The 257,330-nt window shown below is 57.1% G+C and overlaps 8 protein-coding genes across 12 annotated transcripts; 5 read left to right on the top strand and 3 right to left on the bottom strand.

Annotated features, from left to right (window-relative positions):
* The first annotated feature begins 22,041 nt into the window (after window positions 1-22,041).
* Window positions 22,042-26,809, top strand: MRGBP (MRG domain binding protein). Its single transcript, XM_081256495.1, has 5 exons — window positions 22,042-22,243; window positions 22,621-22,742; window positions 24,867-24,948; window positions 25,232-25,306; window positions 25,790-26,809. Exons 1-5 carry the CDS (start codon window positions 22,096-22,098, stop codon window positions 25,975-25,977), a joined length of 615 nt encoding a protein of 204 aa, XP_081112621.1. The 5' UTR covers window positions 22,042-22,095; the 3' UTR covers window positions 25,978-26,809.
* Window positions 26,810-29,168: 2,359 nt separating this feature from the next.
* Window positions 29,169-36,709, top strand: OGFR (opioid growth factor receptor). 2 transcript variants are annotated; one of them, XM_081256248.1, is made up of 8 exons: window positions 29,169-29,522; window positions 31,243-31,311; window positions 31,929-32,007; window positions 32,897-32,975; window positions 33,772-33,838; window positions 33,969-34,022; window positions 34,483-34,631; window positions 35,352-36,709. In XM_081256248.1, the coding sequence occupies exons 1-8, from the start codon at window positions 29,187-29,189 to the stop codon at window positions 36,382-36,384; spliced, it is 1,866 nt and encodes a 621-aa protein (XP_081112374.1). In that variant the 5' UTR covers window positions 29,169-29,186; the 3' UTR covers window positions 36,385-36,709. The 2 variants fall into 2 exon arrangements, with proteins under 2 accessions (XP_081112374.1, XP_081112375.1); XM_081256249.1 differs by lacking the exon at window positions 33,969-34,022 and having other exon boundaries at window positions 29,172-29,522.
* Window positions 36,710-39,203: 2,494 nt separating this feature from the next.
* COL9A3 (collagen type IX alpha 3 chain) lies at window positions 39,204-59,531 on the top strand. Its single transcript, XM_081256852.1, has 32 exons — window positions 39,204-39,296; window positions 39,866-39,934; window positions 41,125-41,160; window positions 41,797-41,868; window positions 42,499-42,552; window positions 43,705-43,740; window positions 43,972-43,995; window positions 44,268-44,321; window positions 44,646-44,699; window positions 45,094-45,135; window positions 46,260-46,316; window positions 46,725-46,778; window positions 47,420-47,473; window positions 47,667-47,720; window positions 48,162-48,215; window positions 48,560-48,613; window positions 49,387-49,440; window positions 50,362-50,415; window positions 50,511-50,564; window positions 50,750-50,794; window positions 50,947-51,000; window positions 51,081-51,134; window positions 51,629-51,682; window positions 51,786-51,857; window positions 52,912-52,947; window positions 53,466-53,510; window positions 54,875-54,907; window positions 55,082-55,228; window positions 55,400-55,454; window positions 55,983-56,165; window positions 58,342-58,419; window positions 59,277-59,531. Exons 1-32 carry the CDS (start codon window positions 39,219-39,221, stop codon window positions 59,465-59,467), a joined length of 2,055 nt encoding a protein of 684 aa, XP_081112978.1. The 5' UTR covers window positions 39,204-39,218; the 3' UTR covers window positions 59,468-59,531.
* A 154-nt stretch (window positions 59,532-59,685) lies between these two features.
* On the bottom strand, window positions 59,686-78,810 carry TCFL5 (transcription factor like 5). 3 transcript variants are annotated; one of them, XM_081255324.1, is made up of 6 exons: window positions 78,131-78,810; window positions 76,979-77,165; window positions 76,531-76,693; window positions 74,538-74,784; window positions 72,469-72,610; window positions 59,686-60,882 (listed from the first exon to the last, which is right to left on the bottom strand). In XM_081255324.1, the coding sequence occupies exons 1-6, from the start codon at window positions 78,778-78,780 to the stop codon at window positions 60,763-60,765; spliced, it is 1,509 nt and encodes a 502-aa protein (XP_081111450.1). In that variant the 5' UTR covers window positions 78,781-78,810; the 3' UTR covers window positions 59,686-60,762. The 3 variants fall into 3 exon arrangements, with proteins under 3 accessions (XP_081111450.1, XP_081111451.1, XP_081111452.1); XM_081255325.1 differs by having other exon boundaries at window positions 74,538-74,781; XM_081255326.1 differs by lacking the exons at window positions 74,538-74,784; window positions 76,531-76,693; window positions 76,979-77,165.
* Window positions 78,811-88,621: 9,811 nt separating this feature from the next.
* DIDO1 (death inducer-obliterator 1) lies at window positions 88,622-139,792 on the bottom strand. Of its 2 annotated transcripts, none has more exons than XM_081255195.1 (17): window positions 139,633-139,792; window positions 120,822-120,996; window positions 120,176-120,303; window positions 118,554-119,391; window positions 117,575-117,896; window positions 115,426-115,638; window positions 114,419-114,632; window positions 105,251-105,728; window positions 104,843-105,002; window positions 104,192-104,308; window positions 103,931-104,035; window positions 103,532-103,667; window positions 102,780-103,308; window positions 102,176-102,329; window positions 101,365-101,454; window positions 100,361-100,556; window positions 88,622-93,155 (listed from the first exon to the last, which is right to left on the bottom strand). In XM_081255195.1, the coding sequence occupies exons 4-17, from the start codon at window positions 119,387-119,389 to the stop codon at window positions 90,106-90,108; spliced, it is 6,600 nt and encodes a 2,199-aa protein (XP_081111321.1). In that variant the 5' UTR covers window positions 119,390-119,391; window positions 120,176-120,303; window positions 120,822-120,996; window positions 139,633-139,792; the 3' UTR covers window positions 88,622-90,105. The 2 variants fall into 2 exon arrangements, with proteins under 2 accessions (XP_081111321.1, XP_081111320.1); XM_081255194.1 differs by lacking the exon at window positions 139,633-139,792 and adding an exon at window positions 131,865-132,002.
* An 81-nt stretch (window positions 139,793-139,873) lies between these two features.
* GID8 (GID complex subunit 8 homolog) lies at window positions 139,874-145,941 on the top strand. Its single transcript, XM_081255196.1, has 5 exons — window positions 139,874-140,086; window positions 142,744-142,873; window positions 143,802-143,998; window positions 144,308-144,505; window positions 145,285-145,941. The coding sequence occupies exons 2-5, from the start codon at window positions 142,756-142,758 to the stop codon at window positions 145,456-145,458; spliced, it is 687 nt and encodes a 228-aa protein (XP_081111322.1). The 5' UTR covers window positions 139,874-140,086; window positions 142,744-142,755; the 3' UTR covers window positions 145,459-145,941.
* Window positions 145,942-146,575: 634 nt separating this feature from the next.
* Window positions 146,576-167,563, top strand: SLC17A9 (solute carrier family 17 member 9). The gene is made up of 13 exons (XM_081257873.1): window positions 146,576-151,882; window positions 157,714-157,911; window positions 158,319-158,458; window positions 160,200-160,299; window positions 162,223-162,353; window positions 162,833-162,929; window positions 163,103-163,199; window positions 163,781-163,868; window positions 164,657-164,691; window positions 165,035-165,150; window positions 165,744-165,799; window positions 165,990-166,019; window positions 166,456-167,563. Exons 1-13 carry the CDS (start codon window positions 151,824-151,826, stop codon window positions 166,617-166,619), a joined length of 1,311 nt encoding a protein of 436 aa, XP_081113999.1. The 5' UTR covers window positions 146,576-151,823; the 3' UTR covers window positions 166,620-167,563.
* A 28,921-nt stretch (window positions 167,564-196,484) lies between these two features.
* On the bottom strand, window positions 196,485-197,210 carry BHLHE23 (basic helix-loop-helix family member e23; the record flags this gene model as incomplete). The annotated part of the gene is made up of 1 exon (XM_081256166.1): window positions 196,485-197,210. The coding sequence occupies one exon, from the start codon at window positions 197,208-197,210 to the stop codon at window positions 196,485-196,487; it is 726 nt and encodes a 241-aa protein (XP_081112292.1).
* Window positions 197,211-257,330: the final 60,120 nt, after the last annotated feature.

Here is a 257,330-nt window from a genome sequence, read left to right as displayed (position 1 = left end):
AAACCCCACCCAGGCTGAACTGATGAAGGAGAGAATGGGACAAGGGGAAGGCCGGGAGCCAGCTGGGGAAGGAGGAGAGGCAGGACGGGGGGCCGTGAGCGGCTGCCGCTCCCCCCGGGAGGGTCCCCCCAGCGCACACGCAGGCACCCGCACCACACACACACGTGCTCGCACACACGCCCAGTCTGCACTGGCCTCCCGCCCCCAGGCCTCATTCCTCGGCTCTGAGGTTGCCAGTTCTCAGCCTGCGGTCCAGCTTGGAGGTGGGGGTGGCTAATGCCTGGATGCTGCCCTCCTAACCATCCGGGCCCCCAATCCCACCTCCCCTCCTCCTGCTCTCGGAACCCCCGGGGACCCCAGCGAAGCTATAAGGAAACTTCGAGGGATTCGCCTGCCACAGCCAAGGACGCCCCGGGAAGAAGTGGGAGCATGCGTCCAGCCAGCTCCCGGCACCTGCACGGGGCTCCAGTGCGGCCACAGCTCCAGAACTCCCGGCTAGCCTACATGTCTACCTACCCACCTACCCACCTCTTCACTCCTCAAGGAATGTGAGCTCAGCCTCCAGGGAGAGAATTGGACCCGGATGGAGCGGGAGTGAGGCCCGAGAGGCGGGCTGGGCTGGACCCAGTCCCCCCACCCGGAGCCCCCGCCTGTCTAGCTTGCTGTGCGCACATTAACTTTCAAGATGCAAAACCTTTATCTTTTATGATACAGGCAGTTCATTCTCTCGTGAAAAACTGAAATCACATGAAAGGACAAAGTACAGAGGGAAGTGTCTGCTGAGTGCCACCTGGAGGTGATCAGGCCTGCAGATGGGCGAGCACAACACCCGGGGCCGTGGGCACTGCCAGCCGCTGCCAACAAAACTGCCAGTCCTTGAATGGAGTGCACACTGCCACGTGCACGCACACACGCACACACATACACACGTGCGCACACGCACACATGCAGACGCACACACACATATATGCATGCACACATACACATACATGCACATGCATACACACATGCACACACATACATACACACATGCACGTGCACACACACACGTGGCTGCAGCCATGTCAGTGCACATAGCGCTCCTCCCTTCCTTTGTGTGCACCCAAAAAGCCATTTTTTAGACACAAAGTTAAAATAAATTTCTGACATTCAGATGTTTCCAAAAGCAAATTTTCCTGTGCAGGTGAGAGGTCCCCGAGTGTCCAAGCAGAGGACATGCCCTGTCCCAACAGGCCTCAGCTGACCCCATGGGAGCCCAGAGACGGGGATGGCCCTTCAGGGGTGTCTTGGGGGGGTTGGGACGGGGAGCCCTTTATACCCCTCCCCCGTTTCCTTAGGTTGTCACTGGATGCAGCCCAGGTGGGCTGAGGGGACAGCAATGAGGGCAGGGACAGGAAAGGGAGACAGGAAGCGGGGAGAATGGCAGGGAAGGGACACGAACACCCGGCTGCCCTCTCTCGGGTTGTGCGACCTTGCAGGAGTCGCTGGGCCCCTCCATGCCTTGGTTTCCGTGTCTGTTCCACAGGAAGGGGGGTGGTTCCTTTAACTGATGAGGAAACTGAGGCTCAGCGTGGGTCTCTGCCCACGTCACCTGGGGTCCGCAGCAAGGCAGAGGACACTCAGGTCTCCCAGCTCCGGCCTGGCCCTCCCTCCACCGGGACCCCCTCTCCCCACCCCACCTCTGGCGGCAGGTCCACAGCCCCCGGGCAGCTGCTCCCCCCTCATCAGTCCACCTGCCCCACACCAGGGGTCACCTCACTGTCCCCTATTCCTCCAAATGTGCTGTTCCTGGGCAACTAATGAGCACACAGATTACAGCCTCTGCTACCCAGGGTCGTCTGAGGAGCCTGATGGAAACATGAAAACCTCATTTCAAAACCACCTGCGCCACCCTTGGTACCTCAGCAGGAACAGGGAGGGGGTGCCCGAGAAACCATCAAATTGCCCTCCCCCACCCTCCCAGGTACTTGGGGCATCCCCGGCCCCCCCACCAGGCCCATGGTAGCTCTAATCCAGCGAGGCTGCTTGGAGGAGGCAGCAAGGGGGGCAGCCCTGGCTACACTCCCCCAGAGCCCACCGAGTGGCTGGAGATTCCCGTGGACAGATGTACCTGAGCCCCTCCTGAGTGCCAGGCCCGGGCTGTTTGGGGACCCAGTGGTGAGCAGGGCAGGACCCCGGGCCTGGGCAGCGGGGGCACAGATGAGAATGAGGAAAACAGACAAGGAGGTGAGAGTCGTGGGGTGGGCTCTCAGGGAGCAGACAGAGTTGCTGGGAGGGGCACGCTCCCTCGGGGGCTGGGAGGGTGACACCTGTGTGGCCAGAGCAGGAAAGCCAAGGGTAGAAGGGGGACAGGTGGGCAGGGCTGGGTGGCAGGGCCGGCTTTATTCTGAGCTCCTTGAGGACACGCGGGTAGGGGGTGGCATTACAGACATTACAGGAGTCGGCCCAGCCCAGCGATGGGACCCTCGTGTCCACAGAGATCTGGGCCAGCAGGGCAGCCACATTCGTCACTTCTCTCGGGCCCAGATTACCCTTAATCACTCAGTTCCTTCTCCGGCTGTCAGGCTCCTCTGAGCAGCCTCATCATTCGTCTGCGTTAGAAAGGGACGCTTCCAGAAGGACCTCTGGAGGCAGAGCCCCGCCTCCTGTCTGACGGCGTGGACCCCCACCTGAGGTGACCCCAGGGCTGAAGGGGCCTGGAGCTGCCCACACAGTCCCCTCACATCCGACGACGGTCCCCTGGGGTTCCCCCCGGTCCCCACAGCTCAGACCACCAGTCTGCACCTGTTTCCATCACTCGACACACTTAATGAGCACCTACCGTATGCACCCAGCCGGGAGGGAGCAGTTCGTCGGGGGTTCAGGGTGGGAGGCCTCCTTGGCCTCAGTTCAGGCCCCTCTCAGTGCAGCACCACCCCCCAATACCAGGCTGTCTGGTTCTTGGACGCCCTGCACTGGGGCTCCAGTAGGGAGCCTGGGAAGCTGCATTTACCCAGAAGTTATGGGGTCCGGCCTGGGATGGACTGGTCCCTTCTGAGTCTCCCAGCAGTGCCAGAAGATGCTCCTGCCTTGTCCCTAGTTTACTGATGGGGGAAGGGCCTGGGGAAAGGCCTGTGTCCCTGAGCAGCTTGTCTCCCAGCCCCTGCCCACTGCTGGTGTGGGAATCCAGCCTCAGTGGGGATGAGTAGGGAAGGAATTTTAAGGCCCACCTTCCACCCTGGGGTCCCTGGGGTCCTGATCCCCTTTCCTCCACCCCAACCCCAGCCAGAGCAGCCCTGGCCTCAGCCCTTGGGGCCCCAAGAAGCCAGAGAGGCATATTCTTACTTGGCGAGGTGGCATCTGTGACCAGGGGGGTGAATGTGATGGGCCCTGCCCACCTCCTGCCCATCCTAGGCCCGTCCCTGCCTGGCCTAGGATGCCCTGTTTCCAAAACCTGCCGTGGCACCCCCCCGTCCGCTCCCCCTCTGAGTGGCAGCCTGTCTGCAGCCCCCATGTGCCCCACTTGCCCTTAAGTGTGTCCTAGGCCCTGCTCACGCCCACAGCAGTGAGACCAATGGCTGGAATCTCCAGCGCGCCTTGCAACCTCGTCCTTGCCACGGCTCCAGCGGAAGGAACTGTCAGCGCAGCCAGTTCACGGGGCACCAAGGCTCCAGGGCATCGGACAGTCTGGCTGGGATCACCTGGCTAGAAGAAGTGGCAGGCTGGGGCCCGGAGCCAGGACCCCCTGTGCCCTGAGCGGCCCCATGTGCCCAGCGCAGGCCCGTGGGTGCTACAGTAGGGCTGGCTGGACACCTCCCCGCTGGCCCCTATATGGGTAAATAGACATTGAAAAAGAAAAAAAGAATTTTTCCTGGTGCAAAAAGGGAAAGAGTCCCCTCCCCTTTTCTTCAAGTGTTTATTTAGAGAGCTTTGGATAGCACCTCCCTTTGAGAGAAAAATACATCTCCTTAAAAGCGAAATAAGCCAAGTGCCAGCTTCCAGCCCGGGCCTGTGTTTCTCAGGGGGCTGGGAGCCGTCTCTCCCTGAAATGCAGTCGAGAAGGAGATGGCGCCCCTCTCCCAGCCCCTGAGGGCGCAGAAGCCTGACCCCAAACTACCTCCTGTCATAGACATGTGAGAGGCTGACTTTTCCCTTGGATAAAGCCTATTGGCTCACACAGACGGTCACCCCCATTACCAGGTGGATCTAGGGTGAACTGGATGTGACAATGGTGCTGTCAAGACCTGCGGCTTGAGGACCAGCAGCTGTTCACCTAGAACATGTGTGGTCAACGGGTGTGTCGTCTTGGCTCTCGAAGAGGTGTGATCACATGTCTCAGCAGATGACCAGAGATGCTGGCGCTCCTGGAAAGAAAAGGCAAACCCGCCCGGCTCCCGCCCACCCAGGAGGCGCTCATCTCGGCTGCCCAGATGCCCCGCCTGCCACCTCCCGGGCAGACGGAGGTGCCAGCCGGCTGAGCGGGTACGTAACCGCTTTCCCATCCATCCAGAAAGCCAACCCCACACGTAATTCAAGGACAGCCTTGCTGCTGGCCCCCGAAAACACCAGCCTGAGCTCGGGGTTCTGTAAAGGCAAGTGCCTGTCGGTGACTTTGAATGACTTTCCACGAATTACCTGCCGGGGAGCCCAAAATAACTCCCCAGTGTGCAAGCCTCAGGGTGAGCCCTGACCGAGACCTGATTCTACATCTCATCTTTTCATTGTTTTTTTATTTTATTTTTATTTTTTAAAACATTTTTTATTTCTTTAATATGGTATCTACTTTATTTATTTATTTTTGGCTGCGTTGGGTCTTTGTTGCTGCGCGCGGGCTTTCTCTAGTTGCGGCGAGCGGGGGCTACTCTTCGTTGCGGTGCACGGGCTTCTCATTGCAGTGGCTTCTCTTGTTGTGGAGCATGGGCTCTAGGCGCGTGGGCTTCCGTAGTTGTGGCACACGGGCTTAGTTGCTCCGTGGCATGTGGGATCTTCCCAGAACAGGGCTCAAACCCGTGTCCCCTGCATTGGCAGGCGGATTCTTAACCACTGCACCACCAGGAAGCCCCATTGTTTGTTTTTAAAATATACCTTTTTCATACATATACATATAATTTTTCAAATAGCTGATATATACACACCGTGCAGCACGAAAAGAGGTGCAAAGCTGATGCCAAGAAACATCACCATCCCGTACCTCCCCCACCGCCCCTCTGGTCCTCCCCAGAGGCATCCCCCGCAGGGAAGTGGGTGACCGGGTGGCCCTTCTTGAACACCCAGCCCACCGCCTCTGACTGCAGCTATGGATCCTTCCATGTCAGGCTCACATACGGATCTGCCTCGCCCCTGGAGCCACGTCACGGGCAGGGGGACTTAGCAGATGTGATTAAGGTGGGGGAGAGCCTCCTGGGTTCCCAGGTGGGCCCACCGTGGCCGCGTGAGCCCGGCCTGGACAACGGGCAGCAGCTCCATCCTGGAGCCTCCCGGTTGGAGCTCAGTGGGTGACACTGTGATTTCAGCTTGCGGACCAAGCAGAGGGCCCAGCTGAGCCTTGCAGCTGGCTGCCCTGAAGAATGTGAAGCAGTAAATTGTGCTGTTTGGTGCTGCTACGTTGTGGTCATTTTTTGCGGCTTCCGCTGGGGAATCAGGGAATTCATGGTGTCCCGCTGTGGGCTTTGTTGCAGCACACTTACCAGCTCCCTGTGGGTGCAAAGCTACATTCTGTTTGGTCTTTTGCTGTTACGAAACTTCTGCAGTAAGTATCGTTGCACGCTGTCTGGTGCACATGCTGTGCAGGTCAACGTGCTCATGAGCCCTGAGGTGACCCTCTCCTGTGGGCCCTGCAGAGGCTGTGTCTACACGTGGCCACAATCCCAGCCGCCCCGGGCCCCTCCCCGCAGGGGCCGCCTGATTCTGGGTGCTGTGTGGCTGTCACCTGCTTCATCCTGAGCTGGTGGTATCCTGGATCTGAGTCGGGGGCCATGAAGGAGGAGGGACAGGGGCTCTGGCTCCCTGTCTGCAAGGAGGGGACAGCTCCGGGCTCCCAAACAAACAAGGCCCTGCTCTCCACGATGCTCCGAAAGCTGCTCCTGACAGCTGGAGGGCAGGACCGGCCTGGGACAGCACAGTCAGCAGCGAGGGGACAGCAGGGGCAGGACATGGCCACGTACTCCTGCCCAGTTAGGCCCCCAGCTGGGACCCCTTCCTTCCGCTGCTGGTGCCAGGGCCGCCGGTGCTCACCTGCTCAGGTGGCCATCCCTGCGAGCCTTTCCTGGAAAGGACCTTCGTGACCCCCAGGGTCCAGCTGTGACACAGGCTCAGTCCAGGGGTCACTGGAAGGTTTGTGCTCAGATGGGCTGAATATTCTGGTCTGTTTCTTACTCAAGCCTGGTAGAAAGGGTTTGCTTTGCAGGAAAATGCTCCAGGCGATTTCAGAATACATGGAGACTCCTCCGGCGGGTACGACAGGACCCTGAGTCCTGGCACCCAGCAGGTTGTGTCAAAAGCGCACAGGGAATAGTTTAGTCCAACCTCCTGGCTTGGCCTGTGTGTCCCTAATGCTGTGAGGTCGGATCCCTTCAGTCCTGCCCGATCTGGCCCCTGGTGGAGCCTCAGACCCCACAGAGGCAGCCGCTCCCAAATCCACGAGCAGGTAGAGAAAGGACAGAGAAGGCTGTGGGAAAGCGAGTGTCGATTCTTATGGGAAACAGTTCTCAGTGGCCGAGAGTCGGGTGGTTGGGAAAACAATGATACACAGAGAGATTATCAGCACCCCTTGCCGTCACACTGCGGTGAGGGGGGCAAATTGTGCCAACCTGGACGGTACAGTTCTGAGGGGGAGACAGTTCTCAGATATGCACAAAGATGAGCCCTGCAACAGAGGGGAAGAAAAACCCCCACGAGCACCATGTGGCCTCCAGGTGATGGGGTCGCTTGCAAGTGGCAGACCCCACCCGCCTCCACCCTGTTCTGCTTTTCTCCACTGTGGATGCCTTGATTTGTTCTCTTATCAACTATTCCCATCTCTCAAACATGAGGAATCGTGCAGTGTTCACACCTCAGTGCCTGACACGTAGATAGTGGGCACCCAGCAAATGTCTGTGGGATGGGTAATGGACGGGTGTGTAGATGGATGGGTGGGTGGATGGGTGGGTGGATGGGAGGATGGGTGGATGGGTGGATGGGTGGGTGGATGGGTGGATGGGTGGTAAAGGAAGGAGACACGCAGTGCACCGCAGGAAGACGCCATGTACTTCTTCTTGATCATTTTGTCTCTCTCTCTGCCGAGGGGCAACATGAGGACACTCCTTGCCTGTAGAGCCAAAATAGCTGCTAATAACAAGGCTAATGCCTGGTGAACTTTGCCTAGGAAATTTCTATTTGGAAATGAAGATTCTGACAGGTTCAGCATCTCGGTTGTGGAAACAGACTGCACAGCTGTGCCCACCCAGAGGACTAGAAGGGATTTGGTGCCTGAGTGCACACCTCACAATTAGAACTTTCTGCCAGCTGCTTCCAGTGGGGTGGGACAATGACTGTGGCCACAGAACATCAGTCACAGGCCGAATCCCAGGCCCCGTGCAGAATCCCATGACAGGGACCCCAAATGGGCCCAGCCTGGAGGCTGGAGACCCAAACAAACACTCCCTACCACCCCTCTGCCTGCTGCTTCTAGATGGTTCCTCCCCCACTCACGGGCTTCCCATGGGCGGGGACTCGCTCCCACCAGCCACCCTGACGTGGGGAGTGTGTGCACCTCGGGGCCATGATGGGGGAGAGGGAGGGGTGGCCTGGGAGGAAGAGGTGTGTGTGCCTCAGAGCTGACAGCTATTCCTGCAAACACAAAGGTCCTGAGCGCCAGGCACGGGCGCCCGCTGGCCCCCTCCAGGTCCCCACTTTGGTCAGCCCAGTCTCTGATCTGTTCCCTTCTCACTCTGGACAGAAGCCTGGGTCCAGATGGTGGCCAGAGGGTCCCCTGCCCGGGTCCCCAGATAGCTGTGGGGTCCCCCATCCTGCCGCCACTCCCCGTCCACTCTGCCCTGGCCACCAGCTGCTACCTGTTTCTCAAACATGACACGTCTGCTGCAGCCCCAGCCTTGGCTGTGTTGACCCTCGGCGCCCGGCACTCCCCCTGAGTCCCAGGATGCAGCCCAAGACAAACATGCCAGGTGGCCTTGGGAGGTGATCCCGGGAGCAGGTCAGGCGTCAACGAGCATGTCTGCGGGTCATGGGGGTTCCGTCCCCCCAGGGACTCCTTGGGGACAGTGCAGAAACTCCAAGAGTCCCACCAAGGGGCGGGAGAGCTGGTGCCCACCACCAAGGCCCCCAGACAGCAGCCACAGGGCACGAGAAGAAGCCTGGGGCAGAGGGTGGCGCATCCGGGGGCGTTCCTCACTCAGGGCTCTGCGCACGGGGGCCCAGCCCACCGCCAGGCCTCTCCAGGTAAGAGCAGTGCATGGTCCACCGTGGGCTCTCTGCAAATACTTGACCAGCGAGGCGAACCTCTATGGGCTGAAATGCAGTACGTTTTGGGATGAGCTGCTGAATTGCAAACACAGTGAAGCACCAGCAGGCAGAGTGGGCCCGTCTGGGCTTTTCTTCCTTTTAACTCGGGGGTTACGGGTGGGAAACCGAGCTGCTGGGCAGAGGGCCCGGGTGGCTTTTCCACAGAGACTGTTTGTAGCCAGAATGTTCTTTACCATGTAGGGATTACTGGTTTGGTTTTTAGAATAATCCTCTTCATCAACATAGAGACAGTGTTTATATTCTTCAACTTTTTTATGATGAAAAATGTCAAACCTACAGAAAAGCTGAGAGAGTATACAGTGGGCACCTGGCCACCCACCAGCAGGATTCAACAAGTGCGAAGGAAACAATTCTACATTTCCTTTTAAGTTTGCCAGGAGGTCAGAGATTAGGACACAGCCAGGACAGCCGGAGGGAAACCTGGGCCTGGGGAGGGGTGGGGGGGGAATGGGGGGGAATGGGGGTGCAACGGGGTGGACGGCAGCCCCCCAGCATCCCGGCCAGAGGACCAGGTGAGGAGGCAGGAGGGGTGGGGCAGCTCCCCATCCAATGGGACCACCCCCAGTTCTGGGCAGCAGGTGGACCCCAGGGGGGCTTCCTCCCCTCTATGGCTTCTCTGGGGAAGTTCCCGACCAGGAAGTGGAGGCGCCTCCCCTGCAGCCCCCAGGGGGCCTCGGCGGTGGGGGGGGGTGGTGAGTCTGTTGATGACTTTGTGAGTCAGTTGTGATGTGTCAGATTCTGAGGAAAATATGATAGATGCTGTGATCTTTCCCCAGAGGTGTCAGCGTCTCGTGTGTGCACGCTGTCATGAGGAGAGAAGGGGCCAGGCATCCTCACGCACCGGGAACTATAGGAACAGGGTGGGAATCCAGAGGGTAACAGAGCGCCGAGGCCATGAGCGCCGCTGGCCAGGGATGGGCTTCTTCCCCGGGGAACCCCCCCGAGCCCCCGTGCACCCAGGGAACTAGAAGAGGCTCCTTTGGGCTTTGGACCCAGAGACCATTGTGGAAGCTTCTGTCTCCAGGCTCCGACTGCCGTGGCTCCACTAAGACGTGGGCCCTGCCTGCTGAGCCTCCCTGGATGAAGTGCCCAGCAGCTTCACCGAGGTCTCAGACAACAGCACAGCTGGCCTTGCTTCTAGGGATCCCTGACCAGAATCCTTGATTATCTGGACATTTCAGACAAAGGCCATGCCCCCATTCCCGGCATCTCCCCGGCGAGGACTGTCATCCAGATGAGCAGGGCTGGGACCAGACTGGCTCCAGCGCCCAACAGACAGGAAACAGCCCACGTCACAGTGGAGGGGACAGGCACACAGCCCTCCGCCCTGCCTGGGACCCAGGGGACCCAGCACAGCGCTTGGCCTTGACTGCTGCCCAATCCTCAGACCCTGAGCCTCAGGTGAAGGATGGGAAGGGTCTTTAACAGGTGGCACGGCCCAGCTTGGACAGATCAATGCCAAGAGGCACTGGGCTCTGAGCCCAACACTCGCCTCAGTCCCAGGAAAGGCCAACACCGCATCTGTTCTGACTTAACCCAGGTCCGCAAGAGCGGCCGCCTTGCCACAGCCTCACGCGGACCTCAGAGATTAACCAAGGAGGAGCGCATGGCCCAGGCCCCACGTGGGCGTCCCCGACGAGGCCAGGCAAGGGTCCCGGGACCCAGTGACAGAGCTGGAGCCCAGGCGGGGCCGCTCTCAGACGGGGGCTGTGTAGGAGGGCTTGTCAGGTCCCATCCTGGGGTCCCATCCTGGGCTCCCCCGAGCCATCCCACTTCCCTGGCCCCATGGGCCAGCGTGAAGGCAGCCAGGAGACTGTCTCACGGGGGGCAGTGGGGTCCAGCAGCCATGTCCCTTCCTAGCAGTCCTTCAGGCTTCCTCGAGGGCTGCCTTTCCACCCCCTGAGGCCTATCCAGCTGGTGACAGTCAGTGCAACACACCCCTTCCCAGCACGTGGGCCTGGACTGGAGGAGCAGAGTTGGAGAGCAGGGGACCCCAGCTGCCCCAGCGCCCCCATCCCCTGTCAGCTCTGCGAGCCAGCCAGGGTCCCTTCTGCTGCTCACTACTCCAGACCCCCCAACACAGAAACGAGGGAGAACACTCAGGAAGGAAGGAAGGCCCTCCAGCCGAGGCCAGGTGTGAGCTCTCATGCTGAGGATTTTCAAAGCCACGACTGCCGTCTTTGCGAACTTATGGTCAAAACCTGCCCGCTGGGGCCATCCTGCGTCGGGCCTCCTCGGATGCGCAAGCCCGTCCTGGGCAAGAGCTGCCCTGGCAGGTGCTGGTGGGAGCCGAGCGCCCAGAGGCGGGCAAGAGTCACAGCCAGGACTCCCAGTGAGCCAGATAACGTGTGACTGTTTCAGGACAGCTCTCGCCAGACGCTCTGTCCCAGGACAGACCACACTCACGGCCAGGACCGTGATGGCTCCTGGGGGGGACAGGAGCCCAGCATCACACGGTGGGTTCTGGTACCGCCAGGAGCCATGGGGGTCCTCAGCTGCACCCAGGCCAAGTCTCGGGGGTCCTTCCCCTCCTATGTAAAACCAAGGGGCGGGTGGGTCTTCATGACTGCGTTTCCTCCAACCAATGCTGAAACCAGGACCTGTCTCTACATGAGTTCCCAGGATTCCAGAGTGACCCCTACCCCAGCAGGCCCCCCACCCCATCTTTGGGGCTATAACTGATCCAAGTGGTCCTGTCAGAGATACCCCAATGCCCACGGGAGACCCCTGGTGACCCCATGAGATCCTTTTGAGGGGTCAGCCCTGAAAGCCCTTTTCACTTCCGCTCTGCCTTCCCCACCACCATCTCACACTGACCACCTCCATCTGTGGACTTAACATGAAATGGAAATGATTTCATTTTACAAAGCAGGTTTGGGGAATTATTTTAACCAGAAAGCCTTGCTCTGGAGTACCTAGAAAGGCCAGGATTTGGGAATCGATCATGTATGAAATTATACAATGCTATTTTTCAAAACAAAACTCCCTGTTGCGGTAGGTTTCCTTCACGTATCTTTTTTCCTCTCCATCTCTATATATTTAAAAATTTTTTAACTTGAAATAATTTCAAGCTCAAGTTGCATGACTAATACAAGAGCATCTTGTTCCACCCCTCCCCCACCTCCAGACGCACCAGGTCACTCGCTACATCTGCCCGAGTTTGCTTTTCAACCCCTCTGTCTCTATGGATCCTCTTCTGGACCATCTAAGATCATTGCCTTGGTGGATTTTTTTTTTTTTTAATAGACGTAAAAAGAGAGTTGGTGCGAGACAGTTTGGACAGCACAGCGGGGACGGAGCGGAGGCTCAAAAGGTGACACAGCCTCTCCCAGTGGCACATGGCTGTGTGTCAGGCTCCATTCTGAGCATGCTCACCGCAGCCTGGGATGCTGGTGGGCCAGGCCCTTCTCAGGTTCCTCCTGTCACACACACACACCCCATGCCCCAGGGGCGTCTATTGCAGGGTTTCCTCCTAGTTCTTCCAGGGTCCTATGGTCTGAGCGTTAGTGTCCCCCCAAATTCTAGTGTTGAAACCCTAATTCCCAAAGCGATGCCTTAGGAGGTGGGTGATGAGGTCATGAGGGTGTAGCCCCCACAATGGGATTAGTGCCCTTGTAAACGGGACCCCAGAGAGCTCCCTCGCCGCGTGAGGACACAGGGAGAAGACCTTCGTCTGTAGCTGGGAAGAGGCCTCACCAGGACCCGACGGTGCCGGCTCCCTGATCTCAGGCCTCCAGCCTCCAGGGCCGAGAGAAATAAACGTCTGTTGTGGATAAGCCCTGCAAGTGTGCGGTCTCTGTTACAGCAGCCCGAGCTATAAGACACGGGGTGAGCATGAGAACCTTCAATCTGCTGGCATCTTTATTTCTTGACTTTTCAACATACGCTCGCTCTGAAAGATGGTAGACTCGGGGCATTTATGCTCCTTGCTGACTCCCCTCCCACCCCCAATTTCCCTAGGTGAGGGTGTTACTCTCCGTCTTGGAGAGGACGCCTTTGTAACTTTCAAGAACACAGTGAAACCTGGTTCTTAGCCATCCGCTCCACCCGCCCCAACCTTGTGGTGTGAACTCTCCTTCCCCGCTGGTCACTATGTCCCTTTACACATCTGATCGGAGACCTTCACCTTCCGCTCCGTGACACGGTCAAGGCTTCCTCCCTGGTCGATAGTGCTGCTAACCAGGTAATGCTGATTAATGGCACTTAAGTGTTATGGAGACAGAGACGTTGTTTTCCAGGAGCCCAGGGCTGTGCTGGGCCCAGGGAGGGAATGAACCTGTGCTGCTGCTTCCCCCCGGCACCTGCGCCCGACCTCCCTTCGGGGGTCACGTCTGCCTTGTGAACCCACCTCCTTCCCAGTGCCGTCGTGCCAGGGAGGCCCCGAGCCTGGCAGCACCTCGTCCTCATGCTTGAAGAAGGCGCGGGCTGGCCCGACTCTGGCCCAACATCACTCTCCTCGTGAGCGTTGCTGGTCCGAGGCAGCCGGCGTCACTCTGGCTCTGAGTCTCTAGGGATCATGCCTGTTTCTCTCTAAGCTCCTGGCTTTTCTCCTTGTTTCCAGGTTCTGAGACGACACGAGGAGGGACCCTTTTGCTTCAGTCCTGCTGGGCAACTGTGAGCCCAGTGGTCACTTCTTTGTCCCCCTGTGTTGTGTCCGTATTTGAGCTGCAGTTTGTACCCACCTGAGGCCCATACTGACGACCTTCAAAGCCCACGCCTTCCCTCCTCAGAGTGGACAGAAACCACGCCGAGGCCCAGATGCTGTGGACCCCGACTTCAGAAAGTGTGAGGCGGAAGGGATTTTAATTCAGGATGATTTCTCTCGCCTGTGAAAAGAATCGCTCCTTTTACAAAGACAGTGTTAGCCATTCTCCACGTTGACCCAAAGAATCATTTCCTTTTCTTGCTTCTGCTCAAGAAAGCAGAGCTGGCCTTTGGCAGCTGAATTAATGGGGAAAGAGTCTATCTTTTTAAACGCATTCCGCCTGGCTCGTCCCGCTGAAACTGCCTTGAGAGCTGAGATGATTGGTCACCCAGGCACAGGCTCCACGCATCTCACGACCGTCATATCGTCGTCCCGCGGTGTCTCTGAAGTCCTAATTGTCCCAGGGCTCCAGGAGAGCCAAGGAGATGAGAATAACAGTGGAAAATGATGCATGACTCGCCATCAGCTGGCTGCATAAAAGCCTCATTAAGAAAAACAGAATGGGGCTTGGGGGAAGCAGGAGTTGGCTGAGTCACCTTGGGGACAGGGGTCTTCAGAGCTGACATCAGTAAGAGGCCAGCCTCTGGAGATCAAGGGTCTGCTCCTTGCTCCCCGCCCCACCCCGGAGGTGAGGCCACACCACATGGAGAAGCTGAGAACAAGGTCCATTGTGCACGGTCACAACCCTCCTGCGTGTGGCAGGGCCCCTTCCCCACACCTCGAACCACCTCCAAAGCCCTCAGAGGTGGTCCCCTCCACCGGAAGGGCACCGCTGCAAAGGGGTCCCCAGGCTCCCTGGGGCCACAGGAGGAGGGGGGAAGGGAAGAGCAACATGAGTGCTGTCCTGTGGCAGCCCAGCCTCAGGGGAGGTGAGAGGGTGGGGCTTGGTGCTCCGGGGCCACACGAGCAGAGCAGTCAGCCTGGCCCCCCACCTTGTACAGGGGACCACTTACCCAGCCTGCCTCAGTGTCCCCACCACAAAGGAGATCAGGACCGCCACTGCCCGGGAGACCCTCCACTCATTTCCCGTCGGCTCAGTCCCTGCTTTCACAGGTGAGGCCACTGGCTCCCACAGCTGCCACTTGCCAGCTGAACAAAGACCTTCCAGCAGGGCCTCGCTCTGATGACAAAGGGCTGTGACCCAGGGCTTGGACGGCCACACTTCCCAGGACTGGCAGGAAACGACAGGTCACCGCCCCCAAGAGACTGGAAAATAAAAAAACGATAAAAAGCAGCTCAGCCCGGCCCCCACCGCCTTCGAGGCCACTGGAGGGGAGTGTGGGAGGTGGTCAGGCAGCATCTCCCACCTCGGTCCCCCCGAGGCCCCTGGAGGGGAGCTGCGTGCATGTGCGCACGTGTGGGGAGACGCTGCACCACTGACAACTCCCAGGTGATGCCGAGGCCGCCGGCAACAGGCCGGCAGAGCAGCCCAGGTCTATCGGAACTCCCTCCCTCCCTCCTTCCCCAGGCTCAGGGACTTGAGGTCCACACGCAGCAGGATTCCACGCGGCTTTCCATCACACAAACGCACAGAGAACCCCTCCGTCAAGGCAGGAGGCTGCGCACCCCTCCCGGGGGGCCTCTGCCCTTGTAGCACCGGCGCCCCGCAGCCCTCAGCCCCTCTACACGTCCTAACGAGCCCCTGCGGTGACGGGGCCGCCCTGTCCCTCTCTCTGCAGCTCGCTTCAGCGGGAGCCGGACGGAACACCGTGGACCTGGCGGCCCTCACGTTTCAAGACAAATCAAGCTGCTGACCGGAAGGTAATTCTGTCAAAAGCCGTGAGGAGTCACAGGTAAAATACAGGACGCCCAGTTAACTTTGATCTTTAAATAAACAGTGGATAATTTTGGATATAAGTCTATCCCATGCAATATTTGGGGCATACTTATACTGCAAAATTATTCATTGTTTATCTGAAATTCAAATTTAACTGAGCATCCTCTATTTTTACATGTGAAATCTGGCCCCCCCCAAAAGGAACCTGAGCACCCCACGCGTCAGGAGTGACCAGCAGCTGAGCCTTCCCCCCGGGGCTCCCCACCTCCCCGGGGCCCCCTGGGTGACACGGTGGGAATGGTAACAGTACGAGGGCAGGGGCTGAGCACAGAGCCTCCCCCAGCAGGTGGACAAATGTCCCTGCGGTCATCACAGCGCTTCCTCGTGCGCCCGGCCTGAAGAACTGGACTTCTTCTTCAAAACACCCTAACGGGCTTCCCTGGTGGCACAGTGGTTAAGAATCCTCCTGCCAATGCAGGGGACACGGGTTCGAGCCCTGGTCCGGGAAGATCCCACATGCCGCAGAGCAGCTAAGCCTGCGCTCTAGAGCCCGGCGCCACAACTACTGAAGCCCGCATGCCACAACTACTGAAGCCTGTGTGCCTAGAGCCCGTGCCCCACAACAAGAGAAGCCACCCCAATGAGAAGCCTGCGCACCGCAACGAAGAGTAGCCCCCGCTTGCTGCAACTAGAAAAGCCCGCACCCAGCAACAAAGACCCAACACAACCAAATAAATAAATAAAATTAAAAAAAAAAACCACAACACCCTAACTGGCACCCTTGGGGTGGGCCTGGTCCCAGGGAACAGAAAATGCCTTCACTAGGCTCCTGCCTGCAGTTTTCTGAGACAGGAGCCCTGGTTGGGTCCAAACAGTGGGTGGGAAACTCCCCCTAGAGGTGTGATGTGGGGCTGCAAGCTGAGGCTGGTCCCTCACCTTCCAGGCCCCTCAGCCCCGGGCACCTAGGTGACAGAGCCGTCTTCCGGGTCCGGACGTTGGGACGAGGCCCGAGGATGGCCGTGGGCAAGAAGGAGCCCCGGCCAGCGCCCAGCTCTTCCACCCCCATTAGCGTACCCTCCCAGGTCTCCGCGTGGGCACCAGACAGCCGCAGAGGAGCCCCTCTTGTCTGGGAGTCAGGAGAGGCCCCTGGGGCGGCGACCTTGGACCTGAGAGCTGAAGTCTGGGCAGGAGGGAGACAGGCAAAGGTAGGGGAGGTATCTGTGGCCCCAGGGGGCTGGAGGGTGGCTTGCAAGAGGGAGCCCAGGTGAAAGCACATGGGGACCAGAGCAGAGCAGGCCTGGTGGGCTGGGAGGGAGGGGGGTCACAGCTGGGTGGCTTCTGGAGGTCAGTTCCTGGCCCTGTCCTTGACTGTGGGACCGTGGTGAGGTTGCTTACGTACAAGCCTCGTGGCACGTGCACAGGCGGGGCTGTGGGTGGTGAGTGGTTAATTCACGACCTGAGCTCAGGGCAGAGCCCAGGTTTCTGCTGAGCCTGCATCTCAGTGTGGAGCCCTGGGGTTCTGCTCTCCCTCAGCCCGGCACCCGCCCGCTGGTTCTTCACAGCCCTCTTCTTTTCTGGACAAGAATATGCCATCTTTTCTCAATAAGTAGACAATTTCACAGTGCATACAAATATCAAATCATTATGCTGTACACCTGAAACCTAATAGAATGTTATACGTCAATCATACCTCATAAAAAGTAATTAAATTTATCATTTGTTAATGATTGCAAATAGTATGTTGCAGGTTAGATTTTTTTCATTTAATTTTTTGAATGGGCAACTCACTTCATGTGGTTCAAAAAGCCCCGTGTACAAAAGGACACACGGGAAAGGGTCTCTCCGTACCCCTGCCCCATCTGCTCAGCACCTCCCCCCTCCAGGAGCCGCTATTATTTGTCTCTGACCTCCCATGATAGATACCTAGATAGGTAGATGATAGATAGATAGATAGATGATAGATACATAGATACATAGATAGAAAATAGATGGATAGATGGATAGATGCATAGATAGATAGAAAATAGATGGATAGATACATAGATAGATGACAGATAGATGGATACACAGACAGATAAATAGATGGAAAGGTAGGTAGATAGATGGATAGACAGGTAGATAGATGGAAAGGTAGAAAAGATAGATGATGGATAGATAAACAATAGATGGATAGATGGGTAGATAAATAGATGGAAAGGTAGATAGATGGTAGGCTGATTTCTTTTCAAAGTTTGTTTTTTAATACAAAGCACTCTTTGTTCTTTATACATTATCTGTGGCTTCTATTGATATTTCTCTCCCAGGACTTGGCGCCCTTAGGCTTCCTCCTCACCACACATACGCACACACTCACACACACCTCCCCCACGTACCTCGTGTCGACTTCCCCTCTCGCCACCAGCCTCTCCCAGCACACCCTCCCTCAGCCCGTGTGTAGCCCCCAGGGTGTGCCTACCCACCCTCCCTCATCTTACACGGGAAGGGCAGTGAAGCCACACAGACCCTCACACGCACAGGCGCAGGGACTTTGGCATGACGCTTGTCACGTGACCCTACTTGCTCTGTGCAGGTGGAATACACTGTTGGATGGAGAGGGAACTCAACATCATTTTCTTTAACTTATTTATTTTTTATTGAAGTATAGTTGATGTACAATATTACATGTTATAGGTGTACAATATAGTGATTCACAATTTTTAAAGTTTATACTCCATTTATAGTTTTTATAAAATATTGCTATATTCCCCGGGTTGTACAATATATTCTTGTAGTTTATTTTATATCTAATAGTTCGTACCTCTTAATTCCCTGCCCCTATATTGCCCCTCCTCCTTACCTCTCCCCACTTGTAACCACTAGTTAGTTCTCTATATCTGAGTCGGCTTCTTTTTTGTTATATTCACTAGTTTGTTTAATTTTTTAGATTCCACGTGTAAGTGATAACATACAGTATTTGTCTTTCTCTGTCTGACTTATCTCACTTACCAGAATACCCTCCAGGTCCATCCATGTTGCTGCAAATAGCAAAATTTCATTCTTTTTTGTAGCTGAGTAGTATTCCTGTGTGTGTGTGTGTGTGTGTGTGTGTGTGTGTACACCACATCTTCTTTATGCATTCATCTGTTGATGGACACAGGTTGCTTCCATATCTTGGCAATTGTAAATAATGCTGCTATGAACACTGGGGTGCACGTACCTTTTTGAATTAGTGTTTTTGTTTCTGTTTTTCAGATATATACCCAGGAGTGGGATTGCTGGATCATATGGTAGTTCTATTTTCAGTTTTGTTTTCTGTTTGTTTGTTTGTTTTTTGCGGTACACGGGCCTCTCACTGTTGTGGCCTCTCCCGTTGCGGAGCACAGGCTCCGGACGTGCAGGCCCAGCGGCCATGGTTCACGGGCCCAGCCGCTCCTGGACCAGGGCACGAACCCGTGTCCCCTGCATCGGCAGGCGGACCCTCAACCACTGCGCCACCAGGGAAGCCCCCCTCATTGTGGCTTTGATTTGCATTTCCCAGACGATTAGCAATGTTGAGCATCTTTTCATGTGCCTGTTGGCCATCTGCATTTTTCTCTTTGGAAAAATGTCTATTCAGTTCTTCTGCCCATTTTTTAATCTAGTTGTTTGTTTCTTTGATGTTGAGTTGTATGAGCTGTTCATATATGTTGGATATCAACTCCTATCAGTCATATCATTTGCAAATATTTTCTCCCATTCAGTAGATTGTCTTTTTGTTTTGTCGATGGGTTCCTTTGCTGTGCAAAACTTTTAAGTTTAATAAGTCCCATTTATTTAGTTTTGCCTTTATTTCCTTTCCTTTAGGAGACAGATTAAAAAAATATTGCTATGATTTATGTAAAAAAGTGTTCTGCCTATGTCTTCCTCTAGGAGTTCTATGGTTTCTGGTCCTACATTTAGGTCTTTAATCCATTTTGAGTTTATGTTTTTGTATATGGTGTGAGAATATTTTATAAATGCATTCTCTTACATGTAGCTGTCCATTTCCCCAGCACCACTTATTGAAGAGACTGTCTTTTCTCCATTGTATATTCTTACCTCCTTTGTTGTAGATAATTGACCACAAGTGTGTGGGTTTATTTCTGGGCTTTCTGTCCACACTGACCCATGTGTCTGTTTTTGTGCCAGTGCCATACTGTTTTGATGACTGTAGTTTCATAGTAGAGCCTGAAGTCAGGGAGGGTGGTTCCTCCAGATCTGTTCTTCTTTCTCAAGACTGTTTTTGGCTATTCAGGGTCTTTGTGTTTCCATACAAATTTTTAAATTATTTGTTCTAGTTCTGTGAAAAATAACATTGGTAGTTTGATCCAATGTCTTCTTTACTGGGGGAGGAGCTACCCATCCCCCACCCCTGCCAGGGCCCTGAAGGTCTAGTTGCCCAGAATGTCCAGGGGAAGCCCTTGGTCTTAGCCGGCCCCTGCAGTGCGTGTCCAGGGCTCTGAGCACCCAGAGTGTGTCCAGGGCTGGTGTCTGAGCCATGCCAGGGTCCAGGGACCCCTGTGCACTGAGATCAGGGGTGTGGGGCTAAGAGTCAGGTTCCTGGTTGCACCTGTGGCCTCTCTCTGAAGTCCTGCCACCCGGGGCTGTCCTCATCCCCAGGGAAGCTCCCTTCTCTTCCACTCCTTCACATAAGATCTTACATCTTCTTCAGTGTGATCCTCAGACTATAGGCTCCCAGCAGAGCAGTCACCATGCCCAGTCCCTACCCACACCCCCATATCAAGCATGCAGGAAGCACTCAACAATCAGCTGCTAATGACACCTGAGTGACCGCCTCTTTCCCAGCCATGTTTCATCCCTAGACAACACCCACCCCTTGCCTTCGTAACCAGGTGGGAAGAAACTGCCCATAACAGAGGAATTTCTCCCCAGCAGCTTTCCACTCGTGGGCTAAGGGGCTTCCTTCAGCCCAGACTCTCATGATCATCCCAGAAGGATACACACTGGGCCCACACACATCTATCCAGCTGCATTTCACTTTTTAAAACTTCTTTTCCACATCTTATTTTGAGGCTGCTCATTCTAAATAACTCCCAGATGGCCCAGTCACCCACGCTGGATCACCAGTGCAGTCAATCGCTCTGAAGCCTGATGCTTGATTCACCAAAACCCAGAGGCTGAAGGCACAGGCACAGTGCTCCTGATTCCTTAACCCTGCCTAAGTCTAGCTCCACCTGTGCTCACATCTGTGCGACACAGGGAAATAAGCCAAATCACTGGGATCAGGCAGAGTCCTGGCAGCTGAGCACGTCATTCAGCTCCATCCTGACGCTGGGCACGGAGGCGGGCAGAGAACCCACAGGTAGAGTTGGTGGAGCAGATAAACAGGTAGTAACTGGGAGGCTTTGAGTAAGAAAGATGTGGAGAAGATGGTTTCCTTTTGCCCAAATCATCCAACCTGTCTTTCTGCATCGAGTCTGATTGCCAGGGACACATTCCAGGATCTGCCTAGAACGAAAGGAACCAGGTGTCTGTGGACCATAGCAGCTGGCCAAACACGGTTCAGGTGCAGTGGCCACCACAGAGGACCAAGACACAGCCCGGCCCCCAGAACCTCCAGAGCAGCAGGGAAAATAATCAGGCACAGCTGACTCCAGGCAGGGCCGAAGAGAGAGGAGAGGGCCACAAACCAGCCAAGGCAGTCGGTGGGGTGGGGGGTGGGGGTGGGGGGCGGTTCCTGGGGGAGGAGGCTCTCCAGATTGAAGAAGGCAGGGATGGGGTAGGGGATGAGCAGAGGGCGAACCTGGTGGAGGAGCTGGTACCACGACATGTCCCGGAACAGTAGGGAGATAAATGGTGAGGGCCAACTGTCTGTTAGCACTTCCTGTGTGACAGAGCCCGTGTTAAGTGGCTTTGGACCCTGCTTCATTCCCACCTCGCAGCAACCCCCTGAGGGGAGCCCCACCTGTGCGTCAGAGAGAGGAGAGGAGCACAGGCCCAGCTGGAATCACAACGTCCAGCCACATCGTGGCTCCCAGGACGGCTGGTGGCCCTGGGCCATTGTGGAGTCCTCTATGGGCCACGTCTCCCCACTTTGTGGGGACCGGCATCGCCAGCAGCGCCCTTCACGGATGGGAAGCCAAGACTCAGGCTCTGAGTCCCCGGGCTGTCCCAGGGGGTGAGGCTGGCCGGAGTGGCTCCAAATATTTGCTAAGAAGCCCGAGCGTGTGCCCGGGTCCCCAAGCAGAAACCAGCCCCATCAGCACCCCCGGTGAAGGCGCCGTCGTCGCTCCCATTGCACGGAGGAGGGCACTGCGGCCTGGAGAGGTTCAGCGCCTCGCCGGCTCACACAGAGCCGGAAGGGGACCCGGAAGCCTGACGGAGAGTCTACACTCAGCGGGAGACGAAGAGCGCTCCTCGCCTAGAGTACTGTCCCCGGGCACCGCGGTGGACGTGACCTGGTGGGGAGGGGGCGGGAAGAAGCCCGAGGTGGGCGGGGATGGGGCGGGGCGGAGCAGGCGGCCTTGATTGGGTGTTGCTTTGAGCTCGTCACGGGACTGCCCCCAGGCCGGCGCCCCGCTTGGCCCCGCCCTCGGACCAGACTCCGCCCAGGCCCAGGCCTCGCCCCTCCGCGGCCAGGGTTAACCCCCAGGGCTCAGCTGCCGACCACTCTAGAGGCCCGGGTCGGGGACGATAGGCCCGGACGCCCCTGCCCCGGTGCGCAGGAGCCCCTCTGCAGCGCTCAGGCCAGGGGCAATGGAAGTTCTTGGAGCCCACACTCGCAGGCATTGTAGGTTGCCTGTTGCTTTTCTTCTTATCTGCTTTACTGAGGTGTAACTTGAAATTCCGCCATTTAAAGCGTACAGTTCAGCGGGGTTTACCCTGAGCTGTGCAGATATCGCCACAACCTAATTTAGGGCGTTTCCTTCCCTCTCCCCAAACGCACTCCCAGTGATCCGCACTCTGACAGCGCTGCGCCGCGGGACCGGGCCGCCAGGGGGCGCCGCGACCCAGCCCTCAGCTACGCCTGCGCAGGCGCCGCGCGCGAGCCCGAGAGCGAACCCACCGAGCGCGCGCCCGCCCCGTGGAGTGCGCCTGCGCGCAGCCCGTGGCCGCGCCAGCTCCCGCCGGGGGCTCGTCGCTGGGCGGCCGGGCCATGGGGGAGGCTGAGGTGGGCGGCGGCGGCGCAGCGGGCGACAAGGGGCCGGGGGAAGCGGCCACCAGCCCTGCCGAGGAGACGGTGGTGTGGAGCCCCGAGGTGGAGGTGTGCCTCTTCCACGCCATGCTGGGCCACAAGCCCGTCGGTGAGCGGAGCGCCGCGCCGAGGCCGCGCACCCGCGTGGGGGCGGGGCGGCGGGCAACGGCCGGGGGCGCGCGCGGGGTGGATGGGGCGGGGCCTCCTGTGCCTGCACCCCCGCCTACCCTGCCCCCACTTGCGCACCCCACCCCTGCCCTCTCCTGCACCCCGCAGCCCCCGCTCCTGCGCCCAGCCACCCCGGCCCCTCTTTACTCCTTCCCCGCCGACCCCTGCCCTTTCCTCTCCCCCCTCCCCCCCACCCCTGCTCCTCTAACCCCCACCCCCTCCAACCACTGCCCCTCTCGCCCCCTTGCCCCCCACCTCTCTTCTCCACCCTACCTGCTGGCCCGCCCCTCCCCACAAGCTGACCCCTTCCTTCTGCAGGTGTGAACCGGCACTTCCACATGATCTGTATCCGAGACAAGTTCAGCCAGAACATCGGACGGCAGGTCCCATCCAAGGTCATCTGGGACCACCTGAGCACCATGTATGACATGCAGGCACTGGTGAGCAGGACCCCACCCTCCCCAGTCATCCCAGGGCCAGAGCCCCTCCCTCCCCCAGACAGAGCTGGTGGCAGGGAGCCCACTCCATGCCTCCTCCCTGGGTCCTTGCCGGGCCCTGGCCTCAGGGACCTTGATGTCTGGGATGTCCCACAGGGGACGAGTTGTTGAACAAGATAGCTCTGAGTAGTTTTACGAAAAACACAAGCCTAATGACGGTAGCTAGTTATTGCATGGAACCTACCTTAGGTGGGGGGTTGGGGGGTGGTCGGTTAAGATCTTGCCAGGAGATAACTAGGGAGCTGAAGCTCGTGGGAGGGGGCTCTTAGGCCATTGTCAGTCTTGTGGAAAGTCTCCGAGTGCTCTAGGCAGGGAGGTGACCGGGTCTGAGTCATATTAAGATGAATATGGTGGTTTCTGTGAGAACCAGGCAGGCAGGGCCCCAGGCCTCATGGAACCCCCAGCTGGCCGTGTCTGAGGGGGCAAAGGTTAACTAGGTAACCAGGACGGCAGAAGAGACAGGTGGGCATTCCCGGCAGAGGAATGGCAGGCATCAAGGCCCTGTGGCAGCAGGCGTTGGTGCGTCAGGGGACGCAGAGGAGGCCGGGGTGTCTGGAGGATGACTGGGAGTGGGGATGTCCGGTGACCAGGAGGGTGGGAGACCATGCTGGGGTTAAGCAAGGCTCTGCCTGTCCTCGGGACTTGGGGCTGCCCCAGACCCCCAGCTGAGACCCGCTGCACATCTGTGAGGTGGAGAGCAAAGCCCGGGCCTTCTTGTGTCCATAAACCGTGCTGCCACTCGCTCCCTGTTGGTCTTGGGCAAGTCGTTTGCGCCTCGTCATCCTCGCATAGAAAGGGGAACTGCCAGCTGGGCCCTGGAACTGACCTCCTGGCCCACAGTCAGTACCCTGGAAACTCGAGGACAAGCCGCTAAACTAAAGCAGGCCCTGCAGAGGGGCTGTGCCCATGAGCTGGGGCCCCGCTCCCCAAGAATTCCTGTGTTCAGAGGCTTGACAGGGCTCCCATACTTGTCATGTTGGGGGTCACCTGACCCCCAGGAACTTCCTGCACCCCGACTCCAGGCTGGGGGCCAGGAGCTAGACACAGAGATGAGTGTGGCAGGGCCCCTGTCCTGGGGGGCTCTGGTGCGGTAGGAGAAACAGTTGGCTCTCAGGCACAGGCACTGGCTCCAAGGTCCTGTGGCTGTGACGCCCAGCACAGGGCCCACGTGACACTGTGGGGAGCCACCCAGGGGTCTCAGCCCAGGACAGGTGGCCCTTCACCCCCTCGCTTCCTTAGACCCCAGCACCGCTATGGAGCTGATGCCCCGGTCACCTGGGGCCTTGTAAATATGAGTCTGTGGACCGCACCCCACAAGGTGACCAGGAGCCCTCGGGGTTTGCGAAGCTCCCGGATGTTGGTCACCATTTACATGCTGACCACCTGGCTTGTCAGCACAGCTCCCAAATTGGGGACTGGAGGCCCTGTCTCCTGAACCCCCTCCCAACCTAGAGACGCTTCCCACCAGCTCACCTTTCTCTTCGTCCCGTGGTCCATGTTTTCGAGGTCTCTGTTCCTCTGGCATGTGTGTGACCTCCCTCCATTTTGTTTTGCTTACCTGGTTTCCACGGGGGTGGCTCTCCCTGCCTCCCTGGCTCCTTCCCCCCGGAGACGGGACCCAGGCACCACGGCCTTTCCTCACGGCTGTCGCGGGCTCTGAAGGTGCTCTCCTGGAGGGGGAGCCCACGCAGCCGGGCCAGGCCGGCAGACAGCACTGCCTGACTCTGCCCCCGGAGGTGTGCCAGCGGCGGAGCTGCCCCGGCATCATCTCAGGTGACACCAAACCCTTATTCCCATCGTGATGCCTGCCTGTGGCTCGCGCTGTAGTTTTGCCTGGTCTGGGTCCCTGTGACAAGCCAGCTGCTGTAGACTGCACAAGAGAAGGAAGAAGGGTCTCAGCCCCGCGCCTGCCCACTGCAGTCTCCAGGACGGTCACGTGTGTTCGTTGGTCGCTCCTGAGTTGTCTCTTACACATCTTTAGTCACATTTTCTTTTAAATGTGTCTTTTAAAATCACGTTTTCTTCTTTGTTTCTTAAAAAAACCCAAAATGCCCTGTTTGCCATCAGCACGAGTCTGAGATTCTTCCATTCCCAAATTCAGAGAGGAACTTCGTCCTTCCGGAAGAAATCATTCAAGAAGTCCGAGAAGGTAAGACTCGGGTGAGAGCAGATTTGGGAACTAGGAAAGGCCGAGGGGGGTGGTGTCAGGGTGAAGGTCACGAGCCTCGGGGAGTGAGCGTCACTGGCAGGGTGATGCTGGGCCCTTTTGGAGGGGGAGGTCTGGGGGCCCCCGGGACAGGGGGAGGACTTCCTGAAGGACATACACGCCTCCCGAGTCAGGAGGAGCCCCTGGCCTGAGCCGCTGCAGGTCGGGTGGGGCTGCGGCGCCCACCGCCCTGGGCTCTAGGTCACCGTCGGCCATCTCCCCCCAGGAAAAGTGGTCATTGAGGAGGATACGAACGAGGAAATGAAGGAAGACGTGGACCCCCATAGTGTGGCCGATGATGGTAAGTGTGGAGCTCGCCCGGCCCTCCCGGGGCCCCAGGGGCACAGCACCCCAGCCTGGCCAGGCCTCCCCGTCGCGGGCAGCCAGGGCCTGGCGTCTGGCTCAGCAGCTGAGAAGGCCGCTTCCGTCTGCTCAGGCAGAGCCTCCCACGCTGGGAGATCACGCACGGGGCCAGCACGGGGCAGGGAGCGGGGCACGGGGCAGCCTGGCCCCGGGCCTGGTCAGTGGTCATGGGGTGCAGGAGGGTGTCCGACTGAAGTGGAACGGGTGGCGGCCGTCTCAGTGCAGGGTGAACCCCAAGGAGCAAAGGCGGGCACGGCTGGGTCTCGCTCCCCCAAGGGGCAGGCCACATGGGCACCCCCAGTTCGGGAGGAGCCTTTTGGGGTCAATGTCATGTATGTAGGTGTAGATTTCTTAAACTGAACAGGAAGATGAAATAAAATTTTGGATATTCTGTTTTCAGCCAAATGATTTTGTCTCCCAGTTTTTTCATCTTCAGGAAGCTTGGGGAAAGCAACAGAAAAGTCCAGCAAAGACAAAGACAAGAGCAACTCAGACTTGGGGTCCAAAGAGGGGCCGGACAAGCGGAAGCGCAGCCGGGTCACCGACAAAGTCCTGACCGCCAACAGCAACCCCTCCAGCCCCAGTGCGGCCAAGCGGCGCCGGACGTAGACGCTCACAGCAGGTGGGCACCATGGTCACCAGGCAGTCGGCGGGTCAAAGGCCACTGGGCCTGCTGCCTTGCCCTCAGGTGCCAGAGGCTCCCGCGGTGCCACTCAGATCGCCTGGGCTCAGATGGCCCCTGACGACCAGAACGGGACCCATTCAGATGCTGAGACCCGAGAGGTGTGAGCCCAGGCCACGTCCACTGCGGACACTTGTGGCTTCGTGACGACAGCTGAGCTGCGCCTGTGGCTAAGCGTTGGCACGGGCCTGTGAACCAGGCTGCGTGGGCAGAGAACGGGGCACAGCCAGCAATAACACACCGACCCCCTCTGTGCTCTGAGGAGCCGCGGTCTTCCCATCTGTCCATCTGTCCATCTGTCTACCGCTCTCAACTGACTGCGGCCTCAGGAGAGCGTCAGGCCGTAGGCGCCGGCCCCTCCACCACCCGAGAGACTGAGAACTGGGTATTTTGCCTCATTCACTTGTACTGTAACGATGTATATAATTTGGTTGGTATTTCACTATTTAATTTTTAAGAAGCCTATTTTACTAGTGTTTTATATGAAAAAAAATACTGCAGAAGTTAAACCTGTGTTGTATTTTTTCTGAGATGTTTTGTTTTAAGGTAACAGACTACTGAGATACTTTTTGCTCAGTTTTTATATGCCGATACAGAGAATTTGTAGCGGTTATTTTTGTATTCTCAAGTAACTCGCAAACAGACCAAATGAGCATGTGGAGGGAGGCAGGACGTGGGCTGACCCGCCGCAGCCTGGGCCCCGGGCTGACCGAGGTACACTTGTGTTTGACTGAGGGACATTAAAACACAAAAAAGCAACCTGGAGTTGTGTGATTTTGATACCAAAGTAAGTTAACTTCTCCTACAATAGGAAGTTGTATTTTTTCAATTATAGCTGCAGCTAACTTTGAGGTACTGGGTCACTTGATACAATGAATATACAACGTAGTAACAACAGGTTCCTGAGTGGCTACTTTGTTGCATGTAAGCAACCCTTCAAATGCAAAATGTCAAGAGAGCAAACCAGCTGGAGCTGGTGCCTCCTTCCCAAGAACAAACGAACTTGAAGGTGAGAACTCAGGCTGAGCTTGTCGAGAGGCACAGCAGGGCCTCCCGAGGGACGTCGAAGGCGCTCGCCCTCCTCTTGACCAACCACGAGGACCTTGAATGCCACCCGTCCCCCAGCATCAGGAGCAGGAGGTCAGAACAGGCTGAGCCCACGAGGCCAGGCCAGGAGCTCCACGAGCTGAGGTCACCTGGCGCGGGGTCGGGGGCCGGCACCTGCTTCCCCGGCAGGGCCGATGTTGTCCGGCAGTGTCTTGTGTCAGGTTGAGTGTCTTGGGTCGGGTCTGCCGACCCTGAGCAGCCCTGGCCTTCCAGCCCGACTGCCCTGTGTGGGCAGCTGGGGCAGAAGCTTGCACCCCACGGTCAGACCTGCTGCATGGGGGGCCCCCGTGGGGTAAGTCCCCAGCAGAAGATCACAGCCTCGGCCGTAACCTCCTGCCACGGGGAGGGGAATCTAGACGGAGCCCAGGTGCAGTTGGGTGTGACTGGCACTTGTAAAGCGGAAGCTGGGCAGCATCTGAGAACAAGCCTCGTGTGTGGCAGCGGGCAGCCGTGGGAAGGCGGTGCTCTGAGCGCCGCAGGCTGGGGCCACGGCCCTGTCTCCGCTGCATGCTTGTCTGTCCTCTGGGGCAGAGGGGGGGAGCCTGCCCACCCATGTGCTCTCAGAGCTGCCCGACCCTGGAGGGCACCCCAGCACCCATCAGTGCCTCCGTCAGAGGCTGGAAGTCACAGCCAGGGGCTCTGAGGCCAGCTGCAAGTCAGCTAAGGAGAAGGCCAGGCCCGTGGCCGCGGCCTGCGGTGGGCCAGCCCCACCCGATGCCCGGCGGCTCTTCTATCACCTGCTCCTCGGGACACCTGCCCAGGCCATCGGTGGCAGACGATTTGCAGAAACGCCCAGAGCTCCATACCTTTGGCTGAGTCACCACTGTCCTTTTAGAAAGTCGTCCAGGCAGGACAGTACCCAGAGAGGTAACAGGTTGGTGAGCCTTCAAGGAATTGGCGCCAGCACCAAAAAAGGTCTTTAGCTGTACCCACGGCCAAGATGGGCGGTTCTGTTCAGCTCTGGCTCGTCCCCAGCTGCCCAGCTTGACGGCTGCCACATCCCCTGAGGCCTCGTAGCTGACTTGTAGGGCTGGGCGAGGTCAGCATCCCCGGGGGCTGCGCTGGGCCTCAGTCTGTGTTGAACAGCCCCAAGGGTGATCCCCGGTCATTCCTGCCTCCAGGTGTTTGGGTCTTTGCCCGGTGCCCCCTTGTAAGAGCAGGCAGCCCCTGTGCTTTCTTATAACCATTATAACACAGCAAAGGGGACAGGAGGGCAGGCCCACGAGGACACTGCACCGTGGGACTCTCTACTGGAGAGAGACTTTCCCGCTGGCCTTGAAGAAGCACACTGCCCAGTTGTGAACTTTTGGAGGGGACACAGGGATCTCTGCCCTACTGCCCAGGAAGATGGGTTCTACCGACCAGCTGAGGGGGCTTCAAAGCAGTTCAGTCCCCAGAGGAAATCTGCCCCAGTCGACACCTGGGGGACAACTTCCAGGGGGTGTCCTCCTTGCGGGGGGACATCCTCCACACATTCGTACAGGGTGGGGGACATCTGCTGTGGACAACCTCCAGGGGGGCCACCCTTCGGGGGACATCCTGCCTCAGGTCATCCTGAGGGGGCACGATGGTGGAGAGAGGTATCCTCCGGGGGGAATGTTCTGGAGGGGAAGGGACATTCTGGGGGGTGCTCTGGGGGACAGGGACCCTCTGGGAACATCCTCAGAGGAGAGGGCATCTTGGGCTACATTCTTCTGAGGATATGGGGGCGGGGCTTCTTCCAGGGGATGGTTCTGGACTTCTAGGAGGTAAGCATCCTCCAAGAAAAAGATCTCCAGGGTGGGGATCTCAGGGTGTAGGGAAACATTCCCGGACAGTGGAAAAGAGACTTTTCAGGTTGGTGGGTTGGGGAGGCAAGCATCCTCCAGGGAAACATCTGTGGGGGGGACATTTTCCCAGGGGAAAGGGATATTCTGGGAGGATCCTCCAGGGGGCCTCTCCAGGGAGAAATCACCAAGGTGGGCATGGGTGGGGGGCAACCTCACGGGGGAAGGGGGCGAGCATCCTCCGGAGGAGCTTTCTCGGGGTGATGGGCCTCCTCCAGGGAGACATCCTTCAGGGGGCCTCCTGGGGCTGGGCCTCCTCCGGGCGGGGCGGACGGAGTCGGCAGCCCCGGGCCCGCCCCCGGCACGCCCCCGGCACGCCCCCGGCACGCCCCCGCGCTTCCTCCCTCTATCACTTTCGCTTCCGCCGGAGCGGGTCCCGCCGCCGCCGGAGTATGGAGGACCCGGACTGCGACTCGACCTGGGAGGAGGACGAGGAGGAGGACGACGAGGGCCCGAGGGCCGGGGCCGACGAGGATGGCGAGGCCGGCGCTCCGGGGGACGTGGAGGCCGAGGCGGACGCGCGGCCCAGCGCGTTCCAGGTGCCGCCCCCGCGCGCTGGGGACCCGGCGCCCCTGGGGAGGCCGCGTTGGAAGAGGGGACAAGGCCCGGCTCCTGGAAAATTGTTCCCCCCCGACCCCGGGGCCGAGTGTGGAGGCCCCTCCCGGAGACCCGGCTTGGGGCCCGGCTCCCCATCTCCAGCGGTCGCCCTCTTCCCGGCCCTGTCCTCCTCCTCCCCCATCGTGATCCCCAGGACACCCTGAGATCCGCCCGACCCCTCCCCCGCCCCCGCACCAGGGCACCTTGCAGGGAATCCAGGGCCACCGTCAGACCCGTGTCCCCAGGACCAGATCTGCGTGAGGACACCTCCTCAAGGGGGTGGCCCCGCACATCCTGGACTCCTTTCTGTCCTACCCCAGCCTCAGGCCCTGGCTCTGTCCTCTAAAGAGGCCCCAGCCCTCAGTGCTGGCCACCTCCACTGCTCCCCTCGGCCTCCTGGAGCTCCCTCCTCCACCCTGGCGCCCCTCCGGGGGCACCTCACCCTGCCCCACTGTCCAGGACTCCAGCTTCCCTCAGGCCCCAGAGCCCCCAGCCTGCCCCACCCCCACTGATCCTCGCTGGGCGCAGCACCCACCCACTCTGGCTGGGGCTGACCTCGCGTCGTCTTGGAGGTGGCCTTGGAGGCTACATGTGTATGGCGTGCCTGCGCCAGGGTGGCCGGCGGTGCCCACCGGTTACTTGTCATAACCATGGTTACTCATCATTACCAGCGGTTACTTGCTAGCACTCGCCGGGTGTCACATTCCCGGAGTGGGTGCAGCTGGGGTTCCGGGTTAGAGGGAAGGACCCAAGTGGTAGCTGTCACCATGTGTCCCCCTCACTTTGGGATGAGGGCGTCCTGGCACCCTGTCTAGGGAGTCTTGAATTCCAGCCTGTGTGGTGTCGGGGATGGATTCTCCCTGTAGCAGATGAGAGCTCTGGTTTTCAGGTTTTTCTCTGTGTCTTGGGGTGGTCAGTCAGCAAGAGGGACCCCAAGGGGCTCCTGGGCCTGGATGGAAGGCCGGCGGCCTCGGCACTTCTCTAGTGTTTCAGGGAGGTAGGCTGGGCAGTGGTCAGGGTCACAGGTCACAGGAGTCACAGGGCAGGAATCTGGCTCTTTCCCCAGGCAGATGCCCACTGAGCATGGCGCAGCGTAGGTGAGAGGACGCTGTCACCACCATAGCTCCATGGGCAGACAAATGGAAACTGATGGAGGGGCGGGGCCAGATTCTGCTGAGTTTCAGTTTCATCCGCTATCCATTGGCCAAACTGGCATCTGGCTAAGAAGCGCACCATGGGAAGCATCTGGGGCCCCTCCTGGCAAGGCCACTGCCTTTAGGGACACAGCCCTTAGGTGACAACTTAGAGCACAGTGCAAGGAGGAAGTGCTGAGAAAGGCAGGGTTCCCAGGGCAAGGTCCTGGGGTGTGATCCAAGCAGGGTAGCCAGCAAACATAGGAGGAGGAAGTGAAGCTAGAGTTAGGGGGGCTCCACCCCAAGAATGCACATTGGCCTGGGGTTCCTGAGGGCTGGAGCGAGCAGCAGGGCGCCAGCCTCACTCCAGCTACTCCGACCCCCTCTGATTTTGCTGACAGCTAGCCCAGGTCCTTGCTGCCGTCACCAGGATGGGGGCTCCGTGGGGTGGGTCCTGCTTGCTGGCTGCCTTGAGGAGTGGGGAGGGTCTCCTTGGGGGGGGGTCTCATCCAGTCTCCTCTCTTCCCAGCTCAAGGTGACAGGGTCCCGAAACTGGCGAGCAGCGCGGGACACACGCAGGTACCGGCACCACTACCCGGTAGGTAACTGCCTGCAGCGCCCCTGCCCCCTGTAGCCCGCCCAGGACCAAATCCTCCTCCCGGAGAAGGCCAGCTGGACAATGTCCCATGTCCTGCCGGACACCCCAGCTGGGCCTGCTGCTCCTTCCCCTAATCATGGGGTGGCAGCACGGCGCCCTAACTCCCACCTCGGTGCCCTGACCTTTAATACACGTGACGGCGCCAGCTGGCAGCTCATCCACGGGAGGCCCGGCACCGCTAGCCCATCTCACAGCCTCCTTTACTTCAGCCCCAGCTCTCTGCACCCAAGAGTCTCAGGCAATCCCTGGGCTGTCTTTGGGGTGCAGACGAAGGGGACCTCCCAGCCCTGCCCCACGTTGGTGAGGGGAAGGTCGTTGCTGGTGGTCAGAGGTGGCTGCTGCCCCCCAAGTGTGGAGGCTCGTCCTCACCTTCAGGGTGGAGGGCCCAGGCTTGGCACTCGGGGTCTTCACCAGCCTCCAGGATGTCTGGGGGTTCACGGGCCAAGAGCAGACACCCGCCCCCTCCCCCCCATCCCAGGAACGCTTTAGCGTGAGGGGCCCTTGGAGGCAGCCTGTTTTGGCGATGTCCTGACTGGCACCTGTCTCTTGCTCCTCAGGATTTGGCGGAAGGAGATGGCGACGGTGACAAGCCCAACCTGCGTTTCTACAAAAACGAGATCCGCTTCCTGCCTAATGGTGTGTACCTGCTCGGCTGCTGGTAGCTCCGGCCTCGGGGGGCTCCCTTCCCCGCTCTGCCTGTCTGGTCTACTGGGACCTGCTTTGGACACGTGGCTTTCAGATAGCCCCATGGGGCCCCCTGGAAGCTGCTGAGGGGCTGCCAGGTCCCCAACCCTTGGCCTGGATCCACTGGCCAACACACTTGGAAGGGCCAGGCAAGGAGTGCTGGTGGCTTTGCAGGCCGCACCGTCTCTGTCCGACCACCCGACTCTGCATCTATAGTGGGAAAGCAGCATGTGTAAACACAGGAAAGAACAGTCTTCACGTTTTTAAATGGTTGGGGAAGATTTAAGATATAATAACATGTTGTGACATGTGAAAATCATATGAGATTCAGATTTCAGTGTCCATAGGGAGGCTTCCTTGGAACCCACCCACGCTTTCGCACTTACGCGTTGTCTGTGGCTGCTTTCCTGCCACGGCACAGGCCAGTGGCCGCACAGCCTCAACTGTTACCCTCCTGGCCCTTTGCAGAAACGGGCTGCCCTGCGGGAGGCCAGGCTGCACGGTGGGGCTTGGCTGCAGGTTCTCTTTGAGGGCAGAATTCTGGCCGGCAGCCTGTGCTTTGTGGGGTGTGGCGAGGCCCCCCTGCTGCAAAGACAGGTGCGGGTCTGGGAGCGCTTGTCCGTCCCGGATGGGGCCTGCCCACTCAGGTCTGCCCTCCATCAGCAATAAGGGTCCGCTTTCCAGGTGGCAGAGTGGCAGTCGGCCAAAGTGGGGTTAAAATCACACGAGATGTGCACAGCCTGAAGCTGCCAGGCCCCGAGGTCCTCACGAAAGGAGCAGAGGGCAGTGGGGGAAGGGGCTTTCGGGAGCCCTGGCTGACTTGTCCCCGTGGGGCTCCCAGGCTGTTTCATTGAGGACATTCTTCAGAACTGGAAGGAAGAGTACGACCTCCTGGAGGACAATCACTCCTACATCCAGTGGTGAGTGGGCGGGGCGGGGCCGAGGTTGTGGGGCGGGGCTCCAGAGGAGGGGCTTGAGGCCCCCCACCCAGGCTGGAGCCTGGCTCCGCCTCTCCCAGGCACAGCGCTTACTGAGCAGGTGCACTGACTGCCCTCAGTGCCCAGTGCCCGGCACTGAGGGCGGGGCCAGCTAAGGGGAGACCCGGTCCTGCAGTCTGGGCTCTTCTGGGTTCTCCAGCTGTAAACAGCCTCTGCCACTGGGAACTGACACCGGTCTTGGGGGACAGGAAGAGCAGCACACCAGCTGGCTGGAGGCCCCATGAGCCTGTCCCGAGCCTGTCCGCAGAGCCCCTCTGCCGCGGGGGCGGGTTCTAACGGTGCCTTGAGGTGCCCCCGGATGCTGCCCCACAAACGCGGTGTCCTTTAAGGACAGCTTGCAGGGGGCCAACCCGGGGCACAGGGTTTCCCGGGGAATAATCCCACAGCATTAATGATGGGAGGAACAGAAGAATGTGCAAATGAAAAGGAATGGAGGGCTTCCCCGGGGGCGGCTGGCAGGTGCCCTTGCTGCTGAGTGGGCGGGCTGGGACTTCTGCAGGTGGGTCTGTCCTGGGCCCTCATCCTGGGCACTCTCCCTGGAGCTCTCCCACCCTTGCCCCTTGGTTTTACTGACTGGTGAGAACCTGTGCCACGTGTGGTCCAGCCAGCCCCCAGAGGCAAGCGGAGACCCGCCCCGGGCTACCCAGCCAGCACGTGCCAAGTGGCTGGTGGCCCGCGTCTGCCACTGACGGGGCCTGTGCCATCTCTTCCTTCACAGGCTGTTTCCCCTGCGGGAGCCAGGAGTAAACTGTCACGCCAAGCCCCTCACGCTCCAAGAGGTCGAGGTGAGCTCTAAAGGCCAGGGGAGGGGCCTGGCTGGCCACAGGGGTTCACGTGCCCCTTCAGGAGCTGCTGGGGGTACAGGAGCTAGAGGAGCCCCTCCCCGCCAGCCGTGTAATTCTCTTCCCTCCCAAGTGGTCCTCGCCTCTGCCCCTAGTGCTCCTTGCAGGCTTCCAGAGAAATCCAACGGTGAGGATTGCTCACATCCAGGGGTCCAGGGCAGGGGCCACGAGCAGGGTCAGAGTGACCAGGCTCTGCCTTGGTCAGCCCTGGTTTGGGCTGGATTGGGGATGCCCTGGATGGTCGGGAGGGGGCTCCAGGAGCCAAGGAGCCCGCGAGAGAGGCCAAGCAGGTGCACCGAGGAGACAGGGTGGGTGCTTGCTGCCCCGTGTCCAGCCCTGGAGTCCCTTAGGTCCCCTTTCAGGTCAGGGAGTTCCTCTTGGGGCTACAGCAGCGCCTCAGGCCTCAGAGAGACCTTGCGACAGCTCAGAGTGAAGAGAGCATCCCTGGGCTCCTGCAGCCTGGCACTTCACCCTAAGGGTCTGAGCCGAAGCCCCGGGATGAGTCGGGGACCGAGGGCGGCGTGCAGCCCCACAACTGCATTGGCACCACCCTGAGCTCCCTGCTGCTCTCGGGGGGCGTTTTCCAGGCGTTTAAAAGCTCCACGGAGGTCAGGAAGCGGTTGGTCCAGGCCTACGAGCTCATGCTGGGCTTCTTCGGCATCCAGCTCAAGGACCGAGACACGGGCCGGGTGTGCCGAGCGCAGAACTACCAGAAGCGCTTCCAGAACCTCAACTGGTGAGGATGCCTCTCACCCCGGGCCCAGCAGCTCGGGGGTCCGCACGGCCGGTCTCAGGTTGGGGAGGAGCCCCTCTGGGGAGGACGCCTGCGGGGCCGGTGCCTGAGGCTCTGGGCACCCTCCTTGCTTGCAGAGCGGGGGTGGACCCCACCTGACAGGAGTGTGAGAACTAAAGAAAGCCACGCGAGTCCACAAGCTTCTTGGCTGTGCCCTCCTGCCCACGTGGGCATGGGTCAGGTTGTCAGGGGGGCTCCATCACCTTCACAGCGTCCCTGAGCCTTGCACCCGCTGGGAGTGGCAAGCACACTCCCCTCTCCTGCCTTGGGAAACGCTGGGCTTGGGGGAGGCACAGAGCATGACTCTGCTGATGGTACAGCCACCCTTGCCCATGGGTAACTGAGGCCCCCGCCTCTGGAGGGTCCCCACCTGGTCCTCTTCCAGCTGAGGTGGGAGTGGGTATTCCATGGGACCAAGGGGACAGTCACCCTTCTAGAGGATGCATCACAATCCCTCACCTACATGATCCAGGCTCACAGGCCGTCTTCTACAGGGACTGGGGCCCTGCAGGGGGAGCAGGTGGGGACAGGGACTGGCCTGTGGGCCGGAGTGTCTCTGCTGGTGGACATCAGGCTCTGGGGGTGGGGGTGGGGGAAGGGTGGGCTTTGGCTGAGCACCGCCCAGCCCCGTGTAGCCCTGCCAGCGCCCGTTATCCCCTCCAGGCACAGCCACAACAACCTCCGCATCACCCGCATCCTCAAGTCTCTGGGGGAGCTGGGCCTGGAGCACTACCAGGCCCCCCTGGCCCGCTTCTTCCTGGAGGAGACGCTGGTGTGCCGGCAGCTACCGGGCGTCCGGCAGAGCGCCCTGGATTACTTTGTGTTCACTGTGCGGTGCCGGCACCAGCGCCGTGAGCTGCTCTACTTTGCCTGGGAGCACTTCCGGCCCCGCTACAGGTTCGTCTGGGGGCCCCACGACAAGCTGCAGAAGTTCAGGCCGTGCTCTCCTCCCTGCTCGCCCCGGCCAGCCCGCCCAAGGCAGGCCAACGGGGAGGAGAGCCCTGGGGACCCCCTCCTTGAGGCCGGAGCCCAGGGGCAGACCTGCGGGCCAGGGAGGGATGAGGAGGGGGACCCGGTGGCCAAGGGTCCCCAGCCTCCCGGCACAGAGCCCCAGGAAGCTGGAGCCTTGGAGAAGGACCAGGGGGATGAGGCCGGCGAAGAGCAGGGGCCAGAGTCTCCAAACCCCAAGGAGAGCAAGAAGAGGAAGTTGGAGGCGAACCTGCGGGAACGGGCCCCAGAGGAGCCGGCCCCACGGGAGCCGGGCCCGGGCGCCTCGGAGGTGGAGAAGATCGCCCTGAACTTGGAGGGCTGTGCCCTCAGCCAGGGCAGCCTCGGGGCGGAGACCCAGGAAGTGGGCAGCCAAGCCCCGGAAGAGGCCGAGCAGCCCTGCCCCCAGCCCCTGGACACCAAGGTGGCTGATGAGGTGAGGAAGCGAAGGAAGACGGACCAGGGTGCCAGCGATGGCACTGGGGCGGCAGCAGATGATGGCACCGTGACGCTGGCCACCACCCAGCCCCCTGCCCCTTCAGGGTGCCCAGTGGCTGAAGAGGGTGATCATGGGGTCAAAGCAGAAGCGGATGGCCAGGCAGGGCCGGAGCAGGGTGCCCCCAGGAGCCCAGCCACTGCAGGACCCGAGGTGGAGGAGAGAGCAGAGCCCACGGAGGCAGGACCCTCTGTCCAGCCCGGAGAGCCGTAGGCAAGGGGAGGCCCGGGGCCCTGCCCCGCCCTGTCGCAGGCCTGGGAGCCAGGTCGCCAGCTGTTCTCCGCGCCCAGCTCTGCGGGCCTCTCCCCGCTGGTCCCTGCAGCCACTACTGCAGCTGCTGGAAGGGCAGGTCCCGCCCTGGGGGAGGCCGAGGGCTTCAGCGTCCTTCTCACCTCGACCTCACTTCCCGCCTCTCGGCCTCCGCGCCGCTGCCCCCCCCCTTGGTAACCTGGCTCCTCGTGGGCTGAGGGGTGGGAGGGGGGCTCATTGTCTTAGTCTGGTGCAGAGGCCTTTTCTGAATAAACTCATTTGACTTTGAGTGTTTGGGTGTGGACGGTGGCCCTGTGGGTGGCCGGGGCAGGGGAGGGGCTGGTTTCATGAGTGATGCTGGCTGGACACCCTCTGGGTGCACGTGGCCTGGCTGTGGCACCACTTTGCCCGTGGGAGTGCCTGGGGTGCAGCAGTGGTGCAGGCCTCCTGGGCACCCTGACCCCACAGCCCCCCAGAGCCGCTGGGGCCGGGCGGCTGCTCCCTCGGCCGGTCCCTTTGTCACCAGTGTTCAGTGCGCCCTGATGTGGGGTTCCGTGATGAGCCTCGGGGAGCAGGCTCAGTGGTGCGCTCTGTGCCTCTGTCCCCTTTGTCCCCTCCCTGGTGGCCACAGCCACCCCTCACCCCATCGGTCCTCCACACAGGGACCCCCTGGGCCCTCGGACCCAGCGTGGGAACGGAGCGCCTCCCTCCCTCAGCAGCCCCCACCCCGCAGGGCATGCAGCCCCGCAGCCTGGCTTTGTCCCCTGTGCCAGGACTGCTCCCTTCCTTTGTACATCAACACCAAGGATGCGGAGACTCGGAAGTGATGGAGGTCACACCTGGTGGGGGAGGGGGAGGGAGTTAGGGGTCGGGACCTGGGTCCCCTTTTCATGCTCTCCCCACAGCTCCTGTCCTGTGGGGAGGGTGGGTGTGGGACATAGTGTCATCAGGTCCTCGTCCAGACCATCATGGGGCTCGGGTTCAGATGGAGAAGCTTGGAGCGTGAGGTGAGAAGTGGACCCCATTGGAGCAACCCCTGGGGGCCAGATGTCTGTGCCCAGCAGTGGGGCCTGGGGACGGGAGGGCAGGCAGCTCGGGCCCGCCTGACCCGCAAGCTTCGGGGAGAGTGATGGCCCCAAACAGGTGGGCAGCGACACCGGACTGACAGGTGGATGTGAGGCCAGCCTTGTGGCCTCTCCCCCGGCCACTGTGGCTCTCTGGGTTCGAGGCAGGGGCTGCTCTCCATGGGGAGGGTATTTCCAGGGAGCAGGTGGGAGGGTCTGCGCAGAGCTGGGAGTGGGTTTGTAAGGCAGGGGGAGTGGGATTCCAGGCATGAGGTCGCTCCCTTGACTTCGCAGCCAGGCGTCCTCTGAGTCTGGCCCAGCAGGAGCCCTCTGGCGCGCTGCGTCAGGCAGGCGAGCGCAGGAAGGAAAGGGCTCCGGGCGGGAGGTGCCTTGGAGGTAGGGGTGGGATGAAGCCGCTTGCCCTACACCCAGCCCCGCACTGCATCTCTGAGGATGTCCTAAGATGACTCTGACTTGGCTGGAAGGCTGGAACTTCGGAGATTCTCTTGGCCCTTCCTGATAGAATCCACCCTCCCTTTGGAGGGTGTGGCCAAGCCTGACGAGCAGCCCACAGCTGAAGCCAACAGGGAAGGGAGGTTTTAAACTGTTTCGGTTTGCCTCACCACTCCCTCCTGGGCTAATTCCCGGCATCCCAGAAGTTCTGAGCTCTCACCTGCAGAAATGAAGCTCATCCTAAAGCAGCATTTCCCAGGGAATTCTAAAGACTCAGACACCTGAGGTGGGGCCGGGATTCTGAGCATTCAGCGGGCTCTGTAGGTGACCTGGATGTTTGAGTGTCCCCGGGGCGGGGGGTGTCATTGAGTCCTCCTGGCCCCAGGGGCTGCCCTTTACCCTGCTGTCCCCATGTGCTCCTGGGGTGAAGAAGAGCGTGCCCAAATCTGGCAACCCCTGAGCTGCCAAGGCTTGTGAGAAACGGGAACAGCCCACACCAGCCTCAGGGCTCCTGTTCGTCTCGCTTTTGCTCGGGCCTCAGGATCACGGTGGGCCTGCCTTCCTCTCTGCAGGGCCCCCACTTGGCTCTTGGGGGGCGGTGCCGGGTGAGAGTCCGGCCTTTGCCAGTGCTGGTTCACGTGGATGGCCCACTCAGTACAGTTAAAGTTTGGGGAGAGGGCCCTGGGGGCGGCGTTCCAGCCTAGCAGGCATGGCCCTAGAGTCTATTCTGCCCACGGCAGGGCCCCGGAGTGGGAACCGGGGCCGTGGTGGGCCCTGTCTGACCCCTGGCACAGGCGTGTTCACCCTCTCGGGGGGTCTTCCTGGGCCTTGGGCAGCCTGGGTCCCTCTCAGGACCCTGGGGAGGAGTATGGGACTCACCCGCCCCGCTGACAGGACTAGGACGGCCCCTTCTCCAAAGGAGCCCTTCAACGTGGGATTCTCCCTCTCCACACCCTGGTCGAGGACCAAGGGGAGAAAAGAGCCTCTTTCTTGCTTGCTAAAAGGTGTATGTGTGTAACTCACCAGTCCCAGGATAATTTTAACTCAGAGGCTGGCCAAAAAAATGCCACTGGGTTTCTTTTTTTCCCCTGACTGGCTCGGCAGGGAGGCTCGGGGCAGCGCAGAAGCCCCCGCCCACCCAGGTGGGCCCAGCTGAATGGGGGGCTTGTGTGAGGGCCAGTGGGGCGGGAACTGGCATCCAGCCCACCAGCAGCCCCGCCCGCCGAGCCGAGCTCAGGCCGCTGCCACCCCGCCGGCTCCGCTCAGAGCGTGCGTGCAGCCATGGCCGGAGCCCCCGCCCTGGCCCTGCTCCTGCTCGGGCAGCTGCTGGCCGCCACCGTGACCGTGACCGAGGCGCAGGTGAGCGCGGGACCCCGGTGCACTGGGTTCGCCTTGGAAGGCAGCCGGGGTGGGGGTCCGTGGCTCTGAGGTCGGCGTTGAGCAGCACAGCCAGGGAGTAAGCTCCCCGCCTCGCCCCCGGGGTCAGTGAGGGAGCCGGGAAGCCCAGGGCCCCTGGCGACGGCGGGCACAGTCTTGTCGCCCCATAGCTTCCTCGCCGTCTCCCGGCTAGCCTGCACGGACGCCGGGACACCTCGGAGATGCGCGCAGGGGCTGCCCCTCCTCACCAGGCAGGGTCCGGTGCCAGCGCTGTGTCTCCACCAGAGAGACACAATGTGGCCTTTGTTCCTGGCGGGGCTCAGGCCCGACGCAGCCCCTCCTGCCCAGGCAAGGTGGCAGGGGATACTGCCAAGGCCCGAGGGTCTGAGGGGAGCCGGGGTGCGGGCCCCTGGACAGGCCCTAGCTCTCCTCCAGACTGGCAGGAGGGGATGCTCTGTCGGGCTGACCCCAGGGCCAACCAGGGGGACCCCCACCCCTGCCAGCGGGGGAGAGTGGGGATGCAGCTGCCTGATGACATTTCTCCATTTCAGAAAGTGGGACCTCGAGGCCCCCCCGGCCCCCGAGGACCACCTGGGAAGCCAGGCAAGGACGGCATTGATGTGAGTGTGTGGGCGGGGATGGCCGCGGAGCTTCTGCAGGGTTCTCGCTCCCTCCCCAACCTCCCTGAGCCCCAGGCCTGATGGAGAGAAAGCTCACTGCACCGCCCAGGGCTGGGGCGATGAGCCGGCACCCCTGTGGGATGTGCAACGGGACAAAGACGCTCCTTGTTCCTTCTTGGGGCAGACCCCCCGGGGATTGCCTCCCCAGGACAGGCGGGGGTGGCTCCGTGGTGCTCTTTGGGCTGGAGGTGTGGGCACTGGGTGTGTGTCCCTGGGTCCCCAGAGGGGCCTGCTGTCCTCTTTTTCTGGGGGTAAAGACTGTCCCCCTGGGTGGGTCTCGTTGGCGGCTACTAGAGGCTGGAGCCAGCCTTGGACGGGGCTGGGGGCTGGCTCTGCCCCAGAAGTGGCCTCCTCCAAGGGCGCCCCCCGCCTAAGCGTGGCCTAAGCCGTATGGGAGGCAGATGAGACCCTGAAGCCTGCCCCCAGGACCCGGCGGGCTGAGAGCCCCTGACTCAGCCACATCCATGGAAGTCAGGGCCCTCCTGGCCTCTCCTCACCGGTATTGTTCCCCGGGTAGAACCTGCCTCCTTCTGAGTCCCCAGGGCCCTGCCTGGCCCTCGATGGTCCTGAGTCTCCCTCCTGCCACCCCACCCGCAGGGCCGTCGCTCAGTGTGGCTGTATTGGGCCCTGGACCCAGGTGGCCTCCCCTCCTGGTGGGGCTGGGCACTTGGTGCCCCAGGGCTCCCCAGTTCGTTCCCTCGGGGGACGTTTCCACTTAAAGCCTGGCCTGAAAGCCTCAGGTTAAAGATTTCAGAGCCAGTGGCCGTCAGGGTGGAGAGGGTGCCAGGGTGCCTTCCCGGTCCTCTGTGTGTCTGGAGGCTGCCACCTCCAACCAGGTTTCTGGAGTTTCTCAGGCAGGCGGAGGGGTGGGGCTTCATGACGCCTCCCACCGTTTCTGGGGTGTCCCTGTGCCCTCAAAGTGGGCTCAAATCCCCAGTCTGTCCAGCTCACCCCTCTCCCCACCACCTGCCCCTGCACCTGGCCCTAGAGGGGAGGTGCCTACAGGTGTGGATGATGGGGTGAAGGGTTCCATCCTGCCTCCTGGGGCCTCCTCTGGGGCCCAGCTCTCCTCCCCTGGGCGGAGCTTCCAGAGGACACTTGGTCACGTGTGGGCATCTCCCTCTCTGCAGGGAGAAGTTGGTCCTCCAGGGCTGCCTGGGCCCTTGGTGAGTGTCCTGGCTGTGGTGGGGGTGGGCGGGGAGGAGGCCTCCTTCTAGTCTGGAGGGGACGGGTGGGCCTAGAGCAGTGGGGTCATTGACACCCCTTCCCACCATGCTGGGCCCTGGGTTGCCAAAGGGCGGCCTTGGAGCGGGGGCAGAGCGGGAAGAGGTGGGAGGGGAGTGGGTGGGCCTCAGTGAGTCTCCACGCAGGGTCTGGCTTTGAAGCTTGCCTGGGCAAGTGCCCCGGCAGGTCAGGGAAGAGGTCCATACAGACCTGCACATCCAGCCTGTCAGAGGTCCCACAAGTGAGCCGTCCTGGAGCTGTTCAGGCCCTGGAATTGAGGGTTCTGGGCTCATGGAGGGGCCCACAGAGGGGCCCACTGGCCCTTAGCTGGGGAGGCCAAAGCGTCTGGGTGAGTGTCCTACAGATGGGACCGAAGAAGGGTAGAGGGGCAGCGGGAGGGGGAAGCCCTCCTGGGGCCAGCAAGGGGTGGGCGGGGCGGCAGCGAGGGCTGGGGCTCCGGTGGAGAGGGGCCCATCTAGGGCTGCTAGGTTGTGCCCCGCTGGAGGACACTTTTCTCCTCGGTGAAGCCAAGGCTCCGGCTGGAGCTCCCCTCACGCCTCTGCCCTTTCCCTCCACAGGGACCGAAAGGGGCCCCAGGGAAGCCAGGGAAACCAGGAGAGGCCGGGATGCCGGGACTGCCTGGTGTGGATGTGAGTGTGCCGGCTCCTCCTTCTCCTCCCACGAGCCCCCCACTCCCCTCCCAGCCTGGAGGGGTTCCATCCCAGCGCCCAGGAGTCAGATTTCATTGCTGTTTTCCAACTGGGCCAGCTCAAGCAGGAAAGCCGGGCCCAAGAGTGTCTCCGGATGTCCCCCAGCAGGGTCCCTTGGCCTTCATCCCACACCCGTTAGTGTCTGGCCCTGTGTGCCAGACGCCAGCGCCAGCGCACAGGAGAGGTGGAAGTCCCGCCAGCTCTGGCTTCTCTGGGAACAAAGGCCCGTTATCCAGACCCCTCCGAGCCCCAGGGTGCCTGCGTCAGGGGCTCCTCAGGAGCTTAAGGCCTGGCCCCAGGCCCGGGGGCTTTGCACGCACGGGAGGGGACGTCAGAGGGGTACTCTCCTGCCCGTTGGGCTTGCCCACTCCAGTAGGTGCTCCAGCCGCTGGGGCTTCCCACCAGGTGGGCGGTGGGTGGGGCCAGAGGGGAAGGTGCCCGACCTGAGGGTCTTTCTGACCTCTCTTGACTGGCTTCAGTTAGGGCGGGGCCCATGCCTGCTTCTTCCCCCTGAGAGGGCACGTCCTTCCCACGTGACCCCTCCAGCCCTCCTTCCACCTCCCTCCCCAGGGTCTGACCGGGCAGGATGGACCCCCTGGACCCAAGGGCGCCCCTGGAGAACGGGTAAGGCAGGCACGGCGTCCAGTGGCTTCAGCTCAGGGGCGAGGTCCCAGCCAGGGCAGCCAGACTGAGCACCACCTGGCCACAGGGTGTGGGTTCTGAGGGCAGCTGCTGTGACCGCACTGGCTGGGCCCCGCCCCTGCCGTGGGGTGGAAGGGGGCTGGAGGGCATGAGGACACAGGGTGATGAGTGCCCCCCCCCGCCCCCTCTGGTCAGAGCTGTCCCAGCCCTCAGACCCTGCTGGGGGCGCTGGTACGGTTGGGGCGTGACCAGCCCCACATGCCCTCCTCCTCCTCTGGTGAGCCGCTGCCCCTCTGTGCCCACCCCAGGGGCCCACGGCCACCCAGCCTGTCCCCCGAGGCTGACCACTGTTCACTAAAGCCCCCTTTCTGACCAACCAACTCCTCTTGTGGCTCCAGGTGCAAAGCTGAGACCAACAACTCCCTCTCCGTCCCCGCTTCGAGAAGTGACTGTCCCCCAGCCCTGGGGTGCAGAGGGCAGGGGGGCTGTGATGGGGAGGGAACCAGGACGCAGCCCTGCCTTTGGGACCTGGGCTGTGGGCGTGTTCTGAGTGGGAAACAAGGAGGAGAGTGGCTGCCTGCAGCCAGCAGGGCCTCTGATGTTCCCAAGGACGTTGGGGGAGTGCGGGAAAGTGGGGGAAGGGAGGAGGGGGAACTAGCTCCAGGCTTTCTGCAGAGAGCCTGGGGCACAGGAGGGGACCTCATCCTTGGCATGCAAGGCAGCAAGAGGACCAGGAGGGCGCTGGGCGGACAGGCAGGCCACCAGCTGCTGGAGGTTTGAGGCTCCCTACTGTGGACCAAGGAGGCCAGAGGGCTTCCTGGAGGAGCCAGGCATCAGGCTAGTCTGTGTGGCTCAGGTCACACCTGGCATGTGCCTTCCTGGTGGCCCGTCCTGCCTGCAGTAGTGCTGCCAGGAAGGGACCTTTTCTGGCTTTTCCTCAGCAGGACTGTTGGTAAAGGACCAGTCCCAGGCCCCCGGGACATCAGAGGTCCCCCCGACCCACTGTCGGTCTCCTATAAAACAAGAACCCCCTCCTCAGGGGAGATGGACTTGGGAGGGAAGGGAACAGGTTTGCAAACACAGGCGACGGTGCCTGGGCCCAGCCCACCCCTGCCGCCCCCTTTCCTTCCGCAGGGCAGCCTGGGACCCCCAGGGCCGCCTGGGCTGGGGGTGAGTGCCGTCTTCTCCTCCCGGTGGGCGTTGGAGGGGCCCCCGGACGCCACGTCTGCTCCCCTCTGCGGCGTCTCCTGGGGGCTGGTCCCCGGGCTGGGGTCCTAGGTGCTATCTGGGCTGTGCCCCTCATCCCCAGCAACTCACCTGACCAGCTCAGGGGGATGGGGTGGGTGGTGGGCAACCTCCTCCCGTCTCCGGCAAGCTCTGACCCCATGCTTGGCATTGCAGGGCAAAGGCCTCCCTGGATCCCCCGTGAGTACCGATAACGCTCGTGCCGCCCCCCACCCCCGAGCATGCCCGCCACACCCCGAGCCAACATGGCCACCAGGTCCCAAACCAGGGCTGGGGGTGGGGGGGCTTCTGGTGGGGGAACAGCGAGCTGACCCCTCACCCAGAGTCCCCATGCTTTAAGAGAGGGCAGGCTGGTCCTGTATAGGGATATGGGAGCCCGGTCTGGACTCCCCTGGGGATCCTCAGAGCTCCTTGGGTGCAGATCCCCATCTCTCACTTCTTACCTCCCCCAGGGAGAGGCCGGGGTGAGCGGCGTCCCAGGCGGAATTGGCCTCCGGGGCCCCCCGGTGAGTGGCTGCCAGGACTCCCCAAATGCAGCCATGGGGGGGCCTCCCCGCTTTCCTCCCCTTTTCCCTCCCCCTTCACCGCCTCCCTGTGCCCCTCCTCTCCCTCCCCCTCGCCCTCTTTCTTGGTGGGCCTTTGTGGCTGATGCCCAGGACAGGGCAGCGCAGACCTCAGGACGCACAGGGCTGGGGCGGGCCAGCTGGGCAGCACTGGGAGTGCCCCCACAGGGGCATCTTTGGAGGGGAGGCTTCTCTCTGGAAGTCGCTGGGCCCCTCACCTCAGGTGGGGGCTGGCCCTGCTCCATCTAAGCCATAATCCCCCCACAGGGACCCTCTGGACTTCCAGGCCTCCCTGGCCCCCCGGGACCTCCCGGCCCCGCTGTGAGTACTGGGCGGGGTTCTAGAGCCTCTCAGGAGGAGTCCCAGGCATGATGACTGCTTGGTGGGCTTGCCTCCCCTGTCCCCAGGGTGCCCGTCCTCAGGCCCCCCATGCCCCCAGCCCCAGCACCCATGTCCACGTGGAGAGTCCTGGCCACACCGCAGACATGGGCCAAGTCCAGGCTGGAGCCGTGTGTGTCAGCTGACCCAGGGCTAGTGAGGCTCAGGCCTGGTAGCCACCCCGCCCCAAGGGCAGTTGGTTTCTGTCATTGTCACGTGCCCTGCAGGGGGGGACCAGCAGTACCTGGCACTGGCCACGGAGGGGATGAAGGGCCCCTGAGTCCCCTGGAGGCCTTGGGGGGGGGGGCACGTCAAAGCTGGCGTCTTTCTGTTCCAGGGTCGCCCAGGGGTCCTCCCCGAAGGCACTACTGACCTTCAGGTAGGCACGTGCAGCCTTTGTGAAGCCCTTTGTCGGGGTGCCTGTCTTGGTAGGAGGGGCCTGTCTGGAGAGCACAGGAAGGCAGGGACAGGGGCCCCTAGGGACGGGTTCAGTGCCAGCGGCACCAGCTCTGGGTACGTCCCCCCCGGGCTGCCCCTCCCCGCCCTCACCGGTCTACCCTGGCATGCGCAGCAGCACGAATTGAAGTTAATTTAAGCAAAATCACGTGTGGGCCCATCCTGCCCCTCGGCACAGGCAGGCTCCAGGTGCCGTCAGCGGCGAGCTTGGCTGCCCTGGGGGCGCAGACAGAAGGCTTCCCGACCACAAAAGCTTCCAGACCAGAGAGTCTGGGACCCACTTTTGGTTGTTGAGCTTTGTCTCTCTTGTCAGAAGAAAAACAGTGACTTTGGAGGCCTGGGGTTCGTGGGCTTCGCTTGCACAGCTGTTTGTGGGCCAGGCCAGCACCCGGCCTCCTCGGAGGAGCGGCTGGAAGTTATTAAAGGGGAGCCTGGCCCAGCCCGCTTGCCCACTGGGACCCCTGCTGCCCTTGTCTCCCCCACCCGTGTCCTGCTTGACGGTTGGTGCTCTGAGGGAGGGTTTGGGGGTCTTCTGGAAAGAGGAGGACAGCTGGGGGAGGTGAACGTCACTGGCTCTGTGCCAGAGCAGCCGTGGAATGATCCAGACACCCCCAGGCCGCCCCTGGGTTCGCCGAGCCCCCAGGTGTGGAGCATCCGGCCTGTGCCCGAGGACCACGTGTCCCTCCCTGAGGCACCTCTGGCACCGAGGGGACCCCCGAGCAGAGCTGGCTGCAGAGCCGGCGCGTGATAAAGGCCCCTTTGTGAAGCCAGCAGCCACCGGGCTGAATAGCTGCTTTGAACCTGTGCTGGGGCTGAGACATCGGAGCCGGCTATGAGGGGCCGGCGGCCATGCTCTGGCTCTGCAGCCCCGCACCGCGCCCCATGGTGGCCCTGAATGAGGCCCTGTCTGGGCTCCCCAGGAGGCCCCCGTGCGGCCCGAGCTCCCCCTCACCTACCCCAAATGGTCCACCTCCGGGCCCCTGGGTTCTGACCTCAGCGCTGCCCCTGTTTTACTGGGAGGGGTCTGACCATTCTCTTTCCCAACAGTGCCCGGCCATCTGCCCGCCAGGCCCCCCGGGGCCCCCAGGAATGCCAGGGTTCAAGGTGAGCGACCACTGAGGGTTGACTCAGACCCCAGCTCACCTTCACACCCCAAGGGGGTGGCGGGGCCCCCATGTGGGCGGAGGTCCGGGGGGAGGTGGGCGTCCAGAAGGCCTGCCCTGGTTGCAGGATTGTTGCGGGAAGCAAGGGCGCTGGTCCCTGCCCTGCTGGGGGACCTTTTGCTCTGTCCCTGTGCCCCTCCACCCCGGTGACCCGCTGGGGGCTGGAGGGGCACTGAGAGAGGGCGTGAGGGAAGGCTGGCCTCAGGCCCCCAGACCCCTTCCCTGGCCCAGCCCTTCTCCTCCCAACCGGGCCTCTGTTTCCCCAGCTGGGCTGGTGGGCCAGGCAGGCCTTAACTGGCTCAGGGCTGCTTGTGGGGTCTGCTACTGTCCACCCGCCGCTGTCTTTCAGGGACCCACCGGCTACAAAGGGGAGCAAGGAGAAGTCGGCAAGGATGGCGAGAAGGTGAAGGCGGCTGGCGGCTGGCGGCTGGGTGGCGCCCCGGGGGGTGGCGGGGAGGCACAGGCGCCTGGGGGCGTGGGGGCTGGGACTCTGGCAGGGCTGCGGGTGTGTGAGGACGTGCTGGCTGCATCTCGGTGCCCTCTGATGGAGCAGCTTCTGTGCACGCCTCCCCTCGGGGCCTGGCTCTTAGAGCCGGGTGATTTGGGGCAGGGCCTCTGGACGGAGCCCCCAACACCTGGCCTCACACGGAAGCTCCCTGAGCTTGGGCAGGCCCGCTGCGGGCTGGAGAAGGTGGGCCTCAGCCCGAAGTGGTCCCCAGTAGTCCCTGCCACCCTCCCCCATGGCCACTGCCCTGGAGGGCATCTGTGCATCCTCATCCACAGGCTGCGGGTGAGGCTGGGTTCCCTCTAGCGCGGTGCGAGCCGCCAGACTGCCATGTGAGCAGCAGAGGGGCTGGCCGCCGCCAGGAGGAGGTGTCTGGGGAGGGCGGGGGAGGACACGGTGCGACCCTTCTGGGCCTTGGGGGCTCAGCTGTGAAGTGGGGCGACGCCCCGCACGGCAAGGGCTCTGGAGGGGGAGTGGGGCAGTGGGCTCGGAGAGGTGCGGGGAGAGCTCGGGGCTGACGCCACCCACCTCTCCTGCAGGGTGACCCCGGCCCCCCTGGGCCCCCTGGCATCCCAGGCACCGTTGGGCTGCAGGTGAGTAAGGGGAGGTGTTGGACAGGTGAGGATGTGGGGTGGGGACAGTCCACCAACTCCCAGGACAGGAACCGGGTGCGGGTCCTGAGGCAGGGTTTTGGGGAATACGCCAGAGCCCTTCAGCGGCTCCCGGGAGGTGTGCGGTCCGGGGGCTGCCGGCCCAGGCCCTGCAGCTCCAGCTCTCTCTCTGCAGGGTCCACGGGGCCTACGAGGATTTCCAGGGCCACTCGGACCCCCCGGGGACCGGGTAAGTCCACCAGCCCCCCGCCACCTGACCCTTGAGGGGCTGTGGGCCAGCCCGAGGTCAAGAGGTGGCTGGGGGGGCCACCTCCAGACGTTAGATGGGCCCCTTGAGCACGGGTCCTCGCCAGTGGCCACAGGTGGCCTGTGTGACCGCGGCCCTCTGGGCCTCCACTCACTGGATGGTTCCCAAAACCGGGGCCTGTGAAGGCTTTCGTGGCTTAGGCCCAAAGGGAATGGGAGAGGCAAACAGGGGACAGCAGGGGGGGCCCTGGCAAATGTGGGAAGGGGAGGGGCTTGGGGACCACTGGGGGGCTGATGGGGGAAGGGCCTGCTGGGGGGCTTGGGTGGGGGGCTCCCGGCAGGCCTCTCCAGATGGAGCCGGGTGCTCTGGGGGATGCTGCCCCGGCTTCAGAGGAGAGGCTCAGGTGCCCCTTCTCCTCCACAGGGTCCCATCGGATTCCGAGGGCCCCCCGGGATCCCAGGAGCCCCTGGGAAAGTGGTACGTGTGTCTGGGGGTGGGGGGTGGTCCCGTGCAGGCCCAGGCTCTCTTCTCTCTTGCTCACTCAGACGCCTCCCCCAGCCCCACTGGGCTGCCTATCCCATGGGCACACCTGGGGGGAATCACATGTGGCACACCTGGGCAGGTACCAGTGGGCACACCTGGGGGGAGGGGGCAAATCCAGAGTCAGCCTGTCCTTCGTGGGAGATCTGCGTTCTCTCTCTTTCCAGACATGAAGTGAGGTGTGGTGAGTGTCCCTCTGGCCTCTGTGACCCTCAGCATTGTCATCCTGCTCTCCCACCTTCTTGAGTTAACTCTCTCCCTGTCCCCCCTTGTCATTGCAGGGTGACAGAGGCGAGAGGGGCCCAGAGGGGTTGCGCGGCCCCAAGGGCGACCTCGTAAGTGAGAGAGCCTGTGTTCTCTGGGTCCTTCCTTGGGAGAACCTGATCCACAGGGCGGGGTGGGGGGGTGCGGGGAATGGACGGTAAGTCCAGGGAGGCGAGGGGCAGCTGCCCTCTCCTGCGCGTGGGGGGGAAGCCGCTGGACAGTGCCAAGCTGGGCCTGGGGGTCCCAGCCCTCCACCTGCCCAGGCGGCTCCCCCAGGAGTCCCCCGGCCTTGTTGCCCCCGTGGCTCCTTGAACCTCTCCGGAGCAGCAGGGCAGGGTCCGGAGGACCACACTTCTGAGTGCGAATCCTGGCCACTAACATCCGTCAAGAGGCCCTGGGCAGTGGGGCCTGATCTTGGGCCAAGGATGCCCAGCTGTGAGATGCAGCAACAGAGAAAACAACTCTCAGGTTAAGCAGAGCATAAGTGAAGCCGAGAGATAATAAGCATCTCACGAAATGAAGTGACCGTCTCTGAACCAATCTTGTCTTCCCCTGGCCTGAGCCTAGCGGCTGGAGGTCCAGGAGGTGGCCATGTGATGCCGCAGCATCCACAGGATCCTAAGATAGCTCCCGGGGTGACGGGCCTTTTCCCCTGGGGGTCGGGCCTGGCCTACACAGCTGTCCCCTGGCCCCAGCTCAATACCCGGAGTCTAGAAAGTGGTGTGCACTGCAGGTCTAAGGCTCCCGGGCCTACCTCCCCACCACCCCCCGCCCCGGACCTAGTGAGGTATCTGGGAGGAGCAGTCCCGGCGGGCCTAACTGCGGTCTCTTGTGTGTCTTTCAGGGCAGGCCTGGTCCTAAAGGCGTCCCTGGCATGTCCGGGCTGGTCGGAGAGCCGGTGAGTGCCCGTGGATGCCAGCATAGGGGCGGAGGGGGTTCTGCCGGCCCCTCGCTCCCTGCCTTTTGCACCTGCTTCCCCGGGAGAGTCATGCTCCTCCCGTGGCCCTGGGCTGTACGTGGGCCAGCTGCGCAGGCCACTGGCCCTCCCTTGTGTCGCTCTGCTGTCGCCTTCTGCAAAGGCCTAATTGTGGGTGAAGGGCCTGCACACTTGCATTTTGCCGGAGGCCACGGAATCTTTTGCCATCTAGACCACACAGAGGTAGAGGGTCTCGGGCTGAGCTCATCTGCATTCCAGGGGCACGTGAGGGTGGGTGGGGGACTGGGTGGCACAGGTGGGGGGCATTCTGAGGGTCCTGAGCACTGGCCCTCCACACCTGTGCCCCCTCATCCCTGCTATGTGCCCATGCTCAGCCCAGACCCCCACTTCCTCCTGGTCCCCACCCCATCCTGGCCCTAGAGGATGGGCCCCTGGGAGGCCACCTGGGGTAGCACAGCCTGGCAGTGGGAGGCTGAAGGAGGGGAGGGAGGGACCCCAGCTGCTCTCCTGCCACCTTCCCAGCACATGGCTGTGTCTGAGATTCCAAAATTAGTCAAGCCTGTGGGATTCGGCAGTCCTGAGCCCAAATCCTGGTTCCCAAGCCTCAGTTTCCCCGTCCGTAAAGTGGGCACAGCAGAACTTCCCTGGGGCGCGTGAAGAGTCTGGGCAGACGCGGGACGCGGGGGGCAGTCTGTGGTCTGGGTGCATCCTCACCGCCCTCATCTGCGTGATCGGAGGGCAGCACAGGTTCCTACCTGCCCCCCGAGCCCAGGAGGGCAGACCTAGTGCCGGGGGCTGCGGAAGGGAGGGGCCTGGTGGGCGTGACCGGGAGGATGACCAGGCTGATTGCCCACTGGGCCTCACACCATCCGCCGTCCTCAGGGCATGCCGGGCAAGGATGGCCGGGACGGTGTGCTGGGACTTGATGGCGAGAAGGTTGGTACTGGCTGGCGGTCTGCAGGGGAGGAGGGTCTGCAGGGAGTTCAGCCTCCAGGGCCTCAGCACCCCACGTCCCCCCCAAACTCCCACAGGGAGAAGCTGGTCGCAATGGTGCCCCAGGAGAGAAGGGTCCCAATGGGCTGCCGGTGAGTGCAGGGGGCTCCTGCTGTGGCCCCAGGGACAATGCCAGTGGTCATCTCCCGTGGGTTCCTGAGTGGGGCACCTGCAGGGGGCTGTGCATCACGGCCGGGGGGGCTGCAGGAGCCCCTCCCCCTTGGGGGGACGCTCTGCCCCTGGTCTTGTGTGCTGACCTCTGACCTCTGACCTGCAGGGTCTCCCTGGACGAGCAGGGTCCAAGGGTGAGAAGGGAGGACTGGTATGTGGCTTCTTTCTTCTGGGGAGGGGAGGGGGGAGAGGGGGGAGGGAGGGGCAAGGAAGTGGGGAAGGGGGAAGGGGGTAGGCTGCAGCCTGGATCCTGGGCAGAGGGATGTGGGCGGAGCTCACGGAGGGCTCACCCCTCCCCTGCAGGGCAGAGCTGGAGAGCTGGGCGAAGCTGGCCCCTCAGGAGAGCCCGGTGTCCCCGTGAGTATCTGCAGCCCTCACCCCCAACCCGAGTGTGCGCGGACCCCGCTGACACCCCCTGTCCCCCTCCCCGAGTGTAGGGAGACGCTGGTGTGGCCGGGGAGCGAGGCGAGGCTGGCCACAGGGGCTCAGCGGTGAGTCGGGGGAATGAAGTCTGGGGTGGGGGTGGGCATGGAGCCACAGCCGAGTGGCCCCCTTTTCTGTGTGGGCCGCGGTGGCGTTCTGGATGCATGAATGGGCTGAGCCTGTGAAAGCTGGGACATGGTGGTAGCCAGGCTCGAGCTGTCCTGTCCTTGAGACCTCTGTGCTGAGGAAGCAAAGTCCCAGCACCCAGCCGGCCGAGGGAGCACCCCACCTTGGGCCTGGGAGGTGTGGTGGAAGCACCCCGCCTCTCAGCCCCACCATAGACCAAGATAAGGAAGACATCGGCATCGGTGCCCCGCGCCAAGTCCAACTGACACACGGGGCCTGAGGGCATGCCCGACCTCTGCGACCCCCAGCTGCCCCCCCAGGATCCCTCCCACCTCTTTCCCCAGTAACTGGGCCAGATGGCTGGGGGCCAGCTCCTGTGTCTGCCCAGCCCCGGCGGGGGAGGCGGAGCTGCACTCACACTCTGCCTGTCTTTCAGGGGGCTCTGGGCCCGCAAGGCCCCCCCGGAGCCCCTGGTGTCCGCGGTTTCCAGGTGGGTGAGGTCTGCGCCCAGGGAGCCCAGGTGGGCCAGCTGGGCTGGGGAGGGGCCCACTGGGCTCCATGTGGGTGCTGACGTGCTGCGTCCTTGTCTGTAGGGCCAGAAGGGCAGCATGGGAGACCCCGGCCTGCCCGGCCCCCAAGGCCTCCGAGGCGGCGGGGGCGACCGGGTAAGTGGCTGTCCTAGCAAGGGTGTCCCGCTCCTGCACCCCACCCACAGTCCCACGGGACACACAGCGGCGCCACGTCAGCGGCCCCCAGAGGCACCTCACACCGTGGGTGCGCAGTAGTCGGGCACTGTGGGTGTCCCTATTGTCCCATGATCTTTGGGGCACAGAGAGCCCCAGTCTGGGTGACCGGGGGCCCCGGGAGGAGGCTGTGAGCTGTGTCTGGGCTCCGGCCTGGCCACGCTACCCCAGGTCCCAGGGGAACCTCAGGTGCCTTCCTTGGCCGTCCGCCCGCCTGCTGGCAGTGACAGGACCCAGGAGCTGCCATCCCTGGCGCCCCTTCATTCCGGGCCTGGCGGGCCACAGAAACCACGGCCTGCAGCTGGGACAGTGGGCCCTTCCTCAGCCTTCAGGCCAGAAATGCCAGGGGTCAGGGGCATGCCAAGGGCACCAGGGCCTCCAAGAGGTAGAGAGAGAGGCCCTGGACACTGCGCCCGTCCCCGTGGGGGCCAGGGGCCGGTTACTGTACCCCCCACTCCCCGGTCACCCTCACCTGCACTTTGAGGTCACAGGGAAGTTTCACTCTCTGGACCCCTTGGGCGGGTTCTTCCTCACGCTGCTATCTGAGCAGATGGACAGTTTTTATTTTAACATTTTAGGGGTGATTCTGGCAGTTCCCAGACATACCCCTAATCCCGCAGTCCCCTGGAAAGATGATCAATACAAACTTCGGGCTCTGACTCGGCAGCTCACATCGGGAAAATGCCGCACGATCCAAACTTTTTCCGGTGATGCCGAGCCCAGAGGCCTTGCTGTCCGGCAGCAGGGCCTGTGAAACAATCGCGCACCCCATGTGGGGCGAGGCTACGAGCCCCTAAAAAGATGAGGGCTCTACGGGAGGATCCCGGCACACTTAGGGGCCAGGATGCCAAACGTCCGGGAAGGAGGCTGTTTCCACAGCAGCCCGGGTGCCCCCAGCTCGTCCTGGCGCCACAGCGGGTGCGGGTCGCCCAGGGATCCCTGTCGTTTCTTTAACGCTGAGCCTTTCTCTGCCTAGGGCCCAGGAGGAGCTGCAGGCCCAAAGGGCGACCAGGTGAGCGACCGGCGGTCAGGTCAGCTGTGGGCTGCCCGCTGTCTTCAGGGCTAGGGGGCATCCTTCTCATCTCTCTCATCTCCCTCCCTCTCCCGCCGCCGCCCCCCCCCCCCCCCCGCCACAGGCTGACAACTCTGGGCACCCAGCCAGACCCGGGACCAGTTGGCTCCTGGGTACAACGGGGGCCGCCTGTGGCCTGGGCGGCTCCTCTGGGACCCTCAGAGTGGGGCGTGTTCCCTGCTGGCCATCTGGGTTCCAGGAGCAGATTAGAAAAGTGTTTGTTCTCCAGGCAGCACCTTCTCTCTGGAGGGCCCAGGGGCAAGGGGGGGCGGGGCGCAGCTCTGCTTCTGACCCCCCGGGAGCACCAGGAGGACCTAGAAGAGTCTAAACCCACCTGAGGCTCTGCTTACTGTCTGCTTGGTGCCTCGGCCTGGGTCTGGGTGTCAGGCACCGGCTCCCACCAAGGTTGGAGGATGGCAGCGTGGACAGTTCTTCAACTTTGAGCTGTGTCGTTTCAGGGCATCGCGGGCGCCGATGGCCTTCCTGGGGATAAAGGAGAACTGGTGAGTATGACTAAGTCGGCCTCACTTTTGACAACAGAACTCGCCGCGTTCGGGTGGGGGGCTGGGGCAGGGCAGCCTCTGCAGGTCCAGGCTGGGGTGGGCCAAGCTGAGGACCGAGGCGCAGCTGAGGTCCTGGCTGCTGACCGGCCCCTAAGGCAGAAGGTGGCCCCAGGCCCAGCTCTGGGGTTTTCTACCCCCTCCCGTGCTCCATCTGCGGCTCCAGCATGAATTAGCCAGAGTTGAGACTGAGCTACAGAAAACCCTGCTTCCACAGAGCTAAAACTCAGGTTGAGTTTAGAATAAAACCCTGATGGAGTTCATCGACAGAGTCACACCTCAGGGGGGTGAATGAAACGGAACAGTCAGGGGGTTTGGGGATAAAGATCTTCGTGGCTCCCACATGGTGAGGGTCTCCAGTTCTGTGACTGAGCCCTTCTCTGAGTCTAGAGGAGATGGAAACGGCTCAGCCCCAGGGACCCTCATCTCCAGCACAACCTTGTAGCCCAGAGCCAGTTTTTCCCAGCTTGAGCTGAGATGATCTCAGTCGTGTGCGCAAGTGTTGTTCATCTTGGTGACTTCCTAGATGACCTTGACACATGGGACCCTGGGAGCAGCCCCCCGACCTGCTCCACCCCCGCCTGCGTGGCGGGCAGTGCCCCTCACACTGGGCTCTCAGCGACTTACCACTCAGGCTGTCTGAGCTGAAAAGCCTGGCCCCTCCACCTCCCTCTGGCTTCGAGGGGGGCCACCAGCTGTGGCCTGAGCAGAGGGCGGCGGCGTGGATGGATGAGTGGTCCTGGGCCGTCTGCTGTCTGGTTGGGGCCCAGTCCCTGTCCACGTCCTGCCAGGCAGCTTCCTGAGGTCACAGCTGGAGAAGGGGGAGCCTTAGACACAGAGACCCTCAGCTCCGCCAAATGTGTAACAATAAAGACGCAAGAGGGAGGAGATATGGGGACATATGTATATATATATAACTGATTCACTTTGTTATAAAGCAGAAACTAACACACCATTGTAAAGCAATTATACTCCAAAAAAGACGTTAAAAAAGATAAAAAATAAAGAACGGGAACAAAGTAAACATGGATGAGAAAAAGGACTATGCAGCTAAAACACTCTAGGGAAAATAAGTTTAAAAACATCAGTAGCTATAATACAATCTCAGCAATATAAAACGAACCCTAGAATAAAAAGGAGTAACCACTGTGGCTATTGTGATGCCATCAAATAGCAGCTTCGTGGATGACTTTTCTCTTCCGTCCCCAACTAATAACCGGCTACACTGGATCCTGGGGAAATAATTCCCACCAACTAGCAACACGCAAGTAACTAAAATGCACAACTTTCCTTCTGCTCTTTTGCAGGGTCCCAGTGGCCCTGTTGGACCCAAAGGAGAGGTGAGTGCCTGGCAGAGGCTGGCTCCTCGGGGCCCCCGGGCCAGCCCCGGGGCCCTGACGGCCGTGCAGATCTCAGAGGCCTGCCCTGGTCAGAAGTCAGGAAACTGCGGGCCCTCCTTCTCCCGAGGGAGAAGCCCATGCCCTGACCCACCCCTTCCTGCTGTTTCCCTCTAGTCCGGCAGTCGAGGGGAGCTGGGTCCCAAGGGCATCCAGGGCCCCAACGGCACCAGCGGCATAGACGGCGTCCCGGGCCACCCTGGCCCCATGGGCCTCCAGGGCGTGCGAGGCGTGCCTGGCATCACTGGGAAACCCGGAGTCCCGGTACGTGTCTCCTTTCTGGAGCCAGTGCTCATTGGTGTCGGGCTTTTCCTGGATCTAGATCAAGTCTATTCTAGATGATCAAGGTTCCTTTGCCGAGTGTGATGGTGGGGGTGCCTCAAGGAGATGCCAACATGCCCCCGATACGATGACGGGCTTTGGGGTGAATTTCAGGGCAAAGAGGCCAGCGAGCAGCGCATCAGAGAGCTGTGTGTGGGGATGGTCAGCGGTGAGCGCCCTCTGTCCTGTCCCATCCCGCCCACGGCTCCGCCCCTGGAGCTGCAGCCCCTCCCACCCCCAGCCCCATCCTCGCCTTCACCCCATCCCCACGCAGCCTCCCCCTCCACCACCTTCCAGCCAAGCCAGGTTCCGGGCTGGCCTACCGCCCGCGGTCCTCGGGGTCTGCGCTAGAGGGGGCCCCCCCGCGGGGTTGGCCGCGGTGCCTGGCGCACCGGGGATGTTCTAAACGTCTGCTCAGGGAAGTGGTCCCAAGGGTCAAAGAATCGTGCCCTTTCAGCTCTGAGAGACCAAGCGGGCATCTTTTGGCCTCTCCAATCCATGAGCTCTTTAAGGAGCTCCTCTCTAGGGCTGTGATTCACTCTTGGGGTCACCGAGGACTGGGACAGCACCTATCACGTACCCAAAGCAGTTAAAGCCCTTTTCAATCAATGAGCAAACTTCCTTTGAAAGGCAGTAGATTCGCACTTTATGGAACACACTTCTGACGAACAGATGTCTGATCTTTGTTTTCCAAAAGAGCAAATCGCACAGCTAGCCGCGCACCTGAGGAAGCCCTTAGCACCGGGGTCCATCGGTCGGCCGGGTCCCGCCGGCCCCCCCGGCCCCCCGGGGCCCCCAGGCTCCATCGGTCACCCTGGGGCTCGAGGGCCCCCTGGATACCGCGGCCCCACCGGAGAGCTGGGAGACCCCGGACCCAGAGGTGAGTACAGTCCACCCACCACGCGGCCACACGCCAGAGCCCCAGCCAGTACCCCAGCCGTGAAATCTGCCCCCACCACGCAGAGAGGCGCCCCTGGGGGGACAGGGCGGGGGAAGAGACCCAGAGGGGAAATGGGCCCAAAGCCACCTGGCCTTCAGCCAGGGTCCTTCCGGCCTTGCCGATCCATGTCTGACACACACGTCCTGAGCTGCCTGGGGGGACCCCTCCCCTCCCCTCCCCTCTCCTCCCTCTGGGTCCACGGGCTCATCTAGAAAAGCCCTGGAAGGTTGAGCCATTGCTAGAAGCCGCCTCGGGTAGAGCCCTTCATGCTTTCAGGCCCAGCTCGGTTAAACCCACGGGTGTGACAACGTTTTTCAAAATGTGATGGTTTTCTCAAGTACCGTTAGAATAACATCTGGGGGAGGAGGGTTGAGAAGAATGTGAGGAATGAACGCACAGGAGCCCCATCTGTACGGAACAGCACTTCCCTTCATGGAAACTGGCACGTGTGACCACTTCTGTGGCAAAAGGCAAAAATTATAAACCAAAACTCCATCTTAGGGACTGCAAGGAACTAGGGACGAGCTGAAACGAGGCGAGAATCTTGGTCCCACGCGGGGCTGCGATCGTGGGGACGCTTGGTGCCCAGAGAGGGAGCCGTTGGCCACTAACCTTTTCCAACAAGGCCTTTACCACGTAGTTCATTTTAAATTCTAACCACGGCCGCCGGCCTGCCCCCAGGCAGCTAGCCCCACGGCCCCCATTCAGGATTTAAAGTTCGTGATTGCAATGTGTTCCTAACTTACTGACCAAATAATTTTCTGTTTCTGAAAAACAGCTTAAGAAAAAAGTTTCCAAGGGAAACTTACTTCTGTGAGCTCCTTTTGTCCTCTGTGAGGTTAAGTTAAAATACCTCAGCAGATGAAAATGCTTCCAGGATTAGAGGTATCATTTCATTACTGTTAAGACGCCGGGAGATTGAATAGTTTCAACACTACACAGCAAACGTGTCAAATGCACCTTCTCACACCGTCCCAAGTTTACCATCAGACATCTCCCTGTTGTCTTGGAGACGTGTGTGAGTTCTGACCGTCCCTGGTCCGTCTGTGCCAGTACAGTCTGCGGGACGGATGGTTGTCCTCAAAGAAAGACCAAACAAGGTTTTCTCCAAATAGGGATCTGAATGCCTTTAAGACATTTGAAAATAAAATTCAAAAATAGCATTGATCACTTTATGGGTTCTCAGAAAAACTGCACAGCAGAATTCAGGGGAGGCCGCCACACGGTGCAGGGTCAGCTGTTCCCTGGGCCACCTGCCTCGGGGTGGGGATGAGCGAAGGTTATTGTTTGAATTAAATGAGAATACATACTGTAGGTCTTCAGGCAGAAGCCACTGTCACGGCTGGGCTTCCATCTTCCCCCGGGGACACAGCAGATCAGGGACCTGCTCTGGAGGCCAGGAAAGCCCAGGCCCCACGGGAGGCCCCGACTGCCTGGCCCTGGGGCCCTTGATCCTTTGTAGAAGGTGTGTTACCCTCTGCGATGGGAAAAGTGACAAACACCAGCGGAAAGGAAACTGGTGTCACTGCTTTTACCATCAGGCAGGACAGACCGCGCCCAACAAGGCTGCTTGCCTCACTGAGCGTCACTACGTTGACAAGAGGCTCAATTTTCCAAGAACATCACTCGGGATAAGCTGTCTGCAGCCAGCATCACACACAGCGCAGGCCGACAAGCGGGCCCTCATAGCAGGGCCTCAGCTCACCTCCCAGAGACCAAAACCAGCTGGAGGTGGAGGAGGAGTGGAGAACGCAGTTCAGGGGACGTTTTAAAACACCTTAGATAATTTGTCAAAAATCATGTTGAACATAGGAATACAGGGCAAACACTCAGCTGTTTAACAGGCATAAATACTGTGAACAAACTAGAAGTCCAAAAACGCAGCTCTGAGGCTGGCGAGTCACGTGGGTGGGTTCATTCTGTCAAATCCATCCAGCCCGACCGACACTTTGCCGTGTGTCCTCTTCTAAATGTGTTTTGATTCAGTAAAAAGCTTAGGAAGCAGGCACCCTACTTGTAAAAAGGCAGGATCACACACTCACCCGCAGCAGAAGTCTGTCTTTGATCCTGAATCAGGGCTTCTAAGCAAATGCGTTATGTCACTTGCCCCTGACAGGAAACCAGGGGGACAGAGGAGACAAAGGCCCAGCCGGCGAGGGCCTGGACGGGCCTGACGGAGACCAAGGGCTCCAAGGTATGAGGCCGCTGTCACTAACGCTACACAGGCACCTCTGGGTGACGGGCACGTCTCATCCTCTTCTGAGGGAACAGCTTTTCTCCCGACAACGCACCCTTAGATGCCAGGTTAGGGACTGTTTTAACGACCCTTTAATCAGATCACCCTGTGTCTGTTTTAGTTCAGGAGTTTCAGTTAAATTCTATTCAACTAAAGCCATCGAGTATCTATTCCAGTTAAATTCTAACAGAATTTTCTCTTAAGTGACCCACATGTACCCTGCATGTTGACACTTTTCATGTTGAATATAAACACTGTGCCGAGAGGGAGGAGGGCAGGCCCAGCCGCGGTCCATCCCGAGCCTTCTCGGGGGCTGTCCCGGGGCCACCGCATCTGCACACACGTCCCGGGAGCAAACACGCACCTGTCGGCCCAGCTGCTCGCTCACTCCGTCCCTCCCCGCGCCCCCAGCTCCTGGCTTCTCCTCTGCCGTCCACCTGCCCAGGTGCCCACCACCTGGGGGCGGGGGGCTCTCTGCCTCACGCCTGGTCCATCCCCATGGTTACCATCCCCATGGTTACCATCCCCATGGTTACCACCATCATCGTCAGCATCCCCCTCGCTCACCCCAGACCCATTCCTCACATGGCACCAGCTGACCCTTCTCAAGTCCGAGCTGCCCTGCTTAGGACAGAACCCAGACTCCCGCGCCCTGGCCTCTGCCCTCGCTGTTCTCCGGCCTGAGCGCGCCTCCCCTGGGCCCCTCCCAGAGTTAAGAAACGAGCTACAGAAACACAAGACTTGGGTTGGCTGAACGGACACACCACTGATGTCCTCTCTCTGTGTCTCCACTCACCTTCCTGGTGTGTCTCAAGGACCACAAGGCGTGTCCGGTGTTAGCAAAGACGGCCGCGACGGGGCCCACGGAGAGCCTGGGCTCCCTGGCGATCCTGGCCTTCCCGGTGCTGTTGGCGCTCAGGGGACCCCCGGCATTTGCGACACCTCCGCCTGCCAAGGAGCCGTGATGGCAGGGGGCGGGGAAAAATCAGGTCCCAGGAGCTCCTAAAACACAACTTCAGGAAGCGAGTGAGAAAGTGATGCCGACTGAAGCAGCCAGCTGTGCGAGGACCCCACGGGGACCAGCAGCGTCCTGGCATCAATGGTTGGACACCGCCGTGCCGTCCAGCGAGGCCTGCCCCTCCTTGTCCTCAGTGGCGGCGGCTGGACACTTGGTCCCCGAGAGCATCCTTCATCGAGCTGCTGTCAAAGTGTTCTGTCTCTACGTGTATTTACAGTGGTCCATTCGGCTGTAACATCATACCTCAGACACAGGCCTATGTAATAAAATCGTCAACCCAACATTTCAGAGGGGTCTAGGGTGTCCATACAGAAAGTTCTGTACCATTTCACGAGAGAAAAGAATATTCAGCAACTTGTTTACATGGCATTTGTGTAAAGGCTAAGATATCATTTCAATAAAATGATACATGAAATCTTCAGATTAATGACTGGCCACAGTATTACAAACAAAATAAAGAATTTAATACACAGTATCCCTTCCATACAAAGGCCTCGTCTGATTTACCTGCCTCCTTTGTGTACAAACGTGTAACTGTCTCCCATCGACAGTATTTATTGAAGGTGACTGTACTGCCCTGAAGGCTGTTGGTGTTATCTATTGTAATAAATACAGCCACTCATGTGAAAAACTCAGTTCCAAACACTATGGTTTATTACACAGAAAGTAATGACTCTCAATATGAAAATGAGGGCATTGAAGCAATCGACCGTGACAATATTTCACTTATGGACAAAAGTACCTTTAAAGGAGATGTCTGGAAATTTTCTAGGAAAAAGGTTTAAAATAGGACTGCATTTTGCACTACAGTTCTATGCAGCTAGAAATCTTTACAAGGGGAAGCGATAAGCAAATGAAATAAAATGTCCAAACTACTTATAGCTAAGAACAATTTAACCTGTTCTAGTTGCTAAGGGGGCATATTTAAAATGTAAATAAAATAAGTAAAAAGCAATGTACCTTCTAAGACTAAAGAAATTACAAAGGATGTTAATTTTTCAAGTTATCATGTTAAGAAAACATGATGGAATCAGACAGATAATTGAAAAATTACTTACTAATTGTCAAGATGTCTTCATCCCCAAATGGTCTAAGAGGACATTAATCAGTAAGCATTTTGTTTTAGATAAATATTTTTACAAAACGTGCTTTCAAAGTCCCCACTGGAGTCCCATCAGCTGAATCATGTCCCTTTAGAGTTAGACTATCCAGGGTCCTAGGATATGTTTATGGGTCATGAAGGAACAGCCGATTACTTCCCAGGCATCAGTGTTCACATCCAGTCACTTGATCTCCATAGCTGGGCTACTCTGACTCTCCTGTGTGGGACACGTCACCAAGGAGTCTGGTCTGGTCAACTTTAGCCTTCTGCCAGTTTTTCCGCAAAATACACTCTCAAATTCCTAAAGTTGAGAAATGACCATTAACGTACAATATGCACAGACTTGAAAACTGCTATCTTCAAAAACACAAATGGTTGAAATTAAGAGCTAAACTACTTCAAAATATATAGTTAAGGTGTCACTCACAAACGTGTCACATCCTGTAAGGGGGTACAGATGATAAAAATGGGGATTCAAACATTTGTCTCAAATAGTTACCTTTACATGTATTTTTATATAGTTTTCCAATAGATTTTCAAAATGCCTGACCATACTGTAAACCCTTCTGATATTTTTTTTAAAAAGCAGCCATATTTTTTTGTTATTTTCATTGTGGTAACACAGACATAAACTTTACCATTTTAACCATTTGTAAGTTTGCAATTCAGTGGCATTAAGTATGTTCACACTCCTGTGCAACCATCACCACCATCCATTTCCAGAACTTTCCACCACCCCACACAGACACTCTGTACCATGACACACCCCTCCCGCCATGGGCATTTGCTGTCCCCCGCCCCCACCCCACTGAGTGCTCAGTGCTAGGCGTGGCAACGGGGCCAGACCAAGAGCTAACTCGCCAGCACCCTGCTGGCCGCGGGTCAAGTTCATGACACTATGCCTCTAAACACTTTGTAAAAGGCCTCAATTTTAATGGCTGAGTCAGTCTCAAGCTCACAAAAAGAGAAGGCAGGTGCAAGCAGACAACCCGAAGCTCATCGGCCTCCAGGAAACAAAAGACACGGGTCTGCAAGATGCAGAAGGTGGGATGTCCTGCAGGACGCAGTATTCATGTTACTGAACCCAGCTTGGGTCCGCTTGCCCACGGGCAGCATTACATGTCATGATTAGTTATACTCTGGGACAACTTCAGCAGAGAATTTTTTTCCATATAATGTTTTCTGTGTAATTTAATATACTACATAATCTTCATTAGTTTAATATTTCTCTCTGAGATGCCTCAGGAGCCCTTTGGAAAACTCAAAGTCAGCTAGAGAAGGAAACTTAAAACCTGTTGTCAAAAGCAGCTCAATATTCCAGGAAAACTTTGCTTTCTTAACAGAGACAGAAAACCACATCCAGTCTTGCACCAGCTTACTTTTAATAGCAAAGTTCATTTAGTTAATTAAATTCAATCTAATATGAGCCCATCTTGACCCCATGCAAAACTCTTTCCTTAAGCTTCCTTTTCCACAAACCTCCCATCACTTTCTGTATCCATATTAGTTTGTCCCTTATTTTTTCCCTATCCAGAAACAACCAGCTCTGGGACAAAATTATTCTCCCTTTTTTCCCTTAACAAAGATATTTCCATTCTTTTTTGGCTACACCACACGCCATGCGGGATCTTAGTTCCCTGACCAGGGATCAAACCCTTGCCCCCTGCAGTGGAAGTACGGAGTCTTAACCACTGGACCGCTGGGGAAACACCTATCCCACTTCCTTTACACACTGAAATTCTTCCCTTATTACTTTTAGTAACTTAAGTACATATGTATTATAATTTTTAATCCTTAAAAACTTTAATCTCTATTGAAAACCAAGAATAAAGTAATTGAACTGTTCTTTATATCAGCATGTTTTGATTGGCAAACTTATGAACACATTCTATAACCTCTAGAAGCATACATTTTCCTACAGTACATTTTTTCTCTTTAATGTGGTACAAGACATGTATCTAATAAGCCCAAACATCTTTAGTTTATTTTCTCTCTCATAAGAAGACAAGAGAAGGTAAACTTAGACTTCTCTACCAATCAATGTTCCAGTATTTTATCTTAATGAAAAATGACTTAGACCTTTAATGAATTTCCATCATATAACTTAATTTAGCAAAACTAAAGTTTCAAGTTACCAAAAATCTGGAAAAACTAATACACGATTATTCCTAAAGAGTCCACCTGAAAGCTTTTATCCCATTTGTCTCTATTTTATTACTTATGACAATATTATATAAAGACACCATCCATCCATCCATCCAGAGATCTCACAGCTTATATTTCAATACAAAACTTATTAGTTTATAAATTTTATCCCATTTTCCCTCTCTATTGTAAAACAGCCCTAACTGCATAATAGTAGCATAATTTAAGGATCCATTAACAGGCCACTTTTTTCCTGAATCTATGGAGTATTATGGCCAGGCCATGTTACAAAGGAAAATCATTTTTTTTATGTTTTATCTGTTTGTGACTGAAAGTGGTCCAGTTCTGGAGAATGCACCCCAAGGGGCTGCATTCAGGAAATAAGCTTGAGTTTGCCATACCAGCACACTTACACACAAGACAAATGCACACACACACACACATGCACGCACACACACACACACACACACACGAAGAACAAAATCTAATTCCTGCGGGACAAAAACAAAGAGTGAAGTCCAACAATTCCCTCAAGTTCCCAAATGAGGGTTCCTGTTTTAATATCAAACAAAATGCAAATGAAAAGATAGGAAATCATGACCTCACCTGTCATGGCAACTCACCCAGCAAATGTAAAACTTTGTAACAGTTGGAACAAGTTAAATTTACCTACTTGAGTTTAAAAAGGCTCTTTCCCCTTTTTGCCTTTTGATTTGAAGTTCTACTTATTAACCCAGGCTGAAGTCTCAGGCAGTGTGGGTTGTGTTTGTATTTCAAGGACATGATAAGAGTTATGGCTTCAAGCTTTCTCCTAGTAATATTTTTGTTCTCTGAGGGTCAGAATTCTGAGAAAATATTTAAGCCAGCTTTCTCCAACTGCATATGCAAAAAAGAACCAGGTTTGGAATTTCAAAAGAGTTTCATCTTAACCAATTTTCTCCAGAGTCTGAAGAAAGTTGTGGCCATGTGGTGTTAGAAAAAACATTTTTCTTTTTATAGGAGCACAGCTGAACATTTACCAGTTTGGTAAAATACACCCTAGACTACAAGACGGAACAGAGCTCTGATCACTCATTTCTTAATTATCCATGGCCACTGTTGTCAAATATCAAGCAAACCAACAAACCAACGCAATGGAAAACAGTCTCTCAGGGTCAGAGTTCCCCAGTCCCAAAAAGGGATATTCCCAACCAATGCCCCATCAGAGACAAAGCCAAATCACCAGGCTTCCCTGGTGGTGCAATGGTTAAGAATCCGCCTGCCGATACAAGGGACACGGGTTCGAGCCCTGGTCTGGGAAGATCCCACAGGCTGCGGAGCAGCTAAGCCCATGTGCCACAACTACTGAGCCTGCGCTCTCGAGCCCTCGAGCCACAACTACTGAGCCCGCATGCCACAACTACTGAAGCCCACGTGCCTAGAGCCCGAGCTCCGCAACGAGAAGGCACTGCAATGAGAAGCTCGCGCACCACAACAAAGAGCAGCCCCCGCTCGCCACAATTAGAGAAAGCCACATGCAGCAATGAAGACCCAATGCAGCCAAAAATAAATAAACTTATTTAAAAAAAAAAAGCCAAATGACCAAGCCTTAGTCCAAAAGGGAAAATCCCAAGCAATATTCTGCTATAGAAGTCAATGTGATAGGGAAGAATACTCTGGTGTCACCACACGTGAGTTCCATTACTTACCAAAGACATCTCAACCTGCCAATGCGAGTGCCTTGTTTCTTTTACCACAAAAATCAAAAGTGCTGTGGGCCAAGGATGGCTGGTTGGTGGCAAGGTCTTGGGGCTGCCCCTGAGACAAAGGTGCTCAGGCAGCTGCTGAACAGGATCCATCTCAGTCACCAAAACTGTCACTAAACCAAATCGGGTCCACTCGCCCACACACAGTAAAGACAATCTACTGACACCAGGCTGTGGTGAAGGAAAGTGCAGCGTTTACTGCAGGTGCCAAACAAGGAGCTCAGACCTCCTGAGCATTAACACCGATCACTAGACAAGTCTAAGTTCACCGCCTGTCTTCTTATGAGAGAGAAAAACAACTAAAGATGTTTGGGTTTATTAGACACACGTCTTGCAACACATTAAAGAGAAAAGCTGTGCTATAGGAAAACGTATGCTTTTAGAGGTGTGTTCATCAGTTTGCCAATCAAAACATTGCTGATATAAAGAAAAGTCCAATTACTTGCTTCTTGGTTTTCAGTGGAGATTAAAGTTTCTAAGGGTTAAAAATTGTAATACATGTGTAATTAAACTACTAAAAGTAATAAGGGAACCATTTCAGTGTGTAAAGAAAGTAGGATATACATTGTCAGTGAGAGAAGGTATAAAGAACGGAAATATCTTTGTTAAGGGAAAAAAGGGAGAATAATTTTGTCCCAGAGCTGGTTGTTCCTGGATAGGGAAAAAATAATGGACAAACTAATACAGATACAGAAAGTGATGAAAGGTTTGTAGAAAAGGAACCTTAAGGAAAGAGTTTTGCATGGGGTCAAGATTGACTCATATTAGAGTGAATTTAATTAACTAAATGAACTTTGCTATTAAAAGCAAGCTGGTGCAAGACTGGAAGTGGTTTTCTCTCTCTGTTAAGAGAGCAAAATTTTCCTGGAATATTGAGCTGCTTTTGACAACAGGTTTTAAGTTTCCTTCTCTAGCTGACTTTGAGTTTTCCAAAGGGCTCCTGAGGCATCTCAGAGAGAAATATTAAACTAATGAAGATTATGTAGTATATTAAATTACACAGAAAACATTATATGGAAAAAAATTCTCTGCTGAAGTTGTCCCAGAGTATAACTAATCATGACATGTAATACTGTGCGTGGGCAAGCGGACCCAAGTTCAGCTTGGTAACAATTTTTGGCACCCCAGATGGGCTGGAAACCCCATTTGGGTCACCAAAAATTGTTACTGAACTGAATTTGGGTCCACTCACCCGCGCACAGTAAGGCCAATCTACTGACACTGGGTTGCAGTGAAAGAAAGTGCAGCTTTTATTGTGGGTGCCAAACAAGAAAGTTCAGATCTTTTGAGCATTAGCTGCCCAGACTCCTTGTTTGGCACCTGCAATAAACGCTGAACTTTTTTTCACCGCAACTGGTGTCAGCAAATTGGCTTTACTGCGCACAGGCAAGTGGACCCAAATTTGGTTCAGTAACATTCAGCCTCATCAATAAACAAACAGCAAGGAAAATAGGAAAGGGGAGCCATAACAGATTAAAAGGTATTTAAGAGCTATGAACCAAATGCAGTGTTTGGATACTGATTTAAGTAAGTCAACAGTAAAAAGACAGTTGTGAGCCAATCAGAGAAATCTGGACAGGGATGGAGATTAAGGAAGATGATGACAACGTGGTTGTGCTTTTAAACAGCCCTTTTCTTTTTAGAGGTACATTTGTGAATGAAAATGATATGACATCTGGAAATGCTTTAAAATAATTCAGTGATGGTGGGAGGATGGGGATGTATAGGTGAAACAAAGTTATGCCTGAAGCTGAGTTATTGGACACGGGAGTTCATTATTCTAGTCTCTCTGTTTTTGTGCATGTATACATTTCTGTAAGTTTTTTTTTTAAAGCATAGCATTCTTACACAATTAAGTCTAAGTTTATGTTTTTATTGTGGTAAAATATATATAACATAAAATTTGCCATTTTTTACCATTTGTAAGTGTGCAATTCAGTGGCTTAAGTACATTCACAATGTTGTGTAAACATCACCGTTATCTATTTGCAGCACTTTCTCATTTCCCCAAACTGAAACTCTGTCCCTGTTAAACATGTACCCTCCATCCATCCACCTCCCCCAGTCTCTGGCACCCGTCATTCTACTTTTTTTTTTTTTTTTTTGCGGTACGTGGGCCTCTCACTGTTGTGGCCTCTCCCGTTGTGGAGCACAGGCTCCAGACGCGCAGGCTCAGCTGCCATGGCTCACGGGCCCAGCCGCTCTGCGGCATGTGGGATCTTCCCGGTCCGGGGCACGAACCCGTGTCCCCTGCATCGGCAGGCGGACTCTCAACCACTGCGCCACCAGGGAAGCCCCATTCTACTTTTTTGACCTTATGAATCTGATGACTCTAGGTACTTCATGTAAGTGGAATCATACAGCATTTGTCTTTTGGTGTCTGCCTTTTCCCGGTCAGCATCCTGTTCTGGAGGTCCATCCATATTGTGAGGCACGTGTCAGAACTTCATTCCTTTTCATGGCTGAATAGTAATCCATTGGCTGTACAGACATTCTGCTTATCCATTCATCTGTTGATTGGATTGTTTCCACCACTTGGATTGTTTCCACCTTTTGGTGACTGTGAATAATGCGGCTACGAACGCTGGTATACAAATATCTGTTTAAGTCCCTGCTTTCTATTCTTCTGGGTAATTCCTATTCTTTTGGGTCATATGGTAATTCTATGTTTAACTTTTTGAGGAACCACCAGCTGCACCATTTTACATTCCCACCAGCAATCCCGAGGGCTGCAATTTCTCCCCATCCTCCCCAACACTTGTTAGTTTCTTGTGTAAGAGCCACAGCGAATGGGTGTGAACTGCTATCTCACAGCCAGTAAAGTGCTTTTGATTTGCGTTTCCCTGATCATTAGTGATGTTGAGCATCTTTTCATGTGCTCATTGGCCATGTGCTTATCTTCTGTGGAGAAATGTCTATTCAAGTCCTTTGCCCATGTTTGAATTGTGCTGCCTCTTTGTTGCTGGACTATAATAGGTTTATATTTAATTTGTGTCCAGGAAGGGAAGTATAAGCGCTCTCTCTGCTGCCACTGCTCTGACTTTTGAGTCATCTGGAACGGCTGGAGCACTCCACCTGTCCACACGCTAAGTGGCATCCCAACCAAGGCCATCTGCCATTTGCAACAACTGTCTATGCTCAGAAGCTATACTTGCACATAAATACATTCTAATTTCCTTCCCAAAATTTAAAAGATTTTCAACGGGTCTTAATGCAATGTAAGATGAACCATGGTTTGATATATTGGTTTCTATATTCTGACACCCAAAGCCCAACTATAAAATATTTGCCTATATTTGAGAAGGTAGAATTTACCTTTGAGAATACCTAAATAGAAATCAGAAGGAAGAAAATAATCATCTCTCAGATGTAAGAAAGTACTTCAAGAGATTTTTCTAAACAATCGTCATAAAATGAGGAGGATAGCCCTGGGCACCCGTCTTTATTTTGAGTAGTTCTGCCAGCAGTGGGGTTAAGGTGTAGCTCAATCTAGACTCTCACGAGGTCCCTGGGACTCAGTTCATGGGAACTTGGGGTGACCGTGAAAGAGGGAGACAAGTGGACACCTCCCGCCCTTGACTGCGTCAAAGGTAAGCTACTAACTGTTACTCTGCTCTCTCAATTAGCGTCTATTTCAATGAAACTTAAGTGAAATAGCTGAGTTTTAAGGGATTTTTACAACTCATCAGACACCTTGAGATGACATCTGGTCAAAGTCGGATATTCACATTAAATTTGTAAATAGGAGAAGGTCAATGATAAAAACTATTTTTAGTAGGAAAAAGAAAGATTGTTCCAATTACATGTCAAGAAATTATACCAGGAAGTTAGCAAGAGGAGGAAAACTGGTGTCATCTGTACAGAGAGATGAGAGAATTAAAGGAAAAGGGTTAATGAAACCAAGAGGGGTGACAAACCTCGGGGCCCAGGTGGGAGGGTGTGCCCCCGACACTCAGCCACGCTGAGAGCCCCACAGAGATGGGACAAGGCCAGTCACGGTGGGAGATGCCACGGGGGCTCTGAGAACAACAGCTCTGACAGACAAGAGAGGACAGGAAAGGCCTGAGCCACAATTCGTAACCTCAACCTAATAAACAAACAGAATTCGCCAAACAGAGAATGCACGTCCTTTCCAAATAAACACAGAATTTTAAAAAATTGACCACATAAGAGGTCACAATGGAAGTCTCAACAAGTTTCTAAAAACTGCCATCTTCACTGATCAGAATGCGATAAATAAATGTGAGAAATAGATAAAATGCTGTTCTTACAAAGAACACTCTTATCTACAAAACAGAAACAGACTCACAGACATAGAGAACAGACTGGTGGTTGCCAAGGGGGTGGGGGTGGGGGATTGATGGAGTGGGAGCTTGGGGTTAGCAGATGCAAACTATTATATATAGGATGGATAAGCAAGGTCCTAACCCTATATAGGGTTACAGTTCCCTGTATAGCACAGGGAACTATATTCAGTATCCTGTGATAAACCATAACGGAAAAGAATATGAAAAAGAATGTATGTATATATATATACGTGTGTCTATATATATATATGTACAACTGAGTCACTTGGCTCTACAGCAGAAATTAACACAACATTGTAAATCAACTAGACTTCGATAAAATAAATTTAAAATAAAGAGGACAGAGTTCCTACTGCACAGGAAAGGGAGAAGTAACAGTACAGCTGCACCTGATAACTGGGGCTGCTGCGCAAGGACAAGTGGGTGCAGGGCGGCCCCCAGCCCAACTTCAGGTGGAGGAGGGAAGACAAAGCAGGGGGGCAGTGCCACCTTCCTGCCCAATGACTGTGATGGCGACAGGACAGAGGAGAGGGGAGCACAGAGTGACAGACTGCCCCACAGCCCCGGAGCCTGGCTAGGGTTCAAGGTCATGGCCCCAAAATGTCACCTCACAACAACTGTGTCACCAGTGATCCTGGAGTGGGGCTGGACGGGGGAAAATGGTGTAGAGGATGTTATTGGGACAAGAGGCAAAATCTGAATTAGATAAGAGTATTACACCAATGTTAAGTGTCCTGATTTTGGCCATTGCATTCTGGTTATGTAAGATAATGTAATATTCTTTAACTGTCTTTATCACAGACTGAAGTGTCTGGGTATCAAGGGGCATGGTGCCCACAGTTTACCGTCAAATGGTTTAGGCTGCGAGAGACAGAACAAATGGGGCAAAATGTGAACAACTGGGGGTTCTGGGTAAACCTGGGTGGGCACACAAGGAGCTCTGAGCACTCATCTTGGAATTTTCCTGCAAGTTTAAAATTATATAAAAAATTTTAATTACCATAAATAAATACAACGAATCATCTAAATCCAGGGTTCTACAGGCACCTGTCTGGCCCGATCTCTTCAAAATCTCAGTGCTGTAATAGAAACTGTGGGGTAGGGAGGACTGCTATAGCTTAGAGACAGAAAAACGTCACTGAATGCAACACAGAAGCATGGCTGGGTGCTGGTTTGGAAAAAAACGCAGCCATAAAAGTCTCCTTTAGAACATCTGGGGGACATGGGAATATGGACTGGGTAGTAGATGGTATAAGAGAATGACTATCGACCTTATGAGGCGTGAAAACGGCACTGGCGTTACGTGGGAGACTCAGGCGTAAATATTTAGAGGTGAAGGGTCATGACATCTGTCATTGTCTTTGAAATTGTGCTGTGCGCGTGCACGTGTGTGTTAAACATGGTAAATGTTGACGGCTCAGACGAGGTGTGGGGAGGGCAGGTGTTCAGTGAACTCTATGCTCATTAGAAAAACAAAACAAAGGGAACCACCTGCTTGCAGACTCGTTTACCTTCTCAACTTCTCCACCTGACACCTCCTGGGCACTGAAAACCTAGCCCGTCGGACACAGAACGTGGATTCCGCCCCACCCCATCCTGCTGCTCCACACGTCTTCCCATCTCAGGAAACAGCACCACCCGCCCAGCTGCTCCAGCCAGATGCCCCACCGTGGTCCCCAATTCCTCTGCCCAGCAGCCCTACATCCAGCACTGCGGGCCCTGGCCAGTCTCAGCAGAGCGGCTGCGGCCTCTGACCAGGTCTGATGTCTCCACTCCTGCCCACCCCCAACCTCTCCTCCTGGAGTCCAGTCTCCCTGCTGCGCAGCAGGGAGAGCCATCTTTGCAGCATGTCAACCAGACCCCACACCGGGATGGAAGTGGTCCATTCACCCTCGACCTGTTAGCCGCTTCCCTCCAGCCCACGGGGTCTCTGTCTTATTCAAGGTGCCCCCAGTGTCTGGGACAGAAGCCTGGTTAGAGTCGGAACAGACCTGTGGGATGAGATGTGTACTGAAATAATTTAGGAAAATCACTGAAGACTTTTGTGTATCATATCTTTCAAAATGTTCATGCAAGTAAGAGGGGGAAAGTCACTAAGGAAACAGAAAGGACACAAGGGTTTAAGCTACCTACATTCTAATTCCCCCCCAAATTGCTACTGACGTCACTTCAGCCTGTTTCTTGATGGGTCTTGTAATCCGACCCAGAAACAATCTACAAATTCAATGTAACTAAATTTCAGAAATATTCAGGAAGCCTAATACACATAAAAATTCATGTCCGGAAGTTTTTAACCTATTTAATCTTTGAGTATAGATAGTAACAGTTAAGTTTTTTAATTGTTGTAAACACCTTCATCATATTTGAATGAATCATATAAATAATAATTTACCACTATTAGGTACACACAGCCAACCATTAAATCATTTTTTTAAATATAAAAGCTTTATTTTATGACAATAAACCAAGTCTATCGCTAAAAAATAATGTTAAAGAGTAACCACATGGGGAGGGTGGGAGGGAGGGAGATGCATGAGGGAAGGGATGTGGGAACAGATGTATATGTATGACTGATTCACTTTGTTATAAAGCAGAAACTAACAAAAAAAAGAGTAACCACACTATAAATAACCATAAATGATCCATCAGCACAAACTGGACACAGGGATCGCTTTCAAAGGCAACTAAATATACAAGGAAAATAAGGAACTTGACTGAAATTACAAAACACACAAGATGGAAATGCACGTGGGCACAGAAAAGGGAAGCAGAGAAGACAAACTCTTAGCACTGAGCCCAAAGGGCCTCACTCCAGGCGGCCTGGGGCGCTCGGCCGGCTGCTCCCCCAGGATCTAGATACGGAAGGCTCTTTTGCAAAAGGTTCCACGTTTACAGCGCCAACCTCAGCTCGGTTCTCTAAACAGATTCGTGCTGCCGTCAACGGCAGCGACTACACGACAGCCGGGACCAGCAGCAAAACCCGGACGCTCCTCACTAAGGCCTCATCCCACGCACCCCGATCCCCAGAGTGCTGAGGCCGGCACCTGGACCCAAGGTCCCCCCAAGGCAGAGCACAGAAGCCAATGCAGGGAATGTTCTCTCATCTGAACTCCCAAGGAGGGGGCAGGTGGGACCCTCACTCACACCCAGCATCCGCTCCCACCGGGAGCCCAGCTGGCTTGCAGGGAATCAACGGCTCCTCGGCCCAGACAGACAGGGTTAAGGTCGAGCTGGCTGTCCTAAGGAACTGAGATGCTTGAGCCCCCGAGTCCTCCCCGATCCCCCAGGCCGCAGTGTTTCTCTTCTCTGCCTTCTGAACACGTTTGAAATCCAGATTATTTATTTGACATTTAATTGCCTCTTTTTTTTCCTATTTGGGCTTTCTCCCTTTCACAATATCTTCTGAGGGGGGAAAAAAATCATATCCTACAGGCAGGTCTCTGAAACCCCTTTAAGCCCCCAAACAACCCACTGCACAGAGCAGGTGCCTAACTGCTAGCTGACCACAAAACCAGGCTGTGGTTAGTACCTGGATAAGTGATGCGCTGGGCATTATTCACACTGGACTCAGCATCTGACATTTGGTTCCAGGAAACAAAGGACAGTTTGGGACATCTTAGAGGAAAAAGGATACATAACAACACTGATACATTTACAGGACTGTGAAAATCTCCTGGCCTAGATACTAACCTTTTTAAGAGAATCTCCATGTGTTTCCTGAATATATTTCAGGAACGCTGTGGTCCACTGCAGAGTCGTGGCCTTATCGGTCTCGGCGTTGCAGAACGGGACTAAAAGATTCAACTCATCACAGCAAATGCGGATTCTGCGCCTACAGTCAAAAGCCAAAGGAATCACATAGAGAAGCTGAAGGAGAACAAAGGAAGAAAGCAGGTGTCTGTGTGTCTTGAGGAACCAGCTCGCGGCCTGGCCACTGGGAGCGTAGGAAGGGCAGGCCCTCACCTCGGGGCTCCCCTCTACGGCGGCCAGCCCCCCCTCCACAGCGGCCAGCCCCCCCTCCACGGCGGCCAGCCCCCCCTCTACGGCGGCCAGCCCCCCCTCAGCGGCCCACTAAGCCCAGTCGCGCTCCCTGGAAAGCTTCCTGTTTACTTCTCCTGGGCCAGGAGTAAGGACCAGGTCCAAGTCTCTGGACCAAGGATGGACCCAAACCCCCTGAAACTGGAAGCAAAATTGTGTCTGTGTTTCTTCTGGGCAGGACATTCTTTCACTCACCTGCCCTCCAGGTGCCAAGGAAGTCACAGAAGCTAGGATTCACAGCTTTGATTCTCCAAGGGGCCCCGGTTCATAAAGGACCACAGACTACCAGCCTGTTAACATCCCCAAACCCGGTCTTCTTAGGGATGATTTACATCACAACTGGAGTCTTAGACCATCTTTAACTTTTACGTATTACGTTCAGATAATACGGCCCTTTTTTCTATTTCCCCACCTGTACGCTCAGAACTTTAGAGCAACTTTGTAAGGTAACAACAGCAGGAATTCACTAGATGCTCTGTAACTGCAGGTACTGGGACAGACACTACATTTCAGCTTGCTTAATTCTTGTGTCCCATCTACGCAGTAGGCAATATTCCTATTTTATAGACGAGAGACTCAGGTGGAGAGGTAAAGAATGCGTAGGAAGTTGTTAAACTAGGAAATGGCAGAATAAGAATTAAAATTTTTACCGTCAACACGTAGTACGTATAAGGCTTTTTTTCAGATGGTAGGTGCTCAGGAAATGTTTATTAAATAAATATAAACAATGCCCATTATGATTCACGGTGAGTTCAGTGATGCCCATTACTTGGTGTGTATGTGCGGACACACCCTTAGGAAAGGGATCTAGCTGCCTAGCTTTAATATATCCCTTTAAATAAATAAATTTCCACTGCTCAACACTGTAGGTTCAGAGATGAATATCTGTCTTGCTCGGTGCTCTATTTCCTTAGCCTAAAACAGAAACTGGTACAAAGTACTCAATAAATGACTAAGTTAATTAACTATATGTTAGGGAATCATCCCGTACCCAGCTATAACAGAAAAATTAACCACCTTTTGCTTCTACACAGAACAGCACAAATAAAATCCACGGATAAAACAACTTACATTAGCTGTAACTTCCTCCTTCTTCAATATCCTTAAAAGGACCAAGCAAAACTGAGTAACCCAGCGTGCAGGCAGACTCCCTCCCAGGAAGGTGGCCCCGGCCAGCACCTGGGAACTTAGATTTCGGGGGGGTTCCCACCACCACTGGTCACTGGCTTATGCTAAACACCAGCTTTCCTTCTGGGCATCTGGGATTTGGCCGCGTGCCAGGTAGGGAATGCCCCTCACGACCAGCCCCCAGTAGGATCCAGGGCCCCGAGTCTCTAAGGAGCTTTGCTGTCCGGGAACATGTCACCCGTGCTAGGGGGTGACAGGCATCTTGAGTGGCTCCACTGAGAGGTGTTCTGGGGAGCTGGCGTCTGGGGCCCCTAGACCTCTCCCCATGCGCCTCTGCTGACTTTGCTGGGTTCTTTGTCCAAAATAAATCAAAGCCATGAGTCCTCCTAATGAATCATCAAACCTGGGGGTGGTCTTGGGTACCCCCATCCACCTAGCAAAGCAAGGTGACCATTGACGCTTGCCAGCTTTCCCTCCCTTGAACACAGAAATGGCTACACCCTTGTTTTCTACAAACAGGTGCCTGTTACCAGCACTGACTGTCGTCAGCTTGGCGTCGAGGACAACTGTACACCACCGACAGCACGCATTACCTTCTATCTCTTTCCATGCGGTTGTGCCTCTCCCTGCGCTGGGACCTGCCCCGCGGGGGCCCGCTCTGCCTCTGCTCCCCGAGGGCGGCCTGGGGCGACTCCACCGACGGCCAAGCACCCTGCGCTGCTGTGGAGCCTTCACCCACATTCTGGAGCTCTCCAAGGGTTCTTCGTTCTAGGTTTGTGTCCAACTGATGTATCCTACTCCGACTCCTCTTATTTATTGCTTGTTTACATAGCGCTTCTTCTTTGCAAAAGAAGGAAAAAGTGGTATTTTAATTTGTTTGTTCTTCTAACCTTACCCTCGTGAATGCTGAATATATTTTTTGGTATTTTCGATCCAAGATATAAACATGAATGGGTAAGGAGCACAGAGAACCAAACAGGAAGCACTCCAAAATTCCATAGAAACAGCCGGCACAAGGCTCCAGGTTTCAAACTATAAAACTGAACATAAACTAAATTAAAACACCCCAGAGGGCTTCCCTGGTGGCGCAGTGGTTGAGAGTCTGCCTGCCGATGCAGGGGGCACAGGTTCGTGCCCCGGTCTGGGAAGATCCCACATGCCGCAGAGCGGCTGGGCCCGTGAGCCATGGCCGCTGAGCCTGCGCGTCTGGAGCCTGTGCTCCGCAACAGGAGAGGCCACAACAGTGAGAGGCCCACGTACCGCAAAAACAAAACAAAACAAAACACCCCAGGTATTATGTAATCAATACAGCTTATACAGCAATACAGTCAAAAGTCCCCCTTTTAAATCAACAGGCATTTTAACTGTCACCTATGAATAAAAAAACCAAGAAGTTGTTTGATTTTTCTGATATTCAGAATGGGAAAAAAGAAACAAACCTAGAAATATTTTCTCCAAAAGATTTTCTTGATATGCACTTATTCTAATATGACGTCTGATGTTCTAACTGCACTGCTCAGAAGAGGACAAACCCTAAATGCTTTAGGGTTAAACCTGCCCTCACCTTACAGGTGAGATCCCCCCACAAAAGGAGTAAGCACAGCATAGCTTTGACCTGTGCTACAGAAATACGTGGAATTCCTATCAAAGCACAGCAGGCGTCTAATAAGTACCTGTGGTGATGTGCAGTCCCGAGGTACCGTACAAAGCCAAACCCTCTACAGTGAAAGAATCACTTAACACACATTTCAGAATGGTGATAACTTTTCAAAAGACATAGAGAGGAATTCACAAGTGTTGGTAATATTTTGGTTCTTCAGCTGAGTGGTCAGTACAGGGACTATTTTAATATTAATCTTTATACCTTACAAATGCTAACAGATACCTTCACGAGCAATGTCATAAGAACAATGGAAAATTAATCACTGGCGTGGGGGAAGGGAGGAGAGCTCCATCCCTACCCTGTCTTTATCAGCTCTTGAAAAGCTGAGTGTAAGCCGTGTTATTGTTGGATAACTCGAAAAAGAATGTTTTCCAGGAAAAACGGATTGAGGGTTAACGTCAGGGGTAAGCAAAGTTTGCCTTCAGAAGTTTCTTCCTTCCTAAAACTTTCTGTATCACCTTATGGCCTCTTGCTCCCAACTCAATCCTTTGCCCATCTGCAGATCGTCCCCTAAAGCTCTGAGCGGATTTCAGACTCCTGCCTCACTCATGAAGTATGAAATAAGAGAAAAAAAAAAAAAAAACCCTACAAGCGCTGTCGGTAACTTGAAGGTAACGAAGATGTACCTAAGTCTATCATTTTTCTGTTTAAGGAGGTTACTGTTAAGAAAAAGCAGCCCCTAAACTCAACGTTTCCAGGCCAAGTATAAACGTGATGTTCCAAATTCGCAAGGATGTTCAAAGTGAGGTGACTGGGCGGAGGCACGGAAGGATTCCTAAGATGCAAGCAGGCTTCCGAGATCCGTTCATTTGTTTATAAACCACCTCTCTCCCCTCCCCCACCCGTGGCCAAAAAAAAGAGGGGGGGGCAAAGACATCAGGCAGGAGGAGAAAGCACCTGCCGGCTTCTGTTTTATCGCTTACCTCCTAATTTAATCCAAACCTGCTCAGGCAAAGCTTTGTTTCTACTACCCAAAGTCTGTTTAGTGGATTCAATTTCTTGCTGATAACAGAAAGAAAATGCTCTCGGCAATCCAATATCCTGATGCTTGGTAGCTTCAAGTACAGAACATGAGTTACTAGAACTCTGGAAAAAAATGAAGCAACAGGAACGTTATCAACAGGTGACAATCTCCTCTCTACGCACAAATAAAATGCACTTTAATAGAAGTAACGTCAAAGCTAGTCACATGAACTTGAAGAACTTTAGGTGCACTAAGGATTTTTAAATATCCCCGAACCACATAAATACTCTCGATTTTAAAAAGTTATCGAGCTCAAGGAAAGAAAAAAAAAATCCTTGGGACCTAACTAAAATACAATTTATCCATTTAATACAAAAGAGCAAAGCTTCGCACATCATTTTCTCTACCTGTGTTTGTGAAAGATTAGAATTTCCACTAGTAGAGCAACTATTTGCAGTAAACAGCGGGTATGTAAATTGCAGAGCAGTAGTTGCAGCAGCTGTTTTATTTTTCACTAATGTTGTACATTTGTTTTGTTGCTGATGAAGAGGAACGTTCATTAATTCGGATGGATGGCGAATAAGAGATACCAAACTGCCAAGACAAAAGAAACCCAGAAACACATGAAGAGTATGTGGCAGGTTAAGTTTCCTGAAACACCACAATCACTAACTATCACACTCTAATGGCTAACACTTGATTTTCTAGATAGGAACTCGAATCTGTTACCATGAATGCCCCCCATCATGGAAATCTCTACAAAACAATTATCAGCTAGTGCTGTAGGGGACAAGTTCAAACTTTCTTCCTCACATTGGAAGGTGTAGCTGTGTGTCATCTTTTAGTTACACCTCCCTTCCCATCACACTTCTGACACCAATCTCTGTTTTTTGGGCCATCCTCCAAAATCTGACGACTATGGGCAAAATGGGGAAAACTACAGGGTGGGGACAGAGAGAAAGCTGAGGAGACGCCCTAGCAGACAGGCTACTCCTCCCCGATAGTTGTTGCTGCGAGATCACTTATGGGCTGGCAGTCTGGCTGAAGGATGAAGCTGCATTTTACACTCAAAGCCTCACAACATGACGTCTTTCCTCCCAGGGGATGCATCTGTGCAAGATGAGGTCAGCCTCAACCTGAGTCAACAGAAAGGGAAGCAGAGGTCTCTCCTGACATTTAGCTGGGTGATTTGGGGACAAAACCTTTGTTCCTCAGGAACATGTGTGCTCTTATCTCAACTCATCTCTCTTCCACATGCAGACGCAGAGTGCACACCGCAAAGGTAATGCTGCAGGCTGTGTACTTAATATCTGCTTGCACAGAGCACACAGACTTTCAGCTCAGCCTCCAGACCCACTGAGGTCTGCTCCCTGTTAAGATGCAAGCTGCAGTGTGGCCGCTGGCCTCTGCAAAAAACCCTGGTCTACATCCAGACCGAGGCTGGTGCTTCTTTGCACACGACCCTGGTCTACACCCGGACCCAGGCTAGTGCCTCCCTGCAGAGGATCCTGGTCTACACCCTGACCCAGCCGGGCCCGCTCCCTGGGGGATGCACCCACTTGTTGAGCGCCATGCCGGGCTCGGGGGGATCCGCGCCGCGCGGGGCTGGCGAGGACTCGGCTGCTATGCTGTTGAAGCGGTCCTCCAGGCGGACGCGCACCGCCGACTTGGCCCGCGCCTCGGGCGCACCCTCCACGTTCTCCTTGCCGGCGCCGTCGGCCGCCTTGGGCCGGGGTGCGCCGGCGCCCGGGCCGTCGGCGCCCGGCGTCTTCTCGGCGGCGGGGGGCGCGCCCGCCTCGCTCAGCAGCATCATGCGCAGCTCCTGGAAGTCGATGTGGCCCAGGCACTGGTTGGCGCCCGCGAAGCCGCCATCGGCCAGCGCGGGCGGGCACAGCACCGGGTACACGGGCGGCACGCCCCCCGCCGCCGCGCCCCCGGCCGCAGCGAAGTCCCCCGACGCCGCGCCCGGCGCCGCCGCCGCCAGGAAGGCCGAGTTGAGGCGCGTCTCGAGCTCGCCGTCGGCCGCCGCCGCCTCCATGTGCGAGTAGAGGATGTGCTGCAGCTGCGTGTACTCGACCTCGGTCATCTCCACAAGGCTCAGGTCGGTGGTCGTGAAACTCAGCCCCGCCTCGCCGACGGCCGCGTCCGCGCCCTCGGGGCCCGCTGGCCCGCCCGCCTGCGGCGTCTCCGGCTGCTCGGGGCCCGACATGCCGGCGCCAACGGCGTGGGTCGCGCGGGAGGGCCGGCTGGGCCAGGTCGGGCGTGCAGGGGCGCGGAAACCGCCGGGTCGGGCGTGCGGCAGCGCGGAAACCGCCGGCCACAGCGCGCCTGCGCCGCCCGCCCGCAACGGCAGCCCCTCCCCGGCCCCGCCCCGCCCCACCCCGCGGCCCCGCCCCGCGGCCCGGCCACACCAACCAACCGCCCCGCCCCCGCCGCGGCGCCCTGTCCCGAGCTGCGCGCGCAGGTCGGGGGCGCGGGGTTCGGGCGGCGAGGCAGCGGCGCGTTGGGCCAGGCCGTCCAAGTCCAGTGCCTGAGGGGCCAGACCACCCGGGTCGAGTGTCCGCAGGGCCGGGCCGCCCGGATCCCAATGTCCAAGGGGCCAAACGCCCGAGTCCAGTGTCCGAGGGTCAGACACCTGGGTCGAGTGTCCGCGGGGCCGCCCGGGGCCTGGCCGGGTATCAGGGCGCATGCAAGAGGCGCCTATCCAGGTAACGCTTCACCTCGAGTCCACGTATCCACGGGGTGCCCTGCGGTCCCCCCCTTCTCGGAACACGAGGCCTACAGTAAGCCCGAACAGTAGATAGGTGAGACAGCGGCCCCAAATACAGGTGTGACAAGGCAGGCTGTACGTAGGTGAAAACTCAGTCAGGTAAATCAATACACGTGGTGCGCGGTTCCTCCTAGAACCGGCAGGGCTCGTGTAATCAATGCACTGGACAGACACTGGCCACTGATGAGCTAGAATGCACGTGCCATGTGGGTTCATCCTTTTAAAGTGCGCTCTTCAGTGGTAGTGTGTTCACATGCCATCACCACAACCAGTTTTCGAACATTTTCATCACCCCAAAGAATCCCATACCCATTAGCAGCACTCCCTACCCACTAACCTTCTTTCTGTCCCCGTGGGTTTGCCAACCTGGGTACGTCCTATAAATGGTATCATAGAATAGGTGGTCTTTAGAAGAATTATTTTTGCGGGCTCAAAATAATTACTGTACCCACCTCTCACCCTTACCCCCATCTCAACCAATGGTTGTTTTCTGTATAGGAACCACGTGGTTTAAAGAAAGGCCTGTGATTTAGGCACAGTTTTCTTCCATCAGGCTCTGAATCGCTCATTCTGTCAGAGCTCAGACATCTGAGCTATTCATTTCTTCTGCAGTATCTTTCCTTTGAACAATGTAAGATCATCCTGCACTTCCCTGGAGGTCCAGTGGTTAAGACTCCGTGCATCCGCTGCAGGGGGTGCAGGTTCAATCCCTGGTAGGGGAATGAAGATCCCACATGCCACGTGGCACAGCCAAAAAAAAAATTTTTTAAGGAAAAAAAAATATATATATATATATATATATTTGCTTTTCTTTTTGTCGACTTAATATGTCCCCAGTAGGAGAATGATGGACCACTTACTCAATAAAAGGTATCAGGTGTGGGGGGGAAAAAAGAGCACTTTTTCTCACACCTAACATAAAAATTAGTTTCAGATCATCAAAATACCTACATTTAAAAAGAAAATTATACAACTACTAGATATATAGGATGATATCGATAAAATCTTTGAGAAGATTCTAAACATGACATCAACACAGACCGTAATGTGCACAGGCTTGCCCTGAGGATCTTGTTTAAAAGTAGATTCTAATTCAGCAGGCCTAGGTGGGACCCGGAATGCCACCTTTCTAAGGAGCCCCCAGCTGACGTGTGTGCAGCTGATCAGTTGACCCCACTTTGAGCAGCAAAATCACGGAGTATGGTGAAATTTACAATGTTTAAAAAAGAAAATAAAATCAAGATTATATACGACTTGGTTTTTCGCTTATTGGAAATAAAGACCATTGGCACCTACATTGTTTTTTGTGTTTCTTGATTTGGGCGGATTCCTTGCAGATAACAGTTTTTGAGCCCTCTTTTATTTAGACATGAAATGTGAGAATGATCTGGCTTTAGTGGGACTTATTTTATAAATAAAATGTGAAGAAAATATAAAACATGTTTTTTTCAAACTCTAAACGTGGCTCCAAGTGGTTCTGGTGTAGCTCTCCAGGGGTAGCCCTCCTTAGCTGAGGATCCTAGCTGAAGAGTCAGGCAGAGCCTGGCGGAGCAGGTCAGGGCAGGAGAAAGGCCCCACCTGGGCTCCCCTGAGCTAAGAACTAAACATGCAAAAAAATAGATAAATGAATAAGTAAACAGCATCATGGACCGATGCGAAGGGCTGGCTTTCGAGAACAGGAGGAGCTGCTCTGTGGACAGGCCATCGTGCAGGGGGAAACCCCCAGTGGGTGGCAAAGTCAGTTTAGTGGCTCCGGACTAACGGCCAGAGAGCCAAGCACAGCATCCATGTGAGCCTCAAGGAAGGCGGGCAAGCGTCGGACATGACACCGTTGTACAAATATATGGATTCGGTGAAACCAGCAGGGCTGGATAGCAAAACCAGATAGAGAATAGAGACATTACAGGAAAATAAAACTACAAAGCAATATTGGACACGAACAGATAGGCAGACATTCTTAACAAAAGCTTAGCAAATTGAATCCAACAAGATTTCTTAAAAAGAATAACTCATCGTAACCAAGTGGTGTTTGTTTATTCCAGGGATGCAAGTTTTGTTTACATTTGAAAATCAACCAATGTAAATTACTATATTCATAGAGCAAAGTGAAAACCCATATGATTACCTCAAAAATGCAAAAAAAAAAAAAAAAGTGGCTGGCAAATCTAACATCCGTTCCCAATAAAAATTCAGCAAACCAAGCATGGAGGGCAAGTTCCTCAACGTGATAAAGGGCGTACATGAAATTACCACCACACTTCACATCATACTTAAATGGCAAAAGACGGAATGTTTTCCCTCTCGATGAGGAAAAAGGAAAGATACCCACTGTCGCCACTTCTGTTCAGCATTGTGCTGGAGGGTCTACTCGGCGTGACAGGGCAAGAGAAAGAAGAGCATGCAGGTGGGAAGATGAGAAGTGGAACTGTCTACTTTCTCCCTAGACAGCACGATGCCCTGGGGAGAAACTCCTACAGAACCTACACAAAAGCCAGTGGGTTCAGCAAGGTCGGAGAACATAACAACATCCTAATACCAGTCACGTTCCTATACCCTAGCGGTGGACATGCAGACCCTGCAGTTAAAGTACAGTAGCACCTACGATCACTCAAGCGCACACCGAGGTGTGAGTGTAACAGAATGCGTATAGGACATGCATGTTGAATAGCATACAGGGTGCTTTCACTGCCCTAAAAATCCCCTGTGCTCTGCCTACCCATCCCCCTGCCCCTTTGCCCCCTGGCAGCTGCCGATCCTCTTACTGTCTCCATAGTTCTGCCTTCTCCAGAGTGTCATAGGGGTGGCATCATGCGGCCTTTTCTGCTTGGCTTCTTTCACTTAGTTAAATGCATTTCAGGTTCCTCTGTGTCTTTTCATGGTTTGATAGCTGATTTCAGTTAGTGCTGAATCATATTCCATTGTCTGCGTGGGACACCGTTTATTTATCCGTCACCTGCTGAAGGACATCTTGGTTGCTTCCAAGTTTCGGCAACTATGAATACAGCTGCTGTAAACATCCGTGTGCAGGCTTCTGTGTGGCCGTGAGTTTTCAGCTCCTTTGGGTAGGTACCAAGGAGTGTGCTCCTGGAGCGTATGGTAAGCGGATGCTTAGTTTTGTAAGAAGTAATCAAACCGTCTTCCAAAGTGGCTGCACCATTCTGAATTCCCACTGGCGTGAACGAGAGCTCCTGTCATTCCACATCCTCAGCCCCATCTGGTGTTGTCAGCGTTGTATGCTTTGGGCAGTCTACGAGATGTGCTTGACGGCCTTTTGAAGACTCAGTTACTGTGCCAGCTAGGTGGCAACCCCACGCGGGTCAGGGCGGGGGCGACGTCTCCCGGGACACGGTCTGGGCTCCGCAACCAGTGGTGCTCTCGCTCCAGGATTGCTGGATCTGGAATCAAGGGGTGCGAATGGGGTGGCCCCTCTCCCTATTACCTCTCCTGATGCCCCGCAGAATCTGTGCTTCCTGTTCTGTGACTCTCGGTTCTAGAGGGCTCAGTCCCAAGGGGAAGAGAGCTTCCTCGCGGGGACGCAGTGCGGCTTCCTGGGGCCGTCGGTGGAGGCTGTGGCCTGGCCACTTGGGACTCTTCAGGCCCAAAGCAGGGGTGGCAGGGCCCGACTGTCCAGGGTGAGGAGCCGGAGAACCAGGTCCTCTTCGTCCTCTAAGCCGGTGGACAGCCACAGCGATGCCCTCGGGCCCGACGGCTGAGGCTCAGACCCGGCACCAGCAAAGGTCTGGGTCACCCACCAGGCCACAAACCCCCAGCAGCTGCTCGGGGGCCCAGGGAGCATGGACGGGGTCATGGAGGAGGGTCGTTGTCGGTACCAGCGCCAGCGCCGCGGCTGCCACCGGGAGTGAGGGCTGTGACCGCCGCGCCGCGTCCTGCTTCTGACGCAAACGTGCCTGCGTGTTTACCCACCGCCCGCTTTTGTTTTCTCCTCCTTGCTCGTCCCTTGCTCGTAGGATGTGACGGGAATGGCCGGCCTTATTCCCATGGTCTGCAGGACCGGGCAGCCTGCCCAGAAGTGACGGGAGGTCCGGTCCCCTCTCCTGGGGGAGGGGACAGTGGCGATGGGGGCGTCGTGTTGGGTGGGAGGTGAGTTTGTGCCGGTCTTCCTTTGGGAATTTGGCTCAAAGGGCGGCTGTAAGTAAGGCATGGAGGCGCGCGGGGGGCCGAGATGATGGGCGGGGGGCGGCTAGCCGGGCCCCTTTTCTTAGAAGCCCCTCTGCTGCGTGTTCGCAGTTGAGGGCATCAGCAGAGACAGTCCTGCACGAGATCTGGAGACCAGAAGGGAAGCAACAGCCGCACCAATATTTCAACTCGGAGGGTCGATCTGGGGTCACACGTGTGGCAGTCGCCTTGTTGGGGGTGGTGTCCCCACTGGCCACGCCGCCTCCCGGGATCCGCTCAGCCTCCCTCGGGCCAGGTGTGCCTCTAACCTGTATGACAAAGAGTGCCAGCTTCTCAAGCCGGCTGTCCGCACCGTCCAGGCTGGAGGTAGAGAGAAACACGTGAGAGGGGCTAGTCCATCCTCGTGGGGCCCGACCTGGCCTCACCTCGCCCTCCACACCCTCCCCTCTGCCCGTCCTTCCCGTCCAGCTCTGGCCGCAGCAGCTCCCACAGCCGGGGCTAAGCCTGCAGACCAAGCCCTGATGCGTCCCCCAATCCCTGTCTCCCTCTTCTCTCCCTCCCTCTCCTCTTCTCTCTGTCTCTCTCTGACCCAGATAACGAAGAGACGGTGAAACCCATGGCACCGGCATCTGTAAACCATTTGCTGCGCATCTTGTTATTGCTGTGATTTGTGAGTTTTGTTCGCTCCTTAAGTAGTAAAAGAATCGGAGAAAACTTTGTTAGAGATGTGATTTCAATCAGTGGCTTAGGAGAATTCGATTAAATACCTTTGTGACCGATTTCTAAATATTTGGAAAAATTGTTCAGTATTTAATTTGGTGTTTAAGTGTTTGATATTGTGTTTATTGTTTAATAGATTTATAGGACTGAGAAATAGGACATTGAACAAAATACGAGTTTCCTTCTGCTTGCTCGAAAGTTCCTCAGCTATTAAAGTATTGGTTAATCACACACACACACGCACATGCACACGCACGCACAGAAGGAAAGACAAACCAAAGGAAAGTTTAAGGCAACTGCTTTTGAAGTTCCAAGGAAATTAACGTGAGTTTGAGCTCGCGGGGTCAAGAGATGAACACTCCAGTGACGAGGGGCAGGGCAGCAGGAGTCAGAGGCCAGCAGGGGCAGGGAAGGGCCGAGTCTTCAGTTAAAACTGCAAAATCACAACACAGTAAAAGCAGCAAGTGGTGGACCCCGTGCTGGAGAGAATCGGGTCCGAATGCTCAGCAGGGTGGAGGGATTCCAGGACTGGCCTAGAAAAAGACACGATGCAGCAGGACGCCAGAGCCAGGGATGCACAGGGCCGTCCTGACGGGGGTGATGGCGTGGCTGAGAAAAGCAGCGGCAGAGGGACCTGAGGCTGCTGCCCGGGGCTCCTCTCCCTTCCTCTGCCCTCCTCCTCCCTCCCCACTCCTCGTTTTCTAAACAAAAGGAAAGCGTTCCTTTACTACTTGATTACACGGGTGGGGATCTTTTCTGAAAACCGAGAACGCGCCACCACAGATGAAAGGATGCACATCGTCCAGGGAGAGAAGCGTGACCGTGGCCGGTTCGCCTTCCAGACTTGAGCTGCTTTCTTTTCGTTCCTGACACGTGTGTGCGTGTGTGCCAGTGTGTGCGTATGTGTGTGCGTATCCGTGTGCATGTGTGTGCGCGGGAGCTGGGGCTTATCCCTGGGAGCTGCCAGCCCAGCACTTGGTCTCCCTGTGCGTCTGGGTGTTGCTCACGGTCAAAGTCACAAGTGCAAACAGCTGTGCCTGCAGCGCTGCCATCGGACAGCATGCCCCCGTCCCCCAGATGCCTCCCTCGTGCTGCCCCTTAGAGGCTCCCCACCCCACCCTGTCTGCAACCTGCCCCCTCCAGCATGTCCCTCAGGGGGTCCTGCGGCCAGTGGCCTTGGTCTGGGGCCTCTCTCACTGGATGCACTTCCCTCCTCCCCGTGGCTGGGCCACGATCCACCCCCGTGTTGACTGAAGGGCACCTGGGTGGTTTCCTGGTGTAGGCAACTGTGAATAAATCACTCTAAGTACTTGGGTTCTCATCCCCTTGGGGTGACATTGCCCTCACTGATGATGCGTGCTTTGGGGTGAATGTCTAGCCGGGGGTGGCCAGCTTGTGTGGAATTTAATGACAAGTTACTGATTGGAAACCCGCAGCTCTTCTCCAGGGAGGTGCCACCTTCCCTCCCCGCCACCCCGCATCCTCGCCAGCACTTGCTACAGTCAGTTTTCTGACCCTTTACGTAAAGGGACACCCTGGGGTGGTGTCCACAGTGGCTGAATTCCTCTTCTTTTTCTCTGGCAGACCCTGATACCCTGATTTGCTGCCTTGCAGCCAGAGGTGGCCGTGTGCCAACCTGGCCAATGAGGTCAAACCAGACATTTAAAAGGGGAACAGAGGCTCTGTCGTTCCTGCTGGCTTCCTCCTGTAACAGTGAGGTGATGACGTGGTGGCTGCAGGGGCAGCCTTCTTGCAAACATGAGGACAAGCGTCATGAGCTGAGGTTGGCAGAGCATGGGGGACCCTCAGTGACATTGCAAGCCGCTCCAGCCACCAGGGCTGCCTGCCCCACCCTCGTGTGAAGCTCGAAGATGGAAAAAGTCTCTGTGCTTCCTTGGTGACCCCCCACCTGAACACCAGCAACATGGGTACAGGAAAAGTGGGCCGGAAACACCATTAAGAACAGTTGTCTCCAGATGGCGGCATTTGGGAGATCTTGATCTTCTTGGTACACCTCTTTCATATCCCACATTCTGGGAACACACAGGACCCCACAAATCTCCAGGGAGCCCACATTCTCTGGAAAGTAGAAGTTAGAAACTTTTGAACAACGTGAAAAATGTAAATGATGTTTTTAATATAAATATATTTATATATTTTTATTTTTGGCCGCGTTGGGTCTTCGTTGCTGCGTGCGGGCTTTCTCTAGTTGCGGCGAGCGGGGGCTACTCTTCGTTGCGGTGCGCAGGCTTCTCATTGCAGTGGCTTCTCTTGTTGTGGAGCATGGGCTCTAGGGCTCTAGAGCGCAGGCTCAGTAGTTGTGGCTCGCGGGTTTCGTTGCTCCACGGCACGTGGGATCTTCCTGGACCAGGGCTCGAACCCGTATTCCCTGAATTGGCAGGTGGATTCTTTTTTTTTTTTTTTTTTGTGGTTCGTGGGCCTCTCACTGCTGTGGCCTCTCCCGTTGTGGGGCACAGGTTCCGGATGCGCAGGCTTAGCGGCCATGGCTCACGGGCCCAGCCGCTCTGCGGCATGTGGGATCCTCCCGGACCAGGGCACGAACCTGTGTCCCCTGCATCGGCAGGCGGACTCTCAACCACTACGCCACCAGGGAAGCCCTGCAGGCGGATTCTTAACCACTGAACCACCAGGGAAGTCCTAAATGATGCTTTTGATGAATACTTGATGCCTTTGGGAACTGCCCAGATTATAAGAAGTGAAGAAAAGATACAAGAATGTATAGAATCCCAATTTTGTAAAAGAAAAATAGAGGGAAAAAAAGATTAAGGGAAAAGATACAGGTGGCTGCCCGTGGTGACCGCTGGGTGGGAAGTGTGGGTGGTGTTGGAGGGCCTCCCCTTTCCTAAATATCTGGTGGGAAGCAGGCGTCAGAGCCATCCCAAGACAGGAGCTCCCATCCCCACCCTGAGGGGCCTCCCCAGCCCTTGCTCAGGCCCCTTCAAGGGCACAGCCAGTTGGTCCCCGTCGCCGTGCCCTCACCCTGCTGTCTCCCTGGCCCTGGACCTGCTGATGCGGCGGTGGGGAGGGTCCGGCCCCTGGGGTGTGATCCTCCCTTGGAGGCTGCTTTCAGCCTCCGCGACGGTTGCCTCTGCGGAGCTGGATGGGATACGGGGCCCTGCCAGGCACCGCGGCCCTCGAGGCCTCCAGCGGGAGGGAGTCCTCATGCCAGGTTTCCGGAGAGCCAAGCGCTGCACGGCGCACCTGCTTGCGTGTGAGTGACTTTGGCTAAACGGGGTCCCGGGTTGGAGCCGTCAGGGCTGGTCCTGGAGGAGAGCAGGGGTAGCCGGCAGCGTGAGGACAGAGCTGCGGGCGCCGCGGGAGGATATTCTGTGGAGCAGATAAAGCAGGGCTGGGGGAGGATGCAGACGTCCCAGCTGTACTCAAGGGACGGAGGATTTTAAAACTTGGGCATATTTTCCCCGACGTTTTGGGAAAACTGCTTGGACAGCAGCCTGCAGGCCGGAGGGACTCACGCATTTTGGAGCCGGGCACAGTGCCCAGCCCTGCTCGGCGTCTATCCTGCAGGATTCGGGATTTCCTCTTTGGCAGGACCTCGCCGTAGGGCGGTCTTCCCCGAGGTCAGCCTAGCGCGGTGGGTTCTCCGTAGACGAGTGGCCACCCTCCTGGCCTCGCCTGGCCCGACGCCTTTCTGAGACGGCAGTGATGGCGGCATCCCCTCGCGGGACCCCCGCTTTGCGGCACTCGCCCCTGGTTTGTCATGCGCTCAGACGGGAAACCAGACAATAAGTTACTGACTCTCCAGCCCCCAGGGGTAGAGCCTGTCCTGCCCGAGGGATGTTTTCTGGCTGTCTGGGCTCACGGCGGGCGATGGGTGCACAAACTTGCTGAGAAGCTAAATGCTGGCACAAGGGCCACCAGGTTGGGGCCAGTCACTGGTGGCCCTGAAGTTCAAGGGCAAGGCCCACACCTTTGTCTTCTCCTCCCAGCAGCAGCCACTTCCCTGACCTGAAGGCACCGCATCTGCTGGTCCAGCCCCTGCCCCTTATTCCACCCAGCAAGGCGCCTGGGCCACGAGCTCCGCCTCACCACACGCTCGTGACCAGCCTGGTGCTCCTTTTAAGGCCCGAGTCAGCGGCCGGGACTTTTGGGTGCCTGCCGACCCTGCCGGTACCTTTGTCGACCGCCTGCCCCACCCCCACCTGGCCCCACGTCTCTGTCATCCCCTGACCGTGCGCTTCTCCGTCCTTCCCTTGGTGGCCTCGAGCTTCCTGCTCGACATCGGGTCCTGTGCTGGAACCATCCCGGGAACGGGGTGCATCCGGCAGGGGTCTTCAGGCCAAAGGGCACTGCTGCCCACACCACGCCGACTGCCAAGAAGCGGGAGCTGAGGCATCCCTCTCCAGACCCGACTTTCCAACGCGATGCCACACGAGACAGAAAATCTTCTGTAGATGTTTATTCTACTTCAAGTAACAAAGCTATGAAGTTCCATGTTTTAATGTACAGTGATATAATACTTTGCAATATAAAATACAATTTACAGAAATTTCTATCAAGTAAACCTAAAGAAACACACTCGATTTTTTACATTGGTTGTATTTAAATTAGAAAAATTTTGTTTTACACGTAAAAAAACCTTCACATCTCGTTAGATGTTGGAACTCGTCGCCACTTTAACGTAACCTACTGACAGGGTCTCTAACACCAATCACTCCAAATTGCTAAGTTCTCGATGTTCTCATAACTTAAACGTTTGTGCTAGAAAGTGAAAAATCTGTAGTGATGTACAGTGGAACAGACTCCAAAGAACAAATGAAATTCTCTAATTTTATATTTGCAAAAGTAAGTTTATGAAAATATAAAAAAATTATCAAAGTTTCTTTGTACAGTCAAATAAATTAGCAAGTTTTTTTCTCTCTTTTGCACTTCAGAAGTACTTGGAAAATATACATGACGAGAAGCGGTATACTGTGTCTCACAGTGAAAAAGCTTTCTAGTTTGCAGTTCTTAAGCTAGTATCACTATTTTCATCTCAGGCTTTACACAAATATTGTTCCATTTCAATGACAAACGTTGAGATTTGTCACCTGACAAGTACCACAGTGCGGAGCAGCTCGTGCACGTTTCCCGGGACAGAGAACGAACCGAACCGCTCAGATGGTAAAGTTCAACTAACAAAACGTTCCTGATTATCCAAATCAAAGAAACCTACTCCCTCCACCCGCCCTGCCTTTTAAAGTACACTTAACTGCTTTCTTTTCTCACTTTCTTTAGGCTGGTAAAATTTAAACCTTTTAAAATAAATTGTTATTTAAAATTCCACAATTTCTATTCAGATGTTGCTTTTAATCATGTTTGGGGGTGGGGGGAACATGTAAGGCGATACCTAAACACTGAGCAAAACCAAGAAATGTGTTTTTGTTTCCTGGTTGAAATTTGTAATTCAAATTTCTTCATGACAAGAGAAAGATGCACCTGTAAGTCTGGTGTTTCTCAACATTCCAGAGACGAGCTGACACAGCCATGCACAGAAACACGCGGCCGCCTGCCCCGAACCCTGTGAAGTCAGCTTCTGGAAACAGGTATCACAGATGAGATGTCAGGAAAGGTATGGCTCTGAGGTCCACTAAACTCCCTTAAAATTTACAATAGTCAAGTTATTAGAAAAGATAACTTTATAATCTGAAAAAGCAATATGCTTTTGTAGGTACTTTCCCATTTCAGTACATTAAATGGAAATGTTAAAGAGTTCTTAGTTTTTATTTAAAAAGCGTCAGAATTGTAAAGGTGTGAAATTTTGTAAGAAACCATCACACACAAAACTACAGCAATTTCTCAAGTCCAGAAGGTTCTGTCCTGTGCCTCAGCTCCCAGCTCTTTCCAAGACCACCTGCTTAGCACGTGAGCGCGGCTTCACGGGAGGCCCTAGGTCTGGGCGGCGGGGGCGGTGGCCCGCGGGGCCTCAGCCTTGGGGTCCCGGGGTCGCTCCGGGCTCCGACTGCGGTCCCTGCGGCGCTCCCGCTCGCGGGCCTTGTCGCGGTCGCGGTCCCTGCTGCGGGACCTCTCCCGGTCACGTCTGCGGTCGCGGTCGCGGTTGCGGCTCCGCTCTCGGGCCCGGTCCCACTCGCGCCCCTTGTCCCTGCCCGCATTGCGCTCGCGGCCCCGGTCCCACTCGCGGCCAGTGTCCTTGTCGCGGTGTCGGTCCCACTCGCGGCCTCGGTCCCAGTCCCGCTCGCGGCTCCAGGTCCGGCCGCGTTCCCGCTCCCAGGGCTTCCCACGCTCCCGCTCGCGCCGCCGGTCCTCGAGGGCCCGACCCGGGCGGCTGTCAGGCGGCGGGGCCTCGGGCTCCTCTGGGGCCTTGTCCCGGGGCCGCCCCTCGAAGCCTGGTCCTCTGTACTCGTGGCCCCTGCCCTCGCGGAATTCGGCCTCGGGGCCTGGGGCTGGCGCGGCGGGTGGCGCGGGCGGGTGGCTGGGCAGCTCCAGCAACGGCCGGGGCGCCGGCTTGGGTCCGGGGGTGGCCGGGCCCTGGAAGTGGAAGCGTGGAGGCGCCGACTCGCTCTTCTCGGGGAAGGGAGTGCCCCCCCGGGGCCCCCCAAAGGGCAAGGGCGCCGGTGCCCTCTGGCCGGTGAACCTGGGTGGCGAGTGGACCCTCTGCTCTTCGAACTGCTGAGGCTGCATCGCCCTGGGTCCCGGCACGAATCCAGGACCTTGGCCCCGGGGGCCTTCAAACTGCCCAGGGTGCGGCCCCCTCGGGCCCACAAAGTGGCCCGCGGGGGGGCCTCTCTGACCTCCGAACTGAGAGGGAGGAGGGCCACCTCGGGGTCCTTTAAACTGCGACAGCAGAGGCCTCCTCTGGCCCCCGAACTGGAAAGGCGTGGCACCCCTGTTTCCCAGGAACGGGGCCTGCTCGGGCCCCTCGCACTGGCCAGGGGGGCCCGAGGCCTCACCGTACGGGGCCTCCGGGAACTCCCTCTTCTCCCCGTGGGGGTCCTTGCGGTCTTCAAATGGAGGCGGCCCTGCTCCCCTGGGCCCGCCCAGGTGGGAGGGGGATGGGCCCCTCCCGTCCCCGTAGGGAGGTGGCCCGTGTGGCCCTGAGAACAAGGAAGGGATCGGCCCCTTTTGGGGCCCGAATCTGGCTGGTGGAGGCCCCCCTCTCGGCCCGTCGCTATTAGAATTCTCTTCTGAGAACGGAGGGACTGGCCCCCGTGGGCCTGTGAAATTGGGGCCGTGAAGGCCCGACATCCCGAAAGCGCGCGGTGCAGGCTCCCGCTGGCCTTGGACCTGGAGCAGCGGCCCCCCTTTCTGTGCTGCGGTGGGGAACGCGCCGGCCCCCTCACCTGGCCTGGGCTGTGGCTCTCTGTCTCCTTCGGTTTCAGCTGCCAGGGAGTCACTTTTTTCGGGAAACTGAGCATTTCTCTGATCCTCGTACTGGCAAGAGCCCAGAGGTTTCTCCTGAGAGGTGTACACTGGACCCGAGAAAGGATCCCTTCCTCCGGGAGGGTGGAAGGTCTGGCCCTCGTGCTGCGAAGGGAAGAGGGCCTGGAAGGAGGCGCCCGGCGGCGTGGGCAGCAGCACCTTCCGGGCAGGCCTGGCCGTGCCGTCCCCGCCGGCCGCGCCCTCAGGCCCCGGGCTTTCCGTGGGCTCGCGCAGGGGGCCGTCCTGCTTGGCCGGCAGTGGGGCCTCTTCGCCCGGAGCCCACGGTGGAGGGACTGCCTCTGGCTCCTCCGGGGCTGGCAGTGGCCCCAGGCCGGCAGCGGCCCCTCCGGGCGCTTCTCTGGCCGGCGGGGGCCTCGGGGCGGCCTCGCTCTCGCTGCCCTCCGTGGCCAGCCGCCGGGCCTGCCGCGGGTCCCGGCTCAGCCGCGCCTCGGCGCTCGGGCCCGGGGCCTGGCTGCCAGCGGGGGGCGCGGCCGGCTTGGCCGCGGCCTGCGGCTCCTGTGGCAGAAGCGCGGCCTTGGGCGGCGGCGACATGAGCGCGTCCGACACGGAGAAGTGGGCCATGGAGGCCCCGACGGCCGCCCTCTGCTGCCTGAGCGCCTCCTCCTGCTCCTCCACCTGCCTCTGCTGCTCCTCGATCTGCTTGGTGAGCTCCTCTATCATCTGCTGCTGCTCGGCCAGGGAGGGCGCCGGCAGGCCAGGCCCGCCGTGCGCGTCCGCACACATTCTGGTGGGTAGGTCGTCGACGGTCACTTTGGCTTCTTCTAGGATCGTCTCGTCCTCCGGGTCATAGGCCACCTCCTCCCGCTCAGCTGCCTCCGCGGCCTTGTCCGCGTCCTGGCGTCTCCCGCGGTCTCCGAGCTGAGTGTCCAAGGCTCTCTCAGGACCGTACTCTTCCTCGGGATCATACGGCCTGTCGTCTTCCTCCTCCTCCAGAGGTCTGTCTTTTGAGAACTGACCAAACTGCTGGACAATTGGGTCCAGCAGAGGCGCCGCCGGCAGCCCGCCGCCAGCTTTGGCTCTTGAGTCCTGGTGGGGGGCCGGGGCCGACTCGGCAGGCTCTTTGGTGGGGGGGTCAAATGCCTTCTTCTTCCCAAAGAGAGTCTGCAGGATATGTTCTAGGGGCGAAGCTGTTTTTGAAGAAGAGGCAGTGACAGAGGAAGCGGCCACCGCAACCGTCACTGACGCGGGTGACGCCGTGACAGTGTTCGTGGCTCCTGGCTTGAGCGACGACAGTATCTGTAACATGGAAGACGAGGCCGGCGCACCTGGTGCTTCTGGAGGAGGGGGTGGGGGTGGGGGAGACCCCGGGGGTGTGGTGCTGACAGCCGTGTCCCCTGGGCACAGCGGGTACTTGGGGGGCTTCTTCTCAGGGAGCAGGGCTGCTGGCACCCTGGGGTGGACGGGATCCATTTCTTCTTGTGTCTGAATACGGGGCCGCTTCTCCTCTGTCTTGTCTAATTCGCCAGCATTTGAAGGCCGCTTTATTTTTTGGCAGATTACTAACCCCAGGATTATGTTTGGACGCGGTGACTCAAGACCTAAAAAGCAAAACAGTTGTGCAAGTTTTAGAATCGAATTGTACCTTTTGTCCTTCAGGGGTCAACTCTGGGCGCGAAGGGCGGCGGCGGGGGTGGGGGGTGGGGGTGGGGGGCGGGTGGCTTCCAGAGGGAGGAGGAGGAGATTCTGTGGCAAAACAGAACCAAGTGTTTGCAGACCGGCTGCATAAGACGCAGACTGCTCCGCACACCTGCCCAGCCTGACGGGCCCACAAACCACAAAACCAAGGGCCCCATGCACACGTGCATTCGCCCAGTGCTAAAATTATTACAGATTTTCAATTATACACAACGCTAGGGTAGAGGCGCGCTGGGGGAGGTGGGGAAGGCCAGCACGCACACACTCCAGGCCGTTCACCTACTGGGAATGAAGCCTGCATGTACTAGGATGTTTTCTAAACAAACTCTTAGCTGTGTTCCTTTATCTGCCTCTTGCTACAAATCAGGAAGGCAGCACCCCCTTTCGACTTTAACTTATGAGCTGCAATATGTAAATTAAGCTATTCATACTAAAATTAAAGGTTCAATTAAGGACCAGTTCTACAACTCAGTTATAATGATCAACAAAATTACACTGATCGATATAGCACACGCCATTCGATAAGTTCATGAGTCACTGGTGTCAAAATTACAATTGATGGGAAAAGTGATGCTGACCAAAATGCCTAAAACAAATGTTCTTGCAGGTTTAGAAAGACATTCAATGACCAGTAACTTCTCAAAAGCTACCGAACGCTCAGGTCTCTGTCAACACAGGATGTGCGGCTTAAAGCCCAAAGGTGTTCAGGACAGGGGCAACAAAGGACAGACCACGTGGAGAACACGCTGGGAATTTCAGAACATTGCACAGTTCTTAAAAAATAATTATTTCTTAACAAATTCTTGGTCCACACATTCTGGACTGTGGTGTACTGGACCAGGGATGCTACTGTTTCTGTACGGCCCCTCCACCCTCACAGTAATAACAAACCCGGAATACCAACAGGGGAACAGAGAAGCCCAAGTCACAGATCAGTAAGTTAGGGAGAAACGATAAACACAGGACCACAATTTTGCTTCAACAGCATACTTAAAATTAATCAAATCGTATAAACTCAATTTACACGTAAATCACTATTGTGTAAAAGACATTCATGCTATATTTTTGTTGACTCACTAAAAAAGAAAATCAGCACTGTTTTTCCTATTCTTTCTGTGATTTTAAGTTGATCACAGATCAAATAGCTGTCTCTGGACACCCACTGTGTAGTTCTGAGCGCCTGTCACCCTTCCTAAATTCCAACAGAGATGGGTTGACATGCCGAGCACGAGGGTGGCGGATGTCCCGTCCCACCCCCGAGGAGGAGGAAGACCTGGCATGCCAGAGTGGGCTGGGCTGGCCCAGCATCCGCATGGATCGGCGAGGTACTCCTGGCCCCCCTCCCCACTGTGCTCAGCGCCTCGTTTCACAGGCTGACATTCAAGGGCTGAGGTGCCCATGAAGACACCCACTCATGATAAGAGGAATGGCTTTCAGAATGTCCTCTGCCTGCCCTTCTAATGACAGTGGTGACTCAGGGGAAGGAGGAGCTGGGCAAAGGAGGGCGTGGAGACAGGAAGGCCAGGCCCACTGCACTGAGCATGGCATCCAGATGGTTCTGCTCAGATGTGGAAGATATTCTATCAAGTTCGCTTTCTAATCAAAATGAATTATTTTAACTTAAAATAGTAAATCTCTCACTCACTGTAACAGCCACTTACTGAATAATTTACAGCTCACTAATATCCAGTCTGGGGCACAGTCAATAGCTCAACTGGCTCTCGTGGCCCTTTCTGGACCGACTGTCACCGACACTGCCCCAGAGCTGGCAGAACAGGTCCCCAGCCGAGCCACAAGCTGGAGCGCTGGCCAGCCCGGGGAGCAGAAGCAGCAGAGGAATGTGCTCGGCCCACGTGGGCGGGGGCGGGGAGGGCTGGAGAGCCCTGGCCGGGGGCGTCCTCTCAGCAGCCCAGGGCCCACGACTGTCCTCATTGTCCTCAATGCAGATGGGCTATGCTACCTCTGAAGAGCTAAACCTCTAAGGTGCCAACACCAGGGCTTGCAGCATGAATCGCGTTTCAGGTCAAAGACGCTGTGTGTGGAGGCTAAGTCACTGCGTTAAATCCAGGGAGATGGGGTCCTGTCCTCGGGAGGTGTGCCAGCCCTACAACTTGCAGCAGCTTTATATGCTTCCTAACAAAAATGACATACCCCAGACTTGGCAAAATTCTCTAGACTCTACCCTTTGTGGTCACAGGCATCACAGGTGAGGTTAGGATTAAATTACTTAACATTTACATTTGTTTCAAAAACAGTAAACTCCCTGCAGACCAGCATCTAACTAAGCAGCTAGTATTTTTAAATGCTTTCAGCCCTCAACTACTTCATCTACACACACCCGCAAGCGATCTAATAAAGCTCCAGAGTTGGAGGAGTGTTAGTTTTGCATTTCCCCACTAATCTTCCCCAGGATTTTACATTTAAATTGGGCTGTGTTTGAAGCAGTCAAATCTTATCTGCTTCACCTGTGCATGTTATGGCTGCATGGAGACTTGAAATGTAACTAGCACCGTGGAGATGACTTACTCGTGGAAGAATATGATCCACTGTGCTACCGGGGCCTCGGCAGTGACCGTTAGGGAGGTGAGGGCACGTCTGGCTCCACCCCGCTCCGCGCCCTCATGACAGGCGCCTGGCAAGGGCACGCTGGACACAGTCAAAGGGCTACTACCACGGGGGCGGTGGCAGGGGCAGCTTTCCCCCGAAGGCCCCATTTCCTGCCTGGGGCCCCTGTGGGCGCGCCCACTGTTGAGTGTGACCCCTGGAGAGGAAAGGGCGCCCCGAGAAGGCGCAGCAGCAGTGAGCACGCTGGCTGCGTGCAGAGACAGGGCTCCCGCCGGGGGCCCGGGGCGCCCCCCCGGCTCCGCACAGGGCCTCTGTCCCATGGCTACAAGCGGGTGCTTACTTACCGACCTCCCTTTGAGGGTAGTGGTGAGGCTTATGACTCATCAGGTAGATGAGAACTAGGTGGGAGGCCACTGAACTATCATTTCCAGACAAGGGGTACTGGTCAGACTGAGCACCGGGGTGTCGGCACCCCTGCCCGACCCCCTCCAAATTGCAGGAGCAAACGTGTCCACGATGTCCCGTGTGGATGAAACAAGCCTTCTTAGCTGCATCTAGGTCCCCGAGTCTTCACGGTGAAAGGGTCAGCCCCAGACCACCCGTACAGAGAGAGAAGTGGACAAACCCAGGGACGAGGGACAGCTGAAAAGGTGTGTGTGGATTTCCTGAGCCAAGACCCAAACCACAATCTGTGTGTCCAGGTGTGTCAGCAACAGGGCCGCGGGGGAAGCAGCCCCCATGCACCTTGGACGTGGCACAGCAGGGGACGAGGTTTAGTTTTAATTAATAAACCAGCTGAAAGCTGCCCAACTATCAAATGAGGCTTTTACCCCTAAATCTACCTGGCATGCTCCACTATTCAGTATTTACAGTGAACACCTTCTTATGGTCTGAGTCCGACGAGACAAAACGTCCACACCTGCGGGAACAGAAACTGCTGGAGTTAGCAGCAACCGTCCTCAAAGAGGACTTGGGCAGAGACCCAGCAAATACAGGGAGAAGCAGCTGCCCGCCCGCCACACTCAGCTCCCATGCAGACTTCGCCCGCTCCCACTCTTGGGTCCCTAAGACCTGTGCAAAGCCAGGGCTCCACGTCCCAGTGAGGAGAGCGTCATCCATCCGTCCGCCCGCCCGTGTCCAGGCGCCCCCAGCGCAGCACCGCCGCCCGCGCAGCCGGAAGCACACTGGCGTCGGCTGAGGCAAAGCAAGGTGGAGACAGTCCTCCGTCACAGTGCATCTGGATGGGCACCAAGAGCTACCAAACGGTTCAAATTCAGACAAACAATGACCAGTTTCCATGAAATATTTTTATTGATTTCAAAGGAGAGAGAAGCACTTTCCATTCAGCACGATTTTGCCTTTGATACAACATCTGTACACAGCTACGCAGGCAGACACGCAGAAACTGAAGACGTGCTTTTACCTGACAATATTGCAAGTCACGGAAACGGTCTGCTAATTTAGGAAGCAGTTAAGAGTGAGGACAGAAGGCAGACACCACGGATGGAGCCAGCCTAAGAGAACGGCCCTCTCCCTGCAATGCCTCGGAGGGCAGGTCCCTGTCCTCTGCTCAGGGTGGTCCACACCTTAGATGCCCGAGGGCCCTCGACAGGCGCCCTCCACCCCCTCGGGAGGGCCGGGCGCCCTGGCCTAGGCCCAGCGTCCCATCTGACTGGTCTTCCTTCCGTGAATAAAGCCCCTAGACGCGCGGACCAGCTGAGACCCGAGTCCCCATGGGTGGAGCCCCGTCAGTGTGCGTGGGACTGAGCTGAGCCATGTCCACAGTGGAAGGACTGTCCGCTGGCTCAGACTTACGTGGGCCTCCCAGCCGTCCTCCAGGCTGTGTGACGTGGTGACGGCCTGGCGCCTCTGGGACAAGTCGAGGGAGCCCAGGAGGACAAAACGCCCTGGAGGCAGATTGGGCTCAGATGGGCTCTGTTGCCGTGCAGGGACTGGGCTGTGGGTTCTGCGTGGAGACCACCCCACGTCCACCATCCAAGCGCAGGGTGGAGAGGACGCTGACCACGAGCAGGCCACGCAGGCCTCTCCGGCTCTGCACATGGGTTCAACACCTCGTGTCCTCGCCTGCTTCTCCAGTGAGCCATACTGTCAAAATCTATGGGGCTCCCAAGTCCAGAGACGGACGTGCCCAGTCAGGCGCTCTCCACTCCCACAGACCTGCCCTCCTCCTCCCAGAGGCCCGCCCGCTGGCGGGCTGCCCGAAGGCCTTGGGATAGAGATGCAGCCAGGGCGGACCCTGACTCCATGCTTACTGGCCCTGAGACCTCAGGCAACGACAACCCTGGGCAGTGAGGGCACTCCCAGCTGCGGGGCTGACGTGGGGGGTCAAGGGTGCTCCCATCAGGTTGTGGGGCCAGCGCTGCCGGGCAGCATGTGCTCAAGCCCACTGGCTGCTCCATCGAGGGACACGGCAGCCCCTCAGACTGGACCTGTGCCGTCAAAGGATGCTGTGCAGAGACAGGAGGAACACCCCCGGCCCACCTTCCAAACACTCATGCACACACAACACGCACATGACGCACACACCACGAGCCTGGGACACGAGCCTGGGACACACGGACGTCTGTACCCAGGGAGCACCAAGTCACGATACTAACGTGCCAAGCAGCTCAGGTAGGTAACGTGGCCTGGGGCCAAGGGAGTCTGGCCGATGTGCAAGTGTACAGAACACACACAGACGTTAATAGCAAACAAAGGTATCAGGAGAATTAAAAACATATATACTAAGTTAAACAAGCTGAAATTTAGAAGCCCTTCAATTAAAAAAAAAGTCTTTAAAAGTTTATGGTAAAATTTCCCATACAATCACGTTTCCAAAACCCCTCTTACTACGTTATTTTAATGAAACACTCGTTCTCTATTGTGGATGAACACCTGCCGGCTTTTGAGCATCCCCTTCAGCAAGTGACAGCCTTGGCAATGCAGGCGGGGGGTGATGTCCACTCCGCTGGTCATCAAGTGTGGTCACTTAGCAGATGAAGTGAGCGCCCTGCCCAGCCTTCCTTGTCCCCGTGTCACCCCGAAACACCCAGCACGGCCCCCTCCCTCTGCCAGCCGGGCCCCAACCCAGCACTGCACCAGCGCCCGCCGCGGCTCCAACTGGGGGTTTCCTCGGTGGCCCCCGCGCCCCTGCCTCCTCACCACGCCTGACCTCATCCACCTCTGCCCCCCTCAGGGTCTGTCTGTGGCCCCAAACCCGGCAGCCCCCTGCTCGTGTGACAAGGTGCACTGGGACGGAGTCAGGCAAAACCCTACTGCGGGCTCTGCAGGTGGAGCCGTGAAGGGGGGCTCCAACATGGCTGAAACAGGGCTTCGTCACCTCCCAGGTCCTGCTGCTACAGACGCGCAGTGTGCGCGTGTCACAGGATCTATGCTCACACTAGGCCCCGCACAGGCTTCCGCCCTTGTGACTGACCGGAGGCTCCTCACGGTATCGGGAAGTCGGCTTCACCACCGTCACCGCTGCGTCAGGAACACGGCATCCAGGGAGCCGGCCGGCACCCCAGGAGCTGCCCGCCAAGAACCTCGGCCACAGCCCTCCCTGCTGCCCGTCAGGTGGCACCGCTTTAGCGCGAGGAGTGGGACAGCCCCCTGGAGAGCTTGGCTTCTAATGTGTTTGACACTGAGACAGTTTCATGTGTTGTGTCAGGGGACACGAGCCCTGCGGTCACGGGGACCGACCAGGACGCTGGGCCCAGCCACAGAGCCACCGGGGTGCGTAAGTGCCTGGCTGTGGCAGAGGCGCTGGCCATGGACACGGAGGCGCTGGGCGCGGGCGTAGCTACCGCCTGTAGGAGCAAGTGCTTCAAGAGCGCTGACCGCAGGTTACACTCAGCATCTTTTAGGCTTAGCCGTTTTGGGGGGCGCCACGGCCAAGGAGACACTCCCATTTAGGCGAGACTTAAGTCCCGTCAACTTCTCAGGGTTAAGAGGAGTTGGGTCCCCAGAGACCACGTCCCCCTTGGAATCACCTTTAGCTCCCTTGAGAAGCCTGAACTTTCTTTCTGGTCAGCCTGTAAGTAATTCTTTAGAAGCAGCACTTTCTAAGGAATGAGTGAACAGAACGTGGTCTGCCAAAGACAAGAATTTGAGCAGATTTCAAAGTGACTATTTCTAGAACCAGTTCCTGTCTCAACGCTATTTCTCATTTCTCCTCAAAACGAATGCCTGCAGCGAAGAGGCTCGGCCTGGCGCCTGCAAGGAGGCAAGCCCGCAGGCCGGGCCCAGGCCCCACCCTCCCGGCACTGCCTAGCCCCTGCCGCCAACACCCTGCTCACGCCAGGTGGGCGGGCTCCGGACGGGTTTGTCCCTCTTCACGGGACTTTTCGAAGACAATTCACACCTTCCTCAGGGGACTTCAGGTGCCACCCTCCACTATCCAGGAAGCCCCACAGCTCGACGCTGCCTCACCCCTGCTCCCAAGTTCCGCTGCCAAAGGCCGGGTCTGGATGAGGCATGCAGCTCGCTGGGACAGACTCTGCAGGGCGTGTGAGGGACGTGTGGGCAGAAGGCTGGGGCCTACCTGGTCCCTCAAAGGGCAGGAGTTTGGAGGGGACGGGGTCCGTGGCGCTCAGCGGGATCAGGTAGAGGTCCTTGACGTGCCTGCTGTTGTTTGCCACGACGCCGAAGCGGCCGCGGCTACTGAAATAGGAGTACAGAGAGATGTAGGCCACCTCCTCCTCCTCCGTCGCGGGGTGGAAGCGGATCAGACACAGCTCCTGCAACAAACAGAGGGCGGGGAGCATTGACCTGCGGCCACTCGGAAAGGCAGCCGCTTCACCTTGCACCTAAGCCCCCAAAGCAGGAGGGAAGCGAGGAGAGAAGCGACCAGCTCTAATTCTGAGTGTCACAGCCCTGCTGCCCAACACATCAGAACAATAAGCTGCTGAAGAGGACACAGGCCCGAGACTCAAGACTGCTAGGTTTGATCTTGGTTTCAGAGGACCTGCTTTAAAACTACTTAGTCCCACTGTCCTCAACACAGAGCCCACCTCCTGGGGCTCTCGTACTGATGGGGTACTCCATGTGCAGGGCCAGTCTGGGGCAGTGTCTGACACAGAGCTAAGTGACCACTAAGCGTGTGATGAGCTGCCCGCAGCTCTGAAATGGGAGGGCTGAACTAGACCAGGGTCGTAACCCTTCTGTGACCCCAGTGAAAACCAGAGCCCCTCCCCCAAAGAGCACTGCACACGCAGACACACAGCTGTGTCCGCATCTCAGGGGTTCACAGACTCCAGCCCAGCCGCCTGCCCCCACCTCCACTCCATCAGCTCAGACAAGAAGGGACAAAGCATCTGTATTTCTAACTCTGAACCGCACATGCGCTTTCACAAAGCTTCCACCGTCGTGCTACTCAGACACCCCTTCGCAGGTTAGCCAGCTATCAACTTCAACGTCCACCTGCAAATATCTCACGAACTAGAGGCATTTCAAGTATTAACGCGCAAGACGAGACTTCAGAGAGAGAGCCGTGTGTCAACAAACCCCTTCTTCCTTGGGTGCAGGGGTCAGACTGTGGGCAGGTACCTTAGACACTGAAGATCTGAGTTTGCCGACGTAATCCCAGACTGTCTTCGGGGCAATCCGTCCGCCGATGTGAATTGTGTCGGGCAGGTCCTAAGTGAAATGAACTCTGATTCAATAGCCGGTGGAACCGTGGCGGTCACAGAGAGACAGACCCCAAACTACCCGAGATTCACAACTAAGACAACTGCAACTATCCCAAACAAAGCAGCAATAACTGTGTCAAATGCTGCTTAGTTGACTAACATCCGGGATTATGAGGGACCAAACCCAAGGGTGGTAGGAGGATAAGCTTCTGCTAAATAGGATGACATACAGCAAAGTGTTTCATTGCTGTCTTTTATGAACATACACATGTAGTAAAGATCCAGGTATGTCTCAGAAGTGACTGAGCACTCTTTGTTACGTCTGAAATGCTAGGGCTGTTGTGTTCATTTTGAAACATAAAAGACCTGTCACGTGTGCCCCTCCACACCAAGGCAGGTCACGCGTGTCTGGCCACACCTGCAGTGGGCACATGCACACTCAGGTTTTGCATAAGCTCTAGCGGAACAGAGGGAGAAGGAAGACAAGCTTCAGCTTTTTCAGAAAAGAGGGAGGGTCTGATTTCTCATTTGAATTTTCGCCACTGTCCAAACTGCGTAGCCTGCTGACTCGGCCTGGCAACACCTATTTTGCCTTCAGAGGTGCTTGTGCGTCCAGACACTCAGCAGGAAGGTGGTCACACACCTGACTCCAGCGCGGGATCAGAGTGCCTGTGGAAAACGCGCGCATGCACACGCACACACATACTTCTCTCCCTCCTGGTTCTAACCTCACTGAGATAATCAAAACATCCAGAGACAGGATACGCCTTAGTGACAAACTTCGCTACACTCTGCATGTTAATAAATCCTTTCCAAATGGTGCTGAGTCGAGACAAAAAGAGGGTGGTATCTCCTTCTGGAGGGGACCGGGACTCTGAAATGCTGTAAAACAAAACCACAGAAAATACGTGAATCTTTCTCTCTGCCCAAAGAATCCCATATATATATATATATATTTATTTATTTATTTAACGTGTTTATAAAAGCAAAGTGAATTCCTGCAAGTTTTGATAGCTTACTTTTTCAAATTAATTACCTTAATCATAATGATATGAACACATTCTGGTCAAAGAAATATAAACTATATAGGGAATAAACTGGATGGCTGTAAATTCAAATTCCAGTTTTCAAGAACCATATTTCTAAGGTGATAATTAGTCATCCTAAAACTGAAGCTTTAAAAAAACGCCTTTTTAAAATAGAAAATTGAGGAGAGTTGTATATCTGGGTGGATTTCAGAGCCGAACGACTGAATCACTCATTACTGCTCCTTCTGTTCATCTGCAAGAGAGGCCACAGCTCAGCGGCTCAGACCACACACGGGGGCCGCACCTGATGCTTGGCGACGGCGGGACCGACAGGAGGTATCTGGGCTCGGGCGACGTGGACGGCTTGGCCAGGATGGACTTAGGCACTGTCACGGAGGTCGGCACAGGCTTCGGGACATCCTGTCGGGGCTCCGCTGGATGGACGCTGTCTGGGCGGGCTGCCGAGGGAGCCGTGCCCGTGCTCGGCCCGCCTGGTGCAGTCCTGGGGTCTCGGCCGGACACCGTGACTGTGGTGAGCACTGCGCCGCCACCAGGGGCCGGGCAGGGGGCACCTTCCAGGGCAGAGGGCTCGGGGTGGCCGTCCTCTGTAGGCACCGGGAGGGACTTTCCCTCCAAATGGGCGCGAGCAGGGCTTTCCAGGTCTGGCTCCGAGGCGTTTTCAGGCCGAGTTTCTGGGGCCGCATCATCGGCTGAGCTGAAAGCGGGCTCAGAGGCAGAGCTGTCACGCTTGGACGTTGCGTCCTCCTTCTTGGCACAAGTTGACCACTTTTGTCTTTGCGGAGCTGGCTCATCTTCCGACGATGGAACCTGACCTGGAGAACAGAAGGCAGGCCTTCGTGAGAAGTCCCACACGCTCGAGAGCAAAGCCTGCCCCTGGGTAGACAGACGATCACTGCTTTAAATCAACAACACTATACAGGTAGGGGCTCACTTCCTAAGCTTGAAGAAACGATTCTAGCCTTTCCACTGTGTAACTTGGTTTGAATGCAGCTGTCCTGAGAAGGGTCTCCACAGTCTCCCCCCGGATCTGCTCACCTGTGCAGATCTTACAGTTCAGGTCAAAGAGGTGCGCGCGGTGCTGCGCGGTCGTGTCCTGCAGCATGCCGCCGACAAGGCCCAGCAGCGGTGCTGCGCTCCGCTCAGGGGCCGCCCGCACCGATTCTTGCTGTTCCTAAAGCACAAGAAGCAGAGGATGTCACTTCTTTTCCACCCCCTCTCCAAATGAGCAGCACCCATGGAAAAAACATCTCACGTGATTAAGAACCACTGAAAAAAGAGAAAAAGGACTACTGAATACAAGTACTTGAGAAGCAATACAACTACACACACTTGTGTCTGCTCAGTGTCTTGCCCAGTAATTCAGGCACCTAACAACGTCTGGAACGGGATCACCTTAGTCAATTCTCGTGAGCACTGGAAATCCTAAACGCTTACATCAGAATCTGATACTGGCGGAGAATCTTCCATATCGGGAATAGTTTCCTGTTTAACGGTCGGCTTCTTAGTCTCATTATGCAATTTAGTTCTGGACTCCATCACCTAAGATGAAAAAGACAAACAAACGTGAAGCCTCAGCCCTTCTTTCCCAAGGGGACTCTCTCATGCCAACAGGCTATTAATTCACTCTGGGGTGGGGTGGGGGGGCATTGGTGTCAGGCTTCTGGCACCCGCAGCTCCTCTCCCATCGGCACTCACAGGCTTTGACGATCTCTCTTTCCACATGGAAAGCTCTTTGGACACAAGTTCTTCTGGCTTCATTCTCACAAGTTTTGCCAAAGAGATTTCTTCACGCAGAACACGATGGAAGAGCCCCTGTAAACAAACATCTCTTGTTCACTCGTTCAAAACCCTCTAAGATACTAGAGAAGATGTGGAGGCGGGCAGCAAGGCAAGCCCCTGCCCCGCGGCAGGACGAGGGCCCGGAGCATCCCATCGATGCTCGGAGAACAAGGGCCCTGAGGTCGGGCAGCTGATCTCGAGTATCCCACCGCACTGACCCTGCTACAAAGACCACTTCACAGAAAACACAATCGACTGAAGAAGGTACAGTGTTAGGGACAAAGGTAGAAGAAATCCCTTCTGCCAGGGGGTTAACACGCGAAACGGAAAGTCAAGAGTATGTGCCCTGCTTCTAAACACAGGTAAGAGGTCAAGAGGCCGATCCAGACAGTGTGGGCCCCGCAGGCACACAGGCGCGCAAGTGGCAAGCACCTCAGCAGGTGAGCGCCTGGCCCCACGGGAACAGCGTGCCTCTCACCCACAGCCGCAGGGGGAACCAGTGCCCTAACCCAGGCCTGGGCAGCACCTGGCCAGGACTGCCCCCACTCCTGACGGCCGGACACGCACCTGGTTCTTGGGGTCCTTGAGGTTGAACATGAGGCTGCGGTACTTGCTCTTGTACCGATTGTCTGTGACTCGGAACAAGTTAAACATCTCCTTCTCGATGTGCAGTGCAATTTTTCCTACTTCATTTTCTGTCATGATTAAGTCATCGCTGTCAGTGACTCTAGATGGAGTGAAAAAAGACCCACGGTAACTGCTGCACTTACCATGCCATGTGGGATCTCAGCTCCCCAACCAGGGATGGGACCCCGGCGCCCCCTGCGGTGGAAGCGTGGAGTCTTAACCACTGGACCGCCAGGGAAGTCCCACATGTGACATTTTTCTTAAACAGCGGGGCCATCGTGAAACCACCACCCTTTACGGGGAAAACGTTCCACTTTAACAGATAAGAAACAAAGTGGAACAGCCCACCTTTTCCACAAGATCTCCTTCAAGGAGCGTCGTATGTTTTGCCGAATCTGAGAATTTGGCTGTGACGAGGCGGGGCCCGCGGGGCCCAGGCGTCCCGGGGCTGGAGTGGCCGGGGGAGCCGAGGTGGCCCCAGGCTTCCTGATGGCGCCCACCGAAGCAGCGGAGCTGGGGAACTTTCTGGAAGCAGACGTGGCAGCAACAGGTGCCAGCCTTGCCTGCTTGGCCGAGGGAGCGCTGCCCGAGGGGGAGGGGGCAGCCGAGAGCCACGGCCTCTTGGGGATGGTGCCCTTGAACCCCGGTGGTGACTTTTTGATGGCTGGTTTGGCTGCTGCTGCATTTGCAAAAGGAGGGGACTTCTTTGGAAGGAGACTTCTGGGCGAGGGTTGCTTGCTGCCCCCCGAGGAGCCTGGAGGAGCCACCTTCTTCGGTACCGCCGCCACCGCTGCCTTGGCCTCCGCGCGTCTGTCCTCCTTCACGGCTGAAAAGAGAGGGGCCGCTTAGTGAGGCAGGGGTGCAGGGGATCCCACACAGCATGTGCACCCGAAACCAGCAAAGCTAATAACCAGGCATCACTGTGAGACAGATTTAAATAGGATTTTTAAAGTAACTGTTAAATTCAGAAAAGGAGTGTAAAAAGGGCTACCAGCAACATTTATAATAGTGAATATACTTTGTTTCAGAAAGAAATGCTTTATTATTAAAACTTTTACTTCAACCGATAAACCAGTAAGCTATCAAAGGCTTGATTTAAACCGTTAGCCTAGCTTGGAACTCGAAGGGCCAATTTCGCTGTATCAAGAGAAGGCATAGATTTCGAAGACCACTCGCGTGGAGAGTCCCAGTGCAGTGTTTGGTGAACAGGAGCTTAGAAACTCTTTCCAGGGTGGATCAGACACATTCTCTCCGAATGCATATCCAAGCCCCACCTCGGGGGCCCTTGGGGCACTGCAAGGACTAGCAAGAGTCCACCCTGGGGTTAGGGGCTCACAGGTGTTCATCGTCCTCTAGGACAAAAGTCAACTGGACATGGTTAATAAATCTATAGAATGTTGGCAGAAAACTGCAACGTGGGGGGAGACCAATTACTTTTACACTAGGAGCTGGCTGGCAGGAACGCCACCTGCTGTCATTCACGTTCCCATTCACACCCCTCTAGCTGCAGCTCGCTATTGGGTAAGACAGTAGGTTAGCACTTTTAATGCAAACAAGGATTACAGCCGAAAGCTAAAATGAGAATCTTTATGCCAGTACTTCGCATGGATTGATTCCACTTAATCCTGTATCAGACCATCAGAATTACAGTCAGAGGCAAGCAAAGAGGTTCATCCTAAGACCAGTCTCTCGGTCTTAGGGGCGTGCGGCCCAGCAGACGTACATGGGCAGCCGTGACGGAGAGCAGGGGCGTGTTCCCAGATGGCCCCGCTCAGGCCCACCGTCCAGAACCTCTGGGACCCAGGGCAGAACGGTGTGTGTGCGGGGGAGGGGGGGGCAGGCAGGTCCAGGGAGCAAGCCAGGAGAGCACAGGGACACCACCTAGGGCCACGTCACACAGGACCGACGGAGAAGCCGCCTCCCCAGGCGCAGGCTTTTCTCAAACTACCCACAGCGCAATGAGCCCACAGATGCTAAACGAGAGACTTCGAGATGCTCTAGCAGCCTTCCGATTTTACGCAGGGGTTGAAGACCCACCAATGCCAGTCAGCTGCAGGTGCTTCTTGCAACTGTCCTAGTGAAGCAGGGAGAAAATCTGAAGACCGGGGACAGAGGTGAGACCCTGTCTACAAATAAGGCCTGAGCCCACAAGAGCCCCCAAGGCGTTCACAGCCTACACCCTGCGTGACCATCCTGGCGAAGGGCCAGAGCGCTGCCCTCAGGACTGCCTTCCTCCAGCACTGGTCAGGCCAGTTCAGCCGCAGGTGTTAAAAGCCCAGGCACCGCAAGATTTTTCCATTTCACAGTACAGGTGAAATTACTTAATTTTACAAAGTTTGCCACAGCGCTACACACATCCAAGACTTAGAACCGTGTTAGAAGTACTTCATTGTCATCAAGCAACAACCCTGACTGCAAATCTCCTATTTTCATCTCACAGAGCACCCCCCCGCCCGACCTCATGTCCCCTTGTCCACGGTGTCCCAATCACTGGCCCCACGTGTGCCGGCACCCCCGGGCTATGCTGCCCAGGCTTTCCCAAGACCACCCGCTCCCCGCTGAGCAGCATGCTTGTGCTCTACATCCACCCTGCTGGCTGTCACCCGTGTCCCGTCAGCAAGTCACAGCTGTCTGTAACAAAGTAGGAACTGGGGACGTCATAGGAACTAAGAACTACGTTTCTACGTATATTATTCATCAGCTCAAATCCATATTCCTAAGGCGCTACCATACCTCAGTACATAGAAACTTATCTTTACCAGCTCAGCCTCTGCTAACAGGGTCCACAGCACCTAATCTGGGCTGGAGGGTGGGGGGACTGCTAGAGCTTAAGTTAAATGAAATGGACAGAGGCCCCTCTTCTTGGGGGAAGGAACGAGAGTGGAGTGGAGCAGGACGCGGTGCCAGCTGTGACTGCCAGCAGGGCATGAAGGAACAAACCCGTCAGGATTAAAATCACGTCCTAAAACCAGCTCGGTCACTGACTTTATACAAACTTTGCCGAGATTACTTTAGTAGCACACTTTTAAGCAACTCTAAAAAGCTGGCCTAAGGTGCTTCCAGAATTCTCAATGAGGCACCCATGATGAGGCCCCAAACAAATCTTATCATGTGACATTTACACTGTTTCAAGTGACAATTCCTGTGGACTTCGAACACATTCACTCCCTAAGATCAACGCTTCTACTGGTCTAACCGGTGTTTTGTCTCATTCAGGGAAAACAGAAGCCAGGAGCTTATTTTTAGGACATTCACAGTACAGGGGATTAAAGTGACCTGCTATCCAAGAGTGGTAACGGTAAATGAACGTAATCTATTTAAAAAGCAGGGGATGGTTTTCCTTAACCACTGTGCTGCTCTTCTATAAAATTAGCTGCTTCTGGCTTTTAAAAGTCAACTTTCATTATCCCTCACCTGCGTCTCAGAGCGTATGTAAGTATAATTACGTAAATAAAAAGTTGGTAAAATGTGGAAACTGGTGGACCCCAACAGCAAGTCGGCTCTATCCCTCTTCTACTTTGAGGAAAAATGCTCAAAACAGAAAACAGTTGCATCTGGTCCCACCGTCAGCTGGATGTGGGTTAGCTGCTGCTGGAATGGCAGTTACACCGTGTAGTGCCAAAGTGTCTGACAGCGACGGAAGCATTACTCCTGAGTAGAGCTAAACTCAGATTTGCAAATTCTTCATCCAAATTCCCTTCTAACTGTATTACGTGTCTCAGTCACAGAAGAGCAGGCGCAACCGACCGACCACGAAGCACCAGTTCTAGGACAGCAGCCCCCACCCACCCACCAGGGCGGAGTGGCTCCGGCAGCCGGAGGCCCCCAGTGCTGCCAGCTCGAGGCAGGGTGACCACCTGCCCACGTGCCGGGCAGAGACGGCCTCCTGGGGGTGTACGCCCAGTCTGGGCCATCCCGGGGGCTGCCTATGGGGAAAAGAGTGGCCCACGTTCCAGGCCAGGTGCTGTCTCGGGGAGCAGATAGAGGAGGAAAGGCTGGCCGGTGGCCAGGCCACCGCCCCAGATGACGTCGTTTCTGCTGGGTCTGGCCATTGGTTTATACTGGAAACGAGTTGTTTGTGGTGAAGCCCGGTAGGAACCAGGCAGGCCGGTGCGCTCAGGGACCAGCAACAACCTAATTGGCTAACTTCCCAATAAGCATGAAACTGGGGGCCTTGCCACCCAAGGTGGGCCGTGGTGCTATGGCATCGCTGGCCACTGGGTGGCACTGGTGAGCCTTGGTGGGGACAGGAGGAAACGGGAGTGGAAGCTGTGTTACTCCAAGCAGCCAGTGCTGTGCGGCAGGACGAGGAACCAGCGCTGGGCAGGAGCCGAGTCGCACCGCACAGCACAGCACAGCATCGCGCGGCCCCTGCCCAGTCACAGCTCAGTGACAGCCGTTGCCGGGGTGGCCCCTCACAGGGACCCGTGAGAAACCCTGAGGGACGGTCACTGCTTTATACCTTTTGTCCTGCCCCAAAGAGGTGCCAATTTATCCTAAAAATCCCCAGATATGAGGCTTTCAGTCACACTGACACGGTGGGGGGTAGGGGGGGAGACACTACTCAGAATGATTGGCTGTAAATGCCAAAGGAATCAAAGAGCTTCTGATGTGACCAGGCGCCAAGCAAGCCCACGTGGTGCAGGTCGGAGCGTCCCCTCCCCCCCCCCATTCCCACAGGGCCCCAGATCCACCCAGGCTCAGTGGTGAGGCCGAGGCAGCTACCGCCACAAGGCCCGGGTAACGTAACGGGACCAGCCAGGGCTCAGAGGACACAGTGGACCAGTGGCAAGGGTTGGGGGGAGTGGACTCTGCTCACTGTGACATCAGCTCTATTTTCAGCTCAGCCTGACACGTGTACGAGGACGTTTCTCATTTCAACTTTGTTTCTTGGCTGTCAAGACTTTTCCTAGTGTGAAAATTCAAGTAGCAAGAGAGAACCATTTTACTTTTGTGCCTTTGCTTAAATATTTTGCAGTGAATTATTCCTGTAGAAGTTATGCTTACACAGAAACAGAGAATCGCCACCGAAGACTTGGGAGGCCTGATCTCCATCTCTGGGGCCCTCACGTCAGCTGCCCTCCATCGCTAGGGGTCCGTATGTGGGTCCACAGCCAAACTGCCATGATCTGGGGCTACACAAAGCTTGTCCAGATTGACTTTTTTCTTACTGATGTGCAGTATTTGAGCGACTTACACCTCAAGAGAGGTGCACAGAACTGGCCGTAACAAGCTTGCAAAAAACCAAGTACACCTCCGGAGGCAAATGGACCCTTCCTTGTTTTCAGAGTTGCACAGATTTTGAAAACCAAAACCCAATTCATGTTGGACTGGTAATATATGAAAAAAATGGTCACATCATCCCTCAGCATGAACCACGAGAAGGAAACGGGGCCGAGGCTGTGTGTGAGGCAGGCGTTCCACTCTCCTGTCTATGCCAACTGGACTGGCGGGGACGGGCCGCCAGACCTGACACTCAGCTGGAAGTAGAGTTGCTGCTTTCCCTCACCTCCAAAACCCGCCAACAGGCACTTTCACCACTTTGACAAGGTTCAACTTTAACCGTTATCTGTGCCTGCATCATCTGCTACTTCAAGCAGCATGATGGGGCCGAGGGTGTGTTAAGACTCTGGGGCACACAGCCCGCGGCACCTGCTGACCCCGGCGGGTTAAGCGGCCGTTACCTTTGTGCTCGTCTTGCTGACGCCTCCAGGTGCACGGCAACGCCCCGACCTTCGTTGACAGAAATCAAAGTGGAAACCCTTCTTATCGATCTTCCAGGTTTACTTCTTTTAACTTTCAGAAGGTTAGACTATGACTAGATGCACGGTGATGTGCAACACGCAAAAAATCAAAAACATTACTTTACAGCTTCCAGTATACCTGAGACTCCTACACCGTGTGGGAGGGCGTACAGCTGCAGCTTCAGAAAGATCCCTTGGGACTCGATGCCACCTAAGGGACTCTGCCGCGGGACCGTCTGTGAACAGTGCCACAGGAGATGCAGAGCCCCAGAGGTCACACAAAGGCCAAAGGGCAGGTGAGGTGAGCAGGATCAATCCTGCTAGAAACTTCTACCCCGCTCCCCCGCTAAAGCACATGAGCTAAGGGGGGCAGCCAGGATACACCTGAGGGTCTCTGTCAGAAAAAGTACATGTACATGCGAAACCTTCCCTGCACTAATTTTCTGAACAGTTGGCTGTTTAAAAAAAAAAACAAACCTGTAAAAACTAAAACACTTAAAAATACGAGAGAATGCCAATGACCAAGAAAATTCCAGCTATTTGGATAACTTTAAAAACAGCTGTCAAGGTAAATCCTTGTCAGGACAAGTTTTGGTTCTCTCTCCAAATGGGGGGAGGAAACTGGTGAGATGTGCAAGGCTGCTTTGTCCCCACCCACATGTTTTTGCCACTGAAGATCTGGAAGAGACAAACAGCTCATGCAGCTGTTAACACATGCCTCTCCCACCGTTCCATTCCTACCAAACACCCCTTGGCCCCAGGCACCCCCCCATCTATGTCACCACGGGGACTTGTCTTCTCTTACTCCCTGTGAAGCCCGGCCCCCAGATCCACTTCGCCACAGCACAGGGACCGGACACGTGGCGCTCGGGGACGACGGGGCAGCGCTGGCACCGGGGCAGGATGCTTACACATCACTGGACCTGGGTGCGCAGGTTCTGCCAGGGGTCCCCACTTCAATTCTCAAAGCTACATGGAACTGCGGAAATCTGGTTTTCCAGTCAAAATTTGTTCAGGTCCCCGGAGTTTTAAGTCATCTCGGAGCCGTTTAGGGAGCCCCAAACAGGGGGACATGTGCCTATGCCTATCACAATTCCACTTCCAAACCCTAACCAACCAGGGCCACTTTAGAAGAACATCTTCAGCCCTCTTCGTGCCTGCGCCTGGACAGTAACGAGAGGCGATGAAGAGGAAATGAAGAGCAACCATGAGGAGGACTACGAGACACAGGGACCTGGGGGGAAATAAAATGGCAACTGTTTCCGTAAGTTACACTGTTTTTGTTTTCAGGAACTCTGAAAAACAAACAAAAAAAACTCATCAGAGAACAAGTGCGTGTTAATCCCATCACCCTGAGGACCTGAAGATCTACTGACTGTCCCACGAGAGAAAGTCAGAGCCTCTGTGTAGCAAGGTCTTGCCCATGATGCTCATGAGGGGCTGCCCTGAACCCACAACCCAAGGCCAGTGCCAATGGCCTGGGAGAAGTGGGGTGGAGGGCAGAGTACCTCCAGGGGCTGCACACTGGCTGCCCAAGGATCTACCCAAGACTTGACCTGAATTCAGGTCAACATGGAAAACGCCCCCTCCTAAGAGCTGTCCCAGCATCGCCCGCACCCAGAAAAATATCACGCGCTGCAGCCAGGGAGGCGGGTGGGGGCCCTGGTGGGGATGCAGGGTTCTGCTGAGTGTGTGCGAGGGGCCACCTCCCATCGTGCCTGTGTGTGGGGCCCCGGGGAAGGTCCACAGCCACTGCCACCGTCAAGTAATGGTTTGGGGAAGAGGCAGCTGCTACTCACCGAGGCTGAAGTCGGGTGTTTACCAGCGACCTTTTACACTCCTCCCAATCATCTTTTGGGAAGATGACATTTCTGGGATAACAGAAAATGATCAGAAGCAACTAGCTCAAAAGCATGTCCCTTATGCAGGCTAGAAGCTGTGGCTGTCCATCCACGTAGTTCTGAGACGTAAATGTGCTGGGAAGGTGCTCAGTGAGGAGGTGACGTGCAGGGGAGGGGGGTGGGGCAGAGGGAAGAGAAACCCAGCCTGTGAGCAGAGCCACCACCTCCTTGCGGCCGGCCTCCCCGCCCCTCCACCCCAATCTTCCCTCAAACACCAGGAAGTCAGAACTGGGGGTAAGTAAGCACCCACCCCTCCCCCAAACCCCGCCAACTTTCCTTTCTCACTGTGCGCCCTACATCTGACTCCACACTCGGAGCCTGGGGGCAGTCTCCCAATTCTGGTCGACAGAGATGGAAATCAACTGAATTGAAATCAATCACCCAGGGTTTTGTGGCTACACCTCGGTTTTCCTTTTATTCTGTCACATGCCTATAACCAACTGAGAACATTTAGCACAGGATTCCAACATGACTGCTCCCCACCCATTCACAGCTGGGCGATGCTTATATTTAGGTCCATTCGTAACCCCTGTAGAGGCGCTACTGTGTAGAGGTGCTATAATTTGATGGATATTTGCGACACGTTGTCAGCATGAAGTTCTTGGTTCAAACAACCTGAGGTGTATTGAGACTCATTTTAATACAGCAACTGGTTAATTCTGTATTTAACCACTCACTCCAAAAATCCAAAAATAAATAAACAAATAAATATGTATATATACATATACACACACAGTATTGCTTTGCAGTTTACTTGCAACTCCATTTCTTAGGTCTTGGGTCATTTACATTCTCAAAATGCATCTAGTTATGCAGTTTTCTAACCACACTACATCCACGAGGCCTTCCCTCAGGTCACTGGCCTAAACAGCCGGCTGAGAGGAGGAAGCAGCACATGGCTATAATCCTGGAATTTAGGGCCATTTAACCTCTTGTGCTTTTAAAAAAAGTTGCAAGAGTATATAAAAGATAGCATAAATAAAAACTGAACACAAAATGACCTTAATCATAGAATAAGATGTGCCCCAGAGCAATTTAAATTTCTAAAATTTAATTTTGGAGAATGAGCTGAAAAGAAGAAGAAAGAGAAAAGATTCAAGCTGCATGATCTCATCTGGGATTGCAAAGGTCTGTCTGAACTTGAAGCCTGGGGTGGGATGACCCAGCAGTGCACGCCAAGACTCCTGGTCTGGGTGCTGCTCAGAGTGGAGAGACATTGTGCTCACTTACCTTCAAGCACAGGAAGCAGGGTAAACAGCCTTCAAGACTGGCATGTGTGTTTATGTTGTGTGTAGTATGTGAGTTGGACATAAAAAAAATTCCGGTTCAGTCAAAAATAATATAACTCCTGAAAATCATGCTTCAGTTGAAAATCAGCTACAGCACGACTGTGCTAATAGTAATAGGTTCCCACGATATACAAAGAAGTGAGGGTCACGTGTGCTGGGAGCAAACTGTGTGGCAAGGTCCCCGCGTGGAGAGCCCACGGCGGTGACAGCGCTGTGGTGAACACCTGGATGACGGAGGACCTTGAGTGCCGGGCAACGCACCCCCTTGTCAGATTCTGCTGAAGATACTACATATACTTACCAGAGCCTGATAATAAAGAAAAGCGATTAAAGACATCAATCGTCAGGTGAGACATTCAGCAACGGGGCTGGTACAGCTTTTTGGAAACACGGACAGGAAGTCCCGACAGACTAAGGACGGGCACACGGGGCTCAGGAGGCCTCCTGGACTTGGGCAAGGGCTTTGACCTCTGCAGGTGCAGCAGAAAACACGGCTAGAACTCCTAGCTCTGGACAGGCCCGAGTGCACGGCCGTCCAGAAAGACCGGGAAGGGTCCAGAGCTCCCCCCGGGTGATACATACATTTATACAACAGTGGCGGCCAGGGGGCAGCAGTCTTTTCTGGCTTTACTGCATTGTAATTGTGGTCGCTGGCCCAGGACGGCGTGCTGCTCTCACAGGGCGGCTCCTTAGCGAGGACCTCACTCCTTGGAGGCACCACGGCCACCTTCTTTGCTGTGTTCTCCTTCTTGTCTGGAGCCAGTCTCTTGTGCACAGAAGAGATTTTAATGCCTGCCTGGATAATCAGTAAAGCCCCAGTCATTAACGAGGTCAGAAATTAACCTTTGCTCATTTCACTCGGCAGTTGAGGGTCCCGACTCAATCAGCTCCTGGGCCATCCTAAGCCCAATACACTGCATCTGCTCAGCAGAGGGCTTGGCTACTCCCCCACATCCAGCAGGCCCGCATCAACATCTGAGCGATGAGAAGGTCCCTGACAGAATAACCCGTCATCCTACCATCCTGATGAGGCGTTAGGCCGCCAGGATAACCGAGGGGCCATGGAGTCAGGCAGTGAAGCAAGGCGGAGAGCACGGCGGGCCGGGGCCCCGTGTGAGAACGCGCCCAAGCAGCACTGACAGGCAGGAGCTGCAGACACAACAGCACGTGGAAAAAGGACAGGTGTACAAACGACATCCCTGTACCCCACCAGGCACTCAGTGCGGCACGCCCAGAACCCACTGGCCACCTCGCTGCCTGCGCTTCAAGTCCCCGCACAGAGTCCAGCAGGGACTGCTCTCCTCCCAGCGGGGCTGGCGTGTGGGTGGAGAGTTATTCCACGCAGCAGCCGGTTCCCACGTTTCTATCAGTTACTCCCTCGGCTAGATGCGGAGAAGGAAAACATGAGAACACGTGCCTATTTGTGATTCCGACGAGAACACTGGTGGGCAAGGCGGAGGGCAGTGTGAAGGTGCCTGCATCCCGTCCGGGCCTGTGTGCCCGACACTCTCCAAATCAACCCACCGAACCTGTAACCTCCAGACGCTTTTGGTTTCAACTACACAAATGGTTGGTCTCAGTCAACTTACCTGAACGCTACATTTCTGAAGAATGATTTTTTCCGGCTTTGTCTTGGGTTTCTCTTTAGGTTTTGGTTTCTGCTCTTTCCCTGCGCTCAGGAAGCGCATGGTGGCCGCGGCGTGTTTCAGGATACACTCGCTGCTGCAGTAGACAGAGTCGGGCTGTGCCACGCTCGAGCACCCGGGGCCAATGCATCTGGCGGCACCAGGTGCCTCTACGACCTGCAGGATCAGACGTGGCTTCAGTGTACTCACCCACTTCGGTGGGTATGGCACTTTGTAACATAACTGTTTATGGTACCGAGATGACTGCTTTTAATCGTGTATGAAAAATTATGAATAAAAATGTACCTTTGTTTATTCAAAACACACAACTCTACCTCCCCTGAGTAAGGCCCTCAAGTTCTTAACTGCCCTGCAGGCCACGCAGAAAGGCAGAACTGTAAGCGGACCCGGCGCTCACGCTGCGCACTTCTGAACACAATGGGATTCCACACCACAAGTAGGTTCCCTTATCGGGCAAATGGGCAGGGATTTTACCAACGAATTAAGATCCCAAGTGAGAGGATTCTGAGTTAGTCCAAAGGGTCCAACTTCATCAACTGAAAACCCTTCAAAGAGGAACTGAGCCTCCAGAAGCTAGAGATTCCACTGCTGCCTCTGCTGAGAGGGCGCCCATGCCTAGGCTCGGCGGGCAAGGTTGGGAGACGACACCCAGGACACCCAGTTAAACGTGGCTCTCAGAAACAACAGATGACTTTTTGGTATTACCAGGCCACAAAAATTGCCCGGGACATATTTTTCATGCTAAATCAAGTCGGAGCTTTTGGAAGTGGATCTTTCTCCCCAGCCGAGCCTCTGATACCTCAGCCCCCACCGACACCTGGAGGGCAGTCTTGTAAGACCCAGAGCAGAGGGGGCCCAGCTAAGCCAGGCCTGGATTTCTGATCTAATAAATGTGTGTTGTTCAAGCTGCTGAACAAGTCTGTGGCTGCCTGCCGTGCAGTAGGAACCCGGTTCACTACAAGGGCTGAACACAGCTGTCCATGATCACTAGAGCATGTTTTGATGGTCGAGACTAATAACATACATGAACATACTCCTCAAATGTACTGGAGCAAAATCTTAAATCTCAAATTATGCACCAATTGTTTTTCCTTCATAGAATCCAACTTTTACTCAGAGAAATACTTAAGTTTATGTGTAGTCTCAAACACATCAGCAATCACAGGACATTTCCTATTGACTTCCATTTCCATTCATTCTTCTTCCTTACCAGTTATCATCATACTTCCACTCGATGCCTCCTCATACGCCCATGACAGGTAAAATGTAAACGGTCCAGCCCTCGAGGCTACCTCAGTGCAAGGGGGAGACGGCGGGGAGCTAGGACACGGCCACCGCAAAGTCGTCTGCATGCCCAACACTGGCTAGAGAACGGGCTGTGGGCTGCATGGGCCCCCAATTCAAGGAAGGCCTGGGGTGAAAACATGCTCTGAGTAGGACGATCATGAGCGCCTGAGACAGCTCTCAAGATGCACGGAAACCATGACAAAGAATCACGGCCCCCTGGGCAGGAGACACGAGTGATCAGAGCTGGGAAAGGAGAAAATAGAGCTGCACAAGCACCGGTGAGTGGGAGAACACCATAACAGAGGGCGTGCTAGCCACAGCTGTCTTGTCAGCCTGGGGAGCCGTGCGGTCACTACCGCTGGCCTTGGCATCTTGCTGCGAGGCAGGGACAAGACCACTGGTTCTCTTAAGGCGGTGACGGGTAATATAGGTGCACACGTGCCCCCGTGACTCAAAAATAATTTTGTTTGTTCACATATGTACTTCAAACTCAGGATCCAGTCATGAGAAAATTTAAGGGAAGACTTAAAAAAGTGAGTCCACTTATGGAAAATGTTAAGTCAGTAATAACAAAATAGGAGATAGATATGATTAACAAACACAGAGAAAGAACAGATAGGCCTGCCAGCCTTGAGCAGGTGCATGGACCTGGGAGCTCGCAGAGCTCAGCCCCGCGCCCAATGCCACTCCTGGGAAAAGCTAACTTATCTCAGGAGACAAACGCTTCTGTCTTGATGTTTCTGCCAACGGCAGTTGAGAGCTCCACGGTCACCTCTACCGCTCACCTCGGGAGACAGGTACTTACGGGCTGGAATATCTTGAGTTTTTTCTTGCCACTTGGGTTTGCAGCTTTCTCAATTCTACCCTTAATTCCTTGGTCTTCACTTGATTTCTGCTCCACAGTTCCTATACTTGTACAGTCCGTGCCGTCGGCATCTGCAGGTCTCGACCTCGAGTCCTGCGTGCCTGTGGTCTCGGAGCTGGGCTCGTCCTGCACTTGCAGGATGGTGCAGTTTGGGCAGATGTAATCCTCCCCGTTCCTTTCCAAGAGCCTCCCTCGAGCCTCAGAAATGCCCACACAGTCGCCATGAAACCATTCTTCACATCGGTCACAGCAAATCATAAACCTGGAATGATAAAATAAGGAACGGATTATTAGTAGTATTAGGAATGGAAAGTGAGAGACCAACTCAATTTTAAACACAAGTCAAATTTCAACATTCTATTATGAAAAAAAAATATTACAGAAATGTGGAGAGAACAGAATAAACAGCATCCACGTGCCCTTCTCAATTTTACTAACGTTCAATCAGATTTGCTTCACCTTTTCTCTGAGGGGAGCACTCTGCCCTGGACACCACAGTTCTTGTCCACAGAAGGGCAGCCACGCCTTTACCCCGCCCCCGCCTCCATGAGCTGCCCCAATGTCCACACCACAGCCCAGTCGCAGCCGGTCTGGAGCAGCGTCACCCAGCGAGCTCTCTGGGACAGCAGATCCCCTCTGGTCCAGGCCGCCCTGTCCGTGGCTGGTGGGACCGAGGCAGCCAATGTCCCACGCCAGCCCCCACCTTGGTGGAGGGTGTGGCTCTTGGCAGTGCCCACCCATGCCGTGTCTGTTTTTGTTTTTTGACAATGACTTGTTCGTCTTTCCCAAGAGAACAAGTCCCTCATTCAGGCCACCCTGGGACTCTAAACTAAGACGAATGGAAAACCCTCCCTGGCCCTTTCCACAGCTCAGACCCCCCCGGAAGCCTGGGCGGCCGCTCCATCCTCCCACGACCCACCTGTTGTTGTGAGGCTGGCGGCACAGGCAGTACAGGGCATTGGGGTCGTACACCTCACATTCGGGCTTGTGTCGGACTGCGTCTCCGGGTTCCTCTGCATTCCCCCCTGGGGCCGCCCTCCCTTCCAGCTGGCTCTCTCTGTCCATTTTCGCCGCCTGGGATGCAGCCCCCAGGTCGGCCTCCGGCTCCTGCGGGACGGGCCGCGAACCCTCCATCGCATCGCCTGCCTCAACGTCCATGGTCTCCACCGGGTCCTCCTCCCGATGCTTCTTCCTCAGGCGGTTCTGGATGCCTCTTGGGGGCCTGTCGGTGGGCTCCTGCTCGCGCTTTCTCCGCAGGCGATTCTGGAGTTCTTTCAAAGTCAACCCGTCACTGTCGCTATCGGAGGTGTCATCCTCGTCGCCACCCCTTCTGGCCTTTGCCGAGGAGGCCTTTCGTTCCTTAGCACCCGTGGAGCCAGACCTGGGAGCGCTCTTCCCGTCCGAGGTGCTCTCCACGCTCCCCTCGGAGGCACTCTCCGCATCTGTCACTGGACAGGACGCCGGCTCCGCTGAGTCCTCTAGGGACACGGGGGTGCCCCTCCGGCCCCGGCGCCGTACCGTGGTCAGGAACTCCTCCACCCGCTCAGTACGCTTCGGCTGCCTTCCGCTGCGACGCAGCGACGGGCTCTGCTGCTGCCGGGGCAGCGGGTCCAGGGCATCCACCTCCGCATCCCCGGCGCCCTCGCGCTTGGCGATGGTGGTCCTCCGGAACCCCCACGTCTTCCTGAACTCTTTGCTGGTGGGCTTGATGGCCTTGGGCGCGTCCTCACCACTCGGGTCACCCTTCTCCTCCATACCTAACAGGGAAATGCAACCTGGCGTCAGCCAGGGCCGCGGTCCAGGCCCAGGACCGGCCCCCACCAGCCACGAGAGCGCACGAGAAGGGGCACCACCCGCACGAGGAAACCCAGACACAGTGAATCGCAACAATTCTCCACCTACAAAAACCGAAGGCGTTTCCTAAAGTGCGCTGAGAGGATTCAAGGGGATTCTTGAAGAAAAGTCTAACAGTTACGGAGCTAATGTTCAGCAGAAAAACACAGCTAGCAAACCAAATCTGTGCATCTGTCAACTGCTGAGGACGAGGATTTGTACAAGAGGTAGCGGGGAAAGAGGAAGCGAGCAGCAGTGCTGCTAGGACAGGACAGGGTGGCGGGTGCCTCGGGCTCTCCCGCACAGAGACGCGGGGCCCACTTGGCTCTGCCCGCAGAGCTCGGTGGACAGAACGCCATGCTGGCTCTGGGCCTAGTGCGGGGAAGCCCCGAGCTGCGTGAGACGTCTGAGCACGCTGCTGGAGGGATGACGTGGAGATGGGGGATTCGGACCCTGAACACCCACACCCAGCCCCCGCTGAGCCCCGCCCAGATTCTCGAGCCACGACTGTGTTGACACAAGATGGGCCCATCCAGCTCTGCGTGCAGTAGCAGACGATCGATCGGGACACTGAGAAAATACTGAGCCACATGGCACCTGTGGTGTATACTTCTTCTCTCCTCTTTCTAACAGACTGTTTAAAGGGTCGTGTTTGTGAAAACTTCACTCCTGTTTAAAATTAAAAAACCTGAAAAAGATAGTATATACCTTGAGAGTTTTTTCCCAAGCTGCGCAGGCTTCAATTACATTTAAATGCTAACGATGACTCAGGTTTTATGCCATGTTCCATCCCAGCGGGGGGGGGGGGGGGGGGGGGACTAGTGCAGAATGAAAACCTTCGAACAGAAAATATACAAAATTAAAAATCACACGTAACTGAACTCTCTTTTTGGTTCCCACTAAGTATGGTCACCTCCCATTTCCATGTCCAGGTCTGCAGCTCCCCCACCCTGGGCCTAGGCCCACACTCTCCCAGGCCACTTGGAAGCTTGCAGGAGTAGCTGTGACATCAGCACCTGTGCCACCAAGGACCACGGCACTGTCCTGGTCACCCAAGTCTTTCTGCAGGAAGGACTCTCCTCTACAAAACACAGTTCTCACCAGAGAGAATATACAACGTCATCGTAAATGCACTAAAGAAACCACCCATGTAAAAATACAGTCGTGCTCTGGATCAGATTCTTAACACACAATTAGACACTCTTCAGGAAATCTTGGGCTAAAGCTGGAACCACTGCAAACAAATACTAATGTCACATCGGTGTCTTTACGTATAATGCCGTGTTTGAAATAGAAAACATGACATCAAAACTTAAAATTGTGTTGCTGGCGTTTAACACTATTGCCACGTTACCTGCCCCACACGGAAGCTTGGGCGCTTCCTCCGACTTCCTAGAAACAACGAAAACCTGGCCGATGCAATTGCAGGGTCCAAGGGAAGCGCCAAGCCCCGAAACACTGCTGCTGCCGGTCACTATTCACAGATTACAATGCAGATTATCTCGAGACTGTCACCACGGGGTAAGTTCCTAAAAGAAAACAACAAAACAGTTTAAAAATTTAAAGCAACTATAACTAAAATCATGTTTAAGAAAAAAAAGGCATGAAGCTTTCCAAACAATCTCTTATTTGAATGTACATTACGTGACCCACAAAGACACTGGGCGAGTCGACAAACAAAATCCACAAAACAAAGTCCCCTGCTTCCTTAAGGACTTTTAAAGAAGGGAAGATACTTTGACTACACTCTGAAAGCAGGGGGCTGGACAGGCCTCGGCTGGCGCACTGGTGGGGAGGAAGCTGGTGGGCAGGGAGCAGAGGCCTCAGTGGGAAGGAGGGTTTCAAAACTGATCATTGGTACCAGCTGCTTTCCAATTACAATCTTACTTTTGAGATGGACCCAGGTCAATAAAAACACAGACAGAGAGAATGGAACAAAAGATGAACAAAAAGATGACACGTGAAAGTCATTATTTAGAAATTCTTTTCTTTTTAAATCTATTTATTTAATTTTTGGCTGCGTTGGTCTTTGTTGCTGCGCGTGGGTTTTCTCTAGTTGCAGCGAGCGGGGGCTACTCTTCATTGTGGTGTGTGGGCTTCTCATTGCGGGGGCTTCTCTTGTTGTGCAGCACGGGCTCTAGGCGCACGGGCTTCAGTAGTTGTGGCTCGTGGGCTCTAGAGCGCAGGCTCAGTAGTTGTCGCCCATGGGCTTAGTTGCTCCACTGCATGTGGGATCTTAAGTTCCCTGACCAGGGATCAAACTCTTGTCCCCTGCCTTGGCAGGTGGATTCTTAACCACTGTGTCACCAGGGAAGCCCTAGAACACTATACCTATGTCATCCCTTTAGTTAAAAATCTAAGGAAGATTTCAGAGGACTAATGTTATGATTATTGAACATCACCGGGGTACAGCTCATCTATGTGTATTTACATATTTAAAGAACATTTCTCCTCCTGTGCCCTCATTCAATCACGATACCTAGGTTTGCTCCACAAACGTGTCTGTTTCTAGGTAGGTCCTTGGTGTTAACATTTTAACACATTTCGCATTCTAGATCCAGGACTCCCTGCCCGCAACTCTCCTCTTCCTCACCTCACGCCAACTGCCTCCCCTGTAACTGGGGTCTCCTTGGTGACCTCAGAGCAAACATTCCGTCCCACCTCCTTTTAAAGAGATAGCGACCATCTCACTCTGGTCACCCCCGCCCCCCACATGGCCACCACCTCTCTCACATGTGGTCAACCAATCTCAAAATGAGAAACTTCTCAGGAGAAACTGTTCACAACAGTGAACATTTATAAAAGCAAAGAAATTACGATGTTCTCAGGAATTAACAAGTTTTTAAAATTTATGTTAATCTGAACCCACCCCCAGAAAAAACCCATGCCTCTGGATTTGAGTTCTGAATAATCAGAAAAGGAAAATCCAGTTATTTCTGTTAAGTGGAATGAAGTACTTTATTCAGAATAAATCATATCATTTTAGATAATCTGGTTCATTTTGGTTCATTCTTTTTTATTTTACATTTGCAAGATCGCTTTCATAATTTCTTCCCAGAAATTCTAATGTAAAATTTCAGGCCACGAAACAAAAACAAACCCCTATGATCAAGGCAAAAGTTAAAAAAGAAAAGTTGTGTTATGTTCCTAACACAACTTAAAATGTGGGTCCACACACAACAGCAGGTCACCAAACGGTGGTCACACCGTACTAGTAACAACTTTTCCCCAGAGGAGAAGAACGGTGGCCGGGCATCCCTGAAACTGCTGGGAAAAAGAAAACCTGGAGGCGAACATGATGCACTGATAGTTTTATATCTTTACATTTCTAAGTGCAAATGTCCTCTCAGCTGATAACGGCTCCATTTCCTAAGCAGACCTACGAATACCAACAAGAAACCTTAGGTTCCCCCAGGCCACCCAAGGGCAGGAAGCAGCCCACCACCTCCCAGGGAGCTCTGCAACATTTTGCTGTCAAGGTCCCTTTATACCCTTAAAAACTGAGGACCCCAAAGAGCAGTTGCCCATGTGGGATATGTATTTCCAAAATTAAACCTGAGAAAGGCTTTCAGAATTGTGGATGTTCCCTGATACCACATCAAACCTCGACAGGCCGCAGTTCCATTGAAAGTAGTTGTGACACGATTCTGCAACCACAGCCATGAATGCTCCACACCTTCCTGTGTCGTAACGCACTCTGAAAACATCTTTTGCCTATGTGCACGGTGGCCAGTTGGACACATGCAGAGTCCACACGCTGACACATTTCATTAGACGACATGAGACGCATCTGTTAATGTTAGCGCCCATCTCCTGAAATGTCTTTCATTACTGGGAAGCCAACAAGCTCAGGGTGGCAGATAAAAGCTTTTCAAGATGCTAATTTTCGTTTAACGCCGGAATTTTGTCATCAGTAACAAATATTGTCAGTTGCTTTCCTTGAGCCTCACACTGTGCATCTTCGAGAAGACGCCTGCCACACACCACCTGGAAAAATGCAGTCCATCGGCGCTGCTCTGCGGCCCCCGGCTGCGGGCACCTCTGGCCCCTCAGGGGCACTACCAGGAACCTCTGTGCCAGCAGTGCAAACGCCGACCAGGCAGGGCTGTCTCACGAGGCCGACTGTGACCCTGGACGGGGCTTCTGAGCTCTTAGCCTCCAAAGGGTTTCAAAACACACCATTTCCGGTAGCTCAAGAACACTCTGGCTACACGCCAAGCACTCACACGTATCTGCACTTCAGTGTCAGAGGAGAGGAAACATTTGCTTCCACAAAACTGTTCTAAAGCCACCACTTCGTTTTCCCTTCAGACTATCCAACCCTTGGAAAACGTTAAGCTGCCAGAAGTGATCTTCTTTAAAGCAAAACCCAAAATACGCTCCCCAAGCAAACAACGAGAGTGCTGCCCGACTCTACAACCACGTAAATCTGAAGGCTCCACTTCTACAAAGCTCGCGACAGGTAAGTAACCGCATCTTACCCATCTGAAGATGCTTAGTTCTATGGACTGGAGACTAATTTCTCTGAGATACTTTAAAATGTAACATATAACCACAATGAAGCTCCTATTTTCACAGCACAGCAAACACGAGAAAACAGTTGCAGCTTCTCAAAAACATAACACACAAGCGCACACCTGCCCTGCCCACCTAGCGGCAAAACAAGGTGATCCTCCGAATCTCACACCCCGAAACAATATTCAAAGCTAACAATTTTAATTTTGAAACAATTCTAACCTGCCGGTCACAAATTATATCCAATGCTACAACGTAACCTCATTATTTCGGTCACAAATTATATCCAATGCTACAATATAACCTCATTATTTCGGACTCTGCTAACTCAATTTACGGTTCTAACAGGCTAGGCCAAAGTTCACAGTTACTGATATTTCACGTTAAGAGTCTTCCGTCTCATGACGAATCCTTTGCTGGGGATGAGGAGGGATTGAGAAGATGCTGAAAGTTCTATGAAGTACTGAAAACAGCAAGCTTTCCCAATTCAAGCCTCTTTCACAATTCCGTTTTTATTAATGGGACAATCACTAACGAGGGCACGCCCAGGAATTTGAGAGGACATGCCACATCCTGCCGACCTGGCAGCGAGCGGTCCCTCTCCGCGACCCCACGCTCATCCTGACTCGACTGCACAAGTGGCACCGCAGTCCTTTAGGTGGCCTATCCAAAGTCTGCTGCTTGCCAAAGAACACTGTCATTATTCAAATTCCACGGAAGCAAAAGGACCCACAGCACGATAAGCTTCTCAAGCGGTAACTACAGAGAGAAATCTAGGAACCACCTGCTGTTCAAAATTTCTTAGGTGTTTTTGCTTTACAGGTCTGTGCAGACAAAAAGTAAAACTTGTTGCTGAAAAGCTCGCCAGGACTGGTGCCTCGGCCAAGCTCTGGTGAGGCCAGGACCCCAGCTCCCCCACTGCGGGTGGGCAGTGGGCACTCTGGTTTCTCTCTACCCACTTCCTAGTGAAAACACAGGCTTGTGACCTCGGTGGGCAGCTCTCCAAAAGCGCTTCAGGAACAACCAGCAGAACCACCTGAATGCGTCCAGGTTAAGGGGGAGGAAACGAGGCTTTCCCTGTTCTCTACGGAACCGCTTGCTACCTTGGATGGACTCCTGCTGTGGTGTGCACGTTTGTGCCCCCGGGGCCCTCCTGAATGGGATATCTGCCCTGGAAAAGAGGCCCCAGAGCTCACCTGGCCCTGCCACCGGGACCCAACTGCCCCGGCATCCTGACCTCGGGCCTCCCGCCTTCAGAGCTGCAAGAAATCAAGTCCACTGTGTCAAAGCTCCCAGTCTGTGGTCCTTGCCACGGCAGCCCGAGTGGACTGAGGCAGCTCCCTCTTGTCTCTCAAGGAACAAGAAAACATGGCTTCAGACGCTGGCAAGGGACTCTCTGAATCCTACGCCCTGGGGGTTGGTGCTTGTAAGACAAGGCCCCCGCCAGGGTCTTAGGGACCCTCTGAACTGCACAGGCTCCTGTCCTCACCGCGTCTGCAAGATGGGGCAGGTCTGGCTAAATGCCCAGGACAACACTGGGATGGGCCCCCAAACGGGAGCCTCCCCTCTCCTTCCCCAACCAAGACAGAGGGTGTGACTGTGATGGGGGAGGGGGGGAGGGTCACAGACGGGGCCTGGGAACAGTAAGTCGCTCCCCAGGACAGTCAGCCCTGCTGGGCACCTCAGGGGCTGCTTCCTCGGGACCCTGATCCTCCAGCTCCGCCCCCCTAACCGCCCACCCTATCGCTTTCACGTCCGCAGTGGTCTGTCTGGGCCCGAGTCACCCGGGCTGGCCACTCCCTTCCAGCCCCACCGGGCACTGCTGCCAGACCCCCGTGTCACCCGTAGCAGCCGGTGCAGGCCCGGCGCACCGCGTCTCGCTGCGGCAAGAGCTGTTGGTAAGGATCCGGTGAGAGGCTGTGGGTGAGGACAGCCTACGATAAAGGCAAAATGCCACCGTTCCCTCAGGCCCAAAGACCCCTGGGGCCTCCTCACCCAGAGCGCACCCCGGATGTACTCTGGGACTCGGGTTCCAGGCGGTCCACTTTGAGGGGGACGTGTGCACTGAACCCTCTTCACCGGGGACCACAAACTAGCCAGATATTCCACGCTTTTCCCAAAAAGCAAGAATGTGGTTGAGTGCCCCCTGAAAACATTGCCTATCTTCTTAAAAGTAACCCATTTCCCCAGGTGTTAAAGTTCAGAGTCAACTGCCTTTTGAAATTCCCATTTCTCAACAACAAGAGCATTTCTAACCATGACCTAGAGCAGAGGTTCTCAAAGTGTGGCCCCCGGGCCTTTCAGGAGGGCCCCCCCAAGGTCAAACTATTTGCACAACACTAAGGGCACGGACGTGGTGGTTTCTCAGAAGCCAAATGACAGAGATAGGACAAAGGAGGGAGACAAGAGAAACCAGCTACTGTCGCTTAAGCCAGACGTTCAGGAGAGCTGCAAAACCCTAGGACAACACTACCTTTCTCATTAAATTGTTTTTGTTTTGGAACACAGTTTCCATAAAGTGTTATTTATGTTATTATTTTTAAGTATATTTAAATGTCTCATGTTTAATGCCAAATATGGAAAATATCAATAGACACAATGTAAACAAAAGCCCTTTGGGGTCCTTGTTAATTTTAGGTGTAAAGGGGTCAGTCTGAGAATGGCCAACAGCACAGACTTGACACTACTGGCAACTTCAAAGGGCTGCTCTTGATGGGCCAGTGAGACTGAAGGGCCGTGACAGTGACGCTCCAGGAGGCTGCTCTCCCTGACCCTCCCCACCTCTCCTCGGCTGACTGAGAAGACACCAGTTATGAAACGGCGGCATTCAGAGGGACGGCCACCCAAGTCCACAGAGAAAATGGCTGGAGGAAGAAACCAAAGGCCTGCGGCTGTCTCCCAAGCACCTGCTTCATGAGTGGAGCTGCACCTCATGCCTCAGGCCAAGGGGCAAAAACAATGCTTGGAGACCTTGGAAATGCAAACGTCAAGAATTCAACTGTATACTTGAGCTGGAATCTTCTTTTCTTTCTCTGAGATTAGAAGAGGTCAATGTCTAGCTTTGGGGGGCAGTGGGGAAGGTCCAAGCTTAAATAAAGCAGTTATTAAATAAAAACAGGATTTTCTGTACTGATTTTTACAGATCCATGCAGAGCTCAACTTGAGGCAACTTCTCCGACTCCTGCCACCGCTGCCCGGGTCGGGAAAGTGCAGAAGAAAGCCACCTTACTACTAAAAACACAAATACTCTTTAAATTACAATCTAACAAACCTAAAGAGTCAATGGCTAGCCCTGACCTAGCCCTGTCTCCATGGGGCACTGGGGGCATTTCAGGGGGACCACTCCTTGTGCCGGCTCAGCATCCCCAGTCCTGACCACACCCACACACTAACAACTAGGGTTAAGTCCTCTGATAAGCAGATAGGGGGCTGGGAGGCTCAAGGGGCAGCACCACAGAAGAAGGCAGGCTTCACACCAGGGTGTCCCTGCCTTCAACCCCAACTGCAAACCTAACAGCTAGGTGTGCTGCCCAGGGAAATGGGGACAACTGTGAAACTCCATCGTGTCAAGTGCCAGTCAGAGTATGATAAACAGCCTGTGTCATTTATAAGGGTGCTCCCAGCATGCCTTTTTTTTTTAAACTAAGGGACACAAACCAATGTCCATCACCAGGAGACCAGTTTGAGAAAAACCTAGAAACAGCCACATGATGCAATTCTTTAAGACTGTAATTAAAGGATGATGAACTCTACAGCCCCTGCCATGGAAAGAGCCCCACACCCTTGAGCGAAGCCAGCAGGTAACAGTTCCCAGCACATCTTGACCCCCCCCCACCCCGCCCCAACCAAGTTCACAAACACATCCACAGCTGTAACTGGGCTTCCAAATGGTGCCATTTCTGGGGTTTCTGCTTTCTTTATATCCTTTCATATTTTATATCCTTTCTTTATATCTTAATTTTCTCTCTCTATAAACTTATCTTTGCAACCCAAACGCAGTACAGCTCTCTTTACATTGGGAGGGAACCTCATTTCCCTTCCTGTAGTAAAGGTGTATTAAATACCTCTTGAGTGTCTCTATCAGCATATGAAAAACAAAACCATAGCACTCAAGAGAGAAACATCTGCTTTACAAATTACAAACAAGGTAATCACACCTACTAAGTAGGTTTTACAATCACGGCTACAGCAATTCTTATTAAAATGCGTACAATTACCTATTCAACTTCACGTAACAACTTACCCTCAAAATTAGAGGTGACCTTTGAACAATGCAGGAACTGGACTCCCATCCAATTCCTGTGTATAACTTACACTTGGCCTCCGTATACAGCAGACCAGTACCGTAGTATCTACTACCGGAAAAAGTCCCTGTGTAAGTGCACCCGGACCGTTCAAACCCATGTTGTTCAAGGGTCAACTATGCTACTCAAAAAATAAAATGAAGAGAACAGTATGGAGGTTCCTTTAAAAACTAGAGTTGCCGTATGATCCAGCAATCCCACGCCTGGGCATGTATCTGGAGAAAACTCTAATTTGAAAAGATACATGCACCTCAATGTTCACTGCAGCACTTTTCACAATAGCCAAGACGTGGAAGCAATCTAAATGTCCACTGATGGATGCAATGGATAAAGATGATGTGGTTAATGTATACATCAAAACATTACTCAGCTATAAAAAAGAATGAAACGCCATTTGCAGCAACGTAGATGGACCCAGAGATTATTATACTAAATAAAATCAGAGAAAGACAAATATATATCACTTGTATGTGGAATCTAAAAAAACGGACATAAATGAACTTACTTATTACAAAACAGAAATAGACTCAGGCGTAGAAAACAAAGTTTATCCCACTGCCCGCATGCTCGGGCAGGGGGATAAATTAGAGTTTGGAATTAAAAAAAAAAAAAAGGCCTAAGCAAGAGACTCCAGGAAGTGTAGGCACTTAAGATCAAGGGAGCTCAATGTAGACCATCAGGCCTCCTCCTTCCCAAATAGTACATGTCCATTAGCTGTTAATCACAGAGCCTTTGCAGTGGAATTAACACATCATTTGATGCTGGCCTTAAAGAGAGTAACATTAGGTTTCCACCTGACGCCACCATTTAAGTAAGAAGAAATGCAAAAGGGACTGTTTAAGGAACGTTTTTCTTAAAGGACTTCCCGAAGCCACCAGGTGTATGAGAAATCAGGCCTCTACTGGACACAGTGCCAACTGCAGGGACCCAAGGACAACAGTGAACTGACCTGTAAACATTCAATCTTCGCTCTGTAAGAGCCAAATGGAAGTCACTTGGTAGCTTGCAACACGTGTATAAAAAAGGTAAAACACGTCATGTTAACAGAAATAAAAAACAATCAGTACCTGGAACGTCTGGAAAACACACACGAAAAAGACCCAGTCCGCGGGCTGCCAGGGAAAGAGCTCCGAGCCAATAAGGCACCCTGTGGTCAGTCACGGAGAGACTTCCAGTGTCAACAGCAGGACCCACAATTCCACCGCCAAAAAGAAAACGGGAGCCAAGTCCCCACTCCAAACCCTCCCCACCTCACCAAGAAGATAAACCCCACCCACACGAAGGGCCACGTGAAGCACTGGGAGTCGCCCCGTGTCCAGGTTCCAGTGACACATTTCCTCAACAAGCCATGGTGATGCTCACACACGCATACATGCTGGGAGGCGCACTGTTCGCCAGAAAGAAATGGTGACCCCCGTAACAGCAGACAATCAGGGGAGGAGCCAACTGCCCAACTTTTAATTCTGCCCTTTCTTATCGGAGCACAACTCGCTTCGCCTGGAACAGCCTGAATTTAATCGAATACTAATAGAAGACAGTTCTCGGTGGAAAATCAGAAGGAAATTAAAGATACACCTTATTCCTAAACTCACTGTTAACCTAAGTCTGCAAAAACACGGGCAGCTAGGAAACAGAAGGTGCTCAGGAAATGCATTAGGCAGAACGCTTCACAACAGGGTTGGGGCTGGGCCTCCCCAGGCGACACCTGAGACGTCTCTGCCGTGTTAAGATGGGAAAGCACAGGACTAGACGTGGAGACGTATATGTTCAACACATGCCACCCTCAAGTGCCAAAAAGGGGTCCCAGGCTCCAGGGACATGGCTGCCGACCCTCACAGGTCCCCATTACACACGTCTCCAGGGTTGGGAAGGCCACCTTTCTGGTCCCTGCTACAACCAAGGTGCTTGGCACGCAGGATGCAATAAATATTTGTTGAATACAACGAGAAATCGTTCTAAAGGTCACAGATCTTATTTCCTTAAAATCCATGGCTAAGATATGGGGATATGTGCATGTGTATAGCTGATTCACTTTGTTATAGAGCAGAAACTAACAAACCATTGTAAAGCAACTATACTCCAATAAAGATGTTGAAAACAAAAAATCCACGGCTAAAACACCTTTCTTGGAAACATGAAGCCAGGGACTACGTAGCTCTGGGGAAATCATGGAACATTTGTCTGGGGTTGGCCCAACGGCCCGGTTAGAACCCAGCTCTGCGATCTTGGGCAAGCTCCTTAAAGGTGCTTTGGCTTCTTGGAGGTTAGAACAGGTACAGAAGCATCCTACTCGGTGAGACGAATTAGCACACATCAACTGCCCAGAACAGGGTCAACCTTGGTGGAATGCCCACTGTGAGCTGTTGTTGGTGCCAACTGGAGGCTCAGCTTCCCGCTTACCAAGCTATGGGTAATGAGCTTATGTGAGCACACTGAAAAGATCTTAATATCCGCCCTTCCCTCCTGCAAAATACCCTAGTACATGAGGTTCAAATCTCATTCCACCAATGTGCAAATTATATGGATATTATCTAAGACCAAAACATGAATTAAAGAGTATCTTCAACTTAGCTCAAGTGCTGTCGTTCTAAGGTCCTAACTCTTAAGCTCACTGACTGAAGTGCTGGATTCAGAGCAGAAAACCTGCCCTGACCTCCAGGGTTTCCCAACCTGGCGGGGGAGCAACCGAGGGGGAAAGAAAAGAGAGCAAATGAGGGCGTGGGATCTGAGCCCCAAAGACGTGAGCCAGAAAGGGCACGGCCGGGCACACCGCCGGTGGAAGGTGAACGTTGCTCCTTTCTACCCTGAGGTTGACCAGAGGATAAGATATAACACAAATTTGTGTCCTACATCAAATCGACACGTCACACAATAAAAGCTAAAAATCCGCATTTTACGGCTAGGCACACACTCAATAAAAGAGCGAAACCGATTTTCTGAAGGCCTTTTTTGCTTCCTATAGCATCAAATATCACGCAACTATCGTAATGTTATTCTTTACGAGAATAGTCGACCAGAAACCAAAACCATCAAGCGAAAAGAACCACACTTAAAAAAAAAAAAAACCAGAATGAAACTTCATCTCCTTTAAGGTGTCCAGAGCAACTAGACACTTGTTTAAAAAAAAAAAAAAAAACGGAGGTGGGGGATTCAATCCTACGTTACACAGTTACTTGAAACAGAATCACTTCCTCCACGCACCAGCAGCGAGACCAGGAACTTCTAGGAAAAAGCATCGCCCTCCTCCAGCGCTGCCGCTGGTGGTGGTGGGGGGGGGGGGTCACCGGGCGGCGTCCTGCTCGCGCACCTCTCAGGCCGTCCACACCGTAACCCAGCCCCGAGGACACGCCCGCGGCGGGCGGACCGGGCCGGGCCCCGCGGAGTGGGCCCCGCCCGGCAGCCCCGGCGCCCCCCTCCCCCTCCCCGCGGCCGCCGCCATCTTCTCAGCTCGACAGAGCGCGGCTGGACGCGAGCCCTGCGGCGCCGGGCGGGCCGGGCTCGGGCGCCGCCACCCCCGCCCGTCCCTATGCGGCCTCGCAGCGGCCGACCCTCTGCCCGGCGCACCGGCCGCCACTCACTGCGCGGGCCGCAGGCCTCCAGGATTCCGCAGCCATTTACTCCGAGAGCCTCAGAGTGGGCGGGCGGGGTCGACGCCGGCCACCGAGATGCGGGGGGTAGAGGGGCCGCCCGCACTCTGAGCGGAGGGAAGACGCCGGCCACCGAAACGCGGCGGGTAGAGGAGCCGGCCGCGCCCCGAGCAGCGCCCCCGCGCGGCTGGCGGAGGAAGGAGCCAGACCCAGGCCCCGCCCCTGCCCTGCGCCGCGCGGTTCCCGAGCCATAGGGCCAAAGCTGGGAGCAGAGGCGGCGTGGCTCCAGTCGGCTGGCCACCCCGGGCCCCAGAAGGGGCCGGGAAGAGGATGGAGGAGCAAGGTGCATCGCTCATTTCCCACCTGACTGCGTTCCCAGCTTCTCTGGGACTCGAGCCCGCTCCCCACGGGGCCAAAGAGCTCAGTGCCCGGGTCGCCCCCGCCTACCCAACCGGGCACACCTGCCCAGGAGGGCTGCAGGGCACTTGCCCATCCCCAAATACTCAACAAACGGACTTCAGAGGGGAAACATCTGCTACCTTGGGACACTGGACAATGGCCCCCGAGGACAGCAACTCTCCGGACGAGGGCCTTTGTCCCCATCGCTGCCGCTACAGCTCCCTGCTTCCACATTCCTTAGTAGAAGGAACCGCTGGGCAAAAAGCAGAAAAGTGCCCTGTGTGCAGTAAAGCTCCACCCGAGACTCTACAGAGGACTGCCAGGTGCTTCCGTGAGAACCAGGGGCCTGGGAGCAGGTGTGCTTCTAAATAAACATCTCTGAAGATCACACGGCCTGCCAGGTTCTCAGACTGTCCGTTTTCTTCAAAGGAATCCAACACAGCTTGTTTCTGTTGATGTGATTCCATTAGGACTGCTTCCATGGACTCTTGCAAGTATGAATTCTGCACTCTTAACATCTTGATTGTCTTCAGGTTTGCTCCAGATGGGTGTATGAGAAGTTCATAAACCAGACAGAGTTGAAACTGGCTTGAGCCAGCAGTGTGATCTTGGGTAAGCTGTGTGTAAAATGGGACTCATGCTGGGGTGCAGGGGAAGCTCACAGAAGGCCTCCCTGCAAAGGGCTCCCTAAATGGGAGTCGGAACGGGGAAACCCCACCCAGCCTCTTTAGCTGAAAATTTTTACATGAAGCAAACCCAGCAGCAATGTCTTTCTACAAGGTGAGGTTTTAACTGGCTTGCAGCTTTAGGCGGGTGCTGGGACGCACGAAAGACACTGAGGACCGGGATGCCAGTGGAACAGGAGGAAGCTCCAGGTGGGAAGCCCAGTGGACAGAAGGGAGGCCCAGAGGGGAAGCCCCGCCTGTATCACTGCAGTACTGGGGGGCTCAGGAGGGCTCTCGGGCAGCAGAGGAAAGGAAACTGCGCCCCCACCAGCCCTGCAACTGCGCCTCCCTTTCTGATCTCCCAGCAGGAGCTGGCCCTGACCATGAGCCTCCAGGCTCAGGGGCACCTACCACCTGTGGGAGGAGTCAGGCCCTCGCCCTCCCACCTCTTCAGGTAACTCCAGTTCACCTCTTGTCACTCCTCAAGGGAGGTGCTCTTCCCTGGTAAAAAAAAAAAAAGGCATTTCTGGAACTGCAGTTTGTATACTTTCTAGTTGAAGTCTGCTAGCTGAGGAATACCTTTTCCTAACAAACTTATACCCAGAGGAACAAACAGATTAAAAAGGAGTCTACAGTTGTCTCAGATTCTTTCCTAAATACCCCAAATACACAAAGAAAAATCCCAAAGTTCGGGGGACTGACAAGTAGCTCAGACGGCAGGAGGGAGCAGGAAGCTAAATAGGCTTCCAGGACTCAAGGGGGTTTCAGTCTTTGAGAAAATGTATGATTGGTGCATGCCCAACGTGTGTGGACACCAGGTCCTGCCACCAATACCCATGGGCAATTCGGAGGAAATTTATAAAAGCAGAAAAGCACATCTGGAAGAGTGAGCAGTCCTTTTAAAAGACTGCTTCCTGGTGTCCAGCCTCTTCTCACCCCCGAGTTAAAGCCCGTTGGCACGCAGGGTCCCGAGCAGAGCACCCCTCTCCTTGCAGCCAAGCGCAGCCCCGAGAGACAAGGCAAGGGGCGTCTGGGCCCTTCCCAAGGACAATTTAAAACCAGGCAAGGTGACAGCCAAGCAGCTTTATTGCTACTCTCATTTGGAATTCAAAGGCAAGCAAGCCAGCACCCTCCCAGCACGCAGGCAGGCAAGGGGCTGGGTAGTCAAGGTCTAGGGTGGGGCCACTGCCTGGCCCTGGGCAAGGTCCCCAGTGAACCTGGACCCAAACTCAGACCCAGGCCTGGGGCAGAGGAGAGATGCCAGGGAGGAGAGAAGAAGCCAGGGGGCAAAGTCAAGGTGGGATCCCCCCTTAGCTCCTCCTCCCTAGCCTTGGCCAGTAGTTTGGAGGAAAACCCTCAGGGTTTCTTCAGAATAGCTACCGTAGGTGCCCTCTGACCCAGGGGTCATGGGCTACAGGGCTCAGAGGTCAGAACAACGCTTGTTACTCCCGCCTTTCAGGGTGGTTCCTGTAACTCTGAGACATCTACTTTTCCCTGCGAGTTTAGTGAAAAGTAAATAAAGTTAACGTCAGAAGAAATATTTTTAAAAAGTATAAGGCATAAAAAGTGTATTTCCTTTCTGGTTGGTTTCATCTCTTAGCAGTCTCTAAAAGGAACACACCAAATGAAAAAGCCAGAAAAATCAACGCCTTTCACAGATTGACAGAAAAGCAGTTTAAGAGTAAAGCAGAGGGCTTCCCTGGTGGCGCAGTGGTTAAGAGTCCGCCGGCGGATGCAGGGGACACAGGTTCGTGCCCCGATCCGGGAAGATCCCACATGCCGCGGAGCGGCCGGGCCCGTGAGCCATGGCCGCTGAGCCTGCGCGTCCGGAGCCTGTGCTCCGCGGCGGGAGAGGCCACAGCGGTGGGGGGCCCGCGTACCGCAAAACGAACAAAAAAAAGAGTAAAGCAGAAACACCATTGGGTGTACTGGATCCACCACGGCATTGTGCCCAGATACACCATTTACCCTCACAGCTCATCATACCACAAAGTACGTAACAGGAAAAGGGAGAAACAAGCCCACAGATCTGAACCGAATTCCTAGGGCAGCTGGTGAGCAGGAACAGGAACCTCCACAGGCTGGGAGAGAACAGTCAACTGAGACAAGGAGGGCCCAGGGCAGGGCCCGCACCTGGACTGTGGGGCCTCAGGGGCAGGCACACAGCGACAACTAGCTGTACCGCCTACAATTTAAGAGATTTGTTTTTCTGAAAGAAAATACTTGAGAAGTCAAAGATAGTTGAAAGTCAGGTCTAACAGTGGCTTTCTGGATTTGTCCAAAAGAGAAAAAAATGTATAAATTCCTGCTCTTGCTTGGGTCACAAAAACAAAATGGTGAAAGTGAGAAAAGAGTATTTGAAGGAAATACCAACAAGAGTAACACAGGTTGAGCTATTAGGAATTTCAAAAGGATACCCGAAAGGTTTTATTCTGGGGTAGCCCTGATTTCAATGAAATCAATACCCATAAATTACCCTTTCAATACCAAAATAGTTTTGAGTTCCAAGTTGAACCAACTGCTTCTGAAATTTAGAAATCCAAGGAGAAATAGGATCTCCCAAATCTGTCCACAAAAGGTAGGAGGACAAGAATGTTGCCTTTTACAACTACACAGCAAAGTGACAAATCTTGGGAGTCTGTCAGACACACAAAGTTCCTCTCGTTCAATGGAAAGTAAAAACATTTAAAAGAGTAAATATAAGAGGATTTTAAAGTCAAAAAAGAAAAAACAAAATTTGGCGAGTGTTTTTTAAAAGGAATGCGTGGATATCGATTGAAAAAATGCCTCATCTTCATTCAGTGCTTCTATCTCCCAAGTCAGACATCTGATCAGAACTGGGCTCATTCAAAAACAAAACCACCAAAACTAAACAAAAACAAGAAACCCCTCAAAGCATATACAGATATACAGCTACACACGTATACGCTATAGGTGTTTATATATACAGGTGCGTGTGTCTGTATGGATCTCCGGTGTGTGCATCAAAGCCCTAACCAGCCAGGTGTGAAGGGAAGGGTCAAATTCAGCAGAGACAGTCCGCGAGCAGCGCCCTGACTGGCAGCCTTGTGAGCACGCTGCCTGTGCCCCTCCGTCCGGCCCCCACCCCACCCCAAGCGTTTCAGGTGGCACTGTGCTGGACACAGTTTACGTTACAACCTCTGCAGGAGTTAAAAGGTCAAGAAAACTATTACTCTAAAATATTACTTTACCCATCCAAAGAAACTTATGACGAAACCAGTGCTTTCTGATTTAGTGATATAATCGAGAAAGGGAAATACAATCCCGCAAGGAGGGGGAAGGCGACCATCTCAGACCCCATTACACGTGCTTCACAGGGTCTTGAATACATGCAGCAGAACTAAACAGTAACAACAGTCTTCCTTACTCCTTCCAACAGCTTCACGGAGAACCTGAAGACAAGATACTGTGTGAAGCTGAGGCTATGGGAACTGACTTTTTGGAGTTTACTGCCCACTTGTGGTAACGATTCCGAGCAGCAACAACCAATTAGCTTATACCTTATCCTGAAGAATCAGGGTTGATTTGCCAAATCCCCTGGAAAGCAGAGCTCCAGCATGTAGGAGTTTGATTTTATGCTTTGAGGGTATGAGAATAAGACAGAAACACCCTCCAAAATACTGCAATTCTGTAAAACATGGCTGATACCCAGGTTGTTGAACAGTCCAGGATTGGCTTAAAGGAGCACTGTGTATTTTATTCTCAAAACGCATTTCCTTTTTTAAAAACTCTTGTCTGCTCTTTTGAAACTAATAAACCTCAATGTCTCTCTTAAAAGAACTGCTGACCTGTGAATCACTACGTTGTACATCTGGAACACATAATATTGTACATCAACTATACCTCAATTAAAAAAAAAAGAAAAGAAAACCAATTACAAAGAGAGAAAAAAAGAACTGTTAATCTGTCAGAATGAAACGCTCCACCAGGGCTTGGAGAAGAGCCCGAGCTCTGGGCCCCTGCCTTCCTATCGCGAAGTCAGTCAACCACCCCAAGGGGCTGAAGTCTTGGTCAACCTGCTCACTGCCCCAGATGATGACCAACCTGGCCCTGCACCCCCAGCTGCTTCCTGCTCCCCGCTCCCCTGTTGCACGTGGGTGTCTTCAGGGCTCGGCCCAGGCCGCCTGTCTCTTCACTGCGTCTCCATCCGGGGCCTCACGCCCTCCTGGCCGTGCTGCGCTGTCCTTCACCATCCACTCGTCTGTTCCCCTAACCTCTCCACTAGATGCCTCAAACGCACCGCAAAGCCTAACGCATGCGAAACGAGCTCCTGACTTCTGAGCTCCCCGCTGATCCCGGCCCTCCTCTGGTGTCCCCATTCAGTGGTGGGTCGGCCCTGTGGACCCAAAGGCACAAGCGCGAAGCCCAGGGTTCTCTCCGACACACCGGCCTCCCCCTCAGCCATCGAACCCCGTGGCTTTAGCGTCTCCCGTGACCAAGTCCACCTGCGAGCTCCTCTGCACACGTGCTGCAGGGCCCTGGGCGCCTCTCAGTGTTAGACACCTCACCCCCTCTCAGCTCACCGCGATCTGACATTTTCCGCCTTCACCGGCTCACCGAACTTCTTGCCCTGTCACAGGGGCAGCTTTTGGTGAATGTCAAGTGGCCTGCCCCACCAGTCGCCAGTCGCCCTGCTGGAAGCTGCGCCCCGAGGCTCCTGGAGAGCCCGGCAGCAGCGCTCCGGCCCTTCCTCCCTGCTCCTCCTCGCCACGGACTTCGAGTAATACGTTTACGGACTCTCACGAGCTGTTACCAAGAAACCTGCACTTCCAGCCTCATCGTTCCCTCCAGCGTTCCATGGTCCACCCTGGGCCCCTAACCACCCCTTCCCTCCTCCCATCTCACTCCTCACCCTGCCGGCTCTTCCTCAGTTGGCGCCACCATCGACCCCACCAACTAGGCTCACATCCGAGCGCCATTCTCGACTTCTTTCTCTGCTCTCACTCCACTGGGACTGCTAACTTCCCGTCCTCTGTCCTTTTTTGCTGAGACTGCTTCTAGCGAAGGTTCTCACCCTCACTCATCTATTCCTCCACGTTCTCAGCAAGTATCTACAGAACCCCTGCCACATACTAGCCGCTTCAGCTCTTATGAAGGTCATGTGTCATTGGTGGTGAACTGTGACACACTAACAGGCATCAGTGACATAGAACGGTGTGCTGAAGGCAACGAAGGAATCGTTTAGGGACCACGTGAACACGAAGGGATGGCACGACATCCTGCTTGTCGGGATGGTGTCCCCACTCCCAGGAGCCGGCCTCAGGAGTGTTGCACGCAGACCCAGCTCCTGAGAGCCCAGAGGTGAGAGCCCCTGGTGAGTCCAGAGTCAGGGTAGGAGTGGTGAGGCTTTCAGCTGTGCTCACTCTACACAGGCAACTGGGGAGTTGCCGATGGGTGTGAAGAGGGGGCCAGGGACAAAGAGAGATGATCCTGCCTGAAGTGTGGGTTTCAAAAAGCAGCCAGTATCTAGACAGAATTCAGGCTGTGCAGGACCACTTCCGGGGTTGACGGGCCATTAACCTATGACCCGCACAGAAGGTGCACATGAACCTTCTTTAGAACCCTCTAGCCTCTTAGGGCACCAGAGTTTTGCTCATGCACCCTTGAAAAGAATTTTTAAAATCTGCACCCCTCGCCCATTATAAAGTTGACATCTAAAGTTGTTTATAGGATTAAGTACTTGAAAAAGGATGTTATTACAGACATATATTGCATTTGCGTCTGCGTTTTAAATAGATTTGGTCAAAGCTTTGGACCTGCAGATTTAGCTCATTTGACTAACCCTAATGGAAAATATCCACAATTAGTCGTCACTGTCAAACCTATTTGCCAAATTCCACTTACTTTCTGCAATAAGTCCCATACCACTTCCACGTTATTTAGTTCACTCCCCAGCAATCACAGGAAACCAACTAACGCCCGAATTCTAACTCAGGAGGACACCGGACTTCATCCGATGGAGCAAAGGGCTGCCCCTCAATTTCCTTCCTGAAGGGTTCCAAAATCTTTTAACTTTACTCTCCAGAAACAGGAAAACGAGACCCTGCTCTGAAGGAGTCTGCACTCTTCTCCAGCAGACGTACAGTAATAACCAAATAAACGCGCAAATGACTTTCTGCATCTCCGCGACCATCAGGTCCCGGCCGCGGCGCAGGGAGACCCTCCGTTCTCCGGACAGCGACCGCAGCACCTCGGGGCCCATGTCGCACAGGCCTGCAGTCCCCGCCCAACCCGAGCGCAGCTTAGGGACCACGGGCTGTAAAGACCACCGGGCTCCGGGCCGCAGGGATCACGGGCAGGAAAGACCACCCGGCACCGGGCTGGTAAGACCGCCGGGCCTGGGACCGCAGGGATCACGGGCGGGAAAAACCACTAGGCCCCGCGCCGCAGGGACCACAGGCGGAAAAGGCCCCCGGGCCCCTGGGAGGTTCCCCGAAGGCAGGCCCGTCCGGGTTGACTCAGGCGGCAGCGAGCGGGTGCGCGCTCCCCGCCGCGGTCGCGTGCCCGGGAACCTGCCCCAACCGTCGGAACCGAGAGCTCCCGCTAGCCGAGTTCGGGAGGCTCCTCCCGGGCCTGCGCGAAGGCGAGCACCGGGTTGGCAAGGACCCCGCCTCTGGGCTGCGCGGAGCACCGGCGCCTGTCCCCCCCTTCCCGCCCCATGCCCTCGGGCTCACACAAACGACTGGAGGGACGCTGGGACCTTAGCCTTCGACTCAGTCCTGATGTCGCCGTCCCGGCTCGAAGTTCCCCTACCACGACGCCTCCACGGCGGCCATCTTATCCAGAGGCGGCCACCGCCTTTTGACTCTCGCGCCAATCCGTAGAGCCAGGGAGCCGTGAGGGGAGTTCTGCGCAAGGACGGAAGCTGGAGTCCCGCGCTTCCGGGCGGCCGCCGCGACCCGCACCCTCGCGAGAGCCCTTGATTGGCTGTCGGCTTGCAATCTCGCGATTTCGCGGGAAGTGGCTGAGGGGGCGGCCGCCGGTGCGTCTGCCCTCCCGTTCCCCGCCTCCGCCGCGGCCCCCGCCTCTGCCTCCCCCTCCCCGGCGCCGCCGCCGCCCCCTCCCCGCCCGGGCCGGCACCCCGAGCGGCCGCGGAGACCGCGCAGCGCGGCAGGCGGGATCCTCACGGTAAGATGGCCGCGGCGGGCCCAGGCGGTCGGGCGCAGCGTCCCCGCGGGAGCGCGGCGAAGCGGGGCGGGGAGGCGGAGAGCCAGGAGGGGGCCGGGGCCGGGGAGGGATCGAGGCGGCCGGGGAAGGGGGCGGGCCGGGCCGCGGGGGTGCGCCGACTGGCCGACCGCGCCGGGGGGCCTTCCGGGGTTGGGGGTCCGAGCAGGTGTCCTCGGGCCGCGTTGTTCGGGGAGGCGGCGCCCTCGGGGTTTGCAGGTCCAAATGCCCCCTTCTCCTAAGGCGGCTGAGCCCGAGCGCCGAGACTCGGTGTTTGTTGTTGACGAAGCGCGTTTCGAGGGAGGTCTGCACATTCCGAGGCGGCGTCTGCTAGGAGGTGATAGTTCTCGACACGTCGCACAGGTGTCTCTGCGACGGGAACCGTTTCCACCCGGAGCCGCGTCCGAGCAGAGGCTGAGCTGCAGAGGCCGGACGTTGCTCTTGCGAGCAAGTGTTCCTCGCCGTCCGCAGTGGGATGTTAAATTATGTCTGTGGGATTTTTAACTGCTGAGTTCTTCCTGCACAAAACAGAATGGGACAGTTCTCCAAAGTTGTTACTTTTTCAAACGTCGCTCTGCCGTCCAGGACTGAGAATTTGATCTGAGTGAGTTACGCCACTGGCCCGTAGCTTAGAGAGATGGGTCCTTGAGTGAGGGACAGCACCTCTTGATTGTGTCTTAGGACAAGTGTTCTTCTGCGGATCAGAGTTGGGCATGGCATCCCCCACGGACCGAGGACTTTGTCTTGTACCCCTTTGCTTCCCCACCTACACTCTCTCCCTGGGCGATCGATCTCTTGGCTTTCAGTCATTTTGTGGCGGATGTTTCCCTAATTGTTTCCAGCGCTGAGCTCAGGACCTGTAATCCAGGTGCCTGCTTGACTTCTCCTGCTGTGGGTCTGATAGCCCAAACTTGCCCGGCTCCTCAGACCTGTTCCTCTCCTCATTTGTGGCTTCATCCTGCAAGGTCTCAAGCTTGAAACACCGCCCCCCCATGGTCCCCGAGTCTTCCGTTCTTTTATTCTTCCACACTGGGTCCAGCAGCAAGGCCCACTGGCTCTGTCCACAGAGTCTCGATGGGCTGTGCTCTGTGGCTCTTCTGCTGCCGTCCTCTCTTGTTTGGGTGGCTCCTCACTGGTGTTCCTGCTCAGCTCTCACCACCCGCACGGTCATCCCATGTCCACTGGGCAACCAGAGCTGTCTTTAAAATTTTTTTTTAATCGGTTTAGCATGTGCTTTGCTATGTATAAAGTAACATCCACAACGTCTATGTCAGTTACAAAGGATAAACCTGACATGGGCAGTGGTGGGCTCACCACCCATCCCGAGAGCCCAGCTGGTGCTCCCAGGGCCCCCTTTCCTTGGTAACCACCTCCTGAGTTTCATGTTTCATGCCCTTACTTAAAACAGTGGCAAAACGGTTTTGCTATGAACGTATGAATGTATTTACTGCTAAGCAAACATTGTACAGCTTGTTTTTGTTGTTTACAAACCGCCGCACTTGGGTCTCTGCTGTGACTTGCTGTCTTCGTCCAGCTGGTTTTTAAGTCCCCCATGTGGTCACATTCATTTATTTTGCCTGCTTTAGTAAATCCTGTTCCGTGGATACAGTCACAGTCCCTTCTCAGTAGTCCTAAAATCCACATAACTCTGAAGACCAAAAGTTTTTGGTTTTCTTTTTAATCTATTAGATGGCAAAACCTCACCTGGCAAAGGCTGTTTAGTAGCTTCTGTTCCACTTGGTATGAGGCCTCATACGTTTCACTGAAGAAATCATATCTGATGTGGGGTGCTTGCCCCACACCACAGAGAGGATGGCGTATGATACGTGGTAAAATGTGCACATAGTCTTTGTACAGCCTGAACGGTTCTGAAGTCTGAAACCGATCTGCCCCGGGGTTTTGGTCCTATGGGACTGTGGTCCTGTGAACCACAGTCCATTTGTCTGTGCTGCTGTTGGCTGAACATCTGGGTGGATGGCTTCCATATTGTCGCCATCCTGAGCAGTGTCTCTGTGGACAGGCTCGTCTGCGTCTGGGTCTCAGTCTCCAGGAGAAGAGCTGGCTGTAAGGGGCACACGTGCACAGCCGTGCAAAGCGATGCCAAGTGTTTCTGCTGCGCGGTCCGTTCCGACCGCAGGGTAAAGGGGTTCAGGAGAACTCCACGTCTTTGTGAACACTTAGTGTTGTCGGACCGCTTCATTTTTGCCAGAGTCTGGAGGGTGTGTGATGTGGGCTTCTCTCGAGCACACACATCGCAGCACGTGATTCTTCAGCCTGTACCTCTCGTGGCTGCCCTTTGTGCTTAGAGGGGAGTCCATCTAGATCCCCCGTGTCCTGTAGGGCCTTAATCGGACCCCAGCCGACCTCTTGACCTCCTGGTCCTAAGACCCTTGGCTCTTCCTCACGTTCATCCTACCTTCCGAACACCCCAACCTTCGCTTTGGTCCCTGAATCTGTGTTTGAGTCTCACGCCCTTGGCATGTGCTGTTTCCCACATTTTAAGTATCTTCCCACTCTCCCCCTCTTACTTCTTGCTCTGTCGCCGTGTTTATGTCTGAAATGATCGCAATTGTCGTAGAATTCTTCACCGATTCTTAAAATATTACCTTTTTTCCCTGTAGAAATAAATCAGAATGAGTTATACAGAAAAACCCGATGAAATCACAAAGGATGAGTGGATGGAAAAGCTCAATAACTTACACGTCCAGCGAGCAGACATGAACCGTCTCATCATGAACTACTTGGTCACAGGTAAGGGGTGTGACGAGGGTGCCGCCCCTTGGACATCCTTATCCCTTTCTGTGCACACAGTCAGGACTTACTGAAGTTTTGTGGTGCACTTGTGTTCAGGCGTCATGAAAGTGCAGTGTTCTTTTGATAAACTTGTAGTTACGGATTTAAAGAGATATCCTCTTCCGGAGATGAGATCATGATTCCAGGTCTCTGAGACCTAAGGAAAAAACCTGTTTCTTGGCCTTTGACATTTTTGCAATTGGTCAACGTAATTAAGAAAGTGCTGAAGTACGTTTAAAACCCAAGTAATTAATCTCTTCTGGCCAGTCTGGTAAGTGATACTGGACTGTTTCTAGAAGGTGTGTCCAACTCAAAAGAAGAAAGGGGGAAGGGCATACGGAAGGAAACGCACATGCTCTGCTGCTAATACTCAGTCCTCCTTGACACTGGGAAGCAAAAGGGTAACTCTGTACGTGGTGAGAAAACCTACATGTTTCCAGAAAGTGGGTCTCCTTCCTGTGAGTTCCCAGTGGCCACCACCCCTCCCATCAGTCTCTGATGTTGAAGAGAATTGTAAACTCACTAAGAGTGGGAGTAGCCAGGGCCTTGCAGGCTTCCCCTGCAGCAGGTCGGCAGCTTCTCTGCATTGGGCCTGGACTGCAACCCTCCACCAGGGGCCACACCGGAACGTGGGGCCTCAGCACCCATCCTCACCTGGCTGGGAGGTTAGAGCGTTTGGGCTGTGGGGGGAAGGAAATGAAGTACTACGTCTGCATTTCTGGGGCATAACTGGTAAGTCACAAAGGTATTAAACCCAAATACCCAAGAAAGTGCAGTTATGTCAGAGGTTTTTTTATTCAAGGCGGATGGGCTTTCTGGAGATACAAGGGCTTTGCATTGACGTCTTGCTGACCTTCTGAGCGGTGAGGATGGTTTTCATTTTCAGAGGGCTTTAAGGAAGCAGCAGAGAAGTTTCGGATGGAATCTGGGATCGAACCTAGTGTTGATCTAGAAACGCTCGACGAGCGAATCAAAATCCGGGAGATGATACTGGAAGGCCAGATTCCCGAGGCCATCGCACTGGTCAACAGCCTCCATCCGGAGCTTCTGGACACAAACCGCTATCTTTACTTCCACCTACAAGTGAGTCTGGTTTGCAGACACTTGACAAATAAAGGTTCTTTATGGGATTCGGAAGTAACGAGGCTAATTGGCCTTAATAGAACGTTGCTTTAATTGACGTGGGGAAGGGGTTAGAGTTATTAACTGCTCTTCTGTGTATCTCAAAAGCTGTTTCTTGCTTTAAAAATGCAAATGTAATAACTCGGAGTTGCTAGACAACTTTGTCCTTTGAGAGGCCCTTTCCATGAGAAGCAGGCACGGCCGCGGGGGTGTCACTGGCCAGGTGGCCAGGCGCCCGGCGCTCACCCCGTCTGCCTGGCCCCCGACCAGCAACAGCACCTGATCGAGCTGATCCGCCAGCGGGAGACGGAGGCAGCGCTGGAGTTCGCACAGACCCAGCTGGCCGAGCAGGGCGAGGAGAGCCGGGAGTGCCTGACCGAGATGGAGCGCACGCTGGCCCTGCTGGCCTTCGACAACCCCGAGGACTCGCCCTTCGGAGACCTGCTCAACATGATGCAGAGGCAGAAGGTGGGCGCCGGGCGGGTAGGGGGCTTCCGTCTGCATCCTCCACAGATGGTCACGGGATTTCCAGAGAAACGGGGCGGTGGGTGGGTGGTGTTGCACAGGACAGCGTTTCTGTCCGGGACACTGCTGGGAGGGCATCGGCTGTTCCCTAGTTGAGACTTCCATCATGTCACACTGGGAGCCCAGGGCATCGCAACTGTTACACAACAGTCAAGCCTCTTCGCCCATTTTTCTTGTTTATCTGAGCCTTCTTCCTGTATAGCTGGAGACTCGTAGGAACAGGTGTTTCAAGTACCTCCTGATTAAAAGCCCACACTTGCTTCGGACACTTTGGCGCTCCCCGTTGCAGCCTCTGTGTTCCCGCCGGCATGGTGGCTCCCCGGCTGCAGTGCTCCTTCCCCGCCACCCTCCGCTACCCTGGAAGGAGGGTGTCCTTGGGGTCCACCTCAGGTGTCGTCCTGGGGCTCGTTAGGATGGAATCGGTCCCACCCCCACCCTGGTCTGCCCTCTCTGCCAGTCCCCTCGTGCCCAGCTCCTGGCATGTCACCGCCGTCCAGGCCGGATGTGATATCTGCTGACCACACCGTGAGTCCTCTGGACAAGTAGTGTGTTTTACATCCTCTGGAGCGCCTGACAGTCACAGGCTTCGTGTTTGTTAAATAAGTAACCAGCTTCTCACGTAAAATTGGTTTCCAAGACGCATGAAATGCATCTTATGATGGACCCTTTTTGCGGGCGCTCTCCGTGTGTGGTGGTTTTTATTGGCTGCCGTTATTTTCTAGGTGTGGAGTGAAGTGAACCAAGCTGTCCTGGATTATGAAAATCGTGAGTCAACACCCAAGCTGGCAAAGTTACTGAAACTACTCCTTTGGGCTCAGAATGAGCTGGACCAGAAGAAAGTCAAATATCCCAAAATGACAGACCTCAGCAAAGGTGTGATCGAGGAGCCCAAGTAGAGTCTGGGTAGGGGCCCCATTTCACCGCCCGGGCCGGCAGAGGACCATCTGGGACTGAAGATTTTTACGGCAGCAGAGAACTCTTTCCTCCCCACTTTTACTTTTTTTGTTTGACCCAGAATCTTTTCGAAAGGGAAAAGTAGCCCTTTTAAGTGCTGGAGAACGCGCAGTGAAAGACACCGTCTCTTCCGGAAGGCTGGCGAGGGCCACACCATGGCCTGACCTCAGTGCTCTGGGGGTCTCGGCTCCCAAGGCGCCGCATCTTAGGGACACTGGTCCACCCCGAGGCCCCCGCTCGGAGCATCTGGGCAGCACTGATGGCCGTCTCGCTCTCTGTTTGTGTCTAGGCAGACAGCGCATCCTCATCCTCCCACGTCTCGGCTGGCCTTCGTGTAGAAGTATTTCCTTCCCCCCTTGGTTTTTGGTTTGTTTTCGTTTTTTCATAGGAAAGACTATATAAATTTGTAAATCCCAATTCAAAGACTTCTTTTGTGTGCGGGTCCTGAGTTTGATTTTTTTCCCTTTTGGTCTGGGTTGTGTGGCTTTCGGGGAGATAAGTGCGTGCGTGCATGTGTATATGAGGGGCGGGCTGTGTGTTTTTTAAATTTTCAAATATATATTTTGGTGCTGTACGCGGTGAGAGACTCTTTCCTAGTGGATCAATGAACCATCTCTCCTGGGCAGTTATGTTGAAAATAAAGGTTTCTCTTTAATTTCAAGAATGACCAAAATGGTCTCTCAAAAGTTTTAATCATCTCCAGCACACCTTTTGCTTCTGGGGCTGGCTTCCCCATGTGACGGCAGTGACACCATCCAGTATCTGCAGCTGGAGAGACGGGTGACTGCGCCGCGGCATGTGCCGTGGTGTGTGCCGTGGCACGGTGGACTCTGTCACCTGCGCTTCAGCATCTCTCACACTGTCAGCCAGTTCTGTGCCTGTCCTGCTTCTGTGCCCTCACATCTGTCCCCTGCCCGGCACCCAGTGCGGTCGGTGACACCCAAATGCAGGCTCAGGTGTTGGGGTTTGTGGCAGGTGGCCCAGGGTGCCGGTGCTGGAAGGGGTTTTGTGGATTGTTGCAGAGCTGCCGGCCCCTGGGCGAGGCTGGTGGAGGTGGAGGTGGAGGTGGCCCCAGCACGCGGAGCTGTTGGGGCTGGTGGCTCCTGTGCGTCCTCTGGTGGGAGCGCCCATGTGGCTGAGACTCAGTTCTCCCTCGTCTGAGCCCTTGTGCAGGGTGGGCTGTGCTGGCACCCGGGCTCGATGGAGAGAAATGCCATTAGCAGCCGAATCTGGGGAGCCCGTGGGCCTGGATGCACAGCGAGGCAGGTCCTCGGGGAGGTTGGGGGTCTGCCTCCGACACCCCGAGTGTTTGTCCTGAAGCACCTGTAGCACCAGCTCTTCCCTCCACTTAGCACTCACTTTCGACCTGCGCTTGAGTCTGCGGGGTCACTGGTTTTCAGCGGGTACAGCTTCAGGCAGGATTTTCCTTCCCCAGGTGGTTGTGTAATTCAGTCACGGGTGCAAAGGCAAATAGACCACTCAGGCCCTAGACTGGCCCCTTCATGCTGCCCTTTGGACCTTGTGAGGGTTGGAGGGGGGTGTCCTTTCCTTACCCCCAGAAGTGATGAGTTTCACCTCTCGGTTGTCAGCCTCAGGTGTGACCTTTCCGTACGATCGTTTCCTCTGAGGTTTGAGGATAAAAATAAGTTAGGGAGAAAGGGGTTTTTAATCTTCAGGTAATTAAGACTTAATACAGCAGAAGCTGGAAGAAAAATACTAGGGAAGTAGACATAAAACTACATTTTTTTAAAAGCACCAGGTAATTCAGCATATTCCTAATCCTTTATTATTAGTGTATATAAGATTGTTTATGTGCATAATTAATATATAATCAATTTGAAATATTTTTCAAAGGAGAGGGTTTGAGATGTACAGTAATGGGCAAGAATCATCCATAAACTGTCAGGACCTGAATGGAGTTTGTCACGTGCATGAAATGTTAAATGAGAAGTGTTGCTATTTTATTCACCAGTTCAGTCAGTGAGTGACTTGATCAGCCAGTGCTAAAGCCCATGTGAGCTGGGTGCTGGCCAGACTCGGAGAATTCAGATGTTACTCTTCAGCTCTTTACCTTTGTTTAAGGAGTTTAGTTCCTTCCCCATGGGCTGGGAATCTTCAAGGGGGTGGCCTTGCAGACTTCTCTCGTTTCCTCTTTTTTGCAGTCTCTCTTTTCAGCAAGCAAACTACCTTAAGCCATTTCAAGATAATGAGCATTAAGTATGCTGATTTTTCTGCTTCGTCTCATTTGGATCTCGCTGTTGTGTTTGTTAAAATGTAATGTTCTACCAGGGTAGTTTCTTTCTTCTTTTTACACTTTCTGGTGGAAAGTGCCTTGAAATAAATAAAATGTGAGAATATTCTGGTACTCCGTGTTCCTGATGTTGTGAAGTCACATGAGGAATGACCCCTAGTCTGGATTCTTCCAAAGGGATTATCGCAAAGCAAATGAGAGCTAACGTGTTTTGCCATTTGAATTAAGTTTTCCAGTTTCTAGAAAAGGCAGCTGTTGGTTGGGACTGGTCCTGGCGTGGACTGAGATGCCGGGAGCGAGCCTGGGGGTCGCAGGGCTGGCTCCACCGTCCAGCCAAGACGCCCTCTGAAGACAGACATGCAGAGAAGACGTGCAGAGGGCAGCTCTTCTAAAGCAGTGTGATGTCTGTACTTTCCCACTTCTCTCTACTGTTTGTTTGGGGGAGCGTGGCAGAACCAGGAGTTTCAGAGAGAATCGTACACATTCTGTGTTAAAAGACACTGCCGTCCTCCGGATAACGGGGCAGGACTCCTTTCTGGGTGACCATTGCCAAGTCTCAGTCTGAACAAAAGACCAGATTAAAGGCAGGTGTGGTGACTGCAGGCTGGGCTGCCCGTCCCCAGCCCCTGGACACCAAGCGTGTTGTTCCTGACGACGGGTATGTTTCCATTTCAGAAATACGTACTGCTCTTTTGGATTTACAGTCAGTTGTACTGTTGGCAGCAGTCGCGTGAGAGCCTGTGTAAAACAGTCACCCGCCCTAGCATTTGGTGCCTCTCTGATTCTGTCGTTCCAGGCGATTCCCGGGGCGCATGCGTGCAGCGCCCACAACATCTGAAAAATGCAGAATAGGTTGCCTTTGCTGCCTGTTCTTAATTTCATAGTAAAAGTTTGCACATTTTTCTCAGAGTGTTCGTCTGAAAGCTCTTCCCCCCGCCCCACCGCTGACAACGTTCTAATGAGAACAAAGAATTCCGTGCCACACTAACACGTTTGTATGTAGAGCTGGAAGGGTGGGGGAACTTTGGTTCCCGTGCGTCCGTGCTTTGCTGTGGCTCCATCACGACTCTGAAGCCTGCCGTCTGCTCTTCTGCACCGGCACCTCGTTTCAGTTTTGTGAAGGAGATGGAGCTAGTCGGCTCCATGCCCACCGTATGACTTTCAGCTGAATTGGAACATTCTAAGTAATTGTTTTGTGACGTATGAAACTTCCAAACCTTCAAAGAAAAAGGGCTGCTCCAACAAGCCTGGGGCCGCCGCTGTGGTGCCCGTGCCGGCGTCCAGCGGGGCGGGTTCCCGAGCACCCTCTGTGGAAGGCCAGTACGGGACCCTGGACGCAGCTGGAGGGCGATGGGTGGGGTGCAGAGTGCGGCCCCGTGCCTGGCAACGCGCAGGGGTGTCGGCGCTCGTGGTGATGGGGACAGGAAAGGAGGGCCCTCCCCCGTCGCTGACCCACGGCAGGGACCTCTCCCGCCTCACAGGGGCGGCCAGGTGGCCCTTGCCGATGCCCCCGAGCCCTTGGCTTTGTGCTCACCTCCCCCAGGGTGCTCAGTAGGGGCTGGTCCTGGCACGGGGCCCGCCCGCCCTGGAGGCTGTGCCTCAACACTGAGATGCCGTCGAGGCTCTCCCTTCCTTGTGGTGGTTTACCTATGTAGACGTCGGGTACGGGGTTCAAGTGGGCCTTTGGCGTGAGTCGCTGGGGCGGGTGGAGCGTCCTGAGTGGCTTTGCCTTTGCGGGATGCCGGCCACAGCTCTGTGGTGAGCAGACGGGCCCAGCCCCAGTGGTGGGGGGGGGGGAGGGGTGGTCTGGGGTCACTGACCACGGTAACCCTGCGCTGACAGCAGGGAGGTGTTTCCCATTGTGGGGATGGGGAGGGGTTAAATAGGAACACGGGGCTCAGGTTGTCTGCGGTTTGGAAGCCTCCCTGCTGGAAGGCCAGGTTCACGGTCGCATCCAACCGAGGCACAGAAGGAAGTCTACCGGGCTCGCTTACCCCCAGCTCTGACCAAGCGGAGCAACGCCTGGAGGTGAGCAGATTTTGCCCACGTGAACCCTTCTGAGCAGCTGCGTTCTCTCCGTGTCAGATGCCCATGGAGCAGCAGACTCACTGCAGCACAAGGCTGAGACCCCAACGCGCCCCTGGAGCTGGGGGTGGGATGCGCCTGGCTGCCGGGACCCCAAGGCGCTCCGCGTGTTTGGGCTGCACGTAAACTTAGTCACCAGAGAGGACGGAGGGACGTCTCCTCCTCCGGTCGTGGCTCCCGCTCTCCGCAGACTCGGCCGCGGGCCCTGTCACATGAGGTTTTCTCTCCCACAGGTCATGGTGTCTCACAATCACACTAATTTTACCAGCTGGCTTCCGCAAGTGAAGCCAGCCCAGCCGTCACGGAGGATGCCACGCCGGGGCTGGAGGGGCGGGAAGGGAGGTGGTGGGTGGTCAGCCGGAAGCCTGGAAGGCCGTTGACCACCCTGACCAGGGTGAGGGGACGGGGCGCTGGCCCCTTCTTGGCCACAGACTCGTGGGACTGGTGAGTCCTTAATCTCCGGGTGTTCTGTTGTATCCAGAGTGTAAAACAGAAGTGTTGAACACCAGTGTTTGTGAGGTTCAAATAATGACCTCACCAGCACTTTGTCCTCACTTCCTGTCTCCCCCTCCTCGGCCCGGCTGGGCTGCCTGCGGTCCTGGAGCTGGCCCTGGGCCTCCGCCCGCCCCGCCCACGTGGCCTCCTCCTTCCCTGTTCTCAGACTTGACTTGTATGCCTTTCTGGGGGCTCCTCTCCGCCCGTCCCACGGCAGAAGCCACCCTTCCCTGCCCCACTTGGTCTCCTTTTTGTGTTTCGTCTACACGCCCTGGAACATCAGCTCCAGAAGGAGAGGGACTTTGGGTAGGCAAATGACAAATGCCCTCACAGTGTGGCTCCTCGGGCAGTGGGTGAGAGTGAGCTGCCAGGAGGAGGCTGGGGCACTGTCGTAGCTGAGCTGAACGACGATTCTCACCCTCTTCCGAGTCGTGGGCTCTTTGGGGGAACGCGCCTCGCTCCAGCACCATCCTGCTGCCCCGTCGAGCGTCGTATGGGCGGAAGAACAGCAGTTTGTTCGGCAAGCGTACATGGAGCCGGCTGGGGTAGACCCAGGCCCGCGGTGTAGGTTCGGAGGGCTCCCTCCTGGGGGGATGTGGCCACGTTCGCCAGGCTGCCGTGTGTGTGGAGGATGGATTGAGGGGGTAGCGGGAGGAGGGGGCGTTGCAGGGTGAAGAGGGGCAGCTGGCGGAAGCAGAATCGCCCAGAAATCCACCTGCTTCCTATGTGTCCCAACCGTCACAGCGCTGGCTGTGTGCGGCATGTGGGCGTGAAGCCTTCTGAGGTCAGGTGGAGCCCTGAGACTGATGATCCACAGGACTCAGCGTGGGGCCCGGCACGTGTCCGTACTCCGGAACACTCAGCACCCCACCCCGCCCCCCGCGAGCGCTGGGCTGCCCGGGGTTCACAGGCTGGTCCAGGGTCACAGGGCTGGAGCCCACCTTCAAAGATCCATTTAAAAAATTGGTTCCCCTTGAGTCTTGCTGTCCTTGCACAGGTGAGACGACCCCGAGCTGTCACCTGATGCGTAGGCAGCCCTGCGAGGTGAGGACCACCCCACCGCACCTCCATTTGTGGATGTGCGCGCAGGCTGCCCTGCCAGCAACGTGTCCGGGCCGGGATCACGCCGGCTCAGCCCCTCCAAAGCCCCATCCTTCCTGCCGCCTGCAAGGGGAAGTGCCCGCGCCATCCCGAACTTCCGCGACCGGCAGCGAGGAGGCCCCGGGGCGCGAGGGTGTGACCCACCCGCCCGCAGGAGCGCCAGGTCTGGCCTTTCCGACGGAGTGAGCGGGGCGGAGGCCCAAGTTGCGCGCCCCGCCCCACCCGCCGCGGTGGCCGTCCGGGGGCGACACGTCCTGGGAGTACGCCGGACGGAAGCGCCGCTGGGACTGACACGTGGACTTGGGCGGCGCTGCCCGGTGGGTCGGCCGGGCGGGAGCGGACCCGGACACCCTGTGCCCGCGCCGTCCGCGCCCGATGCAGCCGCCCCCGGACGAGGCCCGCAAGGACGCGGCCGAGGACGCCCAGTGGTCCAGGTGGGGCCTCGCACGGAGCGGGGGGGGGGGGGGGGGGGCGGCGGTCAGGGGAGGGAGCGGGCGTCCTGTGCAGAGACGGTTCCCCGCAGCCCCGTACCTTTGCTCTTCCTGGGGGGCCTTGCACCTCCACGCCTCCCGCCTTCCATCCAGGGCCAGTGCCACCCCCCACCCACCCAGAGCCCCCTGCACTCTCTCCAGGCCACCCCGGTCCTGAGGATGGTGCGCAGTGTCTTGTCCTGGGAGGCCTGCCTGGCTGGGCAGGGTGGCTCCCAGGCACGGCCTCCCCACCCCCCAGGACCGCACCTGTGACCACCCACTGAGTGCCACATGTGCAGGCAGGCAGTGGGCTGGGGGGCGTTGGGGGGGCCACGCCAGCACCTGCAGCAGTTGGCTGAGCCCTGCCGTAGTAGTGTGCCAGAGATGTGACGCCAACAAGGTCCCCACGGGGGTGTCGGTTGTGGGGGAGGAAGAGCCCAGGCAGGCCGCCCTCTTCCTCTGCCGGGTGCAGAAAGCCCTGGGACGGGGATCTGCTCACCAGCATGCCTCACACGGCGACCAGGAATGAGAGGCAAGCCCTCAGAGCAGCCCCCAGGCCGCCCGCGGCTCAGAGCTCCCTCCGGTCCTCCAGTGGACCCCAGGCCTAGAGTCAGGCCCTGCGCTTCCAGGCCCGTCCACCTCCAGCTCCGAGTCCCCGGGGCCTGCCCTGCTGCCTGCGGGACCCGCCTCCCAGAGCTGCTCACAGGAAGGCCTCAGAAGCCAGAAGGCTCCCTTGGGACAGGGCCTGGTGAGGGCGGGAGCCCCAAAGACCAAATCGCAGCACGGGGTCTCCTTGCCAGGTGCCCAGGAGGGCGGCAGGCATGCGGGGCGTGCTCAGCCGGGGAGCGCCCTGCGGCCTGCCTCTGCTCCCTTGCTCTCTCCCTGCCCTGCTCGTTGTCAAAGTGAGGCCCCGCTGACCCAGGTGGCAGGTGGCTCCGCAGCCAGCTGGGCAGAGGGCTGGGACCTCCAAAGAATGTTTTGCAGGGGGCTTCCCTGGTGGCGGTGCAGTGGTTGAGAGTCCGCCTGCCGATGCAGGGGACACGGGTTCGTGCCCTGGTCCGGGAAGATCCCACATGCCGCGGAGTGGCTGGGCCCGTGAGCCATGGCCGCTGAGCCTGCGCGTCCGGAGCCTGTGCTCCGCAACGGGAGAGGCCACAACAGTGAGAGGCCCGCGTACCGAGAAAAAAAAAAAGAATGTTTTGCAAACTTCCCCCTCGGTTATGCTTTAATCTGGATCTGGATCTGGCTGGCTTTGCCTTCACCGCCTCCCTCCCTGCCCAGTTTAGAAAGGAGCACCTGAAGGTGGGGTAGCGGGGGTCCTGGGTGGAGTGGGGCTCAGCGGGAAAAGGTGGTTCGCACCCCCGAGTGGCTAAAGGTGATGAGAATCGTGACAAGGGCGACCGTGGGCAGCTGCCGCCAGGTGGATGACCCCCGAGGCAGGGCCACTCCCCAGGGATGTCCCAGCCGGGAGCCGGCACCCTTGGGCCCGCACGTTCTCTCCGGCGGTTGCCCTCTGCCCCTGCTTGCCCTCTGCCCCCAGCGCCGACACATTTCCCTTTTCTGAATCGAGGGTCCACGTGACCTTGTGTTTGCTCAGCCGTGGGTGCTTCTCATGCACAGGGGCCGTTTGCAGGACGCAGAAGGTTCTAGAAGGTTCACAGGAAGCACCCTGAAGAGGTGGGGGCTCAGCCCGAGGCTCGGGAGTGGGCAGAGTGGGCTGGAGGCAGGCCTTCAGGTCTTTTGTGGCCGATTCTGCCGTGACCTTCCGTGTTCCTAGCAAGCCCGTCGCAGGTCCAGGATTCTGCGTCTGGCGTCCTAATCGGGCCTCCAGCAGCTGGACATGTCTGGGTCACCCCCTCCAGCCAGGCCTCCAGCTGGCCTGTTCTGTGTCCCCAGCAGCTGTGGAGGACATCCCTTTGCCCACCCAGTGGCACTGCCCGCCAGCTCAGGGCTAGGGCTGCGGGGGCCTCCGGGGCCCAGGGAGGAAGCACACAGCACCTGGCCCCCCAGCTCCAGAGGGGGTCCCATGCCAGCGCCTTAAACTCAGAGTGGGCTGGTTGCCTGAAAGCTGACGGGCCCTTCTTGACCTCCCGGGACCACAAGGAGGCAGGGGGCAGCACCGTATTCTTGGTGCCCTGCCAACCTTCCAGAGCAGGTCAGCCTCATCTGGCTTTCCCCTGTTTCTAACTGGACTTCCCATCCAGAGAGCAAACAGAGCCAGGCTCCCGGGGTACCAGCACAGCGCATCCGAGGGAGGGGCAGGTGCCGGGGACGCTGTCCCATCTGCGTGCAGGTGATCCTCCGCCGCTCTGACCACAGAAAGGAATAAAACTTCCTTTTAAAGGCAACTTCAGGCTGTGGCTGTTCGTGGGAAGTTCGAAGCCTTGCTCCCCAGCCCCTGCCGCTCCCCTTGTGCACCAACCGTGCGTGTGTGCTTGCCGAGGACTCGCCTGCAGGGCTGTGTAGGTGGCCCTGGACGGGCGTCGGAGGCCACGGCAGGGCTGGGCTCGTGAGTCCTCTGCTGGCTCCATCCCGGTGGGCCCGGGTAGCCGGCTGGGCTGGTTTTGGTGGGCAGTTTGGACTGTGCCTCCCACTAGGCCTGGGGGATGTTTGCTCAGAGGGAGCGGTGTCCCCGATGGCCTGAAGTGCTGGGCTGGGAAACGAGGGGCAAGAGGGTGGACTGGGGGTGTCATTCCCACGGTTGGAGCCGCGGAGGAGATGGGCCCTGAGCCCCCAGGGGTCGCATGTCACAAACTCAGACATTGAGCCGGTGCCTCCTGGGGGCTCACTGGCCTGGCAGAGCCCCCGCCCCGCCCCCGCCCCGGCCCTCACAGTCTTTGGCTCTGTAAAGGAAACTAGCATCTGGGACCACCAGGCCCCAGGTGAGTCCGCGAGCTGCCCCGTGGGGTTCCGCCCCCTCCCGCCGCCTTAGCGCCTCCAGGGGTGAGGCCACCGAGACCTGCCGCATGCGCTGTGCTACCGTCATCCTCACCGTCTTGGCTTCTGAGTCATTCCAGGCGCACTTTACGAACCAGGAAGGAGGGTGGGGGCGTGATGGCCCCTCCCTCGTCACTGAGGGTCACTGGGCAGTTTCCGAGGCACGGTCCAGCAGCCGGCTCCTGGAACTGCAGAACGGCAGGCTTTCCAGCACGGGATGCTATTTCCCACTGGACTCGTATAGGAAGTTCTAATATAAAAAGCAACTCATCCAAGAGTGCTGCCCGGGAGCCCCCCCCATGGCACCCCTCCGGGCACCCAGAGACCCAGTTTGAAATCCATGGTCCAGCGCACACGGGGAAACGGAGGCACAGGGAAGGGCGGGTTTCCCCGAGTCAGGCCAGGGCCCAGAACGGCACCCAAGTCTCTCCTCCGGGACAGTTGGTCACCACATCAGACCACACACATCACTGAGGGCTGCAGAACACTTTGGACTGTAATTCCCAAACTCCAAACCGGGCGCCGCCCACAAACGCGGCTCTGTCTGGGGACAGCAGGCCGGGCTCATTCACCCCAAACCCCCGAGGGAGGGGCTCGAGCCTGGAGTCAGCTGTCTCCACGAGTGGGATTACCAGATGCTGCAGCCTCCTGGGGGCAACAGCTCCTCAGCCGTGAGGACAGCAGCCGGGACAGCGAGGGCCTCTGCAGGCCTGAGACACGGGGAAGGCTCTCCGACTCACTCCCTGGACTGTGGAAAAGTACACTGATGTGCCAGGGGGAGCGGAGCCGGGGGAGGTGCCCACGGAGGAGGAGGACGCTGGTGCCAGGCCTCTCCCAACCCGCTGGCCAGTCGACAGCTCCTTGTTGGGGCTCCAGGAACTGGTGGGTCACCTTGCTGCTCACTGACCTGAGAAGGATCTGGGCATCAGGGACATGAGCCCATCTTCACCGAGGAAACTGAAGCTCAGGAGGCTGGGCGACGGGCCCCACGTGCCACCACCCACCCCCCGCCCCGGCTGTGACCAGGTCCAGGACAGCAGCTCCTTCCCACCCCGAAACTTTCCCCCAGTGCCAGGGGTCCGGAGTCCACCCTGCCAGGAGGAGGGTGCTGGCCAGAGGGGGTGGGGGGCAGCCCCACCTCGCTGCTGGCCCAGCGGTCTTGCCCCAGAGATAACGGACACGGCCGTCGCACCCACTTATCAGCTTCCTGGTGCGGGTGCTGCCTGCAAGACCCTCAGGGCCTCCGAGGTCTCTCACCCCCGGGAGGCGTGCAGGTGAGGGCTCTGGCCCTCCCAGGGGTGGTCCTGGCGTCACCCTGGACTGTCCCCCAGGAGTCGGCTCACAGCCCGAGCCTGGGTGGGACCCACAGGCAGGGGACCTGCCCGTGTCCGCAGATGGAGTCCAAGCTTCCACTGCCCTGGGCCCCATTGGCTGTTCTTTGCACGTGCCCGGCCAGCGGGGGGGACCCCCAGCCAGGTCCAGACGGGTCCAAAGGGGTTTGGGGAGCGAGGGTGAGACTCCAGTGTCCTGGGTCATCCACCAGGTGAGAGGCACCCTTCCCTCTGTTCTGAGAACTGCCCGTGCAGCTCCTGCCGGCCTCACCCTCCTGGACACCTGTCCAGTGGCCTCCCCAAGGCCTTACAGCACTAATGCCTCAGGCCGCTTTGGGCAGGCCTCTGGGGCCCCGGGCTTGGAGCCCCTGCCCCGTGCCTTCCCCATAGCCTGAACCTATTCCCTTCGTGCGTCTCACACCACCACCCTCCTCCCCACCCAGGGAGAACCCTTGCCCCAGTTGGGCAGGTGAGTCCAGGTGCAGGCAGGACCCCCAAGGCCCCACTGAGACTGCTTCAAGGCCTGTCCACTCTCCCGACCCACCCCCCAGTTGTGGCCCCCACCCTCAGGGGACGTCCCCGCCCTGTGCAAAGACATCGCAAGTCACTAGTGGTGCCCCTCCCCCAGGCCATCCCCCACTGGGCCCCCCCACACCTGCACAAAGAGCACTGAGTCTCCTCTCTCTTTTTTGTTAAAAAAATACCAATCCCCCTCCCCAAACTTTGTTTTTAGGGCAGTTCTAGATTTACAGAGCTACCGCAAAGGCAATACAGACTGCCACACGCTCCACACCAGTGTCCCCCATTCACGTCCTAAGTCAGTGTCCATTTGTCCCCATCAGTGGACTGCCGTGGACAGTACTGCTACCAAAGCCCATGCTGTGCTCGGGTTCTGCACTTTCCCCCGATGTCCCAGGACCCCACCCAGGGTCCCACAGGCACTTGAGTCTCCTGGGCTCCTCCGGGCTCTGGCAGTTTCTGACTTCCTGGTTTGGTGACTGACAGTCGAGGGTGCTGGCCAGGAGCTTTGGGGACTGTATGGACTTGGTCTGGCAACCTTCCCAGGCGGCCAGGGCTGCCTCACTGCTGCCCAGTCTCCTCCCAGGGTCTGCCTGCCCCAAGGTGGTCTGCTGGGCAGACCCAGCTTTCCTGGGGACCCTGCGGGGGCCCATGGTGCTGTGGTTCCCTCCCTTTCTGCTGCGGCTGGGGTCCTCTTCTCCAGCTCATCACCCCCTTGGCCGGTTACCAGCTGTCAGCCTGGCTGCCTTCCTGGGCCCTTGGTCCATGGAAATCGAGAGCCCGGGTCCTAGACAGCAGCACCTCCCCAGCTGCGGCTCTTCAACCTGCCCTGCAACGGCCACCCGGGCGCTCCCACCTCTGCTGCTTGAGGGACCCCGTGCATCATTTCTTGTGTCTGCCCGTTTCTCCCAGGAGTCACCAGACATGAGCAGGTGGACATTTGAGAGGTGGCCGAGGTGCCCCATCCAACAGCCTCTCCTGGGCCTGACCGGGCCCTTCTCTCCTCAGACCCGAGTGCCAGGTGTGGACAGGGACGCTGCTTCTGGGGACATGCCTGCTCTACTGCGCCCGCGTCAGCGTGCCCGTCTGTGCTGCCACCATGAGCCAGGACTTCGGCTGGAACAAGAAAGAGGCCGGTGTCGTGCTCAGCAGCTTCTTCTGGGGCTACTGCCTGACTCAGGTGGTGGGTGGCCACCTGGGGGACCGGTAATCCCTCCCCCCGCTGCAGGGCTTGGGGAGGTGGCTCCTAGGAAGGGAATGGGGGGAGGCCCCACCCACAGCAAGACGGGAGCTGGGAGACCTGAGGGCTGCGCAGGGGTGGGCTGGGGCCGGCGCTCAGCTTGTCTTGGGTGCTTGGTTCCCTGGGGAGCAACCGGCATCCAACGAGGCAGCTCTGGGGCCCATGGGGACAGAGGGACAAGGCTGTACCCTGCGCGCTCAGCCTCGGCCTCCTCTGCAGAGGGGATGTGGCTGCAGTGCCCACCCCAGAGGGCAGCTCCAAGCGACGGAGGGTGCCGGCCCCCTCCCCGGCTTCCTCCACGGTAGGGTCTCCTGGTCCGGCCCGCAGCCCAGCCGCACAGCTCCCCATCACTGCCCTCTTGTCCCCCGTGCAGGATCGGGGGTGAGAAGGTCATCCTGCTGTCGGCTTCCGCCTGGGGCTTCATCACGGCCGCCACGCCGCTGCTCTCCCACCTCGGCAGCGCCCACCTGGCCTTCATGACCTTCTCTCGCATCCTCACGGGCTTGCTCCAAGGTAGGGGGCTGCAGGGGGCTTCCCCCACGCTGCCAGCATCGGACCTCTGGCCCACGTGCCGCAGAGCAAGGGGAGTGTGTGCACGGGTGTGTGTGCACGCATATGTATGTGCATGTGTACCAGTGTGCATGGGCGCGTGTTCAGGTGCGTGCTCATGGGCGTGCACGTGTGTCCTCGTGTGTGCCCCTGCATGTGGTGTGCCTCAAATCAGGGCGGGTGCATCAGTGCTGCAGCGCTGCTGCTGCTGAGGCCACGGGTTCTCCTGCCTGCCAGGTGGACAGCTCGGGCTGTCCCCGCTGGCGGGCTGCCGGCTCTTGGCTTCACTTCCCTGCAGCGGGGTTTGTGCTTCGATGCCGTCGCGCCCAAGGCACTTTCCGTGTCTAGAGTCACTTCACAGTCTGGCTGGCACGTTTTAATGTCACGTGTCCTCCTCTGCCAAAACTTCCGCTCCAGGCATCCAGTGTCAGCCAGGTTGCCACGTGGCACCGTCGGCTCCACCAGCCGCATGGTGGGCACGTGCCCAGTTTCTGTGTTCCGCCAGCTGGAGGCCGCACCCACGCCGGCCGGGCCAGCAGGCTGAGGGGATGCCAGCTTTCCCAAGCCCCCGCTCTTGTTCTTTGGGGATATCACACTTCTGGAGAGGGCCCCCCTCACAGACCCCCAGTGGCCTGGGGGAGCTGGTGGCAGCAGTGCACACCCACCCTCCGGGGAGGGGGACGGCCTTCGGAGCTCCTGCCCTGCACCAGCGCGGCAACTGACAGCATCCGTCCTCTGGACGGGACCCCGTCCTCACCACGCCTCCCCACTTCCCAGAGCTCTGGTAGGGCGTGGGCCTCCAGCCCGTACCCCCAGGACCCCAGATGTAGATCCTGGAATTGGCCTCTGCCTGTTTCCTGATCAGCCCCACCGGGCCGGCCCACATGTGGTCCTGGTGGTCCAGGCAGTCCAGCGCCTGCGCTCCTTTGAATTCACCCCCATGTGCTCCCCACATGGTGTGAGCAGGGGCCCGGGGCCCCAGAGGGAAGGCAGGGACCAAGTCCTGTCCCTACATGCCCTGGCCTCTGAGCTTCCCCAGGTGCTTTTGGAGAAGAGCACAGTGTAACGAGCAAGAGCTGCAGTCGCCAATGCAGTTATTTTTTTTTTAAACTAGATTTTAAAATAATTATAGCTTTACAGGAAGTTGCAGTGAAATGTACACTCCCTCGGGGGAGGTCCCGAGCTCCCTCCCCCACCTCCCTGTGGTGACATCTCACGTAGCTACAGGGCAACGTCACATCCAGGACCTGGCAGTGCAGTTCCACGGGGCCGTTCAGGTCTCACCGATGTACACGCACCGTGTGTGTCAGTGTGTGTGCGTGTGCACTTGTCACTTGTCACCTGTGTGTATGCTTCTGCGTGTTGGTGCCAGGACTCTGGAGCCGTGTGGCTCTGGGAGCTGGCGTGACAGTGGAAGAGCGCCAGCTTGGGCCCAGAAGTCCCCCTGCAGCCGTCCTGGTGGCAGGACCTTGAGCGAACGCCCCGCTCCCCAAGCTGCCTCCTTAGCTGAGTGTTGGGAAAAGCCCAGCCCTGCTGGTCCCTGGGGGTGACAGCGGGAGGAAGGAGACCCAGGCTTGAATCATCACCGAGGGCCCCGCGGAGCTTCCAGGCCCTGTCTCACCCCTCCGCCGGCCACCCCGGCGGGGCCCGCAGGCCAGCTTGGGACACAGCTCTGCGCGGGCCTTTGCCTTCTCTGCCGCCCCAGGAGTTTACTTCCCTGCGCTGACCAGCCTGCTGTCCCAGAAGGTGCGGGAGAGCGAGCGAGCCTTCACCTACAGCACCGTGGGGGCTGGCTCCCAGTTTGGGTAAGTCCCGGCCTGGGGGGCGCCGAGCGGGGGGGGGCGGTGTGGGGAGGCGAAGGGCGTGCGCCTGGCAGAGCGCCTCAGTGTGTCTGGTGGGGACAGGCCACGTGCACAGCTGGTTCAGGGTGATGCAGGTCTGGTGACTCTGTGCTCTGGGAGGCACTTGCCACCCACATCTCCGTGCATGCTCTGTCCCTCTCAGGCCAGCGGCAGATGACCAGAGCTCTGGGGCTCTGGCACATGGGCTGGGGTGTTAAGTTGCCTTCCATCTGTGCTGACAGAACTGGATGGGGTGCCCGTCCCGATGGGGGAGGTGGCCTGCGTTCGCCCCAGACGGTACCCGTCATGGTCCAGATGTGAAAAGTTCAGACCTGTAAGGTCCAGACCTGTGTCCCTCCCCACTGCACCCCCCAGAGCGCCAGACCCTCCGTGGGGCGACCACACTAGGGCTGGAAGGACGTCTTGCTGTCCTATCGGGGCTTCACGACCCCCGGGGTCAGGGCCCTCACGTTACTGCTGCCGAGGTCCAGGCAGAATGCAGAGGGGTAAGGGGTGCCTGCTGGGGGGCTGGGAGCGGCCCAGATAGAAACCCAGGGGGCCTAGTGACATGTGAATTTCAGAGAAGCAATACAAGGACAGGAGAGTTTCATTGTTTATCTGAAATCCTGTCTCACTGGGTGACCTGGGCCTTCCGGGGAGGGGGTGGGGTGCAGGGGAGGTACAGGGAGAGACCGTGTCCACCCCCTCCCCGCAGATGGGGAAATGGAGGCTCAGAGCCGAAGGCATCCCTCCACTGGCCTTGGGGGAAAGCCTTTCTCCTTCTTTCTCCTTTAACTGTCTCCTGGCCAAGCCTCAGCAGGTGGGGGGCAGCTGAGGGGTAGCCTCTGAACAGACAGGCCAGCCTGGGGGAGGGGTGGGCCCCGAGGGCATATTTGGGACAATAGCGTCGGCAGGACCTGGGGAGGCGGCTGGGTTGGGTGGTTGTTTTTGCATTTTGAAATCTTTTTGAAATATCATCCTCTCCGATATGAGCAGCTGAAAACAGCGAGGAGGTTTTATGTTTCAGCGTGTTCTTGTCACCGCTGTCTTCTCGTTGCCTTTTTCATTTTAAAAGGATCCGCACACAGCTGTAGGCCAACTGGGAGGCCTAGTAAGGAGATACTAGGGCAACACAGGACCCCCGTGCCACGTCATGGCTGCCACATCCACGCTGGCCCCCATGGCACCGGGAGTCCCCGGAAAGCTTGCATCTGTCTTAAAAAAATGCACAACATGAGAGTTGTGGGTTAAGTCTGACTTGGGGCAAAATGAGGGCTGCAGCCCGGGAGACAGCATTTCAGAGAAACTGCTCCCAGGAGGTGAGAGGAGGAGCCAGGACATAGAGGAGTTTTGCAACAAAAGGGCAGGTAATGGTCAAAAAATTATTGTTAATTAAAGAAAACCGATCTCTCAAGTGTAGGAATTTAGCGCTTTTCTATGGGAAGATGCAGGAGTCTGGGCTCACTGAAATCATTCCTTTGATGTGCACCTCAGCTCCCTGGGGCCAGTGTCCTGTATTTTCACATCCTGAGTTTCCGCAGGGCTCACCGCAGGGAGTGGCTGCAGTCTGATGGCTGCTGGATGGCAGGTATTCTTTTCAGCCCTGAGTTTCCTCAGGGCTCACGGCTCACGCTGGAGGCCTGCAATCCTTGAGGACTGTGACATCCTTCGTTTGTTGATGTGGCAGGAAATATTCCATTTATAAATATTCCATTTATCACATCCCTAGCAAGCTGCGTGGGGACCAGCCTTCCGGGCAGTTGCCTCACAGGGGATAGAAATGCCCTGTTTTCTAGGGGCTCAATTCACCCGGGGTGGGGGTCTCGGAGATGTCTCCACGCCCCAGTGAAGCGAGGGTCCCAGCCACGCCCCTCCCTGTCGTTCCAGGACGCTGGTGACGGGGGCCGTAGGCTCCCTGCTCCTGGACTGGTACGGCTGGCCGAGCGTCTTCTATTTCTCTGGTGGGCTCACCCTGCTGTGGGTGTGTTACGTGTACAGGTGTCTGCTGGGTGAGAAAGGTACTTGCTGCCGCCCGGGAAGGGCGGGGGCCCTGGCACCTTGTCCCCTCCAGCGAGCGGCCACCGAACCCCCAAGAGCAGGCCAGCTCGGGGGCCCCAGGATCCCCTAGGTAGAGCCTCACAGAAGACGCCCACTCCCTGAGTCTCAGCCAGCTACGGTCAAGTCTGGTGTGAGAGTCGCCGGGTGAACGCAGACGTGCAGGGGGCTGCCCAGCCGGCAGAGGCAGATTGCAGGGGTAGAGGTGGCTCCCGGTGACAGGAGTGGGGCCTGGAGGGTTTGAGGACTCAGGGGACAGATGGCCAACACTACTGTCCACCCTCGAAGGCAGATGCTGCCGCCCCCAGGCTCTGGCGGAGAGGACAGGATGGCCCCCAGGCACAGCCGGGGACCCACGAGCCGCCCCCAGCTTCTGGCCTGTGGGGGCAGAGCCGTCCACCCTCTGTGAATGGCTTTCACGTGGAGATGCCTTGCCCTTCAGATCTCATCCTGGCCTTGGGCGTCCTGGCGCAGGGCCTGCCGGTGTCCAGACACACCAAGGTGCCCTGGAGACAGCTCTTCCGAAAGCCTTCCGTCTGGTGAGCCGGGCTGCTGCGGGGATGGGGTTTGGGGCCCTGGGGACCTCGGCCACAGGGCGAGCGGCCCACGCGGGGCGGCTCCACGCTGGGCTCCACACCCTCAGGCCCCTGGCTGCCCTGGGTGTGGGGAGGGGCTGGGGGGGTGTGCACCCTGAGCCTGGCCCCGCCCCCAGGGCGGCCATCGTCTCCCAGCTCTCGGCGGCCTGCGCCTTCTTCATCCTCCTCTCCTGGCTGCCGACCTTCTTTAAGGAGACCTTCCCCAGCTCCAAGGTGGGTTGGCCGCCCGGCAGCTCTCAGGGTTGGGCGGCGCCGCGAAGCACATGCAGAGGGGCCCTGGGTTCCTTCCGCTGAGCTCTGGCGGTTCTGGCGCCTCTCGGCTCAGCGCCCGCACCTGGGTGCACACAGGAGAGGCCCAGCTGCTGCCCCAGCTGCCTGCCTGTCTGCGGACAGTCCTTCCTGGGGGGCGGGGCACACAGGGGCTGTGATGTGGGCACAGATGTCATCTGCTGGTCAGCCTGGCTGACTGCACCCTGGCCACCCGGCTACGCTCCCAATTCTGGTGACCAGGACCCCCTGGCTGCACACTCTGGGCAGGGTGCGGCCCCCCAGCTCTGCCCCGCCGGGCGTGGGGAGCCATGAGGGAGGTTCTGCCTGCAGGGGGTGATAGCGCTCGAGGGCCCAGCGCTCAGTCAAGGTCGGGGATGACTTAGGATCTCGGAGGCCCAGCCTGTGGGCAGAGAGCCTGGTGGGCAGTGGTGGGTGTGGGCGGCCGCCTGGCCTGTTCGTCCTTTCCCTGTGGTCGGGCACCTGCCCTGGCGGCCTCTGAGGCCCCTGCACCCTCCTCCCTGCAGGGCTGGGTCTTCAACGTGGTGCCCTGGCTGGTGGCCATTCCTGCCAGTCTGTTCAGCGGGCTTCTCTCAGACCGTCTCATCAATCAGGGTGAGCCCTGGGGGAGGGGCCGGGCAGGGAGCCATGCCTGGGCTTTGCCTCACTTTGGGGGGCAGAGACGCACCCCCTCCTGGGGTGCACCTGTAACGATGGGAGGAGGCCACGCCCCCGAGGACCAGGCCGTGAGAGTGGGACCCCTGGCCCTTAGAGTCAGCCAGGTGGGCCCATGGAGCCCGGCTCCCGGCCTGACTCTGCTGATGACTGCCTCCAGCTTGTCACCCCCCAGCCTGTTTCCCCATGAGGGGACATTGGGACACAGTCACACTGCGATGGTGTAATTCCTCCACCCGGGGGCTGGACACAGCCCCCAAGCCTCTTCAGAGGAGGAAAGGGCACCTGGTGAGGTCAGAGGTCTCAGGCCTGAGAGCCGAGTGCACACGCCCCGAGGACACCTGTCCCGCAGACACGCACGCTCCCCACGACCCTGCACTGCACGTCCTTAAATGTCAGTCTTGTCCTAGTTACAGAAGAACCACCCACTCATTGTGGAAAAATTAGAAAATTGGTAGAAGCACAAATAAAGCACTTTGTAACCATAGAGTGGCCTTCCTCAGGTGCGTCTGCCAGGCCTCTGCCTTGGGAACCCTCTAAGTGCACACGCGCTCACACACGTGTGCGCACGGCTCACGGTGGTGCAGGCTGCCCCACCTTGAGCCCAGCCCGGCCCTCCTCTCCCCGCTCCCTCCCCACAGCCATGAGGGTGGGACCCACTCTGGGTGCCGTTGGGGGTGGGACAGCACGGTTGGGCCGACAGGATGTCTCCTGGTCTCCCCGTCTAGGTTACAGGACCATCACTGTGCGGAAGTTCATGCAGGTAGGAGGGTCGTGGGACGGCTCTCTCCCTCCGGACATCCCTGTTGTGCTCCCGGGGCCCCTGACCTAGAAGGTGGCTGGTGTGGCACAGTGGCTGGAGGCCACTGTGGGTCAGTGCTAGGGACTGGCTTGGCTGACCTGAGGCCCTTCCTGGTGCCCATTTTGTGGCCTGGGTCGGCTCACGTCGAATGGGCTACGACCAGCAGGGCCAGATCATTTGTGTAGCCTCGTCCCAGTGGCCTCCAGGCAGGCCCCAGCCCGGGAGGGGTCCCCACCGACCCTCGTTCAGTGTGGCCCAGGAAGGGGCGAGACTCCCACCCCGTCCCCACTCGTCTCTCCCGCAGGTGATGGGCCTCGGCCTGTCCAGCGTTTTTGCCCTGTGTTTGGGCCACACCTCGAGCTTTTGTAAGTCTGTGGTCTTTGCATCAGCCTCCATCGGCCTCCAGACCTTCAACCACAGGTAAGGGCCAGGTACCTCGTCCACCAGAGCCACCCACACTGCCTTTGGGCTCCCGGGTCCTGGGCCCCTGGCTCGGGGCGCACATGGAGGGCAGGCGCATGGCAGGTCCCCACACGTGAGCCACGAGGCAAAGGACGGTCAGGGTATCAGGCCGGCGAGGACCTGGGCCTTTTGGGAAAACAAAACGGGTGCCTGGGGAGGGGCTGGCAGAGGAGATGACGGTCCCCAAGCAGCATCTTTTGAACCCAAGGTGGGGAGCGAGCCCATCGGATCCCATGTCTTGTTCTGTGGGCCTCCCGGTCTGCGCAGCAGCTCAGTGTTTAGTCAGAAAAACTGCACTGACTTGTTTTGGGAATCGGCGCCTCGATGTCGTTTTCCAAATTACCGGGTAGCAAATGAGTGTGAGTCCAAGCAAACTCGCCTCCCTGTCTTGTTTCATCCTGGGAGTGGGTCCCGCGCGTAACCGCTGAGCTGGGGCTGAGCTCCTGGCATGGCCAGCCTCCGGGATCCAGGCGATCCGAGGACCGACCACCGGCTTGGCGGGTGGCGGCCGCCCTGTGGTCACTCGCCCGTGTCCTCTCCTCTTCCCGCAGCGGCATTTCCGTTAATATCCAGGACCTGGCCCCGTCCTGTGCCGGCTTTCTGTTTGGTGAGGACCTCGGCCCCTCGTTGGACAGGAAGTGGCTGCCCCACCCTGCTCACCACCCTCCCCACCCCGCTCACCACCCTCCTGCCCCCCGCTCCCAGGGCCCCCAGGGGCCACCCCCAGGTGGGTGCGCCGTGGGAGGGCCACAGTGGGCCTCCGCTGACCAGTCCTCGTTCTCTCTGTCCTGTTCCAGGTGTGGCCAACACAGCTGGGGCTTTGGCAGGTGAGAAGTGGGCTGGGGTCACCTGCCTGCAGGTTTCAAACCCAGAGTTCCCCGGGGCGCCGCCCCACGCCTGTGTCCTCCCACCTGCTCCACTGCTTCGGCCCTCAGGGTGGGGTGTGGCACCGCTCGGAGGGTCCCCACAGTGTCAGAGCAGTGGCGGGGGGGGGGGAACCCAGACCCCAGAGCTGCCGGGGGGAGCCCAGAGCCGTCTTCCACGGTGCTCCTGCTTCCAATGGCATGTGACCGTCCCCAACCACGTGACCCACAGATGTGAGTGAATCCCCGAGGTCCAGGGTCCCCAGAGGCCGAATGCCTGGGTGACAAGTGATGGGGCTCATGCCCTCAGGCCTCCCCGCCCTCAGCTCCTCTCCAAGCTGTCCTCAAAGGGGTGGGATGGCCTGTCACCCCGCCTGCTTGTCCCCTCTCGAGGGTGCAGGAGTCGTGGGCGTGTGCCTGGGTGGCTACCTCATCGAGACCACGGGCTCCTGGACGTCTGTGTTCAACCTGGTGGCAGCCGTCAGCAGCCTCGGGCTATGCACCTTCCTGGTATTCGGGAAGGCCCAGCGGGTGGACCTGAGCCCCGCCCACGAGGACCTCTAGCCGACAGACCCGCTGTCCCCGAGGACCCAGCGCCATCAGCCTCGGGGACAGCGCTCAGCTTAGAGGCCCCTTGATCCTGGCCCGCAGTGTGAACAGAGGCAGGGTCCTCAGCCCAGCAGGAGGGTGCAGCCCGGTTCCCCCGCCCTTCGGGGTAGCAGTCTCCTTCCGGGTTGGTGGGACCTCACGGAGGGTGAATTAGTATCTTTAGTAGCAGCAGCTTCGTCACAGACACAGTCTGTTCCTCGTAGATCCGTACAAGCCCCACGTGGTCAGCCCGCCCTGGGACCGTGTCACTGTAGGGCAGGGCGCCCCACTAGAGTCTCTCCCCAAAACGTGCTTGGCGCTGTTTCTCAGCTCTTGGGGCCTGATCATGCTCTGTGGTGGGCCGTCCTGTGCACAGCGGGGTGTTTAGCAGCATCCCTGGCCCCCACCCACTAGATGAGCCCCCCCAGTCATGACAGCCAACCCTGTCTCCTGACATCACCAAGTGTCCCCAGGGGACCCGCCCCCTGGCTGAGGACCACAGCTCTAGAAGAAGGCCGGGGAGGGCTGTGGTGTTTCCGTTTCTCCAAGCAGCCAGGCTGAGGCCCTCCTGTTCGATGGGTGGGCAGAAGTGGGGGCTCGAGGCCCTTGTGCATCGTTAGGGACCCTGCCCCCGGCGTCCCCTCCCATGGATTCCCAGGCACTGGCGATGCGTCCTGCTCCCCTGGCGCCTGGCGAGGGCGCGTGGGCACCCGCTCCTGGCCAGGACACGCCCTGGAACCAGCGAACCCACCGGTCCGCGTTGTCTTTCTCCCTCCTTGTTTACAATAGAGGGGCTGGTCGTCTCGCAGATTAATAATAGATTTTGCAAGATGTATATGCAGAGAAAAGAAACTTTGAGAATGTGGAAAAGCACACCAAAGCCTTATTTAAATGATGACTATTAAACTATTTAAAAAGAAGACCATAATGTTATTTAAGGCCCTTCTTCTAAAAAGAATAAACGTGTGTTAAAGGTTTATTTCACTAGTTCGAGGAAACCAGCAAAGTGTTTCAAACAGTCAAAGGAAAATGCCAAGAACAGACATACTGATCCTCCAGGATGCTGACACACATGTGCAAATACAGCCGAGGTGGGATTTCCTTGCTCCCGCTCTGGACAGACCCCGCCTGTGCGTCTGTGTCGGAGCTGCTTGGTGTAGATTCTAGAATCAGACAACTCCTAATTTTCCATGTAAGCAAAGGTTTTCGCCAGCAGTCCCCCCACCTGTGATCAGAAAGAATCTGAAAGAAAGATTCACGATTACAAGGCAAGTCTGGCCTCTGTAGGTTTGGCCTGATTGTTTACGGAGATGCAGCCAGAATGTTAATTTACCATAAAGGCCACGCTGTTTGCTCCACTGGGGATTTTCATGCAAAACCTCGGGTGGATTTCTAGGCTGTGCTGTCCTGAGCTGGGAGCCCTGCCCAGGAGACTCCACACGGCAGGGTGGTTTCCGCAGGACACAGGACACAGGTGTGTCCTCATGCCCGTTTTTAAGTGCAGCGCAGAGATGCTCTGCCTTCACCTTTTTGGGCAACTGTCACCACCGTCATCGCCATGACTTTCTCCTCCCAAACTGGAACTCACCCCTCCCCCTCCCCCAGACCCTGGCGCCCACCATCTGCTTTCTGTCTCTATGAACTTGACCCTTCTAGGGACCTCATGGAAACGTATCAGACGGTATTTGTCCTTTTGTGACTGACTCATTTCGCTAAGCATGGTGTCTTCAAGGTTCGTCCGTGCCGTAGCGTGTGCTGGGATTTCCCTCCTTTGTAAGTCCGTGTCATACTTCATCGTATGGCTGGACCACGAGTTGTTCAGCTCTTCATCCATCGGTGGACACTGGGCTGCTTCCACCTCTCGGCCGCTGTGAGTTCGCTGCTGTGAGCATGGATGTGAGTGACACCTTTCTTTCTAACCCACAGCAAATTGTAAACTGTTGGAGAGCGTGAGAGAGACGGCTCTTCCCATGGGAACATAGCCGTCTGGGGTCTCAGTGCTTGAGCTCTGAAGGGATACGGGACACAGAAGGTGCTGGTGGGTCCTGCTCAGCAGGGGGGCCCAGGGCATACGTGTAAACAGGGATCCCTGGCCTCCTGGAATCCGAGTCTGGTCACACTTTTGTTAGCACCTGGCAGAATAGGGGAGGGAGAAGCCAGGATGTGGGGGCCCGGGGCCTGCTGTGCAGTAGCCGGGCCCAGCCTCCTCCCGTCACTGCCGTTCCTAGTCCTGAGTGTCACCTTGGAGCTGGGGGCGGCCCCTCTACCCTTCCCAATGCCAGTGTTGGGCCCTGGGTCGGGCTCCATGGATTCCAGGTGAAGATGTTTGTTGGCGGGGAGGGCACTGTTAGCACAGATGGGTGGGAGGATGGCCGGGCCCCGCTGTGTGTTATCTGGTGCAGCCAGGCTCAGACACGTCGCCAGCCCGGGTGGCCCTGGCAGGATCCCAGGGCCGACACCAACCCTGAGTGCAGTAGGGGGAGAGCCGGTCAGGAGTCTGTAGGGTCACCAAACCCCAGACACTCAACGTGCTGTGCCTTCACTCCTGAGAGGAGGGGCTCTGGCCGCCCGGGGCCGAGTGTGCATTTGTGCATGGCGTGTGTGCAATAGTGCATGTGTGTGTGCGCATTTGTGCACGTGTGTGGGTATGCCTGTGCCTGCCCGGCCCACAGCCAGGAGGCGCCTCGGGAGGGCCAGGGCGCTGTCATCCTGCGGCTGGCTGACAGAGGGCGCCGTCCGACAGGGCTTTTTCCCCCCGGCCCCAGAGCAGCCGACCTGACTCTTCCCTATGACGCCAGGTGGGGAGCTGAGGGGTCCAGCTGGCCACCCTGTGCGGTGTAGGCTGGTGCTCTTGCCCCTCAGCTCTGTAGGAAGGGACGGGTTGGAAGGACATTCCAGGCGCAGGGAGGCTCGGGGCTGGACCCCGAGGCAGGAGGGGGCCCGAGGAGTGGCAGGACCTGGGGGGTGCGCATATGGGAGCGGGGACCCTCTCCCGCCACCCCTGCCCCAGTCTGGGTCCCCACTGTGGGTCCCTCCCGCTGGCTGCTGGACGTGCACACACGGGGTTACGGCGTCCACTTCTTCTTTCTATTTATTTATTTTTGGCTGCGTTGGGTCTTTGTTGCTGCGCACGGGCTTTTCTCTAGTTGTGCCGAGCGGGTGCTGCTCTTCGTTGCGGTGCGCGGGCCGGGGCTGCTCTTCGTTGTGGTGACTCTGTTTTTTTTTTTTTTAATTATTTAATTAATTTATTTATTTTTGGCTGCGTTGGTTCCTTCGTTGCTGCGTGCGAGCTTTCTCTAGTTGCGGCGAGCGGGGGTTACTCTTCGTTGCAGTGTGTGGGTTTCTCATTGAGGTGTCTTCTCTTGTTGCAGAGCATGGGCTCTAGGCTCCCGGGCTTCAGGAGTGTGGCTTGCGGGCTCTAGAGCACAGGCTCAGTAGTTGTGGCGCACGGGCTTAGTTGCTCCGTGGCATGTGGGATCTTCCTGGACCAGGGCTCGAACCCGTGTCCCTTGCGTTGGCAGGCAGATCCTTAACCACTGTGCCACCAGGGAAGCCCACGGTGGCTTCTCTTGTTGCGGAGCATGGTCTCTAGGCGCACAGGCTGAGTAGTTGTGGCACGCGGGCTCAGTAGTTGTGGCTTTCAGGCTGTAGAGCGCGGGCTCAGTAGTTGTGGCGCACGGGCTTAGTTGCTCCGCGGCATGTGGGATCCTCCCGGACCAGGGCTCGAACCTGTGTCCCCTGCACTGGCAGGTGGATTCCCAACCACTGCGCCACCAGGGAAGCTCTGTGTCCTCTTCTAACAAGAAGACAGACAGCAGCAGGACTCCGTGGTTGGAGGCCCTGGGGGGGCCGTCCCCCCGTTCTCTCCCCAGGGCACAGGTGTCCTCAGGGGCAGGGCTGTCCCCCCACCTGGGACTGCAGGAGTTTGGCCTCAGGATGGGCTGGGGTCCCTCTGGGGCCCAGGATGTGCCAGTCCAGGCTCCCCCCGATGTCCTGTCCCCAGACCCTGACAGCCCCACGCAGGCCTCGCCGGGCTCCCTCCCCCACCTCCCGCTCTCAGGAGGGGTGTCCCCTCCTGGTCACCATAAGTGATACTTTTCTCTCATTTCTTTAAAACAGGATCTTTAATGGCCAGTTAATATCTGTAATTAGCATGTTAATTAGCCCCTCCTCTAGGGGCTCCCCCCACCCCCATTTCTGGCTTTGTCCTTCAGCTGTAGGACAAGGCCCTGGGGGTCCCCACTTGCCCCTGGGGGACCCCTGCTCGCCTTTCCTGGGCGGGATGTGCAGGGCCCATCCTGGGCGGTTGGGGCGCCCCTTAGGCCGCGGGCTGTGTTCTCTCCAGTGGACAGCGGAGCCTGCCGTTCGTTCCCTCCGCTGGTTCCCCGCGAAAGGAGCAGGGCTGCGCGTAGGAACACACTTTGGATGGGGATTTGCTTTATCATGTTTAATTGAACACCGTTGAAGCCGTGTCATGAATATTCAGCGAGGTGGCTGGAAGCCTCATCTGATTGCGGGACGCGCCCCAGCACGGCGCCTGTCAAAGGGGGAGCGAGGTAGGGAAGCTATTAATTGAAATAGCTTCATTAATTAGTAATTAACAGCAGAGAAATGACTGTGTAACACGTCGTATTTCAGTAGATGCCCTTCATGTGTTATGGGACCTTTAATTAAAGGACGGGGCATTTTAATTACAGGCAAGCTTGGCCCTTTGAACTTCGGAATACAAAAGAGGCCCCCAGCTTTCAAGGAAGCTGGCAGGGAGGTTGGTGCAGGTGCAGGGACCCTGCGCCTGGCCACCCCTGGCTCCTCGGACGTGTGGGTCTGGCTTCTCCTCCCTGCATCTGGAGGACGTGGCCCTATGGGTTCTCCTGGGGTCACAGGCCGGTGCAGGAGAGCGGTGGGGCGGGAGGGAGGACCCAGAGGGTGATGCCCGCACCGCCCTGCTGGCCCCGTCCTGCAAGGAGGGGCTGAGAGCAGTGCCCTGAGGCCAGACGGAAGACCCCGGGGCCGGCTGCACCCGCCCGCCCCCCACTGGGCTCACGTCTCTGCTCTGTCCTGATGGACAGCAAGAAGTCCAGAGACGGTGCTCGTCCAGAGCACCCACACAGCGGGGAAGGATGCGCCTAGCGCCCTGAGTGCACGGTGGTCCCCTCCTCCTCTCACGTGGACACGCTGAGCCCAGCGGACAGACCCCCGAGCCCACCCGAGGCCGCGCTGCTCCTCACGGGCACTGCAGGGTCCCCTCCCTGCCGCTCCTGCCTCCTGCTGGATGATGAAGCAGCAGCTGTGTCGGCTCCACGTCTCTTTCCAGCTCAGGCTCTCTGTCTCTGTCTCTCTCTGTCTCTCTGTCTCCGTCTCTCTCTGTCTCTGTCCCTGTCTCTGTCTCTATCTCTGTCTCTCTTCATTGTCTCTGTCTCTATCTCTGTTTCTGTCTTTCTGTCTCTGTCTCTGTCTCTCTATCTCTGTCTCTCTTCATTGTCTCTGTCTGTCTCTGCCTCTCTCTCCCCAGCGGGGTCCCGGGCCCCTCACCCCGGCCATCTGTTGACACGACTCTCCTAAGGTCCCGGAGACGACGAAGTCCAGCTGTCCCTCCAGCCTCTCTGGGCCTTACTCTGAGAGGCTCCTCCTTAAGCCTCTGAGCCACAGGGCTCCGCGCCACTCCCCCAGCCCTGGCTCCCAGGCTCTCGTGGTCACTAGATGCGCCTGCCCGTATTCTCCCACCTGGAGACTTTGGCCGGGCCTCTGTCTCCGCCTGGACCCCCTCCCCACTTCATCTAGTACACATGTGCAACCCTCATGAACATGCACACGTGTACACAGGCACACGAGGGAGCACACTCATGCACACACGCACGTGGTACTGATGTGGGGGTCCCTGCTAGCCAGGGGCTCCTCTGTGCCCCCCTCCTGTGTGCTCCTTGGCGAGGGTGCAGCCTGCACAGAGCACAGGAGACCTGGCCTGGGGGTGTATGGCACACACTGTCTGCCTGCCAGGAGTGCCTGCCAGGAGGACCCGGGACTCCTGCGTCCCACACTGGGTGGCAGAAATCCTGGGCCTGTGGTCTCGGCATTGATCGGGCACTTCTGGTGCCCATATCAGGGGTGGGGGGAGGCAGGTAGCGGGGAGGACCCCCGCCCAGCCCCAGAAGCCAATCTGGCATAGGATGCTGCAGCCGTTTCAAAACCTGGCCCCCAGACTCCTTCTCTAGAGAGATGGGGCCTGTGTCCCCCTGGGATCTGGGTGGGCCTGTGAGACCAGAATGGGACACTGGAGGTGGTGAGCCTATGCCCTGCTCTCCTGGGGCCGCCACGCTGTGAGGAAGCCCAATCGGAACTGCCTGGAGGAGCCCACCCCTGCCAAATGCCCGGCACAGACACAGGCAGAGAGCACACGATGACGGACAGAAAATCACGCAGGTCTTGGGATGATTCACTGAGCAGAATAGCAACCAGGTAAGAGCTGGAGAGAAGATCCCACAGGACGGACGGGAGGCTTCAGGAGAGGGGCCGTCCAGGGGGCTGCAGGAGCAGGTGTGTTTGAGCTGGGTCTGGGGGAGGCTGGCGGGAGGTGGGGCTGTGGCTTGGCGAGCACAGCCCTAGGGACAGTCCCACTTGGCCAGGCAGTGGCGACCTGGCTCCAGTCAGTGCCACCTTCGGAGGGTCACCGGCCACTCTGTGGCTGTCCAGTAGTTGGGAGAGAATTTGACCCCCTCCCAAAAGCGTGTCCTGCCTTTGGCCAGGTGGGCAGTGGACCTAGGAGCTGCTTTAGGGAAGAGCCAGAAGAGCATCAGTGCCAAGGACAGACCTTGGGAGACACCACTGAGCGTGCAGGGACAGCGACGTGAGATACAGCCTGTCCAGCTAATGCAGCAGCTAATGCATCAGCTTTCATCACCATCCTGCAAGCCTGTGCATGGTTCCTGCTCTCCCTCCCTCCTCTGGCTGGGAGAACCTTCAGCCAGCACTCAGGCTGGGGTTGGAAGGAGACCTGGGGGAGGGGAGGTCTGGCAGGGGGTGGGGGCGTGGAGGCCCCCTTGCTGCCTGCACTGCCCCCTCCCTGCCACACCCAATGGGACACTTTGCACCATTTGGCCCCTTCTCCTCCTGCCTTCTACTCTCATGCATGCCCGTTGACACGTTTTTACTAACAGAACCCGGCACCTCCGCACAGAGCAGCCAGCGCTTTCAGGATGGGTCTGGTGGTGTTGTCCTAGGGCTACCAGGACCAAGCGCTCAGAAAGGGGGTTTGAACAACAGACACAGATCCTCTCACAGTCCCGGAGGCTGGAAGTCTGAGGTCGAGGTGTGGGCAGGGCTCCTCCTGAGGCCTCTGCCCTGGACATGTAGACGGCTGTCTTCTCCCTGCATCCTCACGTGGTCGTCACGTGTGCGTCTGTGTCCTGATCTCCTCTTCTCATCAGGACACGGTCAGCCCTGTCCAGGGCCACCCTAAGGGCCTCACTTTACCTTAATCACCTCTGGAAAGGCCCTATTTCCAAATACAGTCACATGCTGAATTCCTGGGGGTTGGGACTTCAACATATGAATTTGGGGGGACATCATTCAGCTCATAACAGTGCGGCTCCCCCGTTTCCACCTACCCTGAACCGAGGGCCATAGGAGCCAGGAGAGGCTGCTGTGGAGACCTAGTGGGTGCTACGGGCCGCCTGGATCCCCCGTAAGGACGCGGAGGGGGTTGCTGACTGCTCACTGTTGAGTCTCTTTCCCAGGGTTGACCCCCAGTGTGACTTGTCAGCTTGCAGGGGATTAAGGCCCCGCCTCTAGGCCTCAGTTAGGACAATCCTAAAGGTCATCAGGCTCCAGAGTTCCCCATGGGGGGGTGGAGGCTTCTGTTGCGGTGCACTGCACCCCAACTCCGGCCCTGCTCCCCCCCGGCTGGTGTCAAGACCACCCCTATGACCTCCCGCAGCCAGTCTCCAGCTCGGCCTCATCTGCAGGGGGCCCCGCCTGGCAGGCCCCGCATCCCAAGCTGGGGGCTCCCAGAGCCCCTCCGAGCTTGGGAGGGACGTACGTCTGCCATGTCTGGGACTCTCCATACGCTAAACAAGGAAGAAATGCCCGAGCTGCATTAGGAGACGCGGCAGGGATGAACCGCTCCCAACGCCCAGGGAATGGAGGTAAGTTGGTGACAGTGCAGCTGGGTCCTGCTCCCAGAGGAGGTGGGGCAAGCCCCCAGGCGCCCGGGCGCTCATGCGAGGGACCCTCGAGCTGGGCACGGGCAGCCCCTCCCCCCTTGCCTGCGGGACGAGCTTGGTCAGGCTGGGGCTTCGGGGGTGGGAGCCGCCCGCGGCACTGCAGCACCTCGCGGTCCGGGCTGGTGTGTCCCCGGGGACCCTCAGCGGCACGGGTTCCTGGAGTTTCCTCCCCAGGCCAATGAGTCTGGCCTCCTGCCCTCCGGCACTTTTGCCCCAAGTGGATGATCTGCACACGGGCGGGCCCAAAGGAGGCAGCTGGGGAGGGTCCCGGAGCTGCAGCCCTGTCCCCACCACTGTCTCCCGACGGGGGGCGTGGCTGGCTTCCTCAGTCGTCCGTCCACGGGGCCGCTCACTACTTCCATCATTTCTGTTTCCATGTTTCCTTTTCTGAAATGATTTTCACCAGGGTTAATTCTTTTTTTTTTTTTCTGTTTTTCTTTCTTTTGGCCACGCTGCCCGGCTTGCAGGATCTTAATTCCCTGACTAGGCACTGAACTTTTGCCCCCTGCGGTGGAAGTGCGGAGTCTTGACCGCTGGACCCCCAGGGAATTCCTAGGGTTAATTCTTTTTTTTTTTCTTTTCTTTTTTTTTTGCGGTACGTGGGCCTCTCACTGTTGTGGCCTCTCCCGTTGCGGAGCACAGGCTCCGGACGTGCAGGCTCAGCAGCCATGGCTCACGGGCCCAGCCGCTCCACGGCATGTGGGATCTTCCCGGATTGGGGCATGAACCCATGTCCCCTGCACTGGCAGGCGGACTCTCAACCACTGCACCACCAGGGAAGCCCGGGTTAATTCTTTTATGTGAAAAACACACAAGGCTCAGCTACTTGGTCTATGTCAAAATCTGCCAGTCATAAAGTCCAGTCTCTTTGGGGCCCGTGGCCACCTCACCCTCTTGTCCTGGGCACGTCTGAAGCCCTAACTGCCGCCAAGCAGACGTTTTCCTTCCAATACCCGTTGCTCAAGACAAAATGCAGCCTTGAGCACCTCGCAGGCCCCGGGCAAAGGCCGGGCAAAATCTGGGCAAGACCAACATTCTTGGGCCAAAGCAGCTGAGCCAAAGTCCCCACTGCCGGCCGATCCCTCGTCCCCGCCTGTGCCCGACCCGAGCTTGAAGCCCCGGCCGAGGGCGCGGCTCCTGCAAGCCTGTCCTTCCTTGCCCGCGTCCGGCAGGGCTGGGGGGTGCTGGGCTTCCTGCCGCTGCCGCCGGATGCAAGCCCCTGTGCATCCTCAACAGTCCGTCCATGTTGAGTCGAGGCTGTGGCAGCGGGCGGCCTCAGGCCAGTGTCTGTCCCTGGGACCCTCTGTTGTTGGGACGCAGCGGGACGTGGGCAGGGGCGGCCGGGGGTCTCAACCCTGCAGCAGGAGACCCCTCGGAGCCAGCCCGGACCTGCTCTGGCTCCTGAGTTAGCACCCCCGGCCCCGCCTGCTGCTCGGATCCCATCCTGGGCCTGCTCCCGTGAGTGCCCACGCGGACTTGTCTCCAGAACTGGCCCTAATGGGCAGCTCTGGGGGAAGAAGAAGCGGGGGCCGGCAGCTGCCTCCTTGTGGGTGGAGGGCCGACCTCGGCCCCGGTCAGCGGGCATCCCAGGTCCCACACTCCATCCGGGGCCCTGACGGACGCCTCTCCTCTCCCGTGTCCTGTTCTGTCGCTGTGGCCGCTCCGGGGACTCGCCTGCCTGTTTACAAACTCGTGTCTTTGTCCCGGCAGAAACAGTCCTGTCTCCTGCTCACCAGCAAGATTCAAAGGGGTTTGAAGAATAAATGTTTTCCTAAGTTTTAGCTGACATTCAATTTTAATGACTTTTTAAACAAAGTGACTGTTAAACGTGTGCGTTTTACAGCCTCCTGATGTCTGACAGGTGTTTTTGCCCATGTGGGGAGCAGATGCTGATTGCGCTTCCCTAATAGCTCATAAATAACGAGCGCTTGGTGCTTTCCCTTTGTATGTGGCGCTGCCAATGGCCGATTTGTTCCTAAGAAGTGGCCACGTTGGCCTGTCAATCAGCTCTTGCTGCAGGCGCTTTTTGGTGATTAGAAGCCGCTTGGAGAGTGAGAGCTCCAAATTAGTTTTAAATAAAAAATAAGAATATTCATGCTGTTGAACATCTAAAGGTAAGAGAAACAACAGAATCCAAACCTGCTGGCTTGTGTCCTGGTGTTGCTGGCGGAGAGGGCTGCAGGCCCCAGACTCACCGGGGTTCCCCAGGGACTGGGCGCAGGACAGAAGCCGGGGGATCATCAGGGCATGCAGGTGACCTGGGTCAGCCTGAGACACGAGGCCATCGGAGAACGGGACGGGCAGAGCATTTCCTGTCGACTCTGGGCCTTTGTGGGACATGAAAGCTCACCCTGAGGAGGAGGGAAGAGGCTGTCTCCTTGAGAGGAGGACAGTGTCCCCTTAGAAGAAGTGGCGAGGACACAGCGTCTCGGCTGGGGGCCATGTGGGCACGTGGGCTGCCAAGCGATGCCAGCTCTCCCCACCTCCTTCACCCCACCTCCCCGCCTCTGACATCTCTCCCAGGCCAGGCCAGGTGGTTCACTCCTGCTGCTATATCACACCTGCTGTTGTCCCCTCTGGGAGTCGAGGTGATCGCCCTGTGAACCCCTCTCGGGGTCCTTGCTGGGCTCCCCGTCCCAGGCCCTGTTCAAGGTGCTGACTTGGCACCAACCCAGCTCAGCAAACAGGCCGAGGGGGTTCCGGGCAGCTTACCCGAGGTGGCGTCTGGCTGGGATCTGGTGGGCGCGACGGGTGAAGACCCCCCGGGGCTCCGGGAACAGGCATGCGAAGGCCCAGTGGGCACGGAGGGGGCAGATAAAGGCCTCGCTGGGCCAGCTCAGGGAACCGCTGTTCGGAGAGAGACTGTCGGGATGAGTTGGTGGCATGGGAGCCTCCAGGGTCTCCTCTGCTGCCCGGAAAGTCCTGGCACGAGGCTTGGGGATGGATCCGGGGGTGCAGAGGTGCGCTGGCCAACGTGTCGTGGGGTCTCTTTGGGGGGCTGTCTCTGTCCTGCAGATGGGTGATGCAGGCAAGAGGCTGGGGGAGCAGGCTGAGTGGAGGCAGGGGTCCTGGGGTGGGCCGGTGCCATGGCTGCACACAGGGTGGGGACAGCGGGGGGCCCCGGGGGTCGTGAGAAGTGATGGGCCGGGAGAGGAGGCAGTGGGCCGGTGAGAGCAGGTTGGGCCCATCCAAGGCCGGCGGGGTCTGGGTGCAGGAGCCCTGCTCGCTGACCGCCGGCCTCTCTGGGGACGGGACGTGTGACCCGCAGCCCCTGGGACCGTCTCCCCAGGTTGTGCCCTGCAGTGCCCTCTCCTCCAGCCTCCCCTCCCCTCTGCCGCCTCCCAGGAGTGTCCTTGTCGTGGCCAGGTGGATGCTCCAGACCCAAGGGGGCTCAGTTTCCCTGTGGCGTCCAGGACCTGTCCTTCCACACTCTGTCCCTCTCGACGTCTCCCGTCGGCCCGGTCCTGGGGTGGGCGTTTGGGGATGGGGTCCCCAGACTGTGTGCAGCCCCAGAGCTTGGTGCCCTTCTCTGCTGGAGGCTGGACCCAGCAAGGGCCCAGGAGTTGGTGCTTCCCCAAGGGGGCGTGGTCGGGAGCATCCCCTCCATCTCTAATCTGAGGTCCAGTCCTGGTATCAAGCGTCCTTCCCTCTGGTCCCAAGTCTGAGGGCAGTGGGATGAGCCTGGAGAAAGTCTTATGTTTAGGCCAGAAAACAAGTGAGGGCCTCCCCTGCCCACCCCACCCAGCCCCCACAGCCCGAGGTCGCCACTCCCAGACCCATACCTGCGGGCTGTAACTCCCATCCTCCCAGGGCTCCCGGGTAATGCCTCCTTAACACGCGAAGATAGATCCATCTCATGGCCCCTTCATCCTGGAATTGACCCTCAGGACTCTCCGGAAGGAGCCAGGTGAGCAGGAGAATCTGCTCTTGTCTGAGCAGCAGATGCCTCACTGGACACACAGGGGTTCTTGTTGCTTCTGGAAAGGGGCATGTATGTGAAACTCGGTGGTGGCTCCTTAAGGTGGTCCAGGAGAGGGTGTGGGATGGAGATGCGCCCTCACCTGGCACCAAGCCCCCTGCTCGACAGTGGGGGCCCTTGGCTGCCGGAGCCAGGATGCAGCCCCATGGCCCTGGCCAGCCTCTTGGGACTTCTCAGGAGTCTTCGATCCCGGGGTCCTCACTGCAGGCTGGATGGGAGCTCTGGACACAGACCTGGGCTGAGGCCCTGCCTGGAAGCTGCATGACCTCTGCCAGTGACCCTGGGGTCACTCTCTGGAGAGTGTGAGGGACCACGGCTAAAACAAGGCCATCATGGGAGGACCTACCCTGGCCTGGCCCATGGCAGGGCTCAGGGAAAGGTTTGATTCCAGGCATGCGAGCTGCCCTGGAACCCACCTTCTTTCTACAGGGGTGACCACTGCTCTGGGGACCCTCCCCGCTCTGGCCCTGCGCCCCTGGCCTCTGCTCCGCCGGGCGCCTGGCATCACCCCCCCAACCCCGTCCCTCTCCACCGGGTCACCCGTCCCTCATCCCTTAGGGCTATGCTGCTGCCTTGGGGCCTCTGCACCTGCTCGTCCTCTGCCGGGATCCCCCACCCCCGTCCTCCCAAGCTCCGCCCAAGGTCACCCCTTCCAGGAAGTCTTCCTTCGTCTCAGGCTAACTTACCTGGTTACTGTCTGCGCCTGCTCTCGACTGTGTGTTCTGCCAGAGCCGAGGCCAGCTGTTCTTGCTCACTGTTGTGTCCTCAGCAGACAGCTGTGCCCAGCACCCGGGGACGCTTGATCATTAACAACCTTTGGTAATCGATCAGGGTAACTTTTTCTTCACCTGAAAAGGGTACCTTGTACCCCTTAGCAGTCACCCCAACCCCCTCTGACCCCCAGCTCTTGGCAGCCACTAATCTACTTTCTGTCTCCCTGGATTTGCCTATTCTGGGCATTTTGCAAGTGGAATCACACGTTGTGCGGTCTTTTGTGTCTGGCTTCTCTCCCTGATCATGATGTCCTCAAGGTTCATCCACATTGTCGTGTGTAGCTGAGTAATAGCCCACATCTAGATGGACCCCTTTTGTTGATCACAGCTGGTGCGCATTTGGTCGATTCCTGGTTTTGGCTTCTTTTTTTTTTTTTTTTTTTGCGGTACACGGGCCTCTCACTGCTGTGGCCTCTCCCACCATGGAGCACAGGCTCCGGACACGCAGGCTCAGCGGCCATGGCTCACGGGCCCAGCCGCTCCGCGGCATGTGGGATCTTCCCGGACCGGGGCGCGAACCCATGTCCCCTGCATCGGCAGGAGGACTCTCAACCACTGCGCCACCAGGGAAGCCCTTGGCTCCTTTTTAGTATTGAACAGCGCAAGGAACGTGCTGAGGGTCTGCGTGGACGCATGTGTCCAAGGACTTGCATCCTGTTTTCAACTGTGACTGTCCTGGGAGTCCACAGACCCTCCCTCAGCCTTAAGTTGCTCCCGGTTTCGAGGGGGACAAGGCGTTCCCAGCCCGAATGGAGTGAATACTAACTTTTCAGCCAGAGGATCCGCGCCCACCAGGACGGGGCCTGCTATCGCTGCTGCCAGGGCCACGGCCTAGGGGCTCAGTGGTTCTCTGCTGGAGTGGCTGGCATCCACATATGCCTGGCAGCTCAAGTCCCCAGCGAAACCCATGCCACACTCTTAAATATTTTAGCAAATAAAAAATTTTTAAACTGTGCGGCCAGATGTCCAAGTTGACAAAGTGCTTAAGGCGTCTGACTGATAAAAAGCCAGAGCCCCTGGTAAGTGGGATTTAAAACAAGCCCCGAGGCAAATGTGTGATACTAGAAACATCCCGGCCCTCGGCGCCGGGCTCGGGCACAGGGGTTTGAAGGCGAGCGTCCATCTGTCACACCATGCGTCCTGACACTCAACAAAAGCTGCATGGATCTCAGAGCGGCCGCCACTCTGCTCTGCAGCAGGCCCAGGCGGGACTCCTGTCACAAAGGAAGGGCTGTCAATATTCATGGTGGGGCTGCTGTGGGGCAGGTGCCTCTCGCGGTGGCGGCTCCTTTTGCTTTGGCTGCAAAGAGTCCTCCAGAGTCTGCAGAAGCATCCGAGAGACAGAGGGACCCACGGAGGCCACTGTCCTCGCCTGGGCAGAGGGAGAGGGCAGCCCAGGGCTCCCGTGAAGGCAGACCTCTCCCCAGACTGAGAGGTAGAGAAGGAGAAAGGGGGCCCTGGGGGATGGGAGGCCCTGGGGGGGAGGGGTATATGCTGAGAACTACCCGAATCAGCAGAAAGCCTGAACTCGATTGTTGTTTTTAAATCCTGGGGTTGAGTTCCAACACTGCTCTCCAAATGTTGTGCGCGTAGCTCAGGAAGAACTGACCACAGGGTCTGGGATGGTTGGGACAGCTGGCCTCGCCCATGGCGGGAGGGGGTACACGAGCCGGGTCTTCCAGGTGCGCCGGTCCTGGTCTCGTTTGCACCCCGGAGTTGCTGGTTCTGACCATGCTGGTGACAGTGGTGTTGGTCCTCGGTGTCCCCATCACCTTGAGCTCAGGAGGGACCCCTGCAGAGCCCAGGGGGAGGGGCACTGGTTCAGGCCACTGCATCCTGGGTCCCAGCATCTGAGAAGCACTGCACCCCCGTGGCCTCCCCGTGGCTGCACAGACCCCAGCTAGCCCTGGTGTCTGGTGACCTAGTGAGGGTCCGAATGAATCCCGGGAGCTGATCCACGTGGGGAAGAAAAAGGGTCATGTCTTGGAGAACAGCGTTATCACTGGGAAAGTCACGCACAGGTTGGTTTCCGGGACCCTGATCGACCCTTCACGTGATGCCAGGGGACCCAGGCGGGCCATTAGTAAGAAGGCGGAGCCCACTGGGTGTTTGCTTGTCCCGCAGGCGGCAGGGCTGGGGTGCACCTCCCAGCCCGGCAGAGTCTTAACCCCCATTTCACAACCCAGAATGCTGAGGCTCTCGGCAGCCAGCAGCTGGTCCAGGCCTTGGGCCCTACCTGGTCAGGCACGCCTCATCCGCTGTTCACAGCCTCCCCCTTTCCAGCCAGATCAGAGCGTCTGCAGTGGGACAGGGACTGTGGGCTGTTCCAGTCCCAGGACCCCTTCCATGTCCCAGCAGAGCACCCCCTCCAGAATGTTCTAGCACAGCCTGCATTTCAGAACATGGAGACTTAACGAAAATACCACAGAGGAAGTTTTATTATTGTGGTTTTTATAACCGACCCAGAATGGCCACTCCTGTGATACAAAGTCATTACGGCAGTTAAACCCATTCCAGTAACAAGTGTGGCATTTATTGCTGCCCATAAAGGTTGATACCAGGGGGTTGATGGAGCCAGCGTACCGGACGCTGTGCCTCCTGAGTGCTCGGGCTGGGCGTCGGGGGCCGGGGAACTCACTGGAGGTGGCTGGGGACCCTGTTCTGGTCCAGGGTGACAGGTCACATCTGCTTATCAAATGCCTCCTACTTCCGAGCACGACCCAGGCACTGAAGGTGGGGCCCAGGGGACAGATGTGGCCCAGAAGACAGTCAGCAGAGATCCCCAGAGAGACAATAGCAGTCTGCCCTCGGAAAGGATTGACGAGGAGGTTCCTCACATGTGACCCCTGGTTGAGACAGTCACATCCAACTATAGAACTTGGACACTTTGACTTTGACTTATGCTTAAGTCAAAGAAATGAACGTCTAAAGGTTGAATTCAGACCTTGTGATTATTTGTGGGAACATTTTTACATGTAGGATGGGGTATCTATGGGGGATTTTCATTCAATCCCTTCAAGGGTACTATGCTAACGTTGTAGCTTTAAAATACATCTCTGAACTCTTTGACAATCCTCGCCCCAGGAAAAGGTTTAATTCCCTCTTCTTGAGTGTGGCCTGGACCTAATGATGTGCTTCTAACGAATAAAAAGTGGTGGGAGGGTTGGTCTATGATTTCTAAGACGAGGTTATCCATCACTGTTGGCCCCGGGGACCAGCTGCCCTGTCGTGAGGACACTGGGGCAGCCCCGTGGACAGTCCACGGGGCCAGAAACTGGGGCTTCCAGCCCAGGGCTGCATGATCGAGCCAACCTGGAAGGGGACCGTCCAGCCCCAGTCCAGCCTCCAGATGACCAGAGCCTCCACTGACACCTGGACTGCATCTCACCGGAGACCTTGAGTGAGCCGCTCCTGAATGCTGATCCTCAGAAACTGAGAGATAACGAATGAGTGTTATTGTTTCAGGCTGTGAAGTTTGGGGCTTATTTGTAATGCAGCAACAGCTACCTGATACACCCAGTAAGGATGCACTCGGGTCTCCAGGTGGGAAGAAAATGTTAAGGTTGCTGTGGAGTGACCAGCACTTGGGTTGGGGACCCCTTGGCCCCCGGTCTCTGCCCTAGGGCCTCCTCCCCTCTCCCCACATCCCCACCGGCTCTGCTCATGGTAAAGTACCTCCCACCATGAGCTGGATCCCACTGGGTGGGTCACGATCTACCCCTCGGGGTCAGAGGCCAAGGTTGGTCCTGCCTCACCAGCCCTTTGGGGGGCTTGGGACCCTGCAGAGTCCCTTCCTGAAGGAAGTCATCCACCTCCCTTGACTGGGCAGTGCTTGTGGAAGGAAGGAAGGAAAGGACTCAGAGGGACCCAGCAGCCGCCGTGACCCGAGACGGCCCTTCACCTGCTCCGTCACCTCCCACCTGTGACACATGAAGAAGGTTTTCCTAGGATGGCTGATGCCTTGGGGTTGCTGGAGGGTCCAGCAGGCGCGCCCATCACATGACTGTCAGGGCCTGAGTCCACGTGACCCTCCCACAACTCCACGACGTGGCTCCTGGTGGTCCAGAGGCCATGGGTCCATCTAAGTGGCTCTGCACTGTTTCTGGGGACCTGCGGGCTGACCTGCAGACAGGACGGGGGTGCTGTGTGCACCCAGGGGGTGGTGTGCACGTGGTCGGCCAGGGGCCTGGAGCAGCCGCCACTGGCTCTTCCCTGCCCTCCTGTTCCTCTGGGAGAATAAAGCCATAGAGGAGCCTGGCCGAGCCACGGAGGAGTTGGCTATGCCACGAGGGGCGGTGGGCGCCCTTGTACCTTCCAGGGTGGGCTCTGCAGTGGCTTCCGTGGTTGCCATAGCGGAGCACACAGACTGGTGTTTGAACAACAGAAAAGCAGTCTCTCCCGGTCTGGGGGCCAGAGGTCCAAGGTCAGAGTGCAGGCATGGCCGTGCTCTCTCCAGAGGCTCCAGGGAGGCTCATCCTTGCTGGGGCCCACTCTGGCCGTAGCCGTCCATCTGTGGCTCGAGTCCCCAAACTCCCTCTGCCTTCTCTTATATGGACACACGTAACAGCACGTAGGGCCCACCCGGATAATCCAGGTAACTGCCTCTTCTCAAGGTCCTTAATCATACACTTTGCCATATCGACCAAGATTTCAGAAATGGAGACCTGACTGAAATTAAAAGGAGTTTATTTGGGGTTTGTAAGGACTGCAGCCTGGGAGACACAGATTCAAGAAGCACCTGAATTGTGTTCTGTCAGAGTACAGAATGGGGGGATCTTATAAAGGCAAAACCTGCAAGGGGGCTTACCTGGTGGCGCAGTGGTTGAGAGTCCGCCTGCCGATGCAGGAGACATGGGTTCGTGCCCCGGTCCGGGAAGATGGAGTGGCTGGGCCCGTGAGCCATGGCCGCTGAACCTGCGCGTCCAGAGCCTGTGCTCCGCAACGGGAGAGGCCACAACAGTGGGAGGCCCGCGTACCGCAAAATAAACAAAACAAAACAAAAAAAAACCCTGCAAGGTTACAGTTAGTTACGTGAGTTGTTGATCAGGAATTATGATTGGACGGCTTCCCTGGTGGCACAGTGGTTAAGAATCTGCCTGCCAATGCAGGGGACGTGGGTCTGAGCCCTGGTCCGGGAAGATCCCACACGCCATGGAGCAACTAAGCCCGTGCGCCACAAGTACTGAGCCTGCATGCCACAACTACTGAAGCCCGTGTTCCTAGAGCCCGTGTTCCGCAGCAAGAGAAGCCACCGCAATGAGAAGCCCGCGCACCACAACGAACAGTAGCCCCCGCTCACCACCACTAGAGAAAGCTCACGCACAGCAACGAAGACCCAATGCACCCAAAAATAAATAAATAAATAAATAATTTAAAAAAAGAATTATAATTGGAGCTGGCGAGAAGTGAGGCTGCTTGTGAAGTGAGGCTGCTGGCTGGGGTCCGAAATGGCTGCATAGTCACCAGGGGAGACCTTGAGGCCACAAGGTTGCAGCAGGCAGGTGGTGTCCTCGGACCTGTTACAGTTCAGAGAAAGTTCAAGTTCTCGGTGGGGCAGGGCCGCATCTTGACACCAGATCCTCAATGGCCGCTTGACTCGACTTTTGTTCGCCTGAACTGTGGTCACTCCTTTATAATTTCAATTTGTCATCAGCCATATAAGGTAGTATCTGCAAGGTCCAGGGATTAGGATGTGGACATATTTGGGGGCCACCACTCAGCCCATGACTGCTGCTTTCTGGTTTTAATTAAAGACATTCCTGGTGGTGGGAAGAGGGCTCAGAGTATAGAAGTACCCACCGGGAGCCACTTCCCCTTTGACCTGCCTGCTGGGCCCTGAGCCCCCTCCTTAGGAGCCCCTCAGGGCAGGGTCTCGTCCTTCCAGAGAGACTTTACATCTGTGTAAATACCCCCCCTTGAAGCCTGTTGTAAACAGTGCTTCTTATTGCTTTTTCACGTGGTCAGTCGTGGAAACAGCCCATATCCGTGAGTGTGATCACCCTGGTTCTGGCCCATGGGTGCGGCCAAGTGGCTTCCTGGCCCTGTCGCTGGCAGGAGGTCTTGGAGATGTCTTTCTCCAGGGCCCCGACTGTGCCGAGGGACGCGTTCCCACAGCAGGACTGCTGGCCCAAGGCCTGCGCCTTTTCCACAAGGCCAGGTTGCCTTTCCACAGAGAGGGCAACACAGCTAAGCCAGACCTGTCACCATGTTCCCAAATGAGCAAAGTGTCCAAAGGAAGTACATGTGTGTGCAGGCGTGTGCACGCATGTGAGCATGTGTGTGGATGTGTGCAAAAGTGTGCATATTTCCATGTGCGTGCAGATGTGAGCACATATCTGAATACGTGGTACACACATGCATGTGGAGGTGTGTGTGCATGTGTGTGCATGTGCGTGCCCGTGTGGGGGGTGTCTCTTGGGTCCCGGAATGAAAGGGGCCATGTGGGATGAGGAGGAGGGTGGTGGGAAGGGGGCGTCCTGGTCGGGCTGGGTGTGCAGCCTGGGTGGACTCTGCGACCCTCCTCCCCCAGCAGGACCGGCTTCGCGGGCGGTGGTCTGAACAGCGTGCCTAGAGCCCGGCACTCAGAAGGCTGTTGCCATCCTGTAATTCTGAATCATTTTGGGACTAGGATCCCACATTTTCCTTTTACACTGGGACTGCTATTCTGTAGCTCATCTGGCCCCCAGGAAACCCACTGAGTCCTTGGAGGCAGGGCTGCCAGGGTGGGGTCTGCAGCCACGTGAGTGGCCCTGGTCAGTGGGCTTCAGGGAGGCTCAGGGCTAAGTGTGGAGGGGCCGAGGACAGTGGCCAGAGCAGCAAATACCAATACAGGACACTCACTGAAATCTGAACGTCAGATAATCAAGAAACACGTTTTCAGTGTATGACCCATGCAATTATTTCAGGCAGAGTCTTACTCAAAATGACTCCTGTGTTTACCTGGCAACCCAGCTGGCGTGTCCGGCCAGGTGGATCTGTCAGTGGGCACCGCCCAGCCCTGGCTCCCAGGCGGGTTTGCTTCCGTGTGGAGTAGGCAGGCGGGGTCGGGACCAGAGGCATCTGGGGAGAGCGGCGTGGACCGCACCACCCCCAGAATTTTGGCTGCATTTAATATGCATAATGGGGAGGAAGCAGGTCAGGGTTTGAGATTAGCACCCATCACGGAACGAGGGCAGCAGCCGTCCATCTGGACGCGCTCCTGTGGGTCCAGTCTGGGGCTCAGCCCACAGGCCTCGCCCACTGGCGTCTGCTGGTCTTCATCTAATGAGTGATTTGGGATTAAAGTGGGAGCCAACAACAGGGCCCCGATCTATATTAAATCTCCGCAAAATGAAAATTGCAAAGATTTACTTAGGGTCATTACATGAGGAAATTTAATCACAGCCTCATCCATAACGTCCCCTCGCCACCGGACAGATAACTGAGCTGCCACACGGAGGATTAGGAACGCCTCCTGTTTGTGAAGACAGCTCCCCGCTGACGTCTGTGCCCTGGGCACCCGCAGGTCCCACCGGGACAAGGCAGGCAGCATATTGGGGGCCTCAGCCCATGTAAATGGCATCAGCATTTACCCTGACGACAGCCCATTACAGGCACTTTGCTTCTTAGAGCCTTCTCCATATTTTTCTCTACCAAAAAAGTACAAGAGGAGAAAAAAGCTGACACCAGATTTGAGCAGAAAACCCTCAGGCATGTTCCCGTTTTTGCGGAGACAGTGGCTGTGAGGCGTGGCCCCTTGGGCCCTGGTTTATCTCCCAGCTACGACCTGATCGTATCTCCCCGGCCGAGGCCCTTTGCACGTGTGTCAGCATTTCCCGTTTCCTTACGAGAGTCCGTGGTTTCTGGCTTCTGTTCCGTGGTTCCCAGAAAGGCGCTGGGCGTCTCCAGGTTAACGCTAACTGACAAGCAGCTTTAGTGGCAGCCCGGGGCGCTGAGCTCACGGAAAAGTGATATCACGGGGCACCTGCCTCCTGGCCCTCCCGGGGCCCCTCCGTGACCACTGCTGTCATCCTCATTCAATCAGTGCTTAGGGTGCCCACCGCAGGCCCGTGCTGTTCCGGCCCCTCACGAGGACGCGCGTGGCCATCGGGCCAGCTCAGGGGGTCGGCCGCGGTCACCCTCCCTCGCCTTTCCCGAGCCTGGACCACATCAGCGACTCCTTCCCAAACCCTCACCACCCCTCACCCTGTCGGGGAAACCACGCCCAGGTGTTCCTTGAGAGGACGTGTTTTTGGAAAGAGGAAGAAATTCAGGAGACAGACGGGCAGTCGGCATCGACGGGGCTGTGGATTCTGGGCCTCGTTCTGGGGCTGCCCTGGACGGCCAGCAGGAGCCATCTTTGGAAACCTTCCCATAAAGAGCAAGGTGGGGCCGCTCACTTCCTCCCCCAAAGCCTCTGAGATCACAACGGCTCACACAGGGCTGCTTCCGCAGGAATCAAGCTGGCCCATGACTTTCGAAGACTGGCACCCACGGTGGGTGCAGTAGGATCATGGTGACAGCAATGCACGGCCCATGGGGGCAGGTGAGGGGCTAAGGGTTAGGAGACCCCTCATCAAGCTCCCCCAAGTCTCCTGTGCCACTGAGATCACCGCCCCACTTCACAGATGGTAACCTCGGCCAGGCTCGGACATACTAGGCTGAGTGAAGAGGCCAGACCCCCAAATTTCACACTCTAAGAGTCCATTTAGAAGACATTCCCGAAAAAGCAACACTAGAGGGCCAGAAAGCAGACCAGCAGTTTTGGAGTCCGGAGGGCACAGGTCTTTCTGGGATGAGGGCAAGATTCCATACCCTGCCCAGGGGTGGCTCACGGTCGCATGCGTTTACCAAGATTCAAGGAACTACATCTAAGGGGGGTGTGCGTTTTACTGGGTGTCAATTACACGTCTACAAGCCTGACTTGAAAAAATCCAATTGTAGGTGATAACGAAGTCCTGAAAATAGATGGTGGGGATGGTTGCGTGACCTTGTGAATGTACTTAATGCCGCGGAATGTACACTTAAAAGGTTAACGGTAGGTTTTACGTTAAGTATGTTTCACCCAGTAAACAGAGGAGATAGCAGCTATGTGAAGAATGAACGCGTGGCCCCTCTGGAGCGGCTGCCCTGCATCTCCTCCACTGCAGGCTCTGCTGGTGGCCCGAGGGGCGTCGTGGCCTTCAGCAAAGGGCCACCCCGAGTTTGTGGTCGCAGACGTGGGGCCGTTACCTCACCTGGCCCGGAGCAGAGCAGGCGTTGATGAAGCACCGAGGGGTTTGGGGGCCGAAGCCGCATGTCAGGACCCCCCCTCAGTCCTCCTGACAGCTCAGAGCCCGCGGCTGCCTCACCAGGGTCCCTGGACGGGGAGGGAACGGATCCGGGGCTCCGCGGTCCCGGCCCAGGACACGGGGCAGAATGCCTGCCGGAGCCGCCTGCGGGGTCCCCTGACCTTGTTTGTTCACTTGTCATTACTCTGGAAACACTGTTCGCTCCCCTACAGGGAGGGCGGCAAGGAACAGTTGGACGCAGAGCACTTCCTTCCAAGCGACGTCCTGAGCGGTTCTGTGGGCTGTAACGAGGCTGCTTAACGAAGGCAGCATCCTGGAAAGTTCACCCGTGACCCTCGTCTGTTGGCACAGCCACTTCCCGACACGGTAGTAATTAACCATCACCTCCTGCAGTGCAGAGGGAGTGCGCCACGAGAACAAACGGGTTTAGGGGATGCACGGCCCCTCAAAATCATTGTTTAACCAGCCTTATTAAGTGGAAGATGAGGGCGGAATCGCCCGACAACATACTCGTTAGGAGGCGCTGATCCCCACCCGCCCCTGTTCCTACAGCTCAGTTAGCAGCTGCGGCCTCCGGCTTCCCCTGACGCCCAGAGACCTCTGTCCTGCAGGGAGGGCTCCCCTCTACCTCTGTTGAAATCAGGATGGGCTGTGGGTTAGGTGGGGAGGGTCCGGCGCTGGGGCTGGCCAGGCTGGGTGACCAGGGAAGTGACCACAACTCAGGGAACGCCACTCTCACTCCCCGTATAGCTCTCCATGACCCCTCTCTGCAGTCACTCCTGACTGTGGCCACATGGCCATCCAGGCTCCCTCACTGTGAGGACATTCCCTGAGACCACGTGGAAACCTCCTCTCTTGGGTCCTGTCTGCTGCCCGCGAAGGGGCATCTCACCCACCTTCCAGGACAGCCGAGCAGCAATGAGCTCCTCTTCCGGCCCCCATGGGCACGAGTTGGCCTCAGCAGGGGATGAAACAGTTTACAGCGTGACTTGCATGTATATTCAGGCACGGACACACACGTGCTCACCCACGCGCACACCCGCATGTGAGTTCAGGTGATGCTTGGGCAGAGAGAATAGTTGCCCCAGCCTGTGTCCACCTGGCTCCAGGCCGCGCTGAAGGCTGAAGGCGGCCGGTCAGCTGTTCTCCTGGATCAGGCATCCCTTCCCAAACCACATGCAACCAGCACTGCACTGGGGGCAGTGACCAGGGTCATGAGACCCCAAATCTGTGATATTTGAGGGCTGCAAGGACACCGGCAGTTGTGCTGGTCAGGGATGTGCTGGAAGGAGGAAGGGTCTTAACACCCAGAGGCTTGAGACACGGCCCCTCCCACCCACAATCTGGGCGCCACAGGCCAGAGAGTGACTCACAGACAGTGGGGTTTCCGCGTCCCTATCACTAAACAGTGTAGATGTGTCCACTCCTGAGCGACCAGCTTGTGGTCAGTGGACGGCATCCAGGCTGCTCTGTACAAACCGTCCCAGGACTTGGAGTGACTTTGGCAGAGGGGACCTGGCTCCTGCCTGCTCGGTGGCCATGCAGGGCTGGGTCACACGAGCCGCTCTCCGGACCCCCAGGCAGGTGCGGGCTGAGCCCGACCCTGACTCGTGTCGCCAGGTGTCCGCTGGCTCTGGTTGTACGCACGAGGTGCAGAGACCGGCCACTTGTTCCCAGGGATCTTGTAACCTGGGTGCCATCTGCAGTCAAATGCAGGGACACACTGGGAGGGCCAGGACACAGCTCCGGCACCGCAGGCCAGCGGGCTGCAGGGTGACGAAGGCGACAACAACGCATCCTGGCAGATGCCTTGTGGATATCAGAGAGCCTTGCAGGTCCTGCATGTGTCTCGGGATTTGAAGCCAGGTTTCCAGGCTGGCCTGGCCTCATTAGGGCACCGAGAGCCGTCCTCGGGAACTGGGGGGACTGGGCTCCCGTCAGGCCGAATCAGGGCCCCCAGGAGAGCAACTGACTGTGGGCTCATTGCTTTAGACAAAACGGGGCTTGGAGGCGGAACCAGGCCACTGGGAAGGCTGGGCCACTTGCAGCGCACTGGCGAGCTGCTCCGCGAAGGCCCTGAGCTAGGACCACGCTCCCGTCCCTGGTGGCAGCACCGTGCGTGCAGGCCGGCTGGCACCGGGTGGGGCTGCCACCCCAGGAGGCCTTGCGTGTCGTGGGGGCAGAGGCCCACGTGTGGCTCTGCACTGCGTTCTGAGGGCTGTGCCTCGAGGACACACAGGCTGAGGCCCTGGGGCCACGAAGCAGCTTCCCTTTGTATCCCCACCAGGTACCAGCTGGTCAGTTCCCCAGAGCCGACCACAGAGCAGAAAGGGTTTATTCAGAGACCCCCTCGCACACGTGCATCTTACAAGTGTGACCCGCCTCATGTTAACCTCCAGAATAATCCTGGCCGTCTTCCCACTCAGAGAGCCACACTTGAAAATTAGCTTTTATACCGTGATATGAACGCATAGGCCTCGGGCACTTCAGACTGGAAAGAAAACGGCACAAGTCACTTTTTAAAACCGGGAAAACACTGGATCAAAGGTCACTTTGCTAATTATTTCAGCCTTTCTGCATTTATGGTAATGTGAGTTTTGCTCCTTTGGGGTTAAATGTGCAAATGTGTATTAACTTTCTAATTTTATGGAACAGACTTTAGTTGGGGAGTTGAAACATCTAGAGTTACGAGCCCAAAGAGGTAATTGTTGGAGAAATGATTTAATACATCATAAATCCCTCTATTTCCATCCCTTCAAATGGGATACCAAAAGCGATTAAAGACTAAAAACATATCACAAGCAAATTCACATGATAACATTGCTGTAATCACTCTCTGTTGGATTAACCAGGGCCCAGAGGCCTCAGCTCCGAGGCTGCAGTGGGAGCCCTCGCAGACGCCGAGGGAGAGGGCAGGCCGGCCACGCCGGTCCAAGTGATGGCTGGTGCATTTCCCCCATCATTTCAGGAAAACAGTATCTGTCCTTTCTGAGGCAGAACCTCTTCTCTTAACGTTCCCAACCTGCAAGGAAATAAGACAGGCGTATTTGGCAAAGCAAGTGTCAGATTACTCCTAAGGGGAAACAAGGCTCCCCAAGGATTCTTCTGTGAAGAACTGAAAAGGAAATCCCACCTTTGGGATGAAATCAACAAACTGAAACAGTGGAAGCCACGTGCCTGGTACTTGAGGACCTGTCTATGAACTCATGTGGGCTGGATGGCCTTTGCGTGGTCCATACTCCTGGTCCTTGGGGGCAGAGCCAGGTTTGGGTAGAGTTCTGCCCTCGGAGTCTGGATGCCATTACTGGAAACCAGGGATGCTGTTTTAGGTGCGTGAATTTCCTACCAGGGAAAACAAAGATCTTTGGGCGTAAAGTATCTTGGGCACCATCTGAACCAAAAGCCCCGGGGCCACGCCAGTCATGTTGGTTAGTGAATGAAGATGGGGTGCAGGAGCTTGGCGGAGCCAGTTGCCTCCTCTGACCCCAGCCAGGGACCCCTACGGAGCCACTGGGCTTGAGAAGGCTGCCCCAAGCCCCGAGGAGCCAGGCTTCACGGGCTCCTAACCTGAGCATGAAGGAGTCTTGGTCTGAGAGTCACTCAAGCAGCAGCCAGTGTGGCCGACCCCTTCATTTGTGGGGTCAGTAGAGGAAGAGGCTCTGTTGGCTCAAGACAATGCCTTGGCCAGAGTGGGGAGGACCCCACAGTCACTCCGCTGCCTCCCTAGGTGTGGGTGTGGTTGGCTCGTGCAAGGCTGATGCACTGGGACCAGCAACTAGTAGACACACGGCTTCCACTCTTGGTAGAAAACTCACGATGGTTCTTCTTGCTGCCCGCCCCGGCCCCGGCAAGATTGGTGACCCAGGATTGAGAGAGTGACAGGACAAAGCTTTTCCTATTTGTCTAGCACTAGAATGTATTCCCTGAATTTGTGGAGGTTTCCTGCTTATTATTCAAATGCAGTTTGAATGCTTTGCGTTTTTACCACCTATCTGCTCTCTCCACTGGGGCGGCCACAAGCCACACGTGGCCACTGAGCACTTGAAATGGGCTGTTCTGAATTGAGACGGGCTCTGAGCGCAAGACATCGGGTTCTGAAGGTTCGGCAGAAAAAAAGAGAGAATGTGAAAGGTCTCCCTGAGAATTTAAGAATATGGATTACATGTTGAAATGGTAATAGTTGGGCTATGTTGGAATAAATAAAAGTCATTAAAGCGAATTTCATCTACTTCTCTTTCCTTTTCTTAACGTGGCCACCAGAAATTGTAAGATTCCACACGCGGCCGGCACTCTCCTTGTTGGGGCAACCCCGGTTTAAAGGGCTCTCATTAATATCTTGCTCCTCTGAGAACAAGCTGTGTCAAATCCAAGCTCCAGGCAAAGCTCTTTCCTACTTAATTCCTCCCCCAGTGCTGGCGAGAGGCGAGCTCTGAGTTAGGTGCTCTGGGTTAGGTGCGGGGTGATGAGTTTTTTCAAGTTCATTCACAGCAATTCGTGCCATCCCTGTAGGAGAGCAAGGCTTTGGGGAAAACACCAGAACCCCCATCAAAAGTTTCCAGAGAGTCTCTGGCAACAGAGACAGGCAGCGCCAATAGGCACCCCTTGTTGGTTATACTTGGGGCAAACAGGCCACGGGGCGGGGCGGGTGGGGGCAGTCAGACCTTTCGAGCTGGGAATGTTCTTCCAATGTCTAGGTTGTCTTAGAATGAGGAGTTTGCTGTGCAAACTTGGGAGAGGCCAAACGACATTTATTTTGATATTCCAGGCTGCTTGATTAGCAGCTGCTGTCAAGAAACCCACCAAACTTCACTTTGAAAAACTCCTCCACTCAACCCCAGGGAACAGCACGCTGACATTTTTGGAGAACAGTTGATAAACAGCTTTGTAGCTTTAAGAAAAAAAAGAAAAGTTTAAATTTAATTTAACTTTTACTTAAACCAAGTTATTGGAAGGACTTCTGATTACTTAAATGGCTCTTTTTCTTTTTTTTTTTTTTTTCTTTTTGCGGTATGCGGGCCTCTCACTGTCGTGGCCTCTCCCGTTGCGGAGCACAGGCTCCGGACGCGCAGGCCCAGCGGCCATGGCTCACGGGCCCAGCCGCTCCGCGGCATGTGGGATCCTCCCAGACCGGGGCACGAACCCGTATCCCCTGCATCCGCAGGCGGACTCTCAACCACTGCGCCACCAGGGAGGCCCTTAAATGGCTCTTTTTAAAAATTCTTATTTTTCACCTAGAGGGGGCAGAGAGATTTTTTTCCTTCACAGTTTTCTTATTATTTCATACATTTGCTGAGCGGCTGCTTACAGATAAGTTGTCTGTGTCTTAGAGACTCTTTGGACTCTGTGATTTAGAAGCATGTGGCCCAAACTGACACAGCTCCCTGAACACTGAAATTATGAGTTCAGTCACAAACGAACACCATTTAAATTGATATTAAAATTTAATCATATTATTCAAAAAATTAGTTGAAATCAAATACTTTATTCTGAATATAAATGATGTACTTTAACCAGAATAAGCAACTCTGTTTCAGATTATAAGTAATTTATAAAGTTGATTTAGGGTCACTTTGAAATGACCCTAGAAGTTGGTGACACTTGGGTATGCAGTTATCTAAAAGAAATTTGAAACAGTTTCCAACACTCAGCTTCTTGAATGTGCAAAACTGATAAACTAGTCTGTTATGGGAAAAAAAGACAATAAGAAATAAATATGGAAATTAGCAAAAACCAGTATTAAGCATATGTCTTTATGAATAAGACTTAATCACACACTTCATTTTGCAAATACAAAAGGGTCTTTTGAAATGTATTAATTAAAGTTAACTGCTGTAGACAGGCTGCTTTGCAGGGCCGAGGTCCTCTCTCCCTATTAGCATAGCATTAGCGACAGCCGAAGAAATTGGGTTAATAAAGCCGGATATCGTAGCAGAGCCGCTCCGGCGCAAACTGGCGAGGACAGCTCGGTCCCCCAGGGCGGCGGCCGGCTGTGCTCGGGGGCGGGGGGTGGTGGACCCCGGCTAGTGGCAGAGTTCTGAGTTGAGCATCGACTTTAAAAAACACAGACCCCTGGGCTTCCCTGGTGGCGCAGTGGTTGAGAGTCCGCCTGCCGATGCAGGGGACACGGGTTCGTGCCCCGGTCTGGGAAGATCCCACGTGCCGCGGAGCGGCTGGGCCCGTGAGCCATGGCCATTGAGCCTGCGCGTCCGGAGCCTGTGCTCCGCAACGGGAAAGGCCACGACAGTGAGAGGCCCACATACCGCAAAAAAAAAAAAAAAAAAAAAAAAAAAAAAAAACACACACAGACCCCGTTCTCACACCGACTTTAAAAGAGACCCCAGGGCTTCCCTGGTGGCGCAGTGGTTGAGAGTCCGCCTGCCGAGGCAGGGGACACGGGTTTGTGCCCCGGTCCGGGAAGATCCCACATGCTGCGGAGCGGCTGGGCCCGTGGGCCGTGGCCGCTGGGCCTGCGCGTCCGGAGCCTGTGCTCCGCAACGGGAGAGGCCGCAACAGTGAGAGGCCCGCGTACCGAAAAAAAAAAAAAAAAAAAAAAAAAAAAAAAAAAAAAAAAGAGACCCCATCACGGTTCGCACCGGCCAGGGCGCGGCCCCCACCAGCGTACTCACCGTGGCCCTGTCTCCTCTCCCGGAAATGTGCGGCGTTGGTGGGCTGGGGGCTTGGCCGGTCGCCAGGGCTAGACCAGGCCCTTCCCTGACACCCCACGACCCCTCCTCCATGCAGCCGCCTTTAAGCAGAGGGCGCGCCGAGGTCTCCATCCAGCTCCACCCGGGCCGTGCCGGGCTGTGGACGATCCGGCGGGGGCATTGGTGGCTGGGGAGCCCAGGGGCTGTTTAGGGAACGAATTCTGCAGCCGGCGTTAGCGTCCGCTCACCTCTAGGCAAGCAAGAAAACAAACACAACAGACTTGGGAGCCGAAAAGCTCCTGGCCGGGGTCTTCTTGCGCCCGTGGCCCGGCTTCTTTGAAAACGACAGCTGCGGAGCCGGGGCGGGGCTCATCCCGCAGCTCCGCTGCTGCGGCGCGGGGGTCCTGGAGCAGGCAGAGGGGGAAGGTGCCGGGCGCGGTGCGTCCTCGGGGACACGCCCACCCGGAGCGCGGCCCGGAGGTCTGGCGAGAGCGGCCGACGGGGACCAAAGACGCGCTCCCAAGCGAGGCCACGACCCGCCAAGGTGGGCTACGCTCTGTCCCGCGCTCCGCGAACCCCCGGGTGGCTCAGGGAAGGACCACCTGCCCGGGGGTCGCGACCATCCTGGTTTTCTTTTTGAGGCCGAGCGGCGGCGGCCGGACAAGCACGTATGGTCACCCCCGTCCCGTCTCCAGGGTCGAGGGCTGGGGCGTCGGGAGGGGGCCCATTGGGCGCTGCGGGCTCCAGGGCATGGATACCAGCGCCCCGCTGTCCGGTTCAATCCCGCGCCCGGATGGGCTTTGCGCTTCCCGCGGGCCCAAATGTTCAGCACGCAAGGGCTGGAAGCGAGGTCTGGCCGCCTGCTCCCCGTGGGCGGGGTCCGGGGAGGGCAGGGTGACACAGTCATGGGGGCAAGGTAAAATGCAGGACGCGTGCGGAAGGGGCGGCCCGCGGCCCTTACGGCTTCCCGTTACAGTGTTTGCACAGCGCCGAGGGCGTCCCGGAGAAGGCGGCGCACTTGTCTGGGCAGGGCAGCGCGGCGCCGGCGGAGAAGGGGTACACGGCAGCCTGGCCGAAGGGCGTCAAGGGCGCGGCGGCCAGCGGAGCGGCCAAGCCCTGGCCCTGGTTGAGGTAGGCCACGAGGCGCCGCATCTCGTCCAGGGCCTGCGCCTGCATGAGGATGTAGTTCTTGGCCAGCAGCAGCGTGGCGATCTTGGAAAGCTTGCGCACCGACGGGCTGTGCGCGTATGGGATGACGGCGCGCAGCCCGTCCAGCGCGTCGTTGAGGTCGTGCATGCGCCGCCGCTCCCGCGCGTTGATGCTCAGCCGCAGCGAGCGCTGCTCCCGGGGCCGCCGCCGCCCGTCCGCCGCGCCCCCGGGTCCGCGCCGGCGCCGCCGCTGCTCGAAGGCGTCGTCCTCGTCGCCGCTCTGCTCGCCGCTGCTCTCGGCCGCCGCGGCCGGAGCTCGGGGCGCGGGCGCCGCGGGGAGGTCTCCGCCCGGGCCCGGCGCGCCGTAGCCGCGGGCCGCCTCGGGCCCCCGGGCCGCCCCGTAGGCGAGGCCCACCGCCGCCGCCGCCGCGTAGCCGTGGCTCAGCGCCAGGTACGCGTCCCCCGACAGCGACTTGAGCTCGGCCATGGCCGCGCCTCCGGGGCCCGAGGGCTCGCCGGGCAGGCAGGTGCTCATGCGGCCCGGCCCGCGCCGCCCCGGGGTCCGCGCGCGCGCCGGACGCTGCCGCCGCGTGGGTGCCGCTCACCGGCTGGCGCGTCCGTCCGGCAGTCGGTCGGTCCCGGGGCCTTCCCGCGCCGGGGCCTCTGGGTCCCGCCTCGGCCCCGCCTCCTGGTGGCCTCCGCCTCCTCCCCTCCCCCTCCCCCCTCTCTCTTCTTCGTCCTCTCCCCCGACCCCCTCCTCCCCACCTCGCTGCCGCGCGCAGGGCTGGGCTGCGGAGGGTTCTACCTTCCCCTCGCGCCGCTCCTGCTTTAAGGTGCGGAGGCGCCCTCTGGGACTTCGCGGCCGTCCAATCAGAGGGGACTTGGTGACCTCCTCTTCCCGGAGCCCAGCTCCACCGGCGGCGCAGACCGATGGCCAGGGGTAGGTCGCCGCCGGGATGGAAGGAGCTGGAGATCTGGTTGGAGACGGCTGTGGAAGCCGTGGGACCCGGGAGAGGTCTTCCTGCTTCCCGGCGTCTCCAGCTTCTACCTCCTGCCGCCCCCGGGGGTTGCGGGCACCGTGCGCCCCCGTCCCTCGTGGGCGCCTCAGGCCGCCTTGTTCTCGTCTTCGGTACCAATTGCAGGAGCCACACCTCCGGCGTCGTGCAGCAGGGATCGGAGCAGGGAGCGCGCAGCCCACCGCGGACGCCTGATCCGCCGAGGCCGGAGGAGGTGCGGAGCGCACGCCCTCCAGGAGCGGCCTCACAGCTGGGTAACCCGCGGGGCAAAGGGCGCGCTCCGAACGCCCTGAGGCCCGGCTGGGCTGGGCCTTCCCCGCAGCTGGCCCTTTCCTGGGTCTCCAGCCCCCGCCGCGCAGTTTCCGGGGACAAGTGCGTCCTGAAGTTGTTGCCACGCTCCCTGGAGTCTTAATGATTTGAGGCAGGGATCGGAGACTTAAGGACAAAAACCTCTTGTTTAGGCAAAACCTTGTTTCAATTCTCTGCGATTTCCGGTGAAAGGTTTTTTCCATGGCTTGCCCTACCATAGAGGGGGAATTTTCTCAGTTTTCTACTTGGGCGGGGGGCGGCGGCGAGGGCTCCACCATGAAGTTGGGGAGGATGGCAGCTCTGTTGGAGAAAGCAGATGAGGGCTGCACTGGAGAGAGGCTGGGGCGGGGGCGGGTCGTCTGTCCTGGCCTGAGTCTCAGCCAAGAAACCCCTCCAGGGACTGCTGTGGTGCCCCCAGGTGGACGTCAGACCAGGGGTGTTGTCTGAGCACTTGTGGGACCCCGGGATGCAAGATGCCCGGTTCTGCAATTTCCCCGCCAGCCTGGGCCGGGGAGGGTGTGGGGGCTGGTCATTGGGCGCAGCTTGCCTCAGGGTGACGCACTGGCTGAGCTGGGGTTGCCAACCAGGAGAGTCCCCCTGGCTGGGAGGTTGGGGGCAAGGATTAAGGCCAGACCTGTCGGAAGGTTTGGGAGGGGTGGGGTAATGATGGAGTTTCTAATACAGGTTGAAAAACCCAGGGAGGGTAGGAAGCTGAGAGCAGCCTGGTTCCTTTTTCAAACCTGGGTCCGGTTTTGTGCAATGGCTGTGGGATGGTTTAGGGCGTCGGTGCACGGCCAGCGCAGCGCCACCTGACCTTTCTCCACATTCTAAGTGCAGTGAGCACACACTGGCCGCAGGGCTTTGGCAGAGTTTCCAGAGGTGCTTCCTCCTCTCGGATTGAGCCCCATCTGGGGGAATCCTGTCAGCCTCGGGGCTTACCTTTTCAATCCTTCCAATGGGAGATGAAGGACCTCAAACTTTCTCCAGGTGGGAAGGTGCCTGGAGGTCTTGTGGAGCTGGTGGGTGATGGTTGCTTCCCACTCAGTCAAGAGATGGGTGTCACCCTGGCCTCCAGCTCAGTACTGCCTGGGAACCACTCATCAGGCCCTGCTGTGTGACCTTGACAGAGTAGCTTAACCTTTCTGTTCTCCAGGTTTCACCAGGGAGAGGAGTAACAGAGATGATCTCTGTGTTGTCGAGTGCTCGGGGAACGTGAGCAGGTGCCAGGTGCTTTTTTGCAGTGAATGCATGAGAGATGTGTGCACTCTGGAAGGTTCTGGAAATCCAGCACTGATGGGGATCCTGGCTCTCAAGGGCTTCCATGCTGGATGGGAGGAGACAGGCACAAACACGTGGATCATCAGTCGTGGGAAACACCGGAGTCTCTGTGCTCTGGGCCCTGCAGATGGATGAGGGAAAGGGAGCCCAGGGTTGATGCTCAGGAGGGCAGGCCTCATCCACCAGCCTGTCCCATCTGGGACTGAAGGTGGGCTCAAGGACAAGAAGGGTCTGGGAGGGCTCTCTCCAAGGAGCCCCTGCACTGCCTCCTGGGTTGAGGTCAGGCACGGGCAGGGTGGTGGGGACAGCCCGGAATGGACAGGCCGCCATGGTGTTTGGGCCATGGTCTGAAGGGTGAGTGGGTGGCAGGCCAAGCACCTGGGGTGGGGGAGCACCCTCTGGGGCAGGGGGCTTACAGGCTGTTGGAAGGGGCGTGGCACATTGGAGGGGGCCGCAGGGGGCCAGGGTGGGGCCCAGAGACCCAGAGGCAGCCAGGCTGGTGGGGAGTTTGGTCTTTGCTGGGAGGGCAGAGGCCGCCGCCGTAGGAGCTCAAGGAAGCGTTTTCTGCAGACCACTGCTCCCGCTGTGGTCAGGGGGTTTGGGGTACTTCCTCCCGGCTGTCCCTCCAGGCCTGGCAGAGCTGCCAGAGGTGACAGGGGACGTGGAGAGAGGTGGGCCAACTCCACTGTTACCCCCGCTGCCGACACGAGCGGTGCGGCCTGATGGGGGCCAATGACCTCCTACCTTGGGGACTCAGGGCTGGAGGGGGGGGTTGAGGGGGCGGGTGTGCTATGGACAGATTGAGTGTGAGGGCGTTTGAACCACCCAAGGGGTGTCTGGCAGGCCCTCACGGGGACATGGAAACGTCGTCAGAGCATTCAGTAATTGAAGCCACAGGCACCCAGGATATTGGCCTTCAAAAGAGGGGATGGACTAGAGCCCCTGCTGTGGCTGCAGGTCAGCATCGCCGGGAGATTAAATTAAATCCGACGTTGGGCCCGGGCCAGGGGTTTCTGACAGTGTCAGTCTGGGGTTCAGCCTGGCCTTTGGGATGCCTACACTCCAGGCCAGGAAGCGAGGGCTCTGGGCCAGTTTCTGAACCTTCAGCAGCTCAGAGAAGGGGTGGAGGCGGGGTGGGGGGCGTGGGCCTTCCTCTGGGGTCCCAGACCCTCAAGCAGCCTCCCCGGAGGGCCCAATCCGGGCGATGCTCAGCCACAAATCTTGAAAGCACAGGAAGAGGCATGGTTTTTGGTCAGACGCCGCCACCTGCTGGCCACCTGAGAGATTGCACTCCACCCGCTGGCCCTGCTGGTTAATACTCGTTCTCAGGCCCTCCCCGACCCTGTCCACACAAGCCTCACCTCCTGTCCACAAGCGGGAGAGCGGAGCACAGCGAGAAGCCCCCGTCTCTGACTTCGGAGGTGGGGGCTCCAGAGGCCAGCGCTTCACCAGAATCAGGTAAAAGACAAGGCACCCAAGCATGGCTGCTGGACATAGACCCACTGGCTTCTTTGGGGGCCACACCAGCCTTGGGGTGGAAGATGCCACCTTCCACACTTGGGCATGAGAACCCCGCTCAACTTCCCACCACCTGTTCGTAAGGTATTCCTCATTCCTTATATAATTTCTGATGTTTCAACAGTTTCCTTCCAATCATCACTGACAAGCAGCTTGTTTTATGTTAAGAAGCCCCATGGCCATTCCTGGGCTGAAAGAGACCCAAAGAATATTGATTTCAAACCTCTTCGTGTTTTTATTGGTTTTGTTTTGCATCCTCACACTTGCTTTTGGGCTGTGATTTTTTTTCTGCGATATTTCCTAAGTGCAGAAGGCTAAACGCGCTCACAGCTCTTTGCTGTTTGGTGTGGACAGTTCCTCCGGGGTGAGGTCTCCGCGGGGAGGCCGAGGGCAGCAGGTTGGGGCAGCCAAGACAGCCTCGGGCCTCGCCAGGCAGGGAAGAGGCTCAACGGAGGCTCCTTTGGGGCTGCCTTGGTCCTGCGTCTCAGCTGAGACTCCGCCCCTGCCCCCATTGTTTCCATGGGTCTCTGGTGATGGAGCGCCAGTCCCGAGGCTCGTTTCAGGGGCTTGTGTCTCCGTGTACCTCTCGCCAAGTGCCTCTGGGTAGCACTTGGTAATTGTCCTTTAAGTCCCCCGAGTTGTGCCTCAGAACCTCTGGTTGACAGCTCTGGCCTCTGACCGTCCGCAGTCTCCATGTCCCCCTGGGGGGAAGGTAAAGAAAGATGGCCCCCAATCCACTTACAAGAACCTGTTTCTCTTCAAATTGTTTTTAGAAACCCCACAAAACCACCAGCTCCTGCATTTGGGCAGGACTTGACAGCTTACAAAGCCCTCCCTCCCCTGTCCCTTATTCCCCCCACCCCCCTAGTGGACACCGCGCCAGGCTAGTCCAGGGTGATGAAAAGAAATTTTTTTAAAAACCCAGCTTTACTGAGATATAATTCGCGTACTATACATTTCCCCCCACTTAAAGTTTAAGATTTGGGCTTCCCTGGTGACGCAGTGGTTGGGAGTCCGCCTGCCGATGCAGGGGACACGGGTTCGTGCCCCGGTCTGGGAGGATCCCACGTGCCGCGGAGCGGCTGGGCCCGTGAGCCCTGGCCGCTGAGCCTGCGCGTCCGGAGCCTGTGCTCCGCCACGGGAGAGGCCACAACAGTGAGAGGCCCGCGTACCGCCAAAAAAAAAAAAGTAAACTGAAATTGTTACTGAGTCCAAGGTCATACTTCTAGCCGCACAACAGGCCAATAAATCAAGAGACTAGTTGTTGGGACAAGGAATATTCAGAAGCCAGCAGATGGAGAAGAGGGTGGACTCATGTCCCAATGAAGCATCTTGCCTGAGTTAGGGTTCAGGCTCCTTTTACACTAAAAGGGGAGGGAGTAAAGTCAAACATTTCCTGGTTCCCATCAGCCTCCGGAGGGCATGTGTTAATTTCTTCCTTCCTGCAGTCATTCACAGGTGGCCCTGGGCAAGATGTTTCCTGGGAGCTAAACAAAGATATTTGAGCTGAATGCTCATTACCTGGGAGGCAGGGTCCTCAGAGATGGGCCATTAAGTGTACTTTAAGCTTATAGGCAACATCCCTTTAGTGATGAACTTGTAATAGACCACAAAGGGCCTTCCCTGTCACCAGCCTAGCTGGGCTCAGACCTGTCCTCCATCCAGAGTCCCAGGCTCAGCACCTGATCAATGTGGTAATTTACCTGGCCACTCTTCGGCGATGTCAATGGACACCCTCGTGTATTACACCTTTTCCCCTTTCAGTCAGGAGAGCCATTCTGGGGGGAAGGCAGTCACGCTCTCCTGCTTTTCCTAACTTCCTGACACGAGCTTGTGCAGGGGGGGGTGCTCACCCGCTCCCCTTTTAACAGAGAGACAAAGAGGGTCCGGGGGCTGGTCTGCTGAGTGGAGACGGGTGGAGTTAATTCAATGCCCTTGAATAGGGCTTACAGTCAGCAGGGGGTGCTGGCGGCGGGGTGGGGGGTGGGGGGGCGCATCAGGCGGTGCCCAGTGACAGCACAGGTACCACCCTCTGGGGGCCCAGCCACCAGATTGCCCTAACGTGCCACGAGATCAAGGTGTGACGTTCGTTTTTCTCCTCCCTCCTCTCCTGTGCTGAGTCCTCTGATGGGGAGGGGCTTGGGCACTTCACCCCTCCCTTCCTCCCTCCCCACGCTCTGGAACGTGAGAGGCGCCCCTGCATCTCCCATGGCCCCTCCCCCAGGATTTCTGCTCCGGGCGCCCCGCTTCCAAGGGCCTTGGACGCCTCCCAATGCGCAAGTGTAGGCACCACAGACGCAGGGGCCTGGCAGGGCTGGCCAGGCCTGCGGGGGCTCCTTCCAGCCTCGCCCTGGGGGGCCTGCTTTTCCCCTAACAGGCCGTGCTCCCCCAGCTGCCCTGCGTGCAGCTCCAGGGAGCTGGGGTGCCTTCCTTCTGTTTTAAGAAGCTCGACTCTCAGAATACGTGCGGGAACCGTATTCCACGGAAGCAGCTGCCCTACTTCTGAGCGGGGACATGCGAGCAGAGCCCCGCGGAGACACAGGGCTGTTCCTCTGCCTGTGACGACTTCTGCCCTCCCCGGGGGAGGGCCCAGATGCTTCAGACCCCCCAGGCCTTTCCCATCTTTTTCTGCAGTTCAAGCTCGAGGACGCGCCTGCACGCCCCACCTCCCCGCTGGGCCGGACCGCTGCGCCGCGGGGTGCGTTTAGGTCCCCCCACGAGCTCCACTGGACATGGCACCACCAAGAGCAGGTCCACGAGCTCGGTGTGTGGCGCTGCCCCGGCCGGGGACAGGGGCTGCCTGGGGGCGCACGTCCGTCCGCAGAAGCCCTGGCCTGGGCTCCACTGGAGCCTCCGTCCCGTGTGGCCTGCGCCTTCACGTGAGTTACTGACAGTTTTCTCTCTGGTCCTGTGGGGAGTGGGTCTGAGGCTGTGTGAGTGCAGAGGCGCAACAAGAAAAAGTAAACATTTCATGTTCTAGACCAGTGAGGGGAGGAAATAAATAGCTGCATCCTCAATTAAGTGCAGGCTTCCACAGAAGGGTTGGAGGGTCCTGCCTTCTGGTTTCTTGTTTTCTTAACCCTTTTAGGGCAAAATGGCAAACCGCCAAGATACAGTCGTGCTGGGGGCAGAGTCGGGGCTGGAGACAGAGAACCAGGCCTCTCAGGGTCTGGGGGCTGTTTGCAGCAGGTGGAGGGGGCGCTGGACCAGAGGCCAGGTCTGGGCTGGCGTCCAGTGACTAGGCCTGGGACCCCTGATACCCTGTGTCTGCTGGAGCCCCGAAGCTGCGTGACCTTTGCCAACGTTCAGTGCTCGACCACCCACAGGCCGTGCTCTGAGCAGGTGGCTCCCGCCTCCTGAGCATGTCGGGCGTGTGGGCTCCTCAGCCTGGGCCCAGCCTCCAGCCTCAGGCTGCACAACTGCTCACTGACTGGTCATGTGATCCTGACCTAAAGAAAGAAGCTTCTAGAAGGTTCAGGCAGGGCCACTGCTCCCTGTCAAGTCACTAAGGCCACATGCTTGTCTGGCCGCGTGAGCCAGCATCCACCCTGTGCCCCGTCTCCTGTGTCCCCTGGGGGTCACGGCTCCCCAAGGCCAGCAGGCATCCTATGGCCAGCTGCACGTGGGCAGCATGAGCAGTGCTGGGAAGAAGCCAGGAGCTGGACGGGTGGGGCCTGACTGGTCGGGAGGCTGGGGGTGTCCTGCAGGAGGTGACCCTGGAACTGGACAGAGGGGTCAGGAGGGCGGACGGGCTCCCCACTCTAGCGCCAGGAGCCGAGCTTGGGCCCCTCCAGTTCCTTCCGTCCTCACCTGGGCAGGTGATGCCCTTGCTGGGCTGGGGTGGATCTGAAGCATGAACCCCTCCATGTGGGGGGCTCGTGGCAGGTGCCCGGTGCACGTGCAGGCTCCACGGGTCGTCACCGACACTCCAGGATGAGGGCCAGGGGTCAGACGCGAGGCCACCTCTCTTGGACCGCCACCCTCTCAGTAAACCGTACTCGGGGCTCCCCACATGGGCCACTCAGAGGTGCTGGGGGGCCGTGGAGCCCATGCAGGCGTCGGGGGGTGGTGGACAAGGGCTGCTGAGGGGTTCGGGTTTGCTTCTGGGCAGCTGGTCTGAGCAGAGCGGCCAGGGGAGCCCAGAGCTGCCCTCAGAGAGCCCACCCCAGCCAAATTCGTAGGGGAAGGTGGGACTGTGTGGCAGCCCTTCCCAGGCCCCTGGGTGGCTCCTGGGGCCACCCGCATGGAGCGGCCAGGGCACACGTGGCGGTCAGGGTGGCTGGCGGGGCTTCCGGGGCTCAGACTGGGACCTGGGGAGGCTCCCCACGCCTGAGCCTGGAGCGCTGTCCCCGTCCACGGAAAGGAGCCAGAAGCCTGCCGCACGGCCGCTGTGGGGTGAGGAAGGAATCCTCGTCTCCATGGAAGCTGCCCGTTAGCGTGTCTCTCTGGGCCGGTCAGGCCTCCACAGCACCCACATCTCCGGGTCCACCTCTCCTCCACCCTCCGGGGAGGAGCCCAGCACCATCCTTTTGGGACGTAGGATCAGGAGTAAATGAGGAGGGAAGCCCACAGAAAGGAAGCGCCGATGAGATTTCAGACACTGCGCGCACCCGTGTGAACTGTGAGCACGTGTGTGCGTGCGTGTGCGGCAGTGCGCGTACGTTTGTATGCGTGTGTTCGAGTGTGTGCCACGTGGCTTCTCACGCCCCAGGGGCCTCATCTTCCCGCCCCGCCGGCCCCCTGCTCCCCACCCCTCCCACAGTGTGGGTGACACCCACCCTTGTGGGGACCAGGCCCACCTCGCGGGCTGTGACATGGCAGTGATGGGGCCCTGGGTCCCACACTCTGCTGGAATCTTGAGATTCTTAATAATTTTATCTTTGAACTTGGGCTTCGTAAGTGACGATGGCCGGGACAATGGGCGAGCCTGTCATTTCTCGGCCATTCCTTCGTTCACGTGGAGGGTTCAGGATGCTCGGGGGCCACGGGCGTGGGGTCCCGCGAGATGGAGGCGAGGACGAGGCAGCCAGCGGTCCCGTCGCGGGGAGCACGCAGCCCGCCCACGGCCCGAGGGCCACGCTTCCCCTCTGAACCAGAGCTTGCGCCAGACGCAGAAGGGAAGCAAAGGTGGTCGGGACACGGCGGCCGGAGTGGTGGCCTCTTTCTTACCCGCATCACTTCCCTGTTAGGCAGCCACTTATGGTCATCGGCCAAAAAGAAACGCTCCTCCCCCAGCCCCACCTCTCAGTGGGTGGGCAGCCGGTGGGAGTGGGGGGGCTGGGCTGGCAGTGCCCTTGTGGCCGGTCGGCAGCTCAGCCGGGTCCCAGGCTCCAGCCGTCCTGCAGCCGGAGCCAATTACGGCCACATCTGGCCCTTCCTGCATCTCTGCCACGCGTCCCCCCGCGGGGGCTTGGGGTTAGGCGACACCCCTTCAGAACCAGAAGGCAACTGTGCACGCTGTCGGGACAGAGGCCGTTCTGTGTGTGAACTCAGTAAACTCAAGGAGGCACAAACAAACTCAGAAGTGAAACCCTAACACAAGGAGAGTGGGGTGTGGCCAGGGTAAAGCACAGGATTTTACGCAATTGAACATCTTTTGGTTTGAGAGTAAAATTCCATGATTAGGAATGAAATGACAGCAAGGAAACAAACACAGCGAGGCTGGAAGAAGGCCCACGGCCCCGCCCCCACCAGAGCAGGGCCCTCGAGGGGTGGGCAAGGGCTGCACAGGCGCGCACACGCGGGTCCTCCAGGGGCGCTCGTGGGGTCGGGCCACTGCGAGCAGGACACACACACGGCCACGTGGCCAAATGAGGCTGCTCACTGGACCCAGACCCGCTGGGACATCAGCCCTGGCCCCTGGGAAGGGGCTCCTCTCGGCCAGAGGCTCAGCGGAAAGCAGCACGATGCGGGCTCTGGAGTGGGGTCCCCTCGCCCCTCTCCTTGGTCCAAGGCCTGTCCCAGGCTTCGGGCTTCGTGGACAAGTGGAAGGTCTGCTTGGCAGCGACCACACAGGCTCTGCACCCCGGCCAGGCCCTGCCCCTCCGGCCCCCCTCGCTGTGGGCACCCGTCCTGCCGTCACCCCCGTCCTGTCTTCCTTCCGCTGCCCATCTGTGCCTCTGAGTTCCTGGCTTCCAAAGGGACCTCGAAACGATAGCATGCTCCCTTGCTTCCTCTGAAGCTGGCGCCCCAGGCACACACCCGGGGAGGCTCCGTCCTCCCAGCTGGACCCCGACTGACCCAGGCGGCTCCACATATGCAAGTGGCGTTTGGGGGCTTCCTTTTGGGATGGATTACACGGCCGGGTCCCCCTTTATCATCTGAGTGTTCCTGGGGAGGGGTCTCCTCTGTCCCCAGTCCCCCTCCTCTTGCCCTTTCAGGGTTTGCATTGCCTGAAAGTCCATGAACAGGGAATTTTGCTGCCGGGGGGACAGAGGAGACCGCCGGAGGTTTGGCCACAAAGTGGGAGCGTGAGCAAGAGAGCGGGGCGCGCGTGCTGGCCCCTCCGTGAAGCTCCGGGGAGGGCTGTCCGCCAGCGCCGCGGGTTCGCACTCACGGCACCTGCTGAGGCCATGGGGCCCCTGTGGCTCACCCAGGGGACCTCTCCGCGGCGGGTGGCCTGGAAGTGGGGATGGAGGCTTAGGGCGGTGCGCAACCTGCGGCTGTGTCTCAGGCAGGAGGACAGTGTCTCTTGGGAGCCGGCTTCTGGAGCTGGCCCAGCAGCGGCGCCCAGCCCCGGGGGGCCTTCAGCCTGGGTCTCGGGTCCCTTGGCGTCTGTGGGCGGGCAGCCGTGGGGCCCATCTTCACCAGCATTCAGTGAACGATACTGCCGCCCCACTCCAAAGGCAGAAGGGTTTTGGGCAAGTCACAGCTCACCGAGTGGGGCCCCCAGGCTGCGGCAGGCTCCACTGGAGCGGCGTGTCTGCTGGACGTCGGGTGCCGGCTCCCGCTGGCTCGGGGCGTTATAGAGGTGGGGTCCCCATACCCGGAGGACCGTGCTACGGCTCCCTCGGGACGTGTGTGAAGCACGGTGTTCACGGGCGTGCCGGCAGCTCCCTCGTGTACTGTCCGTGCTGCGGACGGGCCGTGGGCTCGCGCCTCCCCCAGACGAGGGCTGTGCAGATGATGCACGCACGCCTGCAACGGGAGATCCCGGGGAAAATCTGCAGTTTCTCCCCAAAGCCTGGGGCACAGTCACAGCGGAACAGTGTCCCAGGTCCGCGGGAGCCGGTGCAGTCTGACCCCTAGAAACACAAGGAAGCAGTATCACACTCAGAGCTGACGTCCCACCTGGACGGGGAATTCACCTGGACAGAAATGAGGCCACTCCACAGATCCTGTTTTCTTGAATATTCGGGGCCTAAATGTGTCGCATTAACCTAGAAACCAAATGCCTCTTCAAATAGCCGCACTGTCCAGAACACAGCCGGCTACCTCGCATGTCTGTCGCTGGGTGCACTTTCCAGGGAGGCTGGGATGAGGGGCAGGAAGGAGTCTGCAGGGCAGGCGGGAGGCCTCAGGGTCACCTGGTCTCAGACCCACACTGCTCTTTGGTTCCGCTGCGCTCCCAGCCTCCCCAGGGACAGGAGCACTCAGTGTGCTGCGTGGACAGCTCTGTAGGCCCGTGTCCACCTTAAACCCAGCAGCCCCATGGCCCTTCCGCAGGGGTGGGGACACCTCGAAGCACGGGTCACACCAAGCCCTGCTCCTTCCGCCCCAGACACGCAGAGGCTGCCAGGCCCTGACACTGAGACAGGCGCCCGGGGAAGAGGGACCCGGCGGGAAGGCGGAGGCCGGCCTGACGCCGGGGCCACCTCCCAGTGCCGGCTCTGTGGTGCTGCGCACGCCGCTCTCTGAGGCAACTTCCACGGAAGGTGACGCCGCTGGGCGTGTCCGAGGGCAGGGCAAGTTGTTTGCTAGCTTGTCATCTTGCAGCTAATTATTTAATTACCCTAATTTAAAGTTTTACCGAATTTAGCATCAAAACAAAAATCTGTGATTGCAGCATCAGAAAGTAATAATATATTTAACTTATTTAGGGGTAACATATTAACTCAGTTGATTGCAAGGCGTGATCCCAGAGGGAAATTGTGCCCGGGATGTGCGGGCAGGTGACAGGGACCCTGGGGCCTGGGAGCTGGAGCGCCTGGAGGGCTTATCGGCCAGGGTGCTGACCTCGTGGCTGCAGGAAGCCCACCCCGCCCTCCAGAGCTGTGGCCTCGGTGGGTGTGAGCCTCGCAGCCTCAGGGTGTTCACCGGTGCTGGTGCCGTGATCATGCCCTATCGGGAGTGCCCTGGCCAGTGATGCAAACGCTCACTGCTCTGGAGCCCTGCTTCTGCAGATGCTGGTGGGGCTCTGCACCGGCCATGTGCCAGCGTGCCATGCGGTTGGCTCCCTTCTCCCAGCTCTGGCACGGGCACAGGAGGGCCGCCATCCGGGGCATCCTCGGCTGGCCCCTGTGTGCTCTCCAGCAGCTCCTCTAGGCCTGGTGAGTCTGCGAGGCTGCTTTATCCTCTGCTGTGTCTCTAGTGTCTAAAGACCCACCGACACACCATAGGGGTTCGAAAAATATTTGTGACAGACTGAGTTCACCAACAAGTGACCAAACCAGCCAGATCCCACCAAGAGACAGGCCTTGGCCGGAGCACCGGGGGGCCGTGCGGAAAGGGGGCCAGGAGCGGGGGCAGGGAGGGTGTGAGGCTGCCAGTGCCCATGGATGTGGGGCAGAGTCCTTGGAGGAGCCATGGGCTTCTGGGGCCCCTGACCCTCAGGAGAGACTCAGCCAACAGCAGACAAGCAGGGAGAGATGGAAGCAAACACCTACGCCTCTTCCTCCTCCTCTTGGGCCCCATTGGCTAAACCCACCCAGAAGCCAGAGTGCAGGCCTCTGCGATGTCCACGGAGGCTGGCCCCCCAGGACCCCAACCCACTGGGTGCTGCCATGGCCCCTATTCTGGGCTTATCGGGGACGGGCAGTGCATCCGTCAGCGTGGGCTCTCTTCCCGTGCCCTGGACCCCGAGAGGCAGGGGAGCCGGGAGGCCCAGGAAGGTGTCTCCCGCAGGGGGTGCTGGCCCCTCAACCCCCCGGGGGCTCCACGGGTGGCTGCCGGGGACGCTCTGCGTCGGCTCTCACATCCTGCCCTGTAACACTGGAGGCGATATTTTGAGTGCCTTTCAGACGCTTGGTCTAATTAACTAGAGGTTCCGGAAACAATCAGCGTTTCTGGTGGGTATCCCCCGACACGGCCGCGGATGGTGCCAAGGCCAGGTGGGGCTGGTAGCCACGGCTGTGAAGAGACACTCGTGTCCCCGAGCGAGCTTGGGGAAATTAGGACATTCGGTGCTAGACTGGCTGCCTAATTAGATTGCCATCAACTCCAGGGGGACCTGCTGCGGCGGCATCTAATTTAAAGCATCCTCACCCGCTTTGAGGCTGGGCCGTTCGCAGAGTGACAGGGCTGCGCGGGGCCGTCCCGGGAGGGGCTCAGGTGCCCTCTGATCTCCAGGAGGCCGAAGGCCTGTCTGTCCACCCGCCCGCGTCCCCTCCCTGACCCCGTCACCTGGACTTTTTCGCCTCTGTCTGCCCCAGGGGCAGAGGGGCGGCCACCTGGTTCAGCGGTCAGGGCAGGACGTCCTCATGACCTCGGGCCCCACCCGGGACACGCTCATGTTTGTGACGTGCTGCTTAAAAAGCCGCTCGGCTGAAGAAATTGGGCGTTAGGCCTTTTCCAAATAAAGGCTTTAATTGCCCGAAAAAGGATGACTAAGACGGTGTGTGGAAGGGGCAGGGGGAGCTCGCTGCGTCCGTGGTGTGTGGATGCCACCACGTGATGGATGTGTGGATGCCACCTCTCGGTGTCCTGAGCCCTGCAGGCGCCCTGGACCCTCCCCAGCGCCTGTGTCTGGACGTGGCCGTGCTGGTCGTGGTTGCGCCGGACGCGGGCCCAAAGGCCTCTCTCTGTCTGGTGTCTTGTTCATTTTTGCACTCATGGCGTCAGTGTCCCCAGACGGGCTTGGTGCACAGCAGGCCCGCTGTAGGAAGACAGACGTGGTGGGTAAACGGCGAGGTGGGCCGGGGGCTCTCTGAGGGCGTGGGCAGAGAGCTGGGCCCCCCGCAGGCCCTGCTCACAGGAACAAGGGCCCAATGGAGACGCGGGGTGTGGGGTCTTCTTCCTGGCCCAGTGTGGCTGGAGGAGAGTGCAGGGAGGGGTCTTGGGAAAGTGCAGCCTCAGCCAGATCCCAGGGTGGCTCTGGGGCCAGAACGGCACCGGGTGGGGGGCTGGGCTTTGTGTCCCATCTCAGGGAGCCATTGCCACTGGAGGCTGGCGGGTGACCCCGTGAGTGTCCAGGCTGGTGGCCCCTTGGCCAGCTGGAACGGGCCCTCAGCCAGTCACTCGCACCCTGCGATGGTGCTGGTGTGTGACGCTCTCTGCACCCAGCGTCCCTGCAGGCCCTGCCCTCCTCTCCCCTCCCAGGGGATGCACCTGCCTTTTCTTTCCAGGGACAGGACCCCCACCCTGGACTCTGCATCTCTCCAGATTTTTCTCCGGGAACTTCCCTGGCCCAGAGACCTGCCCTCGGGCCCCATGGCTTTTGCAAAGCCTGGAAGCTCCACTCCCTGGTGCTGGTCGCACCTCTCGTGGGAGAACAGGCTCTAGAACGCTCCCTCCATCCACCTGCGCTCTGTGATCTGCGGCCCAGGACGGACCAGGCTCCAGGCAGGCTCCTGCGACCCTTCCCGGTGAAACGAAGGGGGATCTATTTTGTTTGTAAAAAGCTGATTATCATAGATAAATGTATCTAATTAGTCTCATTTGCTAACACACAGCTTTTAATTGTGTGTTGAATAATCATACATATCTGCATATGCAAATGAGCACCGTTATACCGATGTCAGTCTTAACATGATTCCTCCAGAGACAAATAATTCCCTCTATTTCAGGAGAGAATATGATATATTAATTTACATAGACAAATAACTTTATTTAGAACGGGTGGCTGTCCTGTTTGTCTACATAAAGTCATAACTGGAGGACGAGGAAAGATCTCATGTTGAAGAAATGTTTGGGGGATGCTGACCCTCGGGGGGGCCCCCACGGCCTGCCTCCCAGCCCTCCGCTCCAAGCTCAGCTGCCCACCCCCTGCTGGGTGACAGGGTGTGTATGATGGCTGGGGGGCCTGTAGGCTGCAGCCTGGCCCAGTGCCTGCGGTGGGGGGCCGCCCCAGGGCTGTGAGCTGCATACTAATGGGGCTGCCGGCTGTGGGCCTGGGATCCCGGCTTCAGACAGCCCCTCCACCCACCCCCACCCAGGCCAGGGCAGCTGCCACCCTCCCTGAGCGACGTGTGCACAGTGACCTCAGCAAGAGGTGGGGCGGGGGGTGGGGTGAGGCCTCGGGGACCCCCTCTGTGTCAGGTCCCCCCGGCCTCTGCTTTTGGCCGAGCCCACCGACTTGGCAGGGGAGCCCCAGGTGCCTTCCAGGTCCATCAGGAGGGGATGTGGCCTGCAGAGCGTTCAGGGCAGTGGCCAGCGACAGTCCTACCTGCCCACAGCGTCCCAAGCAGGGCCAGGCCTCTCCCTACGCCCCTCCTCCTCCCTGAGCCTGGGCGGTCACATGGGCCTCGCGGGAGAGGCAGGGGTGAGGAATTTGGCTCCAGCAGAAGGAGGACAGCGCATTCCCTGCTTTCCAGAAGGCCAAGCGGCCCCTCCCCCACCCTCCCGTTGCCATGGCAACCAGCTCTGTGCCACCGACTGAAGCTGACACCGGCCCAATTCGCTGGTGGTCCCCTCCCTCTCCTGGCCCCGGCCTGGGGCTCAGTGGGCCTGCGTTGCCAGCAGAGGGCAGCGGCAGGCCAGCCACTCGGTGGGTGGGGGTGGGGGACCGCTGGAAGTAGACACCCCGCACTTCAGGGTCTCCACGTCGTCCCCAAAGTCTGGAGGCTGGAACCCCGTGGGGAGTGGCAGGCGGGGGACAGCCACTAGCGGCACGTCCACACGTGGCCACGTGGTGTGTCCATCTCTGCAACTTGTGTGGCCCTCGCCCGGCTGGGGATTCGTCTTTGGTGGAGCTGGAGGGACGGAGTGTCCAGGCCACTCCCAGCCCAGCGCCTGGGGTGCTGCATCACCCACAGCTCCGAGGGGAACCAGGCAGGCGTGGCCCCAGGAGGACCCTCACCCCCTCGCTCACTCATTTACACACTTGTCCACTCACTCGTTTAACGCGGGGGCCAAGGAGGGGGGGCGGGAATAAGGTATCTTTTCCTCCCGGCTCAGACCTCGGCGGAAGCAGCAGCGTGTGGCTGCTGGTCTGAGCTGGGACCCGCCCTGCAGCGGGCCGAGGGGCCCCCCTGTCCTCCAGGTGGGGGCACAGGGGCCTCACCTCCTCTTTTTCCTCTTTTGAAGTTTCCCTCCTCCCCTGCAGTTAGTCTGATATCGTAACTGCAAGTAACACAGAATATTCCTGTGACCTTTCCAATTCAAGGAATCCATCTGGCGGAGAACGAAAGAGAGATGCAAAAGGGAGGGGATGCAGGTCCGTCTCTCCCAGTGAACTCTCCTCTCGCCAGGAGCCACGCCTGCAGCACCGTCAGGTCCTGCAAGGCTTTGTTAAGCTCCTTAAACCCAGCTGAGGTGCCAGCCTGGGGGACAACGGGTTAACTGTCCTCCTTCCTGGGGGCCTGTGACTCAGAGACCTCCCCAGCCCTGCCCTGGGGATCTGGCGGGCCAGAGGGATCCTGAGGTGGACGCAGCTTCAGGAGGGGCTCTGCCAGAGGAGAGAAGGGTCTGCGCCCCCAAGGAGGTGGCCGCTGGCCAGCCACCACCTGCCCGGTGTGCTGTGCTCGAAAGCATGTGTATAGGTGTGTGTGCACCTGCTCACATGTATGGATGCCCACATGTGCACTTTGTGAGTGTTTTGTGTTGGGTGCACACATATGAGTGCCTGTGGTTTCATTGTGCACGTGTGCGTATCTGTGAGTGTACACACGTGTGCACATGTTATCACGCTCTGCATGAGTGGTTGCATGTGTGGGGGTGTGGGAGCCCGAGCTCTGTGGGTGCCTGCGTGTGCACCCTTGCAGGTGCATGTGCACGCAGGTGTGACCTGGGGCCTGGCAACCGCTCCCACTGTGCTTGCGGCCACGTCCTCAGCGTGGATCCCAGTGTGGCCCCCAGCATGGAGGGTGACGGTGCCCCCCCAGTTGTTTGACTGCAGACACCTCCGTGTTCCTCCACCTCGGGGCTGCCACACCGTCACCGTCGCCCCTCCTCCCGGCAGCGGGCCTGCAGGCTGGACCCACTCCAGCGACGCCAGAACCCTCAGAGGTGGAGACATGGAGGCTGCCTCACCGCCTGCCCCTGGTTCTGCTCCTCTTCCTGTTAAGGGGGCCATGCGAGGGCCCCCGTCAGTGCTGCGGGGGTCAGCTAGGCTGGAGGGGGCCCGCAGCTGGCGCGGGGGGGGTGGCTAGGCGCCCACTGCGGGGAAGGGGGGCGTCTGTCTCCTCCGAGGTGTTGGAAATGCCTGCCCCCCCCCCAGCAGGCGGGCGAGTGCACACATGGGAGGGAACCCGCCTCACTGTCCCGGCCCCTCTTTCTCTCCTTGGGGCCTTTGCTGCCAGCGGAGTGGATGACACCGCGGCCACCCTGGCCTGGCCTCGACTCCAGGTTTAAGGGTCGGGTTGGGGGCCGGGCGGCCGAATGCTGCCTCCGAACGGTCCCGACCTGATGGCGGCCGCGGCAGCGCGCGCACCTTCACCAGCCGGGGCGGCACTTCGCCGTCTGCCGCCCCGGGGCTCACTCGGCAGCACAGCCGGACCCCAGGCCAGGCCTGCAGCACCCTAGCCCTGCCCAGACAGGGGCCGAGTCTGTCACAGTGTCCTGGGTTGGGGGAAGCCTGGCCCCTGCACCTGTTAGGCAACTGTGTCCTTTGAGGGGGGTCCTGGCCCTAAGAGGGCTCAGTGGGTCATCAGAGGTCACAGAGGGTCCTGGGCAGGTGGCACAAAGGGGGGCGCTTTCCTGATGGCACCTGGGGTGGGGTGGAAGCCTGGAAAGGCTTGGACAGAGGTACTTCCTGAGGCTGGGAGAACTGACATCTGTGTATATAACACAGCTGAGTTGGTGGTGGTCCAGTGCTGGATGGCTGACCCTCCTCCTGCCTGGGGGACATTGGGTGTCCTCCAAGCCGCTGCTCTGAGCTCCGCGCAGGGAGAGCGAGTTCTCCCGGGGCCTCGTCTGCAGCTGAGTGCCTGACCAAGACGTCCACGGCCACCAGCCGACTTCCCCCCGCGGGGAACTCATGTGGAACGCAGAGCCCTTCCTGGCTGTCCCGGGGGCTCCGTTCTGGAATCCTCCGTCCCTCCAGCAGCGGCAGGCTCTGCCCTCCCCCACCCCAGGTAAAGGTGAAGGGGGGGCGTCTCCTCCACCATCATGAGCATCTCTCCGCATCCACCCCACTCGGGTCTCGGGCTCTTTGAGAAAGAGGAAACTGAGTGGCCGCTGGTGTATCCTGGAGCAGGCGGGGCAGGTGAGAAGAGAGCTGGGCAGGAACCTTCTGACCTGAGCCCCAGCTGGCCGCCGGCCCAGGTGGGGAGGTGCCTGCACCTTGGAGGCTCAGGCCTGGGTGTGTGGCAACAGGGGACAAGAGAGACTAAGAGAGAGATCCTGCTGAGGCCGCCGGGGGCTGGTGGGGACCCATCCTCGGGAGAGGGTGCGTGCGGTGGGGGGGCTGCTAGGTGGAGCCCCGCACAGAAGCCGCACTCCTGGGGGCTCCGCTGTGGGAGGACACGCTCTGAGAGCTGAAGGCTGTGCCCGCGGCTTTGGCATCCTGACTCGTGGGACCCTGGCCCCCTTCGCATCAGCGCAGCAAACGTGGTTTGGACTGAGACGGGGCTGGGCATTCCCGTAGGGGTCAGGCGTGTGCAGGAGGGGCCTTAGATCTCTAGGAAGACGCTGTTTGGGGCGGGGTGGGGACGCGTCAGGCTTCCCGCCTTACAGGCCAGGTGACTCTGCTTCTGGGACAGGAACGTGGCAGCCAGCCCTGCAGAGCAGAGAGCGTGGCTGGTGAGGGCAGGGCTGGAGGTCACCGTGGCCGCACTCTGGGCAGGAAGCTTCTGGAAGCAGCAGGGGCAGGGCTGGTTTCAGGGGCTGTACCAGCCCAGCCCCAGGGGAGACCAGCACCTCTTGGGGAAGGCTTGCTCTCAGCTGCTGCATTGGCTTAAACCCATGGTGGCTTCCTGCAGGGATGGACAGAAATCCCAGGCAGCCCCTAAGGTCTTGACAAGGAGACGTTTCCGTCGCATTTTCCGTGTGGATTTCCTGCTGCCGAGGGGCTGGAGACACCGCCCATGTGCTGTTCGTCTTGTCAAAACTAGCTCACGTGCGCCCTCAGCTCCCATTTTGGTTTTGCTAACAGCGAATATGAGAAACGGTTTTACATACTTACTTTCGTGTGGTTTCCCCAAAGGTGGGGCTGCCTGAGGCATCTCCCTGCCAGGTGCTGTCCGGAAACAGCTTCTGGATCAGATTTGGTTTAAAAAAATGCACCCCACGGCCTCTGTTCTGTGCTCCAGGTGTCTGTGACATCCACCTAATCAAGCTGGACCACGCCTCCGACAGTCACAAGGGGAGACACAAGCAACTCAGGAGAATGAAAACAGTCCTTCAGGAAGAACATTTCAAGGGCGTGCAGTGCAGCTAATTTCGTGGAAAATTAACCTACAAAAGAGATTACAAGTCCAAATCAGCCCCCAGACCTCAAGGACCTGTGGAAGGAGGAACGGGCCCCTCGCAGGCCCCCGGCTCAGCGGGACTGAGGGCTGGCAAAGGGCGCAGAAGCTTCAGAGCCCGACCCACATTTCGGCCCATCTTTGGCACAGATGAAGCCCTTTTCTGCCGTCGGGAGGCGTGTCCACCCACGGCCGGCTGTTTGCTGCCGGTCAGGGCCCTGCCCCACCGCCCCCGCATGTGCTCGGCTCAGCCCCGGGAGGTGACTCTGCTCTGGCCCCGGCTCTGGCCTCGTGAGTGCCATGGGCCTTTCTGGGGAGCTGTCTGATTGTCTCCGTTGTCCAGGATCAGCTGAGGCTGGTGTTGGATAGAAGCAAAGACGGGAAAATGAGAATCTTTGTATCTTCTGCCAAGGCGTTGATTCTTCCCCAAACTGCCGGAACAGAAATAATTTTAGAAACTATTGTTCATCACAAGCTCTGTTTTTCATGGTTAAAAACAAGCCCTAAACAGTCGTCAGAGGATGCTAAAGTAGCATGCCAACCGGGAGGACGGCGGGGGATGGACAGAAGCGGAGACCTCAGGCAGAAGCGAGTGCGGCAGCAGCCCCCAGGCCTCCAGCAGCTCCTCCTACCACGGCTGTACACCCTGGGCGTTTGGTTTGGGGCCTGGCGGGCAGGGACGCCTGCAAACCCATTGGGCTGCTGGGCAGAGGGCTGGGCTGCCCTTGTCCTGACCGCCCGCAAGGTTGGACACAGGGTCCCTCTTGACGGCTGGGCCGGGCGCAGCTTCTTTCCTGCTCTGGTCCTGCACATCCAAGGGCTTCTCTTGGTGGCTGGGTTTTGTCCCGGCTGGAGATGTGCCATGTGACTCTGGGATTAGGGTGTGGTGGTCCCCCCAGACCTCGGGCTCCATCACAGGCTGTGGCTGGGGTTGGGTTTACCCACTATCTCCCACGTGCCTTGCAAGGGGTGCCACCTGCTGATGGGCCCACAGCACCAGGCAGCATCCTCCTCACCCCTGCAGTGGATGCCCGAGACGGATTTTTTTCCCTCAAAAAGTCCCTGGCTTCTCTTCCTCGCTGGGTAATACATTCTGGGAGAGTATCACGAGATTGAAGCGGCTTTGCTCCCACGTGCTGGGCTGGGGAGAGGTCCCCCGGAGAGGCAAAGCACCTTAACCTTCACAAGGACTGGCCACATTCACAGGGCTGCCCCCGAGGCACTAGGCCCTGTGTGGCGCCTGGACAGGACCTGTCTCGAACCTCAGACCTCTGGGTGCTGGTGCGAAGGTCTACACCGGGCAAGAGGAGTGACATCTCACTGCTTTTCTGCTGCAGGTGGGTGCTTGGTTCTCCGGAGAAGGGGCTCCAGTCCAGACCTTTCTGGGGCCCAAGACCCCCTCTCCGGGGCTGTTAGGCTCTCAGAGCCCTTTAGGTGGCGTGTTGGAAGCAGGCCTCCTCCTGGGGACCTCGTGTGAGCAGGCCGCAGGCCACAGGACACTCAGGAGGGGCTGGAGCGGCCGCGGCCTGTGTGCCTCTCTGTCCTCCCAGGTGGAAAGATGCCTGCTCCGTGTCAAGACCATTTTCCGTTAATTTTTTTCTCAGGTTGGACAACGCGAAATGCTATTGTAAGTGTGGAACCCGGGGTGGAACCATAACACTTGACGTGCTCTCTGTCCCCGGGTCACGTGCTCTCTCTCCTGCCCACTTGCCGTCAGTGCCCAGGCCATGGTCCTTCCTTTGTCTCGGTTCTGGAACACAAGGGCCCTTCACGACCTGTAAGGGAGGAACAGCTTTGACCTGACGGTGCTGAGATCTTGTGGGCAAAGCGGGATCACAAAATACAGAATTCAAGGTTTCCAGGGTTTGTTTAAGACGTAAATAAATAGCAGTTTGGTTTTGCTGTCCGGGAAGGCCCCGCAGATCCAGAGTGGGGTTGACACAGCGTGTGGTCAGAGGTGCGTCCGCGGGGGCGGGGCCACCAAGAGGCAGCGGGAGGTGCTCCCTCCTGGAGCCTGAGTGGGCGGGCTTGCTCCCTGGGCGGGACCGTCCGTCGGCCCTGACCCCACCTGCCATCAGACAGGCGTGAATAAGTGACGCCTCTTACGGGAGCACGTGTCCAGTTGGAACCCAAGGCAGCAGCTCTGAGCAGGGGCCCAGGAGGGGCTCCCAGGACAGCGACAGTGGGTCTGGTCGGAGGTGGGGGAGCGTGACTCTCAGGGACAGCGGGGACCCTGGAGTGTTGACCACCACCTGCTGCTGGGCTCCAGTCTGGAGATCCCGGGGCAGGTGGAGGGGGCGACAGCTCCGCTCACGCCGAAGCCCCAGAGCCTGATGCCACTTCCCGACTTTCATCACCGCCGCTCTCTCGTCCACTCAGTCATTCATTCGTTCACTCAGTCATTCATTCATTCACTCACTCATTCACTCCCTCGTTCACTCCCTCCCTCCCTCCTTGAGCAGCCTGGCCTGAGGTTTGGGTGGGTGGGTGGGATGGATGTGGGGTGCAGCACTCTTGACCAACTGGGGGCTGCTCGCGGGAGGTGCGTGTGAGCTGGGCGGGGCGGTGTCCACACGGGCCGGGGGCAGAGGCGGGAGCCCGGGCCTGGTGCTGACGCACGGTCCTGCCTGCCGCCCCCTTCCTGCACCCCCGGTCCCCCACTCCATGTAGAGTGAGGGCAGCCCTCATGTCCACAGACAGGAGTGGGGGCTGCAGACCTCAGACAAAGATGCAACAAAGACGCATTCACAGGCGGGCGGGCGGGTGACAGCCCCGCTCTCCCTCCTCTGCAGCTCCCCTGCCCCCCACCTCCCTCCCGGTGCTGAGGAGGGGAAAGGGCAGGGAGGGACCCACCGTGGCCAGGACAGGAGGCGCATGCCCAGCTCCCAGGGTCTGGGCCCCAGGCCCCGCCCCACTGAAACCACCTGCTTTCCTGGAGCCCAGAGACACCTAGGCCTCCTGGGGTGGGCAGCATGGGAAGAAAAGCAAAACAGAACATTTCCACAGAAATAGCAGGCCAGGGCGAGGCAGACACACTCCCACGGTAGAGCTCGGTCCTTAACCCTCTCCTGCCCCAGAGGGATCTGCATACCCCTTCCCTCCGGGGGAGTATTAAGGGACTTTCCCAGGGAAGCAGGGACCACCATCCTGGGGTGGGGAGACATGGGACCCTGGAGGGCCGGCACTCGTGTAGCTGAGAGCAGGCCGAGGGAGGGAAGCAGGAGGACCCCTGGGCGGTTGGGAAGGACACGGGACGGGGGGATGGCGTGCACCCGTCATGACTCCTTCTTTCTGGGGAGAGCAGGCGTTTGCGCCGACTTCTTTGGAAGGTGAGCAAGGGAGGGGAGGCCGCTCCAGGCAGAGGCCCCAGACCCCTGGGCTCACCTTCCCGGGCTGTTTCCTCAAATCCAGCCTCACCTGCCTAGCGGCCCTGTTGTTGGGCCTGGCCCAGGACCGCAGAGTCGCAGAGAAGCCAGCCTGCTGGTCCCCCCAGCTGCACGTGGAGCACTGCCGCGGGCCCTGATGAGGGAGCAAAGATAGCTTCGCCCACGGCTGGGATGGGGCAACGCAGCTTTGTCTCTGGTCTCTGGTCACAGAGCCAGCTGAGCCACATTTGGACGTAACGGTCAGGATTCGTAAAACAGAAAGGCTGGGGGCTTCCCTGGTGGCGCAGTGGTTGAGATTCCGCCTGCCGATGCAGGGGACACGGGTTCATGCCCTGGTCCCGGAAGCGGCTGGGCCCGTGAGCCATGGCCGCTGAGCCTGCACGTCTGGAGCCTGTGCTCCTCAACGGGAGAGGCCACAAGAGTGAGAGGCCCGCGTACCGCAAAACAAACAAACAAACAAAAACAGAAAGGCTGGGAGCTTGGCTACCCTGGCGTGATAGATCGCAGGGCACAGAAAGCGCAGCAGTATAACACGGAGGAAACCTGTGGGCTCAGCCACCACCACAAGGGTGTCACCCCGTCCGGTTCACAGTGTGGAGCCAGCGCCATGCGAGGAGGCCAGGTCTCCATGGAGGGCCAGGCCCCCTGCCACTGGGGGAGCTACCTTTCACTGCCGGCAGCTCTGGGGGCGCTGGCACCCGCCCCCCATCCACACCCAGCTTCTAAGGGCAGCTGGGTCTGGCCTGTTCAGGAGCTCTGGGCTTTGAAAACCTGCTGGTTAAAGGCCAGTTAAAATGCCAGGCTGGGAGAGGCTCCTGCTGCCCCTGGGGAGCTGAGCTGTCATCATGCGTCAGGGGCACATGTCAGAGCCCCACGGAGGACAGCCAGCTCGCAGGAGGCCAAGATGCGTCCTTGCCCGGCTGTTGGCAGGGCGACTGCAGCCACCCTGCCTTACCTCCCATTGGAGAGGGCTGGGCCCTGTGCCCGCCAGTCCCTGGGGTGTCCAGGGTGCCTGGCCCACTGTCCACGGTGCTGGGACCCGGCCAGGGCTGGCTCTGGGCCTGGAGGCACTCTCCAAGGTGCTGAAGACACTATGTTCCAGCCTCTGAGAGTTTCGAGCGGCTTTAAGAAACACCAGCTCCGCTGGGCCTAACTTCAACACATCTGAGTTATGGTTCTGCCTGCACATCTTTGGGAGCGTAAGTCTTTTTATCAACCTTGGTCAGACCTTGAGCCACATTCCTTGGTCCCAGCCCTCGTGCCCACCCCCCTCTCCCCTCCGTCCTCCCCTTCCTTCCTCCCTCTTCACAGCAATTCCCCAAAGGACAGGGAAGGACGCCCTTCCTCTGCTTGGTCCCCTGAGAAAGTGATTTGGAGACGTCCAAGTCTCTCCCAGTCCTGAGAGTTGGGGTTCAGGCAGGTAGGCAGAGTGGAAGTACCCTGGGCACCGCTCCGTGTAATCGCAACCTACAGACCTGAGAAGCAGGCCTGTGTTCTCTGGCCTATTAGCTGGTGCCGACCCTGAGTTTATGCTGAGATGCGGAGGCCCAGGAAGTAGGATAATCCCTCCCTTCCCCATCACACTTAACGTAACAGAATATTTAGCTGAATAACCATGTGCACACTCTCCGAAACCTGCACAAGGCCATCTGTATATGCCTGGAAATTCTTCTTCTTCTTCCAGGAAGCAAAGATCGGAGCCCACGCTGGTTAGAGTGGTTCCGCGATCTGGCGTTTGGTGCCGCATCTGATGAGCACGTGCCCGGTACCTGTCACGGCTTTCATCCCCGGTCCTCGCCACTGAGGGGGGACAGACGCAGTGTGGGGAGGTGGGCCACAGGCTGCCTGGGGTCTGAATGTGAGCTGGGGGAAGGAAACAACCCAAGGCGGGGCACGCTCCTGGGTGCAGGGGGCTGACAGCCAGACAACGAGGCTGGAAGGAGGGGGCAGCCCAGCATGGCCGGCAAGGGTGTGGGCCTGGACGCTTCCTGTCTGCGGGAGGATGCTGGCTCTGCCACTGAGGGTGCGACCCTGGAGAACTGAGAAGACTGCACAGCTTATTTTCGAACCGTTATCCATTTATCAGTTTTCCCATCTGTAAAATGGCTACATGATGTCAGGGACCTGCTGCTGTGGGCTGTGCCCTGGGCCAGAGCTCCTGGCCCACCTCAGCGGGCAGCGTGGTCAAGGGCCCAGCGATGCCTGGGGCTGGAGAAAAGCACTGAGCCCCCCTTGGCCAGCTCTCCCAGGGCAGCGACTCGTGACACTGTCCTCCCTTCCGTGCAGCCCAACCCACACTTCCCACCACGAATCTCAGCCATTGCCTTCTCAAGGTCTCCCTCAGCCCCGTCCCCCTGCAGAACTCAAGTGCAGGGGGAGGGTGCATGGGAACCAGGGCTTCCTTCTTGAGGGAGGGGACAACATTCTGTCAGAAAAACAGAGGCTGGCCTGTCACCTTTCCAGCAGCAGGTGGGGAAGCTAGTGGGTGAGAGAGAGGCATGGCATGGGCGTTCCTGTGGCATTGCCTGAGGTGTGGGTGGGGGGCACAGCAGGGAAGTCTCTGGCTTCTCCCTGGGCCAGGGAGACAGATGAGCCCCCAGGATTTGGGCAAAGCTTTCATGTCGGTGCTGATGGAAGCAACAATGACAAAATACAAGACAAGCGAGATGGAATGTTCTATCAGGGTGGGTTCCTGGCCCCTATGAGTGCCCATGTACCAGGGGTCAGGACCCAGGGCCCCGCAGGAGTCGGAAATGTCAGCAGGGCAGTCCCTGAGTGTCTAGAATCTGGAAATGACATCAAGTGGCCTGCTGCAAAGACAGGTCCTGAAACCACAAGGCGGGTGTTACTGAGCTCAGGGTGAAGCTCCTGTTTTCATGCAGCAGCGCTTTTGACATGTTTGGATCTGGGCACTTTGATGTTGAGTGGCTGCAGCTCACAAGTGCACACAGTAGGCGCCAAGCCCTGGGCTGGGCCCCATGGAGGGCTCCGAGGGTCTTCAGATTCCCCGTGTGGGCTGGTCAGCCAGGATGCTGGGCAGCCTGTTCTGCGTCCAACCCCCCTCCACTGCCCCCTTCACTCCCTGCCCCCGAAGCGTCTCTTCCGCCACCCCTCCCCCACTCCCTGTCCCCTCACTGTCCCTCCCCCACTCTCCTTCCCAGGTCTCCCATCTTGGCTGCTGGTAGGCGGGGGCACTCTTTGCCGAGGCTCTCATCCCCCCACGTCCACCTTCCTCACATGCTGTCTCTGTCCAGCCCCAGGCCCTTCACAGTGATACGGGGCTGGACAGACGCCTAGGCTAGGAGGTCCCCTCACGGGAAAGGTAGGAAACAGCCAGAGCCCGGTTCAGCCTGAGCGAAACGGCCATCTGCCCCCAAGTCCCGTTTCCCCGTGGAATGATCCCGAGAAAGTGCTGGCTCCGAGCGAGGTCCGTGCAGGTGGGTCCAGGGAAGGCGTGGGCGCAGGACCCCAGAACGCAAGGCGCTCACCTGTGCCGAGGCCCCGCCCACTCACCAGGCCCTCCCTGGCCCCGCCCCACCGCCCCAGACCCCGCCCACTGACCCACACCCACCTCCCTGGCCCCGCCCCTTCCCAATTCTGCGCGCCTCTCCCCCACCGCAGCCGGCGTACTCATCCCCTTTATTCCCCTGCAGGATGCTCCTTAGCAGGTGCAGCCTGAAGCCCCAGTGGCTGTTGGGCTGTCATATCTCGCAGCCTTTGGGCAGCACAGATCCCCTAGACCGCTCCACTCTGCTGCCATGTGTGCGCACTGTCCCGCCCTGGGCCATCACTCCGTCATTCCTGGGTCACATTCATCCCTAGAGCATTTCATCTAAGCCTCAAGGAGCCTGCGGGCACTTCTCCAGGGAGGCTGGGTTGGAGGTTGGTCCTGGACCCATGGAGCAGGGGCCACTACATCCACTGACCCTGCGGGGTTGGTCTGGTGCCCACTGACACCCTGCCAGCCCCGGGCCCGCCGACTGGACCAGATGCCATCTGGGATGGCACGAGCGCTCTGCCCAAGCAGGGCTGGGATGGGGTCCCATCTGCCCTTCCAGCCTGGGCCCCACAAGGAGGGGTATGGGGAGGCCCCAGAGGAGAGGGAGGGGCATTCCTGGGGAGCAGGGCCCCCAACCAGGGGCCAGGTGAGCATCAGAGCAGAAGCAAAGGCCTAAGCGAGGAGACCTGGACTGGACAGGGGGGAACGGAGCTGTGAGCCAGTGCAGGGCCTGTGGGGCCCGGGGAGGGACAGACGGTCACAGGAGGGACGGGGCTGGCGGGTAGCAGATGGGTAGATTCCAGACCGTTCTTTTACTCAGCTCTCCTGGAGGCCAGGCCAAGCCCAGGACACCCAGCAGAGGCAGCACCGAAGGGTCTCCACCAGGAGGGGCCCAGGGGCCTGGGGGGCTGAGAGACCCCGGGACTCAGGCCCACCATGTGGAGGTGGGGTGAGGGCACTGACTCTGGCTCCCCGATGCCTCTGTGTGTGTGTGTGTGTGTGTGTGTGTGTGTGTGTGTGCAGGTGTTGGTATGGGGCTCACATATCGGCTGGAGGGACCTGTGCGAGGGTTGTGGGGGGCAGCGGGGGGTGGATGAGGCCCACAGTCGAGATGAGGTTGGTCTAGGGAAAAAGCATGGTTCCCAGTCACCCCACTGCTCAGGGTTGGGGGATGTGAAGGCTGGTTTTGTCTTGTCCCCACTCTCTGTCAGCAGGGAGGGGCATGGGCACCACCAGGCCCCACAGAGGGAGGGGAGGGGGCCCCTGCCCAGGAGGCTGTGATGGGGCGGGGACACCCACCCTGGGCTGGGCCTGAGGGTCACTGAGAGGAAGGGCGGCCTGATCCACCAAAATGCCTGACCCCACGATCCTTTCTACAAACTTATAAACCAAAGAGGTATTAATTCAGGTGCCGCAATTTCTCTGATAAACGTCAAAATATGTAAATATCGAACTCTTTCCCTTCAGCCACTAAAACAAATGGAAAACACATTTATTAGCATAGAGATGAGTTTAATCAAATCAGCCCGAGTACAAATTAGCCACAGGAAATGTAAGGAGCTGGGAATTAATTAGCAGCGTCATGATAATAGCGTTGCCTGCTAATCACCTCCCGGCCACACACTCTCTCTGTGCTGCCACAAGGCTCCCCGGCAGCCGATTATTTCCTTTGCAAGAGGCTCGGAGAGCGGAGACCACCAGATAGCCCCTCAGCCTACTGGGAGGCAGGAGGAGAGGCTACGGTGGGTACGGGCGTACGGGTGCCCCTGGGGGGCACGTCTGCAAGATCTAGGGCGATGGGCCAAGTCTGCTTGGCTGCCCAGGGAGCCGCTTCCACTGGGGGCCCAGGGATGGGGGCCTGAGATCCTCAGACAGCACAGGGCAGTGGGGCTTCAGGGCTGCTCAGGAAGGGCCCCCCCAGGGCCAACTCCAAGACAGTCCTCTTGGAAAGTGCCGAGAGGCTCTGGCCCTGGTGTGGCTCAGGTGCGGGGGCTGTCCTGCCTCCAGGACGATCTCCCAGTGGAGAGGCCCTGGCAGCCCCAGGTCCTAGCTGAGTGTGGGGCTTGGTGGTGTGCAGTCCCCACCTGAACTGGGGCATGTCTTAGGGTCCCAAACGACCCCACCTGCATGTAACTCAGACCCCTGGTTTCCTGCACGGGAGGCTCCGAACCCAGCCACGTGGTTTCTAGCAGGATGGAGAGGCGACATCTTGGGATGGTTTGCCCGTGTGTGGGGTTGTGGCTGACGTGCGAGGACATCCGTCTCAAACCAAAATTAAAGCCACTGAGTTACATGTTTGCACCACGAGCAAAAGCAAAGTCGGCAGTTTTAAGTCAGAGGAGCTGAAGGCCAAATAAGGCCGCAGACATTTTTGCTTTCACATTTCAAGACAAAGAAATTATGGACAAGAAGAAAAAAACAACATGTACCCTGTGATAATCCAAAATAAGACACTTTATCCAGTTTTTTTTAAGAAAGTGTAAAACCTCGAGGCCACAGGAAACTAACCCTCAAAGCCAAACAGGAAATGATTCACCGTCCTCTTCTTAATGTCCATCGGCTCCTTTTCAGAGCCTAGGTATTGAGAATGTTATTTGGGTCCTTGGATCTCTGGACGTCGGTCACATCTGCCAAACCAACTTCTTCATGTGCTGTTGAGGATGGTAATGTGCTACAAAAAATAAAAACAGCCGCTAACATTCACTGAACACCTGCCACATGCCAGCAACTGGCCTGCACTCGCCCTAGAAATGTCTCAATTATCTGCTGCTGTGTAACAAACCACCCCAAACATAATGATTTAAAAGCGTAATGGCATCCAAGGGACACTTCTGCAGGCCGCTCACACCAGAATGAGACATCAGGCTCAGCCAGGGTGTCCGCCCCGCCAGCAGCCCCCGAGGGCCCGTGTGCAGCCGAGTCCCTCCTGCCTGAGGGTCAGGCTGGGGGTGGGGCAGGGAGGCCGATGGTGAGTCCACGGGACTCATCAGGTGAGTCCTGTTCCTCCCTGACCATGGAAGTGGGGGAACTGACCCTTCCAGGGCCTGCGTTTGTGGGCTCACGGGGAGCGGGGAGGGGCCTCTGCGGCCCCCTCTACTGAGCCCCCCGTCCCTCCCCAGAAAGCGGGGAGAAGTGACAGGTGCTCCTGGTCTCTTTGTGGGAAGATTCGTGACGGGTGGGGGGGCCCCGCCGTCTTCCATGAGTCTCCTTCCAACCCCGGCTGTTTCACCAGAGGGTAGAAGAGGAATCTTTCTGTTGTTGTTGTTGTTGTTGTTGCGGTACGCGGGCCTCGCACTGCTGTGGCCTCTCCCGTGGCGGAGCACAGGCTCCGGACGCGCAGGCTCAGCGGCCATGGCTCACGGGCCTAGCCGCTCCGCGGCATGTGGGATCTTCCCGGACCGGGGCACGAACCCGTGTCCCCTGCATCAGCAGGCGGACTCCCAACCCCTGCGCCACCAGGGAAGCCCCAGAAGAGGAATCTTTTTGATCAAAGCTGTGAAATGTGCGTTTCCAGGACCTGAAGGTCAAGCCCCAGCTGCACGTCTCTGCACCTCAGCGTCCTGCTGACGCCCGCCGTCACCTCGCATCTCTGGGGATGTCCAGATGACAATGGCTGTGGCCCCCGACTGCACTGGCCACAGGGTTAATGCGGCAAAAGGATCTGCCCGGGCCCCCAGAACCCGGAGAAAATTGAGCCTGTTATCTAAGCCCCGTCCGTCCTTGGGGCCCCAGGAGACGGACGCCGCCCCTGTCACCCTCCTGCAGTGAAGCTCCGTCTCAGCATCGGGGGCCAGGCCCGACCCGGGAGCAAAGGCAGACAGTCTCTCTGGGTTCACAGAAGAGGTGAGCAGAGAGGCAGGGTAGCCAGAGCAGGGGGGGGCAGCCAGCACACGTGTGTCTTCCCGGGGTGACCGAGAGGAGGGGCTGCCGCCCCCAGGCACCGGTGGGCGACCTGGGCTCGTGCACTCGGCCACACGAGGGCCGAGGGCGACACAGATGAGCCGTGGGAGCAGGTGTGCCCCTTCACCCCGACTCCTGGGCAGGACCCCCACCAGGAAGGGGCGGAGGTGTCACCCGTCCCCCGGGCTCTGCAGGCCCCAAAACTTCACCTCACACTGCGACACCGCCACCGAGAGCTGGCGGATTCCACCAGCTAGAGACGCCCATTTCTTCCAAGCCAGGGATTTTACGACCCTGAGGATTAGAAGCCGTGATACGGGCCCAGTCTGAGCGCTCTCTCTTCTGACTTTATGGTGAGCTTCACTGATAAATGGTTTAAAACATATGCTAATTGTATTTATTATATTCTTTCATTATCATATGTGTCATTAAGGGGGTGGTTCCCTGGAGTCTCAGGGCCTTCCAGCCTCTCCCAGCCTCGTGGTGTGGCCTGTGTGTCCCTGTGGGGGTGTGTGTCTGTGTGTACCTGTACATGCGTGTATGTGTATAGTGTGTCCCTGGGTGTCTGTGTCTCTCTGTGTCCCTGTGTGTGTGTCTGCATGTATCTGTGTGTACCTAGATTTTGTGTTTGCATGTGTCCCTGTGTGTGTGTTTGTTCCAGTTGCACAGAACAGCACCTACCTTTTCACAACAGAAGGGAGAGACACGGTGGCAGCCTGTGTGTCCACCTGGGCACTCGTGGGGATGGGACTGCCATGGTCACTGAGCTTGGTCCCCCTGGAAACAGGGGGAAATGGCCTGACGACAGTTCAGCCTGTGGTTTATTCTGAGTCACCTACGGTTGGGGCATTACTCCTTAAGCTGGGTTTCAGACCATTTGAAACACAAGTCTGCTCAGCCGGAAGGGCTCCGAGAGGATGAATGTCCATCACCACCTTTGTTAAAAGGAGGAGGGTGGCGGCGTGCCCTGCGGAGACCAGGTCTCCAGGTGAGCGGAGAAGGAGGACCGTCTCCCTGAGAGCCACCCACTCCTCCCAGGATGCTCGCTGGGTGGCGGCAGCCAGGCCTCTCGTCCCCCTACCCAGGGCACAGGCCACCTTTGCTCACAGCCGCAGGCCCCTTGCAGGTGATTTTATCCCAGCCCTGTTTTCTCTTTAGACCAGCCCCGTCTGGTCCAAGCTCGGAGAAGTCACGGGCTGCCCTGGGCTGATGAGGCCCGCACCTCGAGGGGGAACCATGTGGGTCAGGCCGCCCCTTCAAGGTCACGGTCCCGGGCTTCGGGGGGCTTGCCCAGAGAGCCTTGTTTATTTTCATTTATAGGGGGTCCAGGGGAGGGGCAGGGGCATTATGCAGACCAGGGCGCGGGCAGCTAAAATGCGGGGTTGAAGTTCAAATGCAGACAAAACGCAGGGTGAGCCCTGTGGTGCGTGTTTCGGTGAAGAGTGGAAGGACTGCGGGGAAGAGGGGTGTCCAGAGCAGCTGCGGCTTCCCTCTCTCAGGTGAAACCCAGCATCTGCCTCACCTCAGTGATGGGTCACAGGGATGACGTAGTTGAGGCTGTGGGGTGCAGGGGTGCGGCTGGGATGGAGGCGTTCCCCAGCCCTGCTCACGGAGGGTCTCGGGCTGCTGTGCCCATGCAGTGCCCACCAGGAAGTGGCCACACTGGCCTTCAGGTCGACTCAAGCAGGGGCCAAGGCCCAGGTGCGTCTGGTGGATGGCCGTCTGCTCATTGCCAAGGGCTGTGTCCACGGGAGATGTGGTTCCAGGCGAGCATGTGTGCACATCTCACAAAGAGCCCGACCTGTTCTAAGACTCACACAGAGTGGGTATGGGGTCTTTCCAGTGGAGACCCCTGTGGGCAAAGCGTTGCCTTCACCAACACCTTCTCTTCCTGGGGGGCGGCCGGCAGCACCCCCTTCTCCCTGTTCCCGCCGGCTGCACGCAGAGAAGGGGAACTGAGGCAGGTGAGGCATTTATTTCCAGGGCAGTGCCATCGCCCAGGTGAGCTGTGCTCCCCACGCCCCGGGGGGATGGTCCTGTCTGTGTGTCCACACCTGCTCGGGGCCGGGAGTGAGGCACTGATTTTCAAGGTGGGCGCCCGGGGCCACACCCTGGAGTCAGAATGGTTTTTGCAAAAATGCACCTGGACCTTCCAGGGTGGACCCAGCCAGAGCTTCCTGGCCCTGGGAGAAGCGAGCACCGACATGGCCTTGGAAGTCGTGCCTGCTCCCAGCCGGAGCGCACCCTGCAGCCCTGGACACAGGCGGGTGCACTCACTGCTCCCCAGCAGTTCCCGTGCTGACAGCGCGGGCCTCACCTGCACCTGAGAACAGCAAAGGTGGGGATCCCCCAGAACATGCCCCGTCTGGGTCTCAGTTTCCTCGCCTACTTGAGGGGGTGGTCCCAGCCCCTTCCAAGGGAAACCCAGCTCGGGGAAATGGGGCACCGTTGTTCCCATTCCTGCAACGAAGCGTGTTTCTGGGACCGTGGGCTCCGGGTGTGAGTCTAACAGGTCGGGGAGAGACAGGAGGCTGGTGCCTGGAGGGACCGAGGGTAGCTGTCAGCCGGGCACCCCGAGAGCGACTCCCTGGGGATGGGCACACGGGCAACAGCCAGTCTGTGAACACCAGCAAACTCTGTACAAGGAATTCATCAGTAACTATCATGTAATTGCAGGGTAATCACGTGGTGATTTTTGCTTTGTGAATTAGTGTTACTATGAGATTGGACATTATGCAGGGTAATTATACGCTGATTCGCACGCTACCCAGGGGAACAACAATCAGGTGACCCATAGGATACGTGGTTCCTGGACACACATGGCGTTGTTGTTACCATGTCATCATGCGTTAACAGGAGGAATGGCCATGCACACAGGTGTCCTTCCTATCACACCCCGTCTGGTGCACACAGGCGGACCCCACGAGCAACGCTGGTGACCCTGGGGAGGTGCCCCCAGACTTGCACCGGAGAACTCAGCCTGGCTGGGCCAGTTTTCCAGGAAAGTTGTTCTCTTCCGAGTCCCCTGGAGCTTTGGCAGAGCTGGCTGCCCTCCAGAGGCAACGGACAGAAAGGCAGGAACTGGGCAGGGAGCGTCACCCCCCACTGCTCAGCTGGTGCCTCGGGGCCACTCCTCTCAGTGATGGCCTGATGGTGACCCAGGAGGTGACCCCTCTGTGTGCAGTCGCCCCATCCTAGTGCCCCGAGAGGGACGGGCATGCAGCAGGCCGGTGTTCACTCTCCACTCACTCCCGTTCCTCCTGCCCCAGACGCCCCCTGCCCGGGCAGGTGGCACACACTCCTGTGTGCAGAGATCGGGTGGAGGCTGCTGCCCCGAGAGCGAGTCCTCCCAATTCCTAAGTTGAAGCCCTAATGGGATGTGTTGGGAGGGGACGTCTTTGGGAGGCAATGAGGTCCTGAGGGTGGAGGCCTCGTGAGGGGATTAGCGCCCTATAGGAAGAGGCACCGGGGCCCTGTGAGGACCCAGAGAGATCAGCCATCTGTGAACCCGAACTCGGCCGGGCTGGCACCCTGACATTTGACCTCCAGCCCCAGAGGTGAGGTGGGAAAACCCTCCAGCCCTCATTTGCGGCATTTTTGTTACCGCCAGCCGAGCTGGCTGAGACAGGCTTGGGGAGCTTCGCCCAAAGCTGGCACAGACCACCCCGGGGGTCCCAGGGGGTGTGTTCTGCTTGGAAGGGGAGCTGGGGCCTCCCAGATGAGTGCATGACCCTCCTCGGTCTCTCTGGCCTGACGACTCCACAGAGTAGGCACTCCATGGGGGCCGTTACTGACCCACAGGCCCCAAAACAGCTGAGCGAATTCTTACCCAAAGGCCTGGGTTCCGTGAGACCCGTGACACAGAGGCGACTGTTTCAATCCCCAGCGCCCCAGCCCTTTGGCAGAATCTGCTCTGTGCCCTCCGCCCAGAAGGTCCTCACAGCTCCTGGGCACCACCTGGGGAAATCCTTCCCTCATCCCTAGAAAGTTCCAGGCTGGCCCCCAGGGATTGCTCCCCCCTCTGCACCGGGTGTCTTTGTCCCTGTGCTGCTCGGCACCTGTTCCCTTTAAACTCACAACCCCCTCCCCGCTGGCCTGGACCTGCCGACCATCTGGCTGGCCTCGTGTCACCCCCTCGGGGGGCCTTGGGTCTGCCCCCTGAAACCTGGGCGTGCTTGTGACTTTGATGCAAGGACAGCAAAGCCGCGGCCCTGGGGACCCACGGGGGCGTTCTCTGTGGGTCCTCGTAGGAGGGCTCGGTGGTCCCGCTGAAAGGAACTCTCGCCCCTCACAACCCCGTCAAGGAGAGCCCAGCGCGGGGCCACCCTCTGCTGCCCTGGGGGCCGTGCAGCCCCTATAGCCGCCTCCCCAGCTGGCCCTTCTCCCTCTGCACCTCGGCCCCCCACCCAGACACCCCAGGCAGAGGCTCAGGGCCCCATCACACTCCCTCCTGTGTCCTCAGCAACGAGACTGCTGGGTAATTAAGCTCCGAGCAAGCAGAGGTCGGGGCCGACCCGGGGTCACTTGGCACCGCAGCAGCTCAAAGGCCCATTTTGGATCCGCACCCTGTAATTTAGTCACAGTGAAAAGGGCAAGAAGAAAAGGTCAGGATCGTTCTAAATTAGACTAACTGCTTCCTTTCTGTCGGGGACACCGGCGAGTGGCAGTTCAGCAGTGCGGGGGAAAGGTCAGGCGTGTGGACCCTGGGCCAGGGGACGGAGGCCGCAGGATTGGGGGAAACACGTGCATGTTGTCCACTCTGGCCTCCGGTACAAAGTAGCCCACCTGGAGGCGTCGCAAACCTCGCAGGAAGCCGGTGGGTGGGGGAGGTGTTGGGCAGGGAGGGGGAGAGGTAGGGAGAGTCCGAGAGAGACAGAGAGACAGAGACAGAGAGATAAGCAGAGAGAAAGGTACTGAGGGCTGCCAGGCCCCCGCAGGCGTCCTTGCAGAGAGGGGGGTGGACACCCTGCCAGGCGACTTCCTGCTCTGGTCGTTTCCTAGCTTTCCTCCCTGGACCTGGTTGGCCACAGCTTCAACTGTGGTCAGAGGATCAGACCCATGGGTCAACGTGCAGAGTTGGTTTCCAGAACATACGAGGTCCCAACAAGGCCAGCCTCGCTCCTGGACTGCTGCAGGGCACCTCGGCCCGGAGGTCCTGGTTCTTACCTTTCTGACCCATGGACAGAGCCAGCATCGAGTTTCCCTCGTCCTGTGCCCTCCGTTGTCCTAGGGGAGCAGCGGCCTCCTCCGCAGAGCAGGATGCGGGGGTAATTACGGGAAGAACACTGGATTTTCCCTTAGGTCGTGTGGACGTGTGAGCGAGTGAGCAGAGCGGGTGGGTGGTTGCACCTTTGCTCACGGTCAACCCGAGGGCCTCGGCCTCGTGCAGGCCCCCCCTTCTCCCTCGCAACGGGGACAGTTTGAAGGATGAAAAAAGAAAAAGGAAATTCAACATGCATTTTACAGGACATGAAAAAACAAAAAGGAGTCCTCTCATTATCTGTCATGTTGTTATTCAATCGGGTGTGCAGTTTAAAAATAACTTTGCCTTTTACGGAAAAAGAATTAAAGATAATTTCTCACTGAACCTGGCACAGGAGGGAGAATTTAGGAGGACGTGGTTCCCTGAGAAAGTCTCCTGACACGTCACCCTCCAAAGCCACGTGACCGAGCGGGTTCCCAGGACAGTTTATGAAGGTCAGCGGCTGTGAACAGCACAGAAGGCGCTGGACGCACCGGCGGGGAGCCAGGCACCTCCTCGGAGCGCCTGTGGGTAAGTGGGAGGGCGTTCCGACAGGTCCGCTCACAGCCGTTGGGATGTCTTTCCAGGGTGGACACACGGAGCCCCGCAGGGATTCTGTGTGGGATGCTCTGGAGCACACGTGGCCTTGGTGCCACCCCCAGTGGCCCGGAGGAGGAAGCGGCCACTCTCCAACCTCCGTCTGTCCTTGATCCCAGAGCGGCCCTGGGAACGGAGGCTGCGGGAGACCTGGGGCGGGAAGGGCAACTTAATGACAGCCTCCGCTTCACAGTCACACTTAGGCTTGTTTCCGGAAATAAATCTGCACTCAGTGCAGTAACAGCAAATTATGTTTTCTCAGTTTTCTGCTTTACTCTAAAGAGAACAGATCATTATCTGATCGTCTGGTTCCAAACAGATGGTCACAGGGGAGGGAGGCCAGTGGAGGGAGCTCAGAGGAGCGACAAAAGACACCGTTAGGATCAGACCGGGGGTCCAGGGTGAGCCGAGGGGACCTGCTGGCCAAAGGCTGTCAGTGGGATGCAGAAATCGCCCCCGTGGTGCAGGGCGCTGTCTCAGGTCCCACCACCGTGGAGTTAAATTGATGCAGATGCTGGGAGCCATCGACCTGCCAGAAAGGATGAATGGGGGCCTGGGTGCCCGGCAGTTGTGTTTCAAAACTCATGCCTGCCTGCTGGTGCTGACCCGCTCGGGGCTCCTCCTTTGCCTTGTCCAGGTGAGGGGCAAAGGGTGGATTCAGAGCCAGGTTTCTGGAGGGAAAGTATCTTCCCATCACATATGTGAGTCTCTGAGCAATTGGACACAGAACCTGGTGCATCTGCTTTTCAGAATCCATGCATTCACTAAGCCCCACGGGGACTGTCCACACCTCGCTGGTCCCGAGGGAGGCTGGAGGGTTACACCACAACCTGTTTCTCCAGCCACTGCATTCCCAGTAGCTTCCCAGGAGAAATGACAACACATGGCCACACGGACACTTGCAGGTGTGCATTCGTAGCAGCCTTACTCTCAATAACCAAAATGGAAGCAACCCAGAGGTCCATTAACGGATGAAGGATAAGCAAGATGTGGTCCCTTCACGCAGTGGAACACGATTCAGCCGTAAAAAGGATGAAGTGCTGACACAGGCCACAGCGTGAATGAGCCTCGGAAACACGGCGCTGCTTTAAGGAAGCCAGACGCATGCTGTAGGATCTTGTTGATGGGAAGTATCCAGAACAGGCATGTCTGGAGAGACATGGAATGGATCAGCTCGCTTAGGGCTGGGGGAGGAGGGTGACCGCTAAAGAGTGCAGGTTTCCTTACTGGGGCGATGAAAATGTTCTAAAGTCGACCGTGGTGATGGGTGCACAGCCCTGTGAATAGACTAGAAACCACTGAATCATCCACTTGAAATGGATGAGTTACATGATATGTGAATGATCATCTCTGTAAAGCTGTTGAAGAGGAAGAATTCAATCCTCTATAAAAGGACGAAAAGAAACTACAACCTCACCAGTTGTGGGGCTGCTGGGGGAGTCCTGGACCTGTGAGGGGCTCTGCACAGCACCGGGGCTTGGGGTGAGCCCCCCCTGAGGACATCGGTCCCCTCGCTGGCCTGGAGGGGCTTTTGCTCTTATTAGGGGCTGGGCTCAGACCTCAGCCAGCATACCTGGTCCCTCCCCTCCCCCAAGGAGACCCCTGGCCCCTCCCCTCCCCCAAGGAGACCCCTGGCCCCTCCCCTCCCCCAAGGAGACCCCTGGCCCCTCCCTCCCCCCAAGGAGACCCCTGGCCCTTCCCCCTCCCCCAAGGAGACCCCTGGCCCCTCCCCTCCCCCAAGGAGACCCCTGGCCCCTCCCCTCCCCCAAGGAGACCCCTGGCCCCTCCCTCCCCCCAAGGAGACCCCTGGCCCTTCCCCCTCCCCCAAGGAGACCCCTGGCCCGTCCCCTCCCCCAAGGAGACCCCTGGCTCCTCCCCTCCCCCAAGGAGACCCTGGCCCCTCCCTCCCCCCAAGGAGACCCCGACCCCTCCCTCCCCCCAAGGAGACCCCGGCCCCTCCCCTCCCCCAAGGAGACCCCTGGCCCCTCCCCTCCCCCAAGTAGGCCCCCGGCCCTTCACTGGGGGGTGGGCTTGGCACCCTCCCCCTGGCAGCTTCCTCAGGTTTGGGGCTGACATCTGCTCCCTCGCATGAGACTGGCCTTGTAGCTCATCCTTCTGTGTCCAGCCCAGATGGAGGGAGGTGCTGCCCAAGCTGGATGGATGGACGCTGCCTGTGTGCGCACACCTTGGGCCACAGTGGGTGCTGGGGTGAGGCCAAGGACCCCCACAAAGAGAGGGCAGTCAGAGGGAGGAGGGCGGGATCAGAGAGGGTCGGCAGGGGTGCGGGCCTCTCCACCGCATCTCAGCCAGGGAGCAGCTTCCTCCTCTCCTGACCCAGGGACCATCTGAGAGCCAAACTCTGAGGGTCACTGGACCCAGGGGGGAGGGGTCTGCCTGGTCCAGCCCCCATGGGGAGAGGGGTCCCGCAACCGCAGAGACTCCCTGACAGCAGGGTAGCGGCGCCTCCAACACCCGCCAGAGGGAGGCCCCTCCCGCCTCCCCAGCTGGGCGGAGGCACTCAGACTCCGAAATCGAAAGCGTACTTGTTAAACCCGGCCTATAACTCATGATTAGATTTTAATTTCAATACACTTTGTTAAAAATAGATCGGCTTTCGCCAAAAGCAGGGCCGCAGGAAGGGGCTTTACATGGCTCATCCCTGGAATATGAATAGCATGGAAAATGGTATTAGAATAATTTTTCATCATGAATAATAAATTAATAGAAGAATTGGGTAATGCCATGTGACAGCCCGGGTAAGAGTGGGCTTTGTTTTAGCAGAGTGGGGGGAGGGATTGGGGGTGTTGGTGGAGGGTGGGGCAGGCATCATTGGTGTGAGGGACCCCCAGACACGTCCTGGGTGGAGCGTGGGCTTTGGGACCCAATCCTGTGGAGGTTTTGAGCCGAACGGGTGAGGCCTGGTCCTTATTTCCTCAAAAATGCTGGAAAGAGGGTACAGTCCGGACGTTCCAGTAGCACACTAGCCTGTCAGCTGGGGCATGTATTTTATTCTTCTCCACACCCCTGCAAGTTTCCCTAATGCTTTTTGTCCTCCTAGGCAAAAGTCAGGAATTTTTCAAGTCACCAAAGATCCGGAGAAATTGTTTGACTGAGCACAGGGGGCTAATGAAAGAATGAGGGTCCATCTCTGGGGCCAGGGGGTCTCCTCGGCCCTCTTTGCTCTTTAGACACCTGAGGTCAGACCCTTGCCTTACCTGGCTGTGGTGGGCACCGCCCACAGGACCCACACGACGGTAGGTCACAGGCACAAACGTGCAGGGTCCTGCTGCTGGACCAGATCCCAGGACAGAGACTCTCATTGGCTCAGCTTGGGTGAGGTGTCCCCTCCTGGCCAGTCAGCTATGGCCAAGGCAGATGTGGATGTGGGACTGCCAGTCAGCTATGGCCAAGGCAGATGTGGATGTGGGACTGACCTTGACGATGGAAGTGGGATGTGGAGTAGACCGTGAAAATGGAGGTGGGATGTGGGGTTGACCTTGAAGTTGGAGGTGGGATGTGGGGTTGGCCTTGGCTGCTGCTCAAACCTCCTGACACCCTCTCGGTTTGGGGCTGCAGGCTGGGCAGAAGGGGGCTCCAACAACACATTTTTGTGGGAGCCCAGCTTCCATGGCATCTGTGAGGACACAATCGCTAGCGCAGACGCGCAGGCGCCCAGCCCCGGCTTTATCCTGCCCTCTCTCTTCTACAGTGTCTTCCCCTGCAACTGACAATTAATGTTGCAAAGAACACGAAAAGGAGGGGAAATTACAGCAATTCATCAACTGAAATTATAGGTGTAGACACATGTCAGCAGTGGGAACAGTTTCTATCAAAATTAAAGTACTTAGAGATTTTCCTTAAATTTCAAATTATGCAAATCCCATTTCCCGAGCCGCTGCAGGATTACCCAGAAGCACCACACATGCCGTCGTGACTGCGGGTCTCTCCCTCCCCGCGGCTGCTCCCTGGTTGCCCAGCTCACGGCTGGCCCAGAGACCAGGCCCGGGAACCGGGCAGGTCCTTCCACGAGGAGGACCCCGGGGCTCAGGGGCCAGCAGAGCTGCGCAAACAGGCCGGGTGGAAACAGGCGCTCACTTTAGCCACTGTCCCCGCTAAGTGTTTATCAAGCGTGTAGCGGCTGTTGGCCGGGAGGGACAGTCACTGGGGCACTTGGCCACCTCCGTGCACTGTGGCCGGGGCAGGTCCAGGGCGACTGCGAGCAGAGCCCAGACGGGTCCAGATTCTTGCTATGAGCCAGGGACCCCTAGAGCCCGGCCCCTCTAGCTCAGTGTGCCCAAGAGTCCCCTGGAGCCCGTGTTAGTATGCGGATTCTGATGCCCAAGGTCCAGTTCTGCATCTCTAACCAGCTCCCAGGTGATACGGCAGGATCTCCGAGGCGTGACCGTGGCCTGAGGTCCCTCAGGGCTGGGCTAGCCCTGGAGACCCACATGAACGAGGCACTGCTGCTGCCTGTGACCTCAGCTGGCTGCCCCCTTGGATGGGGAGTCCGGACAACCTCGGCCCCGAGTTCTGGGGCCCAATCTTGCCTGCCTGGGAACCAGGCATTGCGGTTGTCTTCTGGCCGTTAGCTCTGGGAGGCAGACATGGTCCCGGAGCTCTGTCCCCAGGTCTTCGGCACTGTCACTTAATTTCAATGTAATTGATGTCGAATTGGGTACCCAGGTCCCCTGTGAAATGCCTAATGAATTCACCGTGATTAATGGTGTTCCAAGCGCAGGACGGTGGCCAGTCAGAGCCGCCACTCCTCACAAGGTTAAGCGGGCCAGGGACGCCCGCAGACCCAGGCGGGAGCAGGGAGGGGCGTCTTGGTCGGCACCAGGCCCAGCCTCTCTGCGGCCCCCAACCCGCAGAGCATGTAATTAGCTGTTCTGCAGGGCAGGGGGTTGGGGGAGCAGGTTTCTAGTAAGCAGGAGGGTGAATGGGGAGGAGGGGGAGGGAGATGGGGGCTGCGTGGGCAGGGCTGGGGGCCTGGCGGGGAGGAGGGGAGGGCTGGCCCCCCACCTCTGCTCCTGAGTCTAGGGCACTGAGCGCCTTGCTGCTTGCCGAGGCCCCAAACCCTCCAAAATAGAGATTCCTAGCTCTGGGGCCAGAGGGCAACGGTGTTTGACTTATGCTTTCAAAGACCCCGCCGGGGGTCAGACACCAGCACGGCCACACAACCCTAGTCCAGTGCACCCTGCTCTGGGCGGTGGGAGCCTGCCTCTTGGGGTCCCACCCTCCTCTTTGTTGGACCCCACCTCTCCATGGACAGGCAGAGGGGGCGGAGGGTCAGTGGTCACAGTCGGTACCGATGCTTGACGGAAACTTCTCCCTCAGGGACGGTGTGGGCGAGAAGTGAGGGGACCAAGGGGGCCTCCAGCGAAACCATTTCCCACAAGGCCACCCCCTGGTACCCCAGTAGGGACATGGAAACAGAGCACCCCCCACCAGGTGACCCCGGCACTGCCCACGACCCTCAGAGTAGCTGGAGAGGCTACCCCAGATCCTGCGTGTGTCCTGCTCAGGCCCAGTTCACGCTCCAGCACCACAGAGACCAAAGGGCCCACGGCCACGGCCAGCTCTGCTGGCCAGAATCACCCCCACCTGTGGGACCAGAACGTAGGAGACGGATGGGCAGGTCCACCACCGTGCCTGACCCTGGATGGGAGGGGCCTCTGGCTGAGACGCCCCCGGGTCTGCGTAACTCCTCACTCACGCCGTTAGGGGCAGACAGGGGCTTGGGTCATAACGTTAGCCTACGATGTGAAATCTTACACGTGTCATAACTTGGAGCTCCGCCCCAAGATCAACTGGTCAGAGACTGCTGGGTGATAAGTACCCCCAAACTCAGTAACTTATTGCTGCCACGTGTCTGGGCGTAGGGGGGTTCTCCTCCTGCCCGGGGGCTTCACGGAGCTGGTGGGCGTACACAGCGTGGGTGGGCCCACTGCACACGCCGGGCCCCGGCTGCCCTTGGCCACAGTGAGTGTGTGGAGGCACCTCACCACGGTTCTAACCTGTGTTTCCAGATGAGCAGTGGCGCTCAGCACATACTCCCGTGTCTGTTGCCTCTTCCCTGAGTTCACATGTTTTGCCCATTTCTCCGATGGGTGATCTGGCTCCTCCTGGCTTGTAGATGCTGGACAAAAATCCTTTGTCAGATTTGTGTCGCAAATTTTGTGTCGCAAGGTTTGCCTTTCACCCTCTTGGTGGGCACACCTTCTTTTTCTTTAAAGTTTTTTTTTTTTGATGTGGACCATTTTTAAAGTCTTTATTGAATTTGTTACAATATTGCTTCTGTTTTATGTTTTGATTTTTTGGCCTCGAGGAATGTGGGAGCTTTGCTCCCTGACCAGGGCTTGAACCCGCACCCCCTACACCAGAAGGCGAAATCCCAACCACTGGACCACCAGGGAAGTCCCGAACAGACCTTCCTAAATGTAAAGTTTTCAACCTTTCCCCTCCTTTTGTGTCCTGAGAAATCTCTTACCACCTGAAGGCCATGAAGATATTCTTCTACATTTTATTTTGGAAGCCTTATCGTTTTGCTTTTTTCATTGAGATCAGCAACCTTCTAGAGCTAATTTCTGTGTATGTTGTGAGGAGAGACCAGACTCTTACTCAATGCGCGATCAGTACAGGGAGACGGCAGCCGATGGGGAGTGGGGCCCCCCTGCTCGCTCCTGAAATACCCTCTCTCTTTCTAACTTGTCCTCCCTTGTCCTGGAAAACTAAACTGTGAAGTCTTGGTAACAATAAATGTTAATGTCTCAGCTGAAGAGAAAACAGAGGTCCTGCCTGTCCAGGCTCGGGGGCTCCTCAGAGGAGGCGGTGGAGGCATCGGGACAGTTTTCCGGGTGACGGTGCGAAGCCCCAGGCCCTGGTCCCTGAAATGGGAAGAGCAGGGCAGCCTCGACCCCCACAGGGGGGTCAAGTATTGCCGTGGGGATGGAAATACACCGTCGATGCCATGCTCCGGCAACATTTGTTGGAAAGGCTCCTTCCTCTGCGAATTGCTTTTGCATCTTGTAAAAGATCACATAGGCATGCTTGTCTGGGCCTGTTCTGGGCTCTGGGCTTTGCTCCCTTGGTCTGTTCATCTGTCGCTCCTCTGTCTCCATCACTGTAGCTGTGTAGCTGCTGAATTCCTGCCATTTTTCCATCCTCTTCAAGGTTGGTTTAGCCATTCTAGGGCCTGTGCTTATTCGTATGGATTTGAGAGTAAGCTTGTCCATGTCTACAAAAACCTTGCTGTGATCTTGGTAGAAATTGCATTTTTATTCCTTTTTTTTTTTTTTGGCCACACAGCACAGCATGCAGGATATTAGTTCCCTGACCAGGGATCGAAGCTGTGCCCCCTGCAGTGGAACCACTGAGTCCTAACCACCAGACCGCCAGGGAATTCCCAGGAATTTCATTTTTAAAGCCACATATGAATTTGGGAAGAATTGATATCTTTACTATGTAAAGATGAATCTTACAGTCCATGAACATAGCTTGTCTGTCCATTTATTTACATCTTCTTTATTGCTTTCATCAGCATTTTATAGTTTTTAGCACACAAGTCCTGCACGTTTCATTGTATTTACACTTAGTATTTCATTTTTTTTTTTTTTAGCAATTGTAAGCGGTACTTTATGTTTAATTTTGGTGTTCTTTGATATTATGTGTTCTTTGATATTATGTAGATACACAAATGGTTTTATATGCTTATCTTTTATCCTGTGACCATGCTAGACTCACTTATTAGTTCTAGAGGTTTTTATTTTCTTTTGTGGGTTCCTTGGAATTTTCTACATAGACAATTTTGTCATCTATAAATAGGGACAGTTTTATTTCTTCCTTTCCAATTTGTATGCCTTTTATTTCTTTTTCACACCTTATTGCACTGGCTAGAACTTCTAGTACAATGTTGAATAAAAATGGTGAGAGTAGGCATCCTTGTCTAGTTCCTAATCTTAGAAGAAAAGTATTCCGTATTCACCATTAAGCACAATTCTAGTCGTAGGTTTTGTTGTAGGTGCTCTTTATCAAGTTGAGGACATTCCCCTCCACTCCTACATTGCTGAGAGTTTTTATCATGAATATGTATAGAACTCAAATGCTTTTTCTTCATCAACACATATTGTCATATGATTTTTCTCCATTAATCTGCTACATGGTAGACAACATTGATTTTAAAATGGTGAAAGTCTTGCACATCTGGAATAAATCATACTTGGTCATGGTCTATAATTCTTTTATACATTGCTGGAGTCAATTTAGTAATATTTCACTGATATTTTTGTGCCTAAGTTATTGAGAGATATTGGTCTGTCATTTTCTTTTTTTGTTTTGTTTTGTTTGTTTGGTATTTGTCTTTGTCTGGTTTTATTATCAGAGTAACATTGGCCTTATAAAACGAGAAATATTTCTTCATCTTCTATTTTCTGAAAGAGAATATATAAAATTGGTGTTTGTAGTCTTTAACTGTTTGGTAGAATTTTCCAGTGAAACCATCTGGATCTTCAAATTTCTTTTTTTAAGTAGCTTTTAAATTACAAATTCATCTTTGATGGTTATTGGACTATTCGGGCTGTCTATTTCATCTTGGTCGAGTTTTGGTAATTTAGTATTTTGGCCCATTTCTTTTAAGTTATCAAATTTATGAGCATAGAGTTGTCTGTAGTATTCCCTTATTTTCCTTTTAGCTGTGGTTGGGTAGTGCTATCCCATGTTTCATTCCTGATATTGTGATTTTGGTCCTCTCTCCTTTCGTCCATGTCAGTCGTTTTAGAAGTTTATCAAATTTGTTGATTTTTTTTAAGTAAATAGCTTTTTGTTTTGTTGACCTTCTTTATCATTTTCCTGTTTTCAATATCATTGGGTTCATTTCCTATCTTCCTTGTTTCCTTCATTTTGCTCACTTTGGGCTTATTTTGTGCCTCTTTTCTCTAGTTTCTTGAGGTAGAAACTCAGATAATTGGTTTGGTAACTTTTTTTCTCTTCTAATTTAAATTATAATTTTAGAGCTATGAATCACCCTCTCAGCAATGCTTTAGCTGCATCCCACTCACTTTGATATGTAGCATTCTCATTAAATTCTTTTTAAAAATTGAGGTGAAATTCACATAACATAAAATTAACCATTTTAAAGTGAACATTTAACTAGCATTTAGTACATTCAAATATGCAACTACCACCACCATTATTTAGTTCCAAAACACTTTTACCAGAGCAAAAGAAAATTCCGTACCCATCAAGCAATCCATTCTTCCTTCCCCAAAGGCCCTGGCAACTACCAATCATCTTTCTGTCTCTATGGGTTTACCTATTCTGGATATTTCATATAAGTAGAATCATATAATATGTGATATTTTGTGTCTTTGACTTAGCATAATGTTTTTGAGGTTCATCTTATAAAGTTACATATAACTTGCCTGTAAAACTTGGGTTTAGCAGTGTTGGGGGAAATGATGGGGGTGAAGTTCAATTATTTATTTAATTTCTTTAATGGTAATTGGTCTGTTCATTTTTCTTGCTATTTTTGAGTCAACTTTGCCATGGTTTTCCTAGTAAAATTACTTCAACATTTTCAAATTTACTGGCATAAAAATTCTCAGTGCAATTTATGGTTTTTAAAATCTCTAGTGCAACTGCAAAGTTCAATATCTTAATTTTTCTATCCTATTTTTAGTATCTCTCTCCCCACTCCCTTTTTTTCTGTCTGATCAGTTTTGGAGGAATCAGTTCTGGGATTTGCTGGTCTCTGCTGCTTCATCGGTCAATTAATTTTGCCCTTATTTCCCTCCTTCTCCTTTCTGCAGGTATGCTCTTTGGTCCTCCTTTGGCTTCTTTTTGCTGTACCTTCTTGCTGAACCTATGAACAAAAATCATAGGAGCTTCATGGTTTTAAAGTTAATGTTTTAGTTTTCCTCTAGGATTTCCTCCTAAATGCATATGATTTTAGAGCGCATTATTAAATTTCTGCGTGTTTCCTCCTGCTGATTTCTAACTTAGTGACTGGATTTGACTCCCTCATGGAAAGATTTTGAAAGGCAAGTCTTCCCAGAAATTTGGACTGTGAGTGTCTTCAAGATGGGCCTACACAGCAATCCCACTACTGGGCATATACCCAGAGAAAACCAAAATTCAAAAAGACACATGTACCCCAATGTTTATTGAAGCACAATTTATAATAGCCAGGTCATGGAAGCAACCTAAATGCCCATCAACAGACAAATAGATAAAGAAGATGTGGTACATATATACAATGGAATATTACTCAGCCATGAAAAGGAATGAAATTGGGTCATTTGTAGAGACGTGGATGGGCCTAGAGACTGTCGTACAGAGTGAAGTAAGTCAGAAAGAGAAAAACAAATATTGTATATTAATGAATATATATGGAATCTAGAAAAATGGTACAGATGAACTGGTTTCCAAGGCAGAAATAGAGACACAGATGTGGAGAACAAACATATGGACACCAAGCAGGGAAAGCAGTGGGAGGGGTGTGGTAGGATGAACTGGGAGATTGGAATTGACATATATACACTAATATGTATAAAGTAGATAACTAATAAAAACCTGCTCTATAAAAAATAAATTAATTAAATTAAAAAAAAAAAAGACCAGCCTGAGGGCGCTCCCTGAAGGGTCGAGATGACAACCAACATTACAGTTTAGACTTTAAAACAATGCTTGTTAGTTTCAAATCTATATAATACATGAAATCAGGCTAACAAAACCCTAGCATGTTGGGTTAGGCCGTCAGCACATAAGTGGGAACTTCTAAAGTTCCTGGAAACAGGTTCTCTCGGTGGTTTTCCTGGCCCCTTTTTGTCTTGTTTGCCTCTAACTGAGAGAGGGCCCATGGGCTCTGCTGCCACCAAGTTACCACAAACTTCAGATTGGCGGGAGCTAGATTAATGTGATTTCACTGTAAAAAGTTGACCTTGGGGACCAAAGGGCCAGTGAAAGCTCTGTAAATATATCTCCGTGGAGGTTGCATCGACCCGTCTCGCAGAGATGAGCCCTACCGAGAAGCAGCTGCACATCCAGCATTTTTGAAGCATTTCTGAAGCCTTGGGACCTAGCTATAGGCATCAGATGGGGGAGGCAGGTTAGGACATTTCTGTGCTAAAGCCAGTCTGCGCCATCATGGCAGCCCAGGCTGAAGTCCTCCAAAGACGCCCCGGCAGCCCCCAGGCCAGGAGTCAGGGAGGCCACACCCCTGTCAGCTGGTGCCTCCTGGACTCCAGTCTTTGCCACAAACTGTGGCCTGGCCGGGAGCCTCTCTTGGGCAGTGATTCTCCACTTTGGGGGGTCACAGCCTCAGGCTACAGACCCTCCAGAGGACGGGTCTTTAGGGACCCTTCCACTCCTTGTTACATAGAACACAAGTCTCATAATTACACCCTAACCCCACAGATGAAGGAAGACCCACAGAGGCCTCGAATATAAAAGCGTTTTATAAATTTCAGAGCAATGAGCTAAAGAGAGATATTGTGGCCTAAGTCTTCAACCCCACGGAGTCCGAGATTCTGAAGGAATTGCTTTGGGCTCAGACACACCTGGGGAACCAGGCCAGATGTTGGCATCCCCAAGGCCTATCCTCCGTCTCTTGATTTCAAAGGTCCTGCTCCTGGGCCTCTGCCATCGTGCCCTGTAGCCCAGCCCTGATCACCCTGAGTGAGTTCATTCCGAGCTGGGTCTGAACACAGTGGAAGTCAGGGAGGTGCCTGCGTGCCTCAGCCTCCCCTTCAGGGGCTCTTCTCCCGGCCCCTCGGGGTACACCTGCTCCCTCGCCTCCCATGGAGAATGGTCCTGCCCTGGTGCCGTGGCAGCAACAAGCTTGCTGGTGGGAGGTCTGGGCCTGGTGCGGGTGGGGAGGTGCAGAGAAGGGAGAGGACCAGTGTGAGGGTGGCACGAAGGCCGTGGGGACAGCAGACCAGGCCCAGGACAGCCTGGAGGCACGTGGACCTCACCAAGGGAGAGGACAGACCGGGAAGTGGGTTCCAAGTGCAATGACGGTGCAGAGGTGAGACAGCGGTGGGGGGGCCAGAGGGGAGAAGCCAAGGGGGAGAAGCCAGGGGGGAGAAGCCAGAGGGGAGAAGCCAGAGGGGAGAAGCCAGGGGGGAGAAGCCAGTGGGGAGAAGCCAGCGGGGGAGAAGCCAGGGGGGAGAAGCCAGGGGGGGTGGGTGTCTTGGGGGCTGTAGGGGGTCTGGTGGGCTTTTGTGGCCATGAGTAACAATTGTCCCACCCCTAGAGTTTACTGACACTCCCCTGGGCACTGGCTCAGCGGGTCCTCAGCACTGTGTAGGTAGCCTGGTGACCTATTCCCCAGACAGCAGGACTGAGGCTGGAGGTCGGGTGAGGTGGCTGGTGCCAGCCTGCCACCCCAGAATCTGAACCCTGGCTCTGACTCCAGCTGCTGTCCTGCTCTGCCCTTCCCCTTGGGGCCTGGCTGGTCAGGAGGAGGCCTGGCTTCTCTGAAGTGGCCCTTCCCCAGGGGAGCCAGGCTCAAGATGGAGCTGAGAGCCCCCAGGCAGGCGCCCTCTGAGTCCAGGTGAGTGCAGCGAGGCCAGGATCAGGCAAAGCATCGGGGGCCCGAGACTTCCCTGCCGAGGCCACTCTGTGCAATCTGAGTGGCCAGGAATTTACAAGTTTCCATCAGACTGGGGGATTGCAGGGGGTGGGGGGGTGTCTCACAAACTCTCAGAATAATTGTCCCAAATCTCTGCTTCCCTCTGTATGCAAACGGGCTGTGCCAATCTCTTTTTTTTTTTTTGTCTTGTTTTACCCAAGATACCCTTGACCTCAGAAAGCCTGTCACCCATCTGTCAAAGATCCTTTAAAAAAGTAATTACCTGTGAACCTAAAACTGCTCTAAAAGATAGTCTTTAAAAAAAGTGATTGAGAGAGAGGTAGATTTAAGAATTTTAATGTAATTAGTGAGCTGGCAATTTCTAGGTGAATTTCCGCATCTCTTTCCAATGGAATTTTTCTTTTCTCTTTCTCTCTCTCTTTTTTTTTTTTTTTTTTTTTTTTGCGGTACGCGGGCCTCTCACTGTTGTGGTCTCTCCCGTTGCGGAGCACAGGCTCTGGACGCGCAGGCTCAGCGGCCATGGCTCCCGGGCCCAGCCGCTCCGTGGCACGTGGGATCTTCCCGGACTGGGGCACGAACCTGTGTCCCTTGCAGCGGCAGGCGGACTCTCAACCACTGCGCCACCAGGGAAGCCCTCTGTCTCTCATTTTTAGCAGTTAAAGCAAGGTGTCATGATCACCCTTGAGATATTTTTGTTTAGGATGGCTGGAACTCTCACACTGGAATAACGAGACTTTGGAACATAAAACTGCTTCTGAACAAAAGTCAAACAAATGAGGTGTTACCACTCAAGAGGCGTTGAGTGTGTCTTTAGGAAGCAGAATGGGAACGAAATTCAGCAGGTAGCACTAAACCCACACGCTCGTTTGCTGCCAGAAGCTCTGTCATCACAAGAGCATCAGCGGGGTGTGAAGTGGGGTTGGGGTCTCTGGGTCCTTGTATTCTGCTCCTGGCAGGAATCCAGGCATGTGACTGCCCAGAATTGACGCCTGGGACCTGCCTCTCGGTTTGGGCCCCCCAGAGACAGATGTACACATACAAGTGCACAGACACGCGTGCGCACACCGGCTGCTCCTGGCGCCCTGTGGCTGTGGAGACAGGTCCCAACCAGAGAGAAACAGAGGAGGCAGGTGGGCTCAGCTGCAGCGTGTGAGGGGGCGGCCCAGGGGAGGGGTGGAGCTCACAGCACCTGCTCCGCTTAGATCTAAACCAGCTGTGACATTTCCCAGTATTTGCAGTTTGGGGAGCACTGTTATGTATACAAAGTAGCCACTAAGAGAATAAATGGGACCTTGTTTCTCCTTCAGTAAATGCGAGCTGAGCTCCCAGGCAGAGGCAGACCCAGTTCCCCGCCCACCCTCGGGGGACTCTGGTGTGTGACCTCTGTCCTAATGCGCCAGGGTGCTGTCAAGGGGGCCTGAGGCACCGGCTCTGACTGTCCCACAGTGCTGACAGAACCGGGAGTGAGAAGCAAATGATCTGCTTTGGTTTTGCACGTTATCATGAATTCTCCAAGCAAGACTCAAGACTCCCCAAACAGATGTCTAAGAGTTAAGGGTGAAGCTTTCAGCCATAACGCCAGGTAGGAGGTCTTACTCAGCATCTTGGCAGTGCCAGGTGGATAGAGCCCCCTCCCCTCACACGCACACACAGTCACGTATGCTCACACACACAGACGCACACCACCTGTGTGCATACGTACGGGCACATGTACAAATGCACGTGCACACACACAGAAGCGGCAGAGAGACAGTGGGTGGGTGGCTTAGGAGCAGAGGACACCGGTCTGCTTCCAGCCCTGTTCAAAGGCACTGGGACCTCCCAGGACTCAGTTTCTTCATCTGTGAAATGGGGTTGACGGTTCCTGCGCAGCCTACGTCTTGAGAAGACGATGAAAAATCAAATGAGACAACAGATAGGAAGACCCGTTTGAGGGTGAGAGCTCCTTCTGAGCTTAAGGACCCGTTACCAATGCAAGGTTGCTAATATTGTCCCCTGACCTGTGAGCTGAGGACAGCTGAGGCTGAAGTAGACCTTGGCGGACTTTGGGCAGGTGCAGGAAGGGGCAGTCGGGAGTGAAGTGACACCTGGCTTGGGAACAGGCGTGCACGAGGCAGGGGCCAAGGCGCCCCCACCAGGACAAGGTAAGACCTGGTCTCCACGGAGGTGCGAGAGGCAATGGCTTAGACGCAGAGCCCAAGGCAGCTACCTAGTGCCTGGCCAGGTTGAAAATTTCAGAAAGGGGTGGGAGGACACAGGGGTCCCCTTCTCCCCCACCCCTTCTCTCCCCAGTGTCTTTAATCGGTGCCGGAAAAGGTAGCGTGCTAAAACCGAGGGCTTCTCACAGGGAGGTCTCCTCTGCCACCGCCTGCTCAGGGAGAGCTTCCCGGCATCCAGGCCAAGCCGGGCACCCCGTCTATGCCCTCATCATACAGCATGTTTCCTCTTTGTGGCCCTTACAACAGGTGTAATCACACGTCCATTCATGTAATAATAGGAGGTCTGTCTGTCCCACTGGGTTGTGAGATCCACAGGGGTGGGGGCCAAGCCTGGGCTTCCTCTCACCTGAACGCCCCATGTGGCCCAGAGCCAGGAACAGAGTACAGCAGCACCCGACCTTCGGCCTTTTAACCGCTTGCCTCTTGTTTCATGAAATGCAGTGAAATGCCAGTGTACGCATCTTCCAATGGGAAGAAGTAATTTACAAATTCCTTGGAGTTCATTGCAATGAAATCTACTGTCCAGGTGAGCACACCTGTGAGGAGACAGATGGCTGTGCAGGTAGCAGCCACAGAGCTGAGTAACTGCAGGGTTATGTCCTGGAGAGACCACGGTCAGGGATGGAGGGACGGCCAAGGGTCCGGTGGGCAGAGGCGGGAGTCGAGAGGCACCATCCAGCACCTTGGACAGCGCCTGCCCTCACAGCTCCAGCGTCCGGGTTTGCTGTTTTCTTGGGGCCCCAGGATTAGGATGGGTTGATTGCACAAAGCCATGATGGACGTAGTTTCTCTGGGACCAGAGTGTCTGCCTTACCCCCCAAAGCATCCCCCTGGCTCAGAACAAGAGGCGGGTTCTAGCCCCGGCTCACTGCCGGCTCCTCTGCTGTGTGATCTGAGGGGGGCGGGGGGGTCTCCTACCTCACCTCGGGGCCACAGTTCCACCAGCAGGATGAAGTCAGTCTCGTCGAGGGTCCTTGGATGTTACCTGCTCTGTGTTACTGGGTCGCGTTCCAGCATCTTCTCTACTCCCTGGTCAGAAACCTCTGTTTTTGACTGTTTCTACAGCCAAGAAGTGGTCTGTTATTCACTCCTGTACCTCCAAGGGGGCACAGTGCTGGCACACGGTTGGAGCTAATACATAATCGTTGATTGGATGAAAAGAACACAACTTCCTGGTCTCCTTCCTGTAACCTCGATTGTGTGAATGTCAACAGAATTCAGTTCAAATGTGAAAGGAGAAAAGCAAACAAACCTATAAGCTGTGGGCCCTCCACGGAGTCAGCGCTTTGCCAAATGCAGGCATCCTTAGAGGGAAATTCGGGCTTGCTTTCTGGGTTCCCCGCTCACCAGCTGGAGTGAGTGAACTGGGTGAATGGGATCGCCTTTGGCTGGCCCCCCAATGACGTGTTTGCCGTGGATCGTAGGCGGCATTCACGGTGTTTTACCAGCGGCTCACAGCGGCTGATGATTCTCAAGGGGAGAAGCAGCCCCCTCGCCCAGGGGCCCCTAAGCTCTTAGGGGACGAGATATCCCCACACCCAAGCTCCCCGCGTGGTCGCCCAGCGATCACACAGACGGGGAGCAGGCTGTACCCTGCCCACCTGAGCACCAGGCTGTACCCTGCCCACCTGAGCACCTGTGAGTTTCCCGTGGCTGCAGTAACAAGTATCACCGACTGGGGGCTTAACACAGCACAGATGCATCCCTCACAGTTCTGGAGGCCGGACTCCACAGTCGCCCTTCGGCAGGGTCCGTTCCCTCTGGGCGCTCTGAGGGGACTCTGACTCGTGCCCCTCCCGGCTCCTGGCGTCTCCTCCATCCTTGGGGCTCCTGGGCCTGGAGGTGCCTCCCCCCATCTCTGCCTCCGTCTTCCCGTGGACTTCTCATCTGAGTCTGTGTGTCTCAAGCCTCCCTCTGCCGTCTCTTAAAAGGACACCCGTCCTGGGTTTGGGGTCCACCCTAAATCCAGGGTGATCTCATTTAGAAATCCGTAACTTAATTACCTCTGCAAAGACCCCTTTCCCAAATAAGGTCCCATTCACGAGTTCTGGGGGTCAGGACGTGGGCAAAGCTTTTAGGGGACGCTGCTCAGCCCACCCCATCCTGATGGCAGAGGGGCCCAGGAAGGGATGCAGGGATTTCTGAGCCACTGGTTCCAGGCCGTGTGTTTGGGAGCCGCCCGCAAAAGAGGGGTCCTGAGAGCCAGCCCCCCGCCACTGAGTGCCTTCAGTGACCCTGGCCATGCTGTGGAGCTTGTGGGCCTGGGCCTGGAGCCGCTGCCTCCCACAGGCAACGTGGAAAATGGGATGGGCTCTGTCTGTCTCTCCATCCCGCTGTGTCTCTGTCTCTGTCTCCGCCCCTGTCTCCCTCAGGCCCAGGACTGTGGCCCTGGCTCCCGCCCTGCCCGGCAGCACCGTGTGCATCCTTTCTCCCTGAGCTGAGCAGGGCCTGGGTCTCTGCATGGTGGGAGACTCCTTCTGTGCCCTGCATTCAGCTGTCCTCTTCAGATTCAGGTAGGGGTTTGTGGATAAGACCCCATCCCCCGCACTTTCTCATAAATATGCACACTAGGTGATGGGAACAGGGGCGGCCCGCCCCCAGGAGGAGATGCAAGGGGGGTGTCCTCTGAGGGGCCCGCCTGCCCCTCCAGCCCCAGCTCCCCCTCGGAGTCCTCTCAACCCGAGTGCACGCATGCACGTGCACCATGTACACGCACGTGCACCATGTACACACACGTGCACCATGTACACGCACTCACACACACGTCCTCTGTGCCGCACAGCTACTGGTCTGAGGCCCCCATCCTTCAGGAGGAGCTGTGTGTGGTGGATGCCGGCAAAGCCAGGACTGGGGACACCACCAATGCCCCCTCCGCCCACCTCCCCGTGCACACGCCCAGGCCTTGCCCCTCCCGGTCCAGCGCCGGGAGCTGGGGAGAGTGGGGGGCACAGCCGGCACGCCCTCTCGCCCGACGCCTGCCCCGGCCGAAGATGTGCTTGGCAACACCCAGGAGGCCCCTCCCGCGGCCGAGGGTCGAGGGGGCGTCCTCCTCGGCACCTGCTCCACCGCTGCCCTGAGCCCACCCTTCCATCCCCACGATCTCTCTCTAAAAGCCCCTTCAGTAAACCAAGACCCCACACAAGCCTGCAAAGCCGCCCACGGCTGAGTCTGTAAGTGCCTAGAGTTAATTCGCTAATTTCAGCGAACCTGCATCCCTTTAGTTTCACATCAATTAACAGAGAACTAGAAAAGCAAATCTCCTCCATGGCTCCTGCCTGGCAGCCGAGGCCGCAGTGCTAACGAGGCGAGGCTGCTCTTCCCAGCTCCCGCGCGGCCCTGCCCTCGGCGGTGCCCCCTGCGAACTCCGTCCTCTGGCAGGAGGCCCCTGAGGTGAGGAGGGTCTGCGGGCACGGCCGGCCCGGGGGTCCCATCGGAGCCCCTGGTGGACACAGCCCCCCACACCAGCTCGGGGGCTTTGGAGGGCTGGCAGTGCAAAGCCCCGCCTCATCCCGGGCCAGCCCGGCGGGCCCTTCCCTGCCCACCCCACCTTCCTCTTCCACTAGACGGACGACTTTGTGTGTCTTTCAGGAGGAGTTTCAACAGCAAAACCCGTGCACACACACGTGTTCACGCACCTGCATGCACGTACACAGACCCACACCAGGCTTTCCACGTGCGTGCACACAGATGGAGGCACACACACGTGTGCACACAAAGCCCCAGAGAGGCTGCTGGACCTGGTGCTGCCAGGCGATGGGTCGGGGGGAGTCCTACTTTTGGGGACCAGGCAGCTGTGATGTACCTGCTTTTCCTAAAACATGTTTGCAGGTGGATGGCTCTGAAGCAGTGACAGTGCTGGGGCTTTTCTGCAGGAAAGGACACGGGCGATCGGTGTGTGTTTATTATGTGAGGCGGGACTTGGGGGCAGCTGGGCAGGGACATTTCTGGCCCCTCTGTTTAGCGCTCATGAGAACCACGCTCATCAGCACCCGGCCTAGGGAGGGAGGCCCTGCCCCGGGGGCCCCCCAACGCCCCACGCTGGCTGCAGACGATCTACGGCCCGAACGACTCCACCGCCCCGAACCCAACCGTTCGGCTTGTGTTTCAGCGAAGCCACTCCCTCGACCCATCCCAGCAGATGCCTTCCGTCTGCATCTTCCACAGAAAGTCAGCTGCGCGGGGAAGATCACCCAAAGTCGGGCGTTCAAATCGTGACATTTGTCAGAGTTTACTTCAACCGTAACCCTTGATCAGATGCTAATTATGGCGTTGCTTCATGTACCTCTGGAAGCCTGAAGAGGCTTTTACAGGGCACGGGGTGTGCATTCGTGTGTGTATGTGTGCACGTGCAGGCATGTGCATCTGTGTTCACATGTGTGTACACACAAACACGGGTGTGTGTGTGCATTAAAGCCACGTTTAAAGGCATTGGGACAGGGAGGCCTCGCTTCGATAGAGCAACGTGGGCTGTTTTGATGTTCGCGCAACGGAGGTGACATGAAATGGAATGATTTGGAAGCAAATACAAATCTGGCCCAGATTTACGGTCCAGTCATTTCCCTCCATAATCAGCTTGTGCCACGGATGCTCCCATCAACCGAAAACTTGTGACCCATCCATCAGTCCGAGCGGTGCTCCATGCCCTGTTGGTGAGGGCCCAGGAGGGGGGTCGGTGTGTCTGGTTGGGATGCAGGCCCCACCCCGGCCGCTGCCACCCTCCCTCCTGCTGGGAGCAGCTGAGTGGATGTGTTTCCTGCCCCACCCCACACGGCGCTTGTGAGGACATCATGTCTGCAGAGATACCATCAGGGCATCAGGTCAAGACACATGGACCTTTGCCTGGAACAAAGGAGGGACGGCCACAGCTGGTGCAGGGAGCGCGGTCAGCCTAGGGGCCCTTCAAGGGAGGGGCTGCTGTGCCCACCAGGACCCTGGCCAGGCTGGGAGGAGGGCCTGGTGGTCTCAGGTGGCACTGGGCCCAAGGCCAGGGGGCCGCCACCAGGGCTGGGAAGCCTCCCGGTTCAGGGCCCCTCACCCAGGAGGGGAGGTCATGCCGGCCAGGGCTGGCGCGGCCTCTGGATGGGCCTGGGTCTGCATCCTCCACCGGCTCCCCCTCCCTTGTCGTGCACACTCATGCACATGCACACACGTGCATCCACACAGCCTCTGTGCCAGGTCGGGGGTGGGGACCCACCGACAGCTGGGCTGAGCTGAAAACCTTCCTCCAACTTCGGGATCCCCGACCACAGCTCTCCATCCAAATGGGGGTCCTTTCTGATGGTTCTGCAGCTAGAATCAGCGTCTTTTCAAAAAACAATCAGGACACATATTCTGGAATCTCGGTTTCCCGTCTGTGCTGGGCTCAGCCACCCACACGGGCCCCCAGGTCTGGCTCAGACCCAACTTTGAACTCCATCCCTGCAGCTGGCTTCTTGTTCCAGGGTCTCAGGGGAAGCCGGGTGCTGCTGTACGGACACACCACCCCAGGCAATGCGCTCACAGATCCGGGGCCAGAATCCAAAATCAGGGTGTCCCAGGGCTGCGCTCCCTCCGGGGGCTCCGGGGGAGGGTGTGCCTTGCCTCTCCCAGCTTCGGGGGGCTCCAGGTGTCCTGGGCTTGTGGCCACATCCCTCCCACCTCTGGCTCCGTCTTCACGGGGACTTTCCTCTGTGTGTCTCTCTGCCCTCTCCTGTCCGTATAAAGGCTGGATTTAGAGCTCACACTGACGCAGGCTGATCTCATCTCAAAATCCTTAACTAATCACTTCTGCAAAGGCCCTGTGTGAACAAGGTCACATTCTGAGGCTCTGGGTGGACCTGTGGGAACCCTGCTCACCAGATGCTGAGGTCCTTGGCCAGCGCCCCCTTCACTGGCCTCACCGCCAGGCTCAGAGGAGACCCCACTTTCAACCTGGGACCCCTCCCCTCCAGACCAGCTACCCTGTCCCAGTTCAACTGAAATGTTGGAAAAACAAGAAATACTTCCCTGTAGAACATACCCAAATACTACCCGGGATGTACACCCCACCTCCTGTTGCTCCTCTGAAATTACCATTTGACCACCTGCCCGGTAGTTCATGGGCCGCCCTGGACTCGGCTGGCATCCTCACTCACAGCAGACGCAGCATCTTCACGCAGAAACACAGAGACGAACACAGAGCACTTTGTCCTGGCGGTGCCGGCTCCCTGCCTCCTCCGGCCCCTCTTCCGGCCCCTCCTCCCTCCCAGGCATTTTTGGCTCCTAAGTCCACACTTATTTACGGTGGTGGCTGTCCCCAGGCCAAGGTCACATCTTGAACACTGGGATTTGGGCGAGCAGAGCTCGGCGCGTGAGCTCCGTATGGGATGAACCACGGACCGGCTCGTGGGGAATCGGGCAGGCGGGCCAACCTCTCCCTGAGGATTTAAATCCTTCTCGGCCAAAAGGAAGGCAGAGCCTCAAGGGGACACGTGGGCCTTGGCAGTGACCTCTCACGTCCACGAGCCAGGCACTGACGCCATCTCAGGAGCAGGGCGAGATGCAGTGGGTGAGTGTGGCCAGGATGCCCATGCTGTGGATGGACAGCTGGACAGACCTCAGAAACTCCTTGGGCCCCATCAGCCAAATGCCTCCTGCCTGGGTGGGTCAGGGGCTCTGTCTGCAGCCCCAGCCAGCCCCTGCTGGCCACCGGTCCTCCTCATCCTCGGGGACAGGGAAGGACGGGAACCAACTCCAGGTGAGCCCGCCCCTGAACAGGGGTTCCCTCCAGCACCCCTTGGCCTCTCCCCCGGCCGCTGTCCTTGCCTGTATGTGTCGCCCGGGTTTGGGGTGCTCTCAGCAGACTGGGGATGTGCCCACCCATCCTCGTCCCCTCCTGATGCTCGAAGAGCCCCCAGGGACCGGGTGGAAACGCCCCGTCTTCCACATGCCAGCCCCCAGGTCAAAGAGGCCTTCCACGAAGTAAAGAAGCACTCTGCTCTGCGCGGGCAAACCTCCTCCCCCCAAGCTCAGGACTCTGCCCAGCAACGCCCATAGCCGGCTGCATGCCCTCTGCCCAGCACCATCCACTCTTAGTGGCACCACCTTGTCCCCTCGCCGGCCCCGCCTGGAGGACAGGACAGTCCTGGGAGGAGGAGTGGCCATCAGGGGCCCGTCCCCACAGTCCTCCTGACAGACAGTGCCCAGGCCCCGGCTCTCCACCAACGCCAGGAGCCCCCGGCAGGAACACCCTCGAGGGGAGGGCATCTTGCTCTCAGGGTCAGTGTGTGCCAACTGCTGAGAGAAGAGGGGAACGTGCTGGGGGGTGGGGTATTGCCCAGAAGGGCTGTGGCCAGCAGGTGGCACTGCCCCCCACCTCCACCGCCCGAACCCCGAGTAGGGCCAGCCCTCATTCTCAAGAGGTGAAAACTGGCATTTCCTCCCCACAGAGGAGGGCTGGGATGGATGACCACATGTGCCAGCGACCTGGGATTGGGGGGGGCATGCACACACATTCTCATCTCCATGTTCACTTGAACTCATTACCATAGTCTCACAACTCCATCTCCATAGTCACGAGTCCATTTCCATATTCATGAGCTCATCTCCATCCTCACGTGTCCTCACCTCCATACTCACGTGTCCTTATCTCCATATTCATGAGCTCATCTCCATACTCACGTGTCCTCATCTCCATACTCACGTGTCCTCATCTCCATATTCATGAGCTCACCTCCATACTCACGTGCCCTCATCTCCATATTCATGAGCTCGTCTCCATACTCACGTGTCCTCGCCTCCATACTCACGTGTCCTCATCTCCATATTCATGAGCTCATCTCCATACTCACGTGTCCTCGCCTCCATACTCACGTGTCCTCATCTCCATATTCATGAGCTCATCATACTCACGTGTCCTCGCCTCCATACTCACGTGTCCTCACCTCCATATTAATGAGCTCGTCTCCATACTCACGTGTCCTCGCCTCCATACTCACGTGTCCTCATCTCCATACTCACGAGTCCCATTTCCATATTCATGAGCTCATCTCCATACTCACGTGTCCTCGCCTCCATACTCACGTGTCCTCATCTCCATATTCATGAGCTCATCATACTCACGTGTCCTCGCCTCCATACTCACGTGTCCTCACCTCCATATTCATGAGCTCGTCTCCATACTCACGTGTCCTCGCCTCCATACTCACGTGTCCTCATCTCCATACTCACGAGTCCCATTTCCATATTCATGAGCTCATCTCCATACTCACGTGTCCTCGCCTCCATATTCACGTGTCCTCATCTCCATATTCATGAGCTCATCTCCATACTCACGTGTCCTCGCCTCCATACTCACGTGTCCTCGCCTCCATACTCACGTGTCCTCATCTCCATATTCACGTGTCCTCATCTCTATACTCACGAGTCCCATTTCCATATTCATGAGCTCATCTCCATACTCACGTGTCCTCGCCTCCATACTCACGTGCCCTCATCTCCATATTCATGAGCTCATCTCCATACTCACGTGTCCTCATCTCCATAGTCAGGTGTCCTCATCTCCGTAGTCCCATTTCCATATTCATGAGCTCATCTCCATACTCACGTGTCCTCATCTCCATAGTCAGGAGTCCCATTTCCATATTTATGCGTCCTCATGCCTATCTCCATTCATTCTCATCTCCATATTTGTGAATCCCCATCTTCACGTCCTCACCTCCCAGCTCAGAGCCAGACCCCCCAAACTGCCTCCTGCAGAATCGCTGTGGGGCCCCGTCTGCTTGCAGTTGGTCTGGGCCACACAACCAAATGCAGAGGCTGGGGGTGAGGTGTGGAAGGGATGCAGTACCCTGCTCAGGTCTGGGTTTCTTCCCCACATGGTATTATCAGCAAAAAGTCCTGGGAAATCCCGGAGGCTGTCCTGGAAGGGGAGGCCCACACAGCACTGAGGGGTGGGGGTGGGGCTCGGACAGGCTGGAGGGAGGCCTGACTACGTCCGCTTCGTTGCCCCTGAAATTACACAACAGCCAAGGAGACAGGAGAGCTGTTGGCTGGAGGCCGCGGGGACGCGGTGAAAACCAGGGGCCGCGCGGGGAGGCCACGGTGGCGAGCCCGCCGGCCCAGCAGGCTCGGGTGAGGCGGGGACAGAGGTGTGCCCTGAGCTGCAGCGTCCAGAGGGGCCTGAGACCTGGATGGCAGCAACCGGGTGGTTCCTGCAGGAGAGCAGGCGAGCCGAGCCTCCCACGGGCCCCACCTTCCTCAGTGGAGCCTGGGCTTCTTGCTCAAAAGCTGAGCTGAGTGGGAGGGCAGGGGCTCTTGGAGGCCACACGGTTAGCAGGGGCCCAGCGGTTCCCTCGGTGCCTCTGCTTCCGCAGACAGGACGCCAGGCCGCAGGCGCGTCCCCACGGGGCCCTGGTGGTGGC

Source organism: Mesoplodon bidens (genome assembly GCF_964165515.1).
Source record: "Mesoplodon bidens genome assembly, chromosome: 15".
In the NCBI taxonomy this organism is placed as follows: Eukaryota; Metazoa; Chordata; class Mammalia; order Artiodactyla; family Ziphiidae; genus Mesoplodon; species Mesoplodon bidens.
Note: the sequence above shows the minus strand (reverse complement) of the source record. Positions and strands in the feature narration are given on the sequence as shown.

Coding starts and splice junctions, on each gene's coding strand:
- MRGBP (XM_081256495.1), top strand. CDS start 22,096: ATGGGGGAGGCTGAGGTGGGCGGCGGCGGCGCAGCGGGCGACAAGGGG. Junction 22,743..24,866: donor TGTATGACATGCAGGCACTG/GTGAGCAGGACC, acceptor GTTTGCCATCAG/CACGAGTCTGAGATTCTTCC. Junction 25,307..25,789: donor CCATAGTGTGGCCGATGATG/GTAAGTGTGGAG, acceptor TTTGTCTCCCAG/TTTTTTCATCTTCAGGAAGC.
- OGFR (XM_081256248.1), top strand. CDS start 29,187: ATGGGCCTCCTCCAGGGAGACATCCTTCAGGGGGCCTCCTGGGGCTGG. Junction 32,976..33,771: donor AATCACTCCTACATCCAGTG/GTGAGTGGGCGG, acceptor CTTCCTTCACAG/GCTGTTTCCCCTGCGGGAGC. Junction 33,839..33,968: donor TCACGCTCCAAGAGGTCGAG/GTGAGCTCTAAA, acceptor TTCCCTCCCAAG/TGGTCCTCGCCTCTGCCCCT.
- COL9A3 (XM_081256852.1), top strand. CDS start 39,219: ATGGCCGGAGCCCCCGCCCTGGCCCTGCTCCTGCTCGGGCAGCTGCTG. Junction 51,135..51,628: donor CTGGCCACAGGGGCTCAGCG/GTGAGTCGGGGG, acceptor CCTGTCTTTCAG/GGGGCTCTGGGCCCGCAAGG. Junction 55,455..55,982: donor GTGTGTGGGGATGGTCAGCG/GTGAGCGCCCTC, acceptor GTTTTCCAAAAG/AGCAAATCGCACAGCTAGCC.
- TCFL5 (XM_081255324.1), bottom strand. CDS start 78,780: ATGTCGGGCCCCGAGCAGCCGGAGACGCCGCAGGCGGGCGGGCCAGCG. Junction 72,611..74,537: donor CGCATGGAAAGAGATAGAAG/GTAATGCGTGCT, acceptor TTTTGACTGTAG/GCGCAGAATCCGCATTTGCT. Junction 60,883..72,468: donor ATGGAGATTCTCTTAAAAAG/GTTAGTATCTAG, acceptor TCTCAACTTTAG/GAATTTGAGAGTGTATTTTG.
- DIDO1 (XM_081255195.1), bottom strand. CDS start 119,389: ATGGAGGAGAAGGGTGACCCGAGTGGTGAGGACGCGCCCAAGGCCATC. Junction 115,639..117,574: donor AACTCAAGATATTCCAGCCC/GTAAGTACCTGT, acceptor CTGATCCTGCAG/GTCGTAGAGGCACCTGGTGC. Junction 105,003..105,250: donor AAGGAGATCTTGTGGAAAAG/GTGGGCTGTTCC, acceptor CACTCCATCTAG/AGTCACTGACAGCGATGACT.
- GID8 (XM_081255196.1), top strand. CDS start 142,756: ATGAGTTATACAGAAAAACCCGATGAAATCACAAAGGATGAGTGGATG. Junction 142,874..143,801: donor CATGAACTACTTGGTCACAG/GTAAGGGGTGTG, acceptor TTTCATTTTCAG/AGGGCTTTAAGGAAGCAGCA. Junction 144,506..145,284: donor ACATGATGCAGAGGCAGAAG/GTGGGCGCCGGG, acceptor GTTATTTTCTAG/GTGTGGAGTGAAGTGAACCA.
- SLC17A9 (XM_081257873.1), top strand. CDS start 151,824: ATGCAGCCGCCCCCGGACGAGGCCCGCAAGGACGCGGCCGAGGACGCC. Junction 162,354..162,832: donor GTGTCTGCTGGGTGAGAAAG/GTACTTGCTGCC, acceptor CTTGCCCTTCAG/ATCTCATCCTGGCCTTGGGC. Junction 164,692..165,034: donor CTGTGCGGAAGTTCATGCAG/GTAGGAGGGTCG, acceptor TCTCTCCCGCAG/GTGATGGGCCTCGGCCTGTC.